Source organism: Amborella trichopoda, chromosome 11 (genome assembly GCF_054954075.1).
Source record: "Amborella trichopoda isolate Santa Cruz 75 chromosome 11, AtrichopodaSantaCruz75HAP2 v2.0, whole genome shotgun sequence".
In the NCBI taxonomy this organism is placed as follows: Eukaryota; Viridiplantae; Streptophyta; class Magnoliopsida; order Amborellales; family Amborellaceae; genus Amborella; species Amborella trichopoda.
Genome location: NC_142346.1, coordinates 44,164,937 through 44,453,294, shown reverse-complemented (window position 1 = coordinate 44,453,294; position 288,358 = coordinate 44,164,937). Strand labels below are relative to the sequence as shown.

At 34.1% G+C, this 288,358-nt stretch overlaps 12 protein-coding genes, 5 long non-coding RNA genes and 4 other non-coding genes across 61 annotated transcripts; 9 read left to right on the top strand and 12 right to left on the bottom strand.

The window, feature by feature from the left end:
* Nucleotides 1-6,243: 6,243 nt before the first annotated feature.
* LOC148779941 (uncharacterized) lies at nucleotides 6,244-8,415 on the top strand. Its single transcript, XR_016043571.1, has 2 exons — nucleotides 6,244-6,308; nucleotides 7,787-8,415. It is a non-coding gene; the product is annotated as an uncharacterized LOC148779941 (long non-coding RNA).
* Nucleotides 8,416-26,418: 18,003 nt separating this feature from the next.
* TRNAP-UGG (transfer RNA proline (anticodon UGG)) lies at nucleotides 26,419-26,490 on the top strand. Its single transcript has one exon. It is a non-coding gene; the product is annotated as a tRNA-Pro (tRNA).
* Nucleotides 26,491-39,534: 13,044 nt separating this feature from the next.
* Nucleotides 39,535-48,281, bottom strand: LOC18448378 (transcription factor IIIA). The gene is made up of 6 exons (XM_011630283.3): nucleotides 47,841-48,281; nucleotides 46,963-47,100; nucleotides 42,249-42,537; nucleotides 40,941-41,176; nucleotides 40,380-40,517; nucleotides 39,535-39,974 (listed from the first exon to the last, which is right to left on the bottom strand). Exons 1-6 carry the CDS (start codon nucleotides 47,949-47,951, stop codon nucleotides 39,747-39,749), a joined length of 1,140 nt encoding a protein of 379 aa, XP_011628585.1. The 5' UTR covers nucleotides 47,952-48,281; the 3' UTR covers nucleotides 39,535-39,746.
* A 4,627-nt stretch (nucleotides 48,282-52,908) lies between these two features.
* On the bottom strand, nucleotides 52,909-76,956 carry LOC18448377 (zinc finger CCCH domain protein). Its single transcript, XM_006858444.4, has 13 exons — nucleotides 76,914-76,956; nucleotides 76,467-76,555; nucleotides 74,254-75,690; nucleotides 70,666-70,673; nucleotides 67,735-67,913; nucleotides 60,392-60,452; nucleotides 60,050-60,148; nucleotides 56,942-57,036; nucleotides 56,574-56,687; nucleotides 56,194-56,261; nucleotides 55,754-55,864; nucleotides 53,425-53,686; nucleotides 52,909-53,331 (listed from the first exon to the last, which is right to left on the bottom strand). Exons 3-13 carry the CDS (start codon nucleotides 75,585-75,587, stop codon nucleotides 53,221-53,223), a joined length of 2,442 nt encoding a protein of 813 aa, XP_006858506.2. The 5' UTR covers nucleotides 75,588-75,690; nucleotides 76,467-76,555; nucleotides 76,914-76,956; the 3' UTR covers nucleotides 52,909-53,220.
* A 7,870-nt stretch (nucleotides 76,957-84,826) lies between these two features.
* Nucleotides 84,827-84,900, bottom strand: TRNAR-UCG (transfer RNA arginine (anticodon UCG)). Its single transcript has one exon. It is a non-coding gene; the product is annotated as a tRNA-Arg (tRNA).
* Nucleotides 84,901-91,009: 6,109 nt separating this feature from the next.
* On the bottom strand, nucleotides 91,010-94,965 carry LOC18448374 (clavaminate synthase-like protein At3g21360). Its single transcript, XM_006858442.3, has 3 exons — nucleotides 94,602-94,965; nucleotides 92,075-92,328; nucleotides 91,010-91,649 (listed from the first exon to the last, which is right to left on the bottom strand). The coding sequence occupies exons 1-3, from the start codon at nucleotides 94,950-94,952 to the stop codon at nucleotides 91,304-91,306; spliced, it is 951 nt and encodes a 316-aa protein (XP_006858504.1). The 5' UTR covers nucleotides 94,953-94,965; the 3' UTR covers nucleotides 91,010-91,303.
* Nucleotides 94,966-97,665: 2,700 nt separating this feature from the next.
* Nucleotides 97,666-97,825, top strand: LOC148779940 (U1 spliceosomal RNA). The gene has a single exon (XR_016045112.1). It is a non-coding gene; the product is annotated as a U1 spliceosomal RNA (small nuclear RNA).
* A 27,890-nt stretch (nucleotides 97,826-125,715) lies between these two features.
* Nucleotides 125,716-132,544, bottom strand: LOC18448371 (clavaminate synthase-like protein At3g21360). Its single transcript, XM_011630338.3, has 3 exons — nucleotides 132,059-132,544; nucleotides 129,206-129,456; nucleotides 125,716-126,309 (listed from the first exon to the last, which is right to left on the bottom strand). The coding sequence occupies exons 1-3, from the start codon at nucleotides 132,437-132,439 to the stop codon at nucleotides 125,961-125,963; spliced, it is 981 nt and encodes a 326-aa protein (XP_011628640.1). The 5' UTR covers nucleotides 132,440-132,544; the 3' UTR covers nucleotides 125,716-125,960.
* A 4,824-nt stretch (nucleotides 132,545-137,368) lies between these two features.
* LOC18448370 (clavaminate synthase-like protein At3g21360) lies at nucleotides 137,369-143,032 on the bottom strand. Its single transcript, XM_006858438.4, has 3 exons — nucleotides 142,579-143,032; nucleotides 139,482-139,735; nucleotides 137,369-137,834 (listed from the first exon to the last, which is right to left on the bottom strand). The coding sequence occupies exons 1-3, from the start codon at nucleotides 142,972-142,974 to the stop codon at nucleotides 137,483-137,485; spliced, it is 1,002 nt and encodes a 333-aa protein (XP_006858500.1). The 5' UTR covers nucleotides 142,975-143,032; the 3' UTR covers nucleotides 137,369-137,482.
* A 17,729-nt stretch (nucleotides 143,033-160,761) lies between these two features.
* Nucleotides 160,762-167,677, bottom strand: LOC18448368 (clavaminate synthase-like protein At3g21360). Its single transcript, XM_088850640.1, has 3 exons — nucleotides 167,178-167,677; nucleotides 164,118-164,371; nucleotides 160,762-161,236 (listed from the first exon to the last, which is right to left on the bottom strand). The coding sequence occupies exons 1-3, from the start codon at nucleotides 167,643-167,645 to the stop codon at nucleotides 160,885-160,887; spliced, it is 1,074 nt and encodes a 357-aa protein (XP_088706766.1). The 5' UTR covers nucleotides 167,646-167,677; the 3' UTR covers nucleotides 160,762-160,884.
* Nucleotides 167,678-173,408: 5,731 nt separating this feature from the next.
* On the top strand, nucleotides 173,409-174,692 carry LOC148779939 (uncharacterized). Its single transcript, XR_016043570.1, has 2 exons — nucleotides 173,409-173,970; nucleotides 174,087-174,692. It is a non-coding gene; the product is annotated as an uncharacterized LOC148779939 (long non-coding RNA).
* An 8,827-nt stretch (nucleotides 174,693-183,519) lies between these two features.
* LOC110008471 (uncharacterized) lies at nucleotides 183,520-194,519 on the bottom strand. 2 transcript variants are annotated; one of them, XR_002283384.2, is made up of 4 exons: nucleotides 193,645-194,517; nucleotides 192,727-192,845; nucleotides 191,242-191,315; nucleotides 183,520-183,980 (listed from the first exon to the last, which is right to left on the bottom strand). It is a non-coding gene; the product is annotated as an uncharacterized LOC110008471 (long non-coding RNA). The 2 variants fall into 2 exon arrangements; XR_016043569.1 differs by lacking the exon at nucleotides 192,727-192,845 and having other exon boundaries at nucleotides 193,645-194,519.
* Nucleotides 194,520-199,055: 4,536 nt separating this feature from the next.
* On the bottom strand, nucleotides 199,056-205,996 carry LOC148779938 (uncharacterized). 6 transcript variants are annotated; one of them, XM_088850730.1, is made up of 5 exons: nucleotides 205,880-205,996; nucleotides 205,683-205,734; nucleotides 202,805-202,918; nucleotides 202,402-202,599; nucleotides 199,056-199,534 (listed from the first exon to the last, which is right to left on the bottom strand). In XM_088850730.1, exons 3-5 carry the CDS (start codon nucleotides 202,868-202,870, stop codon nucleotides 199,505-199,507), a joined length of 294 nt encoding a protein of 97 aa, XP_088706856.1. In that variant the 5' UTR covers nucleotides 202,871-202,918; nucleotides 205,683-205,734; nucleotides 205,880-205,996; the 3' UTR covers nucleotides 199,056-199,504. The 6 variants fall into 6 exon arrangements, with proteins under 6 accessions (XP_088706856.1, XP_088706855.1, XP_088706857.1 ...); XM_088850729.1 differs by having other exon boundaries at nucleotides 202,402-202,582; nucleotides 202,676-202,918; nucleotides 205,880-205,995; XM_088850731.1 differs by having other exon boundaries at nucleotides 205,869-205,985.
* Nucleotides 205,838-205,919, top strand: TRNAS-GCU (transfer RNA serine (anticodon GCU)). The gene has a single exon. It is a non-coding gene; the product is annotated as a tRNA-Ser (tRNA).
* Nucleotides 205,997-208,074: 2,078 nt separating the features above from the next.
* Nucleotides 208,075-215,151, bottom strand: ARV2 (Arv1-like protein). 28 transcript variants are annotated; one of them, XM_088850713.1, is made up of 11 exons: nucleotides 214,901-215,119; nucleotides 214,639-214,817; nucleotides 214,300-214,347; nucleotides 213,709-213,798; nucleotides 212,658-212,703; nucleotides 212,484-212,566; nucleotides 212,315-212,375; nucleotides 212,138-212,192; nucleotides 209,996-210,062; nucleotides 209,763-209,838; nucleotides 208,556-208,885 (listed from the first exon to the last, which is right to left on the bottom strand). In XM_088850713.1, the coding sequence occupies exons 2-11, from the start codon at nucleotides 214,723-214,725 to the stop codon at nucleotides 208,752-208,754; spliced, it is 747 nt and encodes a 248-aa protein (XP_088706839.1). In that variant the 5' UTR covers nucleotides 214,726-214,817; nucleotides 214,901-215,119; the 3' UTR covers nucleotides 208,556-208,751. The 28 variants fall into 28 exon arrangements, 18 of the variants coding, with proteins under 18 accessions (XP_088706843.1, XP_088706842.1, XP_088706846.1 ...); XM_088850717.1 differs by lacking the exons at nucleotides 208,556-208,885; nucleotides 212,315-212,375 and adding an exon at nucleotides 208,075-208,353 and having other exon boundaries at nucleotides 212,138-212,232; nucleotides 214,901-215,120; XM_088850716.1 differs by lacking the exons at nucleotides 208,556-208,885; nucleotides 214,901-215,119 and adding an exon at nucleotides 208,075-208,353 and having other exon boundaries at nucleotides 214,639-214,889.
* LOC148779937 (uncharacterized) lies at nucleotides 210,244-211,030 on the bottom strand. The gene is made up of 2 exons (XR_016043568.1): nucleotides 210,922-211,030; nucleotides 210,244-210,748 (listed from the first exon to the last, which is right to left on the bottom strand). It is a non-coding gene; the product is annotated as an uncharacterized LOC148779937 (long non-coding RNA).
* Nucleotides 215,152-215,413: 262 nt separating the features above from the next.
* LOC105421737 (uncharacterized) lies at nucleotides 215,414-218,962 on the top strand. Its single transcript, XR_967120.3, has 3 exons — nucleotides 215,414-215,614; nucleotides 217,671-217,948; nucleotides 218,240-218,962. It is a non-coding gene; the product is annotated as an uncharacterized LOC105421737 (long non-coding RNA).
* Nucleotides 218,963-222,530: 3,568 nt separating this feature from the next.
* On the bottom strand, nucleotides 222,531-226,752 carry LOC18448361 (putative folate-biopterin transporter 8, chloroplastic). Of its 2 annotated transcripts, none has more exons than XM_006858430.4 (2): nucleotides 226,166-226,752; nucleotides 222,531-223,867 (listed from the first exon to the last, which is right to left on the bottom strand). In XM_006858430.4, exons 1-2 carry the CDS (start codon nucleotides 226,716-226,718, stop codon nucleotides 222,828-222,830), a joined length of 1,593 nt encoding a protein of 530 aa, XP_006858492.3. In that variant the 5' UTR covers nucleotides 226,719-226,752; the 3' UTR covers nucleotides 222,531-222,827. The 2 variants fall into 2 exon arrangements, with proteins under 2 accessions (XP_006858492.3, XP_088706837.1); XM_088850711.1 differs by having other exon boundaries at nucleotides 222,531-223,856; nucleotides 226,166-226,615.
* Nucleotides 226,753-227,990: 1,238 nt separating this feature from the next.
* Nucleotides 227,991-250,573, top strand: LOC18448359 (phospholipase D delta). Of its 6 annotated transcripts, none has more exons than XR_016043555.1 (11): nucleotides 227,991-230,385; nucleotides 231,020-231,136; nucleotides 242,250-242,444; nucleotides 243,192-243,467; nucleotides 243,600-243,668; nucleotides 244,129-244,276; nucleotides 244,696-244,805; nucleotides 245,751-245,899; nucleotides 246,433-246,606; nucleotides 248,489-248,686; nucleotides 249,671-250,573. XR_016043555.1 is itself a non-coding variant. In XM_006858428.4 (10 exons), the coding sequence occupies exons 1-10, from the start codon at nucleotides 229,459-229,461 to the stop codon at nucleotides 249,962-249,964; spliced, it is 2,547 nt and encodes an 848-aa protein (XP_006858490.1). In that variant the 5' UTR covers nucleotides 227,991-229,458; the 3' UTR covers nucleotides 249,965-250,573. The 6 variants fall into 6 exon arrangements, 3 of the variants coding, with proteins under 3 accessions (XP_006858490.1, XP_088706835.1, XP_088706836.1); XR_016043556.1 differs by having other exon boundaries at nucleotides 227,992-230,385; nucleotides 243,192-243,477; XM_006858428.4 differs by lacking the exon at nucleotides 244,696-244,805.
* Nucleotides 250,574-258,636: 8,063 nt separating this feature from the next.
* Nucleotides 258,637-269,501, top strand: LOC18448357 (uncharacterized). Of its 2 annotated transcripts, XM_011630273.3 has the most exons (6): nucleotides 258,637-259,069; nucleotides 261,087-261,184; nucleotides 261,363-261,428; nucleotides 261,753-262,379; nucleotides 262,434-262,567; nucleotides 269,120-269,501. In XM_011630273.3, the coding sequence occupies exons 1-6, from the start codon at nucleotides 258,684-258,686 to the stop codon at nucleotides 269,129-269,131; spliced, it is 1,323 nt and encodes a 440-aa protein (XP_011628575.1). In that variant the 5' UTR covers nucleotides 258,637-258,683; the 3' UTR covers nucleotides 269,132-269,501. The 2 variants fall into 2 exon arrangements, with proteins under 2 accessions (XP_011628575.1, XP_006858488.2); XM_006858426.4 differs by having other exon boundaries at nucleotides 261,753-262,567.
* A 10,017-nt stretch (nucleotides 269,502-279,518) lies between these two features.
* LOC18448355 (pentatricopeptide repeat-containing protein At3g13880) lies at nucleotides 279,519-283,439 on the top strand. The gene has a single exon (XM_006858424.4). The coding sequence runs from the start codon at nucleotides 279,938-279,940 to the stop codon at nucleotides 282,446-282,448; it is 2,511 nt and encodes an 836-aa protein (XP_006858486.2). The 5' UTR covers nucleotides 279,519-279,937; the 3' UTR covers nucleotides 282,449-283,439.
* Nucleotides 283,440-288,358: the final 4,919 nt, after the last annotated feature.

The following is a 288,358-nucleotide window of genomic DNA, read 5'->3' as shown; positions in this document are numbered from 1 at the left end:
CGTCAAGCTCGTTAATAATCAGCAACAATGAAATTGAGTATCTCATAATGCTGATAAATAAAAGAGACGAGGTTGTCATGGGAAGAGATGAAACGATTGACTCTGTAAATAACCTCATAAAAGAAAGAGCAAAAGATGTTGTGAAAAAGAGAACCAGTGATATTGAAAATGTACGTCGTAGCTAAAATAGGGAGGATAGTAGTCACATTCACATGGTAGGCTTACAGCAATTCATATGTTTTAAATAAAGGAAAATTGTTTCATGCAGACTGCACTGCATAACTACATATGCGGTCTAAAAAATATAAAGCATCCATTTTAAAGATGGATGCTTCCATCTCAAAACTGTGCAGGTTCAAATATTTTCTCATTAAAATTATTTTTTTGAGTTTTTAAAATTTATTTATTTTTTCATATTCATGTTAGAGATTACATGTATTTAAAAATTAAGAGGCCCACGTTTCTACATATGCAGGCTCAGCTGCATACAAATCGGGTCCTTTAAATAAAGGTTAGAAGGAAGTGTTCAAATCATTTGATTTGAAAGCTTAGGAGAAAAAATTTGTTCTCGCACTCATATATATATATATATATAAAGAAAATAGAAAGATCATATTTTTTTCTCGCGTTTGAGATACACATCCCAAAGGAGCAAATAAAATGAAGCGTATATAAATCGAAAGTGAGGAAAAGCAACAAAATCGATTCTGTCGACAAGAAGCTTTATGTGTAATTTTGGTTTGGAGTCAGCTCCCTTATTATATTATTATGTAGTGTTTTAAAATTTGGCTTAGTAACTCTGCCACGGACCGAGGCAAGTTTTGGACGAGTTAGTTGTATACAATATTTTAAACATTGGGTACAATATCTCCGCAAATTCATAATAAATATATGATTTACTGTTATTGCTAATGAGTGAACTGTACTCCATCCAGAGTTCAAATCCCGCCAAACCGTTGGTGTTCAACGTTTGAACAAAAAAGAGTTAGTCGTACACAATATTTTCAAAACATTAAGTACAATATCTCCACAAATTCATAATAAATGTATGGTTTACTGTTATTGTTAATGAGTGAACCCTACTCCATCCAGGGTTCAAATCCCGCCAAAACGTTGAACAGAGTTCAAATCCCGCCAAAACGTTGGTGTTCAACGTTTGAACAAAAAAGAGTTAGTTGTACACAATATTTTTAAAACATTAGGTACAATATCTCCACAAATTCATAATAAATGTATGTTTTACTGTTATTGCTAATGAGTGAACTCTACTCCATCCAGAGTTCAAATCCCGCCAAAACGTTGTTGTTCAACGTTTGAACTTCTTATATTAAGGTAAGGCAAACTAAGTAGCACACCGTTTTTTATTTTGTCGATAAAAAATATACTTATATTATATATAACTATTATTTTTGTTCATTTTTTTTGTAAAAAATGATCCAGACTGGGGGCTAGTTACTCGGACTCGACCGAGTAATTCGCCTTGACCAGGTCCCGCGTATCTTGGCCAAATCGATTTTTTAACATTGTTACTATATGCAATTCTCGTCTTGATATTTTAGCTCCCTGTCGGGAGTTGAGGTCATGACCTCTTATACTCTAATATAAGGCAAACTAAAAGTAGCACACCATTTTTTATTTTGTCGATAAAAGAGGTACTTATATTATATATAACTATTACTTTTATTCATTTTCTTTAAAAAAAAATGATCTAGACTCGGGCAAGTTACTCGGACTCGACCGAGTAATTCTCCTTGACCAGGTCCCGAGTATCTTAGCCGAATCGATTTTTTAACATTTTTTAACACGTGGAAGAGGGGTCTTTAACTGCCCACTCTTCCACGAAAACAAACACACCCTCATTGTCATTCTAATGGTTTTCCAAAGAACCATTTGCTCATAGACTCTTGAGCAGATCTTTGATCAAGAGCATGGCCTTTCCAACTTCCTCTTTGTAACTATAGACATGTGTAGCATGAACAGCATGCGATGCCAGACGAGCTTGCAAAGCTTGGTGCATCATCTTAAGGCATCCATGTGACCAGACACTAGCCCTTTGCATGGTTTTGTAAAGTTGTTGTTACTTGCCTTGCTTTCAGAAATTTTGTATAGGATGGCAGTTCTTTTTGTGATTATTCATCCCCAAAATTTTTGTAAAATGACATGTAAATTAATTAGGGAAAGGTTTCTATACTTTCCCTACAGCATAGGAGAACTATCCTCCCCTTACCATCCATCCGTCCGATTTTGATCAAGAGAGTCTCTTACCGTTTGATCTTAGATCCAATGTATCAAAGTATTTTATTTTTATACAAATTGTATGAATATGAAATTTGGTACGTATCATCTTTTCATTGGGGTGCACCTATAAAGAATATTAAAAATAATTTTTTGATAAAATACAACGACCAAAATACCCCTTGAAACTTTTAAGGGTATTTTGGTCATTTTATTTTATTGGAAATATTTTTTTTATATTTTTCGCTAGTGCGAGTTTAATAGAGGATTGGACGTCCAAATTTTGGTGTCAAAATAGGCTAAAGAAATTTTTTTTTTTTTAAAAGTGTAGAGACGTGACATTGTGATTGGGGCAATCTTAGCCCTCCATTCAGAGTGGACGGTTGGATAAGGGGAAGTATATAAGTTTTATATTGCAAGGGAAGCAAAGAAAGCTTGCCCACTTAAAGAAAAGTTTATATACTTCCCCTATATCATAGGAGAACTATTCTCCTCCTACCATCCAGCCGTCCAATTTTAATCAAGAGAGCCACAATACATGTACAAACACAATTATCAAAAGAAAATAATTCATAATCTATATTTTTTTCTCTTAGCAAAAGAATGAATTGTGCACATTGTACAGCCATAGCTAAACGCCCCAAACTCCTTATCTGAACTTTGTAACGCCTTTCACTTTTTCTGATGTTGCTAGTGTTCCATTGCCAAGGGTTATATAAAAAACTTTCATGTAACATATTCTTAGTTTATTAATAAAATGGGTAGGGGCCCGATATCCGCACTAATTCACCCAAAAAAAAAAACTTCCATCCCAAACATCAAGCGTAGGCAGGACCATGATTTACGATATTTAGTGTAGTCATGAGTCAAAACTATGCTGGAAAATTCAATTTTAGTGCCAGATGCCTTGTGAGGGCTCACAAATCTATATTTTCTAAGTGATTTAGAGATGCAAAAATGGTACATATTGTGACATTTGAAATGGACGATTCAAAAAATGTCTTACATGAAATGGACGATTCAGAAAATGTCTTACAGCTTCGACAATCTTTTGGGATTGAAAATCCAATTTTTTTCCATATCCATGATCGACAAAGTCAAGACAAACAATCAGCTGTTAAGTTTCGTGGTGCCAGAACTACATTTTCTAGCAAGATTTAGGGTGACGCTTTTTAAAGCCAAAATCTTACAAAATGTTTTTCCATCTCTTATTAGCCTATCCCTCTTTTCCATGATAAATTTCGTTAGTGGTAAAATGATTGTTGTTACAGTTAAAATTTCCTTTCTTTCTTTCGTTTTCTTTTGGTTTTCTTAAATTTCGGTGTTTCTAGAAAAACCGCAATGCTATTTCCACTACAAGAGGCATTGGGTTTTGTCTAACCTAGGGGTGAGAATGGGTCGGATTGGGGTCGGATCCGAATAATATATGTCGGATTTGGGTCAAAATCAGATCCTAGATATTCAAATTCGGATCTTGATCTAAATAGTGTACATCGGATCCAGCTAGATCTAGATCTGGAATCGCATTTATTTTATTGACCAAGTTCAATGTTCAAAGTTCAAAAATATTTTTTCGAAACTTATGACACACCCAAGCTATCTGATTTCACATCAGATGGCTATAAGTAAATGTGACCTCTTATACCAAAAGTAAGTGGTCTTATTGTATACAATCCTATTCTAAAAATGATATGCAACATAAAGCAAGCATTAGTTGATCCCAAATTCAAAAGAACCTAACTTGCCATTCAAAAAAATAATGAAATGAGAAGAACCTAAAAAAAAATAAAATTAAAAAAAAGTTTAGAGACGTGACATTGTGATTGGGACAATCTTAACCCTCCATTCAGAGTAGACGGTTGGATAAGGGGAAACGTATAAGTTTTATGTTGTGGTATAAGTTTTATGTTGTAAGGGAATCATGGAAAGCTTGTCCATTTAAGGAAAGGTTTCTATACTTTCCCTACAGCATAGGAGAACTATCCTCCCCCTACCATCCAGCCGTCCAATTTTGATCAAGAGAGCCACAATACAAGTACAAACACCATTATCAAAAGAAAATAATTCATAATCTATATTTTTTTCTCATAGCAAACAAATGAATTGTGCGCATTGTACAGCCATAGCTAAACGCCCCAAACTCCTTATTTGAACTTTGTAACACCTTTTACTTTATCTGATGTTGCTAGTGTTCCATTGCCAAGGGTTGTATAAGAAACTTTCATATAACATATTCTTAGTTTATTAATAAAATCGGTAGGGGCCCGATATCCGTACTAGTTCACCCAAAAAAAGAAACTTTGATCCCAAACATCAAGCATAGGCAGGACCATGATTTACGATATTTAGTGTAGTCATGAGTCAAAACTATGCTGGAAAATGCAATTTTAGTGCCAAATGCCTTGTGAGGGCTCACAAATCTATATTTTCCAAGTGATTTGGAGATGCAAAAATGGTACATATTGTCACATTTGAAATGGACGATTCAAAAAATGTCTTACAGCTTGGACAATCTTTTTTGGGATTGAAAATCCAATTTTTTCCATATCCATGATTGACAAAGTCAAGACAAACAATCAACTGTTAAGCTTCGTGGTGGCAGAACTACATTTTCTAGCAAGATTTAGGGTGACGCTTTTTAAAGCCAAAATCTTACAAAATGTTTTTGCATCTCTTATTAGCCTATACCCCTTTTCATGATAAATTTCGTTAGTGATAAATTGAGTCTTGTTACAGTTAAAATTCCCTTTCTTTCTCTTTCTTCTGGTTTTCTTAAATTTCGGTGTTTCTAGGAAAAACCCCAATGCTATTTTCACTACAAGCGGCATTTTGTCCGATCCTTTTGTCTAACCTAGGGGTGAGAATGGGTCGGATCGGAGTCAGATCCGAATAATATACATCGGATCCGGGTCAAAATCAGATCCTAGATATTCAGATCTGGATCCGGATCTAAATAGTATACATCGGATCTAGATCCAAATCCAAATCTAGATCTGGAACCGCATTTATTTTATTGACCAAGTTCAATGTTCAAAGTTCAAAAATATTTTTCTCGAAATTTATGACACACCCAAGCTATCTGATTTCACATCGGATGACTATAAGTAAATGTGACCTCCTTATACCCACAGTAAGTGGTCTTATTGTATACAATCCTATTCTAAAAATGATATGCAACATACCTAACTTGCCATTCAAAAAAATAATGAAATGAGAAGAGCCTAACAAAGATAAGTTTTAATTACACACAAACACTAACCATTTTCTTCTTCTTTTTTTACTATGTTATGCTATTTTATTATCAATCACTAACCAATGTTGCCATCTCCCAAATCTCTAGAGCTGCCGAACTCTTCAAGCGAAAGTTGTCATTTGTCCCTTGCCCATCTACATCTACCTTCCGTCTGGCGTGTCACACATTGTGCACGTATTTAAATACTCGAGCTCTAGAGCTATTATTTATTACTGAAATTATAATTATTTTGATATTTTTCTAAATAATTATTATCAGTAACTATTTATTGTTAACTAGTTAAAACTCATCGCTTTAAATCTCACCTAAAATCTCTCACAATACATAGATTTACTCTTTCTAATTCTAAGATATCAAATAAATGAAATATCTCTCTCTATCCTAAAAAGATAGGACTGTAGAAAGATAGCCAAATTCCTCTACTTTAAGGTTACATGCCATACATTGTCTCTAAAAAAAGGGTCAGAATTTTACTGTTGCGACATATGTCCATCCCTAAAGTTAATATAAATATAATTTTAATGTAACAAATGAAATACCAAGAAAACAATAAATTAAAACTTTCATAACTCTTTTAATAATGTAGTGTGTTTTATTTTGTGAGGCTCATGCTACTGTGGAACTTAGATGCTTACAAGTGTGGATACCCTTTTAACATGACTTTCAACATGCTTATCCCACTACTATCAACATGATTCTCATTTTGATTGTTGTGTATAAAGCTCCACATTATCATGCACTAGTATTTTAAATATATGTCATATATGTCATATGTTTGAAATATTAAAGCTTTAAGGCATTAGAGTAGACCGAGCTAGGGGTAAGTATTTAATATGTCTTTTTTAGATGATTCTAGCAATATAAGTTATATATTTAGCAACTTTTCAATGCTTAATTTAATGTCTTAAAAAAGTGAAATTGAGATTAAACATGAATTATGTTTAAACATTATTGTGACTAATATGTGCCATCTTGTTTATCATTATGACCTTTGTAACTATCTCTCTTGTAATTATGTAATAGTAATAATATTATCCGCTTCCCATAAAGATAATCAACCTTTGTAACTATCTCTCTTGTAATTATGTAATAGTAATAATATTATCGGCTTATGAATATACAAAAATGAGTGGTAATCGTTTCCAATACCACTATACAAAGATAACTGTAATATTAAAGGTGTAGTTTACTTTAAACAATCCAATTAAGGCTCACCATCAAAGTTTATCATAATATATAATTTTGATGTAAAATATTCTTAGGATTATCTCAAAATCTATTTTCATATCAAATTATCAAATTTTAAACTGCAAAAATAGTTGAAATCAAGGAAATCTATAAACAGATGAAAATCTTGAAAATAGGCGGTCTAGATAATGTGTTGTAAGATGCACTATTTATGGGACTCAAAATATTTTTTTTTTTCATAATCATACACCTCGATGTCGAGATGATCAATTAGAGGGTTCTTTAACATTAAAACAATCTTTTCCGACGGAATTTTTAGGAGCATATATAGTTCTACATTTTAAGGTTGCAACCTTATATAAACTTTTTCTTAATATTAATAGTACTATCTACTTATAGCAAACGTCTCTAATACCATTATATAGACCCAAAGAAACAAAGGTTTTAATATAAACCAACGAAAACCAAGATAAAACCATTGTGAACATAGATAAAGAAATTATCAATAGCTTTTTTGAACATAAGAAACTATCAATAATTTAGACTACCAAAAGAAAAAGAAAAACAAATAACCATGGCCTAAAACGATTTAGAAAGAGAGAGAAGCTTGAAGCTCTCAAAATTTTTAGATAGCGAAACTATTTAAAAAATTATGTTTTAGAGAAAGGAACTATCTAAAATTTTTTAGAAAAAAACTATGTCAAATTTAATTTTTAGAGAGATAAGCTATTTCAAAATTTTTTAAAAGAAAAACTATATCAAAATTTCATGATCTCACTCAGTTTTCAAATATGTTTACCAAACATAGGAAAATGTATGTTTGACTAATATTCCTATAAATTATTTGTATATTTAAATACTTTCCTGCCAAACTTTCATGCATACTAAACTACCCCCAAAGAATAAAAAAACAATTGTAAAAGACAAAAACAATAAATAGGGATCTTGAAGACCCCCAAAAATAGACTTTTTAGGTACTTTACTCACCCTAATTTTTTTAGCATATTTTTTTCAAAAAATCAAGTTCTATAGCAAATACCTCAAATACAAAAAGTTCATTTTTTTTGACAAAAGTACTTATAATAAATTATTTTTGTATCCCAATAAAAGGAAAAACAGGACCGTGGTTGCATATTGTTGAACCTATCCATTATGCCGGACCAGAATTGTACACTTGCCGGGCCGCGTATTCCCGACACAATTTTCAATTTTGTCAGACTGTAGCTCACAAATGCCGGATCGCTCATTAATCTAGAAACAAATGCCGGACCGCCTCTTCCAAACTTCAGACCACCATGATGAAGTGCCAAACCGTCATGGTGAAGTGCCGGATCATTCCAAATCAGTGACTTAAGCGCCGGACCAACTCTTCTAAACACCGGACCGCCATGGTGACATGCCAGACCGCCATGGTGACATGCCGGACCGCCATGGTTAATGTGTGAGGTAAGAGTAGGGTATTTTAGTTTTTTTTTTTTTTTTGAGTTAGGGATAATTACTAGTAAGCTTGATCTTGGGGAAAAAGTTGTTAAGAAAAGTTAGGTTGGCGTAAATTGCATAAAAAATTCATTTTTAGGGATTTTATGCAATTTTTCCAAGAATTAAAACATTTTATAATTATACTCAACAAATTTTAGCCACTAACGTATTCATATTTTTGTACATGAATCATTTTTTTTGTTATTAACTAACCTCAAGCAATTGAAAAAAAGATTAAAATAATGATGATAAAAAAAAAACCTTTGGTCCAGGTAAAACTATAACTCAAAAACTTAGTCTAACACATTGTCCTCTCTACAAATTGACTGACCTCTATCCCCTCTCGCTCTCTCTCTTCCCCTTTTACTGTCTCATTTCTTACCCGTGACCCTCTCTCTCTCCCCTCTCATTCTTGTCTGACCTAACCCAAAACATCACAGACCCATCCGAAACTCTCTCTACCAACGATTTCCTCCCCTTCCCCTCCTCGTAAAAATCTAAAACCCACAGCACACTACTTAAAGATTAGTCTCTTTGCAGACAATCCCATAAGTAAATGTGTCATGGAAATGCTTACATTCACCATGCTCACTTACCATATTAAGCCAGTAAACTAGTGTAGGATAAATCAGGCAGTTTAAATTATATCTCGACCAATTATATGAGAACTGGGCTTCAGCCAGTTTTGGTGAACCGGCCAAGTATTTTAAAAAAAATAATTTAAAACAAATATATATAATATGCCAAAAAATCAGGGATTTTCTTTGTAATGAAATTTTTAATATTGTTTTGGCCATTTATACTTCTTTTTACATTTTTCTATTGTTTGAAAATTTTTAAAAATACCCTTAAACACAAAATGTTACTTTAAAATCCATTTTTTTCATTAATTTTCAACGTCATTTAGATGTGCTTGGTTTAGTCATGTTTTAAATATACTTTTTATATTTTATTAGATTTTTTTTAAAAAAATATTTTTTTGACTGCTCGAGACTTGCCCAGTTTGGCCGATTGAACCGGCAGATTTACCGGTTAATATCAAGTAACCGCTTCAATCCCATGTCCAATTAACTGTTTCGGATCGATTTTTCCTACAGTGCTATAAACATTGAACTCTTAAGATATGAAGATTTACCTTCCAGCAATTACATGGGTAGAAAGCAAAGAACAAAAACGAAAAAATCCAATACGATGCAAATTCAATTCATCCCTGAATAACAGAAAGCAAAGAACCAAAACTAAGAAATCCAATATGAAGCAAATTCAATTCATCCCTGAAAAACGTAATGCAGAACATAGCTTTTATGCGAGAACTTTTTTTTTTGGTTCTTAGGGTAGTTTTGTGAGGAAGGAGTCTCATACATGTGGTAAGAATGGAACTAGAAGTCACATTGTCGCACTCTGCCGTCCTGACCACCTAGCCTTTCACCCATAAGCTCGACGTCATCCTATTTTTTTGAACGGCAAGGATTACAAGACCACCACTAACACATGTCCGTTGCGGTACCACAACAAATATAGCATGTCCATTGTAGGGATTTTTCATGCAGAAAAACATAGGATTCCGCCACGACTGTCGTAGAACTATTGCACATTTTCAGTATAAACTGCAACGGACATGCTCGTTGCCGGGCCAAACACTATTCAAATTCACCTATACGCGATTTTACGACTTTTTCAATATATATATATATATATATATATAATTTTTTTTTTAAAAAAAAGACACTAATCCAAAATCATTATCATTTTCATAAATACACACATGGCAATTATAGCTATATTTTGGGTTATATGCTTGTATTATATGTTTTACTCAAATAAAATACCCGTTACGCGGTTGTATTAGACAGCACACAGTGCTATTATTTGCTACCACCAATTTTGAAATGTTTATGCTGAAATTCTATTTTTGTATAGGTTGAGGGACTGGTAATGTCATGATTACGAAAACACTACATACATAATAGTTCAAACTTTCTCTTTTGAAATGAAAGGGAGCAAGACGGGAAATATTGTATCTGTACCATACAGTGCACATGTAACATCTTGTAAAAATTGAAAAGAGTCAAGTTTGCTTTATAACTAGGAATCAACGAGTACAAATAACAAACACATGTCAAAAAAAAAGTTTTTTTGAAAGAATCCAACATTTGAAATATAAAAACTGAACCAATGGAATGTTGACTTGCAGTTAAATTAACAAAAGAACGAAATTTAATGTTACATATCTTTTACAAACTTTCTTTGATGCATGTACAAAAACTGGCCAAGATTGCAAGGTTCTAATAGCACGTAGAGTGAGGTCAATAGTCGCTTGCTTATCCATTATAGAAGTAGCCCAAAAAGGAAGTTGAAGAGAGTTTGAAAATACTTGGCACGATACAGACCGAACACTCGTATATATTCAATGACAAATGCAAAAGATTACCATCTCCTGCATATTCAATCACAAAGACAGATTAGTGTACTTGATGAAAAGAACCCTACTTCATATACTATCGCACATGTATTTTTCGTTAACATCACCACCCGTATGTGAATAGGGTCGGTTGATAAAATACAATCAATCTGCTTTCACCATAAACAACTTCACCTAATTCGTGATTGTTTGTGTCATAAGCGAATAGCACGAATTTCTATCTCTAACTATTGTTCCAAAAAATGATGGCAGCCCAGCGCCTTAAAACCATAAAAGAAAAATAAGAGCAGAAAAGAAAAATTGCAAAAATTGCAGAGAGTAAATAATCTATAATCTATATTTCCATACAATAATACTACCGTACAAGCATACGCACAAGAGTAGATAGCAGAAAATATACAGTTTAAGACTCAACACCAAAAATCAAGCATCTTTAGTCATCATCATCATAAAGAGTAGAGTAAGCTTCATCATATACATTGGATCTGAGGCTATCATCATCAGAGTCATTTCCCTCTTCAACATGACATCCGTCCTCCTTTGTTTCTTTTGAATCTACCTTTTCCTCCTCATCTTCTACCCCTTTTTACACTGTGCAAATGAGGCTCTAAGATTCATAGCTGCTCTACCTAGTGTTTCTTCACACTTTTCTTGATTTTTGTGTTTTTTTAACTCAAATATTGTTTAATCTCCTCCCTACTAGCCACAAGAATATTTTTACACAGGATAACATCCCTTTTAACACCGACAAGGTGTTTCTTGAACGGGTAAATACCATAATTAGTATCATTCCACAATAATTATACCTGATACAATTTTTGTTATTCGGATTAGATAACCAAATTTCTAACCTGGATCACCACTTCTAAAAGAATATGGAGAAGATATTTCCATATAACGAGTTCCATTTTCTTTATTTTATAGTTTTACTAATTTCAACTATTGTCTAATCTCATCCCTAATAGATCTAGGAACCTTTTTACAAGAAGTAACATTCCTTACCAATTAGATGTTTCTTGAATCGGTTAATTGCCCATTAGTATCTTTTTTATAAAACTTACATCTTATACAATTTTTATCGTTTGGTTTCGGGTTATAATCATACTTCTAACTTGGATCTCCTCTTCTAGTAGAACAAAAAATAAACATATCTAAATGACAATGATTTTGTTCTTGTTTGTGTCTTACGGAACTCATATATTATTTAATCTCCTCTCTGAAAGCTTCAATAACATTTTTACGATGGGCAACATTCCCCTTAATCTCCACTCTGACAGCTTCTAACGGGTTTTGGTTTTAGTGAACTGGTAAGGTATTTTAAAAATTCAAAACATTTATATAAAATCCCAAAAAAGAAGATATTTTACTTGTAATACATTTTTTTCATTGTTTTCATCAGTTTGGAAAAGATTGAAAATTATTTTAGCAATTAATACTCATTTTCACATTTTTTTTCATCTGTTTTAAAATATTTCAAAAATACCCCTAGGCACAAATCGATTCTTTGAAATCCATTTTCCATTCATTTTCAACTTCATTTGGATGTTCTTTTTTCAACCATGCTTTAAATATATTTTTCATATTTTATTATAAGTTTTTTTTATTTTTTAACACTTTTTTTACCGCTCGGGACTTGCCCGGTCAAGTCAATTGAATCGGCCGATTTACTAGTTAGGCTAGTTGAGCCGGTTCTAGCCCCATATCTAGTTAACCATTCCAATTTAGTTTGAGAAACCCTATGAAAGTCACAAAAATCAGGTTTTTCTATAACTAAAATAGGCTCTAATGGGTTTAGGTTTTAAATCAAACTAAAATCTCTATTAAACTTTTGTTTTTTTTTAAAAAAAATCTATTTTGTTTTTTTTTAAAAAAAATCTAAAAATAAGGGGTAGGCGCATGACATTTCGGCCCCCGGCCGGAGGAGGAGTGGGTGTCACCCAGTCGCCTAGGCGGCACCCAGTGCCCCTGGCGCCGAGGCAGCCGCCTAGACGGCTGCCCAGGAACTAGTACTAGTGCGCCTATTTTGGCGTCGTAGGTCTGGGCATAGTAGCCATACGCCTATTTTGGCTATTACCATCTATTTTGGCGGCCAGCCTGGGTATGGGCATACGCCTAATTTGTCCATGTACATAATGTTGATATTGTCCCATGGAACTTAGGTTACATAGTAAAATCACTTATATCCACCGCCTAGGCAACTTTCATAACATCTAGTAGAACTAAGCCAACACGATAGTAAAATCATCTGTTAGAACTAAGCCCACATGATAGTAAAATGAAACTGGAGAGTCGAATCCAGACCATCAGCCTCGAATATGAGCTTATCCATACTTATAGACATTACATAGGTTTTCTTTAAAGTGGGGCTTTAGATTTTCTTGAAAGTGGGGCTCTCTCCATATTTTTTTTCTTAGTATAAGTTAAGTGGTTGAGATGAGAATATGCAGAGTATAATGTTTGCTGATTTGGAATCGTTTTGTTGATTTGGAATTTTTTGAAGCGTTCTTCCCTTCTTTCTTAAGTTTCTCTTTTGTAAAAGATTCACGTATGAGTAACTTGGGCTTATTACTCTCTTTTCTATAACAAAATTTTCGTTAAACACTTACCCCTCAATCTACACCAATACTATTTTAGAGTTAAGAAAATAAATATAACAAATGTTTTGTTAAATACCTACCCTCAATCTACTCCAACGCTATTTTGGCCGCTGGAGTTGGTGCAAAGATGGGCCGTTTTTTGGAACAATGTGTATAAATCAGTGTTTAAAAAAACGCCGAGTCGAACCCGGTTCGACTCGGGAATCGCAATGGACGGATCGAATCGACGAAAAAAAAGGGAATCGTCCGGTTCTAGAGAGAACCGGACGATTTTGTACAGTGACTCGAGTGATTCACTGTACGGAATCGGCGAGTCCATACAGTGAATCGGCGAGTCTTGTACGGAATTTTTTTTTTTTTTTGCTTGTAATCCATGATAGATTTTTTTGTAATACTTGATCGATTTTTTTGTAATCCATGATCGAATTGTTTTTTTTTTTTTTTTTAATCCATGATTGAATTTTTTGTTTTTTTTTTTTTTTTTTTGTAACCCATGATAGAATTTCTTGTAATCCATGATCGAATTTTTTGTTTTTTTGTTTTTGTTTTGTAACCCATGATAGAATTTTTTGTAATCCATGATCGAATGTTCTGTAATACATGATCGAAATGTTTGTTTTTTTTTTGTAATCCATGATCGAAATGTTTGTTTTTTTTTTTGTAATCCATGATCGAATTTTTTGTTTTTTGTTTTTTTTGTAACCCATGATAGAGTTTTTTGTAATCCATGATTGAATTTTTTGTAATCCATGATCGAATTGTTTTTTTCTTTTTTTGTAATCCACGATTGAATTTTTTGTTTGTCTTTTTTTGTAATCCATGATCGAATTTTATGTAATCCATGATCGAATTTTTTGTAATCCATGATTGAATTTTTTGAAAATTTGTGAATTTTTTTTTTAATCCATGATCGAATTTGTTTTTATAATCCATGATAGAATTTTTTGAAAATTTGTGATTTTTTTTTTTAATCCATGATGGAATTTTTTTTTGTAATCCATGGTAGAATTTTTTGAAAATTTGTGATTTTTTTTTTTTAATCCATGATCGATTTTTGAAAATTTGTTTTTTTTTTTTTAATCCATATTATTCAAAGAGAAAATGAGACAGATGATGATTCTGAGGCCACCCTATCCTAACCATATTATTCACATACGAGTCCCAACAGCAATAGTGTAGGGATGAGCACGACAGTGCAGGTGAGCATGAAGGATGGACAATCTTCGGGGATTTTAGATTGGGAACACAACAAAACACTAACACTCAAGGATTTGGGAATAGTCAAACGCCTGCTAATATCGATGATTCGTTTTTAGATCGAATCAATGAATTGTTAAACGAATTCAATCAATGGCACCAACGTGACCAAGAAGAACAATAACGTCGTCTATCATTTTATTTTTAGATCATATGTTACTAATTTTATGCTTTATTGTAGTCCATGTATGTTGATATATTTATTCCATGATAATTCTATGTTTATCTTTTTATGTGATGTAAATTAAATGCTGAATGGCGGTTCATGCAGGAAAAGAACATATCAATATTCGCATATTCATTCAAAAACATGAAAATTCTTAATGGGGTACCCTCATTTCTTATTGAATTCCTAAAAAACAATATTTATAATGAATTTTAATAATTTTTTTGGATTTTTTTAAGTTTTATTTTGACCGATTCATTCGATTCCCGATTCGGATCACCGATTCACCGATTCGGATCGATTTTTTGGAAGCCCGATCCGGATCACCGATCCGTTTTTTAAACCATTGGTATAAACAAAGATGGGTAATCTAAGGGCCCTTATCATCGTTACCTCCTTACGTGATGTGGTCTCTGCGTTTTTAAACAATATCTTTTTTTGAAAAAAGGTGCATAAACAAAGCATCAGCCTTTTAGAATAATGTCCCTAATCATCATTTTTTCGAACAACGTGCATAAACAAAGCTGTGAAATTTAATGAGTAAGTAATCCAAAGATTTGAAGCAACATTAGTGTACGGGAATTTGATCCTCAATTAGTTTAATATCACTTCCATCAACTCTTCATCCATTACTTTCTTCTCCTCTATCTCTTCTTCATGTTTTCAACAGATTTGTGCTTTTGCGAGCAGGAGTTACGTGACAAAGCATGCCGCCCTTCTGTTGAAATTTGAAGAAGCACTCCTCATTAATTTTTTTTGGAGTAGGAAAACGTTTCTACTCTTCTATCTCTTATGGAGTGGCTCTTCTCTCTCCATTGCATTAGATCATTGCTATGGGAGAAAAACATGATCATGTGTTGGCAGTTGAAAAAGAATAGCATGTTAAATACTTAAATATAGAAGGATACAAATAGAAGGACCTGACATAGAGAAGGAAATGCCATGCACATTTTGTTCTTTTTCTTTCTCTCCATATATATATATATATATATATATATGAAAAATATGGGATTAGCCCACTAGCTCATATAAACATATGAACCCAACGGTTTAGATTAAATCTGGGCTGATCTGACGATCACAGATGTCTGGTAGTGTTTGAATTTTATTTTGTTTTCTATGAATTTGAATCACTTGAAATTTCAGGTATGTATTCTTCTCATAAAGACGAACTTAATAAATATATAATTTTTTTTGTGAAATAAAAAATGACTAAAATACTCCTTAAAGCTTTTCAAGTGTATATTGGTCAATTTATTTCATATAAAATATTTTTTTAATATTTTTCAAAGATTCATCTATTTTTTATTAACACACACCTAAAATTTTAAGTGATTTATATTTATATAAAAAAATTAAAATTCAAACACTATCGGACATCTGTGATAGTCAGATCGGCCCTAACTGGGGGAAGCGGAACAGCTGAAGGCAGCACCACTCCAGAGGAGGAAGCTTCCTACTCATCCCTCCATATCTTCATCCGCATCGTTATTGCTTGACGAGTCTTCTGATGAAGAAGCTTCCTCCTCGTCTTCAGCCCTGGGCTAATCCCATCTTTTTCTATATATATATATATATATATATATATATATATATATATATATATATATATATATATATATATATATATATATATATATATATATATATATATATATATATATATTCAATAACTTATAAGAATTATTTGGATTCATGTAAAAATTTTAATATGGAAAAGTATGCAATGAGACTATTTACTTTTATCTTTTGTATAAGATGACCGCAATTTATTTTGTCCTTTAGGTGTAAAATTGGGCGCTTACATTTATTCCATTAACAATTGAGATATGACTTGGCCAGAATGTTAGACTATAATATTATCGAGCCATCATTAAAGGGTAGGCAAGTGTTGCAAGAATAAAGGCTTACATTTTTTTTAAAAAAAAGATGTAGGTCACGTAACTTAGGTATCTAGTGCAAGATGTCAGGTATCTTTCTATTTTTTAAATTAAACAAATCAAAAAGTTATGTGTTAAGTATTTTACACAAAAAGAGTAAATTAATTTATAAAGAGAGATTTTAGGAGATATATTTAAAAATTGATGATAAACTAATTATTTTATTTATTATTACTTAATAAAATATTTATTAAAATAAATATTTAATAACCACTATTTTAATAATAAATATTTGATCAGAGATATACAATAAATATTAATCACAATACTAATGATATTTAAATATTTAGTATACTATAATAATCATATAATAATATTATTATAAAGCATTGTATATAACAATCATAATATATAACAATCATAATATTACCATACAATTATAAGAAGCATTATCTAAAGGGAAAAGTTTATGTAGGGTTGCAACCTTAAAATCCATCAAAAACATTATTTTAATGTTGAAAAACCATCTAATTGATGTACCTCAAAAAATCACCTCAAAAATCCATTGAAAAATATTGTTTTAATGTTGAAAAACCATCTAATTGATCATCGAGATGTATGAATATATAAAAAAAAAAAAAAAAAGATTTTGAGTCCCATAAATAGTGCAACTTGCAACACATTATCTAGACTTTCTATTTTCAAGACTTTCATATGTTTATAGATCTACTTGATTTTAACTATTTTTAGAGTTTAAAATTTTATAATTAGATATGAAAATAGATTTTCAAACAATCTTATAAATTTTTAATATAAAAAATACATGTTATGATAAAGTTTGGAGGTGCACCTTAATTAAGTTGTTTAAGGTTGCAACCTTGTGGAAACCCCACCCTTATATAAATGATAATATATTATTTTTATAACTTAATATTTGTTATTTAATAATATCACAATATAATATGTTATATATTATATAAGAGTAATGATTCTATTGGACCCTCCCTCTCCCATATGTGTAGGACCCTAAAGGATCACCATTACAGTTGACACAAATCTCTAGAAAAGTTGTCACATGGGTGTGGGACTTAATTTTTTTATAGATCCGTGTCAAATTTAATGGTGATCCTTTGAGTCCTACATACATGGGTGAAAAAAAATCCTATAGGATCATTTCTCATAATATAATAGAAAGCAATTAGATACATATTTTAAAATACTATCAATTAATTAAAATACATGTCTCTTTATTATTGTTGTAGTAAAATACAAGTACATCTGCTGCATCAGTAATAGCAGCAGCAACCATTGTAGGCATCATTTTTTACGATTATTGTTATTATGTGAAATTAATTGATAATAAAATTTATTTATGCAATACTTTTTTATTGTTATGCTTTGGTTATTTCTTAATTTTTTTAAAATAATTATCACATAGAATATAAATGAATGAAAAGTGAATATGGTTTATCGAATTGATTTGTACATTTTATTAAATAAATATACATTTTTCAGGGATTTGGTTTTCTATTTGCGTCTGTTTTCCTAAAAAATTGATCTTCAAAGATGGATTTCAGATCCTTAATAAAAACTTGATAGTCTCAACTTTAAAAACTTGATAGTCTCATTCAATGTGGTCGTGAATCTAAATAAAAAATAAAAAAAATTTGAAAAATGTGTTTTTTTTCTTTTTTTTTGCGACATTTTAGTTTTTGTCATAGGCACATTTCTTGCCATCCATGGTTTCACACTTCAAGTAATTCCCATGATGCATCAAATATTTTTTCTATTTTTATTTCCTAATTCTTTATGTATATCATAATATTCATACACAATTATGATTATTATAAATTATAGTTTTTTTAGTATTTCAAGTTTAATAATTAATTTTTCATTCATAAACTTTATTTATCTTCATAATGATAAACAAGGTGGCACATATTAGTCACAATAATATTTAAACATAATTCATATTTAATCTTAATTGCACTTTTTTAGGACATTAAATTAAGCATTAAAAAGTAGCTAAATATATAACTTATATTGCTGGAATTACCTAAAAAAGACATATTAAATACTTACCCCTAACTCGGTCTACTCTAATGCCTCAAAGCTTTAATATTTCAAACATATGGCATATATGACACATTTAAAATACTATTACATGGTTAAGTGGAGCTTTATACAAAACAATCAAAATGAGAATCATGTTGATAGAAATGGGATAAGCATGTTGAAGGTCATGTTAAAAGGGTTTTGTCGCAAGATTCTCGTTTCAAAGGGATTATCCACACTTGTAAGCATCTAAGTTCCACAGTAGCATGAGCCTCACAAAATAGAACACACTACATTATTAAAAGAGTTATGAAAGTTTTAATTTATTGTTTTCTTGGTATTTCATTTGTTACATTAAAATTATATTTATATTAACTTTAGGGATGGACATATGTCGCAACAGTAAAATTCTTACCCTTTTTTTAGAGACGATGTATGGCATGTAACCTTCTAGTAGAGGAATTTGGTTATCTTTCTACAGTCCTATCTTTTTAGTATGGAGAGAGATATTTCATTTATTTGATATCTTAGGATTAGAAAGAGTAAATCTATGTATTTGAGAGATTTTAGGTGAGATTTAAAGTTGATGAGTTTTAACTAGTTAACAATAAATAGGTACTGACCATAATTATTTAGAAAAATATCAAAATAATTATAATTTCAGTAATACAAAATAGCTCTAGAGCTCTTGAGTAGTTAAATACGTGCACAACGTGTGCCGCGCCAGACAGAAGGTAGATGTAGATGGGCAAGGGACAAATGACAACTTTCGCTTGAAGAGTTCGGCAGCTCTAGAGATTTGGGAGATGTCAACATTGGTTAGTGTTTGATAATAAAATAGCATTAATTTAGTAAAAAAGAAGAAGAAAATGGTTAGTTTTTGTGTGTAATTAAAACTTATCTTTGTTATGCTCTTCTCATTTCATTATTTTTTTGAATGGTAAGTTAGGTTCTTTTGAATTTGGGGTCAACTAATACTTGCTTTATGTTGTATATCATTTTTAGAATAGGATTGGATACAATAAGACCACTTACTTTGGTATAAGGAGGTCACATTTACTTATAGCCATCCAATGTGAAATCAGATAGCTTGGGTGTGTCATAAGTTTCGAGAAAAATATTTTTGAACTTTGAACTTTGAACATTGAACTTGGTCAATAAAATAAATGCGGTTCTAGATCTAGATCTGGTTGGATCCAATGTAAACTATTTAGATCCGGATCCAAATCCAAATCTGAATATCTAGGATCTGATTTTGACCCAGATCCGATATATATTATTCGGATCCGACCCTGATCCGACCCATTCTCACCCCTAGGTTAGACAAAACCCAATGCCGCTTGTAGTGGAAATAGCATTGGGGTTTTTCTAGAAACACCGAAATTTAGGAAAACCAAAAGAAAAAGAAAGAAAGAAAGGAAATTTTAACTGTAACAACAATCAATTTACCACTAACGAAATTTATCATGGAAAAGGGGGATAGGCTAATAAGAGATGGAAAAACATTTTGTTAGATTGTGGCTTTAAAAAGCGTCACCCTAAATCTTGCTAGAAAATGTAGTTCTGGCACCACGAAACTTAACAGTTGATTGTTTGTCTTGACTTTGTCAATCATGGATATGGAAAAAAATTGGGTTTTCAATCCCAAAAGATTGTCGAAGCTGTAAGACATTTTTTGAATCGTCCATTTCATGTAAGACATTTTTTGAATCGTCCATTTCAAATGTCACAATATGTACTATTTTTGCATCTGTAAATCACTTAGAAAATATAGATTTGTGAGCCCTCACAAGGCATCTGGCACTAAAATTGCATTTTCCAGCATAGTTTTGACTCATGACTACACTAAATATCGTAAATCATGGTCCTGCCTACGCTTGATGTTTGGGATCGAATTTTTTTTTGGGTGAATTAGTGCGGATATCGGGCCCCTACCCATTTTATTAATAAACTAAGAATATGTTACATGAAAGTTTCTTATACAACCCTTGGCAATGGAACACTAGTAACATCAGATAAAGTGAAACGCATTACAAAATTCAGATAAGGAGTTTGGGGGGTTTAGCTATGGCTGTACAATGTGCACAATTCATTCTTTTGCTATGAGAAAAAAATATAGATTATGAATTATTTTCTTTTGATAATTGTATTTGTACATGTATTGTGGCTCTCTTGATTAAAATTGGATGGCTGGATGGTAGGGGGAGGATAGTTCTCCTATGATGTAGGGGAAGTATATAAACTTCTCTTTAACTGGGCAAGCTTTATATGCTTCTCTTACAACATAAAACTTATATACTTCCCCTTATCCAACCGTCCACTCTGAATGGAGGGCTAAGATTGCCCCAATCACAATGTCAGGTCTGTACACTTTTTAAAATTTTTTTTTTTCTTTAACCTATTTTGACAGCAAAATTTGGACGTCCAATCCTCTATTAAACTCGCACTAGCAAAAATTATAAAAAAAATATTTCCAATAACATAAAATGACCAAAATACCCTTGAAAATTTCAAGGGGTATTTTGGTCATTGTATTTTATCAAAAAATTATTTTTTATATTCTTTATAGGTGCACCCCAATAAGAAGATGATACGTACCAAATTTCATATTCATACAATTTGTATAAAAATAAAATACTTTGATACATTGGATCTAAGATCAAACGGTAAGGGACTCTCTTGATCAAAATCGGACGGATGGATGGTAAGGGGAGGATAGTTCTCCTATGCTGTAGGGGAAGTGTAGAAACCTTTCTCTAATTAATTTACATGTCATTTTACAAAAAATTTGGGGATGAGTAATCACAAAAAGAACTGCCATCCTATACAAAATTTCTGAATGCAAGGCAAGTAACAACAACTTTACAAAACCATGCAAAGGGCTAGTGTCTGGTCACATGGATGCCTTAAGATGATGCACCAAGCTTTGCAAGCTCGTCTGGCATCGCATGCTGTTCATGCTACACATGTCTATAGTTACAAAGAGGAAGTTGGAAAGGCCATGCTCTTGATCAAAGATCTGCTCAAGAGTCCATGAGCAAATGGTTCTTTGGAAAACCATTAGAATGACAATGAGGGTGTGTTTGTTTTCGTGGAAGAGTGGGCAGTTAAAGACCCCTCTTTCACACACTTTGAAAGCCACCGCTTCTGTGGTTTTGCATGGAAGTAACAACTTCGACAAACAACTTTTGGAAGCCGTTGGGCTTCTAATAGTCGTACTCTCCACGTAACAAACGTAGGAAGTCCTACACAAATACGCTTTGAGAGAATCATCTTCCATGAGCTATGGAAAACCCCGATTTTGATAACGACCTTTAGGCTTATGGAGTGTGGTACCTTCGGTGATAATTGGGTTAGAAATGTCATATTTTTAAAGAAAAGTTATGTAGAATCGGTTGAAATTACGATAATAGAGATAGGGAAGTGTTGTTATTTAATCAACTACACTCGTAAAAGAATGGAAACAATTACAGGATAGTTATTTTTGGTAACCGTTGTCATTTGTGCTAGTCTGATGTTGGAGATATCATATAGGCCGCTTTTTATTATTATTCTAATGTTGTCCCGAACTCAGGCTATATATTTAAAAGAAAAATGCTAAATTGGGGGCAACTTGATATTTCCAATAGCAAACTGCCTCAGAAATGCACCCGTCCAATATCTGAGCCATCACATTTTCCCACAAACCTAAAAAATATAACACTAAAATAGAAAAAATAAAAATAAAAGAGGGGAAGAGGGGGGGATATCAAAATTTTTAGACCAAATCATAATTCCAATAAAAAAAAGTTGGTCAAATTACCCCATTTTTAATTTTTTAATCGCCAAAATCTGACAATGATGTGGTGGTCGCATGCCCAAGGGGTCCTAAACAAACTCACCAATGATGTCTACATGATAACCTAAGATAGTCTTCTTGAAACTAATTGCATAGTTATAGTGTCTCATTTAAATATGGGTTTGTCTATAAAGAGACTATTTATCTTTCATACATCGAGGTCACAATTATTTTTGTCCCTTAAATTTCAAATAGGTAATCGTAAGAGTGTGATTGAATAGACACAAGATCTAAAATTTTTTTTTTCAGATTTTGTGACCCACCCCAAGCCATCCAATTTGACATCTAATAAGTAAAAATGATTCTGATCTCCATATACAAAAAATAAATGGTCTCTTTGTAAACAATCCTTTTAAATACATTACAATGTGGGTCTCCATTGAGAGTGAGTGTGACAGAGAGGACTCCAAAGAAGAAACATATAAAGACAAGAATTACATAACAATGTTAAAAAATCGATTCGGCCAAGATACTCGGGACCTGTTCAAGGAGAATTACTCAGTCGAGTCCGAGTAACTTGCCCGAGTCTAGATCATTTTTTAAAAATAAAATAAATAAAAGTAATAGTTATATATAATATAAGTGCCTCTTTTATCGACAAAATAAAGAACGGTGTGCTACTTAGTTTGCCTTATGTTAGAGTATAAAAGGTTTTGACCTCAACTCCCGGCAAGGAGCTAAAGTATCAAGACAAGAATTACACATAATAACAATGTTAAAAAATCGACTCGGCCAAGATACGCGGGACCTGATCAAGGCGAATTATTCAGTCGAGTCCGAGTAACTAGCCCGAGTCTGGATCATTTTTTTTAAAAAAAAAAAACAAAAATATTAGTTATATATAATATAAATACATTTTTTATCGACAAAATAAAGAACGGTGTGGTACTTAATTTGCCTTATCTTAGTATATGAGGTCTTGACCTCAACTCCAGGCAGGGAGCAAATTTTTTTTTGTTCAAACGTTGAACACCAACGTTTTGGCGGGATTTGAACTCTGGATGGAGTAGAGTTCACTCATTAGTAATAACAGTAAACCATACATTTATTATGAATTTGTGGAGATATTGTATCTAAGGTTTTAAAAATATTGTGTACAACTAACTCTTTTTTGTTCAAACGTTGAACACCAACGTTTTGGCGGGATTTGAACTCTGGATGGAGCACAGTTCACTCATTAGCAATAACAGTAAACCATACATCTATTATGAATTTGAGGAGATATTGTACCCAATGTTTAAAATATTGTATACAACTAACTCGTCCAAAACTTGCCTCGATCCATGACCGAGTTACTAAGCCAAATTTTAAAACACTACATAATAATATAATAAGGGAGCTGACTCCAAACCAAAATTACACATAAAAATATCAAGCTTCTTGTCGACAGAATCTATTTTGTTGCTTTTCCTCACTTACGATTTATATACGTTTCATTTTATTTGCTCCTTTGAGATGTGTATCCCAAACGCGAGAAATGAATGATCTTTCCATTTTCTATATATATATATAAACAAAAAGTGACTTGAGTTTGTTTCCTCCAAGGAGTATTTTGAGGAACTAATACAGGGAGGAAACTATAAGGCCTTATTTGTTTTTTGGAAGCCACGACTTCCAAAACTATAGGACTTTTTGTGTTTATATATATATATATATATATATTTTGTAAGAAGTGTAATGTTATTTTAGAAATTGTTGCTTCTAGTAGCTTTCCAAAACAATGTGAATTTGATGTGTTTTGTGGAAGCCGCTGCTACTGTGCTAGAACATGGAACCAGCGGCTTCCACGACACCTCTTCTATGAAACACTAAAAGATAACAGTTCAATTATTTGAAAATGGACATTTTTGTCGGACAATGAAAAATCTCAAATCAAATATAACCGCTTTGATCTAATGAATAAAATGACCAAGGTGGCCAGTTTATTCAAGGGATGGTATAGCGTCCACATCATGTGGATGCGGATGCTTGAAGGATGCACGAGCACACTTCAATGGTGCAGCGTCATCTCAGCGCTTCAAAACAACTTTTTTATTTTTTATTTAAAACTTATATTTACCTGAAATTTAGGGTATAAATGAGCTTTACAAGGTTATAAAAAACATACCTATTTTTTAAATTATTAGAAATAAGCCTCAATTTTTTTAAAAAACCTCATCCAAACCCCTTTTCTTTACTTTTTGTATTTTTGTGACTAAAATTCCTTTCACATAAGTATTAGGTCCATGAAGGCATCATAGTCCTTTAAATGCCGTCCATTTCAAGTTTTGGCAATAGTGCATCTTGTAATGCATTTTTGAACAGTCAATTTTCAAGAATTTCATAGATTTACTCGATCTACACTTTTTTTGAACCTTTAAATTTTATAATTAAAAATGAAAATATAATTTAAGGCCATGACAAAACTTTTTTGTATTGAAACCAAATTTCTTGACACTATTTGAAGGTGGGCTCTACTTTGATTGTTTAGAGCTTCGGCTCTATACAAACCACATATATATATATATATATATATATATATATATATATATATATATATATATATAAATTCAATATACACTTAAGGTAAGCAAGTCCTTTTAACACATTCCTACGGAATGCATTCAGGCAGCAGATGATTTGGCCAAGACGTTTGCCGTCATAGCTTAGCAAGTTCTTATGTTGTTTTTCTTTTTATTTTATCCTTATAGCATTTCAATAAACATGATTTATTTTTATAAATTTTATAATTAAAGATAAAAATATAATTTAAGACTATCATAAAACTTTCTAGTATTGAAACCAAAATTTCTTGACACTATATATATATATATATATATATATATATATATATATATATATATATATATATATATATATATATATATATATTATTGTTATTATTATTATTAATTTTTTGTGGGTAAATTCAATAAGGTAAGCAAATCCTTTTAACACATTCCTACGGAATGCATTCAGGCAGCAGATGATCTAGCCAAGGCGTTTGCCGTCATAGCTTAGCAAGTTCTTATGTTGTTTTTCCTTTTATTTTATCCTTATAGCATTGTGCTTTGCTTCCTTTCATTTACTCAATGAAACATTTGTTAACGTTCACAAAAAAAGGAAAACGTTCTTCCTTAGTCTAGCGTTCAACCTTAAAATATTACAACCTAGTGATTTTCCAATTATGAGATGACCATATCTAAGTTTAGGAACTCAATATTATTTTTTGTTTTTTCAAAATACCCAAGTGAAAGAGCTCCTCCTAAGCAGTGTCCAAGGGATGCACTTCTACACTAGTGTCCCCTGGCGCACTAAACATCCATCTTGTACATGGATGTACAATGATCGTGGCACCACCAAAATATAATATCAATGATGTTTAAATTATATAAAAAACCCCTAGTTTTTTAATTTTAAAATTCAATTACTGATTATTATTATTTTAAGATTCATATTCGTCATGGGTTAGCTTTAGTATCTTTGAAACTTTAGAGCTAAAATCCTATCCCTAAATAATTTTGAAAGAGAGGATTCATATGAATAAAGGGTGCGGTTTGTATAGAGCCGAAGCTCTAAACAATCAAATTAGAGCCCACCTTCAAATAGTGTCAAGAAATATGATTTCAATACTGAAATTTTTTGTGATAGCCTTAAAATATATTTTCATCTTTAGTTACAAAGTTTAAAGCTTCAAAACTAGTGTAGATCGAGTAGATCTATAAAAACTTAAAAATCTTGAAAATTGACATTCCAAAAATACGATATAAGATACACTATTTTCAAAACTTGAAATCTAGTTTTTTCTCATATTTATAGCATCAAAACAACCGAAATTTTTGAGAGAAGCTCTAATTTGATTGTTTAGAGCTCTATATAAACTTTTCTCTATGAATAAATGAGTCGGCCATCTCATAAAAAAACAGGTCCCAAATACAAAGGGCCACGTAAATGGAACTCAATAAATAATTGTCCCAAATACAAATGGCCATCTACATGGAACTCAATAAATAAATTTTTTTTTTAACAAGTAAATCAGAAATTTTTGGACTTTGAAAACAAATGTGAAGGGCATTTGGTCTAGTGGTATGATTCTCGCTTTGGGTGCGAGAGGTCTCGAGTTCGATTCTCGAAATGCCCCCCAATTTCGTGAATATTATTAATTTCATTATGTTTTGTCTGTGTGTTTTCAATGGAGAAGCCTTTTATCCTATGAATTTTATATTACTTCAATTAGGTGATAAAGATTTTACGTGCATTATTATATTAATTAAGTTTGGATCAGTGATATATATTAAGTTTGGATCAGTGACATATATTTTGTTATTGAATTAAAATTATATGGGACCCAGGCCTAGCCAAACCTGAAGCAATTGAACCCAGACCTGATCGGACTCAAACCCAATTGGACTCGAGCCCAAAAAATATATATTTAAATATATTTAAATGTTATGTTAAATATATACATCTATTATTCATTATGTTTTGTCTGTGTGTTTTCAATGGAGAAGCCTTTTATCCTGTGAATTTTATATTACTTCAATTAGGTGATAAAGATTTTACGTGCATTATTATATTAATTAAGTTTGGATCAGTGATATATATTAAGTTTGGATCAGTGACATATATTTTGTTATTGAATTAAAATTATATGGGACCCAGGGCTAGCCAAACGTGAAGCAATTGAACCCAGACCTGATCGGACTCAAACCCAATAGGACTCGAGCCCAAAAAATATATATTTAAATATATTTAAATGTTATGTTAAATATATACATCTATTATTTAAATAAAAATGTTTATATAAGTGTAAGTGGACCTAACCGGACTCAGATCTAATTGGACTCGAGCCCAAAAAATATATGTTTAAATATATTTAACTGCTATGTTAAATATATACATCTATTATTACATCTATTATTTAAATAAAAATGTTTATATAAGTGTAAGTGGACCTGACCGGACTCAGACCCAATTGGACTCGAGCCCAAAAAATATATGTTTAAATATATTTAAATGCTACGTTAAATATATACATCTATTATTTAAATAAATATGTTTATATAAGTGTAAGTGCAAGGCTCTAAACAATTAAATTAAGACGCACCTTGCAAGGCTCTAAACAATTAAATTAAGACGCATCTAAAAAATCTCACTACCAGAAGAGGTTGTTTTGATGCCCAAACTCCTCAATTTGAGGAACCTGAAGATTCATGGACATATGAAAAAATTAAATTTCAAGTTTTGAAAATAATTTATCTTGTAATGCATTTCTGCACCGTCAATTTTTAAGGGTTTCAAGGGTTCATTGATTTGCTCGATCAACACTATTTTTTAAGCTTTAACTTTTATTATTAGAGATGAAAATAAATTTTTAGGCCATTACAAAGATTTCCAGTATTAAAATTACAACTTTCGACATTATTTGATGGTGGACTTTACTTTGATTGTTTAAAGCCTCGGCTTTATACAATTCATACCCTTATTTAAATAATATAACTAAAATATGTAGTAGATTTAAATATTAATAAAATATTATATATTAAATATTATTTATATAATAACACTATTCGGGTCGAATCCACATAGACTCGGACCTGGACTTCAATTCCTGGACCCATACCAAGACCTGGGTCAGGTCCGGGTCCATCCGGAACCCTAACTAAAGACCAAAACAAGAAGAAGAAAAAGTTCAAAAGTAAAACTATTTCACGTGATCACGTTTGGTAGAGAAGTGTTGTATTGTTAATTATTTTAATTTATGGGAAGGGGGCTCAATTTAGTTCTTAAGGCTCCTGCGAAACTAGTCAACTTTCCAAAAGGTCCAAAATTTATAATAAGTTTAGCACGTCTCATGTTCAATATTGAAATTACAGATTTGAAATTCATTGTGAATTTATATGAGAAGGGGCACATTTTATATTGTTGTGTGTCTAATAAAAAAATAATATTTAATATATAATATTTCAATAGTATTTCAATAAACATGATTCATTTTTATTCCAACATAACCTTCTTTGAGAGTCCTTAAATAACTTCGCTCTCCCACAAAAGAAAAACTTCCAATTTTCAAGGGAAATTTACTTTCTATTTCCAAGAAGAGGAAAACTTCCGATTTATAGTGGAAATTTATTTTTCAGTTATCAAACATGTCCCTAATCTACTTAAAAAACGGGTAGGGCCTATCTTTTCCCACTGAATTACCCAAAAAAACTAATCTACTTAAAAAAAATAGGTCTGTCTTCTCCATTGAATTACTCAAAAAATATTAATCTACTTAAAAAATGGGGTCTGCCTCAACATTACCGAAGTTTCAACTTCATATTTGAAGTCGAAGTTTCAGAGCTATTTTTCGTTCCCGCCCACCAAGTCTCTCCCCGATTTGGAAGTTTCGGGAATACTTTCGTTCCTGAAGTTCGCCGCGACCGTACCAGCTCCGTCGATTATCCGCGTGATCATTCTCAGGAGGCGGGACACGAAAGCCCATTTCTTTGCAGTTAATGTATTCCTCTGCAACCCTTGTCAACTTAAAAAGCTTTGAATTAAAATCGGTCTTCTCCATTATTTCTCTCTTTTCGAAATTCAATATCTTCTCCATTATTTTTCTCTTTTCGAAATTCAATCTCTTTTCAAAATTCAATCGCCTTTCTCTCTCTTCAAATTGTTCCCTCGCCCTCTTTCTATCTTCTTTCAATGCAGAGATTGAAAGGTTTCCCCTCTCTTCTTGCTCCTGTTCTCGGCTTTCATGTTTCCAAACCCCATAACTCTTCAAATTGTTCGGCCGGTTTAAAAATTATTTCAAAAATAAAGTATATTTAAAGTAAAACAAGTACTTTCTATATTGAAAAGTAACCAAAATATGAGTTTTTTTGTGTCTAGGGGTAAAAATGAAAAGCAACCAAAATATGAGTTTTTTTGTGTCTAGGGGTAAAAAATGAGTTTTTTGTGTTTAGAGGTATTTTTTATATTTTTCATAAAAATAGAAAAATGTAAAAACAAGTATTCATAGAAAGAAAATGCTTTCCAATCTTTGTCCAATGTCCAAATGATAAAAATATATATTACATATGTAATGATATTTATATTTTTAATTTTTATTTTAAATAGATCTCTCCCCTACAATTTAGTCATTGACCTTATGTTCCTCTCTCATAAGGAGGCAATATAAAAATTAACGGCAAACAACACAAGGCAAGTTAATCGCGTTTAAGAAAGAGAAATAAAAATTGTGAAAGAAATTATAAAAATTGTAATTAACGGCAAACAACACCAACAAAGTTAACCGCGCTTAAGAAAGAGAAATAAAAATTGTGAAAGAAATTATAAAAATTGTAATTACTGGCAAACAACACTAGCAAAGTTAACAGCGTTTAAGAAAGAGAAATAAAAATTGTGAAAGAAATTATAAAAATTGTAATTAACGGCAAACAACACCAGTAAAGTTAACCGCGTTTAAGAAAGAGAAATAAAAATTATGAAAGAAATTATAAAAATTGTAATTAACGGCAAACAACACTAATGAAGTTAACCGCGTTGAAAAAAGAGAAATAAAAATTATAAAAATTGTGAAAAAAATCACAACAAGAAATAACAAAATGGGCGGATACGAGTATTTCGGCACCGACCCATAAGCAGCAAAGGAGAAGAAAAACACCCAACTCTCTCTCTTTCACTTCAAAATCCAATTCCCTATTACAATTCACATGCTCCTTTTAAAAGAGTTTGCCTTCACAAACCTAAAGGTAACTACTAAATGAAGATAATTAATAATCAGACTCAATTTCTAAAAAAACATGGATGTTTCCTTTCTACAAGATAAATAGAAAGATGAAACTCCTATTTTTTCTCAAAAACTAATCCGTTCTGAACTCCCAAAGAAAAGGGTCTTTCTTACTACAAGAAGAAGTAACTTCTTCCTTGTCAAAACTTCCCTTCACGTTGATCTTCAAAACTTTCCCCTCAAATTGATCATAAACATATTATTAAACAAACCCATTTAAAAATCAACGCCCCCTCAAAGATATTTCTTACCAAGCCAACTAAATGATTCCTTAATAAAAGGGAACTTCCAACTAACACCATCCGTCGGAGGCAAGTGACCCAGGCTAGTCTCCTGTACAAGCCCATGAAGGTCTAAAACAAGGTTCTAAGAATCGGCCCAGGTCACTTGGACTCAGTCGAGTAACTGGGCCTCACCCAAAGGGTGAGTTTTGGTGACTAAGGTGTATAACAAATTTGAAAATTTTATTTATATAATGTGGTGATATTTAATCATTGAAGTTTGAGTGGCTCCATGGCTCGCCCTGACGAATGTTTTCGAAGAATGAGGTTTGAAAAAAAAAAAAAAAGTATTGAATTTAAAGAAACTAATTTATAGTTAGAAACAATTCAAAAACTCTATAAAAAGTATAAAATAAAATAATAGAGCAAATGAAAAAAAAAAATACTTACAAATCCTTAAAAAAAAAGTCAATGTATGTATAACCATATTTATTTAGTAAAACGTAATTTTTATATTTTTTTTTATGATGAGTTTGTAAGTAGGATTTCAACTGACAAGATAGGAATTGGGTTTGGGCTTGAGAGTTTAGCAAGGGACGTTTGATAGGCGCTGTATTGCCAGTTTGATTCCTCTCCGTCAACTACAAAAAATAAAATAAAAAAATAATAATAATAATAATAATAATAATAATAATAAACCAATAGGCAAGGTGATGGGAATATTTATCAAATTTATGTAGAAATGAAAAACAATTCAAAAAAACAAAAAAAAAGAAACAAACACAATAAAGTCGTAATGGAGAATAATCCAAAAAAAAAAAAAGAGAAATTTATGTAGAAATGAAAAACAATTCAAAAAAATAAAAAAAAGAAACAAACACAATAACGTCATAATGGAGAATAATCCAAAAAAACAAAAAACAAACACAATAACATCATAATGAAGAACATGGTTATCATACCTCTCTTTTCCTCATCCCTCCCCTCTTATTAGAAATCAGAGTTTTTCCCTTAACCTTAAAAAGTAAAAAAGTACCCCCATCTACAATATATAGAGTCCTTTATCAATTATCAAAATACTGTACGGATGACACAAATTACCAAACATATCAAGTACTAGATAGATAGATAAATTACCAAAATACCTTTGTATGGATATATATTGAATCCCAAATATATGAATCCCATGTATAGATATATCTGAAATTTTTTAGAAGAGGTGGTCCCCGAAGTCCGGCAGGGAACTAGTACCGAACACTCTTCCGCCTTCCAGAATTGTCCTTTTAACTCTACCGTAAGAGATCTATTTTAAAGTTGTCTTTTTATCTCTACCTTAAGATACCTATTTTTTTAACATAGAAGACATCAATTCTCAACAATTTCTTTTTTCCAAAAATTCATCTCTTATCTCTTTCTCCTCTCTCTCTTTTTAAAATTTAATTATACTGAATTCATGAGATAATACGTCTGAGTCTCTAATGTCTTTAAAATATATAATTCAATGAGATCTAAAGGATTCCCAACTAAAATAGGATGAGCAGCCCAATAAAAATTTACACTAAAAAATTAATAGAAAACCGAGATACATAAACATAATGAAAAAACATTATCAACTAATGAAATCCCCAACAAACAAATTTATCAAATTTATCATATGAAGGGCAAAGGAATAAAGAAAAGAACTATAATTAATAAAAAGAAAAATTAATGAATAAAAGGTAAAAAGTAGGGTCTCAAGGAGTACATACATGGGAAAAAAGCAAGCACCTAAGCTCTTTCAGGAAAAAAAGCAAGCACCTAAGCTTCTTGTATCCTTCTATCAAAGATTCAAAGAAATACAAAGGAAAAAACGCACGCACCTAAGCTCCTTCTATCTTTTTATCACCTAAGCTCCTTCTATCTTTTTATCAAAGACTCAAAGAAATAGAAATTGCACACCGAGCTATCTTTTTATCAAAGACTCAAAGAAATAGAAATTGCACACAGAGGGGAGGGATGTATAAAACTATGTCTATATATACGGCTTTCTTCTCCATCTTTTTATCAAAGACTCAAAGAAATAGAAATTGCACACAGAGGGGAGGGATGTATAAAACTATGTCTATATATACGGCTTTCTTCTCCTAAACTGATGATATTCTTGAATGATGAACCCCTCTCTCCCTCGTCTCTCTCCTAATCCGATAAAGATAATCAACCTTCTCTCTCTTTTAATCCGATAAAAATAACCCCTCTCCCCTCGTCTCTCTCCTAATCCGATAGAGATAATCAACCTTCTCTCTCCTACTCCGATAAAAATAATCAACCTTCTCTCTCCTGATCCAAATAATTAACCTTCTCTCTCCTGATCCGATAAAGATATCTCCTGATCCAAATAATCAACCTTCTCTCTCCTGATCCGATAAAGATAACCCCTTTCCCCTCGTTTCCCTCTCCCAATCCGATAAAGATAACCCCTTTCCCATTGTTTCTCTCCTGATAATCAACTTTCCGATAAAGATAATCAACCTTCTCTCTCCTAATCCGATAAAGATAACCCCTTTCCTCTCGTTTCTCTCTCCTAATAAAGATAATCAACTTTTGTAACTATCTCTCGTAATTATGTAATAGTAATAATATTATCGGCTTCCAATAAAAATAATCAACCTTTGTAATTATCTCTCTTGTAATTATGTAATAGTAATAATATTATCGGCTTATGTATATATAAACGTGCATGGCGAACGTTTCTCATTCATCGTTTATCTTTCTCCTTTAAAACTCTTTTCTCACACTTTCTCTCTCTTCCAAGTTTACTTCTCCTCATCGTTCATCTTTCTTCCCACGTTTACTTCCCTCTCATCGTTCATCTTTCTTCCCAAGTTTACTTCTCTCTCATCGTTCATCTTTCTTCCCTGAAACTGGTTTTCACCCTTTCTCTCTCTTTAAGTCTATTGAAAAGGTTTTTGACTGTAATTCCTCCTTCACCTTCTCTCTCTTCCAAATTTATGAGCTTTTCTCCCTCTACTTCCTCCTTTCTCTTCTCTCTCTTCCCGTTTAGGGGTTACAGTCTACATCTTTCGTTTAGTGAGTTCCCAAACTTTTAAAATCAATGAAAAAACAACGTTAGATGCTTTCTAAAAAACAATATATATATATTTGATGCATTGTATTATATTTGTAAAGATATTTTATTATGTTAACTATGCATAAATACAATTATTAAATAAAATAAATAAATAAATAAATATATATATATATATATATATATATTTGATCATTAATTGAGCATTGTATTATATTGGTAAAGATATTTTATTATGTTAACTATGCATAAATACAATCATTAAATAAAATCACAAATGCATACATACACATACTTGTTTATTTTGAGTACGAAACTCCTTGTAACACATGGGTTGGGTTTTGAAGAGGAACAATAATAAAGGTATATTTTTGATACTTTTCCTGTAATTAATTAAAAAAAAAACATATTATAATAAAATAATGTGGTGGTGAGAAAGTTGAGTTTAAATAATTTGTAATGTGAGGTGATGAGAAAGTTGAGTTCAAATAATTTGGACATGTTTATAAAAAGTACATAAAATTAAAATACAATATGCACTACCAAAAAGTAGAACTTTAACAACTTGGCAAAAAAGAAAGTGAAACGCCAATGAAAAATATAAATGTATATGATTATTTGTTAATATTAATAATAAAATCAGAAATATACCATAAATATTAATCACAATGATAATGATATTTAAATATTTAGTATAATATAATAATCATATAGTAATATAATCACTAGAATAATTATAAGACATTGTATATAACAATCATAATAATAATATACAATTAAAATACTATATATTGATAATCTACTATTTTTATGGCGTAATATTTGTCATTTAATAATATCACAATATAATATATAGTATAATATAAGGACATTTAGATCGGTTATAACAAAAAGACTCCAAAATAGGTCGAATGACATATCTTCAAAACAAATTTATGTTTTGAGAAATTTCTCCAATCTGATATTATCGCGCTTAGACCTCATTTTTTTAAAATTAAAGTCGGTTCAATATTTCTCGAACCGTTTTTATGCCTCATTTTTAAAAGGTTTAAGGTGGTCTGGCTGCATTTGGATCTCATTTGTTAATGGTGTAAGGCTATACGATATTTCTAACATGCACTGCATTTAGACGTAATTTTTTTAAGGATATTAAATTATAAAATAACTACCTCTTCTTCAGTCTACTCCAATATCTCAAAGCTTTAATATTTGAATTATATGGCACATATTTAAAATACTATAATCTGGAGTTTTATACACAACAATTAAGACGAAAATCATGTCGATACTCATGGGGTAAGTATGTTGAACGTCATGTTAAAAGGGTTTTGTCACAAGATTCTCATTTCAAAGGGATTTTGCACACTTGTAAGCATTTAAGTTTGACAAAATAGCAAGAGCCTCATAAAATAGAATACATATATTATTGAAAGAGTTATGAAAATTTTAATTTATTATTTTCTAGGTATTTCATTTTTTACAAAAACAATTATATCTACATTAACTTAATTGATGAATATGTGTCATAAGAATAAAAAAATGACCCTTAGAGATGATGTAGGGCACGTAACCTTCAAATAAATCAATTTGGTATGTAAGGTACCTTTCTACTTTTGAACAAAAGCAATCCTATCTTTTTAGGATAGAGAAAGATATTTTATTTATTAGAAATTTTAAAATTTGAAAGAGAAAATATATGTACCTTAAGATATTTTAGAAGAGAATTAAAATTGATGAGAAAAAGTATTTTTTATTTATGACTAGTTAACAATAAATATATTATTCATAAATAATTATTTAAATATATATTAGAGTTCTAAGTTTGTACTTTTCATTACTTGAGTATTTGAATACATCTGCAATGTGTGACACTCCAAGATAAGGTAGATGTAGATGAGCATCCAATTTGACATTTAATGAATAGAAATGATTGTGCTTTATAGATAAATGAACTCTTTGTAGATAATCTCTAATTTTTATAATGCATATATTTTGCTCCTCAGGTAGCATACTATTCATTTATACCCTTGAAAAAGGAATTATTAAGGACTTTTCTTATCTCAAAATTTAAGAAGCTGACTATTATTATCAAAAGATAAAAGGCATAGATTTTGACTTTTCTAACACTTAGATCTCACACTCCAAAAATTTAGATTTTGAAGTCTCTAACATTTAGATCTCACCATCCAAGATTTGGATGGTCTCTATTCAATCTTGAGGCATTATTTTTCAAGCACATGGGGAATGTGATTTAGAAAAAAAAAATTTATTGAGATGAGTGAATGGGTTGCAGATGTTACATCACCAAAAATTGGGGTGCTAAAGGTACTCCTGGATTAGGTTTACCCGAGGGTGTAAATAGATATAATACTCTCACAAGAGTACAAAGTGTTTTGGTGCTTCAAAAAGGCACATAAATGCATATTATACTCGCAAGAGTACGAAATGTTTTGGTGCTTCCAAAAAGTGCATGTCAATTTCTAATGGAAATAGTTTACCATCGAAAACAAAAAGAACACAATATATTCTTCTCAAGGAAATTGTAATTTAGGGGCCTTTTTTTTGTTCTTTTTTTTCTTTTTCTTTTCTTTTTTGTACTTTTTTTTTGTTTTTAACAATGATACAACATATACATACCCCTTGTATTCTAGGGTTTCCATGCAAATCCTGCACAGGCCTGACATTCTTTATGCAAAAAAAATTAACAAGGATTAATTTTTAAGGGACAAATGAATTTTTTTTTTTTGCATAAATTTAAGGGACAAAGAATATCGAAACCTCCACGTATAAAAGATAAATAACCTCTTTCTACCACCCCTTAAAATTAACACTCTAGAACTGAATGAAAAAAACTCATGCCCTACAATAGCACATAGACCAACGAATTATCTGGCCGATCCTTAGAAATCGGTGTTTATGTCAATGTTTGCAAAATTGAACTGGAAAGGTTAACCGGTCATGAGGCTAGGAGTGGTTCGAATCGGAACCGAATTAACCGGAGTGGTTAACCGGATTAACCAATCAAGTAGATTAAAAAAAAAAAATTAGGTCAAAATCCCAAAAAAAAAATAGAAAACTTAGTTTAAGTATGCGCCTAAAAAATTTTGAAACAACTTTTTATTTAATTTAATATTTGAATATTATGAAAATATGCATGACAATTTATAATTTCACATAAATTCAATGGGTGAAGTTACAATATCCAACTAACAATGGACGAGGCAACAATATATGCTTCTATATTGTTTTAATGTTGATGTTGAAAAATGTTGTTTTAATATCCCTTTAATACGGTTTAGAATTGGGTTTGAGAGCGTATTTTTTTGTAGCATGATGTTCCCAATTTTTGGAAGGTTGTGAGTCAAGGTAGTAAGAGAGAGCACCTCATTTACTTCGTAACTTGTTTATCCAATGCAAGGTGTGAGTCAAGGTGTTAAGTGTTGTTTCAAATGGCCAAATGACATATTTTAAAAAAATATGGCCAATTCGATTTTCAATTGGCCAAATCGATTTTACTCAATAACTTTTTTGAGTTGGGTTTTAACATGAAAAAAAAAAAAATTATATAAGATGGCAACTTTAAAATATAAAATTAAGATGCATATTTAAAATTAAAAAAAACAGGTTAAATTTTTATCCATTTTAGCATGCGAAAACACTTTTTAGTTTTTATCTCTTTGCTTCATAGGCTAATAAAGAGATTTAAAGAGTATGAAGTTGAAACAAATGATAGATAGCTTGTAACAAATAAAAAAATAATTTAAAAAAAATGTCACAACTAAACAAGAAGTTGAAAACACAAACATCAGTAACATACATAAAAAATAACCTTAAAAAGAAATAAATTTTTTCTCATATTCATCACAAAAAAATATTTTTATAAAAAATTATATATAACATTTAAAACAATCCAACAAGCTCACCAAAAATATATAACATTAAAAAAAACAAATATGTTTTCTCATATTCATCACAAAAAAAACATATATTTGTAAAAAAATATATAACATTAAAAACAATCCAACAAGCTCACCAAAGAATATATATATATATATATATATATATATATATATTATTTTCTCATATTCATCATAAATTACATATTTTTATAAAAACAAAACGTAATTTTATTAAAAACACAAAAAACATTTAAGAACCCTAAAACCGTGCCAAAGAAAACAAAAACTTTATAGTTGAAATCAACCCCAAATCTTTCATTTTTTGAACAAATTGACATGGGGATATGATAGACACTTCAATTAAGATTCAAATGCCCCAAATTTCATGAATATTAATTCACTATTGAGATCTTTATTCAAAAAAATTCGGACTTTTCACTTCACGAAAATTTCAGTAAAAAACACAGCAAAAAAAATTGATATAAAAGCATTTAATCAATAGTAAATCAAAATAGCTAGTTTATTTGATAGATAAGACCTTTATGATCAAACTTCAGTGATCAATTCGATCAAAATTTATCATAAATCAATTTGCTTGGATAAAAACAGTTCTTCCAGCAGCAGTACTTTGGGCCCACAAAAACCTCAAATTTTCATCGTTTTGGAAAAATTGAAATATGTAAACGTTGAATCCTTCAACAAGAAATCAAAGCCCTCCGTGTTTATGAAAATATATGAGGTATTAAAGCTGCATTTGATAGAATGGCAAAAATTTTTAATTTTTAAAATATCCCTTTTCACTCCGCCAAAAACTCTTTGTTTTTTGACTTTTGATTTAATAATCAATGATATATAAAAACTTTACGGTGTATAACATCAATATTTGACTGAAAAAACAAAAAAAAACAACAAAATGGAAGAAAAAAAACGCCCCAAAATCTTGTTCTATGAAAAATAACGGGCCTGTGTAAAATAACGGTCGTTATTTGATGCGTTAAAACGGAATTATAACACATAAAAACAACGGTAAACCAGACTGGTTAGAAAAACTCCCATCTTACCTGGTGTACCTTAAAACCGGCTCAAACCGGAATCACCACCCCACTGATAACGATCTAACTGGCCAGTTCTAACCAGCCGGTTTTGCGAACACGAGTTTATGTACTCAAAATCTATTACTTTTATAAAAGTACTCATTTAGTGATTATTGACCTCCAATCTATTACTTCCTCCAACTTCCTCTAAAATACTCTACCGATAATGGCTAAAAACACCCTCTACGACGTCATTTGTCAAATGTAAAGTTTAATCCATTTCCCTCTATCCAATTAAAACGAAAAAAGAAACTAGATGAAATTTTTCTTTCGAAATTGTATACTATAACGGTTAGATATCAAATTAGAGGGCTTGAAGTGTTCATAAAGTTAGAGAAATTTATTTTTTTATATACCCCAAATTTGAAATCTAATAGACAAAAATAAATGTGATTTTTATGTACCAAAAGTAAATGATCTCTTTATATACATTTCTTTTTATATTTCATTAACAAGTGAGTAACATGGATTTATTCATTGCTGACACGCAGCCGCAAAGAAGCTGGTTTAGAAGAAATTTCCAAACGAAATTTGGAGATCCCATTTGGAGCACCAAATGAGTATATTTCCCATAAATATACACCAAAAAAATAAAAAGAAAAAAGTTTACCTGCAACCTTAAAAATGTAGTATTACAAATGCACCTCAAAAATCTATAAAAAAATGTTGTTTTATGTTAAAAAACCCTCTAATTGATCATCTCGACATCAAGATATATGTATCAACATAAAAATATATATATATTTGAGTCTCAAAAATAGTGCATCTTACAACACAATATCTATACCATCCATTTTCAAGATTTTCATATATTTATAGATCTACTTGATTTTAACCACTTTTGGAGTTTAAAATTTTCTAATTAAATATGAAAATAAATTTTAAGATAATTCTCAGATTTTTTTACAACAAAATTATGTGACGATAAAATTCGGAAGTGCGCCTTAATTGGATTGTTTAAAGTTGCAACCTTATAGAAACCACATCCAAATAAAAATATGTATTAGAGAGATTTTGCCCCAATGTAATGAACGAATCATTTGGCATAAAAATTATTGCAAAATTAGAATGAGACTACGATGCATCTGCACGCCAAACCAGAATCAAATACAGGAGAACAAGATGTATTTGAGAGAGACAGAAAGACTACTTCACATTAATACTCAAAACACAAATGAATATAGCATGCCTATGCATTCTCTCTCTAAATCCGCTCTCCATAAAACTACATTTAGTCTGCCTGGCCAAAATTCCTCTGAAAAAACTTCATGAAAATGCATACATAAGGGCATAGCTTCTGAAAAATCTTCATGAAAATGCGTGCATAAGAGCATATGCCCTAAACACCACTCACAGCAGCAGTCCCTCTACTTTGAGTGTTGTCAGAGAACTCACTAACATCCTCTGAAAGAAGCGAGCGCAAGTACTCAGATGCATTATCTAGGCTAGAAGCTCGATTGGGTGGAGCCACCCTTTTTCGCAGTAGCGATTCGATGCCACTAAACAATGGCTTACGCCCACCTCGAGGCCGGGATCTGAACTGTTCATCCAACTCCACAAAGTCATCCTGACCAGCAGTGCAACACAGTATTAGTGGATACACATTCAAAGAAATAGTTGTGGGATAAGAACAGGACATCAAACACATGTCGGAAGAAATGATTTGATTTATAATCTAGGTATGTTTCAATATGCTATATTGCATTTGCATGGGACTGGAGAGAGGAATTCATCTCAAATAAAGAAAATAAAGGACACATTAATTTATGCCAGATAAAACATCCCAACAAAAAAATTTCTCTACAAACATGCAACCAGTCATGATCAAAGAAAGTGAAACATGTGATCACTAGAATGTAAATTACAACAAGTCCACACTACAATGAAATACTATGGAATAATTATTATCACGAAAGTAGGAGAAAGAATATCCAAAATTGGGATCTCAATCTGCAAGTTTTTGGAGACTCACATGAATATAAACATGAGACTTCTCATGATTATCACGCACGTGCTTGTAAGGGAACTTGCGACCACAATGCGGTTCTCTACAGGTGAAGGGCCGCAGCTCAAGGTGAACTGCTTTCTCATGCTTCTTCAAGTTCGATATCTGAAATTCAACCACCTAAAAAGCTTAAAGCCGCACAAAAACTGATAACATTAAGGTGAACTCCACTAGCAAAAACAAATATCGTGGAAGGCTAGAACTCGAGAATATCCTCAAGCTTGGGTGAGGTAAAGCATAAAGAGCAGTGCATATAAGATGGGTGACCTTTCTTTCAGAAATATATAAATATAAAACATGATGGAGATAAAGAAAAAACAGAGAACGGTGCTAAAAAGGGTAAAACTACAAATAAAGGGAATCATTAATCAGATGACCAGATAATCATCACATCATATAAATACATAAATTTACAATATGAAATAATCAAAGCTATATTATTTATTTGATGTTGCATATATGTCCTTTTTTACAATCTTAATATCGGGTTTCTTAAAGGAAAATAGAGTTCTGAAATTAGACACTCACGGTTGTGAAGATATGACAGCAGCCCCGAACAGGGCACTTGATTCGTTCAATAGAGACTTTATTATCATGGGTACGAAGGTGCCTCTTCATGTTCTTCTTCAGTTGTCGGCTCCCACATACTTCACATGGAACATATCGGTGGTTAGACTTCAGATGGTCCTTGAGAGCTTCAATGTTAGTGAAGTGCTTCATGCACTCTGGATCACAGCAGATTACCTCCACTGAATCAAGCTCGACTGCACCCAACAGAAATCATAATTATGAATGATTGCAGGTGTAAGAAAGAACAAAGGAAAGGAAAGTAAGCTAGGAAAAAGATTCCAGAAAATCGAAAGAAAGCATTTCGGAAAATGCAAACAACGAGAACCCTAAACATCATCTCTGATTCCTACAGAAATAGAACTGGAGACTTGCCAATACAGAAAAAATGAAAATAAAATGGTAAGCGCTAGCCTACAAGTCCAAGGCTAAGTATAATGCAGAATAAGAGAATAAATATCTAAAATTTCCACTTTTCTTCCAAGTGACCTCTAAATATCAAAAAGTGCCGAGTCTTTTTTTTTAGGTAGTTCAAGTGGGGATGGGTCTCCTCTCTATGGTAGAAATAGAATTTAAGATGTCATCTTGAAGGGACAAACCACCTAGCCTTGATCCCATTCCCCCAAAAAAAAAAAGTGTTAAGTTATTATCCAAGCCTTATCCCAATTATTTGGGGCCGGCTATTTATGATATGATGTAGCAAAGTTTTATGCTAGCTGCCTACCAAACACAACCCACCTCCTATACTCAGGCTTGGGAAGGGAAAGTTTAAGGTCCTCATCCTTATTAAACCAATATATATATATATATATATATATATATATATATAGAAAATACATCAAAATGCATATAGGTGAAGTTTTACAATACCTAACCCATAGCTCATCACTATCCAATCCATCACATAATCACGGGCTATCTGATAGTATTTGAATTTTATAACTTTTTTTTACAACTCAGATTTATACGAAATTCACCAAAATAAAAAAGTACAAAAATAATTGTCAAAACATAAAATGATAAAAATTCCTTTGAAACTTTAGAGGGGCATTATGGCCATTTTCATCATTCAAAATATTTGTTCATATTTTATTCAGGTGCCTCATTAAGGCGAAGGCGTACACACCCACAAAATGTAAAATCAATATGGTTTGTATAAAGATTATTAAAATTCAAAAAGTATCAGATAGTCGTGACCGTGCGATGGACCAAACCATAAACTGAACTCAATCTGTGAATTGAAATAATTTTGAAATTTTCCATACTTACCATGTGATTCTTCATGCTTTCTAAGCTTTGACTCATATTTGAATGCCTTTCCACATTCAGGTTCCTGACATACATGTGGCAGACGATTCTGTCGTCCACATGATGGAGAATCTTCGCCGTGATGTTCTTCTATGTGGCGTTTTACATTGCCCTGGTAAGTGAATTTATGATTACAGTTATCCACAGGACACTCAAAAAGTTTGTTCTCATGCTTAAGAAGATGTCGGGTCAAGTGATCTTTCCTCCTATAACTGCTGTGGCAACCATCTACATGGCAAGTAAATGATCTCTGCAACAATTGAAGTTGGACATATATCAGAACTTCCATATATGTACGAAGTCTGAAGAGCATATTATGAACATATTGGGAGCATCCAAGACAAAGTTAATTTAAAAGAAAAGGATGCCCAATACACAAGAATGAACAGGAAACACCACTAAAACTCCATTACAATACCTTACAGCTCTATTTTTTGTACACAATGCTAGTCACAACAGTCATGGGCCACAAGAAAATGGCCAATTACATCACAATAACCAGAATTAAGATTCACACGCACGTAACAGTCAAAAGAAAAAGAAAACAAACCTCTTAGATATATTGCGCGTGAATAAGGTGGAAAGATAATTGCTTGATGGAGCTTCACAGGTGGTCTCCCACTCTGATACTAGTCCATTCAAGACCAAAACCACCCCTTCGCATTTTGGAGTTCTATACATGGGATCCAATGCTTCACACGGCTTACTCAAGTCCTGAAACCCAACCACCTAATTAACCAAACATAGTTGTCAAATCACATTAAGCACAAGAACAAAAAAGGCACATTGGTTAAATAAAAGAACTCAGAACTTTCTTGTGATAAAAAATGAACAAAAACTTCATAACCCTATCAATCCTGATTCTCTTAAATAACAAAGAAACTGGAAGTTCCCAGAAGATGGGTCAAAAAGCATCAACTTTAAGACTGAATTTTATTTTATTTTTCTGATATGAACTTTTAAAACATTCACCCCCTTAAAAAAAAAACCTCCTTCAATGCAGAGGGTTAACATTTACAGAAGGAGAACTTTCCAATCGGTTCCAGAAACCTCATAAACAAAAAAACAACATGGATATTTTTTTTACACCTTAATTACCATGGGGAATGCAGTGAATTGCAATGCCATTTTTCATTAAAAACATAATTTGCCTCATAAACAACAAAAATAAATTTTTACTGCATTAAAGAATTTGCCTCGTACATTTTTTGAGTAGAGTAATTTGCCTCGTACATTTTGAAAACACCTATCAGCTCATTTTGTTAAATCATGCCATACATGCCAATAACTAAACACCCATCTGAACCAGTTAATTCACATAAAAGGAAGTTCAGATTTCTTACAAGACCTTATCTTAGTACCATAAATAAACAACGAGTAAATTCAATTGATTTTTCATGAAGATGTTAAATGACAATTCAATCAATTCTTAGATTCAAGATATAAAAATTTATCCTGCATCTGCACCATTTATGTGGTTTATAATATTTAACCACATTGATTAAATGGGCTAAATCAGTGTGACTGTGTGACACAAAAACACCAAAATTAACATTGATTAAGGGCGTGTTTGATAACAGGAAGACCCTTCCAGGAAGTTGAGAAGTTCTCAGTACTGTTCAACTTCTTGTGTTTGATAAAATAAAAGAACTTCATATAAGAAGTTTCCATCTTCCCATCTCCCGTTTAAAAAAAAGTTCCAAAAAAGTTCCGACCCAAAGGTCGGAACTCAAAATAGGAAGTTCGATACTTCCTACCTCAATAAACCTAGCTGCAGTACCCTTCGCGATAACCCTAGCCGCAAAACTCCTTCGCCGCTGAAAAGTTTTCCACGCTGAGCACTCTTCTTTGCTGAATGCCCCTTTGTCAAGCACCCCTCTCTTTGCAGCAAGCCCTTCTGTTCTTCGAGTTTAGCCGTTGAGGTATGCTTCTTCTTCACTGAGCACCCCTTCGTCAAGCACACCTCTCTTTGCAGTTCTTCGAGTTTAGCCGCTGAGGTATGCTATTGCCTCTAAGATTTTCGTAATCTTTCTCTCTCTATCTCTTCTTCGAGTTTGGGGTTGCTTGATCTTTGAGCTCTAATCTTTGAGCTCTAATCTTTGAGCTCTGATCTTTGAGATCTGATCTTTATGTTCAGATCTAGGAACTCTGATTTTCGTTTTCTTGTTTGAATCTCAGTGCTCTGATCAGAATACGAAAGTGCATCAAAAAACTTCATTGAGCTCTGATCACACACACATACCTGTTTCTTTTGAATTTTGTGAGAATGAGAAATTGAGAACTATTTTTACAGCTCCCTTCTCCTTTCCTTTTTAACAAAAAAAATAAGGCTAAAATGGAAGTGGGTTTTTTTACAAAATCATAATTTTAACCGGTACCAAATAGCCTACTCCTATAAATTTCATCTCTCGAAAACTTGGATTGAGCTCGGATCTCCTGGATCTGAACATGAAAACCAAAACTATTTCTAGGGCTTCTCCCTAACCATTTCTAGGGCTTTCTGAGATTCTCTCTGACAAATTAATTGATTTTTAAGCTTTTATCTGAGCTTAAACATTGGAAATCTCTAGGGTTTTATGGGTTTGTTCGAGCCATTACGCGAAATTTAAACTTGTTTCCCAGCTTGTGCTATATTTCTGCTTTTTTTTTTTCCTCTTTTTGTGGTGGAATAGCTCTCCTTGTTGTGATATTAATTCTTAGTTTCTTATACTCATGTTTAATCCATGATTCTAGTGATTTTACACTGATTTTTCATTATTTCATTATAATTTCTCATACTGAAATTGCGTGTCTTGTTTATCTCAGAAGGAATTTGATTTAATTTCAGATTGTGAAAAACAATTCTGAAATTTCATCTCAAACTCTTTTTAGTCGTTACTCGTGAGATTGTACTCAACATCATCGTGAGAGCCTTTTCCCAACTATTTGGGGTCGACTAATTCTTTAGACTGTCGTACACATAAAATTAACATAATATTTAGCTTGTGAATTTGGTTTCAAGATTGGATAAATACTTGAATTGTAATATGACTAAAGACTGTTGACTGTTTCGACACTATGTTAAAAACTCATCTAGAAGCAAAAAATAAAAATGTTGATCTACTATTGTAAATTTCATTCCAATTTTGTACCAAGGAACAAAAGGCTCTAAAGTTTTTTTGCTCAACCTTAGCATCCATCATCCACGATGCTAATTTACAGTTATTTGAACTAGTCACACTTTCAGCAGCCCAGAAGACTAGTGAATCAATATCTATTAACAGGTGGTCTCATTTGGATGAAAATTCTTCAATTTTTGGTTGTCACCTTCACTGTTGATCTAGTAAGCTGGAAGAATTATGAATTGAGTAATTGGACAGTTGTAAATCATTGAATGTTATGGAATCTTATTCAAGTGTTGATGTTTGAGTTCCAAATACAAGAATGTGTGATGTTGCTACATTTGAATCCGGACTGAGAGTTTTATAATAGTGGTTGTGATTCAGCAAAATTTGACCTTTCAGAACTAAATATGATTCTTTGTGATAACAAGTATTTGGCAATTGATTGAATTTTTATTATTTTTCTGCATAATTTACTAGAATCCAAATGTCAATGCATGACCACCTGTGTCGTGAACCCTTTGAAATTTCAAATTGTCATTTTGCCACTATTGACAGTCACACTTAGCTGGGTTCATGAAGATCTAGACTAATTTAAGTAGTGCTCAAGTTATTACAGGTTATGACTGGTTATTGCTGTGGAAGTCTATAGATGGAAACTATGTGCACCTGTTCTTTGCAAAAAAAGAAACAGAAAATAAAACCCATTTTATATAATTTACATGACTGCCACTGATTTAGGAAACTTCAAGATGATATACACTTTATAAAAATTACATGACTGCCACTGATTTTGAAAAACTTCAAGATGATATCTGCCCCATGATGTTTCTTTTGGTAAGGACTATAGGCCGGTTTGAAAACCAAAATGCATTTTTATCATGTGGTGTTAGTGGTGGACATACGAAAACTGTAACTCTTACCAATGGGATGAAAACCCATCTTTTCTTCTTTTCTCTAATCCAATAGAGATACCCAGTTCTTCTTTAACTTTCCAGGAGGTTATCAAACACAGAAACCAGGAAATTCTTAACTTCCCAAGAAGTTATCAAACACATAAACCATGAACTTCTTAACTTAACTTCCCAAAGAAGTTATCAAACACATAAACCAAGAACTTCCAATTTACAGTTCATGAAATTGCTTCGAGTTATCAAACAGGCCCCAAATTCAAAAGAAAAAATACCCATTCAAAAGAAAAAATACCTCTTACTAAAACATTAAAAAGCAAACAAAAAAAAATGCCACATCCATTTCATAACAGTATGAAGCCCATTATGGCAGCCACAGATAACTATTTACAGACATAAATTAAAGCAATAAAAAAGCCCAGGTAAATTACAATTTGTTTTCCAACTATGATGGGAATCATCATTATCCATTTAGAAAAAATAATTTCCTCTCATCGAAGAAAAACCAGAACAAAGAGGCTTGAGTCATCACAGAGAATAATTGAAAGTAAAGGGTAATTTAGTCCTCGGAAGTTAAAAAAAAAAAGAGGCAGTGTGATTTTCCCATTAGAGAAGCACCAGCCGAAATGAATCCTAATTGGAGCAAGTTGATTATAAAGATACCTCTAATGAATGGCCCTGCTTATGCTGTTTAAGATGAGCTGGCTTTCGAAAACAGGCACCACATTCCTCGCATGCCAGCTTCAGTCTTTTACTTTCCAAGATTTCCTCTTCATCTTTTTGGACCTCATTAACGTCATCCTAAGTAAGAGAGAGGTAAAACAACCACAATATTCCAGTTAGTTTCAGGAGAAACTAATAGAGATACAATATATTTGTATTAACCACAATTTTTTTTGAAGGAAGGTTAACTTTTATAAATGAAAGTACGAATATATTTTATTAAATAAAAGAAGATGACCCGCAAATTGGGAGTTCAGACTACAGGTAGAGGGAGATAGTAAGAGAAAGAGACAGAGAAGGGTACAGTAGAGGAATAAAATAAAATAAACCAAGGAAACTAAAACAGGTATTAAGCTGTGGGATGGGAGGGAGGCCTGGGGGTGCAGAGCCCGTGAAAGTCCAAGTGAGAGCTTGGACATTCATGGTCTTCAAAAAAAAGGATTACCTACTTTGTATTTGTATTATCTACTTTACCACCAAAATACAAAAACGTACATGGTTTACTGCAATAAAAATAGAACTACATGATGTAGCTTGAGAGAATCAATGGAGCATTTTCATTTGAGCATTAAAATCCCATTTTTTGGGAATTTTTTTTTTGATCATCAATGAAATATGTGGCCATTTAATTAATCAGATTGTCAAGATGCTAGCTTGAGATCAAATGCAGCAGAACACTTTGAACAAAATAAAGTCCTTGATTCTTGACTCAGTTAATTCTGCCAAAAAAACACGGAATACTGAAGAAATGTAGAATAAATCATTAAACGAAGAAATGTAGAATAAATCACTAAACGAAGCAATTATATAATGCATACCTTGTGTTCAGAAAGCATATGAGATCTTATCAGAGACTTCTTAGACCTGCAAATTCCACAGATATCACAGTAATATCTCCTTATATCCTTAAATATTACTTCTCCTTCCATTTCTCCTCTTCCAAACCCTAGCCCCCAAACCTGACCACAACTGCACCCTAGCTCCCAAACCTGACCACAATTGCGAACGAATTGACCGATATTAACAGATTTATGAGGTTGTGTCTAAAATCCCGATAATTTGGAGCAAACCCAAAAAATCAAAGGGTTCCTGCAAATCTACGCTTAGATTAAGGGATTAAGAGAAATTGTTCTATGAAAACCTAGATTCCAGAAGCAAGTGATCAATCTCGGGTTTTTTATAAGAAAAAAGATGAAGATACAAAGTTAGGGTTTCGGCTCTGTATAAACTTTTTCCTTGTTTTAACGCTGAAGGTTATTCGCAGTTGGGAAAAGAAAAACTCGAGCTGCGTCTATATCATCGACCAAAATGCCCTAGATTTTGGTTGATTAAAAAGCCGCTGAGGCGACGCTGTCTTCGATTGCTTCGAGGGACTAAAGGAGCACCTAGGGATTAGGGTTTCTTGAAAGATTGACGGCTGGGATCACAGCTGATACATTTCGTGCAATCGGAATCTGCCGCTTCTAAGTTTTCAATACCCCAGGAAAAAGTTTATATAAGGTTACAACTTAAAAATGTAGAATCACATATGCACTTCAAAAATTCATCGGAAATGTTGTTTTAATGTTAAAAAAACTTTTTAATTGATCATCTTGACATTGAGATGTTTGAATATGAAAAAATAAATTTTTTGAATATCAAAAACCGTGCATTTTGTAACACATCATCTAGACCGTTCATTTTCAATATTTTCATATACTTATAGATCTACTTGATTTTAACCATTTTTAAAATTTAAAATTTTCTAATTAAATATGAAAATAAATTTTAAAATAATACTAATAATTTTTTATATCAAAACTAAGTAAAATTTTAAAGTACGCCTTGATTGGACTTGATTAGATTGTTTAAGGTTGCATCTTTATAGAAATTGCAACCTTTAATCAATAGCTATTGGGGCACGATAATTAGCGGTGTTAACGGGTAAGGGAAGGCTCAGGGTGGCATGGACTTGGACTTGATGAGATTGGGTCAACCTCGATCAACACTTATCTTTATATCTCATGCAGTTCATTGGACCCATATTGGATTGGATTGGATTGGATGGCAATTCAGACGTAGATAAAAGAAATATAAATTTCTATGACAATTTTTAAAATATAAAAATAATATCGTATATATGTACATATATATAAATATTAGACCCAACCCGATCCAACAAGATAGACCTAGACCTAGATCGAACTTGATCCCAGTGATTTGAACCAAGACCTAATCCACATGGTTCAATATTCAAGTCCAAACTTAGACCTACGTTGTGTTGACTCGACCAAATAGTTCGCCCGTAACCTGATGATAATACCAAAAGTTAGGGCAATGATTTTATGCAACCGTTGTATAGTAATATAATGCAATAACCTTAAAAACCATCTTATGGCTATTTGTTTGATCCAAATTTTAAAATATATATTCTTTTCATTGTAATGAACAATCATAAAAAAAAATAAAAAAATGAAAACACAACTTAGAAAGTATTTTTTTAGCCCAATTAACATAAGCCATTCATTTTGGTGAATTTACTTAGATCTAGGTTTTAAAAGGATTTTTTCATTTCCATTTTTTTTTGGATGGCTTTATTATCATTAGATGGACAATGTTAAAAAAATAAAAAAATGATTTTGAGTTTATAAAGGCTAAGATCTTGAAATTCACAAAATGAATGGTCTAGATTCGTTTGTGGAGGAGACTCATTTTGACCTTAGGGTTCAAATTGAACTTTTTTTTTTAGGAGATTGATTGTTGAGATGAAGAGAGTTTATGTGCAAAATTTGAGGTCATACAAATACCACAAACATGATTTTCTAGAAGTGTTATTGCATTATAATATAATACAACCGTTGCATTGGATCATTGCTCCAAAAGTTATTATTATGTGCATTGGCCCACCATCCTTCTGTTTCATAATGTTGCAATGGTCATTTTAAAACTAGTATTATTAAAACAATAAAACTGGACCAAGTTGGTCAATCCAACCGGTTGGCCCTTATTCACATTCACCATTTTAGCCCAACAGATTCTCAAACCCACTCGAGCCCAATAGGATTGGTCATGCAAAAAACTGGATCTTAAATAGGAGTAGAGGTTTTTGTAAATTTTATATTTTAAAGTTTTATTGCCTCCGGTCCAACTGAAAGGTCTATGAAGGGACCCAAATTGGATTGGTCGCGTGAAAAAATAGATCTTCAAAAATCATGTATTTTGAAAGGTTTGATATATTTTTGGGTGTTGACTAGTTCTCAAATAGTCTAATAACATATTGACCTACTATCATTATCAAAAAAAAAAAAAAAGCTATTATCATTAATAAAGAAAGGTATGCAATGAGACTATTTAATTTGGATAAAATGGAGTCACAAACATTGTTGATTGTTGGATATGAAATTGGGAGGTCGATGACGTATTATTGATCAAGCAAAAAGTCCAAAATAAAGTATCTCCAATGTTGATCGTTTTGCACCAAAAGTAAATATTTTTGTAGTATACAATCCCCTTTTTTAATGAGTTACTTGCTCTTACTATTGAGATATATTTTTTTATGGCTTTATAAATGAAGTGAAAATAAAAATTAATATAACAATAATGTGTGGCCAGCAAAGGGGTTGCGTGCCCTGGCTCGGCCCTGAAAATGTATAGCTTGGGCCACAAAAGGGCTAAGCCAAGTTAGAGCCATGACCGGCCCGACCTGAGTTTCTTTGACTTTTTTTAATTTTCTTTTTTTATTTCATCAAGCATGATCCAACCCAGACTAGGCTAGGGCCTAGGCCAAGGACAGCTGCCTCAAGCCCAACCCATTCTTATGCCTACACCAGCGTTTTAAAAAACGCCGAGTCGAACCGGACTCGCCCGGTTCGACTCGGAAATAGTGAAAAAGGAACCGGATCGCCCAAAAATCGGAAATCGTCCGGTTCTAGAGAGAACCGGACGATTCTGTACAGTGAATCGCCGATTCCGTACAGTGAATCGGCGATTCCGTACGGAATATTTTTTTTTTTTTTTTTTTTTTTGTTTTTGTAATCCATGATCGAATTTTTTGGTTTTTTGTAACCCATAATAGAATTTTTTGTAATCCATGATCGAAATGTTTGTTTTCTTTTCTTGTAATCCATGATCGATTTTTTTGTTTTTTTTTTTTTTTTTTTAACCCATGATAGAATTTTTTGTAATCCATGATCGAATGTTTTGTAATATATGATCGAAATGTTTGTTTTTTTTTTGTAATCCATGATCGAAATGTTTGTTTGTTTTTTTTTAATCCATATTTGAATTTTTTGTTTTTTGCTTTTTTTGTAACCCATGATAGAGTTTTTTGTAATCCATGATTGAATTTTTTGTAATCCATGATCGAACTATTTTTTTCTTTTTTTGTAATCCACGATTGAATTTTTTGTTTTTTTTGTTTGTTTTTTTTTGTAATCCATGATCGAATTTTATGTAATCCATGATCGAATTTTATGTAATCCATGATCGAATTTTATGTAATCCATGATTGAATTTTTTGAAAATTTGTGATTTTTTTTGTTTAATCCATGATCGAATTTTTTTTTGTAATCCATGATAGAATTTTTTGAAAATTTGTGATTTTTTTTTTAATCCATGATCGATTTTTTTGAAAATTTGTTTTTTTTTTTTTTTAATCCATATTATTCAAAGAGAAAACGAGAGAGATGATGATTCTGAAGCCACCCTATCCCAGCCATATTATTCACATATCGAGTCCCAACAGCAACAGTGTAGGGATGAGCACGAAATACTGTAAATTAAATGCTGAATGGCGGTTCATGCAGGGAAAGAACATATCAATATTCGCATATTCATTCAAAAACATGAAAATTCTTAATGGAGTACCCTCATTTTTTATTGAATTCCTAAAAACCAATATTTATAATGAATTTTAATAATTTTTTCGGATTTTTTTGAAACTTTATTCTGACCGATTCACCCGATTCCGATCCGGATCACCGATTCTCCGATCCGGATCGCCGATTCGCAGATCCGGATCTGTTTTTGAAATGCCCGATCCGAGTCACCGATCCGGTTTTTAAACCATTGGCCTACACTAATGTAAGCTAATTTCTCTAGTATCGCCGATACGTGAAAAAAGAAGAAGAAAAAGTCATAAAATAAAGTAAAGGTAGCCTTTTTTTTCAAAAGTATATGGCCATTATTTTGAAACAAAATTGATCTCTCTACATAATAATACAAATAGTACATACAAAGAAAACAATACAATTGGTAGGTATTTCCCAGTTATTTTTTACCTTTCCTTTATTCCCGTTATCACTTTTACCCTACTTTTTATGCCATTTCTCTGTTCCTTGTGCCTCTTTTATGTTAAATTATACCATTTCTCTGTTCCTTGTGCCTCTTTTATGTTAAAGAATGAAAGGTAAATAGCCCCATTCTATTACATTTTTTAAAAGGAAAAGTGGTCTATCTATATATCGGGGGATGCATGGTTACATTTATGTTATCTAAGGCATCACACATCTATCTTGCGATAAATGTGGAGCTGTGATCTATCCCCAAAAAGGGCAAAATCAACTGTTCAAAAAAATAAATTTTTTTAAAAAAAATATTTTAATTTCAAATTTATTTTTTAATATATTAATGATCTCCATGGTATAAATTATATATACCTAAAAAATTAAATCCAAAATCCATCTAAAAAATGGATCACAAAGAAGGTTGCATATCTAAGTATGAATCCAAGGACTATATTAAAAACCATGTCTTTTTCTAAACCTCAAGTTTCTAAAGAATTCATACCTTTCCATTTTCTTTCCTTAGCCCTTTTACAGCCTTCGATTTCAGAAAATAACCGGCCTATGGTTGTACATTCAACCCTAGGACATCATTTTGTTCAAGCACAGAAAGAACACATGCATCTTGAATTTTTATTTTATTAGAGTTGATCTATGTTGAGGAAAGATCCCCAAAATTCACCTGAACAGAGAGCAATTTTTTCATGGTTAACTAGCTGTTTTAGTTTTGTTAAATGTAATGTATATACAGAAGGAATCAATTGCTTGTTTGTCTCTGAGTGAGAGAAAAAGAAGGCATAACCACTATAAAAATTTTAAACAACAAAGAATGCTGCTTATACAACATATAAATTCACCAATAATTCTTTACCATTAACTTAATTTTACAACTATAAGAATGCCACAAATAAACAGTGTCACCGCCGCAAAATAGATGTTAATTCGGTGAAAGGAAATGCACTCGAGCAAGTGCATACTCCTTACCGGCGACCCACACGCCTGTCTTTGACCACTCGAAGTCTTCCCAATCCAAATTTTCTTGGAGCACCTTTCATACGAAAAAAACAACCATTAAGAGAAAAAATGTAAACTTATTACACTAGCCTGTGTGAATGTTGTCAAAACTCCATGAAAATAATACCTCAACGTGCTCAATAGGTAATGGGATGCCTATATTGCGCATGGCTTTCATCGGCAGTGGTTTCTTGCACCGAGACCAACGGAAAGCATCTGTAATTTCTCTCTCATTCTCATGTATTGTACGGCTATGACTGCGGTCCCCATTTTGAGTATGGTTTTGGTTATGAAGCTTCTCGGATTCCATACTTGCCCCCCTCTCTGTAGATCCCATTCCTCCTGAACCATTTAAGACGGTTCTCTCTCCATTATAGCACAGTTCATACCTTTGGTTTCACAAGTTCAACAACCAGCACATGATAAGAAGCAAAGATATGATAAAAAAAGAAATAGATAATAGCAATGACTAAATTCTAAAATGAGAAAGAAATGAAAAACTAACCAAAACAAGAGTTACATTGAGCCACATGCTCAGTGGTTAGGGCACAAAGTTTAGCACATGAAGATCAGCAACTTGTGGTACAAGGAATGATCTCCAACATTTCATAATCAAGCCAGTGATGCCAATTAATAATTGCTTGTTACAATTGCTGAATAAGGAATTAATCACCATTCAACTATTGTATATGTGGAATAATGTTAAGCTACCCTTTTTTACTTTCCTCACCCAAACTGGAATATATATGATGTAAAGCGTTTGCTTTTTTCATATTTTTTTTATTCTTTTGTGGTTAGGGTTTATTTCTTAGGAAACATTATGGTCAGTTTGGTTTTAAAATTTTGTATGAGATTTTAGGGAATTTAAGATTTTAACGAGAAGATGTTTTTCTTTCTTTAGATTGGTCAGTGGTGGGATATAATCTTGTACCACATAATTAATGATATTTAGGGTCGTCCCCATGATACATTAGGTTTCAACTCTAGGAAGACTCTTTAGGAGCTTAGACAGGGATCTTTTCCATCAAAGCACAATTTTCAAGTGGTATCAAGATCTTAGGATTTTGCAAAGGAATGAGAATTATGGGAATACTTGAAACAGAAGCATTGCAAACTCGTTTTTTGCAGCTTGATAATGATTCATCTAGTTCTAAGGCCATGATCAAGGGTCATATGGAATGAAATAAGAATGGGGGATCTGGTGTCTGATACAAAAAAGGGAACCCAAGGGATGCAGAAATAATAGCTAAAGCACCTGTTTGGCTTCCTTAGGATACGTGGGAGTCAATATGGTACTAAGCAAGTACATCTCCTAAAAGATCACAATATTATGTGAGATGTGCGACATGGTGATCTTTATGTGACAATAAGGACAAAAAAGAAAAAGCAGAATTTTCAATCATAATTATGTTGATGATATCATCATCATCATCATCATCAGAGCATTTTTCCAACTAATTGAGCTCCGCTATATGAATCCCGGTCCACCATTCTACTCTATCAAGGGCCATACCCTAAGTGAGACCATAAGTCCCCATATCTTTTCTCACTACTTACCTCCAACGATGTTCTTTTGGGCCTACCCCTTAACCTTCTTGAGCCTTCCACTTGAACTAACTTGCAACTCCTAACAATTATTGTTCTGGGTCTGTGTTGCACATGGCCAGCCCACTTAAGTCTGTTTTCTTTCATCTTATCACCAAGAAATAATAATTGGAAATTCATAAACTCATGAGCCTTATTCCAAAAGGAGTTCTAAGGTTAAGAGGGGATAGCCTAACTAGAAAATGAAATAAATGGCATCCAATAGCACTCTTATTGTTTCCAAATCTAGAATCCAATAGAACTCCAATATCTAGAAGTTGTATCCACTTGGAAAATCCATCATAAGGGAGTTGACTCCGAAAGTTCTCTTGGGAACTCGATAATAGAAGATTAGTGGGATTACTTCGAGATCGCCAAGGCAAAGTTCTCAAGACTCTTGTCTATCAAAAGACAATCTCAACTCTTACTGGAACCATAGAATCTCTGATTAGTTGGAAGCACAATCGAGAGAACTCTTGACAGGTCTAACAGTCGATTCTTGTCCTTAGGCTCCCTGGAGTTGGGGGAACTAACCAAATACCACTAGATAAAGGGAGAGCAGCATAACAGTTCACAACTCGCTAATATAATCAGCTCCTTTTAACATAGGGAATACAATAATAGTATCATCTTTATTTCCCATTCCCAAATCTCTGGTCCATAGCCTACGTCAACACATCAATTTTTTAGATGTGTGTACACCTTACAAAGTCCCATTACTACTGCATAAATATAGAGAATACACCACCTCCAACATTCGTGAAAGTTAAAAGAAAGATTACAAAGTTTGTCTAATGAAGCATAACTTGAGCAATGTTAAGGCATATAACTGAAAAATGAAACCCAATAAATTAAAGACAGGATATTTATACCTGTGTGAATGTGTTTCAACATACAAAACCTCTCCTTTCTTTAGGCGTGCAGATGTATACATGGTCTTCTTTAGCCCTTTGTCAGCAACTATGCTTATACTGTACTTAAGCCTGAAACACATTTCAAAGGGGAAACAAATCAGTAGAAGAACAACTTTCGACAGGAACCATAGGAAATTTCAAAAAGTTGACACGGAAATTTCCTTTATCGACTTTATTCTGTGTGGAACTCTTTGGAATTTAAAATAACAGCCAACAGAAAAAACTGCAGCTTAATACTTCTGGATATACATAACATCAAAATCAAATACATTCCACTATAGTACAATATCAAGAGTTGTATCAAATAACATGGTTTGCTAAAATTATACAATATTGAAAATTGTAAAGGCAAGGAACTAATAGTTGGTTAAAATTGTAAAAAGTGTAAGGAAGTGTACCATGGTTCATTACATAGGTTGTATTGAATTGTGACTTCTCGTACAATTCTTTGTTGTCGTAATGCACTCTGCATGATAAAGGTAATCAAGTGAGCAATCGGAATGACATAAAGATGATAGACAGAATAGATAGAGAAACTACAAATAGCATATATTGGTGAGCAGTTCAAGAAACATTATCATAAGATGCAAAACAAACAATACACTATGGTGCATAAACAAGGTAAATTTCATTAGGCAAACTTCAAATGATATGCATTTTTCATCAAAACAGATATTGGATATATGAATATGCATGAATGCTATCAAATGTATCATGTGGTGATTTCCACAATGAAAGCAACCACTAACAGAAATTTTGCAGATACACAAGAAATTACCGATGCTGCTGATCTGGTAGTCATTGTACGTTCTATGGAAGTAGGAGCTAGAGTTGGTTCCACTGCAGAAATGCGTGTGACACAAGGCTCAAGATCTACGCTTCCACCACCTTTCTGCAAAAACAATGTCATATTAGCCAGAGCTGTAACAAGCAGGTAGATAATGGATAGAAAAAGGAACGCAAATGGAATCCAAAGTTGGATTATATCTCTCAATCCAAGGTAATTCATTGATACTGATGATATACTAGAAAAGAAAAAAAGTAGCTATGCAGCTAGGAAAAAGAGAAGATATAATGACTAGTTTATCCATTCCACAATTTCTAGAAAGAAAAGAACAAATTATTCCCTTGTAAGAACTAAGTCACCTTTATTATGCGGCATCTTTCAACGCGATAACTACAACCACTAGCAGCTCCCCAAGCACGTGATCGGACACTGTGTCTCAATGTGGAAACATAACCTACCAAAGACAAATCTAGAATATTAGCCGATGTCTTTCAAGTGCATATACAAGATAAACAGAATAATGAACTTGCGTGGAACATACAAAATCACATGCAGAAAGCTTCAACTTCACATTCTCATTAAAACTTATGGCAGAACTACCACATTGACAGCCAGAAACCATATTAACATGCAAGAACATGGTGGACCCCACTAACCATCCTAGGTCAATTACTCTGGAATGACATGCTTCTGAAACCTTTTAAAATAAATAAACCCATATCCAACTAATCACATAGAGTAAGGGAGATTGCTAAATTTTGTCAAATACCGTTTCCCCTCCAATTTGCAATTAACCAAATGGCAATTTGATCCATTGTCATTGCTCTCTATGGGTGTCTGTTCGTAACAATTGGAATCACACATTGTTATTATGTGGTGTGATGGTAGTGGTAGTGGTAGTGGTAGTGGTAGTGGTAGTGGTAGTGGGGGAAGAGAGAGAGAGAGAGAGACAGTTTTTGAAAAACTTCTTGTAGTAGATTTGCAAAAAATTCAATTTGAGAGCCCAAATACAGTTGGAAATCAATTCAACTTTACAAATCAAACATCCTTTGAGGTCAAATAAAGGTGATAAATTTTTAAATAGGTCCCATTTACAATGTGGCTAGAAAAATCAAACATTCCCAAACTTGGTATGAACAAGGACAATTTTGTTCCAAAAGGAGGTGTCGTCAAGTTCTTACAATTGTTTGTCTCTATGATGATGATAACCAAAAGCATATATTGTCTCATCAGACAGATGTAGTTGTTCACCCTCTTTTGGGAAGTGCCTCAAGGTCATGAGATTTAGTTAATAAAGATCGCGAGATTTAGTTAATAAATGATTATTGTCCGAAATCCAAAATGAGTTCCAAGGTATAAGAATGCAGCACCCCATTTCCATTACAAACGAATGAATAGAAAGAAAAATAGTCAGTAGCATAATAGCACCCACAAGCAATCTTGCAAAAAAATGAGTTAGTAAACTAAGAGTAATATGTACATCCTGAGATGCTTGGGAGTAATAAAATTTCAGTATGGAGTGATTGATTACTGGTGATGATAACCAGGAAACCATTTGCAGCATAGAGGTCTTCGAGTTCCAAATATTTAAATAAAGCACAGGGAGGCAAAAAAGCAGTGAAGCAAAATCTAATTTATTGCAATAGAACTAGATTTTTTTTTTATTCTTATTTCTATTTTTGTTTTCTGAAATTGTGACATATATCACTAGAAGAGTTACAGATTCACTTAGGTGCTACCTGAGACTCACATTAACCATCTAAGATGGTGGGAAAAGTGCACTGTATAAGAGAGAGCTCAAACCTTGTGGATTTCCTATCCGTAATTTCATAAGCAATTCTTAGGTTAAGTGGAAAGCCAGAAGCCAGACCCTTCATTTGGTTGTCATGCCCACCCTGTACTTCATTCCGAAGCACAACAGATGGAAACAAGTAAACTCTAGTTTACAGAGAGATGAGCCTCTAGGGGGACCAAAATTGAGCAAGATTCTGGCGAGCACGTAAAACTCCAGAAATAGACTAAAGTTGTTAAAACTTACAAAGGATAGTATTGCCCATGCGTAAAGCCATCACGTATGTGTGTAACAAATTCTTGGTGGGGTAGCTATACAAGTTTTCTGGTTAGAAAGCACTTTAGGATGAGCCTGAACAATTTAATATTTTAGTCAAGCAGAAGTTTAATTTGATGAGGATTATCATACATGAGAGAGGACAAAACATTGTCATCTACAAGCCTTTTTTTATGGAAACTGTTAACTCTTTATTGGAATGAACTGAATGTGAATTTACAATGGCTGGGCCAATGTGGGGCCAGGAATAAAACAGACTAGGATGGGTAACCCCACAGATTGGCAGTTGAATTATGACAGATTGGCAGCAGAATTATGCAATCTCCTGAAGTGCAGTTCGATCAGATCAATGACAGTTGGCAGTTGAATTATGCAAACAGAGTCAACTGGTTGCATATTTTGAATGGAATATCAAATAAACCACTACGATAAAGCTGGAGAGATTTTTTAATTCTTCTTCATGCAACCACATTGGTAATTGATTCATCTTATGTCACTGTTAGTCTCTGATGTAAACTAAGTAAAGACAACTTGTTTGATTGAAAACAAGAATCATTTTATGTTCTATTCATCATTGAACATTTGGGGACATATTCAACAGGATTTTACCTAAACTGATGTTGGTATAAGTTCAAAAATTCAACATATTTGAAGTTGATATCGTGCTACATCAGCTAGCATATATGGGGACCATCAGTAATACTTTATGCCCATCCTTGATTCTTCCACCTCTTTGAAAGAGCTTCAAAAAAATTTACACATGATTCCCCAGAGGAATTACTTCCCAAAAAGAAGCCCAGAAAAATACTAAAGAAGGGAACTTTGTGAAATCCCATGTCCTCATTACTAGGAAGTTTATATGAATGGCCTTTATGTTCTCATAGCTAGGAAGTCTACACGCATCGGTTTTAAAATATCAGAATTCAAATGGTCTGACTATTACTTTTCCCAAACATCAAAAATTAAGTCCTGGGATTCAGAATAAAGCGAGAGGGTTGAATACCTCAGTAAGGTATCTTTTGAAAGAACCAAACAATAACCCCAAATTCCACCTTTAGGAATGAAGGGGTTCTTCAAGAATCACTCTATTCGAATCCTGAGGCATTGTATTGACAACTCTGGACCTTTGTTTTTTGCTTTTTGATTCTTTGTACTTCGGCTTTAGTAATGCCATTTTTTGTAAATGGTCCAAAAAAAAACTCCCCTCCAGAAAAGGCACCTCCCTTTTCTTTCTCTTTATCATGTCAAGCAGTCGTTCCCATGAATTAAATATAGCAATCAGTCGATCAAAACTAAATAATCTAACTATAGCAGCATAACATTTCATTTTGACATGATCAGCAAGCTCAATATAGTCCAATCAAGACGTAGTACCAAGAAAATACAGAGAGGCACTTACAATCCTGAGGTGGAAGCACTCGGATTGTCACACGTAATTCATGGATGGTAGGTGGAGGCGGAGATGTTGTTGGCCGATAATAACCTGTATGCATGAGGACTGAACAAATAATATTCAGGTATGTCAGCCACAGTATCATGCTCGAACACATAAGAAAAATAAGCTTGAAAAACAAAAGAAATGTGGAGATAATGTGGACATAACTAATATAGAGGAAATGAGAAAATTGTGCCAAACACAGATATATACAATATATCTAGAAGCAGGTAGACTTCTTAATTGTATACATCAAAAATATAATGATAGAAGAAAACAACAAATTGATTAATGGAAGATACAAACCAGACACAAGATCTGAATCATCAGTATACACATCTGTTCCCCATATCTGGCTTCCTCTAACCTGCACATGCAACCAAAATGTACTTTTGACAGTTCAAATATGTTCTAAGAGATCCTCTTTGTGTTTAGAAAAGAAAATAAGACTGAAATGCATCTAGAAGAAATTAATTTTAGATGCAACCATCATCCATGACTCAAAACTCCTCAAAATGGCATGGTTCCCACTTTCTGTTGATTAATCAATAAATTATTTCTAACAAGTAACTGAAGCAGCAAGCAAAAAAAAGGAAAACAAAGAAGCATCAACTTTATTTTTTTTGGCATCGACTAGCTGACCAAGCGGTTCAACAAGGTGTTGAGAAAAAAGAAAATGCCAAACGAAAGGAGAAAAAGTATTGTGGTACCTATTTACAAGAACAAAGGAGATATTCAGAATTGTGCAAACTATCAAGGGAACAAACTTGTGAGCCACACTATGAAGCTCTGAGAGAGAGTGATTGAGCAACGACTAAGGCATGAAACGTATGTATAAAAAAATCAATTCGGTTTTATGTCAAAGAGGTCAACAACCAAGGCTATTTTCTTACTGAGGTAACTGATTGATAAGTTTAGCGCAAAGGGAAAAGACCTCCACAAGATCTTTATTGATTTAGAGAAGGCTTATGATAAAGTACCCTGCAATTTGATTTGGTGGGTGTTAGAAAAGAAAGGAGTCTCCAAACACTATATCAACATGGCGATAGATATATAAGATGGAGTGCTAACTAGTGTACAAACAATTAGTGGAGAGATGACTGAGTTTTTAGTGACAATAGGCCTACATCAGGGGTCATCATTGAGCCCATACCGCTTTGTCTTAGTTATGGACAGCTTAACTAGAAACCTACAAGATGAGCTAACATGGTGCATGTTGTTTGACATAGTTTTGAATGATGAGACCCAAAACGGCGTCAACACAAAGTTAGAACTTTGGAGGGATGCTCTAGAATCTAAAGGTTTTAAAATTAGCCGGATTAAGACAGATTCTATAGAATGCAAGTTTAGTAATAATAGGAGTAGAGACGAGGAAGCAGTTAAGATTAATAGTCAAGAAATACCAAAAAGAGCACACTTTCGATACCTTGAATCAATAATCCAGAAAAATGATGAGATTGGGGAAAATGTCGCACATAGAATTAAAGTTAGGTGGGCGACGTGGATATGTGCAACCGCAATTTTATATGATCGATGCATATCAATGAAGCTAAAGGGCAATTTCGATAGGACAGTTGTGAGACCAGCTTTGCTCTATGGGGTGGAATGTTGGGCGGTCAAAAAACAATATACCCATAGAATGGGTGTAGCGGAGATGAGTATGTTGAGATGGATGAGTGGTAAGACAAGAAGAGATAGAATTTGAAATGATACATTCAGGAAAATTTGGGTGTAGCATCCATAAGATGAAAGAGAGGAGACTTAGATGGGCTGGCCATGTGTGGAGCAGACTCAATACAACACCTATTAGGAGGTGCGACTTAATTCAAGTAGAAGGTCCAAAAAAAAGCAAGTGGTAGGCCCAAAAGGATATAGTTAGAAGTAGTGAGAAAACACATGGGGACTTACGGCCTCACTGAGGGTATGGCCCTTAATAGAACAGAATGGCAGACCAGGATTCATGTAGCTGACGCTAATCAGTTGGAAAAAACCTTTAACGATGATGATGATGGAATACATCAAACTTGATTTGTTAACTTAAGGCACCTAATTGATTCAAGAAAAACTTGAGATGCAAAGATTCATAAACAAGTACTAAACTAAGTGCAGCGGACCAACGTCCTTCTCTGCATAATCATCATGAAAGAAAGAGAGATTTAAGAAAAAAACAGCAGGGAACAAATTATAGAACACAAAAACATATAACATATAATATAGCAAATATCCAATAGGATGTGGTTGAGTTTATCTCACATTTAGCAAACTAGTGTTTAAATGTTGAAACCATAAGCCAGAATATGCAGAAACCAAGCAGTTAACCATGGCGTTTTAACAAGTACAATCTCTTGCAATCAGCTCATGCATTATTTTGTTTATTTAAAATCATGTAATATACAGATGGAACACTGACATGTTATTTGTATGATAGGAGATTTTCATGAGATACTGGTGTGAGTTTTGAGGCGGATATAGCCTCTTAGGAAACAAATGAATTGATGATGCTGGATTCATTTGAGCCAATTACCAAATAGAAAATTTTATTATGAGGGGAAGAGACCAAAGATGTGCCACTAATTTCATATGTATGATGTACTTATCATAGTTACCGCGATCAGGAGTGAGGTCAAATCCTAGATTAGGATCAGGACCATGGGATCAAGAGATGCATGAAGATCCATGGGATAGGAATTGAGATCCGTACATTGAGAGTTAAAGGGATCATGATCCTGATATAAAGCGAAAGTGATCCAAATTTATCCAGGATCGAATGATAAAGTATATGGGATCGAAGTCCGTCCAGCTTAGAATCGAGGTTCTCCAAGTTGGGTATAACTATCTTAGAAACAAAGTTCATTGAATGATATGATTAATGTTTTTTCTAAATTCAAAAAACCAAAGTATCATTAAAAACAAGTAATTATGCTTTTAAAATAATTTTAAATGTTAACATTCTCAAAAATTAAATTAACTTTTTCGTTATCATTGGAGTGTGCTTCATATGGAATGCAGGATTAGTAATAATAGGAGTAGAAATGATGTAGTTAAGATTGATGGCTAGGAAATTCCTAAAAAATAGTATTTTCGATATCTTGGGTCGATAATTCAAGAAATAGAGAGATTGAAGATGTCGTATATAGAATTAGAGCTGAGTGGGCGAAGTGGAGATGTGCAACCGGAGTTTTATAGGATGGCCACATACCAATGAAGTTAAAGGGGAAGTTCTATAGAACAGTTGTGAGACCAGCTTTCCTTTATGGGATAGGATATTGGGCAGTCAAGAAATAACATACCCATAAGATGACTGTAGCTCAGATGAGAATGTTGAGATGAAAGAAGCTCTAATGTTTGAAGGAAATGCGGTGTCCATGTCTTCCCTCATTTGGGTCCTTTCATTTACATGTGATTACAAATGCAATTGGTCAAATGCTCTGTAGATTCATACGGGAAAAAAAGAGGGTCAACCTACAAAGGTCTCTATAATGGTGGATATGGCCAACGAGAGGGTATTATAAAGGTTATAGAACTTTTAGTAAGTGAAATGAAAAAGATTTAGGGTAGGACATGGCACAAATTTAACTGCTCTCCTTCATCTACAGGTTCCATAATGTAATAAGGTAGCAGCTTTTTGTTATGGTGTTTATTTTTACACCTTACAAGTTCGAAGTTTGAAGTTCAAACTTCAAGCTTCAAACCTCGTTCTTGTGGTAGGTATTGGCACTATTTCACTACTGCTGATCTTTATACGAAAAGCCCATTCAGATGTCAGAAGTTTTAGTGAAATGGGCCATTACAGAGAGAGAGAGAGAGAGAGAGAGAGAGATTATGGGCTATGGGCTAGGGAATTAAAGAGATGATGTGAGGGGGAAGAGAGAGGAGGTCAATACATGAGACTCAAAATGTGCTGGTGATCTTCAACATTAGTGTAAAAGAAACTTGATTCCACATTGGTGGAGGCTCGATTCCACTTACTCATGGACCCCATGATTTGGATGAGAGGGAACTTCTCCAATTTTACAGATCGACATCCCTAAATTCAAAGAACATTTGGAATCGAGATCCCTTATTCTGGGACCTAGAGCACAGGATTGAGCTTCCAGAGTAGGAGTGACCACCTTCTTGGCAGATTCCAGTAACTATGGTATGTATACAGTGGATTCAACAGTCTATATGTCATTCTCAGATAACACTTTTACTCAGTGGTTTAAAAATCGTCGATCCGATCCGGAAACGGGCGATCTGAATCGGGTATCGGTGATACCATTCAGAATCCACAAACAAACGGGATCTAGCCGTTTTTCTCTCTTGATGATATCGTTGATCGTTCCATGACATCATGGATACCATTCTCCTCGCTTGATGACAACGAATCGTTCCATGACATCATGTATGCCACATGTCCATACAATTTTCCCATGTGTCAATGTAAAAAGGCATGAAAACCCACCCAGCCCAGCGCATGCACAAGAAAACCCACCCCCCCCCACCAGCCCCATCACGTCAACACACCCGTGAGCTTCCCGCCGTGCCACCCCGCCAGCTCATGCACTAACCCCCACCTCAATCACGCGCTTACCAGCATGTCTCAATGGGTTTTATTTATACGTACTTGGTCAGTCCTAAATCTTCGATATGGGATTGTTTCTTCTTTAAATAGAAAAACTAACGTATTAACTTAAAGGGCATAAACACACCACACAAGTGGGAAAAAGAGTGCGTGTACCTATAGGATCACAATGTACATTTAATCCCTTAGGTGAAAAAGCTTATTTATGGAGTACTTTTGGATCTAAAATATTTTCTTTTTGAACAATAAAAAATGATCTAAAATATTATGTTCCCCGTTACAATCTACCAATATTTATAAAAATAAAAAATAAAGAAAAAAGGATTTTGAGTTTCTAAGTACTTAATGAATTTTTTTATTTTTTATGAGGGTCATACCTTGTTTTTTGAATCATGGTTATTATAATATTGTAATTAATAATTATACTAATTACAATAATAATCAAATCTTATGTTTTATTTATTAATTATCTACATTATAAATTATGCAATTTATTATTTTTTGTAAATTAGATTTTTAAATTAGATGATATTATAAGACAAATTTCAAATTTCTTCTTACTTGTATTGTAAAATGATGATAAATTAATAAAACACAAACCACTAATTCTAATTTCAATGTATAATACTGTATTTTGTTAGGTTTTAATAAAAGTTTGATGAGAATCTTCATACAGGGAAGGAACATCTCAATATTCGCATATTGATGCAAAAAAATAAAAGTTATTAATGTAGTACCCTCATTTCTTATTGGATTCCTAAAAAACAACATTTATAATGAATTTTAATAATTTTTTTGGATTTTATTTAAGATTAATCCGACCGATTCGGTCGATTACCGATCCGGATCGCCAATTCACTAATCCATATGGGTTTTTGGGGTGCCCGATCCGGGACACCGATCCGTTTTTTAAACCACTACTTTACTACATATTCGTTTAGTTTATCATATTTTTAATTCTTCTTTAAGCTTCATATCATCTATCAAAATCTAGAAAGCCATCTCAAGCAGATCACACTGCCACACCTTTTGAGCAATTTGGCTCGATGAGGATTCCTTTACCAATATCCTACATGAAAATGCAATTCAGATGAAAAATGAAGATTTGCATAATGAGAAACAATTGTTCCCCTTTTAATTGTTTTCGCTAGTGCCCAAAAAAGATGAAAAATTTCTCAATTCACATATGGTTTGGTTCTTGTATGCCACTACCAACTATAATGTAAACTGGAATTTATGCAGATGAAATCTATGAATCTCAATTCAAATTTAGTTCTTTTTGTGTTTATAATTCAATTTCAAGGTCACAATTCTGCCAACTTCATGTATTCAAACCAGTGCATATAGGAATCTGATTAGAGGGTGTTGGTGAAGAATGATGAGGTCAATAAATAGTGGAAAATCTATTTTCAGAAATTGTTAAATGACGGCCACTCTGGGAGCTCAGCATTAGGAGGAACCATTGATATAAATGAGGTCAGAAGTCATACACACTTTTGTAGGATTAGGATATATGAAGTCAAAGAAGCTTTGAGAAAGATGATGATAGAAAAGTCTTTACAACCAAACGGTATACTAATATAAGTTTGGAAGTGCATGGGAGAGATTGGCACATTCTGGGTGACCAAGCTGCTCAACAAGATTTTGAGAACAAAAAAATGCTAGATGAATGGAGGAAAAATACTATGGTACCTATTTACAAGAACCAAGAAGACATATAAAGTTCTACAAATTATCGAGGGATGAAACTCATAAGCCATACTACGAAACTATAGAAGAGAGCAATTGAGCAACGACTAAGACATAAAATAAGTGTATCAGAAAATCAATCCAAATTTATACCAAAGAGAAGAGAAAAGACCTACACATGGTCTTTATTAATTTAGAGAAAGCGTACAACAGGGTACCCAAAAAGATAATCTGGTGGGTGCAGGAAAAGTAAGGAACCTCAAGAGCATATAGTAACATGGTTAGGGATATGTAAAGGTGAGCGCTAATTAATGTGAGGATAACTAGTAGGGAGACAAGTGGTGTTTAGTGTAAGAAAGCCTATATTAGGGGTCAACATTGAGCCCATATCTCTTCGCTTTGGTTGTGGACGAGTTAACTAGGCATCTACATGATGAGGTGATGTGGTGTACATTGTTTGTGGATGACAGTTTTGATTGATGAGACTAAAAACCATGTGAATGCAAAGTTAGAACTTTGGAAATATTCTTTACAAACTACAGGTCTTAAAATCAGCCGAACTAAGACAAAATATATAGAATGCAAGCTTAATAATAATAGGTGCGTAAACGAGGAATTAGTTCAAATCGAAGGCCGAGAAATACCAAAAAGATATTATTTTCGATATTTGGGTTGATAATCCATGAGAAATGAGAGATTGAGTAAGTTGTTGCTTATAGAATTAGAGCAAGGTGGACATCGTGGAGATGTGCTTCTTGAGTCTTATGTGATTGCTGCAGATCAATGAAAAATGAAGGGGAAGTATTATAGGACAGCTATAAGACTAACGTGCTTTATGGGAAGAAATATTGGGCAGTCAAGAAACAACATAGCCATGGATTGGCGTAGCTGAGATGAGGATATTGAGATGGATGAGTGCTCAAGACAAGGAATGGTAGAATTGAAATGAATACATTAGAGAAAACTTTGGAGTAGCTCCAATAGGTGATAAAATGAGAGAAAACAGACTTGAGGTGGTTTGGTCTTGTGCAGTGTCGACCTAGAATAGCACCAGTTAGGATGGGTGATTTGGTTTAAATGTAAGGCTCTAAAAGGACAAGGCAAGGCCCCAAAGGATATGAACTGAAGTATTGAAAAAATATATGGTGACTTACGGTCTAACTGAGGGTATGACCCTCGATAGAGCGAAATGGTGGAACAAGATTCGTATAATCGACCCCAAATAGTTGAGATAAAGCTCGGATGATGATGACGATATCTACCAACTTCCTAAAATCTATTGGACTACTGAAAACCTTTACAAACACACTAATTACAATTATCAATTGAATTACACAACTAAAGGATAAGCTATCTTAGAGATGACAATTGTGGTATCAGAAGTCAAATCACTTACTTGGTGATTCGTGGTAGTCACATATTCAGAGGGAATCCTAACATCCAAAGTAGGACCTTCACTATTAGAACTGTCACCACTCTTTGTAGCCTGGGATTCTTCAAACTCTTTCCACAACTTTGTCAGCTCTTGCATGCATTCACCTACTTTATAAACAACAGTTGGCACTTCCGACTTTCCTGCAACAAAAACCATCCAAATACCAAAAACTTCACAATGAGAACCATTGTTAAATGTATCCATTCCCAGATTGGAATCAAATAATTTGAGAATTTAATTCATGTAAACGTTCTAATATGGCCAAAAATTCATCACATACACACGTGAAAAATCAAACAAATCCTTTTTTTTTTTTTTGATAATGTAATCCTAACTTTTTTTTGTCTTGCAAAACATATTTTTTCTTATTATGCATAAATGCAGAACTTATATTTTTTAACTATTTATATACATAATTGGTCAGTTTTCATTCTTCAACATATAGTCTAGACCAGAATAGTGGCAAAAAATAACATACATCCAAGAATTCTTGAATTTCATCCAGATGAATACTGAGACTGTACCTCTCAAAAAGTGAAGTGGGTGCCATCACATACCAAAGAAGTGAAAAACACCTATAATTGATACTTCACTGAAAATACAAATACACTTTATTGTAGGGTATAAACAGATTCCATATGTCAAAACCAGGCCAAAAAAACTACAAATATAATGTAATTTGACATACCACGTGTCAGTGTCACATAAACTCTTTTCCTGTATTGTTAACAAAGAAAGAGCAAGCAGCGAGTTTCATCCAGGGAAACAAGATGGGGATGTAACTTGAAAGCAGATATCATGAGAATTATCGAGCAGCTACAACAGATAAGAACTACTTCCACTCCTGCCCAAACTAGAGCTTGCCATTTTCTCTCAACAAAAGGGATTAATAGATGGACTGCCCTGTCCCAACCTAAGAACCTTCTACATTTCTTCTTTTTAGAAGTCGTCCATTATATCAGCATGATTTCTGGGGGTAAACAGCTTCTCCAGACTCCTCTGATTGTGTTAAGCAAATTACTCTCTGCCATCAATGGACAAAGATGGGTAACTGAACATTCTGATCTATTAAAATAGCTCTGGCTTCAGCCTTTAAAAGTCGAACATGATGGCCGATAGAGCATAGTGTTAATTATGCTTCTGAGGCGGTGTTTAATCAAACCCTCTATGGTTGACAATCTCCGAATCATTAGGGAACAACCATCAATATTAAATGTTAAGGTCTTAAGGAACCCTAGCATGGTTTCGCCAGCACTCATTGTCGAACTCTCCAATCATGCTTGCTGGTTCAAAGCTAAAGAAATGCCTTAGGTAGATGTACCAAATCACAGAATCCAAGAACCTTAAAATTAATAATAAGAAGAACATAGACTTGAACATATACATCCATAAAGCAACTGACCTACAAAGTAGGAGACAACAATAACCTGACTCTTTCAATCATTACTAAAATGCCCGAACCTCTTCAAATTCACAAAATATCTCTGTGATGATAGTTTTAACAAATTTCTTTTATTTTTTGCAATGATAAGTGCAACAAAATCCTATAGGCAAACCAAGTTGCACATTTTAGAGGAATGTAGATGCCTTTCCAAGAAACTCTGGCATGGCATCCATATATATGAAAATTAAAGACAACCTCGTCACATCCATGGACCAAATATATTGAACTTGAAAAAGATCTTGAAAAAGACAGTATGGGATTGCTCATTTTGAATGTTCTGGTAACACATTCCATCATTACCGTTCTCTGAACTGACTGAACCACCCTTTCCAGGGACCACTATGATACTTTTATGTTTGTCTTTATTTTTACATAGTAACCAATTCGTGAACTTCAAATAACCAAATCTTAATCAGCTGCCATTTTCATAACAACAGAGACACTCTAGCATGCCATTTTCATAACAACATAGACAATCTAGCATGCAGTACGGTCATGTGCAATAAACATGACATGTTATTAGTACATATGTTATGCAAGTCCCTAAGATGCATTAATCTATTAATTTTCATTTGGTTCAAGCTTAATGGTGTACTAGGGGTGGCAATGGGCTGGGCTAGCCTTGGCCCTAGCCCGGCCCTAGTCCCTATAGGAGCGGGCCCGACCCTGGGCCCTGGCCCTGCCCTGTCATGGTCGGCTGGGCCAAATACAATAAAAATAACAAAAGGCAAAAAAATAAGGAAAAAAGGGCAAGGTCAAATGGAGCCGGCCGTGGCCTAGGCACAGCTCAGCGTTGTCCTTGGGCCACGGTGGCCCCACCCTTGGGCCTCATTTTCTGGGGCAGGACCTAGTTTTTAAGGGCCAGGCCAGGCCACCCAGACCATTGCCAGCTCTATGGTGTAACTTTTTAGCAGAAGTGGCTCAATAGTGCACCAACATTCATCTAAACTAAAAATTTAAAATAAACTTACCATGAGAATCCTTATATTCACCATGCTTCCTTATCATATTAAGTCTATAAACATTGAACTCCAAGATATAAAGATTTACCTTTCAGCTACTTCCAGCTATAACTTCTAAATAAGTAGAAAGAAAAGATACAAAGCCGAGAAGCAAAGATACAAAGCAAATTCAACTATCTCTAAAAATGAAATGATATAATAGATTACATAGGACTAAAAGAAGAAAAGGCATCAATCATGGCCATGGCAGCTATATTTTGGGTGTTGCTAACTATATGTTGGGTTATTTGCTTGTATTATATATTTTACCCAAATAAAATATCGTTATCTGAAAACAATTGCCATGTATTCAAAATTCAAAAATCATATTCATGAGCTAGGAAAGACAACTTTGCATCGGTGGAGCATGTTGCCCTATGTTTTCTTCAGCAATTTAACTGACATCCAAAAGTTTTAAATCAATTGATGGAGAAGATTGACGCTAACCTTGAGACCTGCAATTATCAAAACAAAAGATATCAGGAAGAGTGAAAACAGGCACAAACAACACACAAACAAACAATGAAACATAGTAAAAGTAATTAATGCCATCATAGCAATGGGATATTCCATAAAAATCAGGAAAAAAAACAAGCACTTCATAAAAACATGGTAAATTGAAAAATTAAAAGTAAAAAACTATTAAAGCTGAATAAAGATGCATAATCTAATCAGCACATAGAGATATATTCCACTCATGGGTTCTCAAGTTTTACTGCACATGAACTGATAGTACTTTAATTGTTTTGATATTTCCTTCTCTGCATTTCTACATCAATTACCTAAACTGGGCTTTTGCATTTTTGTATGCTTCTTAGAGTTGATGCAGCTTAAGTATCCAAAGTGAAGAAATTTGCATAATACAACTAGCAAGTACAAGTCTTTTCATTTCATTTAGCAGAGAAAAAAAAAAGTTTAGGTCTTTTCTTTTCTTTTCTTTATTCGATGTAGCACGTACAATATTTCACTGGAGATTTGATTGCCAGATTGGTCAAGGGATCTCAAATTGTAGAGCACATAGGCCCATGGTGGTATAACAGCTTTGATATTTCCTTCTCTGCATATCTACATGGAATAACCTAAAATGGAGGTTTGCATTGTAGTATCCTTTTCAGAGTTGATTGAGCTTAAATTTGCTAGATTTGACAGCTCAGGAAAGCTTGGTATCCATCTTCATTCTTTAGCCTTGGGGAATGGTTATTGTATACAAGTTTTCTCCTGAACTATCATTTCCTAAGTTTCCAATGGTTATTTTCAAGATTTCATGTAGGGGTTTTCTGTATTTGAATCCTGGATGAGCTATAACTGTAATAGCATATCTCATCCTACCTGTAGATAAGCATTTGTTTTTCATTTTGAGAGTTAAAATGTACCTTAATAAATAAAAAAGTGCAGCAACTACAAGATAAGAATCAACACTAAGGGGTTGTTTGGTAAACGTGAAAGTTTGACAGGAAAATATTTACATAAAAAGTATATGCATATGCAAACAATTTACAAGAAAAAAATTACTCAAGCATGCTTTTTCCCACTTTTGGTAAACACAGTTGGAAACATGCAGAGAGAAAGAGAACACAAACAAACCTGAAATTTTGAGAAGGTTTTGCTCTCTAAAAATTTTAAAATAGTTTCTCTCTAAAATATAAAATTTGCTATAGTTTCTCTCTCTAAAAATTTCGAAACAATTTCTCACTCTAAAACACAATTTCTTAGAGAGTTTCTCCCTCTAAAAAATTTGAGATAGTTTCTTTATCTGTAAAATTGAAATTTGAGATAGCTTCTCTCTCCTAAAACTTTGAGATACTATCTATCTAAAAATTTTGAGATAGTTTCCCTCTGTAAAAAAATTTAAGTAGTTTCTTTCTCTAAAGTTTAATATAGTTTCTCTATCTGAAATTTAAAATTCAGGATAGTTTCTCTCTCTAAAAATTTTCAAGCATTTTCACTCTCTAAAATTTGATATAGTTTCTTAAAATTTTCTAAAAATTTTAAGATACTTTCTCTCTCTAAAACTTAAAATTTGATATAGTTTTCCTCTCTCAAATTTTAAGATGGATTCTCTCTCTAAAAATTTTCAGGTAGTTTCTCTCTCTAAAATTTTATATAAATTATCTCTAAAATTTTAATATATTTTCTCTCTATAACTTAAAATTTGAGATAGTTTCTCTCTCCAAAATTTTGAGATATTCTCTCTCTAAAAAATTTTGGATGCTCTCTCTTAAACTTAAAATTTGAGATAGTTTCTCTTGAAAAATTTTCAAGTACTTTGTCACTCTAAAATTTGATATACTTTCTCTTTCTAAAAATTTAAGATACTTTCTCTCTTAAACTTAAAATTTGAGATAATTTCTCCATTTAAAAACTTTTAGGTAGTTTCTCTTACTAAAATTAGATATAGTTTCTCTCTAAAATTTTAATATATTTTTGTCTATCTAAAACTTAAAATTTGATATAGTTTCTCTCTCATTCGTGAGGTTATTTTGGCTGTATTTCATAAAGTGGGAGGCTCCAGTGTGTGAAAATAAACCCCTGGAAATATGTCCCCATCTCAAGAGATGTGGTTCTATTTTTTATATAAATTGGACAATTCATGGTAAAATAGTTTACCACGGGAAAAATTCATGTATTTGTCGTGTACCAAACGTGTGTAACGTAAAAATATTTTCCCACTGAAGATGTTTAGAGATTGCATGACATTAGGCCCAATTAGAGGTATGACATGCTATACCATACCAATTACGCTAGAAGTTTATAGAAGAATTGGAGGAGTTTGCCTCTGCATTCTAATTTATTTTTCTCCTATTGGCAAGGGATGGGTGGACAACAAATATGAATGTTAACGGCCTCAAAAGGAAGTGGTAATGTCAGTCAGGGATCAACAGCTCAAGAGGATGTTCCATTGTCCAAAATGGGACAGAGAGTTTTTAAGAATGTTTTAGCTAGACATTCTGGGAAAGATCAGGGCTAAAAGTTCAATGAAAATAACTGCACCAAGTGGCATCAATAGATTAACCCATAAATGAAAACAGAAGGTGAGGAATGCTTGTGGTATACTATGCTGCTGATGTACTTCTGTTGAAGAGCATATTTCAATTTTAGTTGAAAATGTGCTCAGTGGACTGAGGCTATGTAATTTTAAGATGCTTCTCGTGAGCACCAGAATCAAGTGGCAAACTTGAGTGCTAATAATTACCACCACCTGACATATTTGTGGGTTATGTACCTTGTCATAAGGCATTATCTTAAAGAGCTACATTATTTTGCAACGATGCATCACTAAAGCCACACAGTTTCTATAACCAAATCCTCCATGTTACAACTGGATAATTAACGAAGATGGTGTCTAGAGTCCAAATATGAGGACATTCAAAAGGCAAAGGCAGGCATATAAAGCCAAAAAAGAAGCACGATGAAACCCCGCCTAGAGAGACCAAAGGCAAACGAAACAAGATAAGGAATGCCATCTGGATTGGAGATGCTACCACCATGTAAAATTTCAATCGTTCAACAGATCAAATAAGATGAATGATATTTTATGTAGGCCTTAACCTTTCAGAGTTAGAACAAAAAATTAAGAAGCAAAAAAGTGAAAACATGAAAATTGACAGCAAAGCAGAAATGACACAAAAAGCTCAGCCTCACACGTCAGATAAATCATGTTATCAATTCAAAAGCATTTGAACAACAACAGCATCTGCACATACACACATACGGTGGAAAAGAACATGCCATTCACAGTTTGAGAGAAAGCCTACATTAAAAAGGCATCATATTCAAATCAAAGTGAACGTTCTGGTAAAACCCATGACTCAAAAAGCTAAAGCAGACACTATTCATAAAAAGCAGATATCATAGAGTCATTTGTTAGGCAGTAATGAAAATCCTGATATGGGAAAACAGATAATCATTTATTAGTGGAATCAATAATAAATGTCAAAAAGTAACAATAATCAGCATTGTCAAAAACAGAAATATAAAAAATAATTAGAAGAAAAATCACTCATACATCCAAAGATAAAAAAAGAAAATGCATACCCTTCAATATCCCTCGGGCGAAACCGAGACCGAGGTTCCCTTTGAGGTGTGCCCCTAACACGCAGCATCCTTCTACGTTGTTGAACACCATAAGAAAAGCCTTCTCTCTCCCTTTCAATTGTCCCATTTTCGTCAACACAACCATCATCAGAATCCTTATCAATACACCTGCCACGCTTATCATGCCTATCTCCTTCAGCATCTAGATCCTTATCTTTCTTCTTGTCCTTCAAATCCCTATCACCCTTCCGACTATCAGATTCTTTGCCACGCTTTTGTTCAATTGTTGCATTATCTTGGTCTGGAACTTTCATGGATCCATCAACAATTTCCTTTTCATAATGTGAGTTCTCTGTATCATTTGCATCAATGGACTCTCTCTTAATAGATTCCTTGTCCTTTGGCCGTTCCCTCTCTTTTGCTCCATCTTTTCTCTCCCTCTCCCACCTATCCGAATCTCTTTCTTCTCTCATCGTCTCCCTGCGTTCAACATTGTTAGCACCAAATGGAATATTACTTCGGCGGTCATCTCTCTCCCGGTCCTTTTCTCCCCAATCATGAATCTTTTCATCTTTTCTTTTTCTCTCCTTCTCATTGAACTTCTCCTCACATTTCCAATCAAGTTTGTTCTCCCCAACAGCCTCTTGTGCATCCGTGCAATTCCCATCATCAACTGTCGAAGCTTCTTTCTCTGTCTCCTCTGTATTATGCACACTGGTCCGTGTCAATTGTCGCCAGCCATCTGAATCAGGGATTCTTTTCCAAGTTTGATCCTTAGAGTCTTTCCAGTTCACGTGTGTATTTCCCCCATCCTTTTCCACCTTAATTTCACGCTTGAAATCCACATCCCGCTCGAGCTTCAAATCCTTGTCATCTACTCTACTCTCTAGTTTTAAATCCTTCTCGACTTTGACAGAGTGAGATTCCACTCTTGCCTCAATGTACGGCTCCCTACTGGTATCTCCCCTATTCTCTCTATTATCAAGCTTAGGATCACGGCTATCTTTGGCATCCCTCGCTTCCATTCGGTTATCAAAATTACAGGGGTGCTCCATGTGGGGGTCAATTGAAGAAGAGACCATATTATGATACGGTAGAATAATAACAGAAGATCGTTTATCAGAGTCGCGAGGTTCAAGTCTTGGTATTTTTGCTGCTCGCCCATCTTTTCCGTGTTCAAAGGAGGGGAAGTATTCATTTCCTATTGACTGGCTAGGCCTTCCCGCAAGATTAGGATTAAGGTTAGGAGAAGCAATAATGTCTTCTAGAGATCGTTTTGAGGAAAAGGTGGGACGGTTTCCCTCCTCGTGCAATCTTTTAGGAAGACCACTCATCTTGTTTCTTAAGTTAAGGTAATATATTGTTTTGAACAGGAAAATGAAGTGTCACGGGCTAAAATTTCTTGCTTAGAGAATAAATACATCGTACAGAACCCAACTGCAAAGTAAAGCATGAATTAGAATAAGAAACCAACGAAAGAAAGACCTATGAGCATATATAGATATGCTAACAGGAAGAATAATGAATACGTAAAATCACAATAGGCTTTTCATAAATAATTCATCAGAACCTTTTATAAATCATGATATATACTGAAAGAAAAAGAAATTCACAGCAGGAACCTTTTTTTATAGATAACGTAAACCAAAGGAACCATAGCAACAAAGATTCAATTGGAATGCATGCCATACTCATAAGAAACATAAATTTTAATTCAAAATAGCACGAAGCTAAAATTGAACAGTCAACCAAGAAACCCATACTTTTTAGCAGCAAACGATATATGTACCCCCATATCAGACATAAGAATACGAAATAAAAAAAAAAAACTAAGTTGAATGGTAAAGTAACAGAATGATTCATGATAGTTTCAAAAAAGAAACAAAATATAACAAGAATATGGACATTAACATTACAAAATCCATCATTGTGTGACAAAAACAGAAACAAAGAGCAATAGTCTATGCAACCCTAATTTACATTTCATAAATTGATTATTATTATTCTTCCTCTACAAAATAAAATAAAATTAAGAAGTTTGAATCAATAACCCATTCAACTGTCTAATTTATTTATGTTCGAATCCAGCAAACATTAAGTTTATCATTCATCTGCAATTAATCCACAAAATAATACATTTCTCCTAATTTCGTAAATTCAAATGAAGATAAAAAATTTACAATCTAGAAGAAAAAAAAAAGATGAGTACATACCAAATAACTGATCTTTCACATTGCATCTTTCACATTACACACGATCCACAAGCACAAACCATTTCCTGCATAATTTTCCCCAGTAGAACCTAAAATTGGAACCAAAAATTAATTCAAAAAATAACTGTAGATTATTTCTAAAATCTCATACATTGTACATCATATTTCACTCATCAAAAATCCAAAATTAAACACAAACTTAAACACAAGTAAAAGAAACCTAATTTATGAACCAAAATTTCTCTTTACTTAATGAACCGGAAATTTTAGCAATAAAGGCAGGTAAGAATGGAGTTATTGGAAATCAAACTCAATATTTCTGCCATGAAATATGCAGAAATTCAAACACGAAGGCATTAAAAGAAAGGAAAAACAATGTATTCGCAGGATTAGGGCAAAAATTATATAAAATTAGAAAAAAAACGGGGGCATGAAAGGAGGGAATACCTGGAAACCGTTGCACGAATAACACATAACGCAGAACAAGGATGATTACTATGATCTAAAAAGGTCTTATATATTAGAAGGCCCCATATTTTATTTTTACCAAAATACCCACATTTATATACGTAATAACCAGGATAAACCCCTTATTCTCAAATATGACAATTCTACCCTGACCAATATATTTACTAAGGAGTATACTATGAAATATGAAATATAGTCCTAAACTATGCAAAAGTCATTGTCCATTGGGTTAGTACCGTTTGATTTAAACAATCAACGGTGATGGAGAGAGATTGGATCCATGACAATAGGACATGATCATCTGTTTCACATGGTAACATTATTTACATGGATGATGAGATCCTGGAGTATGGTCTCTCTCCATATGTGGATTGATATAGTTTCCTTTAATTAGAAACTTAGTTTCATGTGGAGGAATATCATGATCCTCACGACCATAGGAAGTCGATGGTCATGATTTTCATCACCATCTTATTAATAGATGGAAGCTGATGAAGAGAAAGAGAGAGGGACCCACCGAAATGCTACATAAGTCCATCTCTCTCCACCATTGTCCATCCATTTACTAAACAGTGATTGCCGCTTCTAGCCATGGAATTTATATGATCGTATGGATCACATAGCAGTTTCCTACTTCCAAAACCCCTAAATCAATGTTGGATAACCCAAATTACCCTGTTTTTAGGTTGTGTATAGCAAACTGAGACCCATGTATGAAAAAACAAACCAAAAATACACACCATTTTATTTAGTATTTATCGAGTCGATCGCATCGAGCTTGTCAGCATCTAAACATATCGCATTAAGGTTCTAAAGAAGGCCGAGATCGTACATGCAAAGTGGCGAAACAGCATAAATGTCGATCAATCGACTTCGACAACCATTGAATTGTTTGTGTCCAATAATCCAGTTCTATACAGGTGTCTAACTGTATAATTTTAATTCCAAAAAAATGTGCTTACTATATTGAACACCACCTAAACTGGAAGGGTTATAATATTTCCTAAACTTAGTAGAAGGGTTCTTATATTTCATGCAGGAGATAGCTTTATATATTTAACATAACCTAAAGGGATATTCTAAACTTCACAACCCTTCAAATTACAAAGGTTTAAGATATATAGAGTTGTGAATGGTGAATTTATTAATTTTGTTGTCTAATTTTTAAAAGAAATTATTATTATGGGGCAAATTTGTAAATATTACTACAAGATAAAGGGTATTTTTGTTATTTCTATAAGAAGTAAGATTGAAATTTTAACTAAAGTATAAGGATACTCAACAAATAAAGTTCCAAAACACTACTTCCAAAATGTCATTGTATTTTTTGTAAAATTTCAAATTCTTTCTTACTTAATGGTAAATTTATCTATTTAAATAATTTTTTAATAAAAAAATACTGATTGTTTTTATAAATACACCCATCACAACCCCTTCTAACTTGAACTTTTGTATTTTGAGGGATTGTTACCTCTAGACAACCCTTTACCTAAATTAGTAATGTTACTTAAAAGGCCCGACGACATCACTATTTTACCAGGTAACTAACTTGCCCATGACACCTCTATTTTCATTTTACACAATGATAAAGACACAATGCATGAAATAATGAAAATTAAATAGAAATGAAAAATAAAATTAGGCAAAGTGGATTGTATAGAGCTAAAATAGAAAATAAACTAATAACACAACTTGTAGAGGAGATTTAGCATGGTTCATTCTTAAAGTGAAAATAATAAGGCTGAAAATCTAGATTTCTTCTTTATTATTGGCAGTGGGATTTGAAGATGGATGGCATGGATTTCAAAGATGCCATTAATATGTAGTTTTCATTCTAGTGGAAAAACAAGATAAACATTAGTCGACAAATCTTAATAATAGTACTCGAAAACCCCATATAAAGTACCTTCCATCTTTTCTATGAACTCATGGATGGTGATGTTGATTTCTTAATGACATTTGTGTGGTATTTCGTGGTTGTTGTGTTTCTCTTTTTACTCTACCATGATGCTTAGCATCATTCTATGGCAAGGTGGGGACTCTCAGTTGTAGGGTTGAGTCTAGGTGTGTTTAGGTATGCACTTGTTACTGTGAGTCCACCATACCAAAGTTCATTTTAGAGGTGGATTTTGGATTTAAAATCCTGCAGGATCATCATCATTGTAATATATTTTGGCAAAGTTTTACATTAGTTGCCTATCTAACACAACCCAACTTTTTTACTTAGGCATGAGACGGGTTTTAAGATCCTCGTGTATAATTCATATTATCATGAATTTATGAAAAAATGAAGTTTGAATTTTAAAATAGTATATAACATATTTTTTGGATCATTTATTTTGATTGTTCGAAGATCATCAGATTGCAGTATATTTTTTGAGATCCAAATCAGTGACATGAGGTAGAACTACATTTACAATGTTTTGAGACGCGTTTTGCTTCCTAAGTCCTTCAAAACTGAGGCGAGCACTCTCGAAATACTTTTCCTTAGTTGTAAAATCATAATGGTTGCAAATATGCATTGGATCCATAGCTAACAAGTCAAAAAATAAAATTATTCGACAAAGCCAGTAATAAATCAGCTTTGATCCAAAAAATCAAAGGCAACCGGTTGAGGCAAAAATATAGATAGTCAATATATTAGGTACTTTAGAAAAATCATGAATATATTGGATTTAACTTGAAATACATAGTGAAAAAATCGGACATGTATAGATGACATAACGTAAAGTGAGGCTTAGAGTTATGGCAAGGTTATAATAGAGTAATTCATAATTCAACTTGTTAATATTTTCCATATAAACTAATAATAATGAAGTCATTCAACAATAATTTATGTCATGACTCGGTAGAGGATCTTTCTTTATATTTTTTTTCACTAAATTTTCATTGGTTCTTCTCTGTCATTTGACAATAGTTTTGTTCTAAGAACATTTTATCTCCAAAATCATAATTATTATTTTTATATAAAAAATTTATCAAAAATGCATATCATCTATTTTATTAAAATTAATTTCAAATAGTCCATATTTAATTTATGATGTACGTTATATGATAAAAAATGCATATCATCCACATGGTCAGGGGATGATGTACGTTATATGATCAAATTTGTTTTATATGGCGAAGTATTGGCGATTTTGAAGTGTAAAATGGCACCATATATCATTGCGAGGGCTGATATATCACATTTTTAAAATGTGAAAAACGTAGGGAAATATAAATCCTACTACTTCCTTCTCTCAAAAAGTGTCATTATCCATGCTTTTTTAATATATGCGCGAAACAAAGAAACCATCATTGTATAATTTTGTTAAAGATTTTGTTATACCTAATATTCTTTCAAAGGGAAAAAGACGTGTATCTCTTGTGCGTAATTATAATCCCAAATAAGCCATCAAGCCCATAGGAAGCTCATAAACCCCCTCTAAGTTAATAATAATAATAATAATAATAATAATAATAATAATAATAAAAAGCCACCAACATCTCGTTTTATTGTCTGAATTACAATATCTATCATTTTTGTTTTTTCTAATGACCTCATCATCCAAATCCTAGAAAAGCTCTCCCTCTCTTTCTCTCACTTTCTCACCCATGAACCTCTTCATCTCTCTCACTAGCAACAATCTTTGAACCCCTTTCTCTCATCTCATGAACTTCACAAGTAGGTTAAACGAAGCTTCGGGAAATTTCGTTTATTTATGAACGAGATTATTAAAAAATATATATGTTGTAATTTAGATAATGATAAAGGTAAAAATAGGGTTAAACATCCCCAACTTAAATTTCGTAGACTTGGGGGATTATTTGAGATTATAATTATAAAAGGGGTTTTTGTCCTTTTTTTAAATTGCACCCATGAAACTTCCGTGTTTTACAAAATGAATGACTTTGCCATTGTGAACCCTCATTGGCCAATATCGCATTACATTCAAACCTACATGTCAGCATTTTGAATTTTGATTGTAGGGCTACAGACTCAATAACTAAGCTACTTAAACAAGAAGTTAATAATCTTGAGTTTTCCCATAGGCAAATGACTTTTTTCTTGGGAGAAATTTTGTATAGAACCTTAATTTTTCATATTATTTCATAGTGGACTCTCCTTCCGTTTTTCTTTCAAACGGCATAAGGAAATCTCAAAGATTTCACCGTACCCCCTCATCTCTTATCTCCATCTTTTATTGACTTTTGACCATAAAAATTAGCCCAAATAAATATTTTTATACAATTTCAACCCAAAAACATTTTTTACCATATTTCTCCCTTTTCACCCATTAAAAAAGTGTTTTGTTTGAAATGGTAAAAAAAAATTTATTGGAGCTAATTTTATGATAAAAAATCAATAAAATAGGAAAATAAAAGATGAGGGGGTACGCTGAAATCTTTAGAGGTTTCTTTATGTTGTTTAAAAGAAGAACGGAAAGAGGGTCTACCATGAAATAATATGAAGAATTAGGGTTCTGTACAAAATTTTCCTCTTTTTTTCCAAATTTGTATGAGGTTACGACATTGAGAGGCATTGTTTAACATTTAAGATGGGGTGCAGTTTGTATAGAACCTAGTCTCTAAACAATCAAACTAGAGCCTACCTTCAAATACTGTCGAGAAACATGGTTTCGATATTGGAAATATTTGTGATAGCTTTAAAATATATGTTTATCTTTAGTTTTAAAGTTTAAAGCTTAAAAAATAATGTAGATCAACAAATTTATGAAAACTCGAAAATCTTGAAAATTGATGGTCTAAAAATGCGTTGCAAAATATACTATTTTCAAAACTTGAAATCCATTTTTTTCTCATGTGCATGCATCTTGATGTCGAGATGATCAATTTGAAGGTATTTGAGCATCAAAACAACTTCATCTAGTGAGATTTTTGACGTAGGTTTTAATTTTATTGTTTCGAGCCTCGGTTCTATATAAACTTTCCCTTTAAGATAAGACAAAATATTATTTATTGCTCGGTCGGGTATATCCTCCTCAAGTAAAAACCCTATTTGGGTATATTTATGGGGCACCAAAATTTGAGTATGTGACTTCTTTCAACTTAGTTAGTAAGAATGGTTTGGGGCCTTGGTGGTAGTATTGTCGAGCCCCATGATGAGGTCTTTGATTCTTTTTTTACCAAACGGTAGGGCCCAAATCCCCTTTGACTTATCACTTTTTTTACCTTTTTTTCTTTCTTTCAACTTAGGGACTAACTTTAAAAATAAATCCCCTTTGACTTATCACTTTTTTTACCTTTTTTTCTTTCTTTCAACTTAGGGACTAACTTTAAAAATAAAGGATAAAAATAAAAAAAAAAAAGGAAAATTATAGGCATTACATATGTTTCTAAAAAACTTACTGTATGAACATGAAATAGAGACTATCCCAATTTTAGACGATCATTGTAAGTGTTTAGAGGTTCAAAATCGTTTTTATTTTATTTTTTAAAATTTTCGTCAAGCGATTCTAGTGTGCATTCAAAAAACTTTAGATCCAAAGGATACTCCTAAACAAGTATTGTACTTAGAGAGAGTATGTACCAGTGTGCTCCTATTGTAGCATAGTATACACACTACAAAGATATGGAAAAAGTTTATATAAGAAATCAATCTTATACTATAGAAGTGACGCGCACATAAAAATTTTTAAGTAAAAGAGTTGTTTTGATGATGAAAAACTCTCTAATTAATCATCTCAACCTTGATATGTATGGATTAAAAATAACACATATTATAGCACATTATCTAGAAAGTCGATTGTTGCAGCTGTCTTTGTACATAGGAAAGCAAGTGATGAGCATATCTTCATAGTCTTGTCAAAGGCCTCGTTATTGAGGGCTTTTTGCTCTTACGAAGCATTCTAAAATGAGTTTGATGTGTAGCCTATGCGGAAGATCAAACTTGGGGCTTGCTCGTTGCCTTCACTGGCTATGCTAGAACAAGCTACCATTAGCTTTGCTCGTTGCCTACATAACGAGTTTAGTCATCGGGAAGTTTTTTTATAAGAAGAAACTATTGTTTGATAGCTTGGTAGGTGGGTAAGGAAGGTTTGAAAAAAGAAACTATTGTTTGATAGCTTGTTAGTAGGAAAGAAGAATATATTCCCGAGTATACGGAATAGAGAGGGGGAGGGAATAAGAGGAATAACTGATGACTTTCAAAGTGTTTATTGATTTGTTCAATCTACACTATTTTTTTAGCCTTAAAATTCATAATTACGATAAAAATTGATTTTCAAACCATCATAAAACTTTTTGAAATTACAATTAATTGCAAGGTTAAAGGTCTACCTTACTTGGAGTACTTAAGGCGGGTGCCTGAAGGTATAAGGCAGTTTACAAATTAGGGCGCTATTTTAAACCCAAATTTTAATGAGCACACCCGTCTATTGCGTACATCAATGAACTGTCTAAGACCGTGAATTTTCAAATGGATGAGGTTACTAAAAACACAGGTGTAAAAGACTAGCCTTGCAAACATAATTTAGTAATTTAATTCACAAAAGAAAAAGCTCAAACTAATAAAGATGCATATATTATTTGGGGAACTACTAACAATGAAAACGAGATATATGTGCATTAAGCCAAACGGCATAAACTCAATACTTGTTGATGCCCTTATTCCAAATAACTTTGCAATAAAGGGTTTTTCTCGACTGAGTTTTTTAATAATAAAATCCATTTTTTTAAATCCTAATATGTTATTTGTATATTCTTTTTAGGTAGTTTGATGGAGATGAGTCTTCTACTCGTGATAAGAATAAGACTCAAGACATCATGTTGAAACTTCCCGCTACCCCAAGTCACAGTTTAATAGTTTGGAAGGAAGCTTACATGTGACACACCTCTCACATCAGGTTGTGTTTTTGTGAGCAGGATAAATACACAAAATATATGTTTTCTTTCAATAAAAAGAACATGTATTTAATTGAAATTCAAAATCTTGGGTTGCAAGCACACAAGCAATGACATTTTAGGGGGTGGTAAATTGGTAATGGGCCAGACTCGGGTTGGGTCCTTCTTTTATATTTAGACGTGCTGAGCCATGAAGGGCCATTACCGCCTTGCCTGGGCCTGGCCTTAGTCATCATGTACCCGGCCCATTGTCACCGTTCTAGTTTATTTATTTTGTTGGCTCAACTAAAAGAATTATTCATCAACAATGATCTAAAAAGTGTAAAAAAAAAATAGGGTTCCTACCCGGTCTTTGAAAGCCGGAATCAGTTGAATGATTCCAATAAGAAAAGTGTAATTCGGGGCAATGCAGATACGAAATAAATTTTAAGAAAAATAGATAACCAAGACAAATGGGGTGATTTAGGGGCTCCTCAAACGATAGTTTCTGACCCCTTGATCCAGATCTAGCATGGGAGATCCCATGTCAGATTTGCGATTTTCGGACACTTCACAGGTCTAGATGTATGCTATCACAAGCCTCTTTCAGGTGCAACGAAATCCACAAACATACCGAACTTCTTGCCCTACAAGCATATGCATTATGTGCTAGTGTTTTTCTTTTAAAAGAGGGAAAAATTTACATATGCTCCATAGGGCGGAACGCCAGGGAAGTATTTTGTGAATAATCTTCATTCATCTTAGATAATAATTAAAAACAAGAATAATATATATAAATTCTCACCATTAAAATTTAAAAAAACAAAAAATCCCATCCTAACAGGGTTCATGGTCCACTCATATAGAAACAAGAAATATATATATAAATTATCACCCTTAAAATTCAAAAAATCCCATCCCAACAGTGTGCACGGTCCACTCATATAGAAACAAGAAATATATATATAAATTATCACCCTTAAAATTCAAAAATCCCATCCCAACGGTGTGCACGGTCCACTCATACAGAAGAAATTGTTGAGAATTTCAAAAATGGAGAAAAAAGCCGACCACAGTGGGAGTCGAACCCACGGCCTTTTGATCCGAAGTCAAACGCGCTAATCCACTGCGCTATGCGGTCATTCGCTGTTAGGGGATCACAATAATAATAATAAAACTTAAAACTTCTTCCGCACCCCACTTCTTATCCGTATTTCTCCAACGGGACTAAAAACTGGGAATATTTACATTCATTCTGTTCCTCAACTAAAATCCTACATAGGGTTATTTTTAGGACTCAAACTTTGGTGATTTAACGTGCTCAATCCAGTAGCCCACCTAAAAAAAACTATGTAATATTTCTATATCTATTCCGAAAAAGTAGGAATCAAATTTAACTTTAATTGGCTAGCAGTTGAAGTTTGCAACCCTATATATTTTGTTCGATTCTAATAACTCACTTATACCTTCCCCTAGAAAAAAAAAACCAAAAAAGTAAGTTCTTGAATTCAAGTCTAGGAGTTAAAGTGCTCAAAATCCATTTTGTTTTCTAGTCAGTTATTTGAAAATTTATTGATTGTATTGTTAAAGTGGAACCCAAATTTCGTATCAATAAAATCCATCTTAGTAGGCCTTTTGCCTCAAAGAATAAGTGTTAAACCCACTGCGGTCTTTCGCCTCAAAGACTAAGTATCAAACCTACTCTCTGAGCATGCTTATACAGTGGGATACGATTGGTGATAGAGTTTAAATGGGAGTGGAAATTTCTTATTCAATCTATAAATAAATATTGTAAGGAAAAAGTTTATAAAATGTATCAACCTTATACTGTAAAAGTAAAAAGAACCTCAAGAATCCACCCAAATATAATGCTTCGATATTGAAAAACACTGCAACAGATCATCTTGACCTCCAGATATATGTATATGAAAAAAATACAAGTCCTAAAAACAATACATGTTGTAACATATTATCTAGAGCATTCATTTTCAAAAAATTAATTGTTTATAGATATGCTCAATTTACACCAATTTTACCTACAACCTTTCTTATCTGATCCCAGCTTACTTACTCCTTTATTTAGATTGCTATTGCGCCTCTCATCTTGTTGTCATACCCTCGAGAGCATAGTCGGTTGATTCGGTTTCTTTCTTGGTTTGAAATGGTCTTTCATTTCTTGTGAGGCCTTATGCTTAACAATGACTAATAAGGGCTCTCAAGAGCCATTGTTCCAAGATTTGGCGCCAAGAGGTTTTGGTCCACGTCCACCAATAGATGACCCTTGTTGATACAGCGGGGTGTGATACAACATCTCAGCTCATAATTCAGAACCATAGTGAGAACTCATAGCTCATGCCTTGAGAGCTCGTTCATAGCTATGCTCAATCTACACCAATTTTGGATATTTAAATTTCATAAAGATGTAAATAGATTTTTAGGCCATTGTAAGAGTCCGCTTTTAGCAAGACATAGTGGTGCACCTTAAGTCGATTATTGAATGTTGCACCTTACACAAATCACACCCTCGTTGTGATCTCCTCTATATGACAAGAGAAAGTTTTACGGCTTCTTTTCTTTCTATTTTAAAGTGTTATTAATCTTTTTCAAATAGAGGGTGGACCATATCAAGGGGCACTAATTTGGCTATCATGGGCATTATCAAAGGTAGTCATTCGATCTTGTTTTATTGTAGGGACCCGATTTTGTTCTTAGTTAAATGCACCAAGGGCCAATTTGATGTTAGTTTTACGCGCCTCCTACATGTACTGTTCAATGTAATTGTGTATTGTAGATTCCAAGTGAAAATCGACACAGCGATCACATGGTAAACGATATAGGCCATCACACACTTAGCACATGTTGGGTGCGTATGGCCATTAAAAGTTGTTTGTAAAATGAAATTATATAGTGGAACATGAATTCAGTGGGAGTGTGGTCCCTTGTGGACCATACTAAACAAACGATGTTTGTTGATATTAGATTGTGCTTGATGAGCTAGGTCGGTCTGGTTGGGTAAAACCCATGTTACCTGGGCTATGAGAATCGTATCGATGAGGGTAATATGGGTTATCCCTTGATGATGTCGGAGTATGGTCAGATGAGTGAGCCAAGAGACTGTGTGACCCTTGTATGTGATGGCCTTCAGAAACGGGGCCAAAGCCTCATCATTTGTACCATCACATGACATGCACATTTGATAGCCATTTTTGAAAAGCATAACACCTTTAAAGGTGAAGCGTATGCATGTGCAAGAGATAACCCTTGTGCACCATCGAGCTATAGATTACATCATGTCAGGATGACCTTGGGTTTCATCTCCAGGGGACCTAAAATCCATATACTGAGACTACGACCCATTTCCCATTGGTTAGTTTTTGGTGACCCACTAATGATTCCTTATATGGACTGTGGGTCATAGGAAACGCATGTGTGGTTCGTAGTTCGCGGTTGGACATGGAGTGTCCTAGTGGATATTTACTCCTAGACCATATGGATGTTTTTTCCATCAAATTTTATAATATTTTTTATTTAAATAATATATTATTTTAAGATTTGTTATTTGAATTTTTTTTTAATATCTGGATATTTTATTTATCAAATTTTGATTTATAAAAATTGTGATATTGATTTTATAATGATTTAAATATTCAAATAATGATTTTATGTTTTTCTAAAAATATAAAATAATATAATTGCATGGGAGGTCCAATAGATCTTTTGAGCTCACCATTGCATATTGGGTGGGGCCCATTATGTGTCCAAATAAGTAGCACGCCCCACCTAAAGAAATGTTCTATTTTGTGGAGATCAAGCTTTAGGCTTGAGAGATAAGTTTGTGTTGTTTTAAGTAAGCTTGAGCCTTGAGGAAATTTTGAATTATATTTTTTAGTATATATGCGAAGGCTTATGCATAAAATGAGAAATGATAATATTATGATATATTAATTTTTTATTTAAATTAATTGATAGGAAAATGGTTTAGAAAGTGAGGGATAATGGTCTAGCACTTTCTATAAAATATTGATGGCTCACCTATGGAATGGAGAGCTCATATCTCTCACCCCACAAGTTACCCAAGGTCAATGGTATATATTCATTATCATATGGGTGGCAAGCCAAGGAAAATCTTAACAAACCCTAATCTTGTTCAAATATTATAAGCAATGATTGTACCCTACCCAAATCTTTATGCTTTATCTTTCTATCTCTCTTTCATAACCTACCAAAAGGGGCACGCCTCACTTAAAATCTCTCTCTCTCTCCTTAGAAATTTTCGCTCTCTTGAAAGGCCCTAGGGGGCATGCCCCACTCTCTTTCATCCATAGTTCTCTTGTGGTGTCTCTCTTATGATCTCTCATCTTTCTTTGGGGTTTAGACTATAGGGTTGTGGTAGAAAAGAGAAGCATCTCTCTCTCAAACTAGGTTGCTAAGGGGATTCATCTAATGTTTGAGCTTGTGATGAAAGTGGTTAATGTTTGTGTGGCTTGTCCAAACTTGTTTTTTTGGTTGAGATCAAATGTTGACCATTACATCCCACGCTATCAGAACGTGGTGATTATGTGTGGGTTGTAAGAAGCTCGACTGAGGTAATTTCCAACACCCTCTTTTGTTTTTTTCATATTTATTTATTATATCTTTTATTCATAAGCATATGTTGTATCTTTTCTTTGTTAATGAAAAATGTGATTTTGAGTAGCTTCAAGTTCTTGAGATCTGCTTGTATTATTTTATTTATGGTTGTTATATTGAAAAAAGACTTCTTATGAGTGATCTAGATTGTGAAGAAAAGAAAAGAATTGCAAAAGAAAGAAAAAAATTATTATATACTCCAGCTAGATCACACATGTCATTCTTTCAGCACCTTCACTTTGTTGTGTAATTAGTGTTTGAAAAATTGAACTAGCCGTGGAAACCAAAACCAGTTAGGATTGGGTTCGAGTAACCGGTGAACCGGCTGGTTCAACCGGTCTAACTGAGCAGGTCCCAATCGGTCTACAAAGTGTTAAAAAAAATTAAAAAATATAAAACACATCCAACAAATTATGAAAAGTATATTTACAGCATGATTAAACAAACTAGATCTAGATGAAGTTGAAAAATAGTGAAAAGTATTCATGGCCAAAATACTTTCCAATCTTTGCCAAAATGATAAAAAATATTCAAACACGTTGCAAACAAATCTCTTGTGTTTTGAGATTTCATAATATTTTTTAAATATATATTTCAAAATATGCGGCCGAACCACCTAAACTGGATGGGCCGGTGCCCAATTCTGGTTTGACCAGTTGGTTCCAAGTTGGACCGGCTGAGTTTGCGAAGACTGTGCACAATAAGCAGTTTATGCTGTGCACAATCAGCAGTTTATGGTAGGTGATGGGGTAGTTTGCTTTCCACAATTTTCAGCACAGTGGTGATGATCCTCGGTATGAAAACAATGGAGATTCAAGTGAGATTACGGTTCATCTCCATCTTCTGTCCAAGAGAGTAGACGGTTGATGACGTGTTTACATTATTTGTACATGATCAATTTCCTATAGTTATCCTCTAGGAGAAAAGCGGATGAAGCATGCATACCTTCTTCTTTTTCATGTGGTGGTTAGGGTGTGGGGATATTACTATCATGACCCAGCCACTTTTCCGATCAGTGGGGGTCGTGTTACTGTCAATGGAAACCGCATCGTAGTGACTAGGGTATAGGGGTGCTACGACAACGACTCCAATCTCTTTTTTGGGATTTCAACTATACTTTTCATATTTTTTAACCTTGGATTTGATTAGGGGTGGGATTTGATTACTAAGACCTGGTATATATTAGTATAAAATTATAAATACAATGGGCAATGATTTCATGCAACCGTAGTATAATAATATGATGTAACAACCTTAAAAAGCTATCTTATGACTATTTGTTTGATCCAAAATTTGAAATATACATTCTTTTCATTCTAATGAACAATCACAAACAATGAAAAAATTGAAAATACAATATAAAAAGTAATTTTTTAGCCCAATTAACATATGCCATTCATTTTTTGTGAGATGCTTAGATCTAGGTCTTAGTTTCATTTCCAAATTTTTTGGATAGCTTTATTATCACTAGATGAATTATCTTAAAAAATAAAAAAAGATTTTGAGTTTATAAAGGATAAGATCTTGAAATTCACAAAATGAATGGTCTAGATTCGTTTTTGAAAGGGACTCATTTTGACCATATCTAGGGTTCAAAATGAACTTTTTTTTTGGGGGATTGATTATTGAGATGGAGAGAGTGTGTGTGCAAAATTTGGGGTCATACAAATACCACAAACATGGTTTTCTAGAAGTGTTATTGCATTAATTTGGGGTCATATAAATACCACAAACATGGTTTTCTAGAAGTGACGTTGCATTTTATTATGATACGACTTGCATTGGATCATTGCTCAAATACATATTACTAATATAAAGGGAAAAATTTATCTAGAGCCTAGGCTCTAAACTATCAAATTAGAGCCTACATCAAAAATTTCACTAGAAGAGGATGTTTTGATGCCCAAATACCCTCAAATTGATTATCTCAACATCAAGATGAATGGACTTGAGAAAAAAAAAGTATTTCAAGTTTTGGAAATAGTGCATCTTGTAACGCATTTTGGACCGTCAATTTTTAAGTTATTCAAGTTTTCATAGATCTACTCGATCTACACTATTTTTGGAGGCCTTAAATTTTATAATTAAAGATGAAAATATATTTTAATACCAATAAAAAATTTCCAGTATTGAAATCATATTTCTCGACACTATTTGAAGGTGGGCTCTGATTTGATTGTCTAGAGCCTCGGCTCTATACAAATGACACCCTAATATAAAATACAAACTAAACTAATTTTTTATTTTTTCTAGCCGACAAGGGTCTGGTCAAACTCATAACTAGTCAGGTAAGGTCCTGGTCTATCCCACCCTCGGATTTGATTTTCCATTAAATGCACTGTCAAGAGTTTGAGGAAGAATTGATTTTTTTTTTGGATTTTTTCTGTAATAGAAGTGATCTCGTGGGTGACTGAAGATGGTCTGAAAATTTCTTGACAGAGAAAATCTCCAACTATGTTTATTGGGGCTCGACCATTTGGTGATGGTGGTTGGCCGTGCCAATCCCTTTATAAAATGCTTTCCTAAATCATGTTTCTCCCCATGTAAATAGCAATGTAAAGAGCAAAACGAGGGTGGATAAAAAAAAGTGAGAAGGAAGAAAAAAAAGGAAGACTCAGTACCATCAAAAGTCCTACCTTATTATCCACAAACACTCTTCTGACAATATTTACCAAAAAGACAAAAAGAAAAAAACCAATAAAAAAAAAATCTATTTTCGTAGTTTCATGACAAAAGTACCAATGGAAAAAAGATAGGCAACAAGAGAAAATGCAAAAGAAATATTGTACAACTTCAAGGTGCAATGAGCACCAACTATGCTATGTTCTTGTCAATGTATGTCTACTGATATGAACATGATATTAATGATCAGAACATATTAAGCCATGTTCTTGAAACCCAAATTGAGTCCTGATTCATTTACATATTGAAACTAAAATAACCCGAGGCGGCTTTCCTGGCCTCCGAGCATGTTGAACACTCAGATTGTCTACCACCAAGACGTCGCCCTTTTGCCACTGTAGATCTACACTGTTCACGTCCAAGATTTTACGATAGATTTCCAGGGCTCCGACAGGGAGTGGAGTCCCATCACCAAAATGCACATCAATGTCCTCGGGGTTGTTGGTGTAGCCTAGAATTGGGTAGAACCAAGCCCTCTTTCCTTCATAGGTTCTTATAGGGTTCAAGGGGCCATAAACAAACTCTGCAGTCCCATCATCTAGGAATTCTAGGGAGCTACATCCAACCTTGAGCTGAGCCCTGGGGCAAAACAAGAATATTGAAGTTTATTGGATCTTTTGGGTATCAATTTTTGGATCTCATTAAAAGTTGAAAAAAATGATATATCCATAATGTTTTAAATTTCCAACTGGAATTACAAGTGTTAGAAATATCAATCTCAACTTTCGTCATTCAGAACTTCAGACATAGTATGTACATATACCTTTTAGTGTCAAACACGAGTGTTGTGCGCTTGTATATTGACATGCTTAAAAAATAATATGTCCCATATTATGTAGCTTTTGGCTAGGGCTCCATGAAACACATTTTTTCAATCTCTTAGAAAACATAGTTGATTTTGCCATGATATAAACTGGTTTGGTAATTCTTTCCATCTTAAAGTGAGAGTTGTAAGAGTTCTTTTCAATTGAAAAGGGGAGGTCAATGGAGCTTGGTTCCCTTACCTTCTTCTTGCTTCAACTTTGTCTTCAGTCTGCAACAACCATTGCCATGTCTTGCTTACAACTTTCTCAGAGGAGTTCTCTTTTGCAGTTTTTAGCCGCAAAACAGCCCCGACATTCTCCAATTTGCTGACAAACTCCGGCATGGCTTCCTCCATTTTCTCAACAACAACATGACTCAGAACTATCGAGGTCTCCCCGCCTTCAGGTGGTGGCTCAGAGCAGAAGAAGAAGATCTTGGAGGGGAAGTCTTTCATCTGTAGGTGAAGGGATGCAACAAATTTCCAATATTTAATATCATAATATTTTACACATTTTAATTTCTTTGTAATTCTTGGAACTGTGCTTAACACAAATACTGTCTCCAAGAAAAGCAAGTTCAAAGATTTAATTAACGGATATATATATTAGTCATGATTTCACTAGGAATGGTGACCTGGTGGGCTATCTTTTCATGGCAAAAAGGTGAGTGCTCCAATGCCCACAACAGATGTACTAATGTTTTTATGATCAAACCGGCCACTAAACTGATAAGGGGTCTCATCTAATTAAATTGGGGTCTCATCTAATTAAATTGGTTCAACTTTCAGACGAATTGGAAGGGCTGGATTTTCAAAAAATAAATAAAAGCAAAGAATAGTAGACTTTAAAAACATAAAATATATTCCAAAAGTTCACAAGGTCTCCACAAACTTATCCTCAAAACAATGAATAAATTTTAATACACATTTATATTAAATTAAAAGTTAAAAAAAATAGAATATATTTCAAAAGTTCACAAGTTCTCCACAAACTTATCCTCAAAACAATGAATAAATTTTAATACGCATTTATATTAAATTAAAAAAAATACCATCAGGAGCGTTTGAACCTTGCTCATAATCTACTCATCCCATGAGTTCTACAACTACTCCATTAAGTTGCTTGGAGACATATAATGGAAAATTATATTTTGCACTAAAATGTAAAATTTTGTTAGTAAACAAAGTAAATGTACGGACAAGTCTTGGCTGTGTTGGTTTTTCTACCAACAAACCAGACAATTAAGACAGTTATGGGCATACAAGGTCTAGGCCTCTGGATGCCCACTAATGTATAACGTTACAAATTGCTTGGGTATTTTTTATTCTTTATTTTTGAAGTAGTTCAACAATGACCACCATATATGCTTGTATGCTTCTCTATTTTGTTGGGGGGATTTTGAAAGGACTGAGCAGTTGAGTAGATGCACCATTGTCAAGCATAAATCATAACTGAAAGCAAAGCCTGTATTTATATTGTGAAAGGGATTCAGTTCAGCAGCTATTTACATTTTCCGAATAACTGGTGTTCGTGAATAGATGAAGAGAACATATTGTGAAATACTTCCTAAACTAGTGTGTTATGAACAGAGAATTAGTCATGTTTAGTGGTCCAACCAAACAGACTTAAAATTCACTCCTGGAAAATTTGATGTTTGAAAGATTACTGAATGATTATTCCACTGAAATTTTTGGAACTGAAAGGGATGAAATGTGGTAGGGATACACATAAAAATGGAACTTTGATACTGTTTCAAAACAGAGCTAATAGCGCTATCTAAAGATCACATTTGTCTCTCAACAGAGATGAAACTCAAATTTAAAAAGGATTATCAGCAATGTCAATGGATGAATGAAATAGAGAGAACAAAAATTCCACACTTGTTTTTTCCATAAGGACAAGGTATACTATTTTTAGGATTTGAAATTCTTTTTTTTCTTCTTCTATCGAGTTCGATAAAAATGATGCACCATTTTTAAGACTTGAAATTATTTTTCTTCTTCTTCCGTATCCGCACATATCGAGTTCGAGAAGATCAATTGGAGGGTATTTTAGCATCAGAACAACTTTTTTTATAGAAATTTGAAGTGTGCCTTACCAATATAAGGTTGACAACTTATCTATCAACAAAAGCACCTCATTAATACTTCAAAAATATGTTATTTATAGTACTCTCTCTATCGCCACAGGCAGCAAAATAAAAAATAACCAGTGTTGTCAAATTCGATTCGCTTCAGCCGAAGAGGCCGAAGCCTTCAGATTTTTGGCTTAGATCGAAGCGAAGCAAAGCAAAACAAAGCCTGGTGCTACTTTGGTCATATTCGAGTATGCTTCGGGCCGATTCGGCCAGAACTTCAACCTCTTTCGCTGAAGCAAATAAATCTCTATCTAAAAGTATTTTTTATTTTTTTTAAAATTTTTATTTTTAACTTTTATATGTAAATATTTAATTTTTTTATTAAATTAAAAAAAGTCCAAAATCTTTCCCTAATCGGCCATATTAATTCATTTTTCTCACCATGAAGAAGACTCCGAAGCGAATCCAACAACATTGAAAATAACCAGGTGGCAACGAAGAGGATCACCTCTAGTAAAAAATATGGTGAGAGAGAGAATCGGGGTTGGGTCAAGACAGTAGAGGCTGGGTTTTCATAGTACGAAGTCTCAAGTTCCATTTCTAGATAACCTTGTCAAGAGAGAGAGAGAGAGAGAGAGAGAGAGAGTATACCAAGGCCATCTCATGGTGGAAATTGATGAGCTGGTTAAGAGGAGCCTCATTGGCAGTGTAGACTCGATCTGCAACCTTCACACGTGTGGTGGCACCCATGTAATCCATATTCTCCCATCCAAAGGCCTCCACCACACTCCTAAACTCCTCAGGGGACCACATTTCGAACCCTCGAAAGAGGATGGCACCATGACTCCTCACTTGTTCCCTTAACCATTCACCATTTGCCTTGATGGCCTCCACCAAATGTGTTGCTCCCTTTTCACACGTGTGTGAGGGGTGGAGAGTCCTAGGGAAGACCAGGTTCCCAAAACCCTTCCCTTCTTTGATCTTCTCTTCAACAAATCCCATCTTTGAAATGTTTATGATCGAATGGAGGGAGATGACTTTTTTATACAGGGGGAATGAGTGTTTGATTACACTTGTGGCAACGGGTCGGGTCAGGACCTGACTTAAAAATTAAAATATTTATGTATTTAATTATATTCAAATATATTTCATATATTGGGACCCGAAAAATATTACCCATACTCGTACAAAGACCTAGACCTAACCTACTGGATGCATACCTAGATCGGGTCTACCCCTTGGGTCCTAGGTCAGTATGGGTCCATTGCCACCCCTAGTTGGACTATGGACAAATACATTATTTTTTATCATTTAAAAAAAAAAGATTCTGCACTTGGTTCGTTTGTCGTTTTCGTTTGATTTGCTTTAAATTTCATTCTCACATTATAACAACACCAAGAAGATAATAACAAACACCACCCAAGAAGATAATAACAAGAATAGTATTATCATATTTTTTGGGTATTTAAACAATATTATCATCAACATCATCATCTGGGTAGTAAGAATAATATATTGTTACGCTGGGTTCTCCCTCAAGCCATGATGCATTGGACAAGTCAGTAACCTCCAAATCTTGCTAAAAATGCATTTCATGAGTGTGAGAATATCCCTATCTTTTTAAAATGATAACGTGTCTTTATGATTAGTAAAAACATTTAATTGTATTGGACAGTGTACATATTCATCTCAATTTTTTTAGATAATTGTATTATCTAGTAGAAAGGCGTTAAAAGAAAATAAAAAAAAGGTTTTAATGCTAAAAGTGATAAGTTTTTGAATGAAACTTTCAAACGATTTATTTTACTTTTTTTTGGGAGAAACAATAATTCCACATCCATCTTTAAGATGGATGTTTGATGCGGGGATGTATATATAATTATCGGAAAATTACATAAAATTCTAAAAAATGGACTTTCTAAACAATTTACCCAACCTATTTTTTCTTAGTAACTTTTTTCCCAAAACCATGTTTCCTAACAAATACCCCTAACTCAAAAAAAGAAGAAAGAGAAACTAAAATACCCCTCGTTTGGAAAAAAAAAAAAAAATGAGACTAAATGGCGGTCCGAAGTTCCTGCACTTAAGTCTTGGCGGTCCAGTGGTTGGAAATGGCAGTCCGGCTTTTGGAGGAGGTAGTTCCAGTGTTTTACAAGTGCGATCCGGCATTTGTTTGTGTCTGGAATAGGCAGCCTGGGAGTGTACAATTTCGGTTCGGCAGAATGGATGGGTTGAACAATATACAACTGCTCTCCGACGTTTCCTTTTATCTGGATCGGAAAATGATTTGTTATGTATAAGAAGGGTATTTTTGTCAAAAACAAAGAATTTTTTGTATTGGGGATATCTGCTATAAAAGTTGACTTTTGATAAAAATATGAAAAAAAAAAAGGTAAAACTATGAAAAAAAAAAAAAAAAAAAAGAAAAACAAGGTGGGGTAAAGCGTAGAAAGTCTACTTTTGAGAGTTTTATACAATTTTTCCTATAATTATGCATCCCACGCATGAACTACTTTTCTATATCCGATTGGTTGAGCATCGGTTCTCTTTACTCCCAATTTGCAACATCTTTCGTATTGAGTTTTATGTTATAATCCTCATTTCCTCAGCCAATGTACGAAAGCACGACTCGGGGCCAGAACTTGGCCCTGGGCTGGGTAACTCTGGTTGAGTCCAAGTGACTTAGCTTGAGTTGGGCTGGATCCTAGCCATGGCAAAAAGTGTTATAAAAATAAAAAATACAAAAAAAACCCAAAAAAAAATGTTTAGAGTAAAATTAAACGAAACAAATCTAAATGAGGTTAAAAAAAGTATTGAAAAATGGAAATGTAAAAATTCAGTATCCATGGCTAAAACACTTCCCCATCTTCGTCAAATTGATAAAAAACATGAAAAAACATTACAAATAAATATTTTAATTTTTAGATTTTTTTAATTTAATTTTTTTAAAGATCCCAAGCTTGACCACCAACCATGGGATACTTGGGCTTTCATTATCTTGTTTCTTTACTTAGTAAATTATAATTATGTGCTTTCATTATCTTGTTTCTTTACTTAGTAAATTTTAGAAGAAAGAGAAGTAATCATCATGTTTAATTGCATTTTAAGACAAAAACCATTATTTTCTCCTCTATGTGACAAGAAACACTAGAAAATATCAACTATTTTTTACTCCATTTTCTTATGTAAACAAAATATTAATAACAATATAAAATGGTGGATCAAGCTTTTTCCATTTAAATTGGGGTGAACAATGAATTCCGGAGAATCGTCGATATTTTTGAGAATCGGGCGATTCCTCATACATACAGCAGTTCCGAACAGTAAGTAAGGTCGATACAAGATTTTGTAGTGGAATCAGACCGGTCACTACTGATCCCGATTGAATCGGACGACTCTCATTCGATCCAACCCGACGATTTCTCAAGTACTGGTTATGTGAAACAACAATTGAGATGCAGCATGTTCTTTAGTAAGCTTGACATCAAAGGTAAACGTGTTGCTAAGTCGAGCCCTAGAGAGAGAGAGAGAGAGAGAGAGAGAGAGAGAGAGAGAATTCTATTGCTTTTGGTGTCCCTTGGGAGGAGTTGAAGAGGGATTGAAAATTGTTCTTGCTTTGTTGGTTTGGAACATCATTTGGTCCCACATCGAAAGAAAAAGATAAGTTAATGCTTAGAGGTCTGTATAAAAAGAAGGGGAGGTGAAGCTCAAAAGCATACTTACCTGGACGGGGTCAATCGGTGATCATGTGGGCCGATGGCCTAGGGTGGCTGCCTTCATTGCACTTAGAGGGTGGGTCCCCCTAGCATCTCCCCAAGTGGGAGAATGCACGTCATAATTTGTGGTAGGGGGGTACGCGTTCGCGCGGCCCCCACCCATCACAAATACTAAATGGTCCTGAACTGCGAAAATCCATTAATGAAATGGGCACTAAATCTAAATGGTCTTATACTGTGGAAATGGTCTTTTACTGTGGAATTCCATTAATGGAAAGGGGTAATTAGATAACGTCCTTTGATATACTGTGGAATTCCATTACTAGAAGGGGTAAGAATGAGATGACGTGTGTAGAAAAGAGGCTATTTAAGAAGAAGTGTAAGTTAGTTAGTTTTAGTGGTAGGAGTTAGTTTTAATGGTAGGAGAAGTGTAAATTAGTTAGTTTTAATGGTAGATGAACTGTATGAAGAGGCTATTTGATAAGGAGAGCCATAAGTTATTTATTTAATTGGGTAGTTATGAATATTTAATTGGGTAGTTATGATAATTTGTCTGTCCATTTGAGCAATAAATTATTTATTTAATTGGGTAGTTATGATTATTTGTCTGTCCATTTGGGTGGTTGTGATTATTTTTGTCGGTCAAATTTCAAATTGGGAGGTGGTGACTCTTGTGTTTCAAGACAAAATTCTAAAAAAAAAAAAAATTCCTTCAAATTTGTAGGCGCCAAGTTAGTAATTGTGACTTCCTTCTAAAAAAAAAAAAAAGGAAAAGTTTACATAGAGCCAATACTCTAAACTAATGGTTTAAAAAACCGATCGATGACCCGGATCGGGCACTTCAAAAATTGATCCGAATCGGCGATTTGGATGGGGTGAATCGGTCAGATTAAAGCTTCAAAAAAATCCGAAAAAATTATTAAAATTCATTATAAATATTTTTAAGGAATTCAATAAAAAAAAAGGGTACTCCATCAAGAATTTTCATTTCTTTGCATGAATATACGAATATTGATATGTTCTTTCCCTGCATGAACTACTATTTACCATTTAATTTATGTCATACAAAAAGATAAACATAGAATTATCATGGAATAAGTATATCAACATACATAGACGATAATAAAACATACAATTAGTAACATATGATCTAAAAATAAAATGACAGACGACGATGTTCTTCTTCTTGATCATGCTGGTGCCATTGATTAAATTCGTTTGATATTTCATTGATTCAATCTAAAAACGAATCATCGAGATATTAGCAAGCATCTGACTCTATTCAAATCCCCGAGTGTTAGTGTTCTGTTGTGTTCTCAATCCAAAATCCCCGAAGCTTGTCCATCCTTCATGCTCACCTACGCTGTCGTGCTCATTCCTACCCTGTTGCTGTTGGGACTCGATATGTGAATAATATGGATTACAAAAAATTCGATCATGGATTATGGATTACAAAAAATTCGATTATGGATTACAAAAAATTCGATCATGGATTACAAAAAATTCGATCATGGATTACAAAAAATTCGATCATGGATTACAAAAAATATTCGATCATGGATTACCAAAAAAAAAAAATTAAAAAAATTTTGTTCTTTACAGAGCCACCTTACATCAGCCATTTTAACTAAAAAATCCACCTCCAAGCGAATGAATTACATCCAATTGAGTACATTTTTTGATAAACAACAATATAATGAATCAAAATCCTAAATTATGAATACATTATCATCAATAAATTAAATCAAATCGATTAAATTGAGCAAAAAAAAAAAAAAACGTAGTTATTCACAGACAACAGTCATTGAATCTAAAAAATGAAGCTCAAATTGAATAAATCAATTCAAATTGAACACAGCTGATTATAAACAAGACTATAATGATTAAAACCCTAGAAATCTAACACATTATTTGTAATATATCGTGAACAAAAACCGAAAGGCGGAAAAAAAAAAAAAAACAGCAGAAATTTTTTTTCACAGACATCACTATGTTCATCTAAAAAATCAGGCTGTAATTGAGCAAATTAAATAAAATTGAATATGTTAAATGATAAAAGACACAATAAAGATTAAAAACCCTACAAATGTAACTCATTATTTTCAAAATATGTAGTGAAATTGATCATATGGCGGAAAAAAAAAAAAAACCCAAAGTTCTTACCTGGTTTCGTGAACCCGAGCCTTCAATCTCCAAATTACACTGTTTTTCTCAACGATTATCACAAATTCGTAACAGAATTGTTTGATGAACAACTTGACGATCAAGATGCCAACAAATTTTCACAGATTCATGCCCTATTTGACATGAAACACAAGGAAAGGCGGAAACCCTCAAAATACAACTTTCATGATCCAAAAACATGAAATTTATCCACCATTTAATCCATGAAAAGGCTGAAAAAAGCTACATAAAGCCTGCATATTCGATCACATGACAAAAAAAACAAGAAAAATGATAAAAAAATGACAAATTTTGTAGAATGCCGTGAAGAACACTGTGCAGCACGTGTTCTTCACGGGACTCACCGATTTCGTACAGTGAATCGGCAAGTCACTGTACAGATTCGCGCGGTTCTCTCTGGAACCGGGCGATTCCGTGTAATTTGCCCAAATCGGCACGTTCAGTACCGATTCCCGAGTCGAATCGGGCGAGTCCGGTTCGACTCGACATTTTTTAAATCACTGCTCTAAACAATTAAATTAGAGCCTACGTCCAAAATTTCACTAGAGGAGGTTGTTTTGATGCCCAAATAATCTCAAATTGATCATCTCGGCATCAAGATGCGTACACATGAGGAAAAAAAGGATTTCAAGTTATGAAAATAGTGTATTTTGTAACGTATTTTTGGACTGCCAATTTTCAAGATTTTTCACGTTTTCATAGATATGTTGATCTACACTTTTTCTGAAGCTTTAAACTTTATAAATAAAGATGAAAATATATTTTAAACCATATTTTCAATATATTTCCAATATTGAAACCATATTTTTCGACACTATTTGAAGTAGCCTCTAAGTTGATTGTTTAGAGCCTAGGCTCTATACAAACCGCACCCTAAAAAACATGTCTCATAATATACAATTTCTAAAAATACAATAATATCCGCCAACAACAAATTCAAACGTGTCTCAAATAAATTGTCTCATAATATACAATCTTTTAAAACAAAATAATTTCCACAAACTCCAAATTTCTTAATTAGTTAAAAATAAAGCAATCTTAGCTCAAATGATCAAATTTGTGTTAAGAAATAAAGTCGTGTTTTTTTAGTATTTTTCAAGAAAAGAAACTTGTTCCATTTTGAGCGTAAATGGAATTTAAGAAGGGGAAAGTATATGAAAAGAAAAATTACGTTGGAAAAATTACGTATGGTATTATGTAATAATCAAATATTTGTGGCTCGCTTTCTTTTTAATATTTCCGAAGGCCCATGTTGCGGTTTTTTTTATTTTAATGTTTTTTGAACTCCAGTTTATTTATTTTTAGTTATTTATTTATTCATTTGTACTCTTGACCTCCAGGGTTGGTCAAATGTTTATTGAGTTTTTTAGTTAAATTTTTTATTCTCTTCAACTCGAGGATTTTAATTTTAATTTTTTTATTCTCTTAGGCCCTAAGGCTGCCTGAGAATTTATAGGTCAGTTCTAGGCTGTCTGATGCGTGAAATATTAAGTTGTTCTGTTTGATTTCACAAAAATCGCACATCCCTTTATGGTCTTCCTCCCATGTTTTGGGGCAGTCCGATGTTCCTTTTCTTCCACTACTTTGGGGGTAGTCAAATGTTTTAAACACTCAGGCGTTTCTTGAACATGATAAAGATAACGTAGGAGGGTTCCATGTTTTGGATTGTGTTTCAAATGGAAAGAAAAATTGTTACGCCCCAAGAATTTACAATACTGATATTCTCGAGATGTGACAGTCAAAACATATATACATCTCTTGATAGGGCAAATTTACAGTGACGAATTCTTACAAAGTAACAAAAAAAAGCTTAGGCGCAACTACAATATCTTTCAAGGTTGATCTTGACGAGTACTCAAAATGAAACCGCAGTTATCCTGAAAAATGTTTACCATAGTTTGATGAGTTTGGCTACTCAGTAAGTGATCATCATAATCCTATAAAATAATCATCGATGAAAGGTATAAACAAACTTTCAAAATGGAGGTCAATTAAAAACAATGCGAGCTCAAGCATTTTCAGAAATACACAATTAAACATAATCCAAATGGTTGAAATGCATATAACATTTTAACGGCAGTGCATAATTCAAAAGATTCAACAAAATTACCCTATTGGCGTTTCAAGTAGGTCACCTATATACCCCATCAGCATCCTGATGGGTTCACTTAATCCCTATCGGTGTCCCAGATAGGTCCACTTAATCCCTGCAGGTCCACTTATACCTCACCGGCGTACCTGATGAGTCCACTTAATCCCTACCGACGTCCCGAATAGGTCCACTTATACCTCATCGGCGAACCGGGTGAGTCCACTTGCATACTTAAAGTACTTCTAAATCTCTTTAAACATTCGAAAGCAGCAATATCGTGCACTCAATATATCACTGAAATCATTAATATGAATTTCACTGAAACCATTAATAACAGTCACTTTAAATAACATTTCAAAAATAACCAATCAAATATTTTGGGCTCAAATTTAGAAAGGTAGCAGTTCGTAGAGACATTCTAGCATAATTGCCAATCTAATATGTATAGAAATTCAAGAATACAGAATTATCACAATTTATGGGATGTTAATTTGTAAATAAACATTTCACAACAATGCTATAATCAATTGCAAAAATATCAATTTTCAAATAATAAGGCAGTTATTTGCACATGAAATTTACAATGTCTAAATATTAAAACACAGTAGAAAGAAATCTCACAATTTTACTAACACACAAAACTTATAAAATAAATATCCTGGACAGAAATATCACTATTTATTAAAAACATACTATTTTTCAGGAAGATGATCTCACTTACACAAAATATTTGAGAGGGGGCTTCCGATAAAAATTCGGCTAGAGAGAGGATTTCACTGTGTTTCGACCAGAGAGAAAGATCTCAAAAATTTTCTAGGGTAGGAGTCCTCACCACTTCGAATTCAAATTCTAATAACATATTATTTTATTCTTTCATTACGTTACAGGTGTGAGCGTTAACTTACACTTTAAACACTTAAAGCCCACGTCCTTTAGTGGACGTGGCAAGAGCAACGAAGCAAAAAAGCTTTTAAAAGTAGCGATGGTCCCTAAGGACCATCATGTTCAAACGAATCATCATGTATTAAAAGTTTCTTTTCTTCTTCTTCTTCTTCTTCTTCTTTTTTTTTTTTTTTTTTTTTTATTTTTTTTTATTTTTAAATTTCAGGATTATTACAAAAACAATGAATCAATCCAATATTTGAAACAATGGACTGCACTATAGGGGAGGATCAATAAGGGGTGGTCTGATATTAGGATATCGAGCAATCAATCTTTAGGTTATCTGATGTTTCAAACATTGGATTGATAAAAAACCAACCTTTGATAGCAGCCCCAAAGCTCGAGAAATTTTTTTTTTTAAAAAACTTGATCTGATGTTTGCAACATTAAATGACACGAAAAACTTAAAAAAAAACAGCAAAAGAGTAAGGACCTCTAAGTAAAAATTTAGGAAAACTAGATCATGATATAATACTAAATTTTTTTTCCAGTCCATATGTAATTTTTTCAAAATTAATTCATGTCAGGGAACACACTTTCCCACAAGCATCCCCGCACACATCCAAATAAATAAAAAAATACTACTAATATATTTTTAGAAAATTTATTTGCATCCAAATACATAAAGGAAAAATTTATATAAGGATGCAACCTTATAATGTAGAACTACGGATGCGCCTCAAAAATACATCGGAAAATGTAGTTTTAATGTTGAAAAACCTTTTGATTGATCATCTCGGCATCGAGATGTATGATCATAAAAAATAAAAATATTTTAAGTCTCAGAAATAGTGCATTTTTCAACATATTATCTACAATGTCCATTTTCAATATTTTCATATGTTTATAGATCTACTTGATTTTAACCATTTTTTAAATTTATAATTTTATAATTAGATATAAAAATATATTTTGAGATAATCTTAAAAACATTTTATATCAAAATTATATGCCATGATAAAATTTGAAGGTGCACCTTACCTCTATAGGTATATATGCATCCGTATGCAAACTGCACCCATACATAAAAATTATCATTATTTATTTTAAAATATATTTTCTTTTTTATGTTCATGTTTACCACGGTTGAGATTCTCAAAGCATGACTCTTGAATTCAAAATCCATTTCTAAGATGGTTTTAGAAGGAGGACTCGTATAAATAGATGAGTTGGTGGGATCACCGAAACCCTATCCTTTAAGAATGAAGTTACTGTTATCTCAAGAAACAATTACAAGTAGTCTAATGTTTTTTATTGTGTAATCCAAAGTGTAGGTCTTTTTTGTAGTTTGTTTTTAATTATCAAGTTCAAATATGATAAAGCATTTTGTATGGGGTCATACGATTTTTTTTTCGTTGTTTTGAATTACAATGTTTGTGGATGGAGTTTCTATAGGGCATAGGCTTTATGAAACAAAATAAAACCTTGCCTCAAATCCTCACTGGGAAAGTATTTTCGGCATTGGAAATCTTCATGATAGTTCTAAAACTAATTTTTCAATACTGACAGTAAAATTTGAAACTTAAAAAATAGTACGGATCTTGTGGGTCCGTTAATACTTATTTTTAGGGCGAAATGAATGGTCTAGATGATTTGTTGTAATATATACTTTTTTTAGAATTTGAAATCCTAATGTTTTGTACAACCATGATGTTCAGGTTGAGATTATCGATTTAATGGTTTTTCAACACTTAGAGTTATAATTTTTGATGAATTATGAGGTGAGGTTTTACTTATTTTGATAGGGCCGCAGCCCTATCAAACCATTTCCCTTTAATTTATCTTTGTTTCACATATGTTACGGGGAGTAATATTGATTCTCCTCTAAAGTTTAAATATGGGAAAGTGTTATGTAAGTCTATGGAAGTGAGCTTTTAAAGTCGTGGTTTTTCTTAGAATTACGACTTAAAATTTCACAATTTTCATCCAAATCTCACCATGAAATGCAATTCAGCTTACATGCACTTCGGGTGTAACCTGCAAATTAATTATTTTTAATTTTCATAATTCTCATTCAAATCTGAACAAAAACTGCAGTTCTGGTGTAACCTGCAAATTAATCAATTTTCACCTCAAGTATTTTTTTTGGGTAAGTATTTTCGCCTCAACTATGGTAAAGCTTGGAAATGAATCATAAACCCATCAATGATCATGTAGCTAAGGTAAATTCATCTTGTCCACGTTATGAAATCATGAAGCTATGATATGAAAAGCTAATGGACTTCAAGCCCAAAAAGTTGGGGTCCGTCTTGAATGATGTTTTTTTTTTTGGACAATCTAGTTCAAGACATCGTAGATCTGCCAGATCCAAGGACACAGTTTCTATGAGTCCATGTTGAAATGAGTTGTCTCTTAAAAATCTATTTTTGAGATGGATTTTTGGAATTAATTTTTAAGAGCATGTAATCACTAACATGGAGATCATGAATGTGAAAAAATAAATAAATTTCAAAAATTACAAATAACAATTTTATTAAGAAAACATTTAGATCATTAGTTCGAATTGTTTTTAGATGGACCACCTATTTGCATCCATATTTAAGATGAATGCTTTATATTTGGGATTGCATATTGTAGAAATGTGCTCCAACCCTCATGAAGCAATTCTCCTAGATCTATATACTATTTTTGGAACTTCAAATGCTACAGCAGAAAGGGTAATGGATTTGCTGGTTGTCATAAGGCTTTAGTTGCTAGAATTACATTTTTCATGGAGTTTTGAGGAGCAGCTTTATGAAATCTTGTAAAGCTCAGCCGTAGAAAAAACTGCAACCTCTTATATTAATGGATGGTTTCATGGGCCTAATAAGTAGAAATTTCAAAATTTTAGATAAAAGCTTTGGCGGTTTCAATATTCCCAAGGTGGCAATGGATCCGGACTTGATTCGAATAGTGATAATATTTAAATAGTATTTATTTTATTTTAACAATGTTTAAATAAATATAACTATATATTTTAGTTATAATATTTAAATACTATTTGTATATATTTAACATAATATTTAAATATATTGATATATATTTTTAAATTTTTGGGTCAGGTTCAATCAGGTCCGAGTTTGGGCCTAGGTCCGGTCGGGGCCAAGTCCGGGTCCCATAGTTTTTTTTTCAAGTCTGGGTTCAGGTCTGGCCGGACACGGACCGACCTGACATGTTGCCCCCCCTAAATATTTATAGATTAAGTATCATCCTATTGCATATTGTTGGATTGTCAACTTGTATTTTAGAAGATTTTGCTGATTTAATATCTCTATTGTTTGGCTGACAAATTTAGAACTCATAAGCAATTAAGCTTCTTTTAGCTAATTCTCTAGAACTTTGCAAGGCGATTGTATATCAAAATATTACCACACATCAACCAAAATGTTCTCAAATTTTCATAGTCATAGCAGGAGCTACTTATTTGTCTCACACAACGAGAACTGCAAACGATTCTTGGAGAATGATAGGATAAGTGGGATTTAAGGTTGGTATTAGCGAAATTTTCTTTGGTACCTATGTGATTATAAGGTTGGTGAAAAAGACTTTACCCACACAATTATTGTTGCGTTGGTTCTTTCATTCAATATATAATAATAATATAATGATGTAATATGAAATTTTCTATCTTGTTATTTATAATATACACTTTCCTATCTTCTTACATAATCTTCTAAAAAAAAGCAACGCATTTTCCTATCATTTTTTAATTTTTGTTTCTGTTAGTTGCTACGTCCCATCTTCCTTTGATCCAAAAGGGTCGTTGGTCACTCCATGAACGCTCTATGATAATGGTTAGTTGAGAACCCCTCGCTTATGTAATAAGGATCCCTAGATATGGGCTCCCATTCAAAGATTGGGTACATTGTTGCCAGATTATGTATGTAATTAATCTAGGCCGATTTAATAGTCATGTATTTTATATTTGAATTTAAATTTTTTTTATATATATTTAAATCACTGAAAATTTGGAGCATATATTCTTAAAAAATAATTGAATCTAATAAAATATATAAAAAAATTCATCATAAGTAAGTAGACAAAAATACACTTGAAATTTTCAAGGTTATTTTGGTTAATTTAATTTTTACAAAATATTTTTATTAGGAGCAACTTGATGAGAAGAGTGGACGCCCCAAATATTATGTGATTTTAATTTGTATAATAATTATTAAAATTAAAATATGACATACAATTGTGACCATCAGATTGACCCAAATTCAATCTAGGTCAGATGCATCGGTAGCTGTAGAGGTAAGGTGTACCTTCAAATTTTATTATGGTATATAATTTTGATGTAACATGTTCTTAGGATTATCTCAAAATCTATTTTTATATCTAAATATAAAATTTCAAATTTCAAAAATAGTTAAAATCAGGTAGATCTATAAACATATGAAAATCTTGAAAATGGACGGTGCACATAATATGTTGTAAAATGTACTATTTCTGAGACTTAAAATCTTTTTATTTTTCAAGATCATACATTTCGACGTCGAGATGATCGATCACATGGTTTTTCAACATTAAAACTCCCTTTTCCGATTGATTTTTGAAGTGCATCCGTAGTTCTACATTATAAGGTTGCATCCATATATAAACTTTATATATATATATATATATATATATATATATATATATATTTGGAATGCAACCATCTTAAAAAACTATGTTACAAACATTTGTTTGACAAGAATTTTTAAATGTGCACTCTTTTCATTCTAAAGAATAACCACGAAAAAGAAAATTTTGAAAAAACGCCTTAGAATCTAGCCCAATTAATATAAGCCATCTACTTTAGTGATATGGTTAGATATAGGCTTCAGAAGGATTTTTTTATTCCCAAAATTTTTATATAATATTATAGTGTAATCATTATTAGATTAACAATGCTGAAAAAGAAAAAAAGTGATTTTGAATTTGTTAAGACCTAGATCTAGAAATTCACCAAATAGACGGTTGAGATTCATTATTGAAGGGTACTTATTTTGATCATATCTAGGGTGCAAATTAATTTTTTTTTTTTTTTGTAGGATTGTTTATGAGGATGAAGAGAATGTGTGTGCAAAATTTGGGATCATATAAATCCCAAAAACATAGTTATCTAGAGGTGTGGTTGCATTATACTACTTTACAACGGTTGCATGAAATCATTCAACTATTATATAGATATACATAAGAAGAGAGAATTTACTGGAAGCTAAAATGATGAGGGGAAGCTTTCCAGCCCTCCAAGCACGTTGAACAGCAGAGCATAGAATTCACTTGCACAATGAAAGCTAAAATGACGCGAGGAGGCTTTCCAGGCCTCCGATCATGTTGAACAGCAAGGTTGTTAAGTAGCAAGATGTCACCTTGTTTCCATCTTATATTCACATTGATTTCATCCCTAATCTTCTTGTAAGTTTTGAAGGCATCATCAGGAAATGGAGTTCCATCTCCAAAGCTTACTTTCATGTCATCGAGCTTATCACTGTAGCCTGTGATGGTGATGAACCATACCCTCCTCCGCCCTTGAAAAGTTTTTATTGGATTTAAAGGCCCATATACAAATTCAGCACTCCCATTGTCAAAGAATTCAACTGAGTTGCACTTCAGCTTGAGCAGAGCCCTGTATTACAAAATGGAGCGTGAAAATAGGAAGGGTTATGTGTTTCAAAATGCAGAGGCAAACAATAGGAAAAATATCGAAGCTGATGCTTTGGAAGCTAATAGAAAGGGGATTGCAAATGATAAGACCTTTTGCCTTAGTAAGATAAGGTCACCATCAAATTTCGCTGCCAAATGTCATGTATGATACTTTCCAGAGTATCACACAAAAGTCACACCACCAAATTTATCCGTCAAATGCTACATATGATACTTTACAGAGTATCACAAAGTTCAAAAATTTTTCATTTGAACTTTAAGCATGGTCATGATCAATGTCACACCCTAAGCCACAGGATTTCAAATCTAGAAGCCTAAAGTAATTATGACCTCTTTTTATTAGAAGTAATGAATCTTTATTATAGTATTCACAACAAAAGTATATGTCTTACTATTACGGGGAGGCAAATATAGAAGTTGATGTTTGGGCAAAATTAGGGAGGCAAATATGGAAGTTGATGTCTGGGGCAAAGAGGGCTCTGGGCACATAATTTCGGTAGTCCTAGATATCTTAACTTTCTAACTTGCTATGCAAAACCTTCATAGAATTGTACATTTTTTAGATACATTAATTAAAGTAATACAAAATATTTATTTAATAGAGTGAGCTTTTATTATCATTAGATGAACAATGTTAAAAAATAAAAAAATGATTTTGAGTTTATAAAGGCTAAGATCTTGAAATTCACTAAATGAATGGTTTAGATTCGTTTTTGGAAGGGACTCATTTTGACCAGATCTAGGGTTCAAATTGAACTTTTTTTTGGGGGGGGGAAGGGGGGGAGGGGGGATTAATTATTGAGATGAAGAGAGTGTGTGTGCAAAATTTGGGGTCATACAAATACCACAAACATGGTTTTCTAGAAGTGTCGTTGCTTTATATTATGATACAACCGTTGCATTGGATCGTTGCTCACATATATATATATATATATATATATATATATATATATATATATATGAAAACTCTAGAAAAAAATGAATAGATATTTCGCCTACTCTCATCACCATCCAAACTTCATCACACGGTCACAAGTTTTTAGTAATGTTTTGTTTTTCATTTTTTTTTACAAATCTAAATTACTTGAAATATGGAGCATATGTACATCTTAGTTAGGCGCACCTATCAACAATATGCAAAAATAATTCTAAAAATATAAATTTACCAAAATACCCTTAAACATTTATGGGGGTATTTTGGTCAATTTATATTTTACAAATTATTATTATTTTCATATTTTTATTAGGTGCGCCTCACTAAGATGTACACACGTCCCAAATTTCAGATTAGTAAAAAAAAAGGAAAATGAAATACTACCGGACAACTATGATCGTGCAATAAAGTTTGGATGGTGATGAGAGTAGGCGAAATCACCGTTTATTTTCGCCTATAAGCGTTTTTTAATATCCTATATATATATATATATATATATATATATATATATATATATATATATATATATATATATATATATATATATCATGTAACCGTTGTATAGTAATATGATGCAGCAACTTAAAAAAACCATCTTATGGCCATTTGTTTGATCCAAATTTTGAAATATACACTCTTTTCATTCTAATGAACAATCACCAAAAAAAGAAAAAATTGAAAACATAACCTAGAAACTATTCTGAAAAAATTACAAAAAACACCTTAAAATGGACTATTTATGCAACTTACCCCATCCCAATCCTTTCTCTTACTTTTTTTCCCCAAACAACCTGTCCTCGCAAATAACCCCCCAACCCAAAAGTAGCATGAAATAAGACTAAACTACCCTTGTTTGTTTTCACATGGCCTTCTCTCTCCTGTTTTCACACGCGCTCCTACAGTACAAACACACGCTCCGATAGTACAAACATGCGCTCCAACAATACAATACATGCACTCCGGCATTCTTAATGTGCGCTCCAGCAATGCAAGTCTGAGCCGCAGTGCTCCGACAATGCAAGTCAAAGCCGCAACGCTCCGGCATTATGAGAACTCGCTCCGATAGTGCAAAGACACGCTCAGGCATTCCGCTTCGGCAATAAAGTCTCTGAAGCCACAACGCTCCGGTAATGGAGGACTGCGCTCCAATAGTATAAACAAGCGCTCTGACATTCTGAATGTGTGCTCCGACATCGCAGTTCTGAGCCACAACGCTCCAGCATTATGAGAACGTGCTTCGGTAGTGCAAAGACACACTCCGATAGTGAAAATATGTGCTCCGGCAGAAGGATACTTGGGAACCCGCAAATTGATTTGGTTTGTACAAGAAGGGCATTTCCGTCCAAAAAATACCGAATTTTTACCTTGGGAGGATTTTGCGAGGAAATGTTGTTTTAAGGAAAAAAGTGAGAGAAAAGATTGGAGTGCGGTTAAGTTGCATAAATAGTCAATTTTAGGGTATTTTTTGTAATTTTTTCAAATATTTCTTTAGCCCAATTAAAACAGGCCGTTCATTTTGGTGAGATGCTTAGATCTAGATCTTAGAAGGATATTTTTTTATTTCCAATTTTTTTAGATTGCTTTATTATCGTTAGATAAACAATGTTAAAAAAAAAAGAAAAAATTGATTTTGAGTTTATAAAGGCTAATATATTGAAATTCACAAAATGATGGTCTCGATTCGTTTTTTGAGGGGACTCATTTTGACCATATCTAGGGTTCAAATTGAACTTTTTTTTTTGGGGGTTTGATTATTGAGATGAAGAGAGTGTGTGGGGAAAATTTGAAGTCATATAAATACCACAAACATGATTTTTTAAAAATATTATTGTATTATACTATGATACAACCCTTATAGTGGATCATTGCTTTTATATATATATATATATATATATATATATATATGGGGGTAAAGCTAGCCTACGCGACCTCGCGAACAGAGAGAAAATACGCGAAAACACTCGGGTTTTCTAGCGTGCATCTGGGCAGGTTGTGAACCCTAGCCCATCGTTCAAAAACGAATTAAAAAAACAAAGATGGATGTGGTCAACAGCCCATAGGTTTATACTTTCTGTCATATTACAGTACATCAGGACCTCTATTTCTCACAAAACAAAACTGCAATCCATATGCGTCTTTTATTCCCCTCTCTCCTCTTTCTACATTCCTTCCACTGGTTCGCACTTCAGCCCCTTTCCCCCTCTCTCTCTCTCAACCCTGACCGGCCTAGAGCTCTTCTCGCTCTCTCTCTTCGACCTCAAAAATGGGTTATCTAAAACCCCTCGCTCTCTTTCTCTCTCTAACCCTCTGCCCTACTCCTCTCTCCCTCCCTCTCTCGCTCTGTCCTGATATCAATGGATTGGACTAAGATCCAACAAATCCCACCTTCAATAGAGCATAGAAAACGTACATTCGATTGGCCCACAAAACTGGTTGTTCCAGCAAAGAAGCCGGAACCACTACTGTCTTTCTCTCTCCTTTTCCCTAAATCAAAAGTCCCTACATCTTTTTGAAGCTGGTATTATCGAGGCAGAGAAGTAGCTCTTTGCTCAGATTTAATGGAGGAAAAGCCAGGTTCTTTATGCCCATTAAGAAAAGCCACGTTATTGAGGTGGGTATCAAGGACCCATTTCTCAGAAGCAAGCATAGTGCAGACTCTCCACTTCCCCATCTCAGTGGAGACATCTTAAGAGAGAGAGGCTTACTGCTAAGACATGAGATATGCAGTGAGAGAGAGGCGGGGGATTCGTGGGTAGAAAGAGAGAGCAGAGAGAGACGCACTACCCAGAGGAAGAGAGAGAAAGAGAGAGTAGAGATATAGAGAGAATGCGTGGGTTCACGCGTAGAGAGATAAGCACTGCCTTGTCAGGCTATGAGCTTTTTTTATGACTTGAATTTCCTTTCAGAGTTAGAATGAGAAAGAGATACTTCTATAAAAGTTATCCCATGGTCGAAAGGCTTGAGTTTTTATACAGATCGATGTCAAATTTAATAATAATTTGTTGGAATTTTATACATACGGATGAGAGAGGATCCTATAGAATAATTATATATATATATATATCATATCAATTCACGGGCTGATTGTTATAGTATCAGCCAATGACTCAGATTCAATTTGGACAGATATAACTATTAAAATTTCATTTCATATTTAAATTTTTATTTTTTTATATAATTTCAAATCACTTGAAATTTCAAACGTTCATTCTTCTTATCAAGATGCATTTAATAAAAATATAATAAAAAATAATTCTTAAAATATAAATTAACCAAAATACCCCCACAACATTTTGAGGGTATATTTTACGAATTTGTTTTTATATTTTTATTAGATTATTCTATTTTTTCATAATAAACCTTTCAAATTTTAAATGAATTAGATTTGTAGAAAAAAATGAAAATTCAAACACAAAATGAAATCGTGACCGTCAGATCTGTTCAAATTCAATCTGGACCATTGACTGATACTGTAGCTATCACAAAATCTTTATATATATATATATATATATATATATAAAACATGGCTACATGACCGCCTTTGCCCTACAAGGGGGTTTGGAGGAAAGCACAATTTAAAACATAATACTCAAGCAACATGTACTATTCATAGCTCTTGGGAGTCGGATTGGATTCGCATATCCCAGATGGATGGTATGTCATAAAATAGGCAGGAAAATATGATGATTTTTAGCAGTACTGTGGCAGAAATCAAACTTGATATGTAGCATGAAAACATTATAACTCGGTTACTAAAATATCTACGTCGATATTGGTATCATTAAAAGTGTGTGGACACTCCACCTCTGAATTGGCTGAATTTTAGATATCTGAACCCGAAACTAAGAACCTAAGTACAATTAAATCTTAACCCCTAAATCCTAAGTCTAAGTTTTTATTTCCTATAGCAAAATAGCGTAGTACAATATAAGAAGCAACTCTGACCATAGTTAGTAAGTCTCCGTTTAAAACATGATTTTTTCAACAAATCCTTGATTTTTTGAAATCCGTTTAGAATTCTGAGTTTTTCAAAAGATCTTCAAAAAATTGTGTTTTTTTAATGGAACCCATTTAAACCCGTATGTTATATTTTTTCAAAAAAATGTCTTCCCTATTACTTTATTTCTTCATTAACTTAATATTATTGAGTTTTAATTTAAAGATAAGTAAATTAATTGTAGGAGTAAATTAATAATCTTGATTTAAAGTAAAATTCTATAAAACGCTTTACCAATAATTTCCCTTAAAAAAGTTTACAAAAAATTACAAACAATATATTCTCTGAAAAATAAAATATCACAACAACCGTATATCTCACAATAATAGGCAGAGTTAGAAGATTAACCTAATGAAAAATCTCTTCTTCTTTTTTTTTCCTTTAAACTCAGTGCATCATTATAAAGAGCATTTTGTGTGACATTCGAAATTGTTTAAAGATTTTGTATACTAAAGATTTAAGCAACTGAGAATTCCACGTGAGATTCGAATTTGTTTAAATATTTTGTGGTTTTCTTTATATATAGAGAAGTTTGATTATTTTAAATTTTAAATTTTAAATTTGTAATTTATTGGAGTATACAATAGAATTTTGGATGGATTACTATTTTATGTATTTGGGTTTGTATTTTGTTTTAGTTAATTGCAACCCTATACTAAGGATCTTTTTTGTGTTTTTGTTTTTCTTCAAATGATAATCCTATATCTTAATTTACAGTTATTGTGTTAGATATTATTTATATTTTATTTTATGCCGCAAATAAATATGTGATATGTTTCGTATGATGGCAACAGAGTAAGCATTGTTGTTGGGCTCATTGAAAGTTTAAACCAATGGTTTAAAAAGCGGATCGGTGACCAGGATCGGGCACCTCAAAAACCGATCTGGATCGGGAATCGGGCGAATCAGTCAGAATAAAGTTTCAAAAAAATCCGAAAAAATTATTAAAATTCATTATAAATATTAGTTTTTAGGAATTCAATAAAAAATGAGGGTACTCCATTAAGAATTTTCATGTTTTTGCATGAATATACGAATATTGATATGTTCTTTCCCTGCATGAACTACTATTCAGCATTTAATTTACATCACACAAAAGGATAAACATAGAATTATTATGGAATAAGTATATCAACATACATGGACTACAATAAAGCATATAATTAGTAACATACGATCTAAAAATAAAATGTCAGACGACGTTGTTGTTCTTCTTGGTCACGCTGGTGCCATTGATTGAATTCGTTTGACAATTCATTGATTCGATCTAAAAACGAATTATCGATATTAGCAGGCGTCTGACTATACCCAAATCCCTGAGTGTTAGTGTTTGTTGTGTTCCCAATCGAAAATCCTTGAAGCTTGTCCATCCTTCATGCTCACCTACACTGTCGTGCTCATCCCTACACTGTTGCTGTTGGGACTCGGTATGTGAATAATATGGCTGGGATAGGGTGGCCTCAGAATTATCGTCTTTCTCATTTTCTCTTAGACCCCCTTCCCACTCTCCCTCATTAGGTGCAATATCACCGACATCTCCGATGAATTGTGGATACGTTGGCTAGCTGCTTCCTCTTTCATGCTGCTCATCACCTTCTTCAAGATCTTCCTCACCGATAGCCTCAAGGAAAGCTCTCTTGTGCAACACTGGCTCCTCCTCTTTTACTACCCATTGGTCTGCTGTGTCTGTGACAAATATTGTGTCTAAGTCTATCGGCCTATAGTCTTAAAACTTCATTCTTATTTGTCGCTCTTGGAGGTTTAAATTATAATGAACGTATATTAGTTTATGAAGCTTCTTAGAAGCAAGTCGATTCCTCCTAGTAGTGTGCAACCATTGAAACGTATTCCAGTTGCGCTCACAGCCAGTAGCAGAATATGTCTGGGAGAGCACCTTGATTGCTCTCCTCTTTAGGTGAGGTGCATCAGTACCATATATCTCCCACCATTCAGCTGGATTAAAATGTAAAAAGCATTGTAAGGGCAAGAACAATTCATAAGATTAAATATATGAATGAACAAAATATTAGCGAGGGGATAACCTGGATCCATCATAGTTCGAGAATTCCTGGCAAGTCTAGTTTCGAAAGATCCTATAGCATCCCTATACATAGCAAGCTAAAACAAATATATTACGTTTTAGTGCATTATTCCTCACAAATATAACAACTCAATGAAGTTCTTACCCAAACATTAAATAATACATCTTGTATTGCTGCTACTTGGTTTCGATGGCTTCTCTCCAACCTTGCAATAATGTATCTGACTCTTTCCATAATCTTGTAGGGATGTTCAGGTGTCAAATAGAAAAATTTTGGGTTGAAGTAGTAACCTACAAAATATATAGATAGAAAAATGTCATTTACAATTTCATAAAAAAATAATTTAAAATGAAACATTGTAATGATATAAATATATACTTACCAACATAATGAATTGGACGTCCAAATTTGGTGTTCCACCTCCTTTCTATAATATCGATCACTTTGTTAGCAAAACTACACTTCTCCCCAATAGCTGATTTTGTCCTCTCAATACTTTCATAAAGGATACCCATGGTAGCTTTCTTGTCAGCATCCATCATTCTTAACACCATGACCAAAGGGACAGTGGCCTCTACAACACTAGAACATCGAGATCAGAACCGCCTATTTGAGACTATGTTGTCTACTTTTATACCGGTACTGGACTTCGAGAGGCGGTCCTTTAACCACTCTTCATAGGTAAACAATTTCTTTAATGCACCTTCAGATTCTCGAATGGAGTCCACAGCTAAGTAATCGGTCGCAAAGCGGGTTATGATAGGCCTAATTATATCTTTTTTCTTAGAGTGTTCTCTAAACAGAAATAAAATTTTAGAGTGGTTGTATATAAATCTCGACACCAAGCTTGCTTCCTCTAGAGTCTTCTTTACAATTTTGATCTCACCGATCTCCTCTAACATAAGATCGATGCTATGTGCAGTACACGGGGTCCATACTAGATGCTTCCTCTTATCCATCAACTTGCTGCCCGTAGAAACACATGCATGCTCATTGTCCGTAATAAACTGGACTATATGCTTATCTCCCACCTCCTCCACTATCTGATCTTATAGTCGTACGTAGAAGTTTGCATCCTTCTTCGTCCCTGATACTTCTTTGCTAAACAAAAAAGCTGTACCTTTTGGGAAATAGGCCAAGAAGTTTAAAAACTCATTGTTTCTAACTTTATTCAACCAACCATCACTCATGAGAGTAATGCCTGTCCTTGGCCAACTCTGTTTATATTCTTCAATCCACTTTTTAACTTCATCCACCTCTTCATCTAATATGGGCCCACTGAGCTCATATGCTGTCGGGGGTTTTACCCCGGGTCCGACTCTCTGGATTGCACTGACCATAAGTGGAAAATATGGGCTATCATCTACATCAAAGGGAATCCCTTTATCGTAAAACCATTTACCAACGTATCTCCTCAACATGTTTCTTGTACCTTTAACCATGCCTTTTAGGGTCATCTATTGTGACTTAGGCTTTGAGAGAAATGGGTCTTTACGACCATGACCTGCAATACTGGCACTCCTAGGTAACCTAAAAACAATTTCTTCAACATCTGATTCTCCTTGATACATATTGCCATCAACCCCTCCATACATATTTGAGCTGGGCCCACCATACATGCTCGAGCTGGGCCCGCCATGCATGTCTGAGCTAGGCCCACCATGCATGTTTGAGCTAGTCCCACCGGGCATTCTAAACCCACGTTCCCTATGATATTGTTCATGTAAGCTCAATCTAGTGGCCATGTCCAGGTCATTATTATATTGCTCTTCTAGGTCATTATTGTATTGCTTTTCTGTATCATTCCTTCTTGATGGCGTACATAAATTAGCTATCTCCTAATTTATCCTATGTTTGGCAATTTTTTTATCTTTGTTAGCATTAAGAATTGCCGCCATCTGTTTTTTTACATTACTAGGGATACTAGTGCATGCAGAAACATCTCCCTTAACCCCTACCAAGTGTTGCTTGAATCTATGTACCCCACTACTTATCACACTTTGACAGTAAATACAAATAATTTTATCTTTTTTGTTGGGATCAAGCTTGACCCCATGTTGTCATGCAGGGTCTTCTGCAGATCTTGACATGATTCAACTGTTTTAAGTTGTAAAAAGTTAAAAATTAACCTGACAGTTCAACAAGAAAAATAATCACCATGTGTAGTGATAATATGTTGGGGTAGTTCATGTAGTCATATTCGTTGTTATTTGTTATTGCAAAATACCTCTATTGACAATAATATTTTCGTACATATCAATTACAAACATTCAGGATAATATAATACAAAATGCAAGCTTTAAACATGGCTACAACTCAATTATCAAGAACATACATTTTTTGCATTAAAAAATTAATAATAAAAACAATTCTTCACAGAGCCACCTAACATTAGTCATTCCAACTAAAAAATGCATTAACAACAGATTAAAAAAATATAGTTTTGCATTAAAAATATAATAACATGCATTTTTTTGCATAAATAATCTATTAACGTACAATTTTTTCAACAAAAACTTAAACAATAAAAATTTTAAATATGGTTTAATAACTCATGATAATTAAAACCTTGTCACGATTTTCACATCTTTTCGGAAAATCATCATTTTTCAAAAAATTCAATGGAAAAAAAAAAAAAAAGGACAGCAAACTCAAACAATAAAAATTTAAAATTGGTTTAATACATCACGATAATCAAAACCTTATCACGATTTTCACATCTTTTCGGAAAATCATCATTTTTCAAAAAATTCGATCATGGATAAAAAAAAAAAAAAAAAAAAGTTCAGTAAATTTTCAAAAAATTTGATCATGGATTACAAAAAAAAATTCGATCATGGATTAAAAAAAAAAAATAACAAATTTTCAAAAAATTCGATCATTGATTACAAAAAAAAATTTGATCATGGATTAAAAAAAAAAAATCACAAATTTTCAAAACATTTGATCATGGATTAAAAAAGAAAAATCACAAATTTTCAAAAAATTCGATCATTGATTTTAAAAAGAATTCGATCATGGATAAAAAAAAAAAAATCACAAATTTTCAAAAAAATTCGATCATGGATTAAAAAACAAAAATCACAAAATTTCAAAATATTCAATTATGGATTAAAAAAAAAAAATCACAAATTTTTAAAAAATTCGATCATGGATTACAAAAAAAAATTCGATCATGGATTAAAAAAAAAAAATCACAAATTTTCAAAAAATTCAATCATGGATTACAAAAAAAATCGACATGGATTACAAAAAATTCCATCATGGATTACAAAAAATTCAATCATGGATTACATAAAATTCGATTATGGATTACAAAAACAAAAAAAAACAAAATATTCGATCATGGATTACAAAAAAAGAAAAAAACAATTCGATCATGGATTAAAAAAAATTCGATCATGGATTACAAAAAACTCTATCTTGGGTTACAAAAAAAACAAAAAACAAAAAATTCGATCATGGATTACAAAAAAAAAAAAAAAACATTTCGTTCATGGAGTACAAAAAATTCGATCGTGGATTACAAAAAATTCTATCATGGGTTAGAAAAAAAAAAAAAAAAAAACGAAAAATTCGATCATGGATTAAAAAAAAAAAAAAAAACAATTCGATCATGGATTACCAAAAATTCGATCATGTATTACAAAAAATTCGATCATGGATTACAAAAAAAAAAAAAAAACTGTTTGTTCTTAACAGAGCCATCTTACATAAGCCATTTTAACTCAAAAATCCACCTCTAAATGAATAAATTACATCCAATTGAGTACATTTTTCTGATAAACAACAATATAAGGAATCAAAACCCTAAATTTGAACACATTATCATTAATAAATCAAATCAAATCGATTAAATTGAGCAAAAAAAAACAACGCAGTTCTTTTATTCACAGACAGTAGTCATTGAATCTAAAAAATGAAGCTTAAATTGAATAAATCAGATCAAATTGAATACATCTAATTATAAACAACAATATAACGATTAAAAACGCTAGAAATGTAACACATTATTTGTAATATATCATGAACAAAAAATCGAAAGGCGGAAAAAAAAAAAAAACTGCAGAATTTTTTTCCACAGACTTCACTGTGTTCATCTACAAATTCATGTTGTAATTGACCAAATTAAATAAAATTGAATATGTTAAATCATAATAGACATAATAAAGATTAAAAACCCTACAAATTGAACTCATTATCTTCAAAATATGCAGTGAAATTAATCATATGACGGAAAAAAAAAAACCCAAACTTTTTATCTGGTTTTGTGAACCCGAGCCTTCAATCTCCAAATAACTCTGTTTTTCTTAACGATTATTACAAATTTGTAACAGAAGGTTTTGATGAACAACTTTACGATCAAAATGGCTACAAATTTTGACAGATTCATGCCCCATTTGGCATGAAACACAATGAAAGGCGAAAACCCTAAAAATGCAACTTTTGTGATCCAAAAACACAAAATTTCTCAACCATTTAATCCGTGAAAAAGCTGTTTAAAGCCTACATATTAGATCACATGCCAAAAAAAACAAGAAAAATGATCAAAAAATGACAAAATTTGAAGAATTCCGTGAAGAACACTTTGCAGCCCCTGTTATTCACGGGACTCGCCGAGTCCGTACAGTGAATCGACGAGTCACTGTACAAAATCGCCCGGTTCTCTCTAGAACCGGGCGATTCCCAGATTTTTGAACGATTCGAGACGTCTCCTGTCGATCCCCGAGTCCAACCGGGCGAGTCTGGTTCGACTCGGTGTTTTTTTAATCACTGGTTTAAACAATAAATTGTCAAGTATCACTCTAACGATACTAGGTAAGGTCATAAAATTATTGCTCAATGGCTTTGATGTATCTATACAATAGCCGGAAATCATAATCCTATTTTATGTCATCTTTACATATCAGATTTTTTCACTCCGTTTTTTTGAGGCAAATCTGAATTGTTCACGACTTTATAACTTACCTCATTTTTTGGCGATCCATATTTTTTACTTGATTTTTCCACCAACTTTTTAAAACAAAACCGATTCATTACTAATGTTTTGGCTTGCTGATATATTATTATTCCCCGACTTGCTAACTATGCTATGGACCACCTAATCAAATAGTCCACAGTACAACAAAGATTACTATACTCCGCACTCCCTAGACAGCTGAAACATTTTAAAAATCCCGGCCAAGTCCTACCTTGAACGCACTCATATCAAACGTAAATCCTTCTCAATTTGCTTAAAGCCACCTAACCTAGGTCAATACAAACTAAGTACAATTAGCTTAGCTTAAACATAGACAATTTGACCATAATCACACCTAAAACCTACCTAAATCTCCCTAATTCATCCCCAACCCTGGTTGGACCTTCATTAGAGCCTCAATTACCATAAAAGACAACAAATCCTAATTAGGGGCAGAAAGCCCTTAAATGGGCTAGGATGGGGCTGCCACCCCAAAGATCCCATGTGACCATTAGGTCCCCTAGGTTTCCCTAACCCCATCTAATACATATTCAAATCTAAGTTCAAGTCAAGCCCTAGGGCCCCTTCCCTAACCCCTTCAAGCCCTTTTAAGTTCAAGTTACAAAAATCATGGGCCGATTTAGGTGCTGAAATAATGGGCCCAGTCTCAAATACAAGATTTCTCCTTTATTTCCCTCAACTTTGCATTTTTAAAAAATGTTTTCGGTATTTTTATTTTGTTGTTTTGTACTAGCGATGGCTTTGTTTCGTGAACCCTTAGCTAGCGATGCGGTGGATCTCATCTACAAAGTCCACTTCCTCTGGATTGCAATTTAATAGAGCTAGTTTTCTCTATTGCATTTTTCATTTTTATCTTGTTTAAAGCTTAAATCAGTGTGTTTCCGTAGGTGATTTTTCAAGATTTAATTTTCATGAAATTTTAATATCCTAGCAACTGAGCAAACCAAACTATAGATTTTAGTAATATCCAAGATATTAAAATTCCATGCTCCAAAATCTATGTGTCCAAACACGCCCTCAGATCTTGAAGGTTGCGACTTTCTTAGCTAAAAACATGATATGTTCTTGGAGGAGAAAAATATACACGTCCTCCCTCTCGCAAAATCTTAACTAAGAGTAAATAAAATACTAAAATGTAAATAAAGATGAATGAACTTATAGGACCTTCCTCCACCCATGTGTGTAGGACCCCAAAGGATCACCGTTAACTTTGGCAAGGATCTATAGAAAAATCTAATCCTACACCCATGTGATAACTTTTCTAGATATCCGTATTAACTTTAATGGTGACCCTTTAAGGTTACACACATCGGTTGGAAACCGCCCTATAAGATCAATACTCATAAATAAAATACATCATTAACAAGATAAAATGGTCGATCAAGATTTTTCCATTTTAAAAGGGGTGAAAATTGAATTCTAAAGAATCACACAGTTTTTTAGAATATGACAATTCATGATATTTGTACAAGAATCGGCTAGTTCTCAATAGCAAACGAGATGATTCTATCAGATTCGGGTCAATACCAAGTTTTGTATTGGAATCGGACCAATCACCTACTAATACCTATTGAATTCGACGATTCTTCGAAAAATTTTCAAATGTTGGTTATGTAAAGCAACTCTTGAGATGCACCATTAAAGGGGCTAAGTCACGGTGGTAGCACCTTATACTTAGTTACCAAATTGTTGTTTTCAATCCCACTGACACCATTTATTGATACATTAAAAAAATAAAAAAATTAACTCCCTAATCTATTTGAAATAATGGATAAGGCCTGTTTTTTCCATTAAATTATTTAAAAAAAAAAAAAAAAGAAAAAAAAAAACACTTGTGAAATGCACCGCGTTCTATAAAAGCTTGGGAATCATGAAAGCCAAGTTGAACCTTATTTAGAGAGAGAGAAAGAGGGGGGTGGTTGGCCTTTGGGGCTGGGAATGGGAAGCCAAGGTATGGGGACGGGAAACGATTCTAGAGAGAGAATGGGCTCATTGAGAGAGAGAGAGAGAGGGGGTTTGGTCTTTTGGGCTGGGTATAGGAAGGGAAGGGAAACGATTGTAGAGAGAGGATAAGATATTAGGGGGAAGAAAAGGTAAGGGGAGCTTTGGAGAAAAAGATCCATTGATTGATTTGTGCGGTAGGGAGGAGAGAGAGGGTGACAGAATTTCTATTGCTTTTGATTTTCTTTTGTAGGTTGGGTTGAAGAGAGAAGGAAATTTTGGTTGTAGGTTGGAAAAATTAGTCCCACATTCAATTAGAGAAAGAGGACAAAAGATGAGGTTTGAGATAAAAACAAGGCAAGAACATCAATCGACGACGTACTCACCTGGACGGGGCCAATTGGTGAGCTCGATGGCCTAAGGTGGCTTTTACTTAAAAGGATATGGGTCCCCTTGGCATCTCTCCCCTAAGTGAAACATCATCATCACATGTGCTTTTGGGGCAATATCATATTCAAATATAAGGTTGCAACCTTTAAATGTTTAAAATGTAGAATTCTAGGTGCCCGTAAAAAATTCATAGGAAAAGGTTGTTTTAATATTGAAAACACCTCAGGATATGAATATGAAAAAGATGTATGAATATAAAAAAATAATAAAATTTAGAGTCCCAATACTTCTAATTGATTATTTCGACATCTAATTGATCATTTCGACATTAAGATGTATGAATATAAAAAAATGATAAAATTTAAAGTCCTAGAGATTGTGAATCTTTCAATCCATTATCTAGACCGTCTATTTTTAAAATTTTCATAGGTTTATAGATCTACTTGATTTTAACCATTTTTAGAATTGAAAATTTTATAATTAAATATAAAAATAGATTTTGAGATAATCCAAATAATCTTTTTTATCAAAATTATATATTACGATAAAATTTGGATGTGTGCCTTAATTGGATTGTTTAAGGTTACAACTTTTTAGAAAGCACACCTTTTAGTTTTAGCCAATCTTATTTGTAGAAAAAAGTTTCAACTTTAAAATGTAGAATTATAGATGCACCTCAAAAATCTATTGGAAATGTTGTTTTAATGTTGGTAAACCTTTTAATTGATCATCTCGATATCAAGATGTATGAATTTTAAAAAAAAAAAGGTTTTGAGTCCCAGAAAGAGTGCATATTGCAACACATTATTTAGACTGTCTATTTTTAAGATTTTCATGTCTATAGATCTACTTGAATTTGACCATTTTTGGAATTTAAAATTTTCTAATTAGATATGAAAATTGATTTTAAGATAATTCTAATAATTTTTTACAACAAAATCACATATTTAATAAAATTTGGAGGTGCACCGTAATTGGATTGTTTAAGGTTGCAACCTCATAGAAACTGCATCTTTATTTGTATGTATAGTTTTTTATTAGGGAAGATTATAGACACCCCTCAAATTGGAATTTCTAGACAACCTCCCTCTGACGAATATTTTTATGGCAACTTTTATCCCAAACCAAACTTTTGTAGCAAATACCTCCAATTCAAAAAGTCAAAGTTTTGTAAACCACGCATCGGGCTTTTTAGAAAACCTCCCCCAACCAATATTTTTATCGTAACTTTTACCCCAAAAAAAACTTTTTTAGCAAATACCCCCAAGTAAAAATATCTTAGTTTTTTGAACCAAAATGCCCTCCCCTTGATCGTTGAATGCCGTTAGTCCAGTCCTTGTAAATGCGGTCCAACATATTGTTGTTGTGGTCTGGCAGTTGTAATGCCTCGGTCCAGCAGTTGTAAATGCAGTTTAGCATGTTGTTGTTGTGATCTGGCATTATGATGCCTCAGTCCGGCATAAGTTGCATGCGGTATGGTAGTTAATGCGGTATGGGTTACAGTGCCGCAGTAATATGTGCCATACTGTCTTTGGTGATTGAGAGTCTTCGGGAATGCACCGCCTTCATGTATGGGCAATGGTATTTTCGTCCTCCAAACTATGCATTTTTTATTTGGTGGTCTTTGCTATACAAGTTTGTCTTTGGGTAAAAGTTGCGCTAAAAAAATTGGTTAGGGAAAGGTTATAAAGAAAGTTGAGTCAAAGGGCGTTTTTGTAATTTTTCCTTTTTATTATTTTGTATTTATTTTATATAATATTAAAAATTTCCTACTCATATAGAGTATACCTTCAAAATTTCCTACTCATGTAGGAGTATACCATCACTTGAGTACACACTGACTTCCTTATGTAAAACTCACGTCAAGCTACTCCCTTGGGGAATATCTTTTAGATCCCTAATTTTTGGTCAAACGAATAATAATAATAAAACTTGCATTAGGAATAGCTTTTTAGATTCTTAATATTAAGCTACTGCCTTGGGGAATATCTTTTACATCCCTAATTCTTGGTAATAATAATAATAACAAAACTTGCACTAGGAATATTTTTTAGATCCTAATTTGTTTAGGGATGTGATCGGTAGAACCGGGTTCGTCAAAGGCAAAAAATAAAATAAAAAACTCACTCTCTATATGCCTAAAAAAATAATAATGAAAATTGGCATCCCAACATTGCATTGGAACCATCTAATTTTTTGAGGGAATTATTTAGATGTTCAAGAACTCAATATCCTTTTTTTTTTCTGAAGATAATCATCTAGTTATAAATAAATGGATCCTGAAATTTCAAATAAAAAACAATCTGGCAAGTAAGCGTGTGTTTGAAGAAACAAAGCTATTTTTGAGTTTTTTCAAGAAACTGAAACAATTTCATTCTTGTGTTAAATCGATTTTAAGTAAAACGCTTTTATAAATTGACCCATACACCTATTTAAATGAGTCCTCTCTCCAAAATCTATTTTAGAAATGGATTTTAGATTCAAAGTTTTAGGGAATGAAAATCTCAACTACGATGAGTAGAAACCTGGAAGATTTTTTTAACAAAATAAAAATCTTTTGACATAGTTTTAACATCATCAATTTGAAATTTTTTTGGGGCTACTATTTTTTATCATCCATCAGCAAGATGGATGTTACATGACTATTATAGAGGTACGTCCCTTGACACACAAACTGCTTTTCGTCTAAGCAATAAAGCATTGGATCATTGTTCTAAAGTAATTTTTAAGTTATTTCAAGAAGCAAAATATTTTGCCCCTAGATTAAACAAAACCTTCCGATTATTGGAAGGTTAGAAGAACTCAATCCACTTTTTTCCTTCTGAAATTTATCACATGGTGATTCTTTCTGAAATTTGTCATGGTGATTCTTAGGTGGATCCTAAAATTTTAGATCTAAAAATTGCTCTTGAGTAGCGTTTTTGCCTGAGAAAAAAATGTAAATTATGCTCATGCGCAAAGCAAATAAACACACTCATACAACAAATTTCTGAACAAGGGAAAATTACAAAATGGAAAATGTCTATAACGGGCTTCCATGGGAACACACTGAAAACTAACTCCCTATGGTACTACTTACAGAATTGACTAGCGAAAGAGACTATAGAATTCACTTGTACTCACGCGCACACACACACACGTACAGAGAGTGAGAGACTGGAATTCACTTGCACAATGAAGCTAAAATGACGCGAGGAGGCTTTCCGGGCCTCCGCGCATGCTGAACAGCAAGGTTGTCAAGAAGCAAGATATCACCCTTTTGCCATCTTATATTCACATTGATTTCATCCCTAATCTTCTTGTAAGTATTGAAGGCTTCATCAGGAAATGGAGTCCCATCTCCAAAGCATACACTCATGTCATCAAGCTTGCCAGTGTAGCCTACAATGGTGAAGAACCAGGCCCTGAGCCCCCCTTGAAAAGTTCTTATTGGGTTCAAGGGTCCAAATACAAGTTCAGCCCCCCCATCCTCTAGAAATTCAACTGAGTTGCAAGCTAGCTTCAGCAGAGCCCTATGTTGGACAATGAAGAGTCGATGAGGAAAGGTTTGCTAGGCCTCCAATTAAGATCACATTAAATTATTACTCAAAAAAACAAAATATACTTTTGTCATGGTAGCAAAAGCACAATTGAAATTTGGGTGTAGTTGTTGCAACTTTAAACAATCCAATTAAGGCGCACCGCCAAATTATATAATAATATATAATTTTGGTGTAAAACATTCTTAGGATTATCTCAAAATATATTTTCATATCTAATTATAAAATTTTAAATACCAAAAATAGTTAAAATCAAGTAGATCTATAAACATATGAAAATCCTTAAAACATATTGTCTAGATAAGTGATGCAAGATGGACTATTTATGGGACTTGAACTCTTTTTGTTTTTCCATATTTATACATCTCGACATCGAGATGATCAATTAGAGGATTTTTTCAACATTAAAGCAACATTTTTTGATGGATTTTTGAGGTGCATCTTTAATTTTACCTTTTAAGGTTGCAACCTTGTATAAACTTTTTCCTTAAATTTTTCTTGAAATAATAAAGATAATTATTATACTAAGGTTCAAGTGCATTTATAATGAAAATACTATTGCAGTTTAAGAAGGTAATTTGATGGCCTATAGTTGCACATCTATTCTCACTTGAGAATGCATTTTCAATATAGGAAATCTTGCCAACCAATCATCTCTACTTTGAGAATTATGGATCTAAAAAAAAAATCCTGAATTTCTAGCCCTAAACATACTTTATATCTTGTAACACATTTATCAAACTTTTAGTTCACGAGTTCATAGATCCTCCAAATTTGCAATATTTTTTGAGCTTCAAATACTATAGTTATGGGTAGATATAAATTTTGAAAACCATTACAAGGGTTTCTTGTAGAGTTGAGTTGAGGCTTTATCAAGTATCTTCAAAAGCATGAATGGGGCAGACTAGTTGATCCTGGCCCGATCCGATTAGTGGGACCAATTCTAACTAAATCGGCCAATTAGTGCCCCGACTTTTGTTGAAAAATAAAATTTGGGTAAAAAATCCCAAAAAAAATTGTAAACAATGTTCAAAATTTACATGTATTGTTTTTTATATTGTGATATAAAATAAGCAAAACAAAAAAATGTTACATGCATAATTGGGTTTCGGAAAAAATTTTAGGCACCTGAAACAATACTTTTTCAGTGAACTAGTAATTAAAGGAGATTACATAATATTACAAAAGTTTGATACCTACCGCTGAACTACCCAAAAAAAAAAAACCTTGGCCTATTTATTTAGCCAAAAAAAGGTAGGACAACTTTAAAGCAATGGTTGTACTTTGGTTGCATACTAGTAGAAATTGAATCTCGGAAGAAGATACCAACAATTGAATTGATAAAATAAATCAAATAAAATGATTGACACAAGCTATTTTGTATGCAAGACCGTTTGTCTTTGATATAAGAATATTATCATCATCCCTAGCCATTAGACGGGAAATTGGTAGGCTAAGGGCACGCCACAATGTTAAAGAAGCTTTTTCTTTGACTTTGAGGTCAGTTAAAGATACACTTCCCAGCTAGTCAATTTTTCATCTAATGGCCATACTGTACAAAAAGTATACGCTTTACGTTTATAGAAGGGTGAGGCCCTAAACAATCAAATTAAAGCACAACTAAAAATTCACTTGAAAAGGTTTTTTGGATGCTGAAAAATTCTCAAATCGATCATCTTAACCTCAAGATATAAACATGAGAAAAACTGAATTTCTTGACTTAGAAATAGTACATCATGTAATGCATTTTCTAAACCATTAATTTTCAAGATTTTCATGTATTCATAGATCTCCTCTTTCTACATTATTTTTCAAGCTTTATATTTTATAATTAGATATAACAATAAATTTTCAGGCCATCACAAAGATTTCTAGTATTGAAACAATGTCTTTTGATACTATTTGAGGGTGGGTCTAAATTTGACTGTTTAGCGCCTCAACCGTACATAACCCACACCCCCTAAAACCCATAAAGGAAAACGATTATCTAAAGGCAAGGCCCTTAACAATTAAATTAAGGCGCACCTCCAAAATCCAATAGAAAAGGTTATTTCGATGACCAAAAATCTTCAAATCGGACATGAGAAAAAATGGATACCAAGTCTTGAAAATAGTCCATATTGTAATTTGTTTTTAGACTGTGAATTTTCGAGATTTTTCCAAGTGGTCATCGATTTTTAAATGTATTAACAATGCACAATTTGAGCTATCTTTACAATAAATTGTTGATTAGTGCACAAATCACTCGATTAATGCTCATTAGTAGAGATTAATATAGTAAATTGGCCAATTAGTAGACTACATGGACGTAGTTTCTATCAGTCCCCGTACTCATAGGCATAAATGTACCCACTCTTAATAATCTATTTTTGAAATGGATTTTGGCCATAATTTTTTAGTATATAATCTCTAACATGGAGATTATTAATATGTTAAAATAAATAATTTTTGAAAATAAAAAGTAATAATTTTTGAAAGAAATATTTGGACCAATGATTTTAAATTTTTTGGAGGGACCGCCATTTACTTCCATCTTTGAGATGGATGGCTTATGCCTTACGAAACACAAATACAAGAATGCGTCCCCCGATGCATATAAACCTTCACCTTTTAACATTGTTGATTGCATTTTGAAGAGTTATTAAATACAAATAAATCCGGGCTTTAATTACTTTTAGAAGTTACAGGGTTGTTGATTGTATTTTGAAGAGTTATTAAATACAAATAAATCCGGGCTTTAATTTTTTTTAGAAGTTACAGGGTTTTGGGATGCCAAAATGTGATGTCTTATTTCCATTCACATCACGAAAAAAAGACCCCTCGATGCTCAATCAACTACCAAAATAAACCAAAAAAAGTAAAATCTTACTGCTTTCCTGCTTCGTTCTTGTCATCAGTTTGTAGTACTTGTTGCCACGTTCTCCTAAACTGTTTCTTGGAAGCGATTTTTGGGGTCCATACTCGGATAATAGCTCCCACATTTCCCAATTTATTGACAAATTCAGGCAAGGCCTCCTCCATCTTCTCAACAACAATGTGGCTAAGTAGTATGGAGGTCTCACCGCCTTCTGGTGGGGCCTCCATACAAAAGAAGAAGATCTTGGAAGGGAATTTTTTGCTCTACGATAACAACAAAGGAGACAATGAGAAATAGGGCTCATTTGAGCAACAAAGGCATTTATGCCCTTCCAAAACAGAGAGACAAGGAGGGAGGTTGTTATAGGAAAAAGCGTGTGCTTGTTTTTTTTCCTGATATTACCAAAGACACATACTTGTGTGTGACAATTTAGAAATTTAGACATTTTTAAAACTATTTTTCTTCCATTTTTTCTATAAAATGATACAATGTTGCCTAAATCCCCTCCTCTCCCCGTTTTACTTTTTAAATGATGCACAGACGGATCGGGCCTAAAAGGCCAATTTGGAAACTGGTATTTCTGACTCCCCCATCCATTTCAGACATTAAAACGACTATGCTATGACTTTGTAATTTCCCTACCTTTTTATTGTATTATATGCCATTTTTTCAAGTCATAGATTCACGGTTTCAAGTGGCTATACCTTCTCCCATCGCAAGAAGTTGGGAAAAATTTGAGTGGATGCCATTTCACTTTGGGCTTAAAACCAAGTTCTTTCAATTTTTGTATGAAACAAAACCACACAGATTTAATCATAAATGCCAACAAACTCCTAGCTTTCTCGAGTTGTGACAACAGCTAGCAACAGAATATATATCAGTAGTTAGTATATAATTCTCCCTTAGGACAATAGTATACATTTATTCCCTCGGGCAAAACTTTAATTTGGGAGTTTGCAATTGCTTATATACGTTTAGTTTGTCCCACATCATTTTTATGGCCCAACGTTGCTGCAAAAGCGTGCACTTTATTTAAACAATAGTTACAATTTGTTCCAAATTATATATAGTGTTTGTATTGGGTAGGGATATGTGGGTTCTATAAATAAATCTTTCTCTCTCATATAAGGACAAATGAAATGGTCTATAGTTATTTTTAAGATTAATTATATTTATTTATTTTTAATATTTAATATTTTTAAGATTAATTATATTTATTTATTTTAAATATTTAATCTTTTTCAGATTCATTATTTTTATTTTTATAATATACAAATATAAAGTACATATAATTAATCTTTAATTGTATATAATTGTAAAAATAAAATTTCATATAATAATTTACAAAAATTAACATAATTATATGAAATTATTTTATTAGCTCATAGGATATTAAAAGAAACAAAAAATAATATTAATATTGGTTTATAGATGATTAAAAAAATACTAGTTTATGAGATATTTTAAGAGCGAAAAATAACACTAGCTCAGACCGCTTTAGAATTTATTTCAAGTTGCTTTATCAATTATCTCACATTAATATAAATTTCTTTATTTATTTTTCTAATTTTATTAAAATATGATTGTAAATTTATATTACAAAATTTTATTTTTATATCAACACCAATTATTATACATTATAATTATTTATTTGTGAGGGTCATACCCTTGTTTTTAATCACATTTATTATAATATTGTAACTAATAATTATACTAATTACAACGATAATAAAATCTTGTATTTTTTATATTAATTTATTTACATTCGAATTATGCAATATATTATTTTTTTTTGTAGTTGTAAATTAGATTTTTAAATCAGATGATAATATAAGACAAATTTCAAATTTATTATTATTTGTATAGTAAAATGATGATAAAATAATAAAATACAAACCAATAATTCTAATTTCAATATATAATATTGTATTTAGTTAAGTTTTAATAAATGTTTGATAATATTCTTCATACAGGAAACGAACATCTCAATATTCCCATATTGATGCAAAAAAAAAAGTTATTAATGTAGTACCCTCATTTCTTATTGGATTCTTAAAAAACAACATTTATAATGATTTTTAATAATCTTTTTAAATTTTTTTAAGGGTGAATCCGACCGATTCGAGATTTTGGTGGCCATTTTTAATCGTTTTAATCCATTCTTATTGTAACCCATGTATGGTTATATACTTCATCCATGATAATTCTATAATTTTTCTTTTGTGTGATGTAAATTTAATGATTAACATAAGTTCATACAGTGAAAGAACATTTCAATATTCACATATTGATGGAAAAAAATGAAAGTTAATAATGTAGTACCCTTATTTTTTATTAGATTCCTAAAAAACAATATTCATAATGAATTTTAATAATTTTTTTAGATTTTTTTAAGGTTTAATTTTATCGATTCAACCGATTTTCGATTCGGATTACCGATTCACCGATTCGAATGGATTTTTGGGATGCTCGATCCGTTTTTTAAACCAATATATATATATATATATATATATGAGAGATATAAGATAGTAGAACCAATTGAGATTCATCCGAGTTCACTCGGATTCATGACTCTTGCAATTTTGGAAGGGATTGACCATAATGTTGGCCGATTCTTCGGAGCCTCGAGTCCTTCCCCAAAAAAACTTGGGTGGGTCTCCTAAAACTAGGGCATGTATTGTAATTTTCCCAACAATTGGTGGGCCTTAGGGAGTGGCGAGTCGGAGCCGAGTTTATATTTAAAGAGAGAGAGAGAGAGAGAGAGAGAGTACCACCAAGGAAATTTCGAGACACAAGGAAACAATGTCATGCATGAAATCGCATAAAGAGAGGAGAGAAGGGGAAGGGGGGGGGGGAGGAGCTCACATATGACATCTCATGATGGAAATCAATGAGCTTCTCAGGTGGAGACTCATTGGCAGTGTAGACACGATCAGCAACCTTGGAGCGCACGGCGCCACCAGCCTCGTAAACCATCTCCTCCCACCCAAACGCCTCCACCACGCTCCCAAAGTCCTCTGCACGATGCACATCAAACCCTCGAAAGAGAATAGCACCGTGCCGGCTCAACTGTTCATCGAGCCACCCACGATTTGCCCTTACGGCCTCTGCCAAACGCGTTTCTCCCCCTTCATGCGAGGGAGTAGAAAGCCCATCTTCAAATCCATGAGAGGGTAGGAGAGTCCTAGGAAACACTATCTCACCAAACCACTTCTCTTCTTTCACTTTTCCTTCTACAAACTCCATTTTTGGTCACTAATGTGCTTTAGCTAACCTAACCTGATCACAGGCCCATGCATTCGTTCATATATATAGCCAAGCTGTTTAGCCAATCATATTAGAGGACATGCTTTTCCATATATGTATTGACAAAAGTGACGCACAAACTAGTTAAAGATTTGGAAACATTTGCCCATTAATGTACATCCGGCACATATTTATCATCAAAACGTGAATGCATACAACTATGATGACAACTGTCATCACAATGCATGGCAACAAGAAATAGCGGCGCCTATATGCAACCCAAGGTAATAACCATCACTTATGTCGCCCAAATCGGGCTCCCCAAAAATCTCGGTCCGGATCGATGAGTCAGTAGTTCGGATCATTGTTTTACTGTGTGAAAAACGTGAATGCCTATAACTATGATGACAACTGTCATCACAATGCATGACAACAAGAAATAGCGGCCCCTATATGTAACCCTTTCTTGGGAAGGTAATAACCATCACTTATGTCGTCCACATAGGGCTCCCCAAAAATCTCGGTCCGGATCGATGAGTCAGTAGTTCGGATCATTGTTTTACTGTGTGAAAAACGTGAATGCATACAACTATGACGACAACTGTCATCACAATGCATGACAACAAGAAATAGCGGCACCTATATGTAACCTTTTCTTGGGAAGTTAATAACCATCACTTATGTCGCCCAAATCGGGTTCCCCAAAAATCTCGGTCCGGATCGATGAGTCAGGAGTTCGGATCATTGTTTTACTGTGTGAAAAATTAGTGAACCGACAAAAAAATACATGAAACAATAATGAACTGGACATAAACTGAGCCAGATCAGTGGACTGACGGTATGGATCACCATTTTACTGTGCGGCACTATCGGTTGCCTTCTAGAATATATACGCAAAACCAAAATGGGGTGATCGATTCTCAAGTCGGACCTGTTGATTTTGTAGCGAACCAGTGTTGTCTACATCATTGGTGCATATACCATGCTCCCAAGCGAGCATGGTGTACATTTACTCCTTCATGAGAGAAAAAAAAGCTACCAGCGGATTTTTCTCATCTGGAGTTTATCACATGGTGATTTCTTAGGTGGATCCCAAAATTCCAAACCTAATGAGTACTCCTAAATGGTTCTTTCGGAAACCTAAAGAGTACTCCTAACTATTTCTTTCGTCTAAGATAGTAAATATACAATATTGCTCTTATGGAGTGTTCGAAAATCTTTGATCCGATCTGGATTTGTTTGATCTGAATCGGGTATTGGTCTAACCATTTCCGATCCATTAACATTGATGATATCATGAATTAGTAAATGACGTCATGGATAGGCAATCGCCTATTAAGATATCAGCAAATCCTGTTATGATGTCATACTTTTTTTTGAAATTTTTTTCCATTTTTTAGACTTTTTTTTCCTAATTTTTTTATTCTTTTCCAATTAAAAAATAGGTGCTTGTGGCTAGTCCATTTTTTTTACCGGTGAACTTCACGAATTCAATCACAATGTCACGTCTTTACACTATTTTATTTTTAATGTTTTTTTTATAAACTATTTTGACACCAAATTTTGGATGTCCATTCCTCTATTAAACTCGCACAAGCGAAAAATATTAAAAAAATATTTTCAATAAAATAAAATAACCAAAATACCCCTGAAAGTTTTAAAGGGTGTTTTGGTCATTATATTTTATCGAAAAATTATTTTTAATATTTTTTATAGGTGCACCCCAATGAGAAGATGGCACGTACCAAATTTTATTTTCATACAATTTGTATAAAAAAACTAAAAATAAAATATCTAAGACATCGGATATAAGATCAAACGGTTAGTGACTTTCTTGATCAAAATTGGATGACTAGATGGTAGGGGAAGCATAGATCATCTATGCTCTAGGGGAAGTATAGATACCTTTCCCTAAATTCAATGGTAAAAAAATAGTGCTTTGTCTTTCTCCCATATACACAATGACGTAATAATTAAACGGTCTATAAATAGCGCTCTTTCTTTCTCTCTTATTATATAAGGACATCTATAAAATGAAATGATCTATAAAATAAATTTTCTTTTTCTTTTTTAGATTATATATATATATATATAGTTGCAACAACAAAATTATATATAATATATAAAATTAATAAAATTATAATGAAATTAATGAAATTATATATAAAATTACAATGTACAAAAATTAATGAAATTAACATAGATACGTAAACCAACAATTTCAATTTCAATATGTAATATTATAGTTAGGTTCTGATAATTTTGGATGAGTAAAGCAAATTAATAAATGTTTGATAATTTGATGTGATATGATTTTTATTTATATAAGAAATTATTTTTTAATCTTATAATATGGAAGTGTTTTCTAATATGTTTAAATTATTTGATGATATATTATGATACTATATTAGAATTAATAATTATATGAACATCCAGACATGAAACAAGATTTCATTATTCATCTATTTTTACAAAGTAATGAAAGTACATAATAAACCACTTTTAATTTCTTTTAGAAACTAAATAACATTATTTTTAGATATTTATAATGATTTTTTTAAAAAATATTTTGGACAAAATTTACCAATTTTGCTAATTCTCTGATCCAACCCGCCGATCTGACAAGGGTATGAGTGTGAACAATTCAACTCACCGATCTGCTTTTTTGAACGTTGCTCCGATGCATAATGTTATAAGGATCGGACCGGGTAGGATTAGGTCCTAGGTGAGTCCACATGGACTTGGATTTGACCCAATTTACTATTCAATTCCAAGATTTGGACTTGAACCGACCCTCTAGGTCCAAATCTTGGACCCATACTCGGATTTGGACTAGGCCAGGTAGTCGAGTCTTGGGTTGGGTCTGAGTAATTTCTAGCTTTAAAACGAGGCTACTAAACTGATAAGGAGTTTGATCTAGTCAAAACTAGTCCAACCACTAATCGAACTGGTTGGATTGAATTATAAAAAAGTAGAAACAAAATTCGGTATAATAATTTAAAAGATGTGGTTTGTATAAGGTTGCAACCTTAAACAATAAGAAATGCACCTTAAAAATATTTTAGAGGTGCAACTTAATTCTCCAGTGTCAACTTTATCTAAAATTTTTCCTAATCTAAAAAGGTAAAATGTATCAAAAAATTTGCTAAACCTTACTTACCTAGTTGAACCCATAAAAACTTGCTGATCCGATTAGTCGAAACCGATCAAATATTGATCCTGACCAATTTTCGACTAAAGCCAGTTTTTACCTTGGACTAGAATGATTAAGGCATCAATTGGCAGTCCGACCAATCGAATTACCGGTTTGGTCAAAACTTGACAACCGAGAAAATAAACACACTTATACAACAAATTTCATAATGAAAAAGACAGATTAAAAAATAAAAACTGTGGTTTGTATAAAGTTGCAATCTTAAACAATCATTAAGACGTACCTCCAAATTTTGTCATAAATATAATTTTGGTGAAAAAAAAAATAGGATAGCTTGATAATTTACTTTCATCTCTAATTATAAAATCTTAAATTTTAAAAATAGATCACATCAGGTGGATCTATAAACACTTAGAAAATTTAAAAAATGGACGGTCTAAACAATATGTCACGAGATACAATATTTTTAGAACTCAAAATCTTTTTTTCTTTTCATATTCATACATCTCGACGTCGAGATAATCAATAAGAGGGTTTCCCAGCATCAAACAACCTTTTATGATGCCTTTTTGAGGTACACCTTAATTCTAAATTTTGATATTGCAATCTTAGATAACTTTTTCTAAAAATAAAATGCGCATATAATGTATAATGCGCTTCCATGGAAAGCACTCTATAAACTAAGTAAATTGGGTACTAAGGAGTATTTTCTCATTCTGAAATGTTAGGATTCACTGTAGGATCACCAGATGAGTATTTACAAAAAAAACAAAAACAATTGGATTTTAAGAGTTTCTATCTACTTTAATCTTGAAACATTATTTTCTCCAGGCGCATACATTTGCCTACTCTTTCCTTGTTTGCTTGGTTGAGGTAGTTCCATCCCCAGAATTTGGTTACCCTAAAATAACTCCTAGAACAGGGTTCACTTGAGGGGTAAAAATGTAAAATCTTATGATAACAAAAATGGCATTGTTTTTTTTTTTAGCAATAATGCTATTGGAATAAAACATTCATATGGCCAAACCATCATTGAAAGAGTTTGAAGAAAAAAATGCGATCGCGCGCAGGGATCGTCCATTTAGACGGTTTGTATGTGGCTAGCATGTATATTGTAAAAATACGGGCTTGGCTATAAATATATTTTTTAAATATAATTTGATCCTTTAGATAAGAAAAAAATTTATATAAGTTGCAACCTTACAATGTAAAATTACGAATGCACCTAAAAATCCATCGGAAAAGATTATTTTAATGTTGAAAAACCACATCTCGACATCATGATTATGAAAAATAAAAAGATTTTAAGTCTTAGAAATAATGCATCTTACAACATATTATCTACACCGTCCATTTTCAAGATTTTTATATCTTTATAAATCCACTTGATTTTAACTATTTTTTGAAATTTAAAATTTTGTAATTAGATATAAAGATAAATTTTGAGATAATCCTAAGAACATTTTACATCAAAATTATATATTATGATAAATTTTGAAGGTACACCTTAGTTAGATTGTTTAAGGTTGCAACCTTATGAAAACCACACCCCTTAGATAATATATAAATTTTAAAAAAATTTGAAAAATTAAAAATAATAATTATATTAAAAAAACATTTGGACCGACAATTACACTTGTTTTTAGATGGATCACCTATTTGCATCCATAGATGCTTTATACCTCTAAACCGCATATTATAGAAATATAGTCCAATCCGCATAAAACAATTTTCTTTTACCTTATGTACTAGATATCAAATTGGATGGCTTGGTGTGAGTTACGAAGTCGCGAAATTTTAAAATTGATTGGAAGTTTGTAAAATTTACTTGCATAATGAAGCAAAAACAAAGCACGCGCGCACACATACAAAGAGAGAGAAACTAGAATTCACTTGCACAGTGAAGCTAAAATGATGCGAGGCGGCTTCCCGGGCCTCCGAGCATGCTGAACAGCAAGGTTGTCAAGAAGCAAGATATCACCCTTTTCCCATCTTATATTCACGTTGTTCTCATCCCTAATCTTCTTGTAGGTTTTGAAGGCTTCATTAGGAAATGGAGTCCCATCCGCAAAGCTCAAACCCATGTCGTCTTCAGGCTTGCCACTGTAGCCTACAATGGTGAGGAACCAAGCCCTGCGCCCCCCATGAAAAGTTCTTATTGGGTTTAAGGGCCCATATTCAAATTCAGCTCTCCCATCCTCTAGAAATTTAACTGAGTTGCAACCTAGTTTCATCAGAGCCCTATGTTGGACAATGAAGAGTCAATGAGGAAAGGTTTGAAATTTTGAATTGGCTTATATCCAAATAGCATCTCTAATTTACTCAAAAAAACCAATGTCTAAATAGAGAAGCAAAAAGAGGACCAGAAATAGTCTGAATTTTATAACAGCTTTGGTTTGGAGTTGTTTAAAATGATTCTCATTCTAAGAGCTCATAATTTTATAACAGCTTTGGTTTGGAGTTGTTTAAAATGATTCTCATTCTAAGAGCTCATGCAGGACCAGATAGGGACCAGGCGATTCTTGGCTGAAGAACCAAGGAATTGCGGGATCCAGGTCCTCCTTTTTTTCTTTCTTCATATTCAAATTTTCTATGACTACATAATCACAGGTATCACACTACATAAGTACTCCCTTGAGCAAAAGAGTTACTTAGGTGGGCTTTTCCAGCTTAAAAATCGGGATCTACTTTAGAATTACTAGGAGACTATTTAACAAAAGGACCTTGTTTCTATGCGGCCAAGCTCGCATATGTAGAAATACGGGCCTCTTAATAAGCCTATTTTTGAGATGGATTTTTAGACTTAATTTTTAAGGATATGTAATATCTAACATGGAGATCATGAATATGAAAAAGTAAATAAATTTAAAAACTAGTAGTAAAATTATAGTAAAAAAACATTTGGACCGTTAGATTTTTTTGTTTTTAGATGGAACACCTACTTGCATCCATCTTTAAGATGGATGCTTTACACTTTCTAGACCACATATGTAGAAATGCGATCCAACCACTTGAAACAATTTTCCTTAACAAAAATATTACAGAAAAAGATTTTGTGTTCCTAAATGCTTAGATTTGATCACTTAAAAAATCGGCAATCTATATTCAATCTTAGTGAAAATGACAAGAAGTCGGGCTTGGGCCGAGGCAAAAACAAAGGAAGAAAAATAAAAGAAAAAATAAAGAAAAAGAAGAGGGTTACTTGGCCTTGCATTGGCCCAGCCCGACCCTAAGGCCATAGTTCGTGGCATAAGCCACAAGTTTTGAGTGTAGGGACGCCCCACCCATTGCCAGCCCCAAATCTTAGAAAGGTATTTCTTTTTCAGGCAAGTATAATGTCACTCCGAATTGGGCTTGCCTCAGTCGGATAAGGGGAATTCCGGCTTGACACACTGGCGACTCAGAGCCCAAAGGGTTGGAGGGCAAGAGTACACTCACTAGATCTCAAGTCCAAGCTCCCTCTAGAACAACTCATTGAAATAGGGGTCAGCACTAAAGAAAATTGCTTTCTATGGACCATGCTGCCGACTTGCACAACATTGACCACGCCCCAAATCACCTTGTGTGAAACCTATGCATTACCTATGAATCTAGACTGTCCATATTTTAGATGATCAAACTTACAATTTGAATCCTAGTTATCAAGACAGGACCGGACTGGTAATCCGACTGGTCGAATCGTTGACCAGTGCCTTGGTCATTTTAATTAAAAGTAAAATCAGATTTAATTAAAGACAGATCTAAAATGGTATTTGACCAGTTTTTACATGTGTGACTATCCGATTTTGACTACCAGATTGGCTCAGATTCAGTCTGGACCATTAGACTTATACCATTTATGGCTAACATGATCTTTTCTCATATATATGTATGGATATAAAGTCTTACCGCTTTTCTGCTTCGGCCTTGTCCTCAGTTTGTAGTATCTGTGGCCACGTTCTCCTGAACATTTTCTTGGTAGTGTAGTCCTTTGGGTTCCACAATCGCATAATAGCTCCCACATTTCCCAATTTATCGACAAATTCTGGCATGGCCTCCTCCATCTTCTCGACAATAATGTGGCTGGGTAGTATTGAGGTCTCACCACCTTCTCGTGGGGGCTCCATACAAAAGAAGATGACCTTCGAAGGGAATTCTTTTCTCTATAAACAATAAACAAAGGAGAAAATGAGAAATAGATAAATTTTCATTTGAGCATTTATGCCCTAGCAAAAGAGAGAGAGACAGGGGGAAGAAGCTTCGTCTTTGCAATATGGCCATGGGTCTATGGCTTTTATTGACATATGAAGGACACTTTAGGAACCTTGGCAATTTTTGAACATTTTTCTTGAAGTATTTCTGTGGAAGTATATAATGATGCCCAAGATCCTTCATCTCCTATTTTATTCTTTAATTGATGCAGAGACGGGTCGGGCCACATACAACAATTTGGAAATTGGTATTTCTGTCTCCCGCATCCATGTCAAGATTAAAAGATCTATGTTATGAGTTTATAATTTCCCTGCCTTTTTTTCGCATTATATGCAATTTTTTCAAGTCGTAGATCCACGGTTTCCTATACCTTCTTCCATCACTAGAAGCTGGATAAATTTAGTGGACGCTCTTTCATTTTGGGCTTAAAACCAAGTGTTTTCGACTTTCATATGAAATAAGGGTCACAGATCTAACCATAAATGCCAACAAAATCCAAGCAATCTGGAGTTAAAAACAAAATATCTATCAATTAAGGGTTTATTAAAGCTTATTGATGAACTTTTTCTAGTCGCATCCATCAAAAAGCTTTTTGTTGTTGTAAAATGCAAGAAATGTGGGGTGTTATTTTACAGTGAGGCCGAATTTTGTTAGTAGTTGCAGCCCCATTTGGGTGCATATCTTGTATTCATTATTTCTTAAACACCACCATATTGGTGTCCCCGTTTGGTTAGAATTAAAACGCATTTCGGCTTGGTCCGCAGTTATTCATGATAGAAAATATTTTTGCAACCATGTTTGTTTACAAAACAATGCTAAAACCCCAGTAAGGCTACCAAATAAGAAATTTTTTTTTTTTTTTTTCGTATTCTCTATGATAGGGACTTTTTCGACATGACCATGACCGCTTCATACTACAATTTTTCATGATTGAAGATAGGCGTCATTATTTATTTGATATGACTATGACGATGTCCCAAACAAGTCCTTATAGATAAAAATGAAAATAGAAAAATGACTTGTACAATCCAAGAAAACAGGATAGTAAAAGAATTGGATTCTAAAACGCTTAACTCAGGAAAATCCCTGATATTAATTTTTTTTTTGTTTAACTTTTTAGTGTGGAATATTAGCTTCCACACCCCAAAAGACACAAATTTCGGTCTCTTAGACTTACTTTGTGTTAAGGCTGGCAATGGCCTGGCCATGCCCTGTTAGGGCCTAGGCAGGCCCTATGAGGACAAGGGCCAAGCCAGGGCTAACACTAGCCCAGTCCATAGCGACCCTACTTCACAACTTTAACGTTTGCTATTAGTTCTAGTTATATTGTCTAAGGTTAGCTCTAACCCTTTATGGAACTTTACTTTTCTTAGTTTCTTTAATAAACTAAACTACCACTCGAAAAATTTGGAAGACAGAGAAGTTCATCAGCCTTCATGACAATCCCAATGACTACAATGATCTTTTTAAAATGGGATTGTTTATAAAAAGATCATTTATCTTTTATACATGAAGATCACATGGACAAATTGGATGGCTTGGTGAGTACAATGATCTTTTTAAAATGAGATTATTTATAAAACGATCATTTATCTTTTATCTGTTGTACAGATCACAATTATTCTTGCTCATATCAAATTTGATGGCTTGAGATGAGTCATAAAGTGCGAGATGGGTGAAACATAAAGTCCGAGATTGTTAGATATTTTTTTTTTTAACTTTGTATCTGACACTCTTACAACCACCCATTTTTTTAAATTTAAGAGACAAAATGATTATAACTTCTTTGTTTAACAAAAAAAAAAAAGGGGTCTATTTGTACACAAGCCCTTTTAAAATACCTAATCTGCCCTCAAGTAGTTTTATAACCAAGCTGCTTGTGTCATCCAATCACTGCTCTAAAGAAATGTCGTTAGGATTGATGTTTTGGAAGCAATAGTCATCCACTAGGAGTGTTGTCTACTTGACTCGAGAGAGAGAGAGAATTGACTCCTAAATTGGTTGAACCAACTTGCCTGAGTTGGCCTATATTTCGATACCCTAGCAAAGTTGGAGGGAGTTGCCCAAAAATTTGGCCGATTCTTTTGGGTAGGGCTAATAATGGGTTGAATCGGGTCAGTATCCACTGCGATTAATTCAGACCCAAAAACTATACATAGGATTTGGATATGCATTTAGATCTGAACCCAAATCGCGTCTAGAATATTTGAATCCACATCGGGATCTGAAAAGTATACATAGAATCTGAATCCACATCCGGACCCAATCGGATCCAACAAAAATATTTTATATATTATTTTATATCTATAAAATAATATATTACAAAACAAAACACTATATAACATGTGTATCCATGTAAAAAAAAATATAATATTTAATAACTGGGTTTGACACATGTAACCAGATCAAATCTTAATTACCATTTGGATCAAATTGACCCGGTCGGATCCAAATCATGGATCCATACCTAGATCCTAATAGGATCTGAAATTCGGATTTTGGATCTAAGCCAGGTAAATTATCAGCCCTAATTTTGAGTCTGGTGTACGGTCCCTATTTATAATTTTCTTGATAAAATTTCAATGAGTCACTTGAGTCTGGTGTCTGTATCGTAATTTCCCCAAGAAATGGTTGGGCTTGGGAAGCGGCGAGTTTGAGGAGATGTCAATATTTTTAAACACTAGGAGAGAGTAGCAGCAAGGACACTTTTGAGAGACAAGGAGGTCATCTAAGACGACGAGCACGGACGCGCACACAAACAACACAGAAAGAGAGATAGGGAGAGGGCTCTCACATTTGACATCTCATGGTGGAAATCGATGAGCACCTCGGGCGGAGCCTCGTTGGCGCTATAGACACGATCGATAACCTTGGATCGCGTGGCGTCGCCAATCCCATAATCCATCTCCTCCCACCCAAACGCCTCCACCACGTTTTGAAAGTCCTCGGCACGACGGACATCAAACCCTCGAAAGAGTATAGCACCGTGACGACTCAACTGTTCATCGAGCCACACACGATTTGCCCTTACAGCTTCTGCCAAACGCGTTTCTCCCCCTTCGCGCTCGGGAAATGAAGGAGAAAGCGTTGTGGCTCCATCTTCACATCTATGAAAGGGGAGGAGGGTCCTAGGGAAGACTGTCTCACCAAACCACTTCTCTTCTTTCAGTTTTCCTTCTACAAACTCCATTGTTGTCTGCTGAGGAACTTTAGCTAACCTGATTAAAGGGCCATTCTTTCATATGCATAGAGGAATAAGTATTTCCCTAACCAGGCTTTTATATATAAAGGAAAATATTTGGAAACATTTGGCCATTAATGTACTTGTGGCACATACTTTATTGTCCACTTGTGAATTGCATGCAACCAGTGACCCCACATTGCATCAGAACAAAATAAATAGGGGTGGGATTTCTATAGAGCCGAGCCTCTAAGCAATCAAGGTAAACCGCACCTTCAAATGGCGTTAAGTGGCTTAATATTAGGAATCTTTGTGATAGTCTTAAAATATATTTTAATTTTTAATTATAAAATTTAAAGCTTAAAAATAGTATAGATCAAGCATTTATGAAAATCTAAAAATTTTAAAAATTGACGTTTTAAAAATGCATTACAAGATGCACTATTTCTAAAACTTGAAATCCATCTTTTTCTCATGTGCATGCATCTTGATATCGAGATGATCAATTTGAAAAAATTTGAGCATCAAAACAATCTCTTCTAATGAAAAATTTGAGATAAAATCTAATTTGATTGTTTAGAACGTCGGCTCTACATAACATTTTCCAATAAATAGTGGCAGCTGTAGTCGTCATGACAATTAGCAACTATGACCCCACAATGTATAGGACAAAAATGCCGGTAAGTAAAATTATTGCATTTGCTATGTTCCCACGCGAATATAGTGTACATTTGCTCGACTCTAAGGGGTGATGAGTACAATTGTTGCATATGCTATGTTCCCACGTGAGTATAGTGTACATTGGCTCCCTCGAACGATTGAAAGCGCCCCCTTGGGATGATTTCTTTTATCCAAAAACCATTAGATTCCGCCTAATAATCATCCAGGGAATATTAAAATAAACAATTTAATTTTTGAGTTATTTAACACACTTTTTAGAAATGCGTCATTCCCATTCTTTAAATATCAAGCGGATGGCTTTGGGTGAATCATGAAGTCTGAAAAATTTTTGTTTTTGGAAATTTATGGCTATTCAATGACACTCTTACACCACCCATATTAAAATTCAAAGGACAAAAATAATTATGATTTTTATGCACAAAAAAAAATAAATAATCTTTTTATAGACAATCTCTTTTTTTTTTTTTTTATGGTAAATAGATTTCAACATTTTTTTTTATAAAGGCAGTAGCTAGGTAGAAGAAGTGCCATGAAGTTTGGGAAACTCTCTTGGAATTTGAGTCCCTTCACCCCCAATTGCCCTGTTTCAAACGCAATTGCAGGGTTGTTTAACGACCTTACACCAAAGAGTAAATAGTTTTGTTGTATGCTTTTCTCTAATTTAAAATAGTTCTTGAAAAAATCTTTCGCCCAAATGGGGAATCGCATTTGTTGCATCAGGTTGGACCAAAAAAATTGAGAATCGCTCGAGTTTCCCCTGTCTTAATAGTTATATTTGAGATTCCATGTCAAAAAGTTCTCCGAACTGAGACAAGCTCGCCAAATCACAGTGAAGGCCCAAGATTTTGACTCGATGATTCCTTAACTGAGAGTGAATTTGTATCATTGATTGATTTATAGAATGAAAAGAGAAATTAAACCAAGTACCTAGGATATTATATCGCAAGATCATGGATTAACTATTTTTTTGAATAGTTCATTTGGAAAGCAATCCAATATCTTTAGTATGAATGAAATTCAAGACATCATTGTGGAACCCTATCACCATGACCACCGATCTTTGAGTACATTTCTAGGGATGTATTAACTCACATGTGACAAATATCTCTACAGGAGTGTTTTGTTGGCATATTCAAAACCTAGGTCATCCATCCAAGTGGAAAGTATGATTATGGTCATCATATTTTTGTGTCGAGAAGATTTTTTTGCGTAGAATTGAAGCATTTTGTCTGTTGACTTCCTCTGACAAAACCCAATCTAAGATTAATTTTAAAATTCAAAATTTGGGATATAACTTCTTCAAGCTACCGATCACCCCCGCACCCCCACCCCCACCCCCACCCCCACACCCACCTCTACCTCCACCTCCACCTCCACCCCCAACAATATATATATATATATATATATATATATATATATATATATATATATATATATATATATATATATATATATATATATATATATATATATATATATATAAGGGCCTTAATAGACTCAATAATGCTGTCATATTTTCAAAATTCGATATGAAATCTGAATATCGACAAATCCAAATTGCTGGAAACGATAAGTATAAAACTGCTTTTACGATTCTATTTGGGCACTATGAATAAAACATAATGCCTTTTGGGCTAAAAAATCCCCCTTCAAAATTTTAAAATATTATAAATAATATTTTTAACCTTTATACTACCTTTACAATTGTCTATATTGATGATGTTTTTATATTTTCATAATCATTAAACCAGCATTGGATTTGTTATTACCATCTAATAACACGTGCATTTGTATTATAAAGAAGTGTGTAGTTTGTATTATATTTTGACACGTGGATTGTCTCTCGTGTTAAAATATTAGTTTGTATTAGATTTGTACCACTTTGTATCTTCTATGGTCAATAATCTAGACCAAAAAATATCTTTATATTATTTGTAATGCGAAAGAGTATGACATTTTAGATTTGATAATAAATCATTTCATTTTTCTAGTTGTAAAGTATTGATGCCTATAAAATGCAAGGTAATTGTGTAAAGCAAAAGTCTTTACAGCATCATCCTTAATCATCAAAATAATAAACAATGCCTTAACCTTTCTTTTGTAAGCAGTTATAAGATTTGTACCAATTTGTTATATATATATAGCGGGTTTGTCTAGAGTTAACAATCTCTCAACATACAAAGGTTAAAGTTAGATTGGGATGTGATGGATGTATTTATCAAAACAATTGTTATTTTTTTATTAAAAAATTATTTAAATAGATAATTTTACCATTAAACAAGGATAAATTTGAAATTTTTATGAAAATTAGCATCCTCTAACTTTATTCGTAGAGTGTCATTGTTTTTTTGTTAAAATTTCAATTTTTACCTCTTATAAAGATTACAAAAATACCCTTTGAGACTTGATTTCTTCCAAAAATTTATCATGTGGATTTTTTTTAGAGATATATATTATATTTAATAGTGATCCTTCGAAATACGTGTGGAAAGGTCTTATATAATCATTACTATATATATATATATATATATATATATATATATATATATATATATATATATATATATATATATATATATATATATATATATTTTTTTTTTTTTTTTTTTTTTTTTTTTTGTAGGACTGTAACGTAATTAAAAACAAGTAGGACAGCAGCCTTCCTCACCATCCAATAATTTGGACGGTGACGATTTCTTGAGTAAAGTCAATGGAAAATGGGGCCACCGAGAAATCCTTTTTAGAAACCTTCCGTATTCTTCCCCAATATCTCTCTCGGCATTTTACTTGGTTTTCTCTCTCTATCTGCTTCACACGAGCCTACTGTAGTCTTCTCCAATTTCTCTTTGAGCATTTTACCTGATTTTCTCTCTCTGGGAGCTATCTCCCTCTCTCTGCAACTACGGTTTTCTCTCTCTAGGCGCTATTTTCCTCACGCTGATCTCTCTGCAACTAAAGAGAGATTAATTGATATCTCTCTCCCTCATGATGATAGCTCTTTCCAGGCGCTCTATCCCTCTCTCTTCTTTGGATTCTTTCCTCCTTCTATGTGGATTTACATTCTTCTTGCAATTTTTCTCTAGCTAAGTTTTTATTTTCTTGTTCAATGTCACAAAAAAATTAGATCTTTTGATTTACTTAGTTTTCTCTTATTCCTCAATTTCTCCATGCCACTTTTTAGTTACGTTAGCCTTTGATGTGAATGACTCACCTGTTGTGTTTTGTTTGTGGGTTTTTTTATATCATTGGATTCATATTTTCTGTTTCCATTTAGTCTCCATATAATTTTATAAGAAAAACCAAAAATTTGAAGAGATTTCGATGAGTAGATGGAGACCATTGAGAAGATTATAATGCAGTTTGAGAGAGATAAGAAAGGGGAATTTCTTCTGACGTCCTATTTTCCTTGGTTTACCCTGCAAGTTTGAAGTAACATGAGATGCTCAACAACTTAATCATCGAGTGCGCATGGTTTTAAGAGAGAGCTATCTTGAATTAGTTTTTCTTTTTTCCCCCAAATCATGGTTCTTAAATTAACATGAAAGAACAATCTAGTAGAGTGAAATTGGCATAATCAAAGGAAAAATTTCAGATAAAAAAGAAACGTAGACGCTCTGTCACTCTGTGTTGTATATGTGTTTTTATTATGGATATGACAAATGACGTTTTAGAATTCGCAATGGTAGCCTCATCCAATTTTTGAAATGCTTCCAAAAAAACTCAAAAGGAGACTTCAATTCAATAACTTTGAAATCTGAAGCCAAGCAACTAACAGTAATACTAGCGTTTGAGAACTCAAAACTCAATTTTTTATTTTTCAAAATAATTACCTAATGATTCTTAGATGGACCTAAACTTTTGAAAAAGAAAACTTAAGTCGCTCAAAGGGACTAGTGCAACGGGCTCCCGAACAATTTTCATGCTCTTTATGTTTTTATTTATTGTTTAGCAAGACAATTCCATTGGTGTGACCGGATTCAGTGAAAGAGCATGTATAACATGCTCCCGCAGGAGCAGAACATATACTGTATATTAATTTCCTCTGGCAAAACGGTTGTTTAGGAGGATATTTTTAATATAAAATTATGGGATGTACCCAAAAAGGCTCGAGACAATTAATTTCCAATAAAATTATTTTTATTAGACCAAGTACAATTACAAATTACAATAAATATATTGTAATCTCAATTAATTACTGGATTAATAAATAAATATTCATATTTTAATATAAAAAATTGATTTATTATTATAAGAAAAAAATTAATTACTAATAATTTATAGTGGGTTTTGATAGTTACTTCATGTATGAAAGATATTTAGATAAATTTCCTTTTATTAATTTATTGTCTCTCTCAATAAATCTAATTGCAGCAAACCCACATACTCTTTATTTAATATACTCTAAAGGCGTTTTACCTACTGCAAGCAATCAACAAAAAACAAAAAGGTCCACGTCCTCTCTCTTTAAAGTCCATATTGCCCACTACCTTGTTTGTAAGTGACAGTTCACACGGTTTCTTCAGGGGTTTAGTGGCTTGCTCAATATCACTTAAATTATTGCATTGCCAAGTCAGATATGGACAAGGTTTGTACGAGAGACACGGATTCTATGCGGCAAACCCGCATATTGAAGAAATACTGGTTTCGTAATAAATATAATTTTAAAATATAATTTGATCTTAATTTTTAAATTATATATAATTTTTAATATGGAGATCATGAATATGAATAAATAAATAAACTTTTAAAACTATAAATAGTATTTATATCAAGAAAACATTTGAACGGTTAGTTACAATTGTTTTTAAATAGATTATATGTTTGCATCCATCTTTAAAATCGATGCTTTATACCTATGGACGGTATATTTTAGAAATGCAGTTCAGCCCGTATGAAACAATTTTCCTTATTTGAGTCCATGTAGAAATAAGTCACCCTTTAAAAATTTATTTTTGACGCGGATTTTTGGACCTATTTTTTAAGGATGTGTAATCTCTAACATGGGGATAATGAATATGAAAAAATAAATAAATTTTCAAAATTAAAAATAATAATACTATTAATAAAACATTTGGACCGATAGTTTCAATTGTTTTCTATGGACAACATATTTGCATCCATCTTTAAGATGGATATTTTATACTTCTGTAACAATCCTAAACTTTCAAATATATATATATATATATATATATATATATATATATATATATATATATATATATATATATATATATAGTAATAATAATAATAATAATATTAATGGTGTTAACAGAAATAAATACAAAAAAAATAAACATAAATAAATAAATAAAATAATAAGTATATATTAGTAATGATAATAATAATAATAATACTCATATACTGTTAGGATATTGTTGCTTTTATATTAACAATAAATAAAAGATATTATTGTTAATATATTTGAGGGTTCAATTTTACTTGGGTGGACCTTAAGTCCACCACCTTAAAGTTTTACAATAACACTCCTTTAATGGACACCTTGCATTGTGGTGTTTCTTTTTTATACGCCTTTCTCTCTCTCTCTCAACACTAAACTCTCCCTTTCATTAAATATCACTCTCCCTTTCATTAAATATCCTGTTTTCTCATTTCATATTTGTAAACCTTCTTTGCAAAATCCTCTTTTGCAAATTCCCTTCACATTGATCCCGTCCAAGTTTTTCTTTCAAGAAGCAAAATTTACATCTGGTCCAAATTTCTCTTCCAAATTTCGTCCCTTTGCGAATTTTGTTTTGTATCCCTTAAAATCTACCTTTTGCTTTTGAGCCTATAAGGCTGTTGGGCCACAAGAGCCTATTACAAACAGATGATTTGTATAAGGTCACAATTCTGGTTAAGTTGATTTTATATGTTTTTTTTCTCTGGAAAAGATTCTTCATTCACATCGCGTCTCTGAAGAAAGTACCGATGTTTTTGTGTGAGATGGAACTGATGCTCCCCCATGTTAATGTAAGTGACTTCATTTTCTTGAAAAATAATCCGTTATTTTTAAAAATGAAATGAAATAATTACTTCTGCCTATTATCATGAATTTTACGTAAAGGCGTTTTACCTACTGCAAGCAATCAACAAAAAACAAAAAGGTCCACGTCCTCTCTCTTTAAAGTCCATATTGCCCACTACCTTGTTTGTAAGTGACAGTTCACACGGTTTCTTCAGAGGTTTAGTGGCTTGCTCAATATCACTTAAATTATTGCATTGCCAAGTCAGATATGGACAAGGTTTGTACGAGAGACACGGTTTCTATGCGGCAAACCCGCATATTGAAGAAATACTGGTTTCGCAATAAATATAATTTTAAAATATAATTTGATCTTAATTTTTAAATTATATATAGTTTTTAATATGGAGATCATGAATATGAATAAATAAATAAACTTTTAAAACTATAAATAGTATTTATATCAAAAAAACATTTGAACGGTTAGTTACAATTGTTTTTAGATAGATTATATGTTTGCATCCATCTTTAAAATCGATGCTTTATACCTATGGACGGTATATTTTATAAATGCAGTTCAGCCCGTATGAAACAATTTTCCTTATTTGAGTCCATGTAGAAATAAGTCACCCTTTAAAATTTTATTTTTGACGCGGATTTTTGGACCTATTTTTTAAGGACATGTAATCTCTAACATGGGGATAATTAATATGAAAAAATAAATAAATTTTCAAAATTAAAAATAATAATACTATTAATAAAACATTTGGACCGATAGTTTCAATTGTTTTCATATGGACAACATATTTGCATCCATCTTTAAGATGGATGCTTTATACTTCTGTAACAATCCTAAACTTTCAAATATATATATATATATATATATATATATATAATAGTAATAATAATAATAATAATATTAATGGTGTTAACAGAAATAAATACAAAAAAAATAAACATAAATAAATAAATAAAATAATAAGTATATATTAGTAATGATAATAATACTAATAATACTCATATACTGTTAGGATATTGTTGCTTTTATATTAACAATAAATAAAAGATATTATTGTTAATATATTTGAGGGTTCAATTTTACTTGGGTGGACCTTAGGTCCACCACCTTAAAGTTTTACAATAACACTCCTTTAATCGACACCTTGCATTGTGGTGTTTCTTTTTTATACGCCTTTTTCTCTCTCTCTCTCTCTCTCTCAACACTAAACTCTCCCTTTCATTAAATATCCTGTTTTCTCATTTCATATTTGTAAACCTTCTTTGCAAAATCCTCCTTTGTAAACCTTCTTTGCAAAATCCCTTCACATTGATCCCGTCCAAGTTTTTCTTTCAAAAAGCAAAATTTACATCTAGTCCAAATTTCTCTTCCAAATTTCGTCCCTTTGCGAATTTTGTTTTGTATCCTTTAAAATCTACCTTTCGCTTTTGAGCCTATAAGGCTGTTGGGCCACAAGAGCCTATTACAAACCGATGATTTGTATAAGGTCACAATTCTGGTTAAGTTGATTTTATATGTTTTTTTTCTCTGGAAAAGATTCTTCATTCACATCGAGTCTCTGAAGAAAGTACCGATGTTTTTGTGTGAGATGGAACTGATGCTCCCCCATGTTAATGTAAGTGACTTCATTTTCTTGAAAAATAATCCGTTATTTTTAAAAATGAAATGAAATAATTACTTCTGCCTATTATCATGAATTTTAGGCATGATAAATTTTATGCACAAGCGACCTCTTTATTTTGAAAAATAATATTTTTAATAAAATTGTGATATTGTATCTATGTTATAAATTTTAAATGCTGTAAATTCTTAGAAATAAATTTATTTATTTTTCTTGTCTATTGTTAGAAAATTTTAGATACTGTAAAATTATTAGAAATAAATGTGATAATTCTGCTTTTACTAAAATTGTGAGATTTCTTTCTACTGCTTTTTTTTTATATTTAGACATTATAAAATTCATGTGCAAATGACTGCCTTATTACCTGAAAACTGATATTTTTGCAATTGATTATAGCATTGTCTGTGAAATGTTTATTTACGAATTGACATCCTATAAATTGTGATAATTCCGTATTCTTAAGTTTCTATAAGAGTTTTTCTATACATTGGCAATTACGCTAGAATGTCTTTACGAACTGCTACCTTTCTAAATTTGAGCCCAAAATATTTGATTGGTTATTTTTGAAATGTTATTAAAAGCTTGAAATGTTATTAAAAGCAACTGTTATTAATGGTTTCAGTAAAATTCCTATTAGTGATTTCAGTGATAAGTTGAGTACATGATATTGCTGCTTTCGGATGTTTAAAGAGATTTAGAAATACTTTAAGTATGCAAGTGGATTCATCCGGTTCGCCGGTGAGGTATAAGTGGACCTATCTGGGACGCCGGTAATGATTAAGTAGACTCATCCGGTACGTCGGTGAGGTATAAGTGGACCTGTAAGGTTTAAGTGGACCTATCTGGGACGTCGATGGGGATTAAGTGGACCCATCAGGACGCTGATGGGGTATATAGGTGACCTACTTGGGATGCTAGTAAGGTATTTTGTGAAATCCTTTGAATTATGCACTGCCGTTAAAGCGTTATATGTATTTCAATTATACTTAATTATGCATTTATTGAAAGTGAAATTGTTGATGCATTTCTGTTAATGGATCTCCTGTTTGAAAATATTGATACCTTTCAATCATGATTATTTTTAGGATTTTGATGATCACTTACTGAGTAGCCAAACTCATCAAACTATGGTAAACATTTTTTCTGGATAACTGCGGTTTCATTTTGAGTCCTCGTCAGGATCAACTTTGGAAGATATTGTAGTTGTGCTTAAGCTTTCTTTTGTTACTTTGTAAGAATTCGCCACTGTAAATTTATCCTATCAAGAGATGTATATATGTTTTGACTGTCACATCTCAGGAATAATAGTATTATAAATTCTTGGGGTGTGACAATTATGGTATCAGAGCCATAGGTTTAAGATTTTTAGGAAATTTAAAAAGAATGTTCTTAAAATCACATTTATTGCATTTACAGATTGGACGAAGTCAAGATCCAGAATAGCTGGAGCTAATATGGAAGGAATTCACAAAGCCTTGGAAAATATGATTGCTCTAATGCAACATCAGATGGAAAACTAACAATCCACCCAAGCAGTCTGTTACGGGAAATGGTGGGAGTAATATCGAACAATTTAAAAAATTGAACCCACCTTCTTTTAAGGGTGTTGTAAACCCACTGGAAGCCGAGGGATGGATTATGCAATTGGAGAAAATATTCGAAGTCATGGAATGTCCTGATGATAGGAAGGTGGCCTTGGCAGTTTTTATGTTAGAATGTGAAGCACAACACTGGTGGCGAATGGCAAAAGGAGCAGTGGTCAAAGAAAATAGACCATTGACTTGAGAAGTATTTCTAGAGGCATTTAATGAAAAGTATTTCCTAGATTTTATTCGAGACAAAAAAGAAATGGAATTTCTAGAATTAATCCAAGGAAATTGGACAGTAGCACAGTACAAGACCAAGTTTACTGAATTGACCAAGTTTGCACTACATATGATTAATAATGAGGCAAGAAAGGTGAAAAAATTTGAAAGGGGTCTCAGGCCAACTATTAGAAGTAGAATATCAGTCTTAAAATTGAGAACTTATGTTGAAATAGTGGATCGAGCCCAAATTGTTGAAAAAGACTTCGAAGATTACCAAAAGACAAAAATTCAGAAAAGTCATGTTAGACCTACGCCATCTAACCGACAACAGTTTGTAAGGCCAAACAAGAAGCCAAGGCCCTTACCACTTCAAAGCCCAATAGAACCATGTTGAAAATGTGGGAAAAACTATGGATCAAACCCTTGTTATTGGAATACCGGAGCCTGTTTTAAATGTGGAAAATTGGGACACTAGATTAGACAATATCCTCGCTTACAGACGCAACAGCTTCCAAAGCAGGGAGAGATAGCTCCAAAGCCTCAGATGAAGAGAAGAGTATTTGCGATTACCGAACAAGACGCTCAGGCCTCAAAATCAGTGATCCAAGGTACTCTTATTATATTCCAAAAAGGCGCTCATGTTTTGATTGATCCTGGATCTACTAGTTCATTTGTGTCATAACACTTTGCATGCGACTTAAAGGTAGAATCAGAACAATTAGAATGCATTCTAGAGGTAGCCACACCGATGGGAAATTCAATTGACACTAATATAGTATACAAACCTTTGTAATAAAGATAGAAGAAAAGGAACTGTTGGTTGATTTAATACTCCTAGAAATTCAAGATTTTGATGTAATCTTAGGCATGGATTGGCTTTTTGCATACCATGCAAGTATTGATTGTTACAAGAAAATGGTTACCTTTAGTATTTCGAATCAACCAGTATTTTACTTCAATGGCATCAAAGAAGACCTTGTATTCAAGCTTGTATTTACTCCTCATTATATTTAATCCCCTGTATTCGAGCTAATCGCCTCCTTCGAAAAGGGTGTCAAAGCTTTCTTGATTATATCAAAGAAGATAGGAAGGAAGAGATAAATTTGGATACCACTCCGGTTATCCGAGAATTTCTCGACGTTTTCCCTGAAGACTTGCCCAGATTGCTGCCTGACAGGGAAATTGAATTCTCTATTGAATTATTGCAAGGAGTGGCCCCAATTTCTAAGGCATTTTACAGAATGGCACCTGCAGAACTTAATGAACTTAAACAACAATTGGAAGAATTATTAGATAAAGGTTTTATCAGGCCCAGTGTGTCACCTTAGGGTGCTCCGGTATTGTTTGTTAAAAAGAAAGATGGGACTATCAGATTGTGTAATGATTATAGACAGTTGAACCAAGTGACAGTGAAAAATAAGTATCCATTACCTAGAATTGATGATTTATTTGATCAATTACAAGGATCACAAGTGTTTTAAAAAATTGATCTTAGATTTGGATACCATCAGCTTAAGATTAAAAGTGAAGATGTTCCCAAGACACCTTTCAGAACAAAGTATGGCCATTATGAATTTTTAGTCATGACTTTTGGATTAACCAATGCACCGGTTGCATTTATGAATTTGATGAATCAGATCTTTAAGCCGTTTTTGGATAAATTTATTGTGGTATTCATCGATGATATTTTAATTTATTCCAAAAATCAGAAAGAACATGAGCAGCATGTAAGAATGGTATTGCAAATATTAAGAGAAAAGAAATTGTATGCCAAACTTAGTAAATGTGAATTTTGGCTTGAACAAGTGACATTTTTAAAACATGTCATATCAAAAGAAGGTCTATCAGTTAATCCTTCAAAAGTTGAAACCATTGTTAATTGGAAACAACCAAGTAATGTGACTGAAGTTCGAAGCTTTTTAGGATTGGCAGAATATTACAGAAAATTTGTAGAAGGATTTTCTCGAATCGCAACCCCATTGACTCGATTGACACAGAAAAATGTCAAGTTTGAGTGGAAAAGTGAATGTGAGGAGAGTTTTCAAGAACTAAAAGTTTGATTAACTTCAGCACCTATTTTAACTATTCTTAAGGGGAGTGGGGGATTTGTGATTTATAGTGATGTTTCACATAAAGGCTTGGGCTGTGTATTAATGCAATATGGGAAAGTAGTGGCATATGCATCCAGACAGTTGAAAGAATATGAGAAAAAATATCCAATTCATGACTTGGAGCTGGTTGCAATAGTATTCGCTTTGAAGATATGGAGGCATTATCTATATGATGAGCAATTCGAAATATATACGAATCATAAGAGCTTGAAATACCTCTTCTCTCAGAAGGATTTAAATATGCGGCAGATAAGATGGATGGATTTTTTAAAAGATTATGATTGTACAATCCATTATCATTCAGGAAAAGCTAACTTTGTGACCAACGCTCTAAGTAAAAAATCTACAGGAGTCTTGGCTCATCTAATGATTCAAGAAATGAGATTGTTAGAGGAAATAGTGGATTGGCATCCGACCCCGTCCATTAACGGTGTGGTAAATATGATTGCCAACATTAAGGCAGAACCCCAATTAATCCAACAGATTCGATTGCCACAAAAAAAAGACCTTCAGCTTATAACAATTATAGAAGAGGTAAAGCAAGGAAAGAGAGACGAATTCTCTATGTGTAGTGAGGATTTGCTAAAATTCAAAGGTCGGATTTGTATCCCGAATGATGAGAGTGTGAAGAAAACTATTTTGGAAGAAGCACATCACTCTCGTTATACGATACATCCCGGAAGTATTAAAATGTATCAGGACCTGAAGAAAACCTTTTGGTGGATTAATATGAAAAAAGAGGTAGTACTATTTATATCTAAGTGCCTAACATGCCAGCAAGTAAAAGCTGAACATCAAAGGCCCGCTGGGTTGTTACAACCTTTACCAGAGCCAGAATGGAAATGGGAGCACATCTCTATGGATTTTGCCTCTAGCTTGCCTAGAACAAATTCAGGACATGATAGCATTTGGGTCATTGTAGACCGGCTGACCAAAGCTGCCCATTTTCTGTCGATTCACACGACGTACACTTTGGATCGACTGGCCCAGTTGTACATTAAGGAAATAGTGCGGTTGCATGGAGTTCTGGTCAGTATTGTATCGAACAGGAATACTCAGTTTACTTCTAAATTTTGGGCTAGACTACAGTCAGCCATGGGGACGAGACTCACCTTTAGCACTGCCTTTCACCCTCAAACTGATGGACAAACGGAGAGGACCATCCAAACATTGAAAGATATGTTGAGGGCCTGTGTCATTGACTTTACAGGAAGCTGGGATGACCATTTACCCCTGATTGAGTTTGCTTATAATAATAGCTTCCAAGCCAATATTCAGATGGCACCATATGAAGCCTTGTATGGAAGGAAATGCAAGTCACCCATCTGTTGGGACGAAGTTGGTGAAAGAAAGCTTTTGGGACCAGAAATTGTCCAGTTAACCTCAGATAAGATAGCATTAATTCATGAAAGGCTCTGGACAGCTCAGAGTAGGCAAAAGAGTTATGCTGATAACCAAAGAAGAGATCTTGAATTTGAAGAAGGTGATTGAGTTTTCCTAAAAATCTCACCAATAAAAGGCATTATGAGATTCGATAAGAAAGGAAAGCTGAGCCCACGTTACATCAGACCATTTGAAATCCTGAAAAGAATCGGAGGTGTCGCTTATAGACTTGACTTACCACCCGAATTGACAAATGTCCATAATATCTTTCATGTATCTTCACTACGAAAATATCAGCCCGACCCATCCCATATCTTGAAATATGAACCTTTACCGATTAGAAATGACCTATCCTTCATTGAGCAGCAAATTTTGATACTGGATAGAAGGGTGCAAGTGTTGTGCAAGAAGGAGACTCCTTTGGTCCGTGTATTATGGCAGTACCATTCAAGAGAAGAGTCGACTTGGGAACGAGAAGACGATATAAGAGAAAAATATCCTTATCTTATTCAGTAATCAAGTACATAAATTTAGAGGACTAAATTTCTTTAAGGGGGGAAGAATGTAATAGCCCTAAACTTTCAAATATATATATATATATATATATATATATATAATAATAATAATAATAATATTAATGGTGTTAACAGAAATAAATACAAAAAAAATAAACATAAATAAATAAATAAATAAAATAATAAGTATATATTAGTAATGATAATAATAATAATAATAATACTAATATACTGTTAGGATATTGTTGTTTTTATATTAACAATAAATAAAAGATATTATTGTTAATATATTTGAGGGTTCAATTTTACTTAGGTAGACCTTAGGTCCACCACCTTAAAGTTTTACAATAACACTCTTTTAATCGACACCTTGCATTGAGGTGTTTCTTTTTCATACGCCTTTTTCTCTCTCTCTCTCTCTCGAAACACTAAACTCTCCCTTTCATTACATATCCTGTTTTCTCATTTCATATTTGTCAACCTTCTTTGCAAAATCCTCTTTGCAAATTCCCTTCACATTGATCCCATCCAAGTTTCTCTTCCGAATTTGTATCTCCGTCCTACACAGCAAAGCTTGCATGATGTGTAGCAAAAATCCTCTTCGCAAGTTTGTCCTCCAAATTTGCACAAATCATTACCCATCTCATTGATTCTAGCACAGCAAAAATTTACATCTCGTCCAAATTTCTCTTCCAAATTTCGTCCCTTTGCGAATTTTGTTTTGCATCCCTTAAAATCTACCTTTTGCTTTTGAGCCTATAAGGCTGTTGGACCACAAGAGCCTATTACAAACAGACGATTTGTATAAGGTCACAATCCTGGTTAAGTTTATTTTATATGTTTTTTTCTCTGGAAAAGGTTATTCATTCACATCGAGTCTCTGAAGAAAGTACCGATGTTTTTGTGTGAGATGGAACTGATGCTCCCCCATGTTAATGTAAGTGACTTCATTTTCTTGAAAAATAATCCGTTACTTTTAAAAATGAAATAAAATAATTACTTCTGCTTATTATCATGAATTTTATGCACGATAAATTTTATGCACAAGTGACCTCTTTATTTTGAAAAATAATCTTTTTAATAAAATTGTGATATTGTATCTATGTTATAAATTTTAAATGCTGTAAATTCGTAGAAATAAATTTATTTATTTTTCTTGTCTATTGTTAGAAAATTTTAGATACTGTAAAATTATTAGAAATAAATGTGATAATTCTGCTTTTACTAAAATTGTGAGATTTCTTTCTATTGCTTTTTTTTATATTTAGACATTAGAAAATTCATGTGTAAATGACTGTCTTATTACCTGAAAACTGATATTTTTGCAATTGATTATAGCATTGTCTGTGAAATGTTTATTTGCGAATTGACATCCTATAAATTGTGATAATTCCGTATTCTTGAGTTTCTTTAAAAGTTTTTCTATACATTGGCAATTATGCTAGAATGTCTTTACGAACTGTTACCTTTCTAAATTTGAGCCCAAAATATTTGATTGGTTATTTTTGAAATGTTATTAAAAGTAACTGTTATTAATGGTTTCAGTAAAATTCATATTAGTGATCTCAGTGATATGTCGAGTACATGATATTCTGCTTTCAGATGTTTAAAGAAATTTAGAAATACTTTAAGTATGCAAGTGGACTCATCCGGTTCGCCGGTGAGGTATAAGTGGACCTATCTGGGACGCCGGTAGGGATTAAGTAGACTCATCCGGTACGCCGGTGAGGTATAAGTGGACCTGTAAGGATTAAGTGGACCTATCTGGGACGTCGATAGGGATTAAGTGGATCCATCAGAACGCTGATTGGGTATATAGGTGACCTACTTGGGACGTTAGTAGGGTATTTTGTGAAATCCTTTGAATTATGCACTGCCGTTAAAGTGTTATTTGTATTTCAATTATTCGGATTATACTTAATTATGCATTTATTGAAAGTGAAATTGTTGATGCATTTCTGTTAATAGATCTCCTTTTTGAAAATATTGATACCTTTCAGTCATGATTATTTTTAGGATTTTGATGATCACTTACTGAGTAGCCAAACTCATCAAACTATGGTAAACATTTTTTCAGGATAACTGCGGTTTCATTTTGAGTCATCGTCAGGATCAACTTTAGAAGATATTGTAGTTGTGCTTAAGCTTTCTTTTGTTACTTTGTAAGAATTCGCCACTGTAAATTTGTCCTATCAAGAGATGTATATATGTTTTGACTGTCACATCTCAGGAATAATAGTATTGTAAATTCTTGGGGTGTGACAACTTTTGAGACCACAAATATAGAAATGTGATCCCTATTGCTTGAAACAATTTTCCTTCACAAACACATAGACATTATGGGATTGTCTACGAAGAGACCATTTATTTTCTTGTACATGGAGGTCATAATCATTTCCACTCATTAGATGTCATATTGGATAGCTTGGGTAAGTCCTGAAGTTCGAATTTTTTTTTTTTTTAGATTTTGTATCTATTCATTGACATCCTTACAACAACTCATTTTAAAATTTAAGAGACAAGAATGATTGTGACCTCCATGTACAAAAGATAAATAATCTCATTGTAGACAACTCATTTTCATATGGGTGATATTACAATCTATGTGGATGATATCACATCCTTTCTAAAGACCAAAAACACATTACTAAAAAATATTGTATTACAAAACAAAGGTATATAAGTACCCAAAATTTATTGAGTACAATCATAAAATGCTTTATAGTGCTAACACCCTAATTAAATGAACTTCGCCAGATTGTATTTAGAAGTAGAATATGCATAATGGATTAGTTAATCATGGCTTACTAGACAACCATAATTATGTGTTACTCTTTATTTTTTTTGTTTTTGTTTTAGTTTTTACAATATGTTTTGCCTGATGATTTGGGCATCTACTCATATCTCACGTATCATAAAAAAATTATTTGTCAAACATATATTAACCAAAGGGAAAATATCATATTATCCCTTATTTTTTAACTTCTATATCTCATCAGACTTAAGAATTGAAAATATTACTTGTAAGCAAAAAGACTCCATCTTTTTTATTTTCCAACCCCTTAAACCTTTTTTACCATATATTATTGACCTCAACAATTTATGAAATGACTCTCTCTCTCTAAAACTCCATCTCTCTCTCAAAACTTTATCTCTCTCTCAAAACTCCATCTCCATCTCTCTCTCTCCCACATCATCATCGCTCTCTCTCAAAACTTCATCTCTCTCCCTAAAACTCAAACTCCATCTCTCTTTTTAAAACTCAAACTCTCTCTAAAACCCAAACTCCATCTCTCTCACACACATAAGAAAGTGTGCTCGTTTTCGAGCTCAAGCTAAACCCCTTGGCTGGTAAACTCAACGAGAAGAGCAGAGAGAAATTGAGTTTTAGAGAGAAAGATAGATGGAGTTTGAATATGATGTTATTTTAGTGTTTGTTTGGGTAAAAAATTTATAGTCAAAGGGATCCAGGGGGTTCTAAGATAGAAAAGATGAGACTTTTTGCTTCCAAATACTATTTTTCAATTCTTGAGTCTCATCAGATATGAAAGTTAAAAATAGGGGATAAGGAGATATTTTCCCTTAACCAAAATACCTTGAATATTCCTGAGTATTTTGGTGCTTTTATTATTTGAATTATTTATTTTATATTTGTTTTAAGTTCTTCCATGGAACAAACATAAAGTCTTAGGGAAGGTGCGTGCACATGCGCACACGCTCACGCACATTTTATAGAATTGATTAGAGAAAAAAGTCAATAGAATTCACACGCACATATATATATATATATATATATATATAAAAGAGAGAGAGAAGAATTCACTTGCACATTGAAGCTAAAATGATGCGAGGAGGCTTCCCGGGCCTCCGAGAATGCTGAGCAGCATGGTTGTCAAGAAGCAAGATATCACCCTTTTCCCATCTTATATTCACTTTGTTCTCATCCCTGATCTTCCTGTAGTTTTTGATGGCTTCATCAGGAAATGGAGTTCCATCTCCAAAGCTTACAACACTCATGTCATCAAGCTTGCCATTGTACCCTACAATGGTGAAGAACCAAGCCCTGCGCCCCTCTTGAAAAGTTCTTATTGGGTTCATGGGTCCAAATTCAAATTCAGCTGTCCCATCCTCTAGAAATTCAACTGAGTTGCAACCTAGCTTCAGCGGAGCCCTGCGTTTGACAATGAAGAGTTCTCTTCATTACGAAAGGTTTGAATTTCTTATATCCAAATAAGACCTCTAAGTTACTCAAACAACAATTTTAAAAGTTAAAGCAATAAGAGGAGGTCCAGAAAGGGTTTCAATTTCATAACGGATTTAGTTTGGAGTTGTTTAAATGATTCCCATTCTAAGAGCTTATGCAGGACCAGATCGGGAGCCAGGTGATTCTCGGCTGAAATACCGACAAGTCGCTGGGTCTCTTATTTTACTTTTTTCTTCGTATTTAATGACTATTCATATTCATGTAGTCTCGTACCATAATTATTGGGAGCTAGAGCGGGAATGGCTCCGTGGTTGGAAGCAGGAGCATCGAATCGATGGCTGCCCAAATCTCCGGCTCTCATGAGGGTAAAAGTAGCAGAATGAGATCCATATGAAGGTGAAACGCGGTCCCAACACAACGGGATCTAGATATTTACTTAAGAGGATGCGATCCATATACAGTGGGATCGTGTTCCCATATGCAATAGGATCGTAATCCAATTTGAAGTTGATCCCATTCCTTTTGGGGATCTTGATCCCGACCTTTTGGGATCTTGATCCCAATTTTTTTGGTATCTTCTTACCATACTTAAAATATATGATAATATAATATTATGTATACTCTTTAAAGTAGGGATCTCATTATTGATAGTAAGCAAGCAATAGTTATGTTACTAGTTAGCTATATACAAAGAAAATCATCAGTTTAATTGTTGTTTTAATCTTTAAGATGGGGTTGAGATCCCTAACAGCAGGATTTGAGATCCCAAAATTTAAAAATCGAGATCCCTGAGTGATCTATTTTGAGAACGACAAAATCTAGATCCTAAAAGAGATCACGTAGGAGATCCCGGTATCATGGCGAGGCCAACTTTGTTTGAAGAACTCATATTCAATTTTTTTTTCAGTTTAATAAACTCTCAAAGTGAATCAAGAGCTATATGAAAAAATCAAAGTCATACACATGGTTTCGGGGGTTTGGTTAACCCTATAGAAGTGCATCACGTGGTCCATTGGCACGTTTTCCCAATGGCTTTTTGAACTTTTACATCACTTTTGAAGCATAACCGTTAATGCTTACCATGAGAACTTGCATTCAAAATACATGTACCCATATTAGCATAGGATGTGGAGTGTGAACTTGGTAAAAAAATATGTTTGGTTTTTATTGAAAAATATTAATAAAGAACACATATGAGATTATCACAAAAAAAGAAAAAATAAGAAAAAGAAGATATGTTTATCATGTTAACAAAAGCACAAATTTTTTCTTGAGATGATAAAGACATATACCATAATTAAGTTCAAGCGCATTTACCATGAAAAATGTTATTCCCCTTTGAGAAAGTATTTTGATGGCCTATAATTGCACAACAATTCTAGCCAAAGAATGCACTTTTAGTCTAAAAAACTTTACAAATCAATCACCTCGACCTTGTAATTCATAGATCTGAAAAGATAAATGGATTTCTAGCACTAAGGATGTTTATATCTTATAACACATTTACCAGACTTTTATTTCAAGGATTCACATATCCTCCCGATTTCCAATATTTTTGGAGGTTAAAATTCTACAACCATGTTAGAAATAATTTGTAAGCCATTACAAGGGTTTCTAGTAGAGGTTTGAGTTAAGGCATTATCAAATACCATAAACACACGACCCTACCAGAATTATATCCTTCCAAGTTTATGCAACTTTCAAATATGCCTTAATTAAGGTAGTGGTAGAGAACAACTTTTTATTCAAAAGAATAACTTTTTGGTAAAGGTTCAGCTTGTATAGAGTCGAGGCCCTAAACAATCAAATTAAAGCCCACCTTCAAATAGTATCGAGAAATATAATTTCAATATTGGAAAGTTTTGGGATAGCTTTAAATTGTATTTTTATCTTCAGTTATAAAATTTAAAGCTTCAAAAATAGTGTAGATTGAGCAGATCTATGAAAACTTAAAAATCTTGAAAATTGACAGTCTAAAAATACGTTACAAGATACACTGTTTCTAAAACTTGAAATCCATCTTGATGTCGAGATGATCAATTTGATGATATTTAGGCATCAAAACAACCTTTTCTAGTGAAAGTTTTGAGGTAAGCTCTAATTTGATTGTTTTGAGCCTAAGCTCTATATAAACTTTTCCTTTGGTAAATGCACATATCACAAACCATTTTGACATTACTACTTACATTTTGAAGGGTTATTAAGTATGAACAAATCTGGGCTTTAATTACTTTTGAAAAATACATTATGATGGGTAGCGGGTTGCCGCAACGTGGCGTCTTGATTTTCATTCATATCATGGATATATATATATATATATATATATATATATATATATATATATATATATATATATATATATATATATATATATATATATATATATATATATATATATATATATATATATATATAGGGTGCTCACACTATGGTGTAATACTCAACAAAATTTGGACACGTATATACCCATGTTTATTACATAAAGCTTTTTTTTTTAACAATGGTATTTTTAGTCATTAGGAGAGATGTGACGTCATCGACATGGGTGTGATATCATCAACATGGAGTAATAAATGTCATTAGTGTGATCTATGTGGGTGATATATCACCAATATAAAGCATTAAATGACATTAGTGTACTCCATATGGGTGATGTACTATCCTATGTGGATCCTGTCATACTCATCCTAATGACAAAAAATATCCTTATTAAAAAATACCCTACATACAAAACAAAACTATAAAAAACAAAACTATAGAAGTGTCTAAAATTGTTAAGTATAATAATAAATTACTTCTAAACATCCTAACATAACCTATATATATATAAAGAAGATAAAGGTCTTACAGCTTTTTTGCTTCAACTTTGTCCTCAGTTTCTAGTATTTGTTGCCACGTTCTCCTAAACTCTTTCATGGAAGCATTGTCGTTTGGGTTCCGCACAAGGATAATAGCTCCCACAGTTCCCAATTTATGGACAACTTCTGGCATGGCCTCCTCCATCTTCTCAACAATAATGTGGCTGGGTATTATTGAGGTCTCACCGCCTTCTCGTGGGGGCTCCATACAGAAGAAAAAGATCTTGGAAGGGAATTCTTCTCTCTACAAACAATAAATGGGAAAATGGAAAATATGCTTTATTTGAGCAACAAGGACATTTAAGCCCCTAAAAATGAGAAAGACATATAATAGAAACATAATTAAAAAATTCGAGCTTTTGGAAAGATCACAATATAAATATTGCAACCCTCATTTGAGATGAGAATGAACAAAGATATGAAAATACATATTGCATATAACGAGATAAAAAAGTGTATGGTATACTATTGTATCATTATTGTATACTCAATAAAAGAACATGGCACAATTATTTTTCAAAAGTTCCATTCTCTCTCTAAATTTTTTTCACATCATGACAAATACTAATATGTTGGCTTGAAACCCACTCACCTCACGTCACCTCATGTAGTTTTCAAAGGAGATTGAAACAAGATAGGAAAGTGTATATATTTTTACTTGTGGATATATTTTTACTGTAGGCTTTCCAAAAGCTGGAATTTTTTAATTTTTGTTTCCATTAACAAGGAGGGAGGTTGTTATAGGAAGGAGTTTTTTTTTGTAATATGGCAATGGGTCTATGGTTTTTGTGACATATAAACCTTGGCATTTTTTAAACATTTTTCTTGGAGTATCCCCATAGAAGTAGATAATGCTGCCTAAAATCCCTCCTCTCTCATTTTATTCTCTAAATGATGTACAGATGGTGGAAATTGGTATTTCTGACTCCCTCATCCAATCATACATCGAAACATCTGTATGTTTGTAATTTCCCTGCCTTTTTATTGCATGATATGCAATTTTTCGAAGTCAATAGATCCCAGGTTTCCTAATTCTCCCATCCCCAGAAGTTAAATTTAGTGGATGTTCTTTCATTTTTGACTTAAAAACAAGTTTTTTCAACTTTCATATGAAATAGGGCCACACTTTCTGGAGTGATGTTAACAACTTACAACAATACATATATCAATATCTTGCTCATTTCCTTTCTAGAAATTGCGCTAAAAAATCAGCCAATTAAGGGTATATTATAGCCTACTAATGAACTTATATAGTTGCATCTATAAAAATAAAACTTCTTGTTGATGTCAAATGCAAGAAATGTGTGGTGTTTAATTATTTCTTAAACGCCTTTTTGTTGGTGCCCTAATTTGGAATCCCCTGCATTAAGATTCAAAGGCATTCTGGCTTGATCTGCAGCTATTCATGATGGAAAATATTTTTATAAATATATTTTTTTTCGAAACAGTGCTGAAAATCTAGAAAAGCTACAAAAAAAAAACAAAAACAAAAAAGGAAATAAGTTTCCCATACTTATTTGACATTACTAATTTAATACCACACTTTTTTTGGATGAAGTTTCTATAGGGCCTAAGCTTTATGAAAACAAAATAAAATCTCACTTTAAATCCTCATCGAGAAAGCACTTTGGGCATCATAGATCTTCATGATGGATCTATTACAGATCTTGCGAGTTTGTTAACACTTATTTTTAAGGGGATTTGGATGGTCTAGATGATTTATTACAATATGCACTATTTTTTAAATTTGAAGTCATATTTTTTTTTTTCACAACCATAATGTTCAAGTTGAGATGATTGATTTAAAGGTTTTTCAACACTTGAATTGCAATTTTTGATGAGTTAAGCCGCGAGGCTTTACTTATTTTAACATGGTTGCAGCCCTATGAAACCACTTTCCTTTTCATCATTGAAGCTAGGTGTGATTATTTTTCATATGACTATTAAAGTGTCACAAACAATACCTTACTAAAAACAAAATGTGGAAAATGATTTGTACAATTAGAAAACAAGATAGTAAACGAATTGAATTCTACAATGCTCAAGTCAAGGAGTTGATATTAAATTTGTTCACGTTAAATTTAGAGCAAATTAGTGAGGGATATTATCGGGGAGGGTTAATTACCATTTGGTGTCTCTTTGGTCCAAAATTATGAGCACCACCTTTTTTTACCCATAGTTTATTTTATTTTGTTTTATTATTATTATTACTACACCCGAAAAGATTCGGGTTTTGGGCTCTTGACTTAATTCTCATTAGGGCTGGCCATGGGCCAAGAGGCCTGGCCAGGCATAGCCATAAAACGTAGGGCCTAAGCCACAAAGTGTGATGCTCTTGTTTATTTTTCATTTGCCATTGGCCCAGACCAGTTAGGCCAGGCCCTTTGGGGACAAGGGCCAGGGCTAGCACGGCCCTGGCCAGGCCCATTGCCATCCATACTTCGCATCTTAGTGTTTGTTATTAGCAATTTAATATTTCGTTATGGATTCTAAGTTCTAATTATATTGTCTAAGCTTAACTCTAACCTTTTATGTCTATGCCTGAAACTTACCCCTAGTAAACTGAACTAGTCGAACTGTTTTTGCAAACAAAGAAGTTTATGAGCAATCCTTCGTGACAATCCCGTTGAGGACCACGATATTTTTAAAATAGCTAAACTACACTCAAGAAGTTCTATGACCAAGCTTCTTGTGTCATCTATTTACAGTTCTAAGAAATGGTGTTCTTAGGATTGATATTTTGGAAGCAATGGTCGTCCACTAGGACTGTTGTCTACTTGTCAATGTTAATTAGAGGGAGAGCATTGACTCATAAATTCGTCGAATCAACTTAGAATCGTTTGAGTCGGTTCGGATTTATTAAACATTTTGAAAAGAGTTGTCCAAAAATTTGGCCGGTTATTCTGAGTCCCTTTTTATAATTCTCTAGAAAACTTTAAGTGAGTCTCCTGAGCCTAGGGCCTGTAATTTAATTTCCCCAATAAATGGTTGGGCTTAGGAATTGGCAAGTCTGAGGAAAGTCCATATTTTTAAAGACGGGGACAAAGTACTAGCAAGGACACTTTGAGAAACAAGAAGATCATCACATACACGACACAGAGAGAGAGAGAGAGAGCTCTCACATTTGAGCTTTCATGGTGGAAATCGATGAGCAACTCGGGCGGAGCCTCATTGGAAGTATAGACACGATCAATCACCTTGGTGCGCGGGGCATCGCCATTCCCGTAATCCATCTCCTCCCACCCAAATGCCTCCACCACGCTTCGAAAGTCCTCGGCACAACGCACATCAAACCCTCGAAAGAGTATCGCACAATGACGACTCAACTGTTCATACAGCCACACACGATTTGCCCTAACAGCTTCTGCCAAACTCGTTTCTCCCCCTTCATGCTTGTGAAATGAGGGAGAAAATGTGGTGGCTCCATCTTCACATCCATGAGAGGGGAGGAGGGTCCTAGGGAAGACCATCCCACCAAACCACTTCTCTTCTTTCAGTTTTCCTTCTACAAACTCCATTTTTGGCTGCTAAGGAGCTTTAGCTAACCAGATTAGAGGGTCATGATATCACATATTTATATATATATATATATATATATATATATATATATATATATATATATATATATATATATATATATAAAACAAGAGCAGGTTCATGACTAGGTGGCAATCAAAAAATTCCTCTTAGATTTTGAGTTTGATTCGGATGGAGATTAAAAATAATTAAGTTAAAGTTTGGATGGAAAGAATTAGCTTGACATGAAGGAAGCTTTACCTACGTGACAATCAATAAATAGTTGAGAAGTATGTGCGGTTCAAATTTGTGAAATACAACATGGGTTCATTATTACATCTAAGGGTTTTGTTACGCTACACCACTTGTGGTGTAAATCTTTTAAAGTCATCAATATTTTTGACACTAAAATATCATTGACTTGTAATACAAAATTTTTCAAATAGGGGTATTTTTTGTCATTTAAAGGGTAGAATATATATTTTTATAAAAAAATAGTGGCATTCTATTAGTAGTTAAAAACAATTAATACGTGGATGATGTTACACACCACATCGATAATGACATTGTCCACTATGATTAATAAATGTTTTTGTTTCTATTAAGAATTTTTAGTTTACTCTTAACTAATTACTATATAATAAAGGTATCTAAATGTTTAAAAATGTTTAGCATTTCAAGGGTCTACACTACAAGTAGTATAGACTAACAAAGCCCTCTACATCTAATATACAAAGTCCATAAGTGAGCAAACTCAAATAGAACTAACGGTAACAATATAACAAGAAGCTGATCTTATGTGCCCAATGGTGTATGATCTCTCGCCACAAAACTTTTATTAAGAACTCAAAATTTAAATTTTTTTCTTTTTAAAATATACTTTTAGCTCCTCATATATAGCATATATAAAATACTATTAATAAATATTTTGCTTCATGGATCAAATATAGAGTGTATTCTAATTAGTGCACTTTAGACAATATACTTTTACGTCTTCCACATTCCACATGTGGGAGGAGTGGTGTACAACAATAAAAATATTCCCCTTATCTTTAATAATATATAAGTATATAGTATTTTCTTTAATATGGCACTTTATTGATGTTGTCAAATTGATTCATTATTTATTAATTTTTATGTTATAATTAAAATCGTGAAGATAACATGTAATTACAAATTTTATGCAATACTAATCAATTATGCTTTGTATTTTATTCTCACTTTGATAGAACTAGTTGGATTACATGTATTGCACGTAGAACATGATGATTATTAATCATATAAATATACAATATTAATGTGCATCTCTACATTGATCGTTTTTCAAAGAACTCTTACTAATTTAGTGGTTTCTAGGGTTACGACCTATTTCCTATTATTACATAGGCACTACAAATTTTGAATATGAATTTAACACTAATTCAATAAATCATACAACAAATAAGATATGAATGATTTGTAAAGTTATGATCTATTTCCTATTACATAATATCGTTACAAATTTTGAATATGTGCTGAATGTACACGACAATTATGACATGTCTCAAAGCCTAACATATTTTGCCAGGTATTTATATCAATATAAATATAATTATCGGAATAGTAATTTTCCACATTAAGACAATCTTTTAACATTTTTTGACAATAAGGAAAAACAATTATTATCGTAGATAAATATTGCACTACATAATTGTGAACATATGTCATTTGATTTCATGGAAGTGCAACATGATGATGATAATAATAATAATAATAGTATGCATTCATGGGGCCAATTCCATTGATGTCGATAAATATTGCATTACATAAAAATGAACAAATGTTATTTGATTTTATGGAATCACAACTTGCATGATAATAACAAAAAAGGAAAAAAAAAGAAAAAAATAGTGTGCATGCATGGGCCAAATCGATTGATTTTGAGTAGTTTTATGGGTGTAAGCATGGACTATTACGAATTAAGTAATTGGTAAGTGATTTTATCAAAAAATTTATTAAATATAATGGAAAACTATGAAAAAAATAAAAATTTTATGTCATTATTTTATTACAATTATTGTCTCTTACCTTTAGAGATGTAAGAAATGACCGTTTTTGGTTCATGTGATCGAAAAGATACTCAAGGATATTAAACAAATTTTAAAATATAAAAAATCGCACAAACATAAGAAGTCAATTTGTAATATTTTTTTATGTTTTCTATCATTTTGGCAAAGATTAAAAAATATTTTGGCCCAGCACAAGGATATTTAAAAATATAAAAAATCTTAAAAATAAGAAATTTATTTGCAATATGTTTTTTAGTTTTTTATCATTTCGGCAAATATTAAAAAATATTTTGGCCATGAAGACTTATATTTACATTTTTGTAAACAAAGACTCTCACTTGCTTCAATTCATAACTAAAACATCCCTTGAAAAATATAATATAAAATCACACTGAAACTATTGAATGTTCAACATGGAGAACACACTGATAATTAAAAGTTATGGTTTGTATAGATCCAAGACTCTTAACAATCAACGTAAGCTCACCTTCAAATGTGCGAGAAATGTGGTTTCAATATTAGAAATTTTTGTGATAGCCTCAAAATATTTTTTCTATTTTTAATTATAAAACTCAAAGTTTCAAAAGTAGTGTAGATTGAGCCGATATATGAAAATTTGAAAATCTTGAAAATTGATGGTCCAAAAATGCGTTACAAGATGTACTATTTTCAAAAACTTGAAATCCATTTTTTTCTCATGTCTGTACATCTTGATGTCAAGAAGATCAAATTGAGGATATTTGAGCATCAAAGCAACCTTTTCTAATGAATTTTTTGAGGTGGGCTCTAATTTGATTGTTTAGAGCCTCAGCTCTATATAAACTTTTTCCATAAGTAAATTACCAAATACGAAGAAAAAAGCAAAAGAATCTTACCTGATTGAGAGTAAGGAATACATATGCAGCAAAAAGAAAGAGAAAGGTAACAAATGATTCGTAGAAGAATAGTTTATATAAGCAAATGGCTTGGGCATGTCCATCATTAGGGTTTTTTAATTTTTATAACATCAAAACCCTAACTAATGAGAGAGAGATAGAGAGTGGTGCTTGTGCATGCATTGAAATAGATTATCCTATTCTTGGATGGGCAATCCCCTTGGATACGGAAACAAGGATAAATATGTAATGCATATCTTTCTCTCTTGAATTTGAATTGGGAAAAGGTACCCATTTTAGAAAGTGTGAACCAAAAAATAGAGAAAAAAAAGATCTTCTATTTCTCAAATTAAATATGGACTCTCTCTTCCTCTTCCTAAATCTCTACTTTAATATCTCTTATTTTTCAAATTAAAATATGAAATAATCTCTCTCACTTCTTAAAACCTCTACTTTTTGTGTCTCTCTCATACTTAGCAAGTCGGGGATTATCAATAAATCGTCTCACTATGAAATCGGAAACTAATCGTTTTTATTTTAAAAATTAGGATAAAAAAATCGGGTAAAAGTTATGGATCGACAAAAATACTTCATGTGAAGAGAATGCAAATATATCAAACTAGGCTAAAAAAATTGGAGTCAAAAAATCGGATATATTTAAAATATTAAAAATTTTGAAACTATATATATATATATATATATATATATATATATATATATATATATATATATATCACTTAGTATAGAAAAAATTAATAGTAGTGAGGAATACTTTCTAAAAAAAAAATAGAGTATATTAATAGAAAAATTAAATTAAAACGATTTTTCAAATTTTAAAAAAGTCAGCTTTTTAAACTTCTTCCGGGAAAGACCGCGTATTTTTACCGATCGATTGAAAAAGTTTCCAAAAAATGTTGATTTTATGAAAAAGTCTCGATTAAATCCGCGACTTGCTAATTATAATCTTTCTTCCTAAAATATCTACTCTTCACGCAAACAATCTTAGATATATATGCATATCTTTCTCTCTTTTGAATTTAGTTAGGGATAGATACCTATTTTAGGCAGTTTGAACCAAAAATAGGGAAAAAAATCTCCTATTTCTAAAATTAAGATATGGAAAATTTCTATCTCCCCTAAAATATCCACTTTCTCTCTCTTCTTAAAATCTCTACTTTTTCTTTGGGTGAGTCCGTGGCGGAGAGGACCCCAACCCTAAGTAGGAATTGAATCTAGAACAAAATCTCTCCTCTTCGCGCACAAAATATTAAAAAAAAAAAAATGGAGATTCTCATTTCTCGACTCTACACAAATTTTAAGGAAGAGTTGGATAAAAATTTTCTTACAAATTTTATTATCTCTCTTCCCCTATCGTGTGTCCTACAATATCTATAAAATTAAGGCGCATTCTTATTTTTACGATATGTGTCCGCTCCTTAACTGTGGCTTAATAATGTTGTATAGATATTGCACAAGTTACAAATGAAACAACATATTCGATTTAAAAAAATTATGCACTCATTTTATAAATTTTACATTTATGTTGTTTCCCAATATTTTATTCGAAAGCTATAAATTTAATTACAAAAATAATTTCTAAACATTAAATTATTAAAATTATGTCATTTTCAAATTTTCATATATAAATTTATTATAAAAATAATGTCAAAACATTAAATTATTAAAACTATCTAATAAACGAGTTTACAACTATCGCTATAAATTAAACTTGATAAGTATAAACATAAACAAAAATTTTTAATTATAAATATGAAATAAAATTTATAATTTTAAATATAAAATAAAATTTATAATTGAGAAATATCATAATTAATAATAAAATTAGATTTAAATCATAAATAAAAATATTCTTCTTTCATAAAAAATGTACATAATGCTGCTCGCTTTTTCATTTATTTACTTGAACACTTTGATGATCAAATTATTAGGTAACTTTTTTAATCATAATTTCTTATTTATGACTTTATAAGTATAATATTAATATTAAAAAATATATGAAGGAAGAAAAAATTTCTTGAGATTAAAATCATAATTTTTTTATACCAATTCTAAATAAATTCTACATTCATCGTTTATTTTAAATAATTTGACACAATTTTAGTGGGTAGCAAAATATAGTGCCACAATTAAATGCATAATTCACTATAAAAAAATTCTATTGTAAATTGTAATTGTATTGTGTAAATATAAAATATAGTTGTAACCATCAAATTGGCCCAGATTAAATCCGGGTTGTTTAGCTTACACGATTCCATCAATCAAAAGCTGACAGGATCTTTCTCACATAAATCCACACACATACACACATGTATATATATATATATATATATATATATATATATATATATATATATATACGGGAAAAGTTTATATAGAACGTTGGCTCTAAACAATTAAATTCGAGCTTACCTCAAAACTTTTATTAGAATAGGTTGTTTTGAAGCTCAAATATCATCAAATTGATCGTCTCAGCATCAAGATGTATGGATATGAGAAATAAATGGATTTCAAGTTTGAAAATAGTGCATCTTGTAACGTATTTTTGGACCACATTTTCAAGATTTTTAAGTTTTCATAGATATGCTCGATCCACACTATTTTTTAAACTTTAAATTTTATAACTAAAAGATAGTTTGAATGTATCTAAAATTAAAATATTTTTAGATTGCAATCTAAAAATATCGTTAAGCTGGTTTTCACCTTTTGGACAACTACGCGCTTTTGTAATATTATTTGATTGAAAGAAAAAAGAAAAAAGAAACCGACAAAAAGTTGTCATCCAATAAATTTCAAAGTCTTAACTTCGAAATTTTTTTTAGCTTGAATCACGTTTCTCGCGCCTCTCTCCCTCTAACCTTCATGCTCTTCCCTCCCCTCCCTGCTTTTCCCACGTCTCCTTCTGCTAAAAAACTCAAAGCTCTGCTCTCTCTCTCTCTTTCAAAAGCTCTGCAAACATCGAGCTATGCTCTCTTTCTCATAGAGTTCAAGAGCTCTCCAAAAACACCAGATTGTGTCATTGTTGAAGTTGTTGCCGAAGTTCCCTCAGATCATCTGCTGGAAAAGCTTTGGGTGATGTGCGCAGTCCAAAACAGCTCGTAAACCGACTGATAGTCAACTTCCCAGAATTACTAGATTGTGATTCATCTCCAAGCACGGGCTGCGTTATCCTGAGACTTCTAGCCCACGATGATATAGCAGACGTTGACAACTTTGATGGGTTTTCTTTCGCCTTGCTATCTTCACTGGATGCAGAAGCATGTGTGTTATCAGGAGTAGGAGTAATTGATGGTGAAGGTGACGATTCTGAATCGGCTGATACTGTATCCATTGAAGCTCCTTGTTTTCCTAAATACAAGGTATATCAAAAGCCCCCCATTCAACAGGTAAGCCCAGCCCCCATTCAAAAGCCCCCATATTTTTTGGGCAACCTCACCGGAAAATCACTCAAACACCCAAAGGAACTTCCTCAATCTAACCATCGACAACTTTATTTTTTCAGAGACCCCCTTCTTCCTGCAAAATTTGTAGCTCCCAAGGAAAAAGTTCTCTTTGCAAAGTATAAATGATCGGAAAATACAGAATCCAACTGTCGGAAAATTGGGTTTCCGATGTTTATTTTATGGGGCAACGATCTCTCTGAACAGGGGTTGATATGGCATTTATATAAGCAGAATAGATGTGAGTTGGAGTTTATATGAGGGGTTTTAGAGAGTGAAAATGGAGATGGGGAATGGATCCGTAAGGAGTGAGAAAGGAGGAACCTTGTGAAGCGTGTGTTGGAAGAAAGCAATTAAGAAAGAGAAAGTGGGGGAGAGAGACTGTAGAGAGAGAAGCAAGATGGAGAGATTGACTTGGCTATGGAGACCTCAAACCCGAACCTTTCTTGGCAAGAGCGATGGTGACGCAGTCTCAGTAGGGCTAGAGCTTGGCGATGGAGGAAAGGGCTAAGGCTTCCCCTGATTTCGTAGAGAAAGATGAGAGAGAGAGGGGGGTAGAGGAACGGGCGAACTCTGGACCAATCTCTCGTCTTGGAAAATCTTCAAGAGAAGGGATAGAGGGGTTTTTGTGACAAATCAATGAAATTAGACGTCCAAGCTGTTTACCATTTTTTTTTTTTTTGTGAATATTTATTTTTTTGACATCCAAACTATATATATATATATATATATATATATATGGTAAACATTACAGTAGCTGGACAGCTATAATGAATAGTAATATAGGTGAAATGGGAGTCGTCATATCTTCATGTGGTTCAGAATGTATGTCATCATAATGAAATTTTAGATGTATATATTAAAAAATAGTGCACACAATTAAAATATATATAAAAAACATTTCTCACAATATAAAATGACCAAAATACCCTTTAAAATTATGGGGGTAATTTGGTCATTTTAAATTATTGAAAATAATATTATTATATTTTTATGTGGTGTGCAATTGTGTTAGGTATATACACCCAAATTTTCATGTAAACCAGATTTATAGAAGACAAATTAAAATTAAAATTAAAATAGTAATATGTATTTTGAACCACTTGATGAAAATTTGACGGCCGGGATTCCACCTATATTAATATTCATTATAGCTGCTAAGCTATTGTTAGCTTGATATATATATATATATATATATATATATATATATATATATATATATATATATATATATATATATATATATATATATATATATATATATATATATATATATATATATATATATAGGATCTCAAAAGATCACCATTAAATTTGGTATGGATCTATGGAAAAATCAAGTCCCACACCCATATGATAACTTTTTTAGAGAACCGTGTCAACTTTAATAGTGATCATTTGGAGTCTTACACACGTGGGGGAGGGTCCTATATATAGTGATCATTTGGAGTCTTACACACGTGGGGGAGGGTTATATATATATATATATATATATATAAGATATTACAAAACGCCAATAGAAAAAAATGAAGAGTGATTTCACCTACTCTCATCACCATCTAAAATTCATTGTATGATCAAAGTTTTTCGAGAGTGTTTCATTTTTCATTTTTTTTTACTAATCGGAATGATCTGAAATTTAGAACGTGTGTACATCCTAGTAAGGCTCATCTAATAAAAATATGAAAAAAATAATTCCTAAAATATAAATTGACCAAAATACCCCAATAAATTTTCTGAGGTATTTTGGTTAATTTATATTTTTTGAATTATTTTTTTCATATTTTTATTAGGTGCAACTTACTAAGATGTATACACGCTCCAAATTTCAAGTAATTTGGATTTGTAGAAAAAAAAAATGAAAAATGAAACACTACCGAACAACTATAACTGAACGATGCAGTTTGGATAGTGATGATGGTAGGCGAAATCACAGGTAACATAACATTGTGCCTGTGAAAGGAAAATACATATTATATATCCGGTTAATGTGACAAGTGTATATTGTAATTTGTATATTTGAGAAGGGCAGATACAATATCTTGTATTTATGGTAAGTCTAAGTATAGTTTAAGTGTCTATGATTTAGTTTATCAATGATGTGAACAAGAACTCCAATTTATGGGGTCACAAAATTGTGTACATCTTCCATGGGCTTAAGGCCTAATTATACAAAAATGCAGTTTCTTAACATGGTATCAGAGCCAGATTTATTTTTGTTATATCAATTCATTATCTAAGTTAGCACCTCATATCTGAGTTCTCTGTTGAGTCGTGCTTCGACTCTCTGATCTATCACCTCTGTCGAGCCGTGTTTCGACTCTCTAATCTATCTGTCGAGTCGCGTTTCGATTTTATGATCTGTTTGATCTCTTCCGTCTCTTTGCATATCTTCTGAATCCGCTGCTTGTGATCAATTTCTGGTAAGCATCTCTCATCAGTTTTCCTACCGGTTTTTAGTTTTTCCGGCCATATGTAATATGGGTTGCCTGAATTTTTCTCTCTATGCCTTTCTCTCTCTTTCTCTACGCCTGTAAAACAACTATTTTTACTCTACATTGTTGCCTCGGTCGCGTCATTAAAACCACTGTATTTGTTTTGCACTGTCTTTGCTTTTGGCCGTCGCTTCCCTTTGTATCTTATGTCTCCTCAAGGGACTCTCTCTCTCTCTCTCTCCGCTATTTTGTTTTGAGTCTCCATTTTAGTTTTTGAGAGAGAAGAGCGACGGGCGGCGTAAAAGAGAAGTCCGGATGAGACTTGAGAGGTAGAAATGAGTGGCTCTTCTTTTAATTTTTAAATTTTTTTTGGGTCATTCTCTTATCTTTTGCTTTGTTTTTATGTATTTGTCTTCTCACTTCAAACCATGCAAAACCACTGTCTTCTTTTAATTTTTAAATTTTTTTTGGGTCATTCTCTTATTTTTTGCTTTGTTTTTATGTATTTGTCTTCTCACTTCAAACCATGCAAACCACTTTGTCTTCTTTTATTTCTTAAAATTTTTTTGGGTCATTCTCTCATCTTTTGCTTTGTTTTTATGTATTTGTCGTCTCACTTCAAACCATGCAAACCACTTTGTCTTCTTCCTTGAATCACTTGAGTCTTTTTTTGTCTTTTTGTCTTTTTTTCTTTTTCTTTTGATGTTTTGACAGACCGTCAAGTTGTTATGGGCCATTAAGTTGCGACATATTGATTTTTTTATCTGTTAAAAAAAAAAATCTCTTATAGATGGTCTTCGATCGATTAGTTTTTTTTATTATCTAGTCTATTGTTATGTTACTAATCATGTATGTTCCGGTATATGAGCTGCTAAATCTATCTCGGATCCATATCGAGTTCTATTAACTCTTCCAAGCAGCGTTTTAAAAATCGCCGAGTCGAACCGGACTCGCCCGATTCGACTCGGAATTCACGAAAAAGGGACCGGATCGGTTCAAAAACCGGGAATCGTTCGGTTCTAGAGAGAACCGGACGATTCCGCACAGTGACTCGCCGATTTACTGTGCGGAATCGGCGAGTCCGTGAAGAACACGGGTTGCACAGTGTTCTTCACGGATTTTTTTCAAATTTGTCATTTTTTGATCATTTTTTTTGTTTTTTTCGGCACGTGATCTGTTTTTCAGGCTGTAAACAGCTTTATTCAGCTTTTTTAACGATTTAATGGTGGAAAAATTGGTTGTTTTTTGATCAAGAAAAATTCGGGGTTTAGGGTTTCCGCCATTTTTGAAATTTCATGCCAAATAGGGCATGAATCTTTCAAAATTTGTTGGCATATTGATCTTAAAGCTGTGAATCAAAAGATTTTGTTACTAATTTGTGAAAATCGTTGAGAAAAACAGACTTTTTTGGAGATTGAAGGCTTCGGTTCACAAAAACAGGTAAGAACTTTGGGTTTTTTTGTTTTTCCGCCATTTGATTTATTTCATGGCATATTTTGAACAAAATGAGTTCAATAATTAGGGTTTTTAATCTTTATTGTGTCTAGTATGATTTAAAATTTTTAATTTTACGTAATCTGGTCAATTACAGCAAGAAATTTGATATGAACAGTGAGATGTGAGGGGAAAAAAATTCCGCTGTTTTTTTTTTTTTTTTCCGCCTTTTGATTTTGTTTTCATGATATATTAGAAATAATGTGTTAAAAATTTAGGTTTTTGATTCCTTATATTGTTGTTTATCAGAAAATATAGTCAATTGGATGTAATTTATTCACTTGGAGGTGAATTTTTGAGTTAAAATCGCTTATGTAAAACGACTCTGTGAAGAACAAATTTTTTTTTTTTTTTTTTTTTTTTTTTTTTTTTTTGTAGCCCATGATAGAATTTTTTGTAATCTATGATCGAATTTTTTGTAATCCATGATCAAAATGTTTGTTTTTTTTTCTTGTAATCCATGATCGAATTTTATTTTTTATTTTTTATTTTTGTAACCCATGATAGAATTTTTTGTAATCCATGATCGAATGTTTTGTAATCCATGATCGAAATGTTTGTTTTTTTTTGTAATCCATGATCGAATTTTTTGTTTTTTGTTTTTTATGTAACCCATGATAGAGTTTTTTGTAATCTATGATTGAATTTTTTGTTATCCATGATGTAATTGTTTTTTTCTTTTTTAGTAATCCACGATCGAATTTTTTGTTTTTTTTTGTTTTTTTTTTTTGTAATGCATGATCGAATTTTATGTAATCCATGAACGAATTTCTTGTAATCCATGATAGAATTTTCTGTAATCCATGATCGACTTTTTTGTAATCCATGATCGAATTTTATGTAATCCATGATCGAATTTTTTGTAATCCATGATCGAATTTTCTGTAATCCATGATCAACTTTTTTGTAATCCATGATCAAAATGTTTGTTTTTTTTACTTGTAATCCTTGATCGAATTTTTTGTGTTTTTTTTTTTTTTGTAACCCATGATTGAATTTTTTGTAATCCATGATGGAATTGTTTTTTTTTGTTCTTGTAATCCACGATCGAATTTTTTGTTTTTTTATGTTTTTTTTTTTTTTTGTAATCCATGATCGAATTTTATGTAATCCATGATCGAATTTTATGTAATCCATGATCGAATTTTTTGTAATCCATGATCGAATTTTTAGAAAATTTATGAATTTTTTTTTTTAATCCATGATCGAACTTTTTGAAAATTTGTTAATTTTTTTTTTAATCCATGATCGAATTTTTTGAAAATTTGCTGTACTTTTTTTTTTTATTTCTTTTTATCCATGATCGAATTTTTTGAAAAATGATGATTTTTCGAAAAGATGTGAAAATCGTGATAAAGTTTTGATTATCATGATGTATTAAACATTTAAACCTAATTTTTAATTTTTATTGTTTGAGTTTGCTGTAATTTTTTTTTTTTTTTTTTTCATGATCGAATTTTTTGAAAATTGATGATTTTCCGAAAAGATGTGAAAATCGTGACAAGGTTTTAATTATCATGAGGTATTAAACCATATTTTAAATTTTTATTGTTAAAGTTTTTGTTGAAAAAATTGTATGTTGATGGATTATTTATGCAAAAAAATGCATGTTATTATATTTTCAATACAAAACTGTATTTTTTTTATTTGTTGTTCATGGATTTTTAAGTTGGAATGACTGATGTTAGCCGGCTCTTTGAAGAATTGTTTTTATTATTAATTTTTTAATGCAAAAAATGTATGTTCTTGATAATTGAGTTGTAGCCATGTTTGGAGCTTGCATTTTGTATTATTCTAAATGTTTGTAATTGATATGTACGAAATATTATTGTCAAAAAAGGTATTTTGCAATAACAAATAACAACGAATATGACTACATGAACTACCGCAACATATTATCACTACATATTGTGATTATTTTTCTTTTTGAACTGTCAGGTTAATTTAAACTTTTTACATCTTAAAACAGTTGAATCATGTCAAGATCTATAGAAGACCCTGCATGGCAACATGGGGTCAGACTTGATCTCAACAAGAAAGACAAAATTATTTGTAATTACTGTCAAAGAGTGATAAGTAGTGGGGTACATAGGTTCAAGCAGCACTTGGCAGGGGTTAAGGGAGAAGTTTCTGCATGCACTAGTGTCCCTAGTAATGTAAAAAAACAGATGGTGGCAATTCTTAATGCTAGCAAAGGTAAAAAAATTGCCAAACATAGGACATATCAATATTCGCATATTCATCCAAAAACATGAAAATTCTTAATGGAGTACCCTCATTTTTTATTGAATTCCTAAAAAACAATATTTATAATGAATTTTAATAATTTTTTCGGATTTTTTTGAAGCTTTATTCTGACCGATTCACCCGATTCCGATCCGGACCGCCGATTCGCCGATCCGGATCGCCGATTCGCCGATCCGGATCGGTTTTTGAAAAGCCCGATCCGGGTCACCGATCCGGTTTTTAAACCATTGCTTCCAAGTATCATTCTGTTCTATCATCTGTCTCGACCGCTTTGTTTGAAATTTTTGTCTGATCGATAGAACCTACTCTAATAAGGCCCTCAGTCCCTGAGACTATATGTTCCTGAGGCTTGTTGATCTGCCACTGCTTTCTGTGCATGTTGATCAAGTAATCTGAGCATGACAACCATTGCATCTACTGGTCATGCTATACACCTAAAGATCCAACTGCTCGTTCCCGAAATTAGCGTTCAAACTCCAATTGTTCTCTCTCATAGCATCTTGAGTTTGAGGGCGAGTGTGAAAGGAAAATATATATTGTATATCCGGTTAATGTAGAAGGTATATATTATAATTATATATTTGGGAATGATAGATATAATATCTTATATTTATAGTAAGTCTAAGTATAGTTTATGTGTCTATGATTTAGTTTATATTATTGTCATCTATAATTTGTCTATAAAAGATAAGTCTGTATATTCATATCAATTAATGGACACTGTGTCTCTTTAGAGAAACCTGAGACTCTTCACAGTGCCAACATAACATTGCACTACTACAAGATTAATTAAAAACAAACATATATTATAATATAGCAATATCATAATAAAGAACCTTCGATTTATAATTTTTACGCATTCCAATACACATGTCCCGTTAAACTCTATAATGAAATAATATCTCCATTTTAAATAAATTATATATTCATATTAATTTCTTTAAAATGAATTTTACACAAGTTAAGTAGGTATCACAACATAGTGGCACCACAAAAATGATGTTTTGCATTGGTCAGAGCAGTGATTTATTTAAGATTAATACTTCTTTAAAAATAATAACTCAAGTTGCGCGAGTAATACAACGTAGTGCCACTATAAAAATGACATGTTGAATTGTTCTAAGTAGTAGTTTATTTAATATTAATATTAATTGAATTTAAACTTTGAATTTTAATCAATTAATTATTCCTTTATCATCATAACATGAACTTATCAGTCAAATTCTAAAGTTACTATATTACCTTTGTTCTGGCTCAATTCAAGCTGCATAAGTTGTTCTTATACGTTCCTATAGCAAAAAATTTCAATATTACCTTTCTCTAAGTATCTTTAGAGCCACTTATGGTTGACACCTAAACTCATCATACAAATTGAGCTGGCAACACTATAAATTAGCACCACAAACATAACGCATTGCACTACTACTCTAAGCAGTATTTACTTAAAATTAATATACAAAACTATAGTTTGTTAAAAAGAAAGAATTTATATAAAGTTGTAACTTTACAATATAGAATTAAGTGCACCTAAAAAAACCCATCATAAAAGATAAGTTTGAAGTTCGAAAACCCTCTAATTATCTTCATGAGATGTATGAATATGAAAGAAAAAAAAGATTTTGAGTCCCAAAAATTGTGTATTTTACAACACATTATTTGGACCGTCCATTTTCAATATTTTCATGTGATCATAAGTCTACTTGATTTGAACCATTTTTTAGCCTAAAATTTATAATTAGAGAATAAAATAGATTCTCATGATATCTTATGAAGTTTTTATGCTGAAATTATATCTTATAATAAAATTTGATGGTTTTCCTTATTTTGATGGTTTAAAGTTGCAACTTTATGTAAACTACATCTTTATAATAAAACCTTCTAATTTATTTTCAAATAATTCAAAATCACGTGCAGAGCACATGGATTTAAGTGATTAATAATCCAGTTTAAGATTTGGAAACAATTAGGCATTAATGTACATGTGGTACATATTTTATCATCCACATGTGAATGCATGCAACAGTGACCCCACAATGGATCAAAACAAAAAAATAGTGGCGACTATAATGGCAGGTGAGCACAATTCTTGCATATGCTATGTTCCCACGGGAGTTTAGTGTACATTTGCTCTATCAAGTGAGAGAAAGAGCCATTTGAGAGGATTTCTTTTATCTGAAAGTTTAGGCTCCACCTAATAATCATAGCGACAATATTAAAATTTAAATTTTGAGTTCTTCGACACTCACTTTCCATAAATGGGTCTGTCTTCAATTTTGGACATCATTTTTTTTCAGGCACATAGATTTCAACATTTTTTTTAGATCAATAGCTAGGTAGAAGAAGTGCCATGAAGTTTGGAAAACTTTCTCTTGGATTTTGAGCCCTTTCACTCCAATTACCCTATTTCACATCCAATTAACGGTTGATTTTAACTATCTTATACCAAAAATAAATGGTCTGTTTTATTTTAATTTAAAATAATTCTTAAATCTTTGGCTCAATTGGAGAATCGCATGTGTCGGATCAGGGTGGACCAAAAAAATCTAAAATCACTTGAGTTTCCGCTTTCTTAATACTATTTGAAGATTCCATGTCAAAAAGTTCCCTGGACTGAAGGCCTCAAGATTGTGACTCAATCAGTCCCTAGTCCCTAACTGAAACCGATTTTTTAATCATTGATTTATATAATAAAAAATACCTTGGAAATTGTATCACAAGATCCAAACCTGTAAGCCACCTGCCCTAGAGATGGATTAACTCATTTCATAAGCAGTTCATTAGGGAAGCAGTCTCCGACTTATAGTAAAAATGAAACTCGACATCACATTGTGGAACCCTACCATCCTGACCATCAATCTTGGAGCACATAACTGGAGATGGATTAACTCACATTTGACAAAAGTCCCATGAGAGTTTTGTTGGCATCTTTCAAATCTATGTCATCCATTCAAATGGAAAGTATGATTATGATCATCATATATATAAACCTCACTTTTACATGCCAAATCGCATTTGGAAATATAATATGCATGATGGATTAGATTTAATCATGGCTTACTGGACAACCATAATTACGTGCTATTTTTTATTTTTACAATATGTTTTGCTTGATAATTTGGGCATCTACTCGTCTCACCTCTCCTAAAAAAAATTATTTGTCAAAAATAAATTAACTAAAATACCCTAGATTCACTTTAAGTTCGTCATTGTAATACACACAAAGTCTTAGGGTAAGCTGAGGTGAAAAAAATTTAGGATTCACTTGCATAATGAAGCAAAACCAAGCGTGCACATGCACATACACACACATATGCATATATATAAATAGAAAAAATATAGAATTGACTAGAAAAAGAGACTATAAAGTTCACTTTCACAATAAAGCAAAAGTCCGAGTACATACACACACATATACACAGAGAGAGTAGAATTCACTTGCACAATGAAGCTAAAATGATGCGAGTAGGCTTCCCGGGCCTCCGAGCATGCTGAACAGCAAGGTTGTCAACAAGCAAGATATCACCTTTTTCCCATCTAATATTCACATTGTTCTCATCCCTGATCTTCCCGTAGTTTTTTATGGCTTCATCAGGAAATGGAACTCCATCTCCAAAGCCTAAACTCATGTCATCAAGCTTGCCAGTGTAGCCTACAATGGTGGAGAACCAAACCCTGCGCCCCCCTTGAAAAGTCCGTATTGGGTTCAAGGGTCCATAGATAAATTCAGCTCTCCCATCCTCAAGAAATTCAACTGAGTTGCAACCTAACTTCGGCAGAGCCCTGCGTTGGATAATAAAGAGCTCGTTGGTAAAGGTTTGAATTTTTTAGATAAAGAGCCCAGGCTTAATTGATTGGCGCTTGATGATTTGCAACTCTACGTCCTAAGTTCAATTCCTACCGAAGATAGAGACCTTCTCACCCAAAAAAAAAAGGGTTTGAATTTCTTAGATCCAAATAAAACCACTAATTTACTTAAAGAACAATGTTAAAATAGAAAAGCAAAAAGAGGAAGCCCAGAAAGGCTTTGAAATTCATAATGTGTTTGGTTTGGAGTTGTATGATTCCCATTCTAGGAGCTTATGCAGGACCAGATTGGGACTTGGGAGCTATATGATTCTTGGATGAAAAACCGAGGAATCATCACGTCTCTTTTTTTACTTTTGGGATTGTATACAATGAGACAATTTACTTTTGGTACATGCAAGTCACAATTACTTACAACCATCGGACGTGAAATCTGATGGCTTAAGTGTGTCACAAAGTTCGAAAAAAATTCTTTTGAACTTTGAGTTTGGTCGATAAAATATGCAAACATATCCACCGGTCAAAAATAATTATTTTCACCTTGCGCCAAAGGTAAATAGATTTATTACATACTTTCTCTTTACTTTTTTTTCTTCGTATTCAATTTTTCTATATCTATTCGTATTCATGTGGTGTCGAAGTCGTAATACATAAGTACTCCCTTGGGCAAAATAGCTACTTACAAGGACTTTTCCGACTTGAAATTTGGGATCCAATTTAGAATTACGAAGTGATTACGTAACAAAGAGAATAGCAAAAGAGATTGTGTTCCTATACACTTTGATTTGATCGCTCAAAAAATGGGCAATCTATATTCAACCCTAGGGTGGCAACAAGCCGGGCCTAAGCCCGCCAGCCTTGGCTGTTGTCCCGAACGGACCGGTTGAGCTAAAAACATATGAAGAAAAACACAAAACAAAAAAAAAAAAAAAAAAAAGGAAAATGAAAAATGAAAACGAATAGGGTCACTCTGCCGAGCATTGGTTACGAAATGAAGTCGTGACTGTCAAATCGGCCCATATTCAATCTGGACCGTTGGGCTCATATGTTTATATAAGTTAATGGGCTAATCTCAGCATTTTCAAATATATATATATATATATATATATATATATATGGCAGTGATTTCATGCAACAGTTGCATAGGAATATAATGCAACAATCTTTAAAAATTATGTTAGGGCCATTTGTTTGATTCAAAATTTGAAATATACACTCTTTTCATTCTAATGAACAATCACAAAAGAAAAAAGAAATTGAAAATGAAAACTAGAAAGTATTGTTTTAGCTCAATTAACATAGGGCGTCCATTTTGATAAGATTGTGTTAGGTTTAGGCCTTAGAAGGAATTTTTTCTTTTCCAATTTTTTAAATGACTTTATTATCATTAGATGAACAAGGTTAAAAAATGAATTATCATTAGATGAACAATGTTAAAAAAGGAAAATGTGATTTTGAGTTTTTAAAAGCTAAAATCTTGAAACTCCCCAAATGAATGGTCTAGATTCGTTGTTGAAGGGGACTCATTTTGACTATATCTAGGGTCCAAATCCAACTTTTTTCTTAAGGATTGATTATTGAGATGAAGAGATTGTGTGTGAAAAATTTTGGGTTATACAAATACCACAAACATGGGTTTTAGAAATGTGATTGCATTATACTATAATACAACCGTTGCATGAGATCACTCTCATGGACTGATGGAATGGTGTCACACCATGTAAACCGTTGCATATAAAAGACCCTTTCTTTTAAGGGAAAAGTTTATAATGCAACAATATTCAAAAACTACATTAGGGTCATTTGTTTGATTCAAATTTTGAAATATACAATCTTTTTATTCTAATGAACAATTACAAAAGAAAAAAAGAAATTGAAAATGAAAACTAGAAAGTATTGTTTTAGCTCAATTAACATAGGCCGTCCATTTTGATAAGATTGTGTTAGACTTAAGCCTTAAAAAGAATTTTTTCTTTTCCAAATTTTTTAAATACCTTTATTATCATTAGATGAACATTGATAAAAAGGAAAAATGTGATTTTGAGTTTTTAAAAGCCAAAATCTTGAAATTCCCCAAATGAATAGTCTAGATTCGTTGTTGAAAGGGACTCACTTTGACTATATCTAGGGTCCAAGTCCAACTTTTTTTTCTTAGGGATTGATTATTGAGATGAAGAGATTGTACGTGCAAAATTTTGGGTCATACAAATACCACAAACATGGGTTTCTAGAAATGTGGTTGTAGTATACTATAATACAATCGTTGCATGAGATCACTCTCATGGACTGATGGAATGGTGTCACACCATCTAAACCGTTGCATATAAAAGACATTTTCTTTTAAGGGAAACGTTTATATAGAACCGAGGCTGTAAACAATCAAATTTGAGGCTACCTCAAAAATTTCACTAGAAGAGGTTGTTTTGATGCCCAAATATCCTCAAATTGATCATCTCGACATCAATATGCATGAACATGAGAAAAAAAAATAGATTTTAAGTTTTGGAAATAGTGTATTTTGTAATGCATTTTTGGACCGTCAATTTTCAAGATTTTCAAGTTTTCATAGTTCTATCGATCTACACTATTTTTGAAGCTTTAAACTTTATAAATAAAAATGAAAATATATTTTAAGGCTATCACAAATATTTTCAGTATTGAAACTACGTTTCATAACACTATTTGAAGGTGGGCTCTAATTTGATTGTTTAGAGCCTAGGCTATATACAAACCGCAAATAAATATATATATATATATATATATATATATATATATATATATATATATATATATATATATATATATATATATATATATATATATATATATATATATATATATATATATATATATATATATATATGTATGTATATATATGTATGTATATATATGTATGTATATATATGTATGTATATGTATGTATATGTATGTATATGTATGTATATATATGTATATATATATATGTATATATATATATATGTATATATATGTATATATATATATATATATATATATATATATATATATATATAGATGACTCTGTCCATATTAGGTCGTCATCTTGGATATTTTCTATGAGTGATGTGGTAGAATCTGTATTTGAAGAAGATGTATCATAATTGATTATATTATATAATTATGATTTTACTAAAGCATCTAATTGTAAAGCATCTATTTTCTTTTTTACTTTACATTGATGTTTATAGTGGCCAAGTTTTCCACATTTATAACATACTGGTATTTTCTTTTTATTTTTATTAAGAAAAAACTTTTTTATAAATTTCTTATGTTTGGATTTCTTATATTGTTTATGTATTTTATCATTTTTATATTTTGCCTTATATTTTTTCTTTTTCTTATATAATTTTTCAGGTTTATTATGTTTTTTGTTTAAATGATAACCAAATTGTTCACAAAAATCACCAAGTTCTTTACGCTTGGTAATTTGTTGTTTATTAAGTTGTCTTTTGAGTTTAAGATCAGTACATAAAGCTAATCTTTCAGCACATATTTCTGCTGATAGTTCTCCAAGTGTATACGCAGAGTATATGATAACTCCATTATGTTTATTTCTTAGTCTTTCTTTGACTTTTTCTGCAAATAGGTATGGTAGACCAGCAATAAATTTTTCTTTCCAATGGTCTAACTGACAATCTTCTCGTATAAGTAATCTTGAGAAAAATACATCCTTATACCATTTATAGTGAGATAAAGTAGGACAACGAAGATTAAAAAGCAAATCTTCTGATCTTGCTGTTAAAAAAGCTGTGCTTCCTACGAAATGTAGAGTAATGGTATATATCAAGGTGTTTACTGCATCACTTCCAATATAAATTATTTCTTAATTTTGTTCATTTCTGGTGGTCTATTGTCTTGTATTGGTAAGAATTCTATTCTTTGTTTCATCATCAACATAGAAATTCCACCAGCCTCTTAACCAGCCAGTGAATTCATTAACTAATGCTTTGGCAACCTCTTGATCAGGATTGCCTGCCATTTTACTTGCTGAAGCAAACATTGTCATATGTCTCATGACATCTAATATTTTTAGTTCTGATAAACCATTTATTGTCCAATTGACAATTGATCTTCCTGAATAGGAAACAGCCTGCTGTATGGCATCTTCTTCAAGTTGTACATCAATAGGTGTAGGTCTCTTATAGTATGGTAAAGCTGTGATTGGTTTCCATGATTTACCATATGCGATTCTATTTAGATTAGTAGGTGAAGTATCCATAAAAGCAGATTCTTGGTTTTGTATGGTATCTTCTATAATTGGTTCCTCTACTTAGGTATACCTCTAAAGCTTGGAATCCAACCCAACAAAACTATTCCACGATAAAAAAGGAATTACTTGCAATTGTCCATTGTGTTACCAAATTTCAAAGTGATATTCTCAATCAACAATTTCTTATTCGAACTGATTGCAAAGCTGCCAAAGACATTCTGCAAAAAGATGTTCAAAACCTTGTTTCCAAACAAATATTTACTCGCTGGCAGGCTATACTTTCTGCCTTTGATTTTACTATTGAACACCTTCACGGTTCTTCTAATTCCCTTCCCGATTTTCTAACCCTTGAATTTTTTGCAGAGGGGGCAACACTGACGCCAACGACAAAGAAACACTACTAGCACTTGCACTACAGCTCTTTGCAGCTAATCAAAATAATACTTTGTCCAATCCACCTACTCTAATGGGCTCTCGTAGCAATTCCTCTCGTAATGAGAAACGCCCTTTGACAATAATACCATTTGAAGGTGATAATCCGCCTTTGGGTACCCTTTCACCTTCCATTTCACCTATTCACCAAATCACTTATCCATACACTAATACATCCACTCCAGCCTATACTCCAGCTCAATCAAGGCCAACCCAAAGGCCTAATGTTCCGCGTTCTCCATTTATTGAAAGAGCATATCTCATGGATATTACAATAGATGACCACCATACTATCCCATCAATCTTGCTCCATTATATCTTATAAACCATTTGAATTCAACCAATGGAGTAAAAACTCGTGAGTATTATGAAGCCATTCTTATAAAAACAGGGTCCATCTCTATTGTCCATTACTATCAGCAAAATACAAAAATAATTGCATATTCCAAAATGCAGATCAAGAAATTGTTTTCTTATGAGGAGTGGGGTTGCAATCCCGCTCAGGGCAAAAAATTACATAATTCTGATTTTTCGTACAAATATTACAAATATGCCGAGTACATAGAAGTCTGGCATAAAATGTTTTATTATCAAAATCCAAATAATACTCATAGCTGGTATATTCAATTTCGGTTACCAATTTTCGAACGATTCCCCAATTGGTTTAAAAATTGGTTTTTAGTTTGGGGATCAACTACTGCAATTTTACCTCCTACTTTCTAAAAAGTGCACGAACAATTTGTTATATTCAATAATAGTGATAATAAAACAGACAATCACCTGTACTTTGTGGTACTATACCAACTCCCATGGATTATGAAATGGGAATATTCAATCTCTGTCAATAATACAACTGACCATACATATATCCCACGCCTTGGAAAAACCATCTCAGTAAAATGGTGGGATATATTCAATATGGATCCCACAACCATAGTTCCCAAACGTATACCTCCACAAAAACCTACATATAACCCCAGTCCGAGTGGACATAATACTGCCAATACTTCCTTTGACTTCACTACATACTTGAGAAATATGCTGCAAACAAACCCTAATGCCTCCAAAGAAACCCTTGAACAACAAATGAGGGAGATATTTGCAGAAGCAGGACGAAAGTCGGTCTCATCAGATGAGACCGTACAGTCATCACCAACCCATACCAATAAGTACTTTCCACTTGAAGAAACGGATCCCGAAGAAGAAGATGATGATCCGAAAGAATGCAGCCAAAGACCATGACTCATCGCTACCACTCACTCATATACGACAAGCCATTACTATTCTAGGATGCTATCCACCGACATAAACGACAAGCCACTACTATTCCAAGATGCTATCCACCAACATAAACGACAAACCGCTACTATTCCAGGATGCCATCACTGTACTCACCGACATAAAAGACAAAAGATACTTACTATTCCTTGATGCTCTTTTGTCCACTAGCGCCGACAAAGACAAAAGACTTTTTTGCTTTTCCTTTTTGGTTTTGTTTTCTTCCTCCGACAGCATCTTTCTTTATGTCTCGTCCCTTTTTGCTTTATGCTTTATGCTTTATGCTTTATGCTTTATGTCTCTTCCTTATCCTTAATCTCTTTCTTCGAGACGAAGGCACCTCTTTTCTTCTCTATATAAGGGGCTCTCCTTCCTCAGAAAGCCAAGGTCAGTCGGAGCCTCTCCTCTCTCCCTGCTCTCTAAGCTTCAAGCTCTCTCTCTCTGTTGCTCTCTAAGCTTCAAGTTCTCTCTCTCTGTCGCTCTCTAAGCTTCAAGCTCTCTGTCTACTAAGAAAGCTCTCACTCTGTTCACTCTACGCTCCATCATACAATTGCTGCTCCGACCTTAACAGCCCATGCTTTCTAGGTCTCTACTTTAACCTTTACTTCATTCAGACCCAGGTTTTATCATCTCCTCTCTTTTACATTCCTATTATGTGTGATTGTAATCTTCACTCCCTCCCTTCATATTGCCCTCAACACTGGAAACTCTTTTCCAGTTATTGCATTTGTAAATTGTAAGTTTGTCTTTACAGTTTGCCTTAACAGTTTGTATATACAGTTTGTAGTGTGTTTTCCAGTATTCTTTCAGAAGTACTACTCTGTACAAATTTATGTATCTTTATAAATTTCTGTATCTTATGGTTTGATATAAAGTGTTATGTTATTTGATGCAATTCAAATTTATGTGTCTTATGGTTTGATATAAAGTGTTATGTTATCTGATGCAATTCAAAATAGTATTTAGTATCAAAATAGGCAATCATAACCACACACAGTGGTTAGTGATAGATATATCAGTCATACCCTTCATTTGCGTACTTCTATTCTGTCTAAATTATTACCGACTTTTAAAAGAAATAGTAAAATATAATAGCTTAATATTCACATACCTATTGTAAACAATATCCCAAAAACTTCACTGTAGATCCCGGCGCGTTTTGGTATCAGAGCCAAACAGTGAAACATGTTTAGGAGTCAAAGTTACAGTATTACTGTAGAAACCTAACTAAATTTACATCTAAGAAAGTTGGTCCGAGAGTTAAGGCAAGAGACGAAAGGATAAGTCTAGGCAAAGTACCCGCCAAGGCCAGGAAGAGCCGCTTAGGGGAACACGTTGGACCCTTGGTCGTCCAGATTGCCATTGTCCTCAACCTACAGATGGCAAATTTAATTAGGAATCTTAAAGATAATACAGCAACTCAACCTCAAACCTTAAGAGTTAAAAATAAGGAAGAGATAGTAATCAATGATATTGAACATCATATACAAAATTGGAATATTCCCAAAGTACTAATAAAAGATATTTATCAAAAAGGAACATTCAAATTTAAATTAGGATATGCTATAAAAACAGTAGAAGAAAGTCTATCAGTAACTCAAACTCAAGAAGACTTTCAACTATTATCACGAAAAATAATTGAAAAACATAAAGAAAATAATTATAAATATTTACACATTAGATTAATACAAATAGCCATTAAACCATTAACCCGTCTAGGGTTAAACTCCTCATTGCTTGTATGCCTAAGAGATACAAGACACAATAAGTTTTCGGACTCACTTCTAGGCATGGTTGAATCCAGTCTATGTAGTAGACCCATTTATTTTAATTGTTTTCCAAATTTTTCTGTTTCATTAACCGACCCTAATATCCTAGATATATTAACTATATAAATTTGAAAACTCATGGATTTAATATAACTCATGGTTCTCAAAATTTAGCTATTGTATATCGAATATATTACAAAGTAATGAATACTCTCTGTCCTAATATTATGCAAACAGACAAGAAGGATCAAACTATATTATTTCAAACAAATATAGAAAAATCAAATACTATTATACCCAAAACCATTACTTGGTCAGATATAATTCTACCTCAATCATGGGCATTACAAAATGCAAATCAGCCCAGAGAAGTACATGTGAATAGTATCCCTAATCAAATAATAGAACATCAAGATGGAAATATTGAAATTAAATTTCAACAATCTACAATACAGGATGATATAGATATCAATAGGAAAAGAATTAAAAAACCAATAAATCCAGCAAGGAAATCTTGTCATACAACCCCAGATATTATAATATTTCCTTCTCCATCAATACCTACAACATCTTCAGACTTCCAAATACAAGGAGTCAAACGAACAACTGATCACGTAGTCATTCCCACTTATACATCTGAACCAGACATAGCTGAATTTCAAATACTCACTTTACACGTAGAAGATGATATAAATATGGATGAATACTTGAAAGAATACTTAACTACTAAATTAGCAAGAAAGAAGAAAAAAGTAGCTATTGAATATATAAAACAATATTATCTAGCTCCAAAAAATCAAGGTATTAGAGAATGGTATCTTAAAACATTCCAACCTAGGTTAATAGAATTATTTCATAAAAAATATAATAAATTTTTGAAAAAAGAAAGAGAAACAAAAGGATTTTTTATATGGTTACAGGAAATTTGTACTCAATATAAAATTACAATTCTTCAGTTTCATACTATTCAAACAATTGAAGAAAAAACCTATGTAAGTACAGATGGAACTACTACCTCTAATATCCATCCTCCTGTCAAAAGTATTATACTCAAAGGAGTTAATACCTCACCAGTAAAAGGTGAACCACCACAATCTTTATATGAAATTATTGCAACACCTTATAAGGTTGTACCTAAGGATATGATAAAAAATCATGAATTAATACCACATATTATTGAGCAAAAAAATTATACCAACTTATACATGCAATTTTTAGGAAAACAAGCAGAAAGGATAGAAAGACTGATCATTCCTCAACCTAAGGGAGTAACCCCTCCTGTTCCTAAAGCTTTTTTATTCAAACCACCTCCATAACTTAATAAAACAAAATTCCATTTAGGAGAAGATAATAAAACACTAATGAACCAATTGATATCTAAATTAACCCAATTAGATATCAAAGGCATTCCGTCCCCACAATTAAGTACTCCTACGCCAATACCCAATATTTCTATAGCTCTGTCTACTACTCCATAACTTAAACAGTATTAAGACGCTCTAAACTTTTAAAAAGACGCTTCCCCGTTATCAAACGAACCCTTAGTAAACCGAAAACAAATAAGTTTATCAGTCCCATTGAGTACAACGATATTTTTAAAATACCTAAATTACCCTCATAAAGTTTTATGACCCAGCTTCTTGTGTCATCTATTTACTTTTGTAATAAATGGGGCGGATAGGATTGATATTTCGGAAGGAGAAGGAATGGTATTCGAGAGACTTATAAATGGATCCAGTTTTTATGAGTCCCCCGAGTCATACTATTCTCGTGCAGGCTCCCTCTAGCTCATGTTTTATATAGATCTTGAACTTAAATTTGCAGACTACGATAATCATTAATATGAAAAATAAAAATAAAATAAAATTTAAAATAACTTTTTTAAGAAAAAATTATATCTATTGAATAGAAATCTCTAGGTGTGAAGGTTCACCTTAAAGATGAAGTGGGCTAGTGAGTCTGTGCCTCACAAAAAAAACACTTTTCCCTTAAAAATTGGCTGAACCAACTTAGAATCGTTTGAGTTGGCTCGCCCTAACCATTTTGCTTGAGTTGGCTCGCCCTAACCATTTTGGAGGGAATTGCCCAAAAGGCCGATTCTTCTGAGCTTAAGGTCCAATCTATAATTTTCGCTAGAAAACTCAGTGAGTACCCTGAGGCGAGGGACTGTAATGAAATTTTCCCATTAAATGGTTGGACTTAGGAAGTGGCTAGTCTGAAGAGAGTCCATATTTTTAAAGACCGGGAGAGAGTACGCTTTGAGAGGCAAGGTGATCATCTCAGACACACATGCAAGCATACACGCCTTCGCAGAGAGAGAGAGGGCTCTTAGATTTGACATCTCATGGTGGAAATCGATGAGCACGTCGGGCGGAGCCTCGTTTGCAGTATAGATACGATCAATAACCTTGGAGCGCGTCTCATCGCCAATCCCGTAATCCATCTCCTCCCACCCAAACGCCTCCACCACGCTTCGAAAGTCCTCGGCACGACGCACATCAAACCCTCGAAAGAGTATAGCACCATGACGACTCAACTGTTTATCGAGCCACACGCGATTTGCCTTAACAGCCTCTGCCAAACGAGTTTCTTCCCCTTCATGCTTGTGAAATGGGGAAGAAAATGTTGTGGCTCCATCTTCACATCCATGAGAGGGGAGGAGGGTCCTAGGGAAAACCATCTCACCGAACCACTTCTCTTCTTTCAGTTTTCCTTCTACAAACTCCATTTTTGGCTGCTAAGGAGCTTTAGCTAACCAGATTAAAGGGCCATATATATATATATAGCCTAAGTGTTTAGCTAACCACATTAGAGGGCCATGATTTCATATCTATATGGGCAAAAGTGATGCATAATCCAGTAAAAGATTTGGAAACATTCGGCCAATAATGTCCATGTGGCCCATATTTTATCATCCACATGTGAATGCATGCAAAATGTGGCCCATATTTTTTCATTATAAATCTAATGGAAAATTGTTTTATACGGTAGGTCCATACGTCTTAAAGACGATTTCAAATAAGTGGCCCAGCAAAAAAAAATTGAAGGTCCAAATGTTTTTTTAATAAAATTATTATTTTTAATTTTTAAAATTTGTTTGTTTTTTACATATTCATGATCTCTATGTTCGAGATTATATATCCTTAAAAATTAAATCCAAAAATACATCTTCAAAATAGATTTTTAAAAAGCCAATCATTTTACATGGACTCATAAAATCCGTGTCCAAATCTAATCAAACCCAAAAAAAAAACCAAAAAATTTACGTCCTCTCTATTAAAAGTCTTAAAGCATGCACTACCATGATTGTCCACTACCGCCCATGTCATTTACACTAACATTGACAGTTCACGGGGTTTTTTTAAGGGGGTTTAGAGGTTTGCTCAATATCACTTCATTATTGCATTGCCAAATTCAGATATAAATGTAATTAATGCCATCCTCTTTGACCGCATTTACTTAATTTGTTAGGCGCACCCCTACCAAATTATTTTTAATATTTAAATGAGTAATGATCTTATAGGACCTTCCACCACTCATGTGTATAGGATCAAAAAGATTACTATTAAAGTTGATACGGATCTTTAGAAAAGTTATCATATGGGTGTGGGATTTGACTTTTCTATAGATTCGTGCCAAATTTAATAGTGATCTTTTGGGGTCCTACACATATGGATAGGGGAGGGTCTTATAGGATCATTCATCTGTTTAAATATACATATATTTAATATAATATTTATAGAGTAATGACACAATGAGATCCTCCCACACGCATGTGAGTATGACCTAAAGAATCAGCTGTTAAATTTTGATACAGATCTCTTAAAAAGTTATCAATGAACCCATTCACCCAAGTCTCACACCCATATCATAAAGTTATCAATAAACTCATTCACCCAAGTCTCACACCCATATCATAACTTTCTAGAGATCTGTGTCAAAACTTAATGATACTTCTTTTGGTCGTCATTGATAAATACTTTATAATTAAATCACAAAATATAAGTAGAATGTTAAATACTTAATCTCTCAAAGATATTTAGATAAATTTCCCTTTATAAATTTATCACTTTTCTCAATGAATCTAATTCAAGCAAACCAAAGAAACAGTACAGCCACATAAATCTAATGGAAAATTGTTTTATATGGTGGGGAGCGCATTTCTACATTTATGGTCCATACGTCTTAAAGATGAATTTAAATAGGTGTTCCAGCAAAAAATAATTGAAATTATCAATCCAAATGTTTTCTTAATAAAGTTATTATTTTTAATTTTTAAAATTTATTTATTTTTTTCATACTCAGGATCTCTATGTTAAATATTATATGTCCTTAAAAATTAGATCAAAAAATACAACTCAAAAACAGATTTTTAAGAGGCAGCTCATTGTACATGGACTCATAAAATCCGTATCCAAATCTAATCAAAGCAACAAAACAAACCCAAAAGTCTACGTCCTCTCTATTAAAAGTCTTAAAGTATGCACTACCATGATTGTCCACTACCTTGCATGTCATTTACACTAACAGTGACAGCTCACATGGTTTTTCCAAGGGGGTTTAGGGATTTGCTCAATATCACTTCATTATTGCATTGCCAAATTTAGATATACATGATCATTAATGCCATTTTTTCGGATCAAATTTATTTATTTTGATATGTTGCACCCTTATCGAATCATTTTTAATATTTAAATATATATATATATTTAATATAATTTTTATAAGGTAATTATAGTATGAGACTCTTCCACTCGTATCTGAATAGGACACTAAAATATTACTATTAAAATTTGACACAGATATCTAAAAAAGTTATCAATGAATCTATTCACCTAAATCCCACACTCATGCCTAAACTTTTCAAAAAATATGTGTTAAAAGTTAATGATGATCTTTTGAAGTTTTCCTCATATGAATATAAAAAGGTCTTATAGGATCATTACCCAAATTTATATACATCTAAACATATATTTTTAATTTTTAAGTCAAGTCTTGATCTGGCCCAAGTCAAATAACCATGGCCAAGGCTCATGCTTCTTCGGCTATCTCGATGAAGATGATTTGACTATCAATTATCAATGGGGTGCCGTTGGCATACAGAACGCCTTTGATAGTGTAGAGGTGTAGAGGTACGACGCTCTTCAGATTTTATCATGGCATATAATTTTGGTATAAAATCTTAATAAGATTATCTCAAAATCTATTTTTATATTTAATTATAAAATTTTAGCTTTTCAAAAATTGATAGAATAAAGTAAATATATAAACATACGAAAACCTAGAAAATAGACTGGTAAAATGTTGTAAAATACATTATTTTCTAACCTTAAAATCTTTTTAGTTTTTCATAACCATCAAAAGTTTTTTCAACATTAAAACAACCTTTTTCGATAGATTTTTGAAGGGCATCGGTAGTTCTATATTATAAGGTAGCATCGTTATATAAACTTTTTCCATTATAATTAGCTCGGATATACATCATCCCACAACCGCCACCAAAAAGCTTCGAACCCATCAACCAAACATGAACCCACTAAAATCCCTAGAAGAACACTACAAGAAGGCTTGCATGTATACCATCAAACTTCTCAAGTAGTGCCCACCAATGTTGGAAAAATCAAATCGAAACGTTTAACGACATAGGCATGGAAGCGGCTCAACCGGCCTAAACCGTAAACTAGCCGGTTCAACCATTTTAATCAGACAAGTCTTAGGCGAACAAAAATGTGTTAAAAATTACAAAATATACAACATATATATATATATATATATATATATATATATATATATATATATATATATATATATATATATATACACTAAAATATGAAAAATATATTTAAAGAAGAGAAAAATTTATCTAAAGCCGAAGCTCTACACAATCAAATTAGATCCTACCCCAAAAGTTTCACTAGAAGAGGTTGTTTTGATGCCCAACTGTCCTCAAATTGATCATCTCAACATCAAGATGCATGGACATGAGAAAAAAAAATGAATTTCAAGTTTTGGAAATAATGTTTTTTGTAATGTATTTTTAGACCGTCAATTTTCAAGATTTTCAAGTTTTCATAGATTTGTCAATCTACACTATTTTTAAAGCTTTCAACTTCATAGATAAATATGAAAATATATTTTAAAGTTATCATAAAGATTTTCAGTATTGAAACCACATTTCTCGACACTGTTTGAAGGTAGGCTCTAATTTGATTATTTAAAGCCTAAGCTCTATACAAACCGCACCCTTTAAAGAATGATTAAACAAAGCACATCCAAATGATGTTGAAAATTAATGAAAAAATGAATTTTAAAGAATCAATTTGTGCTCAAGGGTATTTTTGAAATTTTTAAAAAGACGGAAAAATATAAAAATATTTATGCCCAAAACAATTTCTAATTTTGCTATAATAATGGAAAAACATTAAAAATACATTACAAACAAAATCTCTTGTTTTATATAATTTTTTTTAATTACTAGGCCAATACCGGTCAGAATGGGCGATTTTTCCAACAACGGTGCCAACCTATTTCAAGGTGGCAAATAATTTGATAGGGCTGCTGCCCTATCAAAGTAAGTAAAGCCGTGCCTTATAACTCATCCAAAATTACAATTCAAGCATTGAAAAACCTTGACAACAATATTTCCAACTTGAACATTATGATTGTAGAAAAAATAGGATTTCAAACTCTAAAAATAATGTACATTGTAATAAATTATCTAAACAGTCTATTTTACCCTAAAAATAAACGTTACATATCCACAAGGTCTATTTTTAATTTTAAATTGATTTTAGAGCCATCATAGAGATTTCTTTTGCAAAAAGAGCTTTCCAAACGAAAAATTGAAGTGAAATTTTATATTATTTTCATATTTTTAACTTCAAATTGACTTTAGAACCATCATAGAGATTTCTTTTTGCCAAAGCTTTCCAAACGAAAAATTGAGGTGGGGTTTTATTTTGTTTCATAAAGCGTAAGCCTTATAAAAACCTCATCCTTTCAAGATTGATGAAGAAAGGGGAACGGAATGGAGAGGTATACTTCATCCACGTCAATAGGGAACGGAATGGAAAGGCTGACGCCCTTGCCGAAGAACCTATACATCCAGTGACTTCACTTCATTTTCTTTTATTTTCTTTGTATTCTCCTTTTGTCTCTTTTTCTCCTTTTCTCTTTCTGTCTAGTTGCATTTTAAAATTCCAAATAAAAAAAAATTGATGAAGAAAGGGCAACCCCATTAGGTGGGATAAGGCCAGCATCCTATCCCATTAGAGGGAAGGTTCTCATACAATATGTGGCTGCTTTTGATTAATCAATAGGAGCAATATTAACCGGTGCAACAAGGAGAGCAAGGCTCTGGCTTTATACTACTTGAACCACATGATAGTATGTGCAGAATACACACATTTACATGAAAATATATGCATTCTCTCATTAGCTACTTTCTATAGCATTAGCTCATAGTGCAAAATCTCCCAAAAAAATATTATTTTCAGGGGGTTTCGCAAATTTGGTAGATGAACCATTCTCATTCTGATAAACATGCTCATGAAAAAAATAAAATAAAATAAATTTTCTGAATGTCTTCACCAAATGCAAGGGATTTATACAATTTGCTAGCACCTCACCAACAGCATGAATCTCATATGCAAGGTGTTGAACCGAAAATGTATCAGACACCGTCAAAATTGGCTTCCATCATGCATCGAGGATTAAAGTAGCCGATGGGCCAGTGAAAAGTTTCATCACTTGATACATCGTCCCAATGCAAGTTAACAACGAAAGTAGGGCTATCACTTGTTCAAAACTGCCTTGTCAAGGACCTGTGATTACAACATTTATGTGTTATTCTCCACTTAGATCAGCATTGTCACTTTTTCAAGGAGGCTTCATCAAGGACTAGAGAGAGAGGGAGAGAGAGAGAGAGAGAGAGAGAAAGAGAGATCCCTTCAGGCATGCGAAACACAGAAAATCACTAACAGGGTAAGCTGGCACACATGCAACCAAAAATTACTACTGGTAACTGATAATGTCACTGACGAATGGTAATAAATTTGGAAGAAAATCTTACCAAAAAAAAGGCTAAAAACATCATCATCAACAGAAACAATATCAACATGACTAACTTGAATTATGACAAAATCAATTTACTACTGTTACTCCACGTATTAGTATCACAGCTGGTTTTTTTTTTTTAAGAAAAATATCAAGAAATATGGAAAAGCAACTCAACTATGAGCATTTATATGAACCCAAAAAAATAAAAGCTTGAGGAGCATTTACACTGGAACTTTTTCTTAAAAAACAGCTGCTAAAAAATATCCTTTGGAAAAGGTGACTTTTTTAGGCTTTGAAATAGTATCTTTTGGTTTTTTTTTGCCCCCTTTATTGAAAGGCCATAACTTTAAAGTTATTACAAACCAAAGAACCTCTAATTTTCTGTGGTTTTGACATCATATTTAAAATTACTTTTCTCGTAATTTTTTGTAGCATAGTTCTAAAATAAATTTATTAGTAGCCACTTAGGAGTCTTTTGTTGGGAGGATCATTCTCACCAATGCAAGATCTGCTCTAGAAATCTGTAAGAGTCAATGAAAAGATGGAAAGAATGCAATAGGAGTTTCTTCGGAAGCGTGGGATTGGAGGCTGAGGGGCACAACTGCCATATTCCATTTAAGAGAAGTTAATTTAGGAATAAGTAGCCTCGACAAGTTGGCTAAGGCATAGTTACCGTGATCTCTTTCCTTGCTTGGTAATCCCTTGTAGAACCTCGATTCTTTCTATCCCAGAGCGGATCTCGTCTGAACCTCAATTTAGTGTTTTTGGGATCTCGCTCTATCTTATAAGGGAACAAGTTCCTTACAATTTAATTTCGCGTTCCTGCACATTACAAGATCTAGTTCCCTAGTCACATGGTTCGCACGAAAGTGCATTGGGATCTAGATTCCAAAATAACATAACATAAGCATTATCATATATGGCATCCAGATCCCACCAATATGGGATCGCTTTAAAGTTCCTTATTTATTTCATAGAAGACTAAGCATACGTGCTGTTCATTAACAACGCCGGGAGCTACATTTTAAAGCCACGGATCCTTACTACCTACACGAAGAACTCTTGTTCTAAGAAAATGGAGCCCACTCCTATAATAGTTATTCCTAACTCCATAATATGTTGGATCACTTTTAGTAATGCGTTCCCAGAGTAAAGAAACTCAAAAAAAATGCCCTTGGGAACTTCGCTTTTTACGTATAGGATCTCTCACCTTTATATAATAATTCTAGATCCTATGTAATAATGGAGCATCGATCTCCAATACAAATAGACCTCGATCCCGACCTTTGAGCCTGTACAGGCACCGATCCCCAACACAAGGATCTTCAGTATAGCTTTGATCCGCCGATCCCTTCCCCAATCTTGGAACCGTTCCCGTTCTCGTACCCAACAACTGTGGGAAGGCATGGGAATCAAGAAAGCATTATATGAACACATAAGTATTCTTGACTGGTTAGCAGCTGACATTTAGCAGCATTACATCTCGAGTTCAATTCCTATAACTAAACTACCAAAAAAAAGGACCAAAGGAATCTAAGGTCATCAGTGTTTATCACCTCCAAACAATGAAAGGATAGAGATGCAGACTGAGGGAATGACACACAGTGGACATGGGAAGGGCAATAGGGATTAATTGTTTCAGTTTTCTATGCCTTGGAGGTTCATTAATAAGGTTAAGATGGTTAGTCATAAGGAGAATGAGATCTTGGATATGGGCCAAGTTCAGTGCCTAGTGAGGCATATAGGACATTCATAAATATGGCTTCACGTTCAACCTAAAAGTTTAGGATCATGGATTGTTTGAAGAGTGTGTGTGTGTACGTGCATGAATGTCTTTGTATGTGTTGGCTGGAAGCATCACTTTATCTCATGGATGAGGAGACAGTGAAGATTAGTAACACCTTCAATTGTCCAAAATGAACAATCATTGTAAAAGCTGGGTTAGAGAAGGATACAACCTCATTCTTGTATTCTTTCTTGGTTGCTTGGGACTGGGTAATGCCATCTTGTCAAGGCCGTTTGCTTTATAGTTGGATGGCAACATAGAACATGATTTTGATTGGGTATCCCCTTTAAGCAAGCGCTCCCATATCCAAAAGCACTTTATTACGTACAAAGAGGAATGGAGTGGACACAGAACCATCAATTACTGTAATCCTTGTTCATAAGTTTTGCAATAATGGTTTTGGAGTTTCTTTCTAGACCATTTTGTGTTCTATGGTTGATGCTGGAAATATTAGCTTTCCAATTAGGTGGTTGGTTGTTGGGCTCTTTCCTACTCCAAGGGAGCTCTCTATAACTCATGCCTGCCCTGCACTTATCAGTAGCTGAAAAGGGGGTAAGGACAGACCTCTAGATTTGTATGTATTGGAAGTGCAGTGACAAAGGAGACAAGATTAAAATCATTCTCATATATAGTTCATACTTTCGCCAATCACTATATATATATATATAAACTTTCCAGCATAAGATAATCATATTACATCTTTAAAAATTGAGCTTCTTGAAAGTGTACAACTTGCATCTGAAACAAAAATTGGCCATTCCATAGATTTTTTTTATTAATGATACTTTTCAGAACATATCAAAGTTCAAACTTACAAATTCTCCCTAAAAAGATGACATGAACTACCTTTTCTATGCCTTCCATTTCTGCTATCAATTTATCAAGCTCATCCCGGTCATATTCGGCTAGCAAAGCATCGGTTTCTCTGTCTGCTTCAGTTGTTCCCTTGTGCTCCTTCAACATGCCAGGCTCCTTCGATACAAACAGCTCTAGCCGGAGAAGTGGTTTGCTTATCATATCCATGGAGCTGCTAGACACAGCACACTGCAATATAATATAATACACTAATATAAAAAATACAATTATCTTCAGGACAAACATACAGTAACAAGAAAGGAACCTCTTTTGTCCGTGTGTGTATGCTAGGATTCCTTCAATCAGTTGGAGACAGTTCAAACAAATACAAACATGCTTATGAACGAATTTCATTTTCTCAAAAAATGCCATTGAGATGGTATATGGAGCATACTTTTAGCTTCCAATCGAAATCAAGCAATTCATGAGCTGGGATGGCCCTAGAACCATTCTCATTCATTTCTCCCCACCAACCACAATCCTTACCAAAAATACTTTGACCATATATCTGCAATCAGCAATTGTGAATCAATAAAAAGCCAAAAAGCAAGTGCCATAAGTGTAAAGAGCATAGTCATGAGGAGAATTCACTTAGAAAATAAATAAATCAAAGAAGAAAGATAAGAAAAGGGAACAAATATGATTGACAAGCTTTCATCATCATCATCATCCGAGCCTTATCCCAACTATTTGGGTTCGGCTTATGATTGACTAGCTATGGCAACTGGACAAAAAACTTTACTTCAGTGCTGCAAGAAATGCAAAAGGCTGGCATGTCTTTCAAGTATTTATAAAAAACTGGCTTCTAAATATATCAAAAGATAAACATTAAGTCACCAACTAATAGGCGATCTGCCAATCCTTTTGTGGAGGACAGTAACATCATGTTCAAATTCAACACAATACAGTCACTTCTCTGTCTCCCTCCCAAAAATAAAAAATAAAAAAAGAATCATGTTCAAATTACATACTCACTCAAGCCCAATTACCTGAAATCCTTAACAGAATCATAATATGACTAAAGTGTAATTCATATAATCTAGCCTCCTATGAAAAATTAGAGCAGTGCATGTCAATGTTTGCATTGCTGGTTTTTACACCATAAAAATACACAAACATGTATGTATAAGCCCACGTATACACAAATATATCACTAGATGTGTAAAATATGTGTAAAATTGGAGTAGAGGAGCTAATTTCACCAGTTTGGACACGATCTGCCTCATCTCATCAATGTTTTGGTCAACCATCAACCCCCACCCCCCAAACAAAAAACAACATACTTGGCACATAGTTTGAGAAGTGCAATTTCTAAATGAGAAGAAAGAAAATGCCCAAATATATATGGTATGGTATGTCAGAAAGAGACTAAATTGACCTTTACTAGAACCAAATAAGAAAAGATTCAATGTACGACATAAATTACATTCGAGCAAAACAAATAATAAATTACAACACCACCATTTTTACATTCAACCATACCACTCTGCAGGGGAGTATTCCCTGATGCATTATAAGATGTATGTTGAACACCGCAATCAGCAGCAGGAATTTTAATAGATTTCTCAAACTTAGTTTCAATAATCTTATGAGGGAAACAAATACATGTCATCGTCTTCAGATATCCTTTATAAAAACCCAAGAATACCAAGAGAAATCATCGGCAAATAACATAAGTAGACGTGCAAGTTTTGAAGCAACAAGAGGTTCCACACATCATTGAAATGCACAATTACAAACTTGAAGAACTTCTCAATGATGGTAAAGAAAAATAGAAGACCTGATGATCTGGCCATTTTTTGGTGAAGACAGCCAAATAGAAGACCAGAATAAGTGAAGTTTGTCGTTATTAAAATATGCCAGTTCCCGAAAGACTTGGAAACAATAACACACATTGGCCAGCTCTTAATCAAAGGAAAGATGTCCAAACAACCAAGGTCTCTTTAATTGGCTTCTTTTTTGAGATATCATTATCATGCATTTTAAAAGGAAATAATGAGAACACAAAAGAGAACAATCTTGATCAAGCAGCAAACTAAAACAAATGAAATTTTATTCTGCTAATAAGCACTAGGGAACTGCCAAAGATATATATATATATATATATATATATATATATATATATATATATATATATATATATATATATATATATATTGTATAAAGTAGAATTAGATAGACACTAACAAACGACTAAGATTTCAAATCACATGGTCAGAAGCACCCATTGTGTTCTGAGACTACGAGTTAAGTGTTTGCTGGAAGACTGCAACTAAGAGAGGTCTGGTAGGAGATAGTAAATGTCAATGTTGCAACACTTTGGCTTGTCTCCATGAAAATTATTTTATTTTATTCTTGGTATAGTTCACAGGTAGGATTTGAACTTGGGATGTAGTGCTGCAACAATCAACACCTTAAACAATCAAGCCCAATCTTGTTTTATTTTATATTTTGCATAGTTCACCGGAAGGATTCGAACTTGTTATGTAGTGTTGCAACCGCAAATACCTTAACCAAACAAGCCCAATCCCGGATTTCATTGCAGGCAACAAGTGTTTCTCCTGTTTCCTTCGAAGTTTCATAAGCCCAAAAATCTAAACTGAGGCCATCTAGAAAACCATTTTTCATAGCAGACCAATTTCACAAACATGAATATAATCGAACAAATACAACCCAATTTGATTCAACCTACAAATAATCTGAATTCGGATTTTTTTTTTTTTTTGTGACATATTAAATAGGTACATAGCATGACACCTATGAAAACATTTCGACAACAGGCCTCAAAATTATCAACACAGTGAAAAAACTTAAATAAATTGACCCCAAAAGAGATAGGATCCCATAACTAGATGAACCAAAAAATGCAAAAACAGTAAACAACTACCACAAATGGATTCAATCATTCACAGTAAGGCAAGCAAAAAAAGATTTTACGAGACAATTTTGAGAACTTCTATCAGCAGGATGCACTGATGGGAATAAAAACTGCACCAAAAAAAAAGAAGAAAATGGCAAGGGCCCAATGCCACTGAAAACAGTATAAACAATAAATTTGTTTAGTGGGTCATCAGGAACCAATACCAAGCCTTAAAATATCCCAATTAAGTTCATTTGAACCTACCCAAAAGAGGAAAGATTTTTGTTTAGTGGCTCATCAGGAACGAGTTTCAAAGTCTAGATTTGCAACTAGGATGCGGAAAAGTAAATACAAAATTCAAATCCTAAGATTTACCCAAAATTAAGCAAAGAACACAAAAAAAAAAAATTACCTAAATGAAAGGCTCCTGAAGCAAGCCTGCCTGTGTGGGCACCATACGCAGGCTGCAAAGAAAGGGAGAGGTAGACTGTGAGAGACTGTGGTGGGAGATATCTAGCGGAGAGAATGATATATAAAAATAAGACAGAGATGAATGCATATCCAATCGACGCTTTGGCCGAGTGGTTAAGGCGTGTGCCTGCTAAGTACATGGGGTTTCCCCGCGAGAGTTCGAATCTCTCAGGCGTCGCCCAAAATCTTGCTTTCTGATGAGGGCTCTCTACTTGTGAACTTTATTTTTATTTTCTTTTTTTATGCTTCACTTTGATAACACTTCCATGATTTATTTTGTGTAATATGCTTGTCATTTTTTTTTCCTTTTTTTTTTCTTTTTGGATGCTTCACTTTTATAACACTTATTTTATTTCTTTTGCCTTTTTTTTTATACTATTTTTTATGCTTCACTTTGATAACTGGCCCGAACCAAGCCAATGAGGCCCTAGTTTATTTACATTCGTAGTTATTCCGATAAATCCAAAAGATTTTCATTTCTAACTCTTTCAATTCATAAGTTTTTTGTTATGAATTTTATTCAGGATTTCATATTATAATTATATTGATTTCATAAATTCGGACATTTAGTTTGAATATAAATCCGGAATATATTGAGAAAATGTAGAAATAATACGGGCATATAAATAACAAAAAAACCCAACCCTTTTTATCATTCTGAATAAGTAATCGATTGAGTGGTTAGCATAAAATCCAAAGAAATTTGATAAAAAAAAAAAAAAAACCTAAAAGAAAACTTAAAGAAAGAGACGGCTAGGCCAGACTAGTTGCACCCTGGCCAGGCCTGGCCCTCAAACAATGATAGTGCGGCCTTTGGGGCATGGTTGGTTGGACTTGGCCCAAGGGCCCAGCCTCAGGCCATATATGTGGCCCAGGCCCGAATTTTTATGGCCCGGCTGCCCAGCCACCCTCATTCTTTCCATCATTTGCTACACTATATCCTTGGACAAAAAAAAAGCATCGGGAGAGTAAGAAGACATGCGCAACTTTGGTGAATTATGAAGGATTTTGTAGATTTAGCTTTCATTATTTCTAAATCCATGGTGAATTGTGCAGGATTTTGTAGATTTTGTTTCATTACTTCTTAGTCTAGGGAAAGTTTCTAGTAGTTCACCTTTTTCTTTTTCTTGATATATTAACGGTGGAAAGGAGGGCGGGACATCATATCGAGGCATCGGTCCCCCTAACTACCTACACGCCCCCCCCAGTCCCCTTGGTTCATTTTCATGGGAAATCTTATTAAAATATATTTCTCAGAAATCAGCTTCATACCTTTATGAAATATTAAAATAAGTAAATAAATAAATTGTTTTGTAACGTGTGAAGCCACTTTTTATGAAATGCCGCCAAATTCTGCAGCAGTCTGTGAACATTTGACTTTCTTGGGCATCGCTTTCCCGTGAAACAAATATGGAAAAGTAGCATGTTCAACAGAAAGCTCTTATTTCACATGAATCAAACGTGCAAAATTACATACACACATGCGCCATGGTATTTTTATGAGATTGTCTAGACTCTTAATCTTTTGTACAAAGAAGTCACAATCATTCTTATCCCTTAAATTTTAAAATGTATGGCTATAAAAGTATCATTGAATAGATACAAAATTCTAAAAAAAAATCTCAAAATTTAAGACTCACTCCACGCCGTCCAATTTAACATCTAATGAGAGAATAATTGTAACCTCTATATACAAAAAATAAATGGTGACAATCCTATTTCTTACTGCAACTTTTTCATTCCATTATCGATTTACCCCCTCAAGAGGTCCAATTGAGCCAAGTGGACTAGCTTGTTTGGCTCCAATCTAGTAGATTCAAGCCCAACCAAGTCTCATGACCCATTGGGGAGGGGTCTTAGTCCTGTTCCAAGTCTGCCTTGACTCAATTCAGACTTGACCTAGTTATATAAATATATACATGGACCGATCACTAATCAGGGTCTGGGATAACAGGCCAGGACCAGATCCCAAGAGACCAAGACCCAAATTCAATTGGTTTGAACTAAACCTAGAGCTGATCAGGTCCAAGTTGGGTCTACCATTACTAGGTTGGGTCTGGCACAGGTTCAACCCCGTCGTTGATAACCCTAAGGGCAGTGGTCTATAAATTTTCACAAGACTTCTCAGTAGCCAGTGCCCACCTAGCTATCTAGGAATTTAGAGCCCTTGAAGTCTTTTGTAGGCACTATTTTGGATTGTGCTAAAATTTTGAAATCCTAATAGGGGTGGAAATTAAAGAAAACCACGCAATAAACCTTGATTGTTGAATGTAAAACCAAACAACACAAGATGTACCAATGACTAAGATTGAAGTAGATTAAAAAAAAAAAACTTTTTGAACTTTTCAACACAACCCAAGGTATCAAATTTCAAATATGTGATTGTCTATAGGATGACATTCTCAAAGACACGTAGTTTTATAAAGATAAAAATTCCTGAAGTGAAAGTCATAATGCTTTAATGTTTCTCTCTTCAATTGGGGAATTTGCCATAGAGGTCTGAAGTTTTGACTCCCCAGTTTCAAACCTGCAAGCCTTCCTCTCTCCCCCACTACCCCACCAAAAAACTCTCCTGGATACATGGACATACATGTTCCAAAGATATGCTTATCCTGAAATTGAAGACCGCCACATATTAATAACCGTAGAATATATTACTAATAAGCATTATAATAATATAATAATACACAATTTTAATATATTATTGTTAATAATAATAATAATAGTGTTATTTTTTTATTGGAATACATATATCCATGTTTTGGCCTTAACACGTGGATAAAGATGTCCACGATGTGATTAAAATCTATCTAATGCCATTCAAACTGTCTCCCAAATACCCATTTCCACGAATCCAATCGAACACGAATGCTTTCCCTATAGGAAGGAAAGTTATCACCGGTGCCACACCAGTTATAGGAATGCTCTCGCTTTGTCAGCCAAGAAGACAAGAAATTGACAACCATTAGACTCTCTCTCTCTCTCTCTAACAATTGTAACATAAGATGCTTCAGCAAGAAATCAGTCCCAAACATCTCAAAAATCCCAATCCAAGCACCACTTTCATGTGGCTAACGAAATATTTTGCAGCATGTGCAGTCAAACACACTCCAATGCACCCGTTTGTCGTTGCATTTGTCAATACTGAATCAATTGGAACGAGAAATTTCATCAGTAGGCATACCTATCAAAATTTCTGATTTGTAGCATTAGATTTGCAAAGGTGAAAAACCAGAAGGACCTAACAATAGAAAGGAAAACGGGATAAAAATAAAACCAGTACTTGTGCAAAGCATTACAAAATCAAACATGGAAATTGTTTAAGTATCACAAAAATAAATATGATACACAAAAGCATCACAGAATCTATCATTGTGCACTCGTAGAAGGAACAAACTTTTTACATCAAAATCTTACAATACCCCACATCCCCTCCTTCCCCCAACCCACCTAAAAAAAAAAAACCACCACCCCCCATCCATCCTCTTTCCTTCCCATCCCCTATCTAAGTTGCAATTTTCTTGTATCGTTTAACACGAGCAAACCAAGAGACAGGAACTCAAGGGTCCCATGAAAACCAAGTAACACAACTTTAAGTGCAACATGGCTAATAACATAAAAAGAATTAGTATTAATTTGTTATAATTTATGTCCAGAAAAGGAAAAAATATCAATCCATTACAAAAAAAGTGATGTTCAAGATTCTAACAATCACCCTACCAATGTCGAAAGGTAAATCAGAAATAAAAATTTAAGGATTCTATATGATATCTCCTTGAGCTAAGAAACAAAAATGGTAGAGAATATACTGGCCAAATTGAAACCTTTTCTGAATCATTACCAATCACAACCTTTTCTGCTTTTCTTTTATATGGGCAATATTTTCTCTGCATTTTATGATAAATTTGCTTGGCAATGGTTCCTCATGTCCGTAGTAGCCTCTACAATGGAGTAAATACTTCGGAAAAATATACCTTTCTACAGAAAGGAAAAAGGTCAAAAAACAATTCTAGACACTGACCTTTTAAGGCCACAGCATTGGACGAGAGAACAAACAAATCGATAATGAAAAGCACAGACAACGGAAACTCCCAAATCTGTACAAGATATTCACCCCATTGTTAGAGATTGCACGAAAGACAACAACTGAAGAAGAACAAAGACCATGAAAACTTCATCACGAAAATAGTTTTAATCAGCTTTCCCATCCTAAAGAAGTATTTCACTAACAAGAAGAAGAATAGTCTTTCGTACCATCATGGTAATAAGAAAAATCTTGAAGTAGCTTGAAACAATTATGGCCAACAAAACCTCCTTGAATCTGACCAAAGAAAGCAATTAAATGTCACCAAGAGAACCATTTCATGAACATTCACCAAATCTAAGGCCATAGTATAATGCATAATTAACCCATCTTTAGATTCACTCATCCAAAAGACTACTGGAATATGCAATAAAAAGCGAAAAAAAGGATTCAGACATCCATCATATTCATACTAGAGACAGAAAAAAAAATGCATATTAGAAACAACCATAAAGATGGAAAACACCACATAAATCATATTTGACTACAAGAAATACAATACTTTTGTCCAGGATGTTCATGTTGAATTTCTATAACGATCTGCCAATGCAAGCTCCATCATCCATTAGCTTTTCATACATTACCGTGAAGTTCATCAGAGTTGCAAGTGACACATAAAACTGGCAAAGTTTAGCAGATGACAAATGATGGAATACATGCATCAGGGTAATAGTGAGATAAGAGGATCAACAAGTTCACATGCCTAAGGAGCACCTCACCCCTTAGTCCCAAGGCAACCCTATTTGTCATCATCCATTTCTTCCCCACTGAACTGCTACCCGAAGCTATTGAACTTAAACGGCATGCTGCTGACCATCGGTCTAGGTTATGTCCTTTGCATGGGTACCAATGTAACTTTCTTTGTATTTGTGAATGTCGGGCATGAAACTCAGCCTCATGTGGGTTAATATTCTCTGGCAGCCCTATCATTTGAAGGGACTTCAGCTTATTTTTATATGATACAATAGAAAGGAGACGATTTCATACTCATCATAAGAAAGATCTGATATATTATTGATACATCAAATTGCAAAGGAATGCAGCAGATGTTTCAATTTCATATTCACAATGACTAATTTAGGGATGGAAAAAATACAACATCTCCAGATGCAGACGCTGAAACAAGGCTTGAAGATGAATGGAAGTATTAGCTAATAGAAGGTCGTCACCATAGCAAAGCATCCTTCAACACCATGAAATGTAAACTGTGGGATTCTATGCATTAATTAGCAGACTAAATGTACAGAATAAAAACTGAAGAAGGTTAAATAGAAACTAGAGTGGAATAAATTCTCCTTTGGGAATATGAGGCAGATGGAGAAAAGCCAGTGATGCCAGGAAATTTCTTAGCATTTCATGGGACGGGAGACAACATGGTCATATCCAAAGAGGAAAATATGAAAAAAGTGTCTAGAAAAGTTCTAAGACGAAAGTCTAATAAAAAATCCAGGTGAAGTTGCTGAAAGAAGGGAATCATGACATGGAGTTTTCCAGTAAATGCAGAGGACATGGATTGTGCATGTTTTATATTACATATTCATAGCCACAAGCTCAACTCTTGGGTCTAAAGATATGGACCTCTATTTTGAAGCATAGCTGCCTTAAGAATTCCTTGCAACTCACTTTGGATGACAACTTCTACAGGAATAATGGGAGATTTGAGGTGAATGGCACAGTCTCAGGTTAGGATTATTAAGCCTTTGCAAGGCATGCGGGAATTCATGATGCTTCAAACACTAAGGAAGGAGTCTTAAGGTTCATTCCACTTCTTGAGGCTACAGATGGTGGATGAGGACTTGCTCAACAACATCAGATTAACCTAAAACGAGACAGATTGACCCTAAAAGACTAGCTAATAAGCCTAATATCATGAGAAAGATATTTCCCTAATCCCAAGTGCCAATAGAAGTCAACCATGAAACAAACAAACCAGTGAAAAAGGGAGTTTGGATGTTCAGTCTCAACTACAGATTCTTTTATTGTTCCTGGACTTTTCCTTTTCCATGTTTTTTCTTTTTCTCTTTCAGGTTATGTCCCTTTGATCAAACAAGAAGTAAAATAAAATTATAATCTTATTTAATGGATGCTAGAACTAATACAAGTGTGTCTAAGTGTATGCCTTAAAAGGAAAAAAAAAGTGTGCATCTTCTGCAAAATAAGATTATTCTAAATTCCACGTTAACTAGATGATACAAGTTTGGGCCACCCTGATTGCCATAAACTTGTCCAACTAAAATTTTAAAGGCCTGCTGTGCAAAAAAGAAAGATACTAGCTATCACGCGTGATCATTTCAAGGAAAAAAATTCAGTACCTCAGTATTTCAGAAGATGACTTCTGCAATATCTTAGTGCCAAGCAGCAATGCACCTAGAAATATGAAATTCCCAAGAAACACATTCATCAACAGCTGCAAAAGCAATTAAAATCAAATGCTCAGGAACATAATCATGATAAGAACTATTCAAATATAGGGTTACTCCTTAGGTAACCTATTTTTGCCAGGCCCGACTTGTGGGTCCCCTGGACCAACCTTTTTGTACTCCTTTTCTTCTACACAAACGTTAACATGATCAAAAAACAAAAAAAAAGACCAGAAATATTCAAATATTGAACATCCATGTATCATACTTGGTACGGTCCCAACATGATTAAGCTCACCTTTCCACAAGTACAAGGTGATGCTGAGGAACTTGCCGACGATCCCAAACCTTCTTGAATTTTGTTTACAGCCAATTCCCTGCCTTGAAATGTTAAGGTTGATCATATCTATATGAAGTTGGTCATCTTATAGAAGTGATTTAATAGACATTTAAAATACAGAAACAAGGATACATGTATCTATAACTAAGAAAAAGAAAGCGGACTTCCACAATATTCCCTGCCAAAGCCGAAAATTGAGATTAATATTAAGATCCAACAAAAGTCTATTTGAACAATAGATGCTTAAGAAAAAGCATGCATTTATATGAAGAAAACGAAAAAAAAGAACCAGCAGAATTTTTTGCAGAAATTAGAGTAGAAAAATCTGATAAAAAGTACGAAGAATGATCCCATACAACTGGCATTGCCAAAATCAAGGATGGGTGGTGCAGTCAATGCAATACACCTTTACTCTTCATGGATTTTTGGGGAGAGGATAAATTTTTTTGAAGAAAACAAAAATCAAAAGTGGCACGTAGACCTCCTCCAATGGCCACTATAAAGTGGATCCTGATGATTGTCCAAATAGAATCCAAGGCAAACTGTTCGTGGAAATGTTACTTCTAACAAATAGGGAAGGTGCGATAGACATTGGCTAAAATGACTACTTCCACATGGCCAAGGCAGTTCAGTCTTGGTCTTCGGGGTGAAACCTAACGGGCAGTTTGCATAGACAAATGTTAAATGCACTCCAAATTGGCCATGAATATGCGACCACATGAATTGCAAGAGCTATATACCAAGCCCACTACTGGTAGGATATAAAAAAACTCCTGAGAAATGAACACATTAACTCATTCACCATCGAGATTTGTATATCTCATATTTAGCTTAAGTGAGGTGCACATAATCTTTTTCTCTGCAGTATGTGCTCCCAAGAAAAGTAGAGGATCATTGGGCACCACATGGATATGCTTCGCTGCTAATTTTCTTAATAAAGACATGCTCGCTTGGCAGAAGTTTTTAGCAAACACACAGTAGACTGCAATACTGGATATCAATGTAGATTTCAAACTTGACCTTGTGGTGTGACTATCAACCACCATACAACCCATAAGAATTTTAAATGACAAAAATAAATCCTCAAAGAGGAAACTCTAATGCAGTGGAGTAAACATAATGCAAAACTTTCATAATCCAAACAGAAAACCAAAAAGAAAGAAAGTTTTTTACTCTTTAATACCTCTAAGTTGACAACATTTCTGTTTGGAAAGTTGTAGAGCAAATGGCGATAAGCTTTAGCCTTGTGTAAAATCAAATCAATTAGAAGAATCTGCATAAACAAACATATCAATTCACCTAAAGGCACAAGAACATATAATATAAGAAAAATAAAAAAGATAGATAAATGCTAACATGTCATGGCCCAGGCAAGAAAAACTACATCGATAAAGCGCATTTCTCATTGAGGCAAATCAACTCAAAGCTCCATATTCATCAAAAATTCTATGAGGCCACTTATAGCCTAGCAGAATTACATTTGCGATTCATTTAACCATCAAAGAGTAGGTTCCAAGGAAAAGCAACAGCTGCATCTAATCTATTTTAATGACATTCATCAGATTTGCATCAACCAAATAACTAACATGAGATTCACGAATATTGGGTACAGCCATTAAAATTCCAAGAAGAACAAAAGATTATTCATGCAAGCTCTCCAAATGTGGCAATCAAACTTAGAAATATTGAAAGAAAAATAAGAAAGTGAGATGAGAAAGACATTAATATTTTCAGAAACATAAAAAAAGGACGCATTTAAATAAAAAAGGTATACCATGTATTCACACTCAACGTACTCATCTGCAACTGCCCCGCATCTCCCCTGCAAAACAAAGAACAGTTAACCAAAACGAATAGGAAAAAATGAAATCGAAGTGCGGAAATTCGAATTTGAAGGATTGATAAAGCCAAATGCACCAAAACAATGTAATCCAACTAAAAAATCACAAAAATAAAAAAATAAAAAAATAAAAAATAAAAAAAAAGGCCAAGAAACATTAGTTAAAATTTAAATGAGTAACTACAAAGAAAAATCCAAGGAAAATAATCATAAAAATAAAAATAAAAATAAACGTTCAAAAAATGATAATAATTGCACGGAATCGATGCTTACACATTTAGTGAGGCGGATGTTTCCTGGAGAGTATTGGATGAACAGAGCCCTCACCTCAAATCCACAGTGAACGCATCTGAAGCCCATTTTTAGGGTTAGGGTTAGGGCTAAGGTTTTTGCCTCGATCAGAAGCCAAAACCCTGTGTAGAAAAGGTTCACCTAAATTCACAGTACGCACACTGAAAACCCATTTCTAGGGTTAGGGTTTCTTGTGTCAAAAAGATTGCAAGAGCGAAAACCCTATCTATGGCAGGAAACTCACCTAAGATCCCAGTGAACTCAACTAGAAACCATATCCGTTTAGGATAAGTTTCGGCGGGAAATAGACCGAATATATATACCGAAATTTCGAGAAAAAAAACAGCGAGGTGAAATTTCGCAACAGACAGAGAAACCTTACGTCTACGGGGGGAGCACAATGTCCATTTACTCCCTCGGATAAAACCTGATCTTGCTTCAAGATCTCAAATTTTTGTGTCGTAAGTTTGAAACCTTTTGGACCGGTGATTATATTTTTTTTTTTTAAAAAAAAGGTTTTTAATTACACTGTGAAGAAAAGGTTTTTATGTGCAATGATTTGATAGAGCTGCAGCCCAATGGAAACAACTAAAGCTGCAGCCTTTCTCACCGTCCATTATTTTGGACGGTGTAGATTTGTTATTGTAAGTCAATAGCAAACTGGGGCACCGGTTTGCAAGTAAATAAGGAGATGCCCCCGTCAATGGTGAATCATCGACGCTAATACCCAAGAGAGAACCCTAGCCAATAGTGATCCAACTCTCTCCTGCTCTGTTTTATTCTCACAACGAGTAAGAGTAAACCCTAGTGCCTTCAATGGTTTCTGTAAATCTCATAATTGGAAGCAACAAACTATAGCCTCTTCAACGGTGAGACGTAACTCTCATTCTATGGCATAAATGGACTCTAACCACACGGGGTATTTTCCAACGAGGAGAAGTTCAAGATTTCTCTACTTGTATGCTTTTCTCTTTCTTTCTCTAGATGTATGGATTTATTACTCACTTTCTCTACTTTACATCCTTCTTGCACTTTTTCTACTGCTAATTTTTTAGTCACTGAGTTAATTTGTTGTTTCCCCTTTTGAAGCATTTTCTTTTTGTGAATTTAGGTTTCAATGTGAGAATCATTAATGCCCATTTCAAGATTTATTGTAATAATTTGATTTCAAAGATTTTACAGATTTTAAAGGTTTATGTGGTGTTGGAACATATTGTGGTTGAGGCAACTGTTGAATTTTAATGATACTTTTTTTTCCTCCAAATGTTGAGTAATAAAGTTTACATTATACCTAACGACTTGCTCAATCGTTGTGTAAAGAACATTGTTGGGCCCCTGTACCGGTTTGATTTCTAGCATTATCTCATCTTTTTTGCTACCTCTCAACTTGTTTGATTTGTAACATCAGTTCAAATTCGCTACTATCTTGCCTATGAAATCTAAGACATGTCAAAAATTGTGGGAATAATGTGGGAAAGGGTAACTATTATGGTGAAAACAGAATGTGACTTGATAATTGAGATAGAGAGTGAGGAGCTCATACATGGGGTGTCACGTATAGAGGTATTTTTTTCTCCAATTTTAGAAGTTGGTGGTATTAACCAATATGATATGTTTTTTTTTTTTTTGTCATTTTCTACTTATTACGGCTTCTTTTGAGCTATTTTTGTTCATACACATGTTTATTTTTCTATGGAGATTTTTTTCATGGTATTGTAGAAGATTGGGTTATCAAGCTAATATTTTATCTTATTCTATTATCTACTGATTTAGTGCCTTTTTTTTGTGCTTTTCATGTTCTTATACATGGGGTCTTGTATGATTTATTCCTGAAATTTGGGTAAGCATTGGCTATAAACTTCTTGTAATTGTTTTTAAGTATACTTGAGGTGGATTTTTGTTATGGAGCATTTATTGCTTTGAATCCTAATCATGTTAGGTACTTATGCAATGAATTGAATGTGTTGCTTAAGTAATAAATAATCAGGAGCATTTTGTATATTATGTTCTATGCAAGGAGATCTTTTTATCCAATTGCAAAAGATTGTGGTATCCAACCAATATAACCACATATTTTTTTCATTTTCTACTGATTGAGGATTTTTTCTTGAGTTGTTTTACCTCATATACAAGGTTGATTTTTTTGGTATTTTCATTTTCTGCTGATTGAGGGCTTTATCTTGAGTTGATTTTGCTCATATACATGGTTTTTTTTTTTGGCCTTTTTTTTTTTTCCTCCGTTCTTTTAGTGGTTGTGTTTAGTATTCTTGCTGTATGTTTATGCTCTATTACTTTGCTGGTTGATCTAATTGTTTTGTTATTGAACATTTGCATTTTCGTAGTAAATGGTCATTATTAAGCATAAATTTCTTTTTGTTATGTCAAAATTTGCTTACCAATGCAAATGAGTTTGTTTTATTTGGTATTTAATGTGTCTTGTATACCTTATTTTTCTGGGATTATTATGGATTAACAAGCTCATGTACCGTTTTGTATTTTTTTTTGTAGTTGATAATCTTCTTTTTTACTTCTTTAACCAATTTTCTCTGCTACTCCAAGCACCTTCGAAAACTTCTAATCTCTAATTTTTATTATTCTAGTTTGATCCGCATTCTATTGAAATTTTCGCTTCATGGTTTTCTTCCCAATATATATTAAGCAATTTATTTTTATGGTTCCCAATCTTGCCCATGTTGAGAACTTACCTATTCTTTGTGTTCAATGCCCTTTATGACTCTGTATTTCTTATGACTCCGTATTTCGTAAACTCAAATGTCAAACCCTTCATGGTGTTCCATGATTATTGCGTACTAAACTTGACATGTAAGTTTCAAATTTCGTTTTTTTCTTACACTCACTGCTAATTCTAATAAGCCATTTGTGTTTCTCTGTATTTTTTCTCTGTACTTCCTTTCTCTCAAGGAGTACCTCACAGCTCTCTACTTTTGTAATGCCTCTAGCAAATTTTGTTAATGGACATCCTATACTGATATGGTGGTGCAAACATGTAACAGGTTTCCAAGTTTGCCACTCTTTGGGTGGAGGAACTGGCTTTGGAAGGGGTACCTTGTTGATCTCTAAGATCAGGGAGGAGTACTTACCTTCCCTTTGTTCCCATCACCAAAGGTCTGAGACACTATTGTCGAGCCATACAATGCCACTCTCTCTGTGCACCAGCTTGTGGAGAATGCGGATGAGTGCATGGTCTTTGACAATGAAGCTCTCTATGATATCTGTTTCGGGACCCTCAATCTCACCACTCCTAGCTGTATGTTACGCTTTTTTTTGGAAGGTAAATCATCTCGGAGCCTCTAATGTGATTACAGTAGAACATTTTTGAAGAAATTGTTTCCCTTGCACTTCGTTTTATAAAGGAAGCAGGTTTTATCGTGGAATTCCGAGTGTTATATTTTAATTTATATTATGTCAAGCTATATTGAGAACATGTTAGGAGTTGTTTCTGTGTTGGATAAACAACGTGGTAGGAGTTATTTGTATGTGTATGAGAGAGAGAGACTGTGAAACAACAGCTGAAGTTGCAAGGTTGTAAGAGTTCTACAACTGATCTATGCATTTTTTGCAGGAAACTATTGCATCTATTGATTGAGAAGAATGCGGGATACACATGCCATTGAGTTTGAGAGGAGTCGTGGGAGGTTCTTGATGAGATTCAAGCAGCCTAACAATATCTATGCCTGCTATAAATGGGATTCTTTTTTAAGTTAGATCTTCTGAGTATACTGGAGCGAGTCTATAGATCCCAAAGTTTTGTTGTCTTTTTTCTATTAATTAAGGGGATTTTTTTTTAAGAAAAATTACATATATATCCATTATATTTTACGTTATTATGGATGTACCGAATAGTTTCCGTTATTACATGTCTGTCTGTTTTTTACCTTTTATAATGTAAATTTAAAAAAAAGATGATTTTACCCTTTTTCGGGTGTTGAACAACGAAATTGAAAGGTTTTTCGAAGGTTCAACATTCGAATTCAATGTATTTTCGGTCACTTTTTCGTATGTTGGCAATGCAAGCTTTATGAAATGTGACTGATATTGTGATTGAAAATACATTGAATTCAAATGTTAAACACGCGAAAAAGGGTAAATTCGTCTTTTTAATAAATACCGTTATAAAAGGTAAAAACAAACAGACATGTAATAGCGTAAACTATTTGGTATATCTATAATAACACAAAGTATAATCGATATGTATGTAATTTTCCCTTTTTTTTAAGTGTATTTAAGAAGTATAGACTGTATGTCCTAAAATTTTGTGTTTATGGTACATCATCGGTTTGAGACATGTCCGTTATGTTATGAGTTTGGGATATCCTTTTGGCATGAGATATTTTCGTTGTCTGTCTCTATAGCTTGCTTGATAGTGCAATTGGGTTTTTGAATCTCGTAATTTGTGCATAGAAATGTATGGATTACACTGATGTAAAGATAGCTACTTATTCATTGTTTGTCAAGGATAAATGGATCAAAGCTTTTCAGTTTCTTTATCATGGTTCCAAATCTTGAAGGGGACTTTTGGGTAGAGTTTTGCATCTCAGAGAAAAAATACTTCATTAAAAAATAGAGCATTTGCTCAATTTACAAGGTCCCTACATAAAATAGAAGTTGTACATTTCATTCAGCCGAACACAAAGCTGGAAAACCAGCTAGCCATTAGACTTCCAAAATGATAGCATTGTATATTGACAGGGTGTGGATCAAGCTGGTTGCCTTCCCACACATACAAAAATAGAGGGATACAAACCTCCTGTTACTGAGTCGAGAATGTAGTTCCATTTGATCTGAATTGTGAGTAGCTGTCATTGTGTAAATCAAGCTGCAAATCACAAAAATGAACAATAAAATCCTAAAAGTTTGAGACAGAGACCCATACACAGGGAACAATACATAATTTATGCATTTTCTTTGGGGATGCTGTAATCTCAAATTAAAGGGAAGAATAAAGTTTCACTCATCTGTGTGAGAAATTATTAAGATTAAGAAGAAACCAACATTCAATATGCATATATAACTAAGGCACTACTTTTCCCTTTCTATAATTATAAGAAGAAGCTTCTTATCTTCTTTCTAACTATACTCAATTTGGATTTGGGGGTATTGAATGAATCCATAGAGGTAGATGTATGCCAGAAAAGCACACTCACTGTAAGTGAATTCTCATAATTCCAACTCATTGAAAATAAAAAAATAAAAAATCATTTCAAATGCGACCAGAAAAGTAATCAGTAACAGATTCATCCGAATGAGGTTTACACAACTAAAATTTGATTTTTATGTATAGGTTTTTTTAGCACAAAAAATGCCCACCAAAATTAGAATTTTGCAAAGTTAAGGTCTTTTTTTAGTTAAAAAATCAAACAAGCCAATGGGTGGTGTCAGCAAGATTTTTAAAATCTGAAACCGGAAATATATGCTATAAAATGCATTATTTTTAAGACTTAAATCTATTTATTAATGTCCATACATCTCGAGATTGGCATGGTCAATTAGAGGATTTTCTAGTGTCAAAACAACCTTTTCCAGTAGGCTTTCGAAGTGCATTTTATTTCTATAATATAAGGTTGATATCCTATAAACTTTTTCCTATGACATTAAAATGATATCCTATAAACTTTTTCCTATGACATTAAAATGATTTTTTTTTTGGGGTAATTCAGTGGGGATGACAAACCCCTATCCATATTTTTCATAGAGATTAAGGAGCTGCCCTTTTTTGAAGCTTTCAATGGGCAGTGTCAGCAAGATTGGAAACCACAACATGATAATTAAGTATAGGGGTGCTACCACCACGACCCATGCACTAAATTTATCTAATTGTCATATTTGAGATTGGGAACCAAAACATAGGCATTCGGGTAATTTGACCCAGCTCATGTGATTGAATGACGATAATACCCATGATTATTCAAAACTAGCAATGTAGAACTATCAAATTACGATGATCTCGTTGCTTGTTCACGATTAACAATATGGAACTCACTTTTTTTTATTGTAAGCCCTTTGTTGAGTGCTGCTAATCAGGGTACTAGCATCATTTGACTCATCCACTTTAGTGGTCAAATCACCAAAATGCCTCTACTTATTCGGAGCTCTCAATTATTAAAAGGGGCAATTTTACTATTTTTTAACGTATTTTTAAAAAAGGTGCCAAGTGAAATGAAACTTGATGCTTCACCTTCCCAATGACGAATTGCATGATTCGATTGCCTTAATAGGTGATTTGATCATGTAATTGATATTTTATTTAAATAATTGTATTGAATGTCTACTCATTGGTCATTGGGTTGACCAATTGAGCAAACATCTTAAAATTGCTCCAGCTAAGGTTTCCCTGAGTGAGTACATGTACATTTTCCTCCAATGATAACACGACATCTTCTCGGTTCTTGTTTTATTTGGATGGTGGAGAGAGAGCGCTTAAATTAGTACTTCATATATACAATATGTTAGCAATCGGGTTCCAAATAGTGTGTTATGAGTTCCTCAGCTAGACTGCTGATTTGTGTCACTCATTCTAATCCGAAAGTGAGAATGCTACTTCAGCCGTCGATAACTGACATCCGACGGCGATGAAATAGAAACAAATTATTTGACACACAAATGCTATCTTAGTGAACTTCTCCATTTGACCGAAGAATTAGCACTGACATAAGAAAACAGTCCATACAATTATTTTAACATAAAAGAATTTGGATTGTTCTGAGGTACACAGTGGCTTAGAATTTCTTACTTCTTACCCATTCACTGCAGAACAACCTCAAAATGATTCTAAATATTTTTTGTGAATAGGCAGGGGAATGTTTTCTAACAATATTCTAATAACCAGGGGAGAGAAATGGCCCTTACCTATGAATAGTGGTGAGGACGAAGCATTCACCATTGGTTCATGTAAGGTCTGTCCATGTTGGGCCTTATTTCAGTTTAGTGGAGGAACTTGACCACATTACAGTAGAGAAACTATCGGTCAAAGTGTCATTATCATTGGATCAATGATTGAATGAATCGTGATGGCAAAGAGTGGAGCTCAACGGAAAATTATGCGACTCAAGTGGTAGTTCCCATTCTTCACCATCATCATCCATTGCCAGGTACATTGTGACCATAGATTTCTATGGTCATATAGATGTACTTTCCCATTACTCATTTACATTCTCATTTTAGTTATGGCAGTTCAGAATATTATTTTTGTTTCTCTTCCTTGTCAATTGGAGAATTCGTTTACCTATGTTTCTCTTCCCTGTTACTTGGAGAATTTGAATTCCGATCAAACAGCCCTATCAAATCATCTCTTATGGATGTCTTGAACCTTTGCTTCTGGGTAGGTGAAGGTAGTAGCCTTATAACTATATTCCAACAAAATGTTAGTTCTCATACAAAGAATAGTTAAGGATACTCTTCTTATGGATGTTTCTTCTCACCTTAAAAAGGATAGTATGAGAAAATTTTGTGTGCCTGATCGTTGGAAGAGCTGTTCCTCCATTCAGAGTTTGTCGATCGTTTTGAGGGAGTGGAGAAATGATGCTCCTGAACCATACATTATTGAGATGCAAGGATCGTGGGGCTTGTTTACATGCATGCAAAAAATAAACGGGAACTCTGAACCTTTGTTTAGAGAGAGCATTTTATGATACTTGCATCATGCAGAATGAAGGATGGCTGTCAATAGGACACATCAGTCCACTTCAAACACTTTTGTGTATAGAATCAACAGTTAAAAATGTTCATATGATGCAAGATACCAATGCATATGCTTAGTTTTATTTATATCTCGAAATCCTAAAATGATAACTTGACAAGAATCCAAAAATGCTCCTCTATTTTCTCACAGAAAAAAATAAAATAGAAATGGAAAATTTTGATTTTTCAACTCACTCAAGGGACATTGCACAGATTTTATTTGCCAATTAGCAACTTTAAAATAAGCCACCATGCGAAATGAAATGAACTGTGTCTATATGTGTATGTTATGGTCCGTCGTTACAAATATTGTTCGTTCCTTTAATCAACGGTCATTGTTGTTCTGATCAAATTTGAACTCCGTACTGCAATCAACAATTGAAGACCAAGGAGTTATGCAGCAAAGAACAAAGGTGAAATAGATGCCCAAATATACTTGAAATGCTTCAAATGTGGCTCTAGACTTTTAATTTTTAGCCCTGAGGCTTAGAACTAGGCAGGCGAGGCACCAAGGCCAAAGGAACCAGAGCTGCAAAAAATTGGACAAGGATTCCAGAATGGAGCCCCTCAAAATTTCCATGAGAAATATGTAAAAATGAAGATAGTGAGGCACCAACAAGCTCAGAGATGATATTTGACAAACACATCCCTGCGGCAAAGACTGCAGGTACTGAGCCCTCATAGCCAGTAGGGGACCCCAGAGCCACGGTGGCCATGAACGGGAGCATTCGCATTTGACCCACCACCTCTGCGACCACAGCCACACACAGCATGCAAGCCTCATCGCTGATCCCCATTGCGAGGTTTGCTCTATTGATGAGCAAAAGGTTTGAGAATATCACTATTGCATAGAGAAACTGAATCCCTCGAGAATAAACATCAAGAGAGATATTACTGAAGAATCGGCCATATAAGAAGCTTCCAATTAGTACACCGACCATTCCGAGGACCTTGGAGGCTCCGATAACAGACGGTTTGATTTTCAAGTGCTGCGTATAGTAGTAGAATAGGGCACTAGACAGGGTAGGGACCATGGCTGTGGATGCTAGAACCCAAATTATCAGCCGAAAAATGCGAAGCTTACTAATTGCCTTAATTGCAGTGGTGAGATTCTTCTCAATAACTTTCTTTATTTTCTTTGGATATTCAGTTCCCTTAGAATTTGTTTGATCTAGGACGTGCTCTTTTGTGACCAAAGAGATTAAGAGTTGAGGGAATAGAAGGAGGGAGAATATGAGGAATGTGATTTTTGGGTGGTGATGTTTAAGTATGAATCCTGCAAATACATTGCCCAGTATCCCACCAGTGAGAAGCACCATCCATGCATAGCTGTGGATGTTAATTGAACCCGGGGACACTTTCTTAGCGAACTCGGTGAGGATAGTGTCGGCTATGACCTCTGTGATCGAGGCGCCAAGGTTGCTCAGTAGTAGGCACGCCATCATGGCTGGTAGATACTTACTGCTTGATGGAATAAGGGCCATGCCACCCCATGACAATGCCTGTAGAACAACTTTATGAAAAAATTGCAAAGAAGTTAATTAAAAAAAAAAAAACTCTCCAGATATTTATCAGGCAAGAATCCCTGAAGGGTATGCAAATTATGTAGCATGTAAGTTGTGTACAATTAAAAAAAAAAACCAGAAATTTATTTGTAAAAAAAAGTGTGTTTCTAATAATCACAAAACCCGTGGTTCCATAATCAGATGACCATTGGCCTACACAAAGTCAATGTAAGAGGCTCCAACCAGTTTTAGAAAGTGGGACAAATCTCATAAGAAGTTTAGTAGGAAGTGAAAATGGCCAAATCAAAGTCATCAGATTTGGTAAAGTTCTATCAAAAAATACCAAGGTTTGGATGCTTCAAGGGCCCAAGTCAATTATTTCATGAACCCTATCATTTCTATACCAAAATTCCAAATTATAAGCCATTATACTTATAAGTAGATCAAATTTTCATTTAAAGTAATATTTACATCAAATGAAATGAAATTTACTTTAAGTTTCAAAAATTTCAAATGCATCTTTGATGAAAGTAAAGTGAAATGGAGAATTTTCTAAATATTTGTACCATTGTTTAAAGATGTTACCCAGTTCAAGATGGGGTGTCAAAAAGAACGAAAATCCTCTACTGAAGCAATGAAAACATTTACACCTGGTACAACAATCAATAATAAAACTATGAAATGTAATTCCACTAGTGAGGAGGATAAGGCCCAAATCAAGGCTTAGAGTTTTCCAGTTTCCACTCATTTTATAATCAGTTTTGAAATAACTCGATTAAAGAGTTAATTCTCAATATTGGTCCTAAACTCCTAATATTTCTTAATAATACATCATGAAGTGAGAGGGCCAACCATAGGGGTGGCAGTGGACCTGGACTCGAGGGATAGACTTGATCTGGGTTAAAAAATTGGACCCCGTGGGTCAGGTCTAGTTCCTAGTCCCATATCATTTTTTTGGGTCTAGGGACCCTATCGTTGCCACCCCTAGCCAACCATGACTTGCACTAAAAATGTGAAGCCAAGTCACTCTTCTACGTGTTAAGTTCAAAAAATCATTGGAGTTTCAAATTAGCATTGAAGACAGTGTCAAATCTACACCATCCAATTATAATGAAATATAGAATTATGACAATTTTATTTCTACAGTGAAATTGTCACCTTCTATAATCTTTTACTTTTTCAAATAGGAGCTGGTGAATACTCACCCAATCATTGGGATACGATCGGGTATTTCAAGGGGTAAGACATTAAATAATTGCTCAACATTAATTTCTATATGGTCACTCCCCTTCAAAACGGAAAGTCAAAATTTTTGGTAGAAATCGGAGTGGATCATTGCATCCAATACATTAAATAATTGCTCAACAAAATTCTTTATGTTCACTCCCCTACAAAACGGAAAGTCAAAATTTTTCGTAGAAACATAATTTTAAAGGGAAACCTCTGCGAATGGTCACTCCCCTTCAAAACGGAAAGTCAAAATTTTTGTTTGAAACATAATTTTAAAGGGAAAATTCTGTGGGGCAATTTGAATGGACGTTTGAGATAGCTTCAGCGACAATTTGAATGGACGTTTGAGATAGCTTCAGCGACAATCTTAGCACTTTGTATTTTAAATTTTTATAAATACTATTGATATTAAATTTAGGGCATGCCCACTCCTTGCAAGGAGTCACCTAACAAAATAATATTTTTAATAGAGTAAAATGATCAAAATACCTATAAAAATTATGAGAATTATTTTCCCATTTTTATATTATTAGAATTATATTGTGTATTATTCTTAGTTGCACACTCATGCTAACGGAGTATACCCCAAATTCTATGTCAAAATGATTTATAAAAAGTATAAATCAACTATGAACCATTATCAAGATCAGACACTCACTATTCTAGATGTTTAAAATGTTTTTTTTTTTGCTATTTATTTAGAAATTGCCAAAAATCAGCATGTCAGTTTAAAGCTTAAACGAGGAAACCTTGGGGTGTATAGAGAGAGAGGCTTTTTGAGAGATATAGTAATTTGTTTATGGTTCTCTCGGCTTATAGTTATTTTATAATTTTATCTCTTTTAATTAGATAAAACATTGTGTATTGTTTTTGTCCGTAAATGTAAATGTAGTCAGATATGTGACGATCCACGTAAATGTTGACATTCATTTCGCATTTTATTTTTTTTGTTTGTTGCCACATATTTTTTTTCGACTTTTATCTGTCAAAATCAACGTAACCCGTCCGGTTCGCTCAACATAACATTATAAAACATGAGTGGGAAGAATGAAGGAATGAAAAGTTAAGGCACAAACCTCCAATAGAAATATAAGGCAAACGGTGCTTGTCTCCAACATAAACTACATCTGAGAAAATTCCAAAGATGGGTTTGGCCACCATTGGGAGGTTACCAATGTTATGCATCAATTGAAGGGTTTGAGAATCAATTTTCATATTATCCTTCATGTAGAAGTTGACACCCATCCATGGCAAGCATCTAAATCCTTGAACCCAATAACTCAAACCGAGCAATAACATCAACAAATGCTTATCTTCATGAGAGACACTTTCAACAGTGGGATCACCATTGGTTTTGCAATGCAAGGGCTTTCTCTCTCTAGGAACCTTGTTTGTCACTCTAGGCTGCTTATGAACAAGAGGTTTCTCTAATAAGAGGTTTGGTTTTTTAGAGCAATATGTGATGAGAGTTGTTTTCATGGGTGGCACTTTGATGGGCCTTGGGATGTGATTTGATGTGAAAATGTGTTTGTGAAGAAGCTGAGTTTGGGGGTTTCTAAGAGGTTTGATGTGATTTTTGAAGAGTGGTTTTGGGGGGCGGTTTGAATGGCAGTGGCATGTCTGTTGCATGGTGGGGTTGGGAGAAGAGAGAGAAAGGACTGACAGTTGGAAGGTTATAGAGAGAGAGAGAGAGAGGGGTATTGTTTGCTAAGGATCGGAGGAAGGTATAAAAGCATGTGTGATTGTCTAACAAGAGTATTTTGCATTGCTTCTGAAGGACTTATTCTTGACAAGGCTTCTTAGGCACCCACATTCTCCCTCTCTCCCTCCATTAATTGCCTTTTACCTACTGATAAATGGAAAAAATTTACATAAAGTTGCAACCTTGGAATGTAGAACTATGGGTGTACCTCAAAATTTCATTAGAAAAAATTATTTTAATATTGAAAAAGTTACTTTTACTGTCGAGATTGATCAAGTATGACTATGAAAAATAAAAAGACTTTGAATCTCAAAAATGGTGCATCTTACAACATATCATCTACACCGTCTATTTTCAAGATTTTCATATTCTTATAGATCTACTTGGTTTTAACTATTTTTAAATTTTATAATTAGATATAAAAATAGATTTTGAGATAATCCTAATAACATTTTACATCAAAATTATATATTATGATAAAATTTGAAGGTACACCTTAGTTGGATTGTTGAAGGTTGCAACCTTATGGAAACCACGTCTAATAAGATGTCATTACTTTCTTATAAAAATATCTATTATACTTTTCTAAATGACAAAAAATGCACTACTTGAAAAATTTTGTATTACAATTTAAGGTATTTAAATATCAAAAAATGTTGACGACTTTAAGGATATACACACACCACTAAGTGGTGTAGCCTAACAAAACCCTTTAAAGGTGTTAGTTTTGAATATAGTGTTATATCAAGATTTATATGTGATCTTTTCTATATTAAAGGGTTTGGTTAGGCTATACTATTTGATGGTGTAAAGCCTTAAAGTTTTTAATATTTTTGGATACTTAAATACTCTTGAATTGTAATACAAAAATTTTCAAATAGAAACATTTTATTCCTCTAGAATGGTAGAATATATATTTTTATAAAAAAAAAATGGCATTCTATCACTAGTTAAAAGACAACTAATCATCTCATAGGTGATGTGGCTTCATTGTCCACTATTTATTAATAAATATTTTTATTTCTATCGAGAATTTATATTTTATTTTTGACTAATTATTTAAAATACCTCTAGACAAAAAGTTAATGCATTATAAGATAAGGATATCTAAATGCCTAAAAATGTTGATGAATTCAAGGGTATACACCGTCGAGTGGTGCAAAACCCTATATATAACTGCTTGTCCGGTCGAATTGTGTTGACCTCATCTTGACCTGACTCAATGGGATCCAAGTTGGACCTAGACCTTGCTCCGACCATAATAGGGTTCGAATCACTACACGGAAACCGAATCCTTCTTGGTCTATTATCTAGGTCTAGACCCAAACCCACTCATGTGTACCCAGCAAGTACATAGGCAGGTCCATTGTGTATTAGAGTAGCCATGTCAATACTTTGTTGGGTCCAGTTAGGTTGACCTCCATCTAAGTCAACTCGACTCAGGCCTAGACCTGACCATGGCCAAGTCAAGCAAACCCAGACCCCCCAAACCTTTGGGTCCATTGTCTAGGTCCATACCCAAATTCAGACCCGCCTGGTACACATGTCCACCCGACCTGGGCCGTGAGGCGATTCGCTTCTTCACAGTCCCTATTTAGGGTCCTGGACTTGCGAGCTAAAACTACCCTTGCCCCAAAAATTCAAGTTCTGTTACAGGCTCCGTCCTCTAGGCGGCATTTTAGGCTCTGAGAGCGGGGAGATGCACACGCCTCACTCGCAAATGCCTCCTGCCCAGCCACCCCAACTCTCATCTCTCCATTCGAATCTCTCAACCATATCTCCTCATGAGTTTGGATATTGTAAAAATGGCTCCAGTTCTTCGGAGCTTAATTGGCCCTTACAGGTCATGGGTCATGGAGTTTTACCATTTCGGGTGCTGAGGAAACCACCCATAAAGGCCTCATTTTTCTCTCTCTGCCAGATCATGGTTTCTTCATGTATTATCGATATTTGACTTGTTTGGTTCTCAAACTTCTTGTTTGTTGGTGATCAGTTCGCATTATGATCGAGAATTAGAATGCCAGGACTATGAATGTGTACTGCGTAGTTTTATGTTGCATATCAGACCTTTTGTCTACTTGAGTATTATATATTTTACTGGTTTTGGTTTGAACTCAAGCATTGGATTATTGTAGGGTAGTTTATTGTTCGGAAGCTTGGAATTGAATTGAAGAGTGGGGGGTTTCAATGGCTTGATTAAAGTTGGTTACATGGGTGGGTTTTCTCGATCCGAACACCTTGTTTAATGTGGGTATTGGGTTGCACTCATGTTATTTGGTATGTTTTTCTATTTGGGAAGCATGAATTAAGAGCATGTATGTTGGAAACCCAGTATTTCGGGGTTGTTTTTCTTTTGGTGATACAGTATTCGGGTCTCTTGTGCAATGATTGCACTTGATTCTTTGAAATTCAGAGATCTTGGTTTCACCTGATTTTCAGATCTAGACTGAGATTGTTCTTCTACCATTTTTGGGTCAGGCTGCAATTTTCAATTCGAAGTACTGATTTTCAGGATAGGAGATTATCTGGGTAAGCATTATTCCATTCTTTTATGAAGGCATGGACTTGGATATGCTTGTAATATTTTTTCAGACTAATTTATAGTTTGGACAAGGATGCTGGTCCCCAAACCTCCTGCGGTTTAGCTGATAGTTCTACCTGGTCGTAATGGCTGAATCCATTCATGGTTCTGAGTCTGAGAAGGTCATTTTCTTGCATGGCGACCTTGACTTGTCGATTTTGGAAGCGAAATCTTTGCCAAACATGGACCTAGTATCTGAGAGAATGAGAAAATGCTTCACCATGTTTGGTACATGCAAAATACCATGTAAGCACGGGGAAAAACACAAAGGTAGTAAGCACAAGATCATAACCAGTGACCCCTATGTTTCAGTGTGCCTAGCAGGAGCCACAGTGGCCCAAACCAGGATCATCTCTAACTGTGAGGACCCATCTTGGGATGAACAGTTCCACGTTTCTATAGCTCACCCTGTATCAAAGGTGGAGTTTCAAGTTAAAGACAATGATGTTCTTGGAGCTGAGCTTATTGGGGTTGTCTCTATATCAGCGGAGAAGATTCAAACTGGGAACACCATTACAGGCTGGTTTCCAATTCTTGGTCAATATGGAAATCCTTTCAAACCTTATCCTGAGTTGCATCTCTCTATGCAGTTCAGGCCTGTAGAGAATAATCCTTTGTATAAGGATGGTGTTGGAGCTGGGCCTGATTATCTAGGGGTCCCCAACACCTATTTCCCACTAAGAAGAGGTGGGAAAGTTACTCTTTATCAGGATGCCCATGTACCTGATGAGCTTCTCCCTGAAATTCAACTAGATGGGGGGAAGCTTTTACAACATAATAAGTGTTGGGAGGATATATGCCATGCTATATTGGAAGCACATCATTTGATATATATCATCGGATGGTCAATTTTTCACAAAGTGAAGCTAGTAAGAGAGCCAACGAGACCATTGCCTAATGGGGGAGAATTGTCACTTGGTGACTTGTTGAAGTTTAAGTCGCAAGAAGGTGTTAGAGTTGTTTTACTCATTTGGGATGACAAAACTTCACATGATATGCTTCTCCTGAAAACAGTATGAAATGACTCTGATACCTTGTGTTTTTTTCTTTGTACTTTTGAGAATTGTTACAGGGCTTGCTGGAGTACTTTCATAGTTCACCATGTGATGACATTCTGTTGTATCGGCGCCCATAGTTAGTATTGTGCTTTTTCCTCCTAAAATGAAATGATTCATAGACATTGGTTCACTTTAACCTAATGGATTAAGATTGATTAGATCAGTTTTAGCTGCCTCTTGAGGCTGCATTACTTCTACCTCCTTAAACTATTGGCCATGAATTGATAGGCTGCATTACTTCTACCTCCTTAAACTATTGGCCATGAAATAGATGGGAATGGTGTTATATATCTCTTAGTGAAGCATGGCATGATTGGTTGAAATGTTGTATTCTACAAATGATATATAATTGTAACTCTTGGATTTTGATTCTCTTCATGGAAACTTTAGGTATGCTAATCACGTGTAATTTTTTACTTGTGTGACTTGGTGATATATACGAAGCCTATTTGGTGCCTTAAATTTATACTTTTGCACTTTTTAAGCCTGATGGGGACATCATTCAGGCATAATTCATTTTTTTTTCAAGTAATTTACCGCTCTTATTTATGATTGGAATGCCTTTAGTTAAAGTTATTCGTGATCGCAGGAAGGAGTAATGCAAACTCATGATGAGCAGACTCTAAAGTTTTTTAAGCATTCATCTGTGCATTGTGCGTTGTCACCTCGCTATGCCAGCAATAAGCTTAGCATTTTCAAGCAACAGGTGAGCTCAATAATCTTTTGCTTGATTAGTGACTTTTCACTGGGGTCTGGTTGAGTAATTTATGTGTAACTCCTTGAATTCAGATTCCTCAATATTAACATGAGGTAGCATGCTAATCTTTGTTGACTGAATCAGTATCATGATATAATTGCTTAGCATAATTATAAGAAATGCTAATTATTCTCCACTTAAACCTCGAGTGTACCGTACAAGTTGTTCTGACGAAGTGCTTCTTTTTATGTGATATATATGTGTCAATGTTATTGGTGACTATGTGAACCAAACAAATAAAAGAAATGTTATCAATGACTAGTCGGTGCTGCTAGTGAGTAATCAAATTTTTGTTTCTGAAGAAATTTAAGCAAGCAATTGGAAATTGTGTAACTTGAGAATGTACACTAAATCTTCAGATTTCCCACTCACACATTAAAATGCTAGGAAATGGAAAATGGGTTTGCTTTTTAAATTATTTTTTCCCTCATCTTGCTTTCCAACAAAAAAAAAAAAAGGAAAAAAAGAAAAAAAATATTTTAATTGCTTTTTTTTATTATTTTGCAATTATACTACATTTGGTTCCAAGATGCGAAAGTGACTTTTTAGCGCAAGTAAATCAAGTCTAAACTCCGAATTGGTGACTACCTGTTTCTCAAGATTTGTTATGACCTAAAATTGGACTGGGCATCCTGTCATGACAGATTCACCATATACTTCTACCTTACCCTTTTGTCCATCCATTTCTATACAACTTTCTTATGTTCATAAAAGCTGCCAATCACAATTTTTACTAAAGGAAGAGAACCTAATGATGTAGGAAGAAATGAACAGGCTATATAACTGGTGTATTGATTCAAAGAGATAAGGGAAGCTTACAATCCAAGCTTCAATGATTATTGGTGGGACCAGGAATCACAAAGATAATATCTCAAGACTACCGACCTCCTTTCATTGAACCTATCTCTAGACTAAAGCCCTAAACAAAGTAGGACCTGATCAACAAATGACAAAACTATCCTTAACAAAAGAAAAGTATTGGCACCCAGCCACCCCTAACAAAAGATGATGCTACCCCTAATCCGTCACTGAAAACTTCGGAGGGCAATTTTGTGTTTTTGGAGGCATTTTTTTTTCGCATTTGGTTGGCAAAACTTAACTCCACCATGTCCAGTCCCAAGCTGGTCATGCAAGTACCAATCCTAGATACAGGAGGAGGGTTGTGTTGGGTAGGCAGCCAGCATAAAACTTTGCCACATCTTTTCATGAATCCTGAACCTTGGTCTAACTGAAGGTATGGCCTTAATAAAGCATAATAGCGAAACAAGATTTATGTAACCAACATCAAATAATTGGAATGAGACTTGGATGATGATTTTGTCGGCAAAACTAGCATAATGGATTTCGCATGTATAGAGCTTTGGTATACCTTTGAAATGAGTGAAAAGTTATGGCCTCTGAAATGTATTGTGCTTGAATCGCATATATCAACTAATATCTTCATTTGGTTTTCATGAAGGCATCAAACTCATCCTTAAAGTCATTGTTAGCAAGAATAAGAAGGAGCTTCTAAGTTTTGGGCTATTTGAACATGAGAATGAATAGTTGCAACAAATGAATAACATTTGCCTAGTTTACAACTATGCTTTTGTTTACTCGTGTATCAATGGAATGAGCCATTGGAATCACCTTCTTTTTTTGTTTGAATATGTTAACATTGTATTGACTTAGAAAAGAAATTACAAACTCACACAGTTGCCCTATGATCAACCACCCCCATAGGGGAGTAACATGAACAACAAAAACTAAACAAAGGCCATTCTTTTAAAGATTGCAATGTCATAACATTAGGGGCCATAAAAAATGAGCCGTCAAAAAATCTGCAAGTTAACCAAGCAAGCTGCATCCTTAGCTAGGGTATTGGCTTCCTGGTTTGATTCCCTCCATATATGCTTTGATGAGACATGCATATCCCTGCATAGGTGATCGATTTCATAAAAAATGTGAGCTAGAGTCCATGGGAAGGGAGAAATTTTAGACGCCCAACCATGCCATTCTTTCAGTCACCCTCAATGACAATAGGGTTATGCCTGAAGGGAAGTAGTAGGCTTGATCCACAAGGCCCAAATTGTTGCTGCCACCGAAGACTTGCATAGGGAGATACCTGCTGTAGGCCACGGGATAGGTTGAAGGGAGTTTAAGATCTGGGGTACATTGGCTGACAAGACCCACTGACAGTTGGAAAGGCTTAGGACTTTACCCCACATCTTATGGGCGAATGGGCAGTGAAGAAAGAGGTGGGCATTGCTCTCTTTGTCCACCACACTGAGAACACATCGATTAGGAAGGGCTATACCTCTCCTCTGAAGGTGGTCAACAGTAAGGACCCTCTGGGAAAGGGCAAGCCACATGAACATCTGGATTTTTGAAGCGGCAAAGGACGACCATGCTTGAGCTACATGGGATGTAGGGAGAGGGGGAAAGTAGGTGGCTGGATGAGTTTATGGTAGAAAGAAGAGATCGAGAATAAACCCGAGGGAGGTGGGGTCCAGATAATGTGGTCCTGACCATGGAATGCCACGAAACAATTCTGGAGGAAGGCAGCTAGCTCGGAGAAAATGGGGATTTCTGAGTTGGTAAGATCTCTCCTGAACACCGGGTTCTAGGTTTGAAGAGCACCAGCTAAAGTCATCTTGTCAGCCACTGAAGCCTCTTGGAATCGAGCAATCGAATAAAGTTGAGGTGTATTGGGCTTTAAGGGGTACTTGGCCAATCCACAATTCTCAGGTTGCAAATACCAAGACCCCTTAACCTCTTAGGTTGGCAAAGTTTTTCCTAAGAGATTAGATGGAACTTGTGGTTCGTAGCATCACCAGACCAAAAAAACCTGCGAAAGAGTTGTTCTAACCAAGAAGACATAGCTGCAGGCATATGGAAAATTGACATATGGTACACATGAATGTTTGCCATAATAGCTTTTATAAGGGTGAGCCTCTCAGTCAAGGATAGGAAGCGGGCTTTCCAACCTGCAAGCTTTCGATCTACCTTATCGATAATGTGTGACCAGGATCGTTTTTTTGGGTTACCGATGCAAAGTGGAAGACTAAGATAATTAGAGGGAGGGTGCTTAGCCTCACAACCCCAATTATCCGCAGAAGATTTGGTAACTTGGTAAGCAATTGCAGTCTGCATCATCTTGGACTTGTTGAAATTAACTCTAAACCCCGTGGCAAATTCGAAACAATAGATTGTCAAGATCAAGGGGAAAAGCATTGCAGAAGACAAGGGTGTCGTCTGCGTATTGAAGGTGGGTGACTACACGGCCCCCTCTTCACAGTTGAACCCATTCATATGACAGAACGATAAAGAGTGGGCAGTAGGGTCCCATATGACCCATATGCCCCCTGGGGTCCCCCACAACAGGTAAAGACTCCCATAGGCAAGGGCGTCGACCCCACACTTCTCTAAGTTGAAATACTATGGGGGAAGGTAGTTTGGTTTTCATAAGAGCAAGAACTGAAGGGCGGTGCTTGAGGCAACAGTCCCTGACCACGTTTTTCTTGTGCGGCATACCCAGCCCTCTAATGTTCCAGGAGACAAAAATCATTTGGAATAAATAATGAGGGGGCAGCTCTTGGGGGAGTGTTTAGGGAGAAAAGCAAAAGAGGAAGGAGCAACATCCGCTACAGGGGAAAGCGGGAGAGAGAAAGAGGGAGCTCTATCATAGTTAATGCTACAAGCGAGATTTGAAACCTCTCGCATGCCTTTCCTACTTACCCTAAACTTGGGTTGAGCATCGGCTTTGAAAAAAGAATGGAAAGGGCCTTCAGGGCCATTGTAGGGGAAGCCCATGACATTGAGCACATTCCGGATCTGCCGTGCGTAACATCCATGCCATCTACGAAGGATGAGCTCCCCAAGGGGTGGGGAGTGGTCAGAGGAAGGGTTATCTGATGAAGATGGGTTAGAAGATGGGTTCCCAGAGGGACGGGAAAGAGCATCCAGACAGTTGCCCGCAGAGGAAGAGGCACCAGAGGCTGGCTGTAGGGGCGAAGGTGGGGGGAAGAACTAGGTGAGGGGGCTCGTCGTTCGAAGAAGGGCACAAAAGAAGGGCGGAGGAGCCAGCAGGCTCAGGGGAACAAAGTGGCTCAGAAGGAGGGAGTGTAACAAGCACAATATTGGGTCGGGGAATAATAGCCAGAGGAAGGGGGGGGGGGGGGGGGGAGTAAAAGCTAGGGTAAGAGAAAGGGTGGGGAAAGAAAGAAAGAAAGAAAGGGGGGGGGGGGGGGGGGTTAGTAAAAGCTAGGGTAAGAAAAAGGGTGGGGAAAGAAAGAAAGAAAGAAAGCGGGGGGGGGGGGGGGGGTTAGTAAAAGCTAGGGTAAGAAAAAGGGTGGGGAAAGAAAGAAAGAAAGAAAGGGGGGGGGGGGGGGGAAGGGAGAACCAAAGGTCCTCCATAATGGGAGGGAGGCAGCAAAGAGAAAGGAGAAGCAGGCAAGAAATAAGGACTAGGGGAGACTTGGCCAGGTGCATAGAGGAAAGCAGCCCAATGGAAAACAGGAGAAGAGAGTGGAGCTAGAAACGAGGGGGATGGGTTGGCTTGAAAGAGCAGGCATATATGGGCCGAGAGGGGAGAGGAGAGGAGGGAGGGGGGGGTGTGTTAGGGGGGGGGGGGGGTGTGTTAGGGGGCGGGGGGCTGGGGGAGAGAGGTTGGAGGGGCGTGTCAAAAAGGTCATCAATACTTCCTAACAAAAAAGATCCCTAGGGGTCAAGAATAGTCACCAGAGGGAGGAGAGAAATCCATGTTAAGAGGATCTTCAACTACCCCATGATCAAAAGGAATGGATTCCGACCGGTCGGAAGAGGGATTAGGTGGGGAAGGGTCAGGTGGAGAAGGTAAAGCAACAAAAGGGGACAAGGGAGGCCGCAACTGGTTGAAGACGGAGCTGCGAGGGGGAGAAATAACATGAGCCGGAAGACAAGTCAATGAGCGGAGGTGACGCAGGAGAGGGGCAAGGCATGTCGTTGCCGACGAAGGTATCAAGGGCTATAGGTTGAGAGTCAAAAGGTGGCAAGGAAGGAGTCAAAGAGGACGAGGAGGGGGCAGATAGATAGGTTAAAGCATGGGATAATGTAGCAGACGAGGGGCATGGTAGAAGGCTCCAGGAAATGACGAGGGAAGGGATAGATTAACGGCTGCAGGAGGGGGGAGAGACTCCATCAGCGACACCTAGCACGAGAGGTCAGAAATAGGTGCCTTAGGGAGAAGCGATGGGGAGCCTAAGGCGGTGGATGGGTGAGAATAAGGGGGCACGTGGCAATTAGGGGGAGGGGGGTGGAGCAGTGGGGGGAAAGGAGGGAAGAGAGAGGAGCGGGGGGAGAGAGAAGAGGAAAATGACACCTGGATAAGGGCAGCTACGGACGTGGAAGGGACCTACGATGGCAAGCATGAGAGGGTGACAGGGGAGCAGACATGGGTGGCATGGCAGCGAAGGAAATACCGGGCGTGGGACATGAGGCATTAGCGGGGGGAAAGGTCAGGGCGAACAAACACACGGGGGACCGGGATTCAAGGAATCACAGGTGCCCTTGGACGAAAAGGTTGACGGTCATGATGTCGACACCTAGAAACAACCGTCCTATCATCCTGACGCCTATGGTTCATCGGAGAAGGACGAAGAGGTGCTGTCGGCCTAATGGTGAAGGGGGAGGAAGCATGGCAATGGGAGGGTGGGGATGCTGCAGTCTAAGAGAGGAATACTTGGTAAAAAGAACTAGCCGCATGAAGCCATAGGCAAGGAGGAATAAGTTGAGGGTTAAAAACCTCAATGATCAGCAGAATGGAACCAAAAGGGAGGGATTTTAAAGATTTCCAATGATCAGGAACAAAGGAACCGCAAGCATCCCCAAGGGCTTTAAAAGTTTCAAGGCACCAAGTATGAAGTGGGATGGAGGAGGTTGTGAGCCAGACTTTTTGACTTCTAAAAGCCCTCAAATCTACAGACCATCGGGTTAGGAATCGGGAGGCGCCTCTAAACTTGCCAGGGCTAGGATCATTCAAAGCTTTAAGGGCACTAAGCTTTGAGGGAAAGGAGAAATGGATAGAACCGTCAGAAAGTCTCCGGCACCTTAATCTCTGCTCCTGCCTGGAGCGTTGCCCCCATTTTTCAATGCCTCTGAAATTGCCTGGTGGAAGAAACCAACGAGTGAAGAGTGAAGTTCAGCTTTTGAGTTGAGAGTGGAAGCATCTAGAATAGAAATGGCACGAGAGGAGGGAGATAAAGAAGGAAGGAAAAGCCCAGGAAAGATACAAGAGGGAGCAGCAAAGTCGGACTTCGAGCAGGGAGGGGGAGAGGGGGGAGGATTGACAGAGGAGTGGTTAAGGATGTTGATGAGCTGGGCATAGGACAGGTAAAGCGATGGGGTGGGCATGCCCACCCGCCAAAGAGAGACGAAGCTAAGCTAAGCTAGTTTTCTTTCGAAACGGATCTAAGTAGCTCAACCTAAGCTCTTTATTAAGGAATTTGGGTTCGCCTTGATTGATCATCATATTCGTGAACTATGACTTATATCAAGAATAATTATTATATCTTAATGAAAGAGTTATAAGAGTTCGTATTTCAGTTCCTCATATTTCCACAACCAATGGGCTGCTGATTTATTTTCTACGGCCACTACCTCCTGACGACATCTATTTTTAAATGGCAAGAGTTTGAGAATGGGGAGGGATCCAAAATCGGTTACTACGTTGAATCTAATACATACATATATATATATATATATATATATATATATATATATATATATATATATATATATATATAGATATATATATATATATTATGGGAAATGTTGGCATAGGTCCACTAGCCTACAGCTACATATAGGCCCAACGACCTAGATTGAATTTGGATCGATCCAATGATCACGATTGTATTTTGTATTTGAATTTAATTTTTTTTATATAAATCCAAATCACTTGAAATTTTGGGCGTGTGTTCATTAAAATATTATAATCCAATAAAGCTATCAAAAACATATTTCATGATACCCTCAAAATATTGTAGGGGTATTTTGGTCAATTTATATTTTACGAATTATTTTTTAAAATATTTTTATTATGTACGCGTTGATGAGAAGAGTAGATGGCTAAAATTTCACATGATTTGAATTTATAACAAAAATTAAAATTAAAATACGAAATGGGGTCGTGTCCGTCAGATCGGCCCAGATTGTTGAGCTTCTATGTAGCTGTAGGCTAGTGGGCCTACGTCAGCATTTTCCTATATATATATATATATATATATATATAAATATGCCAAGTAGAGCCTTAGCAACATCTTCATCACCTATAACCCCAAATCAAATAATTAAAAAACAAGCTCAGGAAATGACCTTTTCTCCTGAACCAATACCAATAGCTACAAATACAACTGGAGAGAAAAGTAGGTTCATAGAAACCTCTTTCATAACCATCATTGTAATAGAAGACATTCATAAACCAAAGACCCATGGGAAGTAGCCGATATATATCTGAGAAACCATTTGCACCCAAATAATGGAGAGAAAAGCCTAGAGTGGTATGAAACTATCCTTCTTGAAACCGGATCTGTTACCATAGTCCATTTCTATAAAAAGAATACCAATATGATAGCATATTCCAAATTTCAATAAGAAAAATAATTTCATACTAAGAGTGGGGCTCAGACCCCTTGAAACCTAGAAAATTACAAAATGAAGGTTTCAACGATAAATATTATCAATATTTCCAATACATCAAAGCATGGCATGAGGTATTTGCTTTTCAGAATATTAATAATTCTCATACATGGTTCATACAAATGAAAATACCAATATCAGGAGAATTTCCAAATTGGTTCAAAAGTTGGTTCCAATTGTGGGGATCTGGAATAGAAATATTGCACCTAATATTCAAGCTTCGCAAAGGAAGTTTGTAGAATATAACAATAATAATAATAAAATAGATCTCCATATGTATTTTATGGCTTTATACCAAATACCATGGATCATGAAATGGTCATACCATATAACAGATGATTATACAAATAATTGGGAATATATCCCAGAAATAGGCAAGCAAATATATATAAAATGGTGGGATGTGTACGAAAATGAAGCCCTAAACCCAGACAAGATAAGAATGAGAAAGGTATCATTTTCACCCCATGATACAGAAGTAAAAATGGCGGACTATATAAATAAGCTTCGTCAACAAAACCCTACTTCAACTAGGGAAGAACTCAAAAAGAAACTACTCCAAATGTTTGATGAAGAAGAAGAAGCTATGTCCACGTCAACTTAGAATGAGGAATCCTATGAGCAAGAAAACGAGGATATGGACTTTGGAAATCACAATAAAAAATACCATAATACACATGACGGAACGACTGCAACCAGAAGCACACGAGTCCTGTCGACAAAATAGTAAACTGTCGACGAAATAGTAAACGTTGCCGACAACATCTTTTCCTGTTCATAAACAGCATTTTCCTGTTCACCGACAACATCTTTCACCTTTTGATCCCACTCAACATCACCGACACCTTTTGGTCCTATCACCGACACCTTTTCTACCTTTTAGTCCCGACCAATGTCAGCAACGCCTTTAGGTCTTATCCAACACCGACGAACTTGAAAATAAGATTTGGAGTCCACAGGCTATAAAAGGGGAGGAAGGCCATTCATTTGGGCATCGAAAAGTTTTTCTCCCTCAGTGCTCTCTGCAAGTCTACTCTCTCTCTGTAATCTCTCTGCAAGTCTCTTCTCTCTCTCTATTGTATATCTGGTGGTGTATCTAGCCAACCAGATCACGTTCCTATAAGAGTGTTGTGAGAGTATTTGTAATAGTAATTGTTGAAGTATTACATGTGTGATTGTAACTGGGACTCGTTACCCAACTACTGCCCAGACGAGTGGAAGTTATTTTCAAGTTTCTGCATGTGTCATATGTAAGTTATTTGTTTTTCTTTTTCTTATGCAGTTTAATATAGTTTTTATATAAAATTTTGGCATGTTATTTATGTTAATTGGATTATTATTAATATATCCACTCCTTTGTGTATCTTCTGCTTAATAATATTTGTCCTTGTAAGACTGTCATTATGCCGTTAATATATTTCCTGTAGTTATTTTGCTTTTGTGAGCCTTATATATATATATATAGTGATATTCACAAAAATACCCTTACTTTAATAAGCAAGATATCACAAAAAGTAACTTTAAAAGAAAAATAAAAAAACTACAAAATTAGTAAATCCACCCTTCAGAACTCATTCTATCATTAGCCTTTGTAATTTGAAGGGTGGTAAATTTTAGATTATCCCATATATATATATATATATATATATATAAGCCACTCTACAAATAAAGCTCCAGGACACTAACTTCAAAAATGCCATTATACGTTTGTACAAATTTCACATTTGCCATTGCTTAATGGTTAAGGTACCTATTAAAATAATTTATAAACAAAAAGTAATGATCTTTTTGATAAATACACTCATCACAACCCCTTCTAACATTCACCTTTGTATTTTGAGGGGTTGTTAACTCTAGACAAACCCTATATATATATATATATATATATGGAAAAGCTAAAAAATGGCTATAGGCGAAAATGAATAGTGTTCGTCACCGTCACGAACTTGCTATGACCGTGGCGGTTTATTGAACGCAGCCACAACGGAAGACATGTGGTCCATGGCGATTTCCGTGGATTTTTCGACCGCCACGGACATGGCTATGTCCGTGATGGATTTTTTGACCGCCACAGCTATAGCATGTCTGTGGTAGTACCGTCATGGACATGTTAAGTCTGTGGCGGTCAAAAAATCCTTGCCGTCGAAAAAAAGCTGACGGCGATGGCGTTATGGGCGAGATCATTGTAGTATCTCGCTCATAGGCATTGCATAGATGCTTCCTAGAAAATTCAAATGCGAAATAAGGTCGTGATTGTCAGATCGGCTCAGATTCAATCTGGACCATTGGCTGACACTGTAGCTGTCAGCCCATGGATTGATAGAATCCATTCCCTATATATATATATATCATCAATAAGTATTATTTCAAAAAGTTCTTTCAGCAATTTACAAGTATGCTCTGCAAAATCTAAGAGATCAAAAGTTTAACTGTTACATTGAGTGATTTAAATATTCATTTGGTTTCTACTCACATGGCATTTATGTATGTGTGGGCCCCAAGTCATCATTATACAATCATATGGATCATAAGGCTTCATTTTGACATTAGGAAGAATTATTTAACCAGTTCTTTCCGTAGTTTACAACTATGTTATGCAAAATCTAAGAGATCAAAAGTTTATCTTTTGACTGTCATGTTGCTAAGTTTTATTGCAGCTCATTGAGCCATTAAAATGCTGCATATTTCATAGTGTGTTGATTTATGATTTTCTTGCTACTGGAATCTTGAGCTAATGATATGTAAGCATGTTTTACTTTGCTAAAAAAGAAGCACATTTCAGATATTTCAATTGTCACCTCCAACTATACTTGACTATTATATTAAGATATTTCAATTGGCCCCTCCATTCATACTTGAATATTCTATCATTTTACCCATTAGATCGCTAGAATTTCTAGAGCCTACTGTTGTTGAGAAAGAGATCTATGTGGAGCTTTATTCTATTCCGTTTTATGGAGCTATTTATTGATTGTCCACATTCTGGATTGGGACAGTCATCACCAAAGAGAGAGTATAGTGTATGCTGTGTGATATGCCATATACAGCTGGGCATTCACTGTCAGTCCTGAAATGACGGATGGATTTAGTTCTGCAATCACTGTTATTGTTCATCAAGTGGAATTATGGTACATCTCTACCATCTGTTGATAAGGATGGACAGTTAATTGCCCGATTGTGAATGGGAGCATACAGAACCTGTGTATCCTATACTTAACCATTAGCATGTTACTGACTTTTGTGCTTTTAATGGTGTTTGATAAGAATAATGATATTTCTTATTTTTGAAGGACAGTATTTTATCTCTATTCCTTTCTAGTCCTATTTCATATTACCTATTCATTCCTGGAATATAAAAGTAATCAAACTTGGTGGCTCCACTTTAAAACTATCTTTTTGAATCCAGGTTGTAGGAACCTTGTTTACGCATCATCAAAAATGTGTGCTTGTTGACACCCAAGCTTCTGGAAATAACAGGAAAATTACTGCTTTCATAGGAGGCCTGGATCTTTGTGATGGTCGATATGATACACCTGAGCACAGACTATTTCGGGATCTTGACAGTGTCTTTGCAAATGACTTTCACAACCCAACATTTGCAGTAAGTGTATCTGGTATATCGGCATTATCCTTTTCAGGTGTACTTTTGAGGTGTTAAGCAGCATTGCGCTCTATGGCAATCCTACATTACTGAGTGAATTCTGATTTATTACAATTGTGAAATATGATTGTAATTTATTACATTACTGGAGTGCATATATGAATACATAATACATATGTATGTGCATACATATATGTGTATGTGTGTGTGTATTATTATTTGGGCACCTCAAATGCTGGGTGCCCACCTAGGCTTCCAGGCCCTCCCTCACCGCCTGGTACCGCCGACCATTTTTTCTTAACCTTGATTTTACCCCATACCTGGGTGGAGAACTATTATTTGTGTGGTACATGAGACTTGTAAATGTTAAGTCAAATTTCTTTGCGGATGATTTTCTACTAGGGCACGTCTGTTACTAGTGTTGAGTTGATGACACCAAATCGTTCTTGGAGTGCACAGAAAATTAAAGCAATTTTAATTATTGTTTGTAGGTTTTCTTCCAGGATACTTAGACTAGAAAAATCTTTTGCCTTATATTTGGTTGTCATATGTGAATCTCAAATCCATTTAAAAGTCAGTCAAATTATAGCTTAGATTTGATCACCTTAATGTATGTTGTGTATTTATTTTTAATGGAAGATTATTTTGACATTTGATGATGTCCTTTGCATTTAGTGGCCTTCTTATTGTTTACAATTTCATTATTCAACTTTAAATTATCTTCTCATGTTTTGAGAATGATTACAGACTTGTACACGTGGCCCAAGGCAACCATGGCATGATCTGCACTGTAAAATAGAGGGTCCTGCTGCTTATGATATACTTACGAATTTTGAGCAGCGGTGGAGAAAAGCAACGAAATGGCGAGAGTTTAAGCTTAAAAAAGTAACTCATTGGCATGACGATGCCTTGATAAAATTAGAGCGCATCTCATGGATACTCAGTCCATCTACATCTGTTCCTAGTGACGATTTTAACCTATGGGTTTCTCATGAAGATGATGGAGAGTGTTGGCATGTGCAGGTTGAACAAAGTAAAATGTCCTTGAAAAGTTTGAATTGGTCTGCCATTTTGTGTTTCAAAAGTACCCAACTTGGAAATTTTATTGATAGCCAAATATGATATCTGAGCAGGAGTGCCTTCCTTCTATGACAGGTGTTCCGGTCAATTGATTCAGGATCAGTAAAAGGATTTCCAAAAGTTGGTCAGGAAGCTGAAGCAAAGGTTAATATGTTTTTTAGTCTATGCAAAAGTTTCTAGAGAAAGGGTGCCATACACAGCCTGTGTATGATATATGGGACACTTATTGGCGAACCTGTATTCATTCTTAATAACAAATGGTGCAGATTAACCTTACCAAGGTGAACATCCATTATAAAGAAATATGGCATCCACTGTCAGTTGTTGTGAATGGATGACAGGTGTTTGACTATATTTTTTGTACCACCACAGGCTGTGCATGGTATACTGCCCTATTTTATATGACTCCTAGGAAACTTTTCCTTACTGACCTATTCTATTTTCAGTGACAGTTTTTAAAGTTTGATCTATCTGGGACAATCGCAGCTAGATTTGTCCCTTGGTTTATTCCTTTTTCACTTTTCTTTTGTGTTTTGAGGCTTTTAACTTTTTTTGCTTTTATTGTAGGATACAATTAATCTTTTGACTCATTGTTTTGTTACAGAATCTTGTGTGCGGGAAGAATCTGGTTATAGATAAGAGTATACATGCTGCGTATGTCAAAGCAATAAGATCTGCCCAACATTTTATATACATCGAGAACCAGTATTTCCTGGGGTCTTCCTATCATTGGCCATCTTACAAAAATGCAGGTCCAAATATTATGCTTCTTTATTTGCTTCTTGTTTTATTCCTAATAATAAATCTCACTTGCTTATAGCAACTATGTCTGAATCACAACCCTTGGAAGTACGAGCGGTTGTAAGTAATCTTGAAAGAAAAATTATATTACCTGTTTAACTCTTCAATGATTGTCCTATAGAATCTGACTTACCATCTTGCAACAGCATCACAAGGTGCTTTTAACTGACCAGAAGTTTTTGGATGGGATGCTTGTACCTTGTTTCCCTAACCTGTTATATTATTGAATATCTTACTTTAAATATACTGTGGCATGATGACAAGAAACATTTCGTATAGAAGCGTTTCTTGTGTAGTTTTGAGCTACTTTTCTTTGCAATCAACCTGTGATTAAACCACTGGATTTTATTTGCTTTCCGAATTGTATCAGGTTAACTCATATGGCAGCCTAATGGTAAGAAGGAAACAACACATGCAAGCAGATTTGCCTAAACCTTATTTTGCAGCTAGACAATTTTGATTTCGCAATTTGAGTAGAAGGTTCGGACACCATCTTGAAATTATGTACAAGTTGGAAGGAAATTGAAATGTAGTTGCAATCTGGAAGTCCCACTCATACTGAGTTAGATCACCTGACTCGGGTTGGCTTGGCAAGCCACTGTATTTCAAAGACAAAAAAAAAAAAAAAAAGAAAACGGAAAATTGAAGGGATAAAAAAAATGACAAAAAAAAACATGGAGAAATAAAAAATCCAGACCAAAGTGAAAAATTGACTTCCAAATATAGTTTTATTTGAACAAATATTGATTTAATTTGGATTCAGAAATCGAGCTCAAAATCAAAGAAAAAAAAATCCAATTTTTCATCTTTTGCAATTTCATTTGGTAGGGGCACACAAACAAATGATTTAGATCTTATTGAGTAGTTGGAAATGTTCAAAATCATGTTTTCTTAAGAGAAATAGTTCAAATAAAGAGTAAACTCAAAGAAAATCACAGAAAATCTGGTCGAGGGGAAAAAAATAAAAACCATACTCTTTTGGTTTTGATTCGAAATCTTGTTAGGGCTGGGACAAATTTGACATAATTTAGTGAAACAATGAGAGGGAAGTCGAAGATCTTTAATTTCAGTTTCAAAACAATCCCATATTTGGATCCCCAGTTTCTTCTATTTTGGTTCTTTATAAAAAAAATGCTCGTAAAGATGGCAAAGAGGGTTCAAAAATTGAAATTTTGACTCTAGTTTCATTATGTTTTGTGAAGAAATGAGGGATAAAGATTGAGATGGCAGATTGGGGGTTTCATGAACAAACAACGTTTTTTTAAAAAAAAGGGGCAATTCAAGGGTGAGTTATCCACTTTTGGTCCCAAGCCGTCTTGGGGCGGTTCTGAGTTAGCTAGGAAACATTTTAAACACCGGTTCTTTATATTTCACTTACACATGCATTGGTATGCTTTTTATCATTATTTTTGTTTATATGAGCAGGTGCAGATAATTTAATACCTATGGAACTGGCCTTGAAAATTGCAAGCAAAATTGTTGCAAATGAACGATTTGCCGTGTATATAGTGATACCAATGTGGCCTGAAGGTGTTCCAGCTAGTGCTTCTGTACAGGAAATTCTCTTTTGGCAGGTTAGCTTTGAGTAATTTCGGTCTTCTTGTTTGTCCGTTGCTGTTTGTGCGACTGCTTCTTAATTATACTTTCTAACCCCCCCCCCCCCCCTCCCCTCCCTCCCTCCCTCTTCTTTCATTGGTCTACAAATTTTCTAGCCTTAATGGGTACTTTTAATGAACATGTGTGCATATTTTAAAATCTTCTTTCCAAATTTCTTTTTTAAGAAAAAGGATTTGGACCATTTCTCCATTTGATAACTTAATTATCATGCTTTTATGTGATCAAGTTTCATTTGGCTTTGGAAGGAGATGACGGCTTCCATTATTTGAATCTTATTCACTGATTTTGGATTGTTATATTATGAATTGTTATCTTCGAACTCCATTCATAGATTGTACTGTTGATATCCCTTTCATTGCACTGATTGAATGACCATACACATGGCTTTTCACTTTCTGCGATTTTCTACTTGTTTTTTCCCATTTCATCGGCAGTGCATATTATAGAATTTGTGTAGATGTCCTATGTTGCAGTGTTATTTTGGTTACAGGGGCAAACAATGGACATGATGTATCGTATTATTGGACAAGCACTTCAGCAAGCAGGTTTAGCTGGCAAAAGTCATCCCCAAGATTATTTGAATTTTTACTGTCTTGGTAATCGTGAAAGAGGTCCAAGAGAACGATTGGCATCAACAAGTCAACCTTCAGAAAATAGCGTTTTGGTATTTCTTACTTCCACCAAGTAAAATATAAACAACTCATATACGAATGTGGATTGGGAAAAAAAAAAGGAAATTGGGAAGATAGGATAAAGGGATGTGAGTTGGTTCAGTCTTACTTCGACACTTTATTTTCTTTGAGAAATTATGGGCAACAATGCATATATATATATATATATATATATATATATATATATATAGCGAGAGAGAGAGAGAGAGAGAGAGAGAGAGAGAGAGAGAGAGAGAGAGAGAGAGAGAGAGAGAGAGCCCCAGTTTTGGTGCATCAGGACCCTACTAAACGTGGTGTGGGCCCTAAAATATTGGTTCAGTCTTACTTCGACACTTTATTTTCTTTGAGAAATTATGGGCAACAATTCATATATATATATATATATCTATATATATATATATATATATATATATATAGCGAGAGAGAGAGAGAGAGGGAGCCCCCAGTTTTGGTGCATCAGGACCGTACTAAAAGTGGTGTGGGCCCTAAAATATGTACCGTCCAATGTAATGGAAGGACACACCAAGCACTTTAGTTTAGCCCCTTGGTCCAATTGTAATGATGTAGGGCTAGTAGTCTCTGCTGAAACAAAATAACTTGCATAAACTCTAATACATCTGCTTCAGAATGAAATCGAGAGCCTCAACAGAGCATCTATTACTTGTGCTTGTTGCTTGAAACATGTGGTCTAATAGTCCAACTACAAATGTTTGCAGAGGATGCATCCTTCCTCTAAAAGCGTCTTGGCTAGAGTTGTTATGATTTTGTTCACACCTTTCCTGAGGTTCTTCTTTGGGTAAATATGGTTCTTTGCAACCTATATTAATCTCATCTATTTAGCTCACTGTAATAAACTTATTATTGATAGAGGAGATGTTATGAGATGGTCATTACTGGTTTCCTAAAAAGAAAAGGGGTGGAAACTCCTCTTAAGCTTTCTTGAGAAACCCTGTTTTGAATGAGCAGATCTGGCTTCGCTACATCCATGTGGTAGTGAGACATCCAATTAGGCAAGAATTTATGGAATCTCCTCTAAGCCTTATTGCCTTTGTTTTACAGAAAATGCCTCACTAGCCTAGTGAATCACATTTAAAGAATCTTCTTCCTCTATGAGGTAACAAAACAGAATGCCGTAAAAACCTTTAGTCTGCTGGAGGGGCCTTTTCTTTTACCCTATGCAGTTTTCCAACCTAATCGATCGCACGAATGGCTTCTTGACCATGCTTAACTCATCTCTTATTAGGTACCTTAATATTACTAGTTGGGTCACCGAATGAAGTAATAAAGTCTTCCAAATTTTCAGCTTAAAAATTAGAAGGATATTATCCATGTCCTTTAGCATACCACTTGGTTTCCCTGCTCCATATAATTGCCAGTGAACTCCCCCACTCTCACCTTAACAAACTCTAACCAGAGAGAACAAGATATTAACATCTGAATCACTCTCTTCCACTCCCATCCACCATTCCATCAACCTTCTTAATATTATCTGTATGGACCTACCACACCATCCATTCAAGGATTGCATTCTACTCCTCTCCATACAAACTCTATAAATTGATTTTGTTAAAAAAACACCTAGTTTTTGGTAGTTGGTCGCTAGAGGGTCGCATCCGAGAAGAATTTTAAAGCATCAACTTTGGGGTCTCAGGTTCGAAAAGAAATCTCACTTTTAGAATTCTTCATTATGAAGAATCCAGACTGTCCTATGCGTGCGTGTGTAAAAAGAAAGAGAGAGAGGGGTACACTTGCAAATGTCTTAAAGATGAAATACCCAGAAATGCTTAAGTAGGATGTAAAATGATCAAGCTACACAAGTAAGCCATAAATGCTCTATATTTGACCAATTATAGAGTGGTATAATTTCTTTTGCAGGGCTTGACTCAAAAGTTTCGTCGGTTTATGGTTTATGTTCATTCCAAGGGAATGATAGTGGACGATGAATATGTAATCCTGGGGTCTGCCAACATTAACCAAAGATCTATGGATGGCTCAAGAGACACTGAAATTGCTATGGGTGCTTATCAACCTCACCATAAATGGGCCGGAAGCAAAGGCCCTCCTCACGGTCAGGTTTGTAAATCCTTTTCATGGGTTATTCGAGTTTAAAACAATACGGTTGCAGATAGTGAAGAAGTTGTATGCACCAAATAGAGTTTTACTAAAACAATACAAAGCTAGCATTTCTTTTCTTTGTTCTTCTTTCTAGTTTTGCATAGAACTACTGGTTTGACAAGAGTTTGCTAACCTGTATGCTGACACACAAAAGGAATCGGGCTAATCAAAGAAGCAGCCAGATTTTTTTGTCTTGAAGAGTTCTAGCACCCACATAATATTTGTGTCGGTTTTGTATGCGCAAACTTTTAGTACCCCATGATAACTTTCTATTGTGGTTCTCTTTTCTTTGAACCTCGGGAATTAGTGTTACAGCCCTCTTGGACCCTAACCTTACCAAGCCAAGAGACCAAACAACAAAAGAAGAAAAAGAAGAGAGAAGTAGAAAACTTCAGTAACAAATGTTTAAGGACACTACTAACAATTCAATATCAGAATCCAGAAAGAAAATAAAAAAAAATAAAAAAATCTCATTAACAACAAAGTGGAACTAACCCCACTTTTACATCTGAGAATGGGGTTGGGATCATGGTGGTAGCACCACCAGTGCTCCAGCTAAGGTCTAGGCTTCCATTATCATCTAACGCATTCAAAAACCATAAACGGTTTAAAAAATGGGTAGGGCCTCCACTGAATTACCCCCCAAAAAACAAGCCCCACTTTTATCTGTAAATGACCAAAATATTCCTCATGAGTACTACCAATACAAAGAGAGACAAATGAAAGAAGTTTTCCATACTACCAATACAAAGACAGACAAATGAACGAAAATTTCCATAGCATGCATATGTATGTCATACACAGAGCTAAATAGGTACCATGGCTAATGCACCCTCTATGGTATACTTCCATTATAAACGGAGACATGCGACCAAAACTTTCTATAGGATTTATCTGCACTTCATATGCGTAACTTGATGAGCAAGGGCCATGCCTTTTCAGGTGTATGGATACAGGGTGTCTTTGTGGGCAGAGCATCTGGGCTTCCTAGAGGAGTGTTTCCATACTCCCGAGAGCATGGAATGCGTAACGCGTGTGAACCACTTTGCTGAGTATAATTGGCGCACGTTCATATCCGAAGAAGTGAAGGATATGAAAGGTCATCTGATGAGGTACCCAATTAAGGTGGATAGTGAAGGGAGGGTTGGACCATTACCAGGCCATGAATGTTTCCCTGATGTTGGTGGTAGGATTCTTGGGTCGCACAACTCTCTTCCTGATAGTCTAACCACATGATATGACAAAGTACTGGTTAACACATGTGATGGATGATCCAGATTGGCCTCATGACATCTAACATTGTTCTCTTGCTTGGAAAATTGGATGCAGTCTAGGAATCGGGCATGGGCTTGAGTGGTTAGTAGCTGACATTTAGCAGCACTACATCTCAAGGTCGATTCCTGCCGCTAAACTAACAAAAAATAAAAAATAAACAAAATGGATGTAGTCAAATCTAGCCATTTTATGGAATGCAAAGCTATATGTATCATTGTAATGACAAGGTTGTATGGAGAAGAGGCCAAGTCTTGTGAGCAATAGTACTTCTCTCCTTGATGTTGTAACCGCATGATATGACAAAAGCATGCAATCCATCCATGCGACGTATGGTCTAGATTGACCTAGTGGCATCTAATGGTGGTTTCTGGCCTGCTAATGTAATGCGATTTGATCTAGACCATCCATTTTGAAGTTCGACGGCTTCATATATTGTGAAAATAAAGAGTCTAGAGAGACGATGTTGAGCTACAAGTTACAGGATTTAATCCAGGTAATCAATTTGGAAGCTTGTTTACTATTGTAGAAAAAGCTTTTAGATCGAATTCTAAGGCCGGTAAACAATGTCAACATCTTCTCTGTCTCTCTCTCTCTCTCTCTCACATTCATTCATTTATGCCCATGGTTGTAGCGGTGTTAATGTCATTACGTGGACTTACGGGATTCATTTATTTATTTATTTGTTTATTTTTTTTAATGTTAAGGATTTAATTGAGAGACTGAAAGCGGTACATGCACAATGATAAGGAGGAGAAAAAATATAAAGGAAGAGGAGAGGCTGAAAAAAAGAAGAGAAGAGAAGAGGGAGTAGGGAGGGGAATGGAAGGAGAGTCACGGAGGATAGGAGAATTGAAGAGAGGCCACTTAATCACACGCCTCATTCGCTAAAGTATCAGCCTCGGAATTTCTCTCTCTATTAACATGCACAAATTGGACATCATTTCCCTCCAAGCTCAGAATCATCTGATTCATCAATTGTGCCCAAGTCCAAGGGGCTGAGGAGGGTTCCTTGCACCATTTGATCTCATTTTGTTGAATCACCTTCCACAATGATATGCACATGTGTAGGTGTGAGCTTGGCTACCCTTTCTTTTAAGTGCCTTCAGCTCAGCTTCGTTTATGTTACATATTTGCAATCTACCATTATAAGTCCAAGACTATCCCTTTGCAAACCTTCATATCCAGCTGTTTGAATATCTCACATTGCACTTCCATCGAAGTTAAGCTCGAACCAATCTTGTCGAGGTGGGGAGCAAACAAAATTCTTTAACAATTTTCAGATTTCTCCGGCAGTTGTAGAAGAATTCATTTGGGATGTCCTTGTAGTCCGGTAATGCCCTTGCCCATTGCACTGTCTGTGTAAACAGTGATGTTATGAATTACTTGCCCAACATCTCTTGCTTTGTTTTAAAAAATTCTTGCATTGCGCTCTTTCCATGAGGTCAAGCACATTGTTGCCACTCCCATATTTGTGACGCATAGGGGCATGTTAAGAGTGAGTGAGAATTTGTCTTTGCATCCTGCTTGCACAATAAACACACATTTCTGATGATCATCCCCCTTCTCAGTTGATCGTGTTCGATTTTGATCCAAAAGCCATAAGAACGCTCTCACTCTCATGGGAGCGTTGCGTTGATAGACCAGATTTGGTGTTTTGTCTACTGTTTTCATACTCTTCCCTAGAGACAAAAGTGCATACATAGATTTTATCATGAAGTTGCATTTTTGGAGTTAGCTCCCATACAGATATATCGCCCTTTCTGGGACAATAGAAAAAGGAAAAAGTTTATATAAGATTGCAATCTTAAAATGTAGAATTAAATATGCACCTCAAAAGTCCATCGGAAAGTTGTTTTGAAGTTGAAATTGATAATCTCGACATCGAGATGTATGAACATGAAAAAAAAAAAAATTGGTGCCCTGAAAATAGTGCATCTTGTAAACACATTATCTAGACCATCCATTTTTAAAATTTTCATATATTTATAGATCTACTTGATTTTAACTTTTTTTGAAGTTTAAAGTTTTATAATTAGATATGAAAATAAATTTTCAAATAATCCTAAAAATTTTTTATACCAAAATGATAAAATTTGGTAGTGCGCATTGATTGGATTAATTAAAGGATTAATTAAGGTTGCAACCTTATAGAAACCACACCCATAGAAAAAGGAGTAAAGGCGTTATATCACTGTTGGCGTGCATGTGTGCAAGGTGAGTGCTAAACACTCCCATCAACAAGAGTCTGGTGTCGTGGAAAATTGTCTTGACACCTCATGTTGAGACGTCGAAGCGTGGGCATGAATAAAAATCATATAAAGCCCAACCCTAAATTTGAATTTGGATTCTCTAGCAGAATAAATAGCCTTACTTTCTTTTTTTGTCTCCCCCGGAGAATGCATGGGTAACAAATACCCGAAAGTTTACCGTACATATGTAAAAACCCATGTATTTCCACTGTATGAAATTCACATGGCGGATTTGTTCCTTTGAGTGTGTAGTTCTTTGGTTATTTTTCATAATCTTAGAGTCATAATCATATAATACTTACCCCAAATCAGCCCTATCTAAGGTAAATTTATTTATTTTTTAATAAAATCATTTGAAATATATTGGCATATTGACAATCTGATTTTGCATTAAGTTATTTGATTTGACATTGACAATGAATCTATTGTAATATAGCGTTCATTGTACGTTCCTTCACATTCCTGATTGAGAATCAAGTCGTCCTGAATAGGAATCCTATGATCTTGGTTTTGAAATAAATATTGTGAAAACTGAATGATGGATTTTCAAATGAATATTGTGAAGGATTTTCAAATGAATATTGTGAAATCCGAATGATACACTTCAATACATAGAACATCCTATAGCGACCCTTCATTTCCAGCAACTACGACATCAAAGATCATCATTTCTGGGTCCAGTTGAGCTCAGAGAATTCGATGTAAAGGCTGTTTTGTTTGGCTTAGTTGAAATTCTTAAATAGTCGGTGATGTATGACCCTTCAAGATTTGGCATATGCAAAATGAAAACTAAGGACCCCTAAATTGTATTTGATTTGTATTTTTAGTAAATTGAGCTAACTATGGCTATTTCTAGAAATAACGGATAGTTGATGGCAACTTAGTGAAATTTTTGGGAATTTTGTATGTTCAGTTTATGTTTTCATTGATGAAGCCCATTCTAGATAATTGGATTAAGGCTCGGATAATAATGATGATGATGAATTGTTGTTGATGTTAATGATGTTATAAAATGTGGGTCTTGTTGTTTTTCTTTTTTATTTTTTTAAATAAAACAGTGCATAAATTGTTGTTATCTCAAACGATTGTTGTGAAATTAGACTTCATGTAATTGGCATAGAATTGAAATTAGTTATGTGGATTTATGGAAATTTAGGGTACTTAACTATCATTAGTAATATTCTTCACAAATTTAGGGTACTTAACTACCATTTGAGGTATTTGGGGAAAGAGAATAGCTACCTTATTATGTCATGAAACATGGGAGCAGAGCCAACCTGGAAGCTATTCTGCATGGGTTCTTTTTTTTTTAATGTCGTACATGTTTTTGACATGTATCGACAATTTTACACACATACTGACCTAGATCCTTTTGTAATCTCCTTTGTAATACCACCGATTGAAAGTATATGTTTATATCCACTAAGTTATTAGTGTTGTATTCATATAATCTTTGGGTTTATTTATTTGTAGGGTGTAAATTATTACAAATCTTATGCAGAAAAAAAGAAAATGAGTAATAAAAGATTGATTTATTGTATTTGTGGTGGACAACTCCAATCAAATATCGGTGGGACTTTGGATTATATTGGTGGTGATGCATGTACCTTGATCGATCTATCTGGGCGTATGCATGCACAAGTTCTTGTAGATGGAATAAGAGTACTTGCACCTCACTCAAGACGGCCCCCTGGCCGACTTAAAAATAAGCGCATCGAGTCACAGAAAGTACCAGTTCGACCTATTCACTGTACTAGATAAAAAAGAACTGGTCACAACAGGACAACATGTAAAGCACTCACTCGAATGCATTTTTTTAGTTATCTTTTTTGTTTAGTTTTTTTAAATTGTAGCACCCAATTCACTGTATTGGGCATGCCATTTTGTATTGGGTGTGCCATTTTGTATTGGATATGCCATTTTGTATTGGATATGCCATTTTATAAACATATATATATTGGATATGTTATTTTTCTCTCTTTTTTTTAGTTATCTTCTTTGTTCAGTTTTCTATCTCTTTTCTTTTTGGATTGGATATACTACTGTTCTATCTCTTTTCTTATTGGATTGGATATACCACTGTTCTATCTCTTTTCTTATTGGATTGGATATATCAATGTTATATCTCTTTTCTTATTAAATATGCTACTTGTGGTTAACTTGTTATGCCAATTATGATAATATAATTAGCAATGCACGACCCGAAACAACTAAGAGACACAGGGGAGCCATCCACTTCATCAGGTCAAAGGCATGAAGTACGACGGTGAATTTGTTTTACTAAATGATTTACATTAATAAGGTATTTCTCAAGTGACTGACTATTGTAATTTCTTATTAATTTTCATTTTAGGAGAGAAATATACTTCGTATTGATGAATCAACTCAAGCCTTAGCAAAATAGAAGCTCAATCAACGACAGGTACCTCTAATTCATAAGACCGGGTTGAGCCCATTGATGGATATTGGGGTCTCGCGTATCGATTGCAACCTAGTGAGGGCATTTATAGGAAAATGGTGTAAGGACACAAATACTGCAAATTTAAGCATCGATGAAATGGGTCCAACATTATATGATTTATGGCAGATATTAAAGATACCCGTAACAGTTGAGCCTATAACCGACATCAAGCCTGAAAACTATATTTCTTTTGTCAATGAGTATTTGGGATATTGCCCTAAAGATGCCACCCCGATAAAGAACAAACATGAGAGAAGAACAAAGCAAAAAGCTGATCAATTTCAAGCGCCGGCGTTGCAAGAGGAATCGAGGTGGAATTTGGCGAAGGAATTGATTTTTTTTATTTTGGTCTTAGATATTTATATTTGAAACAAATGTTAAGTAAAAATTATGGTCAATATTGATCGTCATTCATTTGTATTTTTGAAATAGATATTAGGTAAATGACATGGTTGGTTACATTTTGATGTTGAGTTTGATATGTATTTTTGGATTTAATATGAATATTCGAAACAGATGTTCAATGAAGGGTATGTTACATAAATGAGAGATCTCTCTTTATCTGCGGTTGAAGGGTATGTTCAGTGAAGAGATCTCTCTTTACATAAATGAGATATCTCTCTTTACATACTCTTCAATGAAGGGTATGTTACATCAATGAAGGATATATTACATAGATGTTCGAAATAGATGTATTTTTGGATTTTATGATTGATATATATCAGTATGTTTGAAACAGATCGGTCGCTTTGGTGATAAACTATGAAGCCATCAAAATGAAGTGTAACTGCTTTAAGGCTAACATATAAAACCCACAAAAGGCTATATAACATTACTACATAGAATTATAAACCACCACCAAATGCTAATATATAACACTACCAAAGGCTAACATATAACATCACTAAAGAGAAACACCTAAATTCAGTTCTACCATACAACACTACAAAAGGCAAAAAGACAAAAAAAAAACCATTGCTTGACAACACTTCGCTCAAGCACTACAACACCACGATTTGCTCCGGCAGACAATATGTATGCTCTGGCAATAACCTTTTCTCACTCCGGTTGTAGAGCTTTTGGAGCCACAGTCGCTCCAGCAATAAACAAGTACGATCCAGCAGTATAAATGCATGCTCCGGCAATAACCATTTCTCGCTCCGGTAGTAGAGCTTCTGAAGCCACAGTCGCTCCGACGGTAAACAAGTACGATTCGGCAATATAAATGCACGCTCCAGTAATAACCTTTTCTCGCCCCGGTAGTAGAGCCTCTGGAGCCACAGTCGCTCCAGCAGTAAACAAGTACGATCCAGCAGTACAAACGCATGCTTCGGTGCTGTGTTTTTCACGCTCCGGTAGTTAGGCTTTTGGAGTCACAACGCTCCGGCAGTGGGAATACATCGCTCCGGCAGTTTGTACGCATGCTTCAGTAGTTGGTATGCATGCTCCGACAGTAAGGCTTTTGGAACCACAGCGCTCCGATATTCATTATATAGCGCTCCGACATTAAGGCAAGGCGCTCCGGCACTACTGTAATAGGCTCCGACAGTTAAGCTTCTGGAGCCATATCGCTCTGGCAGTGAGTGCATTCGCTCTGATAGTAGATTCTACAATCCGGCGTTATTTACATGCGCTCCGGCAATACTGTATTGCTTCATACCACTCCGGCGGTTTTTTAGTTTGATCCAGCACTATGTGATCTCGCTCCGGTAGTATGGTAGATTTCGGTCCGACAGTTAGTTTTTTGGAGCTACAGCGCTCCGGTGATATTGCTCTTCACTCCGGCAGTTAGGTCTCTAGACTGCCAATTGACCGTTTACTGTATGATAAGGGCATTTCTGTCCAAAAAATTATAACTTTTTACTGTGGGGGGGTGTTTGCGAGGAAAGCTTATTAAGGGGAAAAAAATGTGAGAGAAAATTTGAGTGGGGGTAAATTGAGTGAATAGTGCATTCTGGGTTTTGTAATTTTCCCTATTTTCAAATTATTATTTATATTTTTTCTTAATAATTTAAAAGTTTAGTCAAACTAGTTTGATTGGCAATAAGACTGCTTTTGAATAGATAAGATTGCTTTTGAATAGACTAGAGTCCTCACCCATTTGGTGGTTGGTCTGATCCTGGTGACACTAGTTTATATTCAACATGAGCTTTCCAAAATTATCAAGGGTCCCAAAACTCATTGCGGAAGGGTTTTAACATTGAGAGAATGGTTAAAAGTGATTGATATGGTGAAGATGTTTTTCTTGCAACACAACCCTAACTATCTGATACATTATTTTTGGCATGTTTGATTTTGAGAAGCCGTGGCTCCAAAGGCAGCAACTTCTCAGAATTATAGCACTCCTCAGTTTGATTAGGGAGATGCTACGATAGTTCCCTTCCAAAACAATTGCTTAAAATAGGAAGCTACAGCTTCTATACCTCCCCATAGAAGCTATCAATTCAGAATTTCAGATGAAATATCATCATTATCATAGCATTTTTTTCAATTAATTTGGGTCAGCTAATTTCAGGTGGATATGGTTTCTAAAGCTGCGTCTTTCCACTATCCTTTCTTGTATATGTGAACATACAATCCCCAGAAAAAGACCGCATACACTCTTTATGGAATGTCTCTCCCTAATAAATGTTCTTGTTGAGCCAAAAAGTATTTCTTTCAAGAAATTAATCAGACTGCAGACCTACTAGCCAACCATGGGATTAGGGTTCCGAGGCTATGGTATGTCGCAATCGACACCCAAAATGGGGGTGCCAATGGGCTTGGTGGCTTGGCCCTAAAAGACTAGAGCCTTGATCATAAAATGTGGCAAGAAGGTTAGGCAAGGGCTCGACCACCATGGCTTGACGTGGGCTTAGGACAAAGTCAAGATATACTTTTTTTTTTTGTTCCCTTGTTTTTCTGTTTCATTTTCTTTTTAGGTGTATTTGGTCTGGCCCGACCCTGTCGAGGCATTGATAGTGCCAAGCCTTTGCCAGGGTTGGGCTCGAGTTGGGCTTGGGCCGGCCCTATGGGGACTATGGATGGGCTTCGCTAACCCTAATCAAAATTATGTTGCCATGTCTTTAATTTTCGGTAGGTCCTAATCCAAAATCTATAGTTGTGCCTTAGATTTTTTGGATATTTAAGTGGGTATTTTTATATTTTAGTTTTTTGGGTATCGTAGTGGTTAGTAATTTTTTAAGGTGTCAATAAAAATAGAAGTTACATAATGCAATTGATGTACGTGGGGTGCTACTATCACGACCTAAACCCCTTTACCTTTTCCGAAGGGTAGCACTACTTTTCTTTTTTGGGTAAGTGGTAGTACTACTTAACGTTAGAGTTCTAATAGAATCCGGTGCATTAATGCTGGTACGTCTGGAATGGGCCTTCAATTTTCGATATAGCAATTATTCTATTTTCGAAGGAGTCTCTTTGTATCTGCTATACTACGTTCTTAATTTTAAGAAAACATGTAGGATCTCTTTCCCTCGTATTTACCAAAAGTAAGTTTTTATGTGGGCATATGTGGGCATATTCAATATGCGCTCTTGGCACTAAATATATATTTTAAATATAATTTGATTATAATTTTCAGAGAATATATAAAGTTTTTATGGGGGCATATTCAATATGTGCGTTTGACAATAAATATATATTTTAAATATAATTTGATTATAATTTTTAGAAAATATATACGGGAGATTATGAATATAAAAAATAATAATAATTTAAAATAAATAATAATAATTATATTAAAAAAAGATTTAGCCAGTTAGTCATCATCTTTAACTATATAATGTAGAAATGCGGTCCACCCGCTGGACAATTTCCCTCAAAAGATGCTTAAAACGAAGGACCATTTTGTCAATCTGTAAAATGACATGACTGGCATCAATGAATCACCTCCTCTATATGTTCCCCCAACTTCTTAAACCCTCGGCCCCAAAACCCTACCTACAGTCAACAGTCTCTCTCTGTCATCGACATGGCAGCAGTTTTCCGTCTTCGCCGCTCGCTATCTCTATCTTCTCTCCTCACGCACCAACTCACTCCGTCTCCCTCTTCCTCTTGTATCTCATCCCATTCTCACCTCCACACTCTCTCTAAACCCAAAACCCGAATTCCAAACCCCACCATTCCTTCCTCTCCCTTTAAACCTCACCTTCAGAAATTCCAGTCCTTTGCCTTCTCTTCTTCATCAGGTTCAAATCGATTGGGCGATGATGGAAAGATCTCACCGGACACCATTTTGTTTGAGGGCTGCGATTACAATCACTGGCTCATCACCATGGATTTCCCCAAAGACCCGAAGCCAACACCTGAAGAAATGGTGGAGACCTATGTGCAAACCTTAGCTAAGGTGGTTGGAAGGTATTTACCCATTTTACTCCAGTATTTAATTGTGATTCTTTTGTGTGCGCTTTTGGTTGTCAATACTTATTACATCGTTATTTCTCGGAGAATCACATCACAGTTATGGAAGATTGTTTTCACCATTTATGATTTTCACGGTTCTAATTTTTTTCTTTTGAAAATTTCGGGGATGGAAGTAGGGTTGTAACAGAGAGGGATAGAGAGTGTGCATGTGTGCAGGCAAGGTAGAATGTGTGTGTGCGTGTGTGTGTGTGTGTGTGTGTGTGTGAGAGAGAGAGAGAGAGAGAGAGATACAAAATTATGGAGAATTTTCAAATTAGTTTTGAGGAAACTGTCAAGTTCTATATGATTGAGACCAACTTTGCTTTATGAAGCGGAATGTTAGGTGGTCAAGAAACAATATACCATAGGATCAGTGTAGGTGAGATGAGGATTTGAGATGAGTGAGAAGAAGGGATAGAATTTGAAATGAATATATTTTGGAGAACATATATGTGGCTCCAATAGGCGATGAGAGAAAGTAGACTTAGGTGCTTTGGCCATGTGCAGCGTAGATCCAGTGCAACACCTATTAGGACGAGCAAGTTACTTCAAGTAGAAGGCTAAAAAATGGGTAAGGAGTAAACCCCTGAAGTAGTGACAAAAGATATGAGGACTTTTGGTGTCATGGAGGGTATGATACTTGAAATAGTTGGGAATGATGATGAAGAGATGTAAGAAAGTTGTTTAGATAAAATAACTGTTATTTGAAAATCATACACTAATGGAAGAAGGTTTTGAAGTAACTGGTCGCCAGTTGTATCTGTTGGGTCTCATGCATTATGGAGATATTTGTAATCAGTTTGGAGGAAAGCAAATGTAGAAAGATAGATTCTCAATCTTGCACATTTTTTATTTAGTTTTGATGGGTTTGCTGCATATGATGGGCATTTTACTATGTATGTATGCAAAACCAAGAAAGGATAGAGTGTTGGTCTCTTCAGTTTCGGTATCAGTAGGAAGCTTAGTAATGCATTACTAGTAATAGTAGTACCTAATAAAAAAGTAGCAGTCGCAATCGTGGTATGAGTAAGAGTTTGATTAGCAGTAGCAATATGAGTTGTAACAATGGCAGGAGCTGTAGTCGTAGCGCAGCAGCGGAAGCAGCAAGAGCGGGAGCAATAGTTGCAGCAGCAGCAGCAGTAGTAGTAGTGGGAGCAGCGGCAGTAGCAGTAGCTATGGGAGCAATAGTAGTAAGCAAGAGGAGGCACTTTAGTAGCAGTAGCTGTCGTAGCAGTGGCAACAGTAGTAATAGTAGTCGAAGTGGGTGTAGCAATCGTAGCAGTAGCTGTAGTACAAGTAGCAACAGTAGCAGTATTAGCTGCAACGATAGTAGCAGCAGTATGAGTATGAGTATGAGTAGCTGTTGGAGAAGTTGTAGGAGTAGCAATGGTAAGTTATCAGAAAGAAAGAAGTGATATAGCAGTAGCGGTAATAGTAGGAGTAGCAGTAGGATCAACATTAGTAGTGAGAGTAGGAGTAGCAGCAGTAGCAGTATCAGCATTAATAGTAGCAGCAGCGGCAGTGGTAGGATTGGTGGTAGTTTGGCAATAACAGCAGTGCAGCAGCAGTGGCAGTAGAGTTTGTTGTTGTTGTTCCTTAGTCAAAATGACTTTGATTTTCATTATGTCATTTGCCATCATGAGTGGTATTCAGTTTTTAAATGTGTTACTAGTAGAAGTGGGACTGGTGGTTGTACTGGTAATAGTAGTATTGGGAACTGTTTTTTTGGCTGATCGGGCTCCTGTGCTTTATTTAGGCATTTCGCTAAGTAAAGTTTTAGCCTTTTTTTTTTAAAAAAAAAAAAAAAACCTTTTATGTGTTATTTATTGAGAGAGTTCTTTTTGGTAATAACTGATATGACCATGACTTAGTTATTTGTGCTAGTTTGGAGTCTGATTTATTGTAGTGATCAATTTAATGAGGTTGGATGGATGGACTGGGCCAATTTTGATTAATTTTTTGTTTGTGACAGTGTGGAGGAGGCTAAGAAGAGAATGTATGCATGTAGTACAACTACTTACAATGGGTTTCAAGCTGTGATGACAGAAGAAATGTCTGAAAAGTTTCGAGGTAAGTTTTCTTCACCTTTTCTTATGGGTAAAGCGAAAGTGGACATTTAGGACCTTTGTTCAAATTGATTTATATTTGATATATTCGCACTTACTTCTGTAGGATCTTGTATACCCCCTTTTCAGTTCCCCTTTTGATGCTTGATGTTTACTGCAAGAGCATTTTTTTTTTCCCTCAGGTTTACCTGGTGTTGTCTTCATTTTGCCTGATTCATATATCGATCCTGTAAACAAGGAATATGGAGGTTTGTATAGCTTTTTATGTGACAGATATTTTCTCCTTTGTTGATATGCAGTTGTAATTCATCGTTTGATTCATTCATGGAAATTGAAGCTTTCATTCCTGCCAAACTATTGAAGTGCATTTTTTCTAATGCCATTTTATTCTGTTTTCCTTTGTTTATTCCTGCTATGCTAATGTTACATGTAAGCAGATGGCATTTCTCAAACTAGTACATAAAAATAAAGAATAATGGTGTTCATAAAATAGCTTCAATTCTAATCATTAAAATAATATGATGTCTTTGGTTTGGTTAATTCCTCTATTTGTTGTTTTTTCTTCTTACTAGGTGACAAATACATCAATGGAACAATCATCCCTCGGCCTCCTCCTGTCCAGTATGGGAGGCAAGGAAGATATGGTGGTCGAAATCAGAACTATGACAGGGCTCGTTATGACAGGCCAAGGGAACCAATGCCAATGAATCAGGGTGAATCCACACAAGGAGATCGAAGGGATCCTCCTCCATTCGATCGCCAAAGTTCCATGCAAGGTGATGGACGGGGTTATGCCCCTCCACCTCCACCCCGAAATGTGCAAGATGGGAGGGTTTATGCTCCACCACCTAGTAATAACTATGGGCAAGGGGAGAGGCAGGATTTTAGCCCAATGGGCAATAGGGATTTTGGGCAAGGTGAGAGAAGAGATGCACCACCAATAGGTGGTCAGGGTTATGCTCCTACAGGAAGAGATAACTTCCAAGGTGGTATTAGAGATAACTATCAAGGTGGTTATCCACCTGCAGGAAGAGATGGCTTTCAAGGAGATCGAAGAGAACCCCCACCTAGTTACCCGAATTATGGAGAGAGAGGAAACTATGCGCAAGGAGAGAGAAGGGGACCAGGGGTTGGTTATCCACCACCTCAGCAGGGAGAATTTAGAGAAGGGGTTCAAAGAGATTACAGGCAGGGACCAGGTCAGCAGGGAGAATTTAGAGAAGGGGTTCAAAGAGATTACAGGCAGGGACCAGGGGTTGGTTATCCGCCACCAGGGCAGAGTTATGCGGGGCCAGGAGAAGGGAACAGGTTTTCCCCTGAGGATTACAGGGATGACGTGCAAGGAGATCAAAGGAACTATGCTCCTGGGCAGTGGGGGCCTGGGCAGGTAACTGTTTATTGATAATTTTGCATAATTTAAAATTTTGTTGATAAATCAGTATTGTTTTGGAAGATTTATTTGCATCATAAAGTATTTTGTCCACAAGGTTAGAACCATATGCATATAATAAAGAAATAGGAGTACCATTTATGTTACTTTGTCCAAGTAATTTTTGATAAATATTTTATGGCTAGTAGTTTTCTTTTGTTAAGTCTGTGTTAAACGACAGATCATGTGGAAATTATTATTCATAGTTTTTCTATTTTACTGGATGTTATGATTAAATTACGATAATAGAGCATATGTTGGCACCTTTTCTTTGTCTGTTTGTGGCACCTTAGGTAGGTAAAATTTTGAAATTTGTGGGTTGTTTGGTGAAGCTTTCATGTAATATCCATCAAATTAGACTTATTGACCAGGTTTTACTCATCCACTAAAGGAGACCTGAGTTTGCTGATTGTTGTATCCTGGAAATTATTTTCTGCCAAACTTACCCTCCAAAGAAAATAAGATAATCATGTCATTACTGCACTGAGATTTGGTCATGTATATGTTGTTGGAAAAATTCAAAGTTCAAAATGGGTGCCCCATGGATTAATGGAGGAAGATGTCTTTTTGCTCAAACCGTAATCTATTGTGGAAAAGGATTGAATTTTTTTTATTACCAGAATTTAGATTATAATTTTCCAATAACATGCTGCATATGAACCTGTGAAAGACCTCGATAATGGAGTACTTAAGGTTGTTTTTAAGCATCTCGAACCTTTACTGTTGACAAAAAAACTAAGACGAGTATTTCAATCAGAGTAATCACCCTCGAATTTGGTTGATGCGGAACCCTCATGGATGTTAGTGCTTTTGAACTAGAACTACTCTTTTTGTTGATAGTTCACTTTGTGGCAAATGGCCTTAGGGTCTGGGCGGACAGGTTGACAGAACATGACTTGTAGAGTCTATTTCTACCAAGGTCCCAAGTTCGCATTCAAAATAATAATTCATTTTGTATTAACTATTAAGAGAGTATATATGCATCTAGTTGTCCCTGCTTTGTACGTACAAATGGAGATGCATATGAAGAAGACGAAGGGACGAAGGAAGAGTTGCTAGAAGAGAGTAGGATTGAAATGGGAAGAGAGGTAGGGGGAGGGTGGAGCAGGTAATGATCAAAATGAGTACAGGGCATAGTTATGCATCAAGCCAGGAAGGTTACAGGTTCTGGATGAGTAAAGAGCTTTGCTGAAAGCCATCTTCATATTGTTCGCTCCTGTGAGTGTGGCAGAATGTGCATCCAATAGAGCCCCCAAAGTAAAGGTCTCCTCCGCAAATCTGCTAACCATGGAAAGGGGGACTCTCTTAATGCCTACCCAAAAAACTTCTGGCAGTGGATTGTATATCATGGATCAACCATCATCTGAAGAAACAAACGATGTGTTAGATGGTGCTACAAAAGGATATTCGAGATTAAAAAGGAATTGAGAAAGGTGGAAATGGTGCTTGATAAAGGAAATATGTAATAGATGGCAGAAAAGCTATGTTTTTTTCATTTAACTTATTGATTTCATCAATTATAATTTCTTTACGTGTGTGTGTTGTATGGAATATCTCTTTGTACAAAATTTGCACTAGAAGCTTTGAAATTGGTGACTTTTACTTACTCTACAAAACTTGGGTAAATTGATCAATCATTTGCTGACAAGAAAAGTCGTGTGTTTTTTTCTTTTTTGGGGTAATATAACTAGAAAAGTTGTATGTTGCTGTCATTCAATTAGGATCAGATTCATAAAGCAAATAAAGATGAGAAAAAGCCTACGTAGTCTGAGCTTTTGAGACATTGTGAATAAATACAAGAAGGCCTTGTCCTCAAAGAACACCATCAATGAAGATGTTGTCTGAGGGATGACCATGGTCAAAGTGTGTAACTCATTTACGATAGGCAGCAGCTTTGATGTATGTTTCAAATGTGTTTATGAATCCAAAGATCTTTTGGATCAGCTCTTTTGGATGTAAGGCTCTAGCTAACTGTTGTCTTAATCATAGTTGTTGGAAACTCCTGGAAACCTGAATCGTTTTATGAACCGGAATCGGGGAATCGCTGCCGGCTAGAAGATTCGTGTCTTAGGAATCGTTGTCCGTACAATAGGTATGGTGGGGAACGAGATCCCTGGTTTGAGAATTGTGTTTCAACCGAAATAGATCCAAGTTTCATCCACATATGGAATCGAGATCCCATCCTCCTTAGAATCGAGATTTCTACTCCCCTAGAATCGAAACTCTAGGAGTCAAGATTCATTAATATGCGAAATCGAGTTTCTGACATCAATGGAATTGAGTTTCTGACATGTGGAACAAAGATATGTTGTTGTTTCGAATCGTGATTTGAACATATTTGGAATCAAGTTTATGAAGTATATGGATCAAAGATCCATGCCAGTTTGAGATCGAGATTTACAATAATATGGACTATGAAATGCGTTTGAAGACCCCTACCAGGAATCGAGATTTCATTTTTATGAAGAAGGAAGAAGCCCAAAGCACATCTTGAGCCTTATCAACTTTAGAACCTATATTGGATGTCTCTTATTAGAAGGTTTTCCAAATTTTAAAGTGATTGTGTTGACTATTGAACTTATGGTGATTTTGACTTCACTATCATAAAAACAAAATAGGATTATGTCTATGTCATGGTTTTACTTTTAATTGTATGTGTTGTATTTACCGGTTATATTTTAAATTTAAAGTAAAAGCCGTCTAGGGTGGCACAAGTGAAATAATGAAAGCCTGTAATTACTAGAAACATTCGAAGGAAGATTTCTACTCCAATTTCATTTAGGAAATGCACAACCATCATAGACATTGGACATTATGTACTTTGAATTGTTTTTTTTTTTTTTTTGATACTTTGAAAGATTTAATCATCGCAGGAATCCATATGCGATATATTTGGGAACGTTTACCCACAATTATTGGGTTCAAGTTTCTAAAGATGTGTTGGATCGAGATTCCGAAATTAAGGAATCGAGTTTCCTTGGTTCCGATAAATGGTTTCTAAAGATGTGTTGAATCGAGATTTTGAAATTAAAGAATCGAGTTTCCTTGGTTCCCAAATATGCTTTTTAAAGATGTGTTGAATCGAGATTCCGAAATTAAGGAATCGAGTTTCTTTGGTTTCGAAAAACGGTTTCCGTAGAGATTCCTTAACGTAACTGTGAGATCGGGTTTCAGAACCAGAATCGCGAGGTCGGTGGAGATATTCCGGTAACTATGGTCTTAATCCTCTGCTGATGGAGGTTTCAGTAGGTTGCTTGTTATCATCCAACCCAAATTCTCTTTTGAATTTCCAAGGCATTTGATTGTATTTCATCTATACCATACCTTTTTGTTGTTTCTCTAAAATTTATTGCTTTTTTGTTTTCTATAGATTTGGAATTGGCATGTAAAATGAAGAAAAACATATTTTTATTTATAAATTTTAAAACTACATAGCTTAATTGTTCTTAAAATCTACTCATGTAACAATATTGCGAAAGGTTGCTCCAATGTGTTGACTTTATCCATCAGTTGTCATAATCCATTGCATCATATTCCAATATGATGTTTGTAGTGTAATAGATCAGTTGTCTTTCTGGAAGTTTAGATGACTTAACAGAAATCTATACTTCGCCTTTCTGACTAGAACCTTATGCCATTGGGTTTCATATGTTCATGTGTTTTGTTTCAAATTTTAAAACAAATTGTGGTCCTAAAAGGAAATCCTTGAAATTTTGGTTCTCCTTTTAACTATCGTGACTTCCATTTTCTTCGGGTCTGTAAGAATGACTTAGGTGTAGAGTGGCTTGCATGATTTCTATAAGTTAAACTATGATTTCTTCTGATCAAAGAATTCCTAGTTGCGACACAATTCAGTTATCCTAATCTGTTCTAAATTGTCTTTCCTTTGTCCAATCCAGACAAATAGGTTAGTGTTCGATATGTTAAGGGGCAGCAACAGATTCCAGAAACATGGCTCCAGTAGGACAATTACTAGATTCTATTTAAAGGAATTGGGTTATTAGTCCCACCCGCTCATCAATCTGACATTATAGAGCACCTCTTCTTCTATCAAGCTTCCTCATGGGTGTCTAAACTTATTTCATACTCTGTATGTCTTATTCATCTTGAGGCTTCTATGCTTATGATTTGGGACCTCAAAGCCAGTACCAAGAGCTCCATTCAAGCAGGTGACATTAGAAGGGATGCCAACTTAATGGAGCAACCTGTTTATATATTGTCACACTCAATGTCAAACTTATGAAAACTCATTTTTCAATCTCCAAGATGATCATTAGGACCAGATAATGGATGTCCCTTTTGGGTATAACATTTGATTGATCCCAGTGTATATCTTGTCAAATTTTCAGTCTTCAGAGCTTCAAGTCTTCGATGGGCTTAGAAAGTTCTCTGGTTAGACAGTTTGCAGCAAAATGAATTATATATATATATATATATATATATATATATATATATATATATATATATATATATATATATATATATGAAAAGTTTATATAGAGTTGAGGCTCTAAACAATCAAATTAGAGCCTACCTCAAAAATTTCACTAGAAAAGATTGTTTGATGCCCAAATATCCTCTCCTCAACTTGATCATCTTGACCTCAAGATGCATAGATATGAGAGAAAATGGATTTCAAATTTTGGAAATAGTGTACTTTGTAATGCATTTTTGGACCATCAATTTTCAAGTTTTCATAGATCTGCTAGATCTACACTTATTTTTTAAGCTTTAAACTTTATAACTAAAGATGAAAATATATTTTAAGGTTATCACAAAGATTTCCAATATTGGAAACCACCTTTCTCGACACTATTTGAAGGTAGGCTCTAATTTGATTGTTTAGAGCTTTGGCTCTATACAAACTGCACCCACACACACACACACACACACACACACACACACACATATATATATATATATATATATATATATATCACGATGAGACTATTTATCTTTGATACAAGGTGTCACAATTACTTACAACCATCCAATGTGAAATTTGATAGCTTGGTTGTGTCACAAAGTTTGAGAAAATTTCTTTTGAAGTTTGAGCTTGGTCAATGGAATAAATGCAGCCACCCAATTTCACATCCAATTGTCAAAGCTTAATTGTGATCACCTTGTACAAAAGGTAAATGGTCTCATTCAATACCAATATGTTATTAAAATCATACCAGACAAGCTGGTTCAAAGCAGTGTCCCCACTGGTCGTTTGAGGGGTCCTGACTGGGGTGGGCATCAAACTGGTCAAAACCAGTTTGAATTAGCCAGTTCAGACCGGTCGAATCATTTGAACTGATGTGAACGAGTCAATTCAGCCTGGTTTTGACCAGATCTTTTTGTTTTTTCTATAATTTTTTGTCTATACTTTTTAGACTGGTCTCACAACACGTCGGTAGCCTATAGAATGGCTCGATTAGTCGAGACCGTTAGTCTATCTAGAGTCTTCCTTAGAGCAAAGTTTAGCCGGCGCCCAGCAAGACAATGATCAAATTCCGACAGTTTAACGCCTACAGCTCAGCAGATAAAAGACTTCCCTTCATCAAAATCAAATATTGTAGTTATAGTAAAGAAGCTCATTCCATTAGCTTTCCTTATAAATAGGTGGTCTAACTCTAATTCCATAGTTCCAAGATAGGTGGTATGTTAACTTTCACAGAACCAAATCGCTGGCTGTTCACCCATCTATTCTATAATATAAGGTAGTTCCACAGAAGCGGCGCAAGCCTTCGACAGTAGCTGATAACACTACTTTAGTTAATCATAGTTTTTCTATAATTTTTTGTTTATACTTTTTAGACTGGTCTCGTAACACTAGTTCCTAATATTTTTTCATTTTTCTACATTTTTCCAGGTTTTCTCCTATTTTTTTTATTTTTTTATTTTCAATTTATCTGTATTCTTCTTGAATAATTTTAACTTTTGCCTGATCTGACCAGTGAACTGGTAGGACCAAACTGCTCTCCACTCATTTGACCTTCACTCCGATCTTAATAACTACATTGTTGGTGAAATTTGTTTTCTAAAAGTAAAGAAGTAATTCCCCTAGCGGGAAAATGGTAAATCCCAAGTACACTAGGAAAGGCTAGGCAGTGTATCTGAGCAAATGTGTAGAAGCAAGGGATCTTTCTGTAGATAGGGTTTGCCTCTGATAGAAATTTGTTTTCTAAAAGTAAAGTAATTCCCATAGCAGAGAAATGGTAAATCCCAAATACACTAGGAAAGGCTAGGCAGTGTATCTGAGCAAATGTGTAGAAGCAAGGGATCTTTCTGTAAATAGGGTTTGCCGCTGATAAAAAATTGGGTGCTCCTGATTATAGAAACATCTCTCTCTCTGCAACAGCCAACTCTGTAGAAGACACTCTTGTTTGCCCCATTAAAGAAACTTGAATCCTCTCTCTCATGCATGTATATATGTTATTTGTCCAGCATTGTTATTGTTTGATTTTGTATCATGCATGCATCATTGTTGTTGGATCTTTGGTATGACTGTCTTCTTGGATGCAGGGACGGCCTTGAGATTACTGTCTTAAAAGAGGATCCGGAAGCGCTTCAGCAGAGATGAAAGTAGAACCAGACTTAGGAAGAAATGGTTTTCCTTTCAGTTTGGAACACATCCATAAAAACGCCGTCTGAGTAAATGACTCTCATTTGATACTCTTGGTTGTGCGTATAATTTTGTAAGTAATAGTTTGCGAATGGAAGTTGTTATTATTGCAAACATTTGAAACACTATTCTGCAGTCTAATCAACCCATGTCTTGTGGTTCCTTTAAGCCCATGCGATGTTCTTTGGATATGCTGAATCCATTCTTGACATTCCGAATCTTTAGCCCTGTTTGGAAACCCATGTTTTTGGCTGTTGGAATGAAAACTTTCTTGTAGTCAAACTTGAATGGGTGATGCTCCAGCTTGGTGAAACGCCAGGATTTCTTTATAATGCGAAAATAAGGAAAACTTTTGCTGCTATGGGCAAAAACTGGGATCCTATTGTTATTTTGATCACTTAAAGGTTCCAATGTTCATAAGTGCCTGCAAACATCGCTAATATGCCTACTCGGACTTCCAAAAGGGGCTTTAATCCTTAAATTCTTTCTTTTTTGACTAGAAAATAAAACATTCTTCTAATTTGTTGTGGTGTGTGATGAGATTTAGGAACGTATTTGCATTGAAGGAAGTTTGTTAACATCAACCAAGAAAGGGAAATTTATCCAAATAACTATGAACTAATACATTTTACGCATTTCTTTTGAGACCCTGTAAAAAAACACGTATTCATGGAATAGTTGCAAAACGGTAATATATTAAATAATTTATCTCTTATGGGTAGGACCTTTATGTTTTATGACAAAGGATGCGGTTTCTATAAGCCTGCAGCCCTATTTATTGAAGTTGGGCTGCCGCCTATGCACCGTTCATCTACACAGTACAGATTTTTTGTGCTGCCCCAAAAAAAACCTGAAGAACCGGGAGCTCTGGTGTTAATTTACCTTTGTCCTTTTCAAAACTTCCTTTTCTTCCTTTCCCTTCCCTTCTCTCCCTCGTGTTAATGTTATTTAATTTGATTTGCATCCATTTTCTCTCTATTCCATCCGATTTCCCTCTGACCCTTCACACCCATATCACTCCCAAATTTACTCCCCCTGCAACCTCTCTGCAATTTACGTCTTTTCCTTTCCCTTCCCTTCTCTCCCTCGTGTTAATGTTATTTAATTTGATTTGCATCCATTTTCTTTCTATTCCATCCGATTTCCCTGACCCTTCACACCCACATCACTCCCAAATTTACTACCCCTGCAACCTCTCTGCAATTTACGTCTTTTTTTTTAGTGAACTTCCCATTCTCGTCTCCCCCAAATCACCTCTCTCTCTCTCTCTCTCTCTCTCTTCTTTCACAGGATTTCCCATTCTCCTCTCACCCAAATCACATATCTCTCTCTCTCGCTCTCAATTCTCCAATAGAAAACGAGTTCAAAATCTCATGTAAAAACCAGATACCCATAAAAACTGCCCATAATGGTTGCCGAGAAAGATCTCAACCACAAGACCACTACATAATCCGGATTCCAATAAAAGATGGAAGAAAAATAGCCCTAGAGGTAGAAACTTTAAATTTTCAGGATCCTATTAACTGTAGAGTTGAAATTCTCTTTAAGAAACGCAACTGAAGCATAGCCTTCTTTCTCTACAATTTTTATTTTCTTACTTTTGCAGGTATATCCACTGCATGTAAATCTCATAAGTAGTATTATAAATTCTGCAAGAATTTCATGCATTGGTGGGGATGGAGACCGTTTGGGTTATTTGTAAACAAGCCCTGTCCCTTCACTGAAGGGTTGCTTACAAAAGCCTTCAAGGCTTGACTCTGCCCTGAACTTCACACTCATCATCATCTGCCTGTCCTGTAGCCTACTTCCCCTCACCTTAAACCTCCATTTCTTCCCCACTTCAATTTGCACATTTTCTCCACATCCAAACCAAAAGCTCCTGAAGTCAGCTTTCTTCTCTACAAAACAAGACCTGCCCTGCCGAAATATTAAACACCTCAAAGTTACTGCTTAGAGAAGTCACTTTCACTTTCTTCTCTACAAAACAAGACCTGCCCCAAATATTAAACACCTCAAAGTTACTGCTTAGGGAAGTCACTTTCTTTTCTGCCCCAATAAGTGGCTGCATAACTAGAGGGCATCGCACCTGAAGTCACTTTCTTCTCTGCATAAGTAGGGCTACAGCTATCCGCATTGTCCATTAATTTGGACAGTTCGGATTGCTTAGAGAAGTCAACGAAAGAAAGGTATTAGGGCACGGGAAGCCTCCGTTGCCTCGTTTTCCTTTTTCTTTTTTCTCATTTCTCCATCTTTCCACTTTATGAATCTACTATCGATCTCGTTGTCCAACTTCTCTTTCTAACTTGCTCTCTCTCAAAGCTTTACCAAGGTTGATGCGGGGTGTTTGCTGTTGGGGTGGGGGTTCATTTTATAGAGAGACTTTGTTCCTAAAAAGTTTAAACACCTAAAAAATTCCATGAACAAAGTCTCTCTACAAAACAAACCCCCACCCCAATAGCAAACACACTAAATCAACCTTGGTAAAGCTTTGAGAGAGACAACAAGTTAGAAAGAGAAGTTGGACAACGAGATTGACAGTAGATTCATAAAGAGGAAAGATGGATAAATAGGAAAAAAAAGAAAAAGAAAAAGAGGCAACTGAGGCTTCCCGTGCCCTAATACCTTTCGTTCACTTCTCTAAGCAATCCGAACGGTCCAAATTAATGGACAGTCTGGATGGCTGCAGCCCTACTTATTTTTATTGAGCTGTGGCCATATGAAACATTTTCCTACGGATGCAGTTTCTAGAAGGCCTAGGCTTTATGAAAACAAAGTAAAGCCGCATCTCGAATCCTTGTTTGGAAAGCACTTTGGGCTTCAAAATCTTTATGATGGCTCTAAAATCAATTCTAACACCAACTAAATTTAAAGTTAAAAACATATACAGATCTTGTGAATTTGTGAACACTTATTTTTGGGGGAAAATAAATGTGCTAAAATATGATACTATTTTTAGGGCTTGAAATCTTATTGTTTTGTACAACTATAATGGTCGAGGCTGAGATGATCAATTTAAAAGGTTTCCAAACCAGAACAATAATTTTCAATGAGTTTGAGGTAAGGTTTTATTTAATTTGATAGGGTTGCAGCCCTATCAAAACATTGTCCTATGATTATTGATTTGATGTTCTTGGCTCCCTAAAAGAGGTAAGGGCCAAAGTTCTTCCTAAGACCTCCCCCATGCTTTGCAATATCCAAGATAGGCTTCTCATAATTCTTCACTATCATTTTACAAAGAACCAGAGAGTGAACTCTGCAATTCTTAAGCATGATCCTCTTCTTTAGAACTTGAATAAAGTCTTTGCCAGGGGCTGAGTTTCTAGTCACTAACCGTTTTGTAAAGGGAATTCGCATAAGGATTGGGTAATATTTGTGTTATTGCCTTAAGGTTTAATTTTCCTAATTTTATGACGAGGTTTTATTTTCTTGTGGTTTTTCCCTTCTGGTTTTGCCCCCCATTTGATGTTAGCAACATCAAACTGTAATTTCTTTTTTATTTTGTGAATTTTGGTTATCTATATGGTGGTACTAAACCACTAAAAATCTAACTGCTGCTTATCTGGGGCTGTTCTATATTAGCGATATCGAGATTTCTCCGTACTTCGAAGTTTTTTCGAGTATGGAGCATTTCCGTACTTTGATACCCTTTTTAAATATGGAAAAGTTCTATATTAGCAATATCGAACTGCTCCATACTAGAAATTTTTCCAAGTGTGGAGTTTGATATTGTCTTTATACTTGAAACTTTTCTATGTATGTAGTGGGACCCATTGGTAATTGTGTGCTAGGACTTGGCCAAGTCAAAAATATATACAAAAAAGAAAACACTAGCATAACAGTTGGAAATACTTCTTCAGAAGATTTTTGTCGGTTCTTAAGATCATTGGGGAACTTTTATATTTTTCTTTTTTTCCTAATGTTTTTGAAATATTCAAGGTATAAATCCACTTTTTCAATAATCCATCTTTTATAGCTTTTTACTAGTCTCCTAATGATTCTATTAATCTTTTTCAGCTTTTTCTTATTTTTGGAATGCTTTTTAGAAAATTTTCCCTTTTCTGTTAGCTTTTGTTTTCCTTATTTTCACTATTTTTGGTGTGTAACTAATTATAGGACTCGGCAATAGACTCGATCGAGTTATTCGGATTGGTCGATTTTCTATACACTACATGGTGTGAATTGGTTTTCAGGGGGTTGTTAAGAGAGGGAGGTAATATGCATTAATAATTGAACACAAACTCACTGGTAGATGAGGTAAAAGAACTTCTAATTAAAACTCTCTGTGATTTCTCACCTATCCATCCCTCATCAGATTATTCCAATGAATTCTTCTATCGACACCTGGATTCATGTTCTTCTCATTCGCACTTGTTTCTTCACCAAAGTTTAATCATAAAGTAATATCAGGGTATGAAAATGGATTTCGAACTTTTTGCACCCTAAGACAACAATGAAAAAGTGGGATTGTATACAAAGAAATCATTTATCTTTTATACATCAATCATTTGTGTCTCTTAAATTTAAAAATGGGTGGTTGTAAAAGTGCCATTGAATAGACACAAAGTTCCAAAAATATTATCGGACTTAGTGACTCACCCCAAACCATCCAATTTAACATATAATGAGTGTGAATAATTGTGACATCCATGTACAAAAGACAAATGGTCTCTTTGTAAACAACAAAAAAAAAATACATGGTTGAAATACCTAATTGCAATGTTGATGTTTGTAATGCTGATATCCCATTGATTTCACAATAAAAATTATAATTTTTTCTCTTTTGAATATCTAAATTTCGAAATAGTATACTTATAAAGAATGAGAACCTTTCTGTGCAGTGGTAAAAATAACATCTATAGATTCTTTAATAAGAAACCCTACCTATACTATATCAATTTTTGGAGAGAAAAGCATAAAACAGAGGTTACATGCAATATTTGAAAAATCGGATAGTCGACTCAGAACCACCCGACTCAACTCACTATGTGGGTTACAGGCTGCTTGTTTGTTGCCCGGACTTGAGCGAGTTGGCTTATTAATCTTTTTTCTTTTCCCTTATGTTGTATGTAAAAACAATTGAAATAAATTTTTTTGCTGTTCTTTGAGCTTTACTAGAAGAGTTTTAGGTAGAAATAAGCACAGGTTGAAGAAATTTCGATCTTGGTGTGGTTTTATCATCAAAATTTTAGTTTTTTGAGACCCAAACCTCTAATATGCCATTCTATATATTGTTCTACCTCAAATCTTAAACAACCAATTAGAAATTAATTCCAACTTGTTAGTACTTGAGCCGACTAACAAAGGGCTACGACCATAAAGTTGGATCAAGAAGAAAAGGAGCAAACATTAGGGAAACATAAGCAAAGTAGAAGAAATTGAGTTTACAAAATTGAGGGATTTTTCTAACCTAAAATAAAAATATTTAATTATCTCTATCATTTTTTAATTAAATTTATTTAAATTTATTTCAAAAATTTCCTATAACATCTATCTTCAAAATCCCTATCACTTTTTTTTTAATACATACCAAATCTCAAACACTGTTTTTTGTTTTGGCGAATCCTTTTGTCATTTTCATTTGGAAGTGTTTTTTTTAAAAAAAAAAATAAATTTCTTGATTTTGATTTCGATTTATACCTTCTATAATGTGAAGGAAAAAATTTATATAGAGCCGAGACTCTAAACAATCAAATTAGAGTGCGCCTCAAAAATTGCACTAGAAGAGGTTGTTTTGATGCTCAAATATCCTTAAATTGATCATCTCGACATCAAGATGCATGGACATAAGAAAACAATGGATTTAAAGTTTTAGAAATAATACATCTTGTAATGCATTTTTGGCCCGTCAATTTTTTAATTTTTAAATTTTTCATAGATCTCCTCGATCTACACTATTTTGGAGCTTCAAAATTTATAATTAGAGATGAAAATATATTTTAAGGCTATCACAAAGATTTCTAGTATTGAAAACACATTTCTTGATGCTATTTGAAGATGTGCTCTACTTTGATTGTTTAGAGCCTCGGCTCTATACAAACTGCACCGATGTATGAAAATCAATATTTTGATTTTGAATAGTTGACTTTATTCTCACCCAAAAACAAAGTTGACTTTATTTATTTATTTGCCATGTTTTCTTTTTTGTCAAATTTTTTTAATATCAATCAAATTGGGCAAGCCAGCTATCTGAGTTGACTCGGGCCTAACAAACATTTGGTTCAGGTCCTCGAGCTAGGTTTAGAAACACTGGGTACGTGTACCATAAATGAAAGTAGTAAAAAAAAGGAAAATTATAGATGGGTGCAATTGGCATGCGGATGCAGCCATAGCTGTAGAGGTAAGGTGCACCTTCAAATTTTATAATGGTATATAATTTTGATGTAAAATGTTCTTAGGATTATCTCAAAATCTATTTATATATATATAATTATAAACTTTTAAATTTAAAAAATGGTTAAAATCAAGTAGATCTATAAACATATGAAAATCTTGAAAATGGATGGTGTAGATAATATGTTGTAAAATATACTATTTCTGAAACTTAAAATCTTTTTATTTTTCATGGTCATATATCTCGATGTTGAGATGATCAATGAACTAAAACTTTCATAACTCTTTAAATAATATAGTATGTTCTATTTTTTGAGGCTCTTGCTATTGTCAAGCTTAGATGCTTATAAGTGCCCACAATCCCTTTCAAAACGAGAATCTTGTAACAAAACCCTTTTTGCATAATCCCTTTGAAACAAGAATCTTGTAACAAAACCCTTTTAACATGAACTTCAATATGCTTATCCCATGAGTATCAACATGATTTCCGTCTTGATTGGTGTGTATAAATCTCCACATTATCATGCAATAGTATTTTAAATATGTGTTGTATACTTCAAATATCAACATGATTTTTGTCTTCATTGTTGTGTATAAATCTTCACATTATCATGTAGTAGTATTTAAAATATGTGTTGTATACTTCAAATATTAAAGCTTTGAGGCATTGGAGTAGACTGAGGAGAGGTAAGCATTGAATATATTTCATCCTGGCAATAAGTAATATATTTAGTCATTTTTTCAATGCATTTATTTAATTTACTAAAAATTGCAATTGAGATTAAATATGAGTTTTGTCTACCTTGTTTATCATTATGAAGATACACAAAGTTTATGAGTGAAAATTTAATTAGTAAACTTGATATTATAAAAGAAATACAATTTATAATAATCATAATTATGTATGAATAAACCACCATCATCAAGATGGATGGCAAGAAATGAGCCTATGCCCAAAATGAAAATAAATCACCCTTCAACTACAATTTATGAAAAATGATAAATTATTAATGTCATATGAATATAATTTGCAATACAATAATTTTATAATGAAATATACTTTCTAATATTTTAAAATAATTTTATTTTACAGCAATTTTGTAATCTTAAATAAACTTCTGCTTAGAACAGCGAAGTTGCATTTTTGTAATTGCACTATATTAGGTTACCCACTCAATTTATGTAAATTTTATTTTAAAAAAGTTAAATAAATATGGAAGTTATTTAAACTTCATATCTATTTTTTATTACAGAGTTTAAATGGCATATGTGTTGGATTGCGTACAAGTCAAATAATGGAAGTTCTTTATTGTGGTTTTGCTAGACTACATTGACTTTAATTAATTTTGTATTAGTATAATGCGTCATTTATGTGGTAGCACTACGTTGTGCTACCCGCTCAATTTATGGCAAATTTATTTAAAAAAGTATCATGAATGTAGAATTTACTTAAAACTGGTTTAAAAAAACCATGACTTTAATGTTCTAATTTGAGAAATACTTTTTCTTTATTACCTAATAACATTTAATAGTTCTAAAATTTAAGGATTAGACGGATATTTTAAAGAAAATAATTAAAATTTTAGTTTTTTTTTATATGGGTGTGGTTTCTATAAGGGTGCAACCTTAAACAATCCAAACTAAGAGGCATCTCCAAATTTTATCATGTAATTTAGGTGTAAAATATTATTAGGATTATCACAAAATCTATTTTTATATCTAATTATAAAATTTAAACTTCAAAATGGTTAAAATCTAGTAAATCTATAAACATACGAAAATCTTGAAAATGGATTGTATAGATAATGTGTTGCAATACATTCAATAGCCTACATGATGCTGTGAACAATCCCCATAACTATTATGAGAGAAAATCCTTGTTCTTTGACTTGAAATTGCCATATAGCATTATTTTTTGTGTTATTATTTTTTATGTCTTGTTAATCTAATATATGAATGATGGTTTACAAGTTTCATGGAATCTTCGAAAGGCTGCGGCAAGAGGAGGTTTAAAATTTGACGTGTATTGTAGAAAATACAGTGATGGTATAGTGTAATTTCAAACTCTATCTTTCAAAAAAATTTGCTTAGGGTAAGTTATCTTGACTTAGTGGTTTGTTTTAATTAATTTGTTCTAGGTTTTGTGTCTTTATTGGTATGTCTATTGAAATATATACATTGTTTTCCTTTTTCTCATCAGACGATATAAATCCACACTCATTTATAATGGATAAAGTCTACACAATGTATTATTATTGATAAAAGAAAATGAATATCGATAAAGATAATGTCTTCATCTTTAAATGGTATTTATTTGTCTTATAAAATGTATGGTATTTACGAGTACTTAAAAAATGTGAACAGTATTTACTAAGCTGTACCTAGGAAATGTGTTTACTATACTTAATTACCTTTTATGTGTTATGGTCACAATCTACCGAGTTTTTAAAAGTAAAATCGGATAGCGAGGGTGTGCCGATGCCTATTCAAAACGAAGAGGAATTGTTTCAAACTTTGAGGTTGGTCGTTGTACACTACTAACTACCCGATTCATATGAGCGATCTGTGTGAGATGATTAGAAGCGATTTGTCATCTTTTTATACCAAAAGTTCGCACAATTCTGTATATCTTATTTGTTTTTATAAGTAGGTACCACAATACTTTTTTTCCATTTGTCCGGCTTTTTTTTGTGTTCTCAACACCTTGTTGAATAACTTCATCAGACAATTAATGTCAATATCCCCCATGCACTTCGAAATCTCTATCGAGATACCGTCTGGTCCTAAAGCCTTTTTTATTTTTATCTTTTTCAAAACTTCTTTCACTTCCGACATCCTAATCTTAGGAAGATGTACCACCCGTTACTTCTATTGTGTTATTTCAATTGTGTTCATCATTTAATAATTTTTGAAAATAAACTCTCCACCTTTTGTTGACCTCATCATCTTTTACAAGACCATTTAATCCTCACTCTTAGTACATTTAATATGGTTTAGACCCCTACATTTTTTTTTGCTAATTGAAAGACATTTTTCACTTTCTCTTGCTTTCAGTTTATTGTATAGTTAATTTAGCTTTACTTATTATTTGTTTAATATTTTTTTAATATTTTTTTATTCTTCAAGATTTGATTGTTTATGTTAAGCTGTCAAGTTTTATAACAGGACTGTGACCTCCATTTCTTTATAGACAATCCCATTTGTTAAAGCTTAGTTATTTATTTAAAATCTAATGTATAAATATGTCTGGCGTCGTACTAGTTTTTAACAGTACTAAACCCTTTAGATACACAACGCGACACTTGTGTCAGTCCCTACGTGACACTGCTGTAAATCCCATGTTACCCTTAAAAAGCCGCTTTTATTATCTTTGTATCTGCTTCAGACACCAGCAGTGTCGCCGGCGTTTACTTTAGTGGATTTAAGGGATCCATATTTTAACATCTTGGATATATATTTGGTTAATTTTCCTTTTCAATCCTCACGTTTAAAGATTCATGGTAAAGTATTATTAGATTTTATGGATCGCCACTTATCCATTCAATGACTTTGACACTTGATATTACCGCATAGGTACTAACTGAATTATATGGATTTTATCGCATAGGTATTAACTGATCGACTGAATTAGATAGTTGTCATTTATTGGTATTCTAGCCTTCTTTTTTTTTATAGGAATTTAAAGATTATATTAAGACAAAAATGAATTTACGGAGACAATTGTCCGAGATCCCTTTGGCAATGAAGGGCAGAATTAGATTCGATCAATTGGAATGCGTATTATCCATGTAAATTTCCCATGCCCTCTGCTGGAATAACACAGATTGACCATGCACCATTAATTGTTATCAACCGATGGTCCAGATAAACCATATTGAGGGCCAGCCAGGATCTGCTAACGTGAAAGAGACTGATCTCCACCGTCGGTTCATGGGAATGTGGCGTGTTTTTGTGTGTATAAGAGTATGCTATTCATGGAGCATATTTGACAATATGTTTTCTTGGTAGTCTGCCCTCCCATTCAGCTGGGAGAGAGGGAGACTGGGCTAGAGAGAGATGAGGGACTGAGCTCTCCAGTTCAAGTTCCACGACAGTTCTCTCTATTTAGAGAGAGAGAGGGGGAGACTGGGCTAAAGAGAGATGAGGGACTGAGCTCTCCAGTTCAAGTTCCACAACCGTTCTTTCTGTTTAGAGAGAGAGAGGAGAATTTTTAGATAGAGAGTAGGAAATCCTATTTCTAAGAGAAGCTTCAGGGGAGTTTTGTGAATGACTACTTGCCTTCTCCACCACCAATACCAACATGCTCTCTTTCTCACTAGACCAATTTCCATCACCCGAATTGCTTGTTGTTACCCCCATAACATTTTACTGTGATTCAACCCACAAAAATGTCATCGTTTTGCAAATACATGATTGGGTTCTCAGAGTGCTTCTTCTACTTCAAAATCACCAGAAAATACACCACTAGTGTTTCAATCTCTCTCCATGAAGTGGGTCAAGCTCCATTTTCTCTCTCTACCTCGGGAGCCTCTCTCTCTTACAAGGACCTCCTTCAAGCTTGCACCAGAACCAAATCCTTGAGAGATGGTAAGCTCATCCATGCCCACTTGATCAAGAACTCATCAAGACCAAAACCATGTATTTTCTTCCAAAATCTACTCTTAAACCTGTACTGCAAATGTGGCCCGATGGATTATGCACATCATGTGTTTGATTCCATTGATGAACCAGGAACTATTTCATGGAATGCATTGATCTCTGGCCATTCTCAATTGGGTAATCCTCAAAAAGCCATGGAAGTTTTCCGCCAAGCTCTGGTATCGAATTTGAAGCCTGATCGCTTCTCTTTTTCACTTGCCCTTGGCATTAGTTCTCGAACAAGGGATCTGAAATTGGGCTTGGCAATTCATGGTCTTGTTATCTTAACAGGGTTGGACCTCCCTGTTTTCATCGCTAACTCCCTTATAGACATGTATTCCAAATGTGGTCGAGTCGATCAAGCCCAAGATATTTTCGACCGAGTTCTAGAGAAAGAAGAGGTCACGTGGAACACCTTAGTCGCAGGCTATGTAAAGAACCAGCTCTATATCGAGGCCTTGAGAGTGATAGCCTCAATGCATCAGGCTAGTGAGAGGATGAGTAGCTTTGTGTTTGGTAGTGGCCTCAAGGCTTGCAGTGAGGTCGGACACAAATTCGGAGTGCAATTACACTCATGTATTTTACAATTAGGGTTAGATTCGTGTGTGATTGTGGGTTGTGCATTGCTCAACATGTACTCGCGTGCTGGGCTCCTGGGCCATGCCCGCATAGCATTTGGCTCAATCTTGTATCCAAATGCCATTACATACAATGCTATGATGGCTGGATTCTTAAGACAAGTGTCGGAGCCTAACGGAGACGGGCTTGGCCTTGTGAGAGAAGCAGTCATGCTTTTCTCAGAGATGCGGGCTCAAGGGGTCGAACCCACGAGTTTCACTTACTCGAGCTTGCTTAGGGCTTGTTCGGAAATGAGTTCAAGTGGGCTTGGGCGCCAAGCTCATGGACTTGTGTTAAAAAGCCAATTGGGCTCAGATGAGTTCATAGGAAGTGCTATAGTCGATATGTACTCGAAAGCCAGGGACGTTGAAGACGGTGCAAAATGGTTCAATTCGATGCCTAAACAAGACGTGGTCTTGTGGACCTCAATGATATCGGGCTATGTTCTAAACACTAGGTTTGAAGAGGCCCTTAGACTTTTCAAGGGCTTGGTTCAATGTGGCGGCCCAAGGCCTGATCATTATGCCACATCAAGTGCACTCAGCGCTTGTGCTGAGCTGTGTGTGTGTCGTGGGTGCGAGCAATTGCACGCATGCGTAACCAAGTCCGGACTTGCTGGGTTCACACCAATTATTAACGCACTCATATGTGCGTATGCCAAGGCTGGCGATGCCAACTTAGCAAGCCGGGCTTTTGATGAGGCCCCTGTGCCCGATGTGGTCACATGGTCGGCTTTGATCATGGCTTATGCACACCATGGTCAAGCCCATGATGCCCTAGCATTGTTTAATGAGATGTGTGGGTCTACTGTAGCACCTAACCAAGTATCTTTCCTCTCTGTGCTCACGGCTTGTAGCCATGCAGGCCTAGTGGACTCAGGCCTAGGGCTCTTTAAGAGCATGACAAAGGACCATAAGCTTGAACCCAGTGAAAAGCATGTGGCTTGTGTAGTGGACCTACTTGGTCGAGCCAGTAGGCTCAGTGAGGCCAAAGAGTTCATACTCAGCTCTGGCTTTGAAAATGACCCTGTTCTATGGAAGGCTCTATTGGGTGCATCTCGAGTCCATAAGGACTTGACCATGGCTCAGTATGCAGGTGAGTGGGTCATGAGGCTTGAGCCCATGGCCTCTGCCTCCTATGTGTTGCTATATAACATGTATATGGAGGCTGGGTTGCATGATCAAGCCATGATGATTCGTGAGTTGATGGGCTCAAGGGGTGTGAAGAAGGAGCCCGGGCTCAGTTGGATTGAGGCCTCTGGCTCAGTGCATGGCTTTGTGGTAGGTGACCGAGGGCACCCAAGAACAAATGCAATTTATGAGAAATTGGAGACATTATTCAGTGAAATCGAGGTGGCTGGATATGTGCCAGAGGCTGTTGGAATTGGGTCCTATGGTAGAGATAAAGAGGGAAAGGAAAACCCTGCGAGATATCATAGTGAAAAGCTGGCTGTTGTTTTTGGTATGATTTCTTTGCCCGAGGGGGCGCCAATCAAGGTGATGAAGAATTTGCGGATTTGTGGGGATTGCCATGTTGTGATGAAGTTTATATCAAAGGTCACTTCCCGAGAGATCATTCTGCGTGATGCAATCCGGTTTCATCATTTTAAGGCTGGATCATGTTCTTGTAGTGATTACTGGTAAACAAAAGAGGCGAAGAAGATGAGAAGGTAAATTCACCAAGATACCCACAAGATTGTTGAGAATGACACACGGAAAAATTGACCTTGAAGCGGTGGCTTCACCAGAGACACTCCCCCAAACTTTGATTAGAAGAGAGAAAGTGAGAGAGATAGGGGGTGAGGGGTTTGGGTCCATGTGTGTTAGAAATTGAGACATGGGAGAAAAAAGAGGAAAGAACAGAGGATTGTATATTGCTTGAATAAGGGGCCTTCAGGTTTCCAATTCGTTCCTCATTCCAACCAGTTTGCTTAAAAAAATAAATAAATAAATAAAATGAGGAAGAAACACAAGGATTAAAAAAGGCCAAAGTGACTTCATAGTTTATTTTCTATATACTGGTGAATCAAGATAGAGCTGAAAATCAGAACATCCAAATTCAAATGGTAGTGAAGGGAAGCCTGGAAGATCAGGACCTTATTTATGCAATTTTGTTAGACCTTCATTGGCAGAGGCTATTGTACATTATTCCAAGCATAAAGGATTTTATTGATATGGCTAATGTAGCCTGGAAAGTAATACATAAAGTGCATCAGGTGAATGTAAGAATACATGTGTCCCCCTTGTGAAACTTCCGACACTCTTCTCAACTGGAAAGTAAAACCTTGAAATTGAAAATGGGAGTGTAAATGAGCCTGTTCTTGGTCAGGATCATAGTAGGCATGCCGGGTTGAGTCAGACCGCGGTTGAACACAAACACACACATGTTTGGTTGAGTCAGACCGCGATTGAACACAAACACACATGTTTGGTTGGGTTGAAGGTCTACGCTAGACCCCGACCTGGGTAGGTTCGACCCACCGGATCACCACGTTGACTCAACCCTATTCTCAGTTGTAATTGATATGGCTATACGACAACAGTGGTGTATATTCAAAATTTCCAGAAAAATGCAATAACCTAGTTCATTCTGTCTATTCAAATTCCAGAGAATGATACAATGGCTTAGTGGATTGATTTTTTGTCATTTTATCTGTGTAGACAATCAACATGAATATATCCAACTGATGGTAGTGAAAATGAGGATGATTTTATTAATCATTTTTTAGTAAAATACTTGAGATCACAATTAAGGGCTGGCACTTGGCGTGACAGTAAAAAGCTCGGGTAGCCAGCGCAAGAGCACGAGTTTGAGTCTTGAGAGTAGGCACTTTGTATATAAGCCAAAGATTAGGATCGTTTCCAGCCCACCCCTCCCGGGACCCTGCTTAGGTGGGACTAGCACCGGGTTACGGCCCTTTGACTTGAGATCGCAATTGTGATTCACTTCTATGGTTACTATTTTGTATTTCCTCCTTGTCAAGTCCGATATTAATTTCCAGTAACGCAATTCCATAAAAAATTATCTGTTTGGAAAAAGAATTCTCTGGTAATTTCAAAACAAATCCATGGTCCGTATTCAATAGATTTAATATTTTAGATGTCTTAAATTTGCATGCGTTTTCAAAATTGACAAATTGGAATCTCATCGATTTATAAGCAAATTATAAACCTATGCATTGCTTCTTTCTAAGACTTTCTACAAAAGATACTTGTTTTATTGTAACCAAGATTAACATTTAAGGGCAAGTTTGGACTGAGCCTTCAGGTGTACTCATAATAGTCATAATACTGCTAATCTATAACACAGGAAAAATAATATTTTCTTTTTCTTTCCACTATTTTTGTTAATGCCCTAAGTTGTGGCATTATCACAGGGTTTAATATGGGATGGTGACAAATGAGTTTCAGCTATATATATCCTGCACAAGCAAGGTAAAGAAATAGTAAAATTTCCCTTTCCTAGTCCAGCCAAACGCACCCTAAATTTTTGTATTAATAGAATAATTACTCCAAAGATCACAAGATCTGACCTTGACTTATTGCATACAACTTTTGGAGGTCATGCACTACCTCTACAGTGTATATATGCATTGCCACCTGGTTTTTGAGCAAGGGATGGTATATTTGTTGGTGTGGTGTTGACCATTATTTCTTGGATGAAGTTCTTCTTGCATCTATGATATGGTCACGTACTTAAATGTGGCTTCATAAGAAGAGAGTATAATTTCCTGTAGAGAGGAATTAAAGAAGGCACAAGGCAGCCATCTAATTGCAGAGAAAGCTAAGGAGACCATAAAACAATTTAGAAAGTGGCAGTAAGTAGTTTAATTTCCATTTGATTCACAGGAGGCAAAGGAATAGGCAGAATGGCCAATGCTTTTAGATAAAACATACTTGAGGCAGAGGTGTTCAGCATCGTGATCACCACAACATGATGTCTAGAGTTCCATTTACCTTAAGTTAACATTAATCGGTGACTATAACTAGGCTCACCATTCCTCATGTAAAGTAGTTAGAGACACTTAACTGTTGTCCTGACTTGACATATTAAAGTGTCAAATACCTATACAGTACAGAATTTACTAGATGAATTGAATATGATTATTTTATTTAACACTTCTGTATTTTTTTTAATTGTTTTTTTGTGTTTCTATTATATATATATATATATATATATATATATATATATATATGTTTCTATTTTTTATAGCAAGATTATAGACAACCCTTTTTTATATAAAAATTCATTGAATTGTGACCCTAAGAGTGAGTGGTTGGGCGGCATAGCCACAATGTGACAAGGATATACAGCTTATATGTGAGTACAAAAATGAGGCTCATTTAGAAAATAAAAAAATACTTATAAAAAAAGGAAGTATATGTTGATAGGCTCTATGCACGTAAAAGAGAAGGACATTCTAAAAATAATTTAGTCTTACACAATAGTTCCTAATAAACAAAAATAGTATTTTGGGACTGAGTACTGACATAGGAGCTAAACAAAATAATGCCACATCCCACTTTTATGAGGATGGCTATCCTTCTAACAAAGTAACAATTTGTTTATTATTAGTAATATTTTGTTTATTATTACCCCAAATCTCATACTATATCAATGGTGATAGACATGCTTTTCTTGTTATTGGGAATCATTTCTCAATTGTGATAGAGAAAGTGCTCATCGTTACCAGCCTTTTCTGGTTCTCGGGAGTCACCTAAATCTAATCAGATGATAAATAGACCATTAATAACTGAATATATTATGCTCCCTCAGGTGCATGCATATAATACATTTAAGCACTTAGACAAGAACTTGATAAATTTTTTAATTTGAAATTTCGGGATCCATTTGATTATAACTAGATATATATTTTCGAATAAAAAGTTTGGATTTTGATAGATAATTATTTTTAAAGGAAAATTTTTTGATATATGATTATTTTGAAAGAAAGTTTTTTTTGGATTTGAGTTCTTGAAGGTTAGGATTTAATTGCCCTATTAAATGCGGAAACATGAATTTTAAAAGTTAGATTCCGCCGATAATGTGTCATAAACCACATACCACAACCGATCTAATGGTTCACCACAACTGATATGTAGATAAATAAATCATAAAAGCACATTAACGGCTACATCTTACAACATCACACATTTTTTGGTTCATCCAAAAGCTACATGTCAAAGATTTAGTGGTTCACCAAAAAATTACATCTAATAACAACATACCCAAAAACACTTTTAAATCTGCTCTCACAACAGCACACCCAAAAGCACTAAATCTGCTCTCCTGACCGGTACCACTGTCAATCTTTGACTCTCATCTCTTTTCTACGAGGTTTTCAGTGTAATATTGATATACATTCTCTTTTAGTCACATACCTTGGTTGCTCATTTCTAGAAACATTGGTTGGTTGCTCGTTTCTAGCTCATTTCTAAAAACATTAATTTGGTTGCTCGTTTATAGCTTATTGCTAAAAACATAGGTGGTTGCTCGTTTCTAGCTATTACAAGTATCACAATAGTAGAATTTGAGTTTTATGAATGGTATATCAAAGCTGAGTGTCCTCCAACCTTTCAAAATACATTATCTACTGAATTTGGGTTTTTTTGAATGGTATATCAAAACTATCGGTCTCCTCCAACATTTCAAAATGCATTTATTGCAGCCAAAATGAACTGTTAGTTTTTCACATAATAGCATAACAGTTTTTTTTTTTACATAATAACTCTCCTCCAATATACAAATGGATTTCTATATACTTCCATTGTGCTCATATTAAAAGTGTTCAACATAAATGACTACAAAAAAAACTCATGCAGCTTGTTAAACTTAACATGCCTATTATAAATTCTCACACGTATTGAATATATAAGGTGCAATATTTATAGTAATATTTATAACTCAAACCATATACATGACCACACCTCAAGTCATGAAAGAATCATACAGTGATGCACTTTAAAGATGGTGTGATGTTTTATTCCAAATTAATATTGGTAGTACGAACTAACACAACTCCATAAATCATGACAAGCTACTGTAAATTATAAAATTGAAATAGAATAAGGGTTCAAATGTTTATAAATCACATGATTTGTATGACCTCACCTGAAAGCATGATAGAATCTTATACTGCTGCACTGTAAAGATGGTGCGATGTATTTATTTCAAAACTAAAATTGATAAATTTTATTCTTACTTTAAACATCCATGCGAAGGATGAGGTTGAAAGGCAATAATACTTTTATTTTCGAATTGCTAATTGAAATTAATTTTAAAAAGCATAGAGTGGTCCAAAATTAGTAGGTGGTTCGAAGTTGCTAATTTCAAACTGCTTATTGGAATAATCATCTTGTTATTTTACTAGCTTACTAGAATTTTCGTGACCATTTTGAAATTCGCAACTTCAAATTGTTCTATACTTAATATATATATATATATAAAGTATGGAGTGGTTTCAAGTTGGCAATCTCGACTGCTCCATATTTTTGAAAAAATTTCCATGGAGTGTGAAGGTGGCACCTTTGAACCACTCCATACTTGGGAAATGTTTATACCTGGGACAGTTTTTGTAGTTACTTTCGAACCGCCCTACAAGTAGGGTAGTTTCATTGTAGTGGTTTCTATCGCCCTATTCATAACCAAAATTGAAAATATGGAAAAATATGGTTGGTTTTATATTGCTAATTGCCAACTGGTGGCAAAATTGGAATAAAATTGACGCAAAATTGGAATAAAAATGACAAGAAAAATGACATGAGACTTCATTTTAAAATAGATGTGGTAATACAACTTTTTTCCGGTTTGTGCATCAATTTTTGAAAAACTTATATCCCACTTTTCTGATAGAGAACGAAAGTTTGCATAGCGAGAACGAAAGTTTGCATAGAGAAACCCTACTCATAGTAGAAAGAGTTAAGCTCAAGTTTTGCTTCTCAACTCGTAATTATCACATCGGAAATAGTCCAAAAAAATATGACGATTTATGACCTCACTGAATATATGACATTTAATAAAACAAAATGGAGAACCAAGATTCATGCAGGCACCTTCAATTAATTGAAAAAAAACTAAAATGATGATAAACTCGTAATTATCATGTTCACTAAAGAATTGAGGAGCATCCATCTCATTGGGGATTTGCAATGTAGAACCGATCAAAATAGCTCTCGTTGTTGTCTAGCACAATAGCTCTCGTCGTTGTCTAGCGTGCCTATGCTAATCTGTTTTTGCATGCTGGGCTGGTTTTCTAGAGTGGTATTGGATTCCTCATGATCTTGAGCTAATCATTTCTGATCTGAAAAATCCTAGTTTTTGTAATTTTCGTTCCCTCGTTATTCTTTTAAAAGATTAGTATTAACAGATGGAGCCATGGCTTGTTTTGTGCTTTGCTTTCATAGCCAAGCAAGCCATGGCCGGACTATGATGTTATATAGCGCATGCACTAGTAATGTTGTGACAGTATATTGCACTGTTGCCTTGTACACCAGGCCAGGTATGCAGGTCTTACATGCTGGGTACATGCCTACGCCTCTGTCATCTGTTCAATG

Bases quoted from the DNA above. Each gene is read 5' to 3' on its own strand.
- LOC18448371 (XM_011630338.3), bottom strand. From the start codon at position 132,439: ATGGAGTTTGTAGAAGGAAAAGTGAAAGAAGAGAAGTGGTTTGGTGAG. The intron at 129,457-132,058 runs GTGAGCTCCTCC...TTGTTATCGTAG, and splicing joins TCCATCATGAGATGTCATAT to AGCAAAAAATTCCCTTCCAA. The intron at 126,310-129,205 runs GTAAGATTTTAC...TGTCCAACATAG, and splicing joins AAGAACGAAGCAGGAAAGCA to GGCTCTGCTGAAGCTAGCTT.
- LOC18448377 (XM_006858444.4), bottom strand. From the start codon at position 75,587: ATGAGTGGTCTTCCTAAAAGATTGCACGAGGAGGGAAACCGTCCCACC. The intron at 60,149-60,391 runs GTTTGTATCTTC...TTATTTGTTCAG, and splicing joins TGATTCAGATCTTGTGTCTG to TCCTCATGCATACAGGTTAT. The intron at 53,332-53,424 runs GTATTATTTTCA...TTCGTATGAAAG, and splicing joins TACCTATTGAGCACGTTGAG to GTGCTCCAAGAAAATTTGGA.
- LOC148779938 (XM_088850729.1), bottom strand. From the start codon at position 202,782: ATGGCATTTTTTGAGAAAATGAAATTCGTTCATAAGCATGTTTGTATT. The intron at 202,583-202,675 runs GTTCCTTTCTTG...TGTGTCTAGCAG, and splicing joins TACACACACGGACAAAAGAG to CTCCATGGATATGATAAGCA. The intron at 199,535-202,401 runs GTAGTTCATGTC...TTGTAATCACAG, and splicing joins AAATGGAAGGCATAGAAAAG to GTCCTTGACAAGGCAGTTTT.
- LOC18448370 (XM_006858438.4), bottom strand. From the start codon at position 142,974: ATGGAGTTTGTAGAAGGAAAACTGAAAGAAGAGAAGTGGTTTGGTGAG. The intron at 139,736-142,578 runs GTGAGAGCCCTC...TATTGTTTATAG, and splicing joins TCCACCATGAGATGTCAAAT to AGAAAAGAATTCCCTTCGAA. The intron at 137,835-139,481 runs GTAAGACTTTAT...TGTCCAACATAG, and splicing joins AAGGCCGAAGCAGAAAAGCG to GGCTCTGATGAAACTAGGTT.
- LOC18448357 (XM_006858426.4), top strand. From the start codon at position 258,684: ATGGCAGCAGTTTTCCGTCTTCGCCGCTCGCTATCTCTATCTTCTCTC. The intron at 261,185-261,362 runs GTAAGTTTTCTT...TTTTTCCCTCAG, and splicing joins AATGTCTGAAAAGTTTCGAG to GTTTACCTGGTGTTGTCTTC. The intron at 261,429-261,752 runs GTTTGTATAGCT...TCTTCTTACTAG, and splicing joins TGTAAACAAGGAATATGGAG to GTGACAAATACATCAATGGA.
- LOC18448361 (XM_006858430.4), bottom strand. From the start codon at position 226,718: ATGCAACAGACATGCCACTGCCATTCAAACCGCCCCCCAAAACCACTC. The intron at 223,868-226,165 runs GTTTGTGCCTTA...TTTTTCATAAAG, and splicing joins GCCTTATATTTCTATTGGAG to TTGTTCTACAGGCATTGTCA.
- LOC18448359 (XM_006858428.4), top strand. From the start codon at position 229,459: ATGGCTGAATCCATTCATGGTTCTGAGTCTGAGAAGGTCATTTTCTTG. The intron at 231,137-242,249 runs GTGAGCTCAATA...TTTTGAATCCAG, and splicing joins TTAGCATTTTCAAGCAACAG to GTTGTAGGAACCTTGTTTAC. The intron at 246,607-248,488 runs GTATTTCTTACT...TTTCTTTTGCAG, and splicing joins CTTCAGAAAATAGCGTTTTG to GGCTTGACTCAAAAGTTTCG.
- ARV2 (XM_088850713.1), bottom strand. From the start codon at position 214,725: ATGGGCTTCAGATGCGTTCACTGTGGATTTGAGGTGAGGGCTCTGTTC. The intron at 212,704-213,708 runs GTATTAAAGAGT...CGGCTTTGGCAG, and splicing joins GAAATGTTGTCAACTTAGAG to GGAATATTGTGGAAGTCCGC. The intron at 209,839-209,995 runs GTACGAAAGACT...TATCTTGTACAG, and splicing joins TTTTTCTTATTACCATGATG to ATTTGGGAGTTTCCGTTGTC.
- LOC18448355 (XM_006858424.4), top strand. From the start codon at position 279,938: ATGTCATCGTTTTGCAAATACATGATTGGGTTCTCAGAGTGCTTCTTC.
- LOC18448374 (XM_006858442.3), bottom strand. From the start codon at position 94,952: ATGGGATTTGTTGAAGAGAAGATCAAAGAAGGGAAGGGTTTTGGGAAC. The intron at 92,329-94,601 runs GTATACTCTCTC...CTTCACCTACAG, and splicing joins TCCACCATGAGATGGCCTTG to ATGAAAGACTTCCCCTCCAA. The intron at 91,650-92,074 runs GTAAGGGAACCA...GTTTTGCCCCAG, and splicing joins AAAGTTGAAGCAAGAAGAAG to GGCTCAGCTCAAGGTTGGAT.
- LOC18448368 (XM_088850640.1), bottom strand. From the start codon at position 167,645: ATGGAGTTTGTAGAAGGAAAACTGAAAGAAGAGAAGTGGTTTGGTGGG. The intron at 164,372-167,177 runs GTACTTTGTCCC...TATTGTTTGTAG, and splicing joins TTCTCAAAGTGTCCTTGCTA to AGAGAAGAATTCCCTTCCAA. The intron at 161,237-164,117 runs GTAAGACCTTTA...TGTCAAACGCAG, and splicing joins AAAGTTGAAGCAAAAAAGCT to GGCTCCGCTGAAGCTAGGTT.
- LOC18448378 (XM_011630283.3), bottom strand. From the start codon at position 47,951: ATGGAAGGAGAAGTAATATTTAAGGATATAAGGAGATATTACTGTGAT. The intron at 47,101-47,840 runs GTATGCATTATA...TCTCTTACTTAG, and splicing joins ATATGCTTTCTGAACACAAG to GATGACGTTAATGAGGTCCA. The intron at 39,975-40,379 runs GTGAGTCTCCAA...ACTGCTGGTCAG, and splicing joins AGTCTCATGTTTATATTCAT to GATGACTTTGTGGAGTTGGA.